The sequence below is a fragment of the Scyliorhinus torazame genome, chromosome 20, assembly GCF_047496885.1.
Source record: "Scyliorhinus torazame isolate Kashiwa2021f chromosome 20, sScyTor2.1, whole genome shotgun sequence".
Classification (NCBI taxonomy): domain Eukaryota; kingdom Metazoa; phylum Chordata; class Chondrichthyes; order Carcharhiniformes; family Scyliorhinidae; genus Scyliorhinus; species Scyliorhinus torazame.
Window position 1 is genome coordinate 80,972,701 of NC_092726.1, and position 280,773 is coordinate 81,253,473.

The 280,773-nt window shown below is 52.5% G+C and overlaps 1 long non-coding RNA gene across 1 annotated transcript; it reads right to left on the bottom strand.

The window, feature by feature from the left end:
• Nucleotides 1–50,092: 50,092 nt before the first annotated feature.
• LOC140396761 (uncharacterized) lies at nt 50,093–209,102 on the bottom strand. Its single transcript, XR_011936627.1, has 5 exons — nt 208,953–209,102; nt 201,534–201,687; nt 195,523–195,676; nt 189,209–189,362; nt 50,093–51,106 (listed from the first exon to the last, which is right to left on the bottom strand). It is a non-coding gene; the product is annotated as an uncharacterized lncRNA (long non-coding RNA).
• Between the last annotated feature and the right edge of the window lie 71,671 nt (nt 209,103–280,773).

Sequence of the window (280,773 nt, forward strand, 5' to 3'; positions counted from 1 at the left end):
GAGGATATTAGTGAGTGTAGGAGTTGTTCTCAGTGTGAGGATATTAGTCAGTGTAGGGGCTGTTCACAGTGTGGGGATATTAGTCAGTGTAGGAGCTCTTCACAGTGTGAGGATATTAGTGTGTGTAGGAGTTGTTCACAGTGTGAGGATATTAGTCAGTGTAGGGGCTGTTCACAGTGTGGGGATATTAGTCAGTGTAGGAGTTGTTCACAGTGTGAGGATATTAGTCAGTAAAGGAGCTGTTCACAGTGTGGGGATATTAGTGTGTGTAGGAGTTGTTCACAGTGTGAGGATATTAGTCAGTGTAGGAGCTGTTCACAGTGACGGGATATTAGTCAGTGTAGGGGCTGTTCACAGTGTGGGGATATTAGTCAGTGTAGGAGTTGTTCACAGTGTGAGGATATTAGTCAGTGTAGGGGCTGTTCACAGTGTGAGGATATTAGTCAGTGTAGGGGCTGTTCACAGTGTGAGGATATTAGTCAGTGTAGGAGCTGTTCACAGTGACGGGATATTAGTCAGTGTAGGAGCTGTTCACAGTGTGGGGATATTAGTCAGTGTAGGGGCTGTTCACAGTGTGAGGATATTAGTCAGTGTAGGAGCTGTTCACAGTGACGGGATATTAGTCAGTGTAGGGGCTGTTCACAATGTGGGGATATTAGTCAGTGTAGGAGTTGTTCACAGTGTGCGGATATTAGTCAGTAAAGGAGCTGTTCACAGTGAAGGGATATTAGTCAGTGTAGGGGCTGTTCACAGTGTGAGGATATTAGTCAGTGTAGGAGCTGTTCACAGTGACGGGATATTAGTCAGTGTAGGGGCTGTTCACAGTGAAGGGATATTAGTCAGTGTAGGGGTTGTTCACAGTGTGAGGATATTAGTCAGTGTAGGGGCTGTTCACAGTGACGGGATTGTAGTCAGGGTAGGGGCTGTTCACAGTGACGGGATATTAGTCATGGCAGGGTTTCTTCACAGTGAGTGGATAATAGTTCACGTTGGAGCTGTCCACGGTGAGGGTGTATTTGTCAGTATAGGAGTTGTTCACAGTGTGAGGATATTAGTGAGTGTCGGGGCTGTTCACAATGAGGGGATACTAGTCTGTGTCGGGGCTTTTCACAGTGTGAGGATATTAGTCAGTGTAGGAGCTGTTCACAGTGAGGGGATACTAGTCAGGATAGGAGCTGTTCACTGTGCGAGGATATTAGTCAGTGTATGGGCTGTTCACAGTGAGGGGATATTAGCCAGTGTAGGGGCTGTTCACAGTGAGGGGATATTAGTCAGTGTAGGAGTTGTTCACAGTGTGGGGATAGTAGTCAGAAAAGGAGCTGTTCACAGTGTGAGGATATTAGTCAGTGTAGGAGCTGTTCACAGTGTGGGGATATTAGTCAGTGTAGGAGATGTTCACAGTGTGGGGATAGTAGTCAGAAAAGGAGCTGTTCACAGTGTGAGGATATTAGTCAGTAAAGGAGCTGTTCACAGTGTGGGGATATTAGTCAGTGTAGGAGTTGTTCACAGTGTGGGGATAGTAGTCAGAAAAGGAGCTGTTCACAGTGTGAGGATATTAGTCAGTGTAGGGGCTGTTCACAGTGTGGGGATATTAGTCAGTGTAGGAGATGTTCACAGTGCGAGGATATTAGTCAGTGTAGGGGCTGTTCACAGTGAAGGGATATTAGTCAGTGTAGGGGCTGTTCACAGTGAGGGGATATTAGTCAGTGTAGGAGTTGTTCACAGTGTGGGGATAGTAGTCAGAAAAGGATCTGTTCACAGTGTGAGGATATTAGTCAGTAAAGGAGCTGTTCACAGTGAAGGGATATTAGTCAGTGTAGGGGCTGTTCACAGTGTGAGGATATTAGTCAGTGTAGGAGCTGTTCACAGTGACGGGATATTAGTCAGTGTAGGGGCTGTTCACAGTGTGGGGATATTAGTCAGTATAGGAGCTGTTCACAGTGTGAGGATATTAGTCAGTGTAGGGGCAGTTCACAGTGAAGGGTTATTAGTCAGTGTAGGGGCTGTACACAGTGTGAGGATATTAGTCAGTGTAGGGGCTGTTCACAGTGACGGGATATTAGTCAGGGTAGGGGCTGTTCACAGTGACGGGATATTAGTCAGGGCAGGGTCTCTTCACAGTGAGTGGATAATAGTTCACGTTGGAGCTGTCCACGGTGAGGGTGTATTTGTCAGTATAGGAGTTGTTCACAGTGTGAGGATATTAGTGAGTGTCGGGGCTGTTCACAGTGAGGGGATACCAGTCTGTGTCGGGGCTTTTCACAGTGTGAGGATATTAGTCAGTGTAGGAGCTGTTCACAGTGAGGGGATACTAGTCAGGATAGGAGCTGTTCACAGTGCGAGGATATTAGTCAGTGTATGGGCTGTTCACAGTGAAGGGATATTAGCCAGTGTAGGGGCTGTTCACAGTGAGGGGATATTAGTCAGTGTAGGAGTTGTTCACAGTGTGGGGATAGTAGTCAGAAAAGGAGCTGTTCACAGTGTGAGGATATTAGTCAGTGTAGGAGCTGTTCACAGTGAGGGGATACTAGTCAGGATAGGAGCTGTTCACAGTGCGAGGATATTAGTCAGTGTATGGACTGTTCACAGTGAGGGGATATTAGCCAGTGTAGGGGCTGTTCACAGTGAGGGGATATTAGTCAGTGTAGGAGTTGTTCACAGTGAGGGGATAGTAGTCAGAAAAGGAGCTGTTCACAGTGTGAGGATATTAGTCAGTGTAGGAGCTGTTCACAGTGACGGGATATTAGTCAGTGTAGGGGCTGTTCACAGTGAAGGGATATTAGTCAGTGTAGGGGTTGTTCACAGTGTGAGGATATTAGTCAGTGTAGGGGCTGTTCACAGTGACGGGATTGTAGTCAGGGTAGGGGCTGTTCACAGTGACGGGATATTAGTCATGGCAGGGTTTCTTCACAGTGAGTGGATAATAGTTCACGTTGGAGCTGTCCACGGTGAGGGTGTATTTGTCAGTATAGGAGTTGTTCACAGTGTGAGGATATTAGTGAGTGTCGGGGCTGTTCACAGTGAGGGGATACTAGTCTGTGTCGGGGCTTTTCACAGTGTGAGGATATTAGTCAGTGTAGGAGCTGTTCACAGTGAGGGGATACTAGTCAGGATAGGAGCTGTTCACAGTGCGAGGATATTAGTCAGTGTATGGGCTGTTCACAGTGAGGGGATATTAGCCAGTGTAGGGGCTGTTCACAGTGAGGGGATATTAGTCAGTGTAGGAGTTGTTCACAGTGTGGGGATAGTAGTCAGAAAAGGAGCTGTTCACAGTGTGAGGATATTAGTCAGTGTAGGAGCTGTTCACAGTGTGGGGATATTAGTCAGTGTAGGAGATGTTCACAGTGTGGGGATAGTAGTCAGAAAAGGAGCTGTTCACCCTGTGAGGAAATTAGTCAGTAAAGGAGCTGTTCACAGTGTGGGGATATTAGTCAGTGTAGGAGTTGTTCACAGTGTGGGGATAGTAGTCAGAAAAGGAGCTGTTCACAGTGTGAGGATATTAGTCAGTGTAGGGGCTGTTCACAGTGTGGGGATATTAGTCAGTGTAGGAGATGTTCACAGTTCGAGGATATTAGTCAGTGTAGGGGCTGTTCACAGTGAAGGGATATTAGTCAGTGTAGGGGCTGTTCACAGTGAGGGGATATTAGTCAGTGTAGGAGTTGTTCACAGTGTGGGGATAGTAGTCAGAAAAGGAGCTGTTCACAGTGTGAGGATATTAGTCAGTAAAGGAGCTGTTCACAGTGAAGGGATATTAGTCAGTGTAGGGGCTGTTCACAGTGTGAGGATATTAGTCAGTGTAGGAGCTGTTCACAGTGACGGGATATTAGTCAGTGTAGGGGCTGTTCACAGTGTGGGGATATTAGTCAGTATAGGAGCTGTTCACAGTGTGAGGATATTAGTCAGTGTAGGGGCAGTTCACAGTGAAGGGTTATTAGTCAGTGTAGGGGCTGTACACAGTGTGAGGATATTAGTCAGTGTAGGGGCTGTTCACAGTGACGGGATATTAGTCAGGGTAGGGGCTGTTCACAGTGACGGGATATTAGTCAGGGCAGGGTCTCTTCACAGTGAGTGGATAATAGTTCACTTTGGAGCTGTCCACGGTGAGGGTGTATTTGTCAGTATAGGAGTTGTTCACAGTGTGAGGATATTATTGAGTGTCGGGGCTGTTCACAGTGAGGGGATACTAGTCTGTGTCGGGGCTTTTCACAGTGTGAGGATATTAGTCAGTGTAGGAGCTGTTCACAGTGAGGGGATACTAGTCAGGATAGGAGCTGTTCACAGTGCGAGGATATTAGTCAGTGTATGGGCTGTTCACAGTGAGGGGATATTAGCCAGTGTAGGGGCTGTTCACAGTGAGGGGATATTAGTCAGTGTAGGAGTTGTTCACAGTGTGGGGATAGTAGTCAGAAAAGGAGCTGTTCACAGTTTGAGGATATTAGTCAGTGTAGGAGCTGTTCACAGTGAGGGGATACTAGTCAGGATAGGAGCTGTTCACAGTGCGAGGATATTAGTCAGTGTCTGGACTGTTCACAGTGAGGGGATATTAGCCAGTGTAGGGGCTGTTCACAGTGAGGGGATATTAGTCAGTGTAGGAGTTGTTCACAGTGAGGGGATAGTAGTCAGAAAAGGAGCTGTTCACAGTGTGAGGATATTAGTCAGTGTAGGAGCTGTTCACAGTCTGGGGATATTAGTCAGTGTAGGGGCTGTTCCCAGTGTGAGGATATTAATCAGTGTAGGAGCTGTTCACAGTGTGAGGATATGAGTCATTGTAGGAGCTGTTCACAGTGAGGGGATACTAGTCAGGATAGGAGCTGTTCACAGTGCGAGGATATTAGTCAGTGTATGGACTGTTCACAGTGAGGGGATATTAGTCAGTGTAGGAGCTGTTCACAGTGAGGGGATATTAGTCAGTGTAGGAGCTGTTCACAGTGAGGGGATATTAGTCAGTGTAGGGGCTCTTCACAGTGAGGGGATATTAGCCAGTGTACGGGCTGTTCACAGTGAGGGGATATTAGTCATTGTAGGGGCTGTTCACAGTGAGGGGATATTAGTCAGTGCAGGGGCTGTTCACAATGAGGGGATGTTAGTCAGTGTAGGAGCTGTTCACAGTGAGGGGATCTTCGTGACAGTAGGGGCTGTTCACAGTGTGAGGATATTAGTGAGTATCGGAGCTGTTCACAGTGAGGGGATATTAGTCAGTGTCGGGGCTGTTCACAGTGAGGGGATATTAGTCAGTGTAGGGGCTGTTCACAGTGAGGGGATATTAGTCAGTGTAGGAGCTGTTCACAGTGAGGGGATATTCGTGACTGTAGGGGCTGTTCACAATGTGAGGATATTAGTGAGTATCGGTGCTGTTCACAGTGAGGGGATATTAGACAGTGTAGGGGCTGTTCAAAGTGAGGGGATATTAGTCAGTGCAGGGGCTGTTCACAATGAGGGGATATTAGTCAGTGTAGGAGCTGTTCACAGTGTGGGGATATTAGTGAGTGTAGGGGCTGTTCACAGTGTGAGGATATTGGTCAGTGTAGGGGCTGTTCACATGAGGGGATATTAGTGACTGTCGGGGCTGTTCACCGTGTGAGGATATTAGTGAGTGTAGGGGCTGTTTAGAGTGAGGGGATATTAGTCAGTGTAGGGGCTGTTCGCAGTGACGGGACATTAGTCAGGGCAGGGGCTCTTCACAGTGAGTGGATAATAGTCTGTGTAGGAGCTGTTCACAGTGACGGGATATTAGTCAGTGTAGGAGCTGTTCCCAGTGACGGGATATTAGTCAGGGCAGGGGCTCTTCACGGTGAGTGGATAATATTCACGTTGGAGTTTTCCACGGTGAGGGTGTATTTGTCAGTATAGGAGTTGTTCACATTGTGAAGATATTAGTGAGTGTCGGGGCTGTTCACAGTGAGGGGATATTAGTCAGTGTCGGGGCTTTTCACAGTGTGAGGATATTAGTCAGTGTAGGGGCTGTTCACAGTGCGAGGATATTAGTCAGTGTAGGAGCTGTTCACAGTGACGGGATATTAGTCAGGATAGGAGCTGTTCACAGTGCGAGGATATTAGTCAGTGTAGGGGCTGTTCACAGTGTGAGGATATTAGTCAGTGTAGGTACTGTTCACAGTGTGAGGATATTAGTCAGTGTAGGGGCTGTTCACAGTGAGGGGATACTAGTCAGGATAGGAGCTGTTCACAGTGCGAGGATATTAGTCAGTGTAGGGACTGTTCACAATGAGGGGATATTAGCCAGTGTAGGGGCTGTTCACAGTGAGGGGATATTAGTCAGTGTAGGAGTTGTTCACAGTGAGGGGATAGTAGTCAGAAAGGGAGCTGTTCACAATGTGAGGTTATTAGTCAGTGTAGGAGCTGTTCACAGTGAGGGGAATTAGTGAGTGTAGGAGCTGTTCACAGTGACGGGATATTAGTCAGTGTAGGGGCTGTTCACAGTGTGGGGATATTAGTCAGTATAGGAGCTGTTCACAGTGTGAGGATATTAGTCAGTGTAGGGGCTGTTCACAGTGTGAGGATATTAGTGATTGTTGGAGTTGTTCACAGTGAGGGGATATTAGTCAGTAAAGGAGCTGTTCACAGTGTGAGGATATTAGTCAGTGTAGGGGCTGTTCACAGTGAGGGGATATTAGTCAGTGTAGGGGTTGTTCACAGTGACGGGGTATTAGTCAGTGTAGGAGCTGTTCACAGTGTGAGGATATTAGTCAGTGTAGGGGCTGTTCACAGTGTGTGGATATTAGTGAGTGTAGGAGTTGTTCACAGTGAGGGGATATTAGTCAGAAAAGGAGCTGTTCACAGTGTGAGGATATTAGTCAGTGTAGGAGCTGTTCACAGTGTGGGGATATTATTCAGTGTAGGTGCTGTTCACAGTGTGAGGATATTGGTCATTGTAGGAGATGTTCACAGTGTGGGGATATTAGTCAGTGTAGGGGCTGTTCACAGTGACGGGGTATTAGTCAGTGTAGGGGCTGTTCACAGTGAGGGGATATTAGTCAGTGAAGGGGCTGTTCACAGTGTGAGGATATTAGTCAGTGTAGGAGATGTTCACAGTGTGGGGATATTAGTCAGTGTAGGAGATGTTCACAGTGTGGGGATATTAGTCAGTGTAGGGGTTGTTCACAGTGAAGGGATATTAGTCAGTGTAGGGGCTGTTCACAGTGAGGGGATATTAGTCAGTGTAGGAGCTGTTCACAGTGAGGGGATATTAGTCAGTGTAGGGGTTGTTCACAGTGTGAGGATATTAGTCAGTGTAGGAGCTGTTCACAGTGAAGGGATATTAGTCAGTGTAGGGGCTGTTCACAGTGAGGGGATATTAGTCAGTGTAGGGGTTGTTCACAGTGAAGGGATATTAGTCAGTGTAGCGGCTGTTCTCAGTGAGGGGATATTAGTCAGTGTAGGAGCTGTTCACAGTGAGGGGATATTAGTCAGTGTAGGAGCTGTTCACAGTGTGAGGATATTAGTGAGTGTAGGAGTTGTTCTCAGTGTGAGGATATTAGTCAGTGTAGGGGCTGTTCACAGTGTGGGGATATTAGTCAGTGTAGGAGCTCTTCACAGTGTGAGGATATTAGTGTGTGTAGGAGTTGTTCACAGTGTGAGGATATTAGTCAGTGTAGGAGTTGTTCACAGTGTGGGGATATTAGTCAGTGTAGGGGCTGTTCACAGTGTGGGGATATTAGTCAGTGTAGGAGCTGTTCACAGTGAGGGGATATTAGTCATTGTAGGAGCTGTTCACAGTGTGGGGATATTAGTCAGTGTAGGAGCTCTTCACAGTGTGAGGATATTAGTGTGTGTAGGAGTTGTTCACAGTGTGAGGATATCAGTCAGTAAAGGAGCTGTTCACAGTGTGAGGATATTAGTCAGTGTAGGGGCTGTTCACAGTGTGAGGATATTAGTGATTGTTGGAGTTGTTCACAGTGAAGGGATATTAGTCAGTGTAGGGGCTGTTCACAGTGAGGGGATATTAGTCAGTGTAGGGGCTGTTCACAGTGTGAGGATATTAGTGAGTATCGGAGCTGTTCACAGTGAGGTTGTATTAGTCAGTGTAGGAGCTGTTCACAGTGTGAGGATATTAGTGATTGTAGGAGTTGTTCTCAGTGTGAGGATATTAGTCAGTGTAGGGGCTGTTCACAGTGTGGGGATATTAGTCAGTGTAGGAGCTCTTCACAGTGTGAGGATATTAGTGTGTGTAGGAGTTGTTCACAGTGTGAGGATATTAGTCAGTGTAGGGGCTGTTCACAGTGTGGGGATATTAGTCAGTGTAGGAGTTGTTCACAGTGTGGGGATATTAGTCAGTAAAGGAGCTGTTCACAGTGTGGGGATATTAGTGTGTGTAGGAGTTGTTCACAGTGAGGGGATATTAGTCAGTGTAGGAGCTGTTCACAGTGTGAGGATATTAGTCAGTGTAGGAGCTGTTCACAGTGACGGGATATTAGTCAGTGTAGGGGCTGTTCACAGTGTGGGGATATTAGTCAGTGTAGGAGTTGTTCACAGTGTGGGTATATTAGTCAGTAAAGGAGCTGTTCACAGTGAAGGGCTATTAGTCAGTGTAGGAGCTGTTCACAGTGAGGGGATATTAGTCAGTGTAGGAGCTGTTCACAGTGTGGGGATATTAGTCAGTGTAGGGGCTGTTCACAGTGTGAGGATATTAGTCAGTGTAGGAGCTGTTCACAGTGACGGGATATTAGTCAGTGTAGGGGCTGTTCACAGTGTGGGGATATTAGTCAGTGTAGGAGTTGTTCACAGTGTGGGGATATTAGTCAGTAAAGGAGCTGTTCACAGTGAAGGGATATTAGTCAGTGTAGGGGCTGTTCACAGTGTGAGGATATTAGTCAGTGTAGGAGCTGTTCACAGTGACGGAATATTAGTCAGTGTAGGGGCTGTTCACAGTGTGGGGATATTAGTCAGTATAGGAGCTGTTCACAGTGTGAGGATATTAGTCAGTGTAAGGGCTGTTCACAGTGAAGGGATATTAGTCAGTGTAGGGGCTGTTCACAGTGTGAGGATATTAGTCAGTGTAGGGGCTGTTCACAGTGACGGGATATTAGTCATGGCAGGGTTTCTTCACAGTGAGTGGATAATAGTTCACGTTGGAGCTGTCCACGGTGAGGGTGTATTTGTCAGTATAGGAGTTGTTCACAGTGTGAGGATATTAGTGAGTGTCGGGGCTGTTCACAGTGAGGGGATACTAGTCTGTGTCGGGGCTTTTCACAGTGTGAGGATATTAGTCAGTGTAGGAGCTGTTCACAGTGAGGGGATACTAGTCAGGATAGGAGCTGTTCACAGTGCGAGGATATTAGTCAGTGTATGGGCTGTTCACAGTGAGCGGATATTAGCCAGTGTAGGGGCTGTTCACAGTGAGGGGATATTAGTCAGTGTAGGAGTTGTTCACAGTGTGGGGATAGTAGTCAGAAAAGGAGCTGTTCACAGTGTGAGGATATTAGTCAGTGTAGGAGCTGTTCACAGTGAGGGGATACTAGTCAGGATAGGAGCTGTTCACAGTGCGAGGATATTAGTCAGTGTATGGACTGTTCACAGTGAGGGGATATTAGCCAGTGTAGGGGCTGTTCACAGTGAGGGGATATTAGTCAGTGTAGGAGTTGTTCACAGTGAGGGGATAGTAGTCAGAAAAGGAGCTGTTCACAGTGTGAGGATATTAGTCAGTGTAGGAGCTGTTCACAGTGAGGGGAATTAGTGAGTGTAGGAGCTGTTCACAGTGACGGGATATTAGTCAGTGTAGGGGCTGTTCACAGTGTGGGGATATTAGTCAGTGTAGGAGTTGTTCACAGTGAGGGGATATTAGTCAGTAAAGGAGCTGTTCACAATGAAGGGATATTAGTCAGTGTAGGGGCTGTTCACAGTGTGAGGATATTAGTCAGTGTAGGAGCTGTTCACAGTGACGGGATATTAGTCAGTGTAGGGGCTGTTCACAGTGTGGGGATATTAGTCAGTATAGGAGCTGTTCACAGTGTGAGGATATTAGTCAGTGTAGGGGCTGTTCACAGTGACGGGATATTAGTCAGGGCAGGGTCTCTTCACAGTGAGTGGATAATAGTTCACGTTGGAGCTGTCCACGGTGAGGGTGTATTTGTCAGTATAGGAGTTGTTCACAGTGTGAGGATATTAGTGAGTGTCGGGGCTGTTCACAGTGAGGGGATACTAGTCTGTGTCGGGGCTTTTCACAGTGTGAGGATATTAGTCAGTGTAGGAGCTGTTCACAGTGAGGGGATACTAGTCAGGATAGGAGCTGTTCACAGTGCGAGGATATTAGTCAGTGTATGGGCTGTTCACAGTGAGGGGATATTAGCCAGTGTAGGGGCTGTTCACAGTGAGGGGATATTAGTCAGTGTAGGAGTTGTTCACAGTGTGGGGATAGTAGTCAGAAAAGGAGCTGTTCACAGTGTGAGGATATTAGTCAGTGTAGGAGCTGTTCACAGTGAGGGGATACTAGTCAGGATAGGAGCTGTTCACAGTGCGAGGATATTAGTCAGTGTATGGACTGTTCACAGTGAGGGGATATTAGCCAGTGTAGGGGCTGTTCACAGTGAGGGGATATTTGTCAGTGTAGGAGTTGTTCACAGTGAGGGGATAGTAGTCAGAAAAGGAGCTGTTCACAGTGTGAGGATATTAGTCAGTGTAGGAGCTGTTCACAGTGTGGGGATATTAGTCAGTGTAGTGGCTGTTCCCAGTGTGAGGATATTAATCAGTGTAGGAGCTGTTCACAGTGTGAGGATATTAGTCAGTGTAGGAGCTGTTCACAGTGAGGGGATACTAGTCAGGATAGGAGCTGTTCACAGTGCGAGGATATTAGTCAGTGTATGGACTGTTCACAGTGAGGGGATATTAGTCAGTGTAGGAGCTGTTCACAGTGAGGGGATATTAGTCAGTGTAGGAGCTGTTCACAGTGAGGGGATATTAGTCAGTGTAGGGGCTCTTCACAGTGAGGGGATATTAGCCAGTGTACGGGCTGTTCACAGTGAGGGGATATTAGTCATTGTAGGGGCTGTTCACAGTGAGGGGATATTAGTCAGTGCAGGGGCTGTTCACAATGAGGGGATGTTAGTCAGTGTAGGAGCTGTTCACAGTGAGGGGATATTCGTGACAGTAGGGGTTGTTCACAGTGTGAGGATATTAGTGAGTATCGGAGCTGTTCACAGTGAGGGGATATTAGTCAGTGTAGGGGCTGTTCACAGTGAGGGGATATTAGTCAGTGTAGGGGCTGTTCACAGTGAGGGGATATTAGTCAGTGTAGGAGCTGTTCACAGTGAGGGGATATTCGTGACTGGAGGGGCTGTTCACAATGTGAGGATATTAGTGAGTATCGGTGCTGTTCACAGTGAGGGGATATTAGACAGTGTAGGGGCTGTTCAAAGTGAGGGGATATTAGTCAGTGCAGGGGCTGTTCACAGTGAGGGGATATTAGTCAGTGTAGCGGCTCTTCACAGTGAGGGGATATTAGCCAGTGTATGGGCTGTTCACAGTGAGGGGATATTAGTCATTGTAGGGGCTGTTCACAGTGAGGGGATATTAGTCAGTGCAGGGGCTGTTCACAATGAGGGGATGTTAGTCAGTGTAGGGGCTCTTCACAGTGAGGGGATATTAGCCAGTGTACGGGCTGTTCACAGTGAGGGGATATTAGTCATTGTAGAGGCTGTTCACAGTGAGGGGATATTAGTCAGTGCAGGGGCTGTTCACAATGAGGGGATGTTAGTCAGTGTAGGAGCTGTTCACAGTGAGGGGATATTCGTGACAGTAGGGGCTGTTCACAGTGTGAGGATATTAGTGAGTATCGGAGCTGTTCACAGTGAGGGGATATTAGTCAGTGTAGGGGCTGTTCACAGTGAGGGGATATTAGTCAGTGTAGGGGCTGTTCACAGTGAGGGGATATTAGTCAGTGTAGGAGCTGTTCACAGTGTGGGGATATTAGTGAGTGTAGGGGCTGTTCACAGTGTGAGGATATTGATCAGTGTAGGGGCTGTTCACATGAGGGGATATTAGTGACTTTCGGGGCTGTTCACCGTGTGAGGATATTAGTGAGTGTAGGGGCTGTTTAGAGTGAGGGGATATTAGTCAGTGTAGGGGCTGTTCGCAGTGACGGGACATTAGTCAGGGCAGGGGCTCTTCACAGTGAGTGGATAATAGTCTGTGTAGGAGCTGTTCACAGTGACGGGATATTAGTCAGTGTAGGAGCTGTTCCTTGTGACGGGATATTAGTCAGGGCAGGGGCTCTTCACGGTGAGTGGATAATATTCACGTTGGAGCTGTCCACGGTGAGGGTGTATTTGTCAGTATAGGAGTTGTTCACATTGTGAGGATATTAGTGAGTGTCGGGGCTGTTCACAGTGAGGGGATATTAGTCAGTGTCGGGGCTTTTCACAGTGTGAGGATATTAGTCAGTGTAGGGGCTGTTCACAGTGCGAGGATATTAGTCAGTGTAGGAGCTGTTCACAGTGACGGGATATTAGTCAGGATAGGAGCTGTTCACAGTGCGAGGATATTAGTCAGTGTAGGGGCTGTTCACAGTGTGAGGATATTAGTCAGTGTAGGTACTGTTCACAGTGTGAGGATATTAGTCAGTGTAGGGGCTGTTCACAGTGAGGGGATACTAGTCAGGATAGGAGCTGTTCACAGTGCGAGGATATTAGTCAGTGTAGGGACTGTTCACAATGAGGGGATATTAGCCAGTGTAGGGGCTGTTCACAGTGAGGGGATATTAGTCAGTGTAGGAGTTGTTCACAGTGAGGGGATAGGAGTCAGAAAAGGAGCTGTTCACAATGTGAGGTTATTAGTCAGTGTAGGAGCTGTTCACAGTGAGGGGAATTAGTGAGTGTAGGAGCTGTTCACAGTGACGGGATATTAGTCAGTGTAGGGGCTGTTCACAGTGTGGGGATATTAGTCAGTATAGGAGCTGTTCACAGTGTGAGGGTATTAGTCAGTGTAGGGGCTGTGCACAGTGTGAGGATATTAGTGATTGTTGGAGTTGTTCACAGTGAGGGGATATTAGTCAGTAAAGGAGCTGTTCACAGTGTGAGGATATTACTCAGTGTAGGGGCTGTTCACAGTGAGGGGATATTAGTCAGTGTAGGGGTTGTTCACAGTGACGGGGTATTAGTCAGTGTAGGAGCTGTTCACAGTGTGAGGATATTAGTCAGTGTAGGGGCTGTTCACAGTGTGAGGATATTAGTGAGTGTAGGAGTTGTTCACAGTGAGGGAATATTAGTCAGAAAAGGAGATGTTCACAGTGTGAGGATATTAGTCAGTGTAGGAGCTGTTCACAGTGTGGGGATATTAGTCAGTGTAGGTGCTGTTCACAGTGTGAGGATATTGGTCATTGTAGGAGATGTTCACAGTGTGGGGATATTAGTCAGTGTAGGGGCTGTTCACAGTGACGGGGTATTAGTCAGTGTAGGGGCTGTTCACAGTGAGGGGATATTAGTCAGTGTAGGAGCTGTTCACAGTGAGGGGATATTAGTCAGTGTAGGAGATGTTCACAGTGTGGGGATATTAGTCAGTGTAGGGGTTGTTCACAGTGAAGGGATATTAGTCAGTGTAGGGGCTGTTCACAGTGAGGGGATATTAGTCAGTGTAGGAGCTGTTCACAGTGAGGGGATATTAGTCAGTGTAGGAGCTGTTCACAGTGAGGGGATATTAGTCAGTGTAGGGGCTGTTCACAGTGTGAGGATATTAGTGAGTATCGGAGCTGTTCACAGTGAGGTTGTATTAGTCAGTGTAGGAGCTGTTCACAGTGACGGGATATTAGTCAGTGTAGGAGCTGTTCCCAGTGACGGGATATTAGTCCGGGCAGGGGCTCTTCACGGTGAGTGGATAATATTCACGTTGGAGCTGTCCACGGTGAGGGTGTATTTGTCAGTATAGGAGTTGTTCACATTGTGAGGATATTAGTGAGTGTCGGGGCTGTTCACAGTGAGGGGATATTAGTCAGTGTCGGGGCTTTTCACAGTGTGAGGATATTAGTCAGTGTAGGGGCTGTTCACAGTACGAGGATATTAGTCAGTGTAGGAGCTGTTCACAGTGACGGGATATTAGTCAGGATAGGAGCTGTTCACAGTGCGAGGATATTAGTCAGTGTAGGGGCTGTTCACAGTGTGAGGATATTAGTCAGTGTAGGTACTGTTCACAGTGTGAGGATATTAGTCAGTGTAGGGGCTGTTCACAGTGAGGGGATACTAGTCAGGATAGGAGCTGTTCACAGTGCGAGGATATTAGTCAGTGTAGGGACTGTTCACAACGAGGGGATATTAGCCAGTGTAGGGGCTGTTCACAGTGAGGGGATATTAGTCAGTGTAGGAGTTGTTCACAGTGAGGGGATAGTAGTCAGAAAAGGAGCTGTTCACAATGTGAGGTTATTAGTCAGTGTAGGAGCTGTTCACAGTGAGGGGAATTAGTGAGTGTAGGAGCTGCTCACAGTGACGGGATATTAGTCAGTGTAGGGGCTGTTCACAGTGTGGGGATATTAGTCAGTATAGGAGCTGTTCACAGTGTGAGTGTATTAGTCAGTGTAGGGGCTGTGCACAGTGTGAGGATATTAGTGATTGTTGGAGTTGTTCACAGTGAGGGGATATTAGTCAGTAAAGGAGCTGTTCACAGTGTGAGGATATTAGTCAGTGTAGGGGCTGTTCACAGTGAGGGGATATTAGTCAGTGTAGGGGTTGTTCACAGTGACGGGGTATTAGTCAGTGTAGGAGCTGTTCACAGTGTGAGGATATTAGTCAGTGTAGGGGCTGTTCACAGTGTGGGGATATTAGTCAGTATAGGAGCTGTTCACAGTGTGAGGATATTAGTCAGTGTAGGGGCTGTTCACAGTGAAGGGATGTTAGTCAGTGTAGGGGCTGTTCACAGTGTGAGGATATTAGTCAGTGTAGGGGCTGTTCACAGTGACGGGATATTAGTCAGGGTAGGGGCTGTTCACAGTGACGGGATATTAGTCAGGGCAGGGTCTCTTCACAGTGAGTGGATAATAGTTCACGTTGGAGATGTCCACGGTGAGGGTGTATTTGTCAGTATAGGAGTTGTTCACAGTGTGAGGATATTAGTGAGTGTCGGGGCTGTTCACAGTGAGGGGATACTAGTCTGTGTCGGGGCTTTTCACAGTGTGAGGATATTAGTCAGTGTAGGAGCTGTTCACAGTGAGGAGATACTAGTCAGGATAGGAGCTGTTCACAGTGCGAGGATATTAGTCAGTGTAGGGGCTGTTCACAGTGAGGGGATATTAGCCAGTGTAGGGGCTTTTCACAGTGAGGGGATATTAGTCAGTGTAGGAGTTGTTCACAGTGTGGGGATAGTAGTCAGAAAAGGAGCTGTTCACAGTGTGAGGATATTAGTCAGTGTAGGAGCTGTTCACAGTGAGGGGATACTAGTCAGGATAGGAGCTGTTCACAGTGCGAGGATATTAGTCAGTGTATGGACTGTTCACAGTGAGGGTATATTAGCCAGTGTAGGGGCTGTTCACAGTGAGGGGCTATTAGTCAGTGTAGGAGTTGTTCACAGTGAGGGGATAGTAGTCAGAAAAGGAGCTGTTCACAGTGTGAGGATATTAGTCAGTGTAGGAGCTGTTCACAGTGTGGGGATATTAGTCAGTGTAGGGGCTGTTCCCAGTGTGAGGATATTAATCAGTGTAGGAGCTGTTCACAGTGAGGGGATATTAGTCAGGGTAGGGGCTGTTCACAGTGTGGGGATATTAGTCAGTGTAGGAGCTGCTCACAATGTGGGGATATTAGTCAGTGTAGGGTCTGTTCTCAGTGAAGGGATATTAGTCAGTGTAGGGGCTGTTCACAGTGAGGGGATACTAGTCAGGATAGGAGCTGTTCACAGTGCGAGGATATTAGTCAGTGTATGGACTGTTCACAGTGAGGGGATATTAGTCAGTGTAGGAGCTGTTCACAGTGAGGGGATATTAGTCAGTGTAGGAGCTGTTCACAGTGAGGGGATATTAGTCAGTGTAGGGGCTCTTCACAGTGAGGGGATATTAGCCAGTGTACGGGCTGTTCACAGTGAGGGGATATTAGTCATTGTAGGGGCTGTTCACAGTGAGGGGATATTAGTCAGTGCAGGGGCTGTTCACAATGAGGGGATGTTAGTCAGTGTAGGAGCTGTTCACAGTGAGGGGATATTCGTGACAGTAGGGGTTGTTCACAGTGTGAGGATATTAGTGAGTATCGGAGCTGTTCACAGTGAGGGGATATTAGTCAGTGTAGGGGCTGTTCACAGTGAGGGGATATTAGTCAGTGTAGGGGCTGTTCACAGTGAGGGGATATTAGTCAGTGTAGGAGCTGTTCACAGTGAGGGGATATTCGTGACTGGAGGGGCTGTTCACAATGTGAGGATATTAGTGAGTATCGGTGCTGTTCACAGTGAGGGGATATTAGACAGTGTAGGGGCTGTTCAAAGTGAGGGGATATTAGTCAGTGCAGGGGCTGTTCACAGTGAGGGGATATTAGTCAGTGTAGCGGCTCTTCACAGTGAGGGGATATTAGCCAGTGTATGGGCTGTTCACAGTGAGGGGATATTAGTCATTGTAGGGGCTGTTCACAGTGAGGGGATATTAGTCAGTGCAGGGGCTGTTCACAATGAGGGGATGTTAGTCAGTGTAGGGGCTCTTCACAGTGAGGGGATATTAGCCAGTGTACGGGCTGTTCACAGTGAGGGGATATTAGTCATTGTAGAGGCTGTTCACAGTGAGGGGATATTAGTCAGTGCAGGGGCTGTTCACAATGAGGGGATGTTAGTCAGTGTAGGAGCTGTTCACAGTGAGGGGATATTCGTGACAGTAGGGGCTGTTCACAGTGTGAGGATATTAGTGAGTATCGGAGCTGTTCACAGTGAGGGGATATTAGTCAGTGTAGGGGCTGTTCACAGTGAGGGGATATTAGTCAGTGTAGGGGCTGTTCACAGTGAGGGGATATTAGTCAGTGTAGGAGCTGTTCACAGTGTGGGGATATTAGTGAGTGTAGGGGCTGTTCACAGTGTGAGGATATTGATCAGTGTAGGGGCTGTTCACATGAGGGGATATTAGTGACTTTCGGGGCTGTTCACCGTGTGAGGATATTAGTGAGTGTAGGGGCTGTTTAGAGTGAGGGGATATTAGTCAGTGTAGGGGCTGTTCGCAGTGACGGGACATTAGTCAGGGCAGGGGCTCTTCACAGTGAGTGGATAATAGTCTGTGTAGGAGCTGTTCACAGTGACGGGATATTAGTCAGTGTAGGAGCTGTTCCTTGTGACGGGATATTAGTCAGGGCAGGGGCTCTTCACGGTGAGTGGATAATATTCACGTTGGAGCTGTCCACGGTGAGGGTGTATTTGTCAGTATAGGAGTTGTTCACATTGTGAGGATATTAGTGAGTGTCGGGGCTGTTCACAGTGAGGGGATATTAGTCAGTGTCGGGGCTTTTCACAGTGTGAGGATATTAGTCAGTGTAGGGGCTGTTCACAGTGCGAGGATATTAGTCAGTGTAGGAGCTGTTCACAGTGACGGGATATTAGTCAGGATAGGAGCTGTTCACAGTGCGAGGATATTAGTCAGTGTAGGGGCTGTTCACAGTGTGAGGATATTAGTCAGTGTAGGTACTGTTCACAGTGTGAGGATATTAGTCAGTGTAGGGGCTGTTCACAGTGAGGGGATACTAGTCAGGATAGGAGCTGTTCACAGTGCGAGGATATTAGTCAGTGTAGGGACTGTTCACAATGAGGGGATATTAGCCAGTGTAGGGGCTGTTCACAGTGAGGGGATATTAGTCAGTGTAGGAGTTGTTCACAGTGAGGGGATAGGAGTCAGAAAAGGAGCTGTTCACAATGTGAGGTTATTAGTCAGTGTAGGAGCTGTTCACAGTGAGGGGAATTAGTGAGTGTAGGAGCTGTTCACAGTGACGGGATATTAGTCAGTGTAGGGGCTGTTCACAGTGTGGGGATATTAGTCAGTATAGGAGCTGTTCACAGTGTGAGGGTATTAGTCAGTGTAGGGGCTGTGCACAGTGTGAGGATATTAGTGATTGTTGGAGTTGTTCACAGTGAGGGGATATTAGTCAGTAAAGGAGCTGTTCACAGTGTGAGGATATTACTCAGTGTAGGGGCTGTTCACAGTGAGGGGATATTAGTCAGTGTAGGGGTTGTTCACAGTGACGGGGTATTAGTCAGTGTAGGAGCTGTTCACAGTGTGAGGATATTAGTCAGTGTAGGGGCTGTTCACAGTGTGAGGATATTAGTGAGTGTAGGAGTTGTTCACAGTGAGGGAATATTAGTCAGAAAAGGAGATGTTCACAGTGTGAGGATATTAGTCAGTGTAGGAGCTGTTCACAGTGTGGGGATATTAGTCAGTGTAGGTGCTGTTCACAGTGTGAGGATATTGGTCATTGTAGGAGATGTTCACAGTGTGGGGATATTAGTCAGTGTAGGGGCTGTTCACAGTGACGGGGTATTAGTCAGTGTAGGGGCTGTTCACAGTGAGGGGATATTAGTCAGTGTAGGAGCTGTTCACAGTGAGGGGATATTAGTCAGTGTAGGAGATGTTCACAGTGTGGGGATATTAGTCAGTGTAGGGGTTGTTCACAGTGAAGGGATATTAGTCAGTGTAGGGGCTGTTCACAGTGAGGGGATATTAGTCAGTGTAGGAGCTGTTCACAGTGAGGGGATATTAGTCAGTGTAGGAGCTGTTCACAGTGAGGGGATATTAGTCAGTGTAGGGGCTGTTCACAGTGTGAGGATATTAGTGAGTATCGGAGCTGTTCACAGTGAGGTTGTATTAGTCAGTGTAGGAGCTGTTCACAGTGACGGGATATTAGTCAGTGTAGGAGCTGTTCCCAGTGACGGGATATTAGTCCGGGCAGGGGCTCTTCACGGTGAGTGGATAATATTCACGTTGGAGCTGTCCACGGTGAGGGTGTATTTGTCAGTATAGGAGTTGTTCACATTGTGAGGATATTAGTGAGTGTCGGGGCTGTTCACAGTGAGGGGATATTAGTCAGTGTCGGGGCTTTTCACAGTGTGAGGATATTAGTCAGTGTAGGGGCTGTTCACAGTACGAGGATATTAGTCAGTGTAGGAGCTGTTCACAGTGACGGGATATTAGTCAGGATAGGAGCTGTTCACAGTGCGAGGATATTAGTCAGTGTAGGGGCTGTTCACAGTGTGAGGATATTAGTCAGTGTAGGTACTGTTCACAGTGTGAGGATATTAGTCAGTGTAGGGGCTGTTCACAGTGAGGGGATACTAGTCAGGATAGGAGCTGTTCACAGTGCGAGGATATTAGTCAGTGTAGGGACTGTTCACAACGAGGGGATATTAGCCAGTGTAGGGGCTGTTCACAGTGAGGGGATATTAGTCAGTGTAGGAGTTGTTCACAGTGAGGGGATAGTAGTCAGAAAAGGAGCTGTTCACAATGTGAGGTTATTAGTCAGTGTAGGAGCTGTTCACAGTGAGGGGAATTAGTGAGTGTAGGAGCTGCTCACAGTGACGGGATATTAGTCAGTGTAGGGGCTGTTCACAGTGTGGGGATATTAGTCAGTATAGGAGCTGTTCACAGTGTGAGTGTATTAGTCAGTGTAGGGGCTGTGCACAGTGTGAGGATATTAGTGATTGTTGGAGTTGTTCACAGTGAGGGGATATTAGTCAGTAAAGGAGCTGTTCACAGTGTGAGGATATTAGTCAGTGTAGGGGCTGTTCACAGTGAGGGGATATTAGTCAGTGTAGGGGTTGTTCACAGTGACGGGGTATTAGTCAGTGTAGGAGCTGTTCACAGTGTGAGGATATTAGTCAGTGTAGGGGCTGTTCACAGTGTGGGGATATTAGTCAGTATAGGAGCTGTTCACAGTGTGAGGATATTAGTCAGTGTAGGGGCTGTTCACAGTGAAGGGATGTTAGTCAGTGTAGGGGCTGTTCACAGTGTGAGGATATTAGTCAGTGTAGGGGCTGTTCACAGTGACGGGATATTAGTCAGGGTAGGGGCTGTTCACAGTGACGGGATATTAGTCAGGGCAGGGTCTCTTCACAGTGAGTGGATAATAGTTCACGTTGGAGATGTCCACGGTGAGGGTGTATTTGTCAGTATAGGAGTTGTTCACAGTGTGAGGATATTAGTGAGTGTCGGGGCTGTTCACAGTGAGGGGATACTAGTCTGTGTCGGGGCTTTTCACAGTGTGAGGATATTAGTCAGTGTAGGAGCTGTTCACAGTGAGGAGATACTAGTCAGGATAGGAGCTGTTCACAGTGCGAGGATATTAGTCAGTGTAGGGGCTGTTCACAGTGAGGGGATATTAGCCAGTGTAGGGGCTTTTCACAGTGAGGGGATATTAGTCAGTGTAGGAGTTGTTCACAGTGTGGGGATAGTAGTCAGAAAAGGAGCTGTTCACAGTGTGAGGATATTAGTCAGTGTAGGAGCTGTTCACAGTGAGGGGATACTAGTCAGGATAGGAGCTGTTCACAGTGCGAGGATATTAGTCAGTGTATGGACTGTTCACAGTGAGGGTATATTAGCCAGTGTAGGGGCTGTTCACAGTGAGGGGCTATTAGTCAGTGTAGGAGATGTTCACAGTGAGGGGATAGTAGTCAGAAAAGGAGCTGTTCACAGTGTGAGGATATTAGTCAGTGTAGGAGCTGTTCACAGTGTGGGGATATTAGTCAGTGTAGGGGCTGTTCCCAGTGTGAGGATATTAATCAGTGTAGGAGCTGTTCACAGTGAGGGGATATTAGTCAGGGTAGGGGCTGTTCACAGTGTGGGGATATTAGTCAGTGTAGGAGCTGCTCACAATGTGGGGATATTAGTCAGTGTAGGGTCTGTTCTCAGTGAAGGGATATTAGTCAGTGTAGGGGCTGTTCACAGTGTGAGGATATTAGTCAGTGTCGGAGCTGTTCACAGTGAGGGGATATTACTCAGTGTAGGAGCTGTTCACAGTGACGGGATATTAGACAGTGTATGGACTGTTCACAGTGAGGGGATATTAGCCAGTGTAGGGGCTGTTCACAGTGACTGGATATTAGTCAGTGTAGGAGTTGTTCACAGTGAGGGGATAGTAGTCAGAAAAGGAGCTGTTCACAGTGTGAGGATATTAGTCAGTGTAGGAGCTGTTCACAGTGTGGGGATATTAGTCAGTGCAGGAGCTGTTCACAGTGTGGGGATATTAGTCTGTGTAGGGGCTGTTCAATGTGAGGGGATATTAGTCAGTGTAGGAGCTGTTCACAGTGAGGGGATATTAGTCAGTGTAGGGGCTGTTCACAGTGAGTGGATTTTAGTCATTCTAGGAGCTGTTCACAGTGAGGGGATATTAGTCAGTGTAGGGGCTGTTCACAGTGAGGGGATATTAGTCAGTGTAGGAGCTGTCCACACTGAGGGGATATTAGTCAGTGTAGGAGCTGTTCACAGTGAGGGGATATTAGCCAGTGTAGGGGCTGTTCACAGTGAGGGGATATTAGTGAGTATCGGAGATGTTCACAGTGAGGGGATATTAGTCAGTGTCGGGGCTGTTCACAGTGTGAGGACATTAGTCAGTGTAGGAGCTGTTCACAGTGTGAGGATATTAGTGAGTGTAGGAGTTGTTCACAGTGTGAGGATATTAGTCAGTGTAGCGGATGTTCACAGTGAGGGGATATTAGTCAGTATAGGGTCTGTTCACAGTGTGGGGATATTAGTCAGTGTAGGAGCTGTTCACAGTGTGAGGATATTAGTCAGTGTAGGAGTTGTTCACAATGTGAGGATATTAGTCAGTGTAGGGGCTGTTCACAGTGTGAGGATATTAGTGATTGTTGGAGTTGTTCGCAGTGAGGGGATATTAGTCAGTAAAGGAGCTGTTCACAGTGTGAGGATATTAGTCAGTGTAGGGGCTGTTCACAGTGAGGGGATATTAGTCAGTGTAGGGGTTGTTCACAGTGACGGGGTATTAGTCAGTGTAGGAGCTGTTCACAGTGTGAGGATATTAGTCAGTGTAGGGGCTGTTCACAGTGTGAGGATATTAGTGAGTGTAGGAGTTGTTCACAGTGAGGGGATATTAGTCAGAAAAAGAGCTGTTCACAGTGTGAGGATATTAGTCAGTGTAGGAGCTGTTCACAGTGTGGGGATATTAGTCAGTGTAGGTGCTGTTCACAGTGTGAGGATATTGGTCATTGTAGGAGATGTTCACAGTGTGGGGAAATTAGTCAGTGTAGGGGCTGTTCACACTGTGGGGATATTAGTCAGTGTAGGGGCTGTTCACAGTGACGGGGTATTAGTCAGTGTAGGGGCTGTTCAAAGTGAGGGGATATTAGTCATTGTAGGAGCTGTTCACAGTGAGGGGATATTAGTCAGTGGAGGGGCTGTTCACAGTGTGAGGATATTAGTCAGTGTAGGAGCTGTTCACAGTATGGGGATATTAGTCAGTGTAGGAGATGTTCACAGTGTGGGGATATTAGTCAGTGTAGGGGTTGTTCACAGTGAAGGGATATTAGTCAGTGTAGGGGCTGTTCACAGTGAGGGGATATTAGTCAGTGTAGGAGCTGTTCACAGTGAGGGGATATTAGTCAGTGTAAGGGCTGTTCACAGTGTGAGGATATTAGTGAGTATAGGAGCTGTTCACAGTGACGTTGTATTAGTCAGAGTAGGAGCTGTTCACAGTGTGAGGATATTAGTGAGTGTAGGAGTTGTTCACAGTGTGAGGATATTAGTCAGTGTAGGGGCTGTTCACAGTGTGGGGATATTAGTCAGTGTAGGAGCTCTTCACAGTGTGAGGATATTAGTGAGTGTAGGAGTTGTTCACAGTGTGAGGATATTAGTCAGTGTAGGGGCTGTTCACAGTGTGCGGATATTAGTCAGTGTAGGAGTTGTTCACAGTGTGGGGATATTAGTCAGTAAAGGAGCTGTTCACAGTGTGAGGATATTAGTCAGTGTAGGAGCTGTTCACAGTGTGGGGATATTAGTCAGTGTAGGGGCTGTCCACAGTGTGGGGATATTAGTCTTTGCCGGAGCTGTTCACAGTGTGGGGATATTAGTCAGTGTAGGGGCTGTCCACAGTGTGGGGATATTAGTCTTTGCAGGAGCTGTTCACAGTGTGGGGATATTAGTCAGTGTAGGGGCTGTCCACAGTGTGGGGCTATTAGTCTTTGCAGGAGCTGTTCACAGTGTGGGGATATTAGTCAGTGTAGGGGCTGTCCACAGTGTGGGGATATTAGTGAGTGTAGGGGCTCTTCACAGTGAGGGGATATTAGTCAGTGTAGGGGCTGTTCGCAGTGAGGGGATATTAGTCAGTGTAGGGGGTGTTCACAGTACGGGATATTAGTCAGTGTAGGGGGTGTTCACAGTGAGGGGATATTAGTCAGGGCAGGGGCCCTTCACAGTGAGGGGATAATAGTCCACGTTGGAGCTGTCCACGGTGAGGGTGTATTTGTCAGTAAAGGTGCTGTCCACAGTGTGGGGATATTAGTGAGTGTCGGCGCTGTTCACAGTGAGGGGATATTAGTCAGTGTCGGGAATGTTCACAGTGAGGGGATATTAGGCAGTGTAGGGGCTGTTCACAGTGAGGGGATATTAGCCAGTGTAGGGGCTGTTCACAGTGAGGGGATATTAGCCAGTGTCGGGGCTGTTCACAGTATGGGGTTATTAGTCAGGGCAGGAGCTCTTCACTGTGAGGGGATATTTGTCACGGTGGGCACTGTTCAATGAGAGGCGAAAATAATCAACGTGGGAGCTGTTACACAGAGTGGAAATGATTCTGTGTAGCTGCTGCTCACATGAAAAACAAAGTTTTCATTTGCTCTTTCTAAAACCAAAAAATAAAAAGTTAGCAACGGCGAATTAGGTTACTTTTTAATCAGTGTCTTTTCAACCAAACCAGGGCGTTGAAAGGACGCGTAGGCAGCAGATTCGTCCTCAGCCTGACCAGCACAAAACTGGGGTTGGATTCGGGAATTTAACAATTTGGGAAGCTGGTCTGAGGTCGTATCAGTCGGCGAGCGGATCAAAACTATATAAAATAAAGACAACATCAATAAAACCATCATGAAAAGAAGGATTGTCGTTGAACATTGGGACATTTTCATTGAATAAAGAATCGAAATCTAGCAATCAGCTGTTTAGTGGGGGAATAGAGTAAAAGAGCACATACATTCTATTGAACTTGTGAAAGTCTAGATGGTGTTTTGCGTCCAGTTCCAGATGCCACAGTTCAGGAAGGATTTGGAGATATTTTTCGACTACAGGGAGGATTCACCAGTGTTCCCAGTGCTGAGCATCTTCAGTTATTTAGAGAGATTGGAGAATTTAAGTTCGTTTCCCTTGGGGACGAGAATCATAACTTGTTGGAAGGAGATGGGGAGGAAAGCTTTTCATTGGTAACAATATTGAGATTGGCGCTATGTTTCAAATTCATGAGTAAATGAAGCAATGTGGATATAAACGATGACTTTTTCACTCAGCGACTGGTGAGGAGGGGAATCCACTGCCCGCGTGTGTGGTGAAGAGCAGCTCAATTGAAGTATGCAAAGGCTATTAGACTTTCATCTGAAAGTGAATCCAATGCAGTGTTATTTGTTGGACGCGCAAAATATATCAGACTTGAGGGATTCTCTGTCTTTCCCGTTCGCTGCGGCGTCAACATTTGACCAATGATAGGACCACAATCCTAGCTAAGGCGTGTACTAGATGTGCATAGCTGATTGCCTGAGACCACAGGCGGAGCTCGATGATTGGCTCATGAGAAAGTTAGTGATCGGATTCACACTTCCTGATAGGTTGTGGCGGATCCCGTTTCCCGAGCGTTCCACCTGATTTGTTGAGCAGTGTGTATATCACTGGATAACGCTCCATGAGTGGATGAAGCACCTGTCAGTCAGCGGCGGAATCTCTGATTCGCTGACGTGACTGTCACACGAATCCAGAATCTCGGATTGTCAAAGGTGGTTCTCGGCCAGTAGGAGACGATTCCCGATTGCTGCAGAAGCTTTTAGTCTGAAACTAGAATCTCTGATTGGCTGAGGTGGCTCGTATCCGCTACTGGAGCTCTCTAACTGGCTGCGGCAGGTGTCAGTCAGCTCGCCATGTATCTATTTGGGGAGATGCCGGCGTTGGACTGGGGTGAGCACAGGAAGAATCTTACAACACCAGGTTCAAATTCAACAGGTTTGTTTCGAACCACTGGCTTTCGAGCACATCTCCTTCCTCAGGTGAATGGAGAGGTGGGTTCCAGAAAGATATATTCAGACAAAGTCAAAGATGCAAGACGATACTTTGAATGCGAGTCTTTGCAGCTAATTAACTCTTTACCGGTCCAGTTAGAGCAACTGGAGAGAAGGATAATCACAGGTTAAAGAGGAATGAATTGTCTCAAGGCAGGGCAGGGTGGAGTTTCGCAAGCCTGATTGGTTGAGGTTTCTATGAGCATGTGTTCCGAGCTCTCTGATTAGCTGTGATAGCTGTCAGTCTGAAACTAAGTCTCTTATTGCCTTAACGTTCTAGCCGTCAGCGTTCCGAGGCCCCCGATTTGCGCGCCCGGCTCTTCGTCGCGGTGTCCTGATTGGCTCCTGGTTATTGTCAGCCAACATGCGATGCTTCCGATTGTTTGAGGCGACTTTCAGTATTCAGATGAAGCTGCATGATAGGCTGACGGACTTCCGGACAGCATTTGGCCTCCTGATTGGCTGAAGACACTGCCAGTCTGATTTTGGAGCTTCTGATTGGCTGAGTGGCTGTCAGTCAGCGCTGGAGTACACGGTTGGCTGAGGGACTGACAGACAGCGGATGTAGTCCCTGGTTGGCTGAGGGGCTGTCCGTCAGTTTCATTTATTGATTAATTTAATAATTGATGTAACCGGATATTTCACCGCGAACTTGATCTGTTCCCTGAACCTGGACTGAGTCACCACATAAATAAATGTGTTTGTGCAGCAATTTAAATCCCGCAGCATAAATCCGACTTGTTGTAAAGTATATTGAGGAAGGGTGAGGTAATAAAAATCTGACAAATCGATATTGAAAAATTTAATAACAGACACGGTCCAGAGGAAGATGAAAGTTCCGGAAATGCTGAAGAGCAAAATCATTGACTTCCGTCTGCTCTCCATCTCTGGGTCGGTGCGATTGTCTCCCTGACTCTGAGACTTCAGTGCCTTCCGGACCCGACTGGTGAGTAAAATGTGTCTGACTGTCAGAGCGTTGATCAACAGGATTGAGAAGAACGGCATCAATGGGGTTAAAACCTGATCAAACCAGGAATATGCAACCCATCCTTGGTCAGTAAAATAGCTGCTCTTCGTTCGACACAACCATTGGACATCGTTGATTATGTATCTATGTTCATTTGTAAAGTACTGGGGGATGTTTCTTACACAGAGCAGGAGGCCGCTTGTGGACAGAACCACAGCCGCAGTTTTCCCGGTGCAGTATTTAGTTTTCAGTTTCTGGCAGCGAATGGCCACAAATCGATCAAAGGAGAAAGTGAGGGTGAACCAGACAGAACAGTCCATCGCTGCAGACATGAGGACACTATTAACACGACATATAGGGGTGAGGTCCACGAAATTCCAGGAAAAATAATAACGATTGATCATGGTCAGTATTGGGACAGTGATGATAACCAGTAGATCCGCCGTTGCCATGGCCACCAGGTAGCGAGTAGTGCAAGCAGAGAGGCCACACTTTCCTCGACACAGAATCGCGATTCCCAGTAAATTAACTGCCAGAGAGAGAGTGAGAAGAACATGGAAATTACAGATTAAACGTTCTCCAGTTTCGGACCAGCACAGGGTTTCAGCATCAATAAAATTGTCAGCAGATGTGTGGGAATGTTGGTAGAGGAGAGGGTGCAAAGATTAAAATCGCAGAGAAGGTACAAGTTAATGGAACACAATTCATTAAGACAGAGACGGGGGTGGGGGCGGCGGCGTGGATTGCAGCCTTGTCAGTTTGATCTCAGTGGCAGGAAAATATTCATAATGAAAATACCTTTGGGAGAGAGAAGAGTTATCATTTAGTCTGATTTTCATGATTAACTAAGACTGGCCACGTGCCCAATCGGATCCAAACAGATCAGAGATTGTCGGCCTTCCTGACTTGCCACCTTATCCTGGAATGGATTCCTGATGCAGTTCGACATCAAGCCGAGTTTATTGTAATCCTTCATAGTCAATGAAAAATAGAACAGGCTCAGGACCTCCCCAGTTCATAAACATGGGACTAACAGAGCCTGTCAGTCTCCAGAACATTCCCAGAGCACAACATTCCCACTTACATTTATAAGTAACCCTCATCGTTTCCATGTGCAAAACATCTCCTGATTACGCTTTTCCCAGGAATGCATCCGCTCCTGAATGTGGACACAATCCCTGAAAGGTCTTTCGCAGTGACTTTCCCTCTCCGGCATTACAAATTCCTTGGGGTTTAGATGCCAGGAATCCAGTCTCACCAGTGCATTCGATCAACAAATGGGATAATCCAAAATCAATATGGAGGAGAAGGTTCACATCTAATGTCTGAAGCATAATGTTGAGTCTTGAGATTGTAACGCACCTAATTGGTAGATGAGATGCTGCTCTCCTGATTGCGTTGGGCTTCATTCGAACCTGCAGCAGGCCAAGGACAGACATGTGGGCATGAGAGCAATGGGCTGACTTAAAATGGCAAACAGCATGAAGGCTGGGGCCATGTTTCTGGGCTGAGTGAAGGTGTTACATAAAGCGGTCACGCAGTCGGCGTTTAGTCTCCCCAATGTCGAGGAGACGGTATTGAGAGCAGCGAGTACAGTAAATCAAATTGAATGATTCATGAGTGAAACGCTGTTTCGCAGGAAAGCAGAGTTTGCTGCGGAGAATCATGAGACTGGACGAGGTAAAGGGGCTGCCGTTGCACTGTCTGCGATTGCAAAGGAAGATACAGTGGAAGGGGTGTCGGATGGGGTTGAGGAGTGGATAAAGGTTCCAAGTTGTGAGTGGTAACTGTGGAATGCAAAAAATAGTTGGCGTTGTTTGGAGAGAGGTGACAATGTGCACGTTGTGACATCATGCTCTCCTGGACGGAAATGGCGGCGAATAATCCTTTGAATGCGGAGGACAATGGTTAGGAAAGAGAGAATAGCGGGACCCTATCATGTTTTGGAGGGAGGAGGATATGTGAGGGCAGAGGTGTGGGAAATGAATTGAACATGTTTGAGAGACCTGTCATCAAACGGAAGGTGGTGGGGGCAAGCAACCCCGGTGAAGAAAAAGGCAGGCGTGCCAGAAAGGCCGTTTTCAAAGGTGAATTCATCACAAAAATGGCAACAGAGGCGGAGACGCTGGGGAAAAGTGATTCTGTCCTTAACAGAAGCAGAGTATAAGGATTTAAACACGAGGTAGCACTGGATTCGTTGGGCTTGTAATTAATATAGAAGGTCAGTCTATTGCTGCAAACGGAGACAGAAAGCTCAAGGAAAGGAAGCGGAGTGTCGGAGTGGACTCCATGAAGGGTGCAGAGGATGGACATTGGAAACAAAGTCGATTAATGACTTCATGATCAGACAAGATGCAAGACGTGTCACCAATGCAGTCATAGATGTTACCGAAATTGAGTTGTGGGACGGGACCGTGCTAGCTCAGGAACACGGACTGTTCCACATAACCCACAAAAGGACAGACTTCGTGGAGTCCAATAAGGTACCCATGGACACACGTTTTATTTCCAAGATGTGAGACCAGTTAAAGGAGAAATTAATGAGTCATTGAACACGTTCAGGCAGTTGGAGGAGGGTGGGAGTTGTCGTGGATTGTCCGGGACTCCAATAAAGGGAGAAGCTGAGATCCCTCGGACCCTCCAATTGGACACATAGAACATAGAACATTACAGCGCAGTACAGGCCCTTCGGCCCTCGATGTTGCGCCGACCTGTGAAACCACTCTAAAGCCCATCTACACTATTCCCTTATTGTCCATATGTCTATCCAATGACCATTTGAATGTCCTTAGTGTTGGCGAGTCCACTACTGTTGCAGGCAGGGCATTCAACGCCCTTACTACCCTCTGAGCAAAGAACCTACCTCTGACATCTGTCTTATATCTATATCCCCTCAATTTAAAGCTATGTCCCCTCATGTTAGACATCACCATCCGAGGAAAAAGGCTCTCACTGTCCACCCTATCCAATCCTCTGATCATCTTGTATGCCTCAATTAAGTCACCTCTTAACCTTCTTCTCTCTAACGAAAACAGCCTCAAGTCCCTCAGCCTTTCCTCATAAGATCTTCCCTCCATACCAGGCAACACTCTGGTAAATCTCCTCTGCGCCCTTTCCAATGCTTCCACATGCTTCCTATAATGCGGCGACAGGAATTGCACACAATACTCCAAATGCGGCCGTACCAGAGTATCGTATAGCTGCAACATGTCCTCATGGCTCCTAAACTCAATCCCTCTACCAATAAAAGCTAACACACCGTACGCCTTCTTAACAACCCTCTCAACCTGGGTGGCAACTTTCAGGGCTCTATGTACATGGACACCGAGATTTCTCTGCTCATCCACACTGCCAAGAACCTTACCATTAGCCCAGGACTCTGTCTTCCTGTAATTCCTTCCAAAATGAATCACCTCACACTTTTCTGCATTAAACTCGGCCCCTCTCAGCCCAGCGCTGCAGCTTATCTATGTCCCTCTGCAACGTGTAACATCTTTCCGCACTATCCACAACTCCACCGACTTCAGTGTCATCTGCAAATTTTCTCACCCATCCTTCTACCCATCATTTATAAAAATGACAAACAGCAGTGGCCCCAAAACAGATCCTTGTTGTACACCACTAGTAACTGGACTCCAGTCTGAACATTTCCCATCAACCACCACCCTTTGTCTTCTTCCAGCTAGACAATTTCTGATCCAAACTTCTAAATCACCCTGAAACCCATGCCTCCGTATTTTCTGCAGTAGCCTACCACGGGGAACCTTATCACATGCTTTCCTGAAATCCATATACACCACATCAACTGCTTTACCCCCACACACCTGTTTGGTCACCTTCTCAAAGAACTCAATAAGGTTTGTGAGGCACGACCTACCCTTCACAAAACCGTGTTGACTATCTCTAATCAAATTATTATTTTCCAGATGACTATACATCCTATCTCTTATAAACTTTTCCAAGATTTTTCCCACAACAGAAGTACGGCTCACTGGTCTATAGTTACGGGGGTTATTTATCTCGACTCCCCTTCTTGAACAAGGGGACAACATTTGCTATCCTCCAGTCTTCTGGCACTATTTCTGTAGACAAAGATGACTTAAAGATCAAAGCCAAAGGCTCAGCATTCACCTCCCTAGCTTCCCAGAGAATCCTAGGATAAATCCCATCTGGCCCAGGTGACTTACCTATTTTCACATTTACCAGAATTGCTAAAACCTCCTCCTTATGAACCTCAAGCCCTTCTAGTCTAGTAGCCTGAATCTCAGTATACTCCTCGATAACATTGTCTTTATCCTGTGTGAATACTGACGAAATATATTCATTTAGCACCTCTCCTATCTCCTAGTACTCCAAGCACAACTTCCCACTACTGTCCTTGACTGGCCCTACTCTTACCCTAGTCAATCTTTTATTCCTGACATATCTATAGAAAGCTTTAGGGTTATCCTTGATCGTACCTGCCAAAGACTTCTCATGTTCCGTCCTGGCTCTTCTTAGCTCTCTCTTTACGTCCTTCCTAGCTAACCTGTAACTCTCGAGCGCCCTAACTGAACCTTCACATCTCATCTTTACATAAGACTCCTTCTTCCTCTTGACAAGTGTTTCGACTGCTGTATAAACCACGGTTCCCTCACTCGACCACTTCCTCCCTGTCTGACAGGTATATACTTACCAAGGACACGTAGTAGCTGTTCCTTGAACAAGCTCCACATTTCCATTGTGCCCATCCCCTGCAGTTTTCCTCTCCATCCGATGTATCCTAAGTCTTGCCTCATCGCATCATAATTGCCTTTCCCCCAGATAAAACCTTTGCCCTGCGGTATATACCTATCCCTTTCCATCACTAAAGTAAACATAATCGAATTCTGGTCACTATCACCAAAGTGCTCACCTACCTCCAAATCTAACACCTGTCCTGGTTCATTACCCAGTACCAAATCCAATATGGCCTCGCCTCTCGTTGGCCTATCTACATACTGTGTCAGGAAACCCTCCTGCACACATTGCACAAACACGGACCCATCTAATGTACTCGAACTATAGAGTTTCCAGTCAATATTTGGAAAGTCAAAGTCCCCCATGACAACTTCCCTGTTGCGTTCGCTCCTATCCAGAATCATCTTTGCAATCCTCTCCTCTACATCTCTGGAACTTTTCGGAGGCCTATATAAAACGCCTAACAGGGTGACCTCTCCTTTTCTGTCTCTAACCTCAGCCCATACTACCTCAGTAGACGAGTCCTCATCAAACGTACTTTCTGCCACCGTAATACTGTCCTTGACTAACAATGCCACCCCTCCACCTCTTTTACCAACTTCCCTGAGCTTACTGAAATATCTAAATCCCGGCACCTGCAACAACCATTCCTTTCCCTGCTCTATCCATGTCTCCGAAATGGCCACAACATCGAAGTCCCAGGTACCAACCCATGCCGCAAGTTCACCCACATTATTCCGGATGCTCCTGTCATTGAATAAGACACACTTTAAACCACCTTCCTGCCTGCCGGTACACTCCTGCAACTTTAAAACCTTACTCATGACATCACTACTCTCAACCTCCTGTATACTGGAGCTACAATTTAGGTTCCCAAGCCCCTGCTAAACTATTTTAAACCCTCACGAAGAGCATTAGCAAATCCCCCCCCCCCCCCAGAATATTGGTACCCCTCTGGTCCAGGTGCAGACCATCCCGTTTGTAGAGGTCTCACCGACCCCAGAATGAGCCCCAATTATCCAGAAATCTGAAGCCCTCCCACCTTTACCATCCCTGTAGCCACGTGTTCAACTCCTCTCTCTCCCTATTCCTCGTCTCGCTATCACGTGGCATGGGTAACAACCCAGAAATAATGACTCTGTTAGTCCTAGACCTATGTTTCCACCCTAGTCTCCCTGAGTTCCTGCCTTACATCCCTATCCCTTTTCCTACCTATGTCGTTGGTACCTATGTGGACCACGACTTGGGGCTGCTCCCCCTCCCCCTTAAGGATCCAGAAAACACGATCCGAGACATCACGCACCCTGGCACCTGGGAGGCAACACGCCAACCGTGAGTCTCTCTCATTCCCACAGAATCTCCTATCTATCCCCCTAACTATGGAGACTCCGATGATTAATACTCTACTCCTCTACCCCTTCCCTTCTGAGCAACAGGGACAGACTCTGGGCCAGAGACCTGTACCCCATGGCTTAACCCTGGTAAGTCCCCCCCCCCCCCCAATACTACCAAAAGCGGTATACTTGTTACTAAGGGGAACGACCACAGGGGATCCCTATACTGACTGCTTCCTCCCAGCCCCTCTCACCGTCACCCATCTATCTTTATTCTTCGGAGTAACTACATCTCTGAAGCGTCTATCTATGACCACCTCTGCCTCCCGAATGATCCGAAGTTCATCCAGCTCCAGCTCCAGTTCCCTAACGCGGTTTCTGAGGAGCTGGAGATGGGTGCACTTCCCACAGATGAAATCAGCAGGGACACTGACGGCGTCCCTCACCTCAAACATTCTGCAGGAGGAAAATTGCACTACCTTCCCTGTCATCCCCACCAGATTAAAAGAAAGAAAGAAAGAGCTGACCTGTTATTCACTCCCCTTCTCAGCAAGCACTCACTCAGCAACCTCTGCGCCCCGCACGATAACACCTGAGGGAAAATAAATAAAAACTACTTACCAGTCACCAGCCAATCCCTTACCTGCAGGCTGTGACGTCACGGTTCAACTTTCCATTTCTACCTGCCTTCGAGCCTTCCTTTTGATCCTTACAGCGGTTGTTTTTTTTTCGTTAGAGGAGGGAGTAGGGAGGGAAACACTGAAGAAGTGTTTTAGCGAAGTGAAACGGATGTGTAGAGTGATTGGCCATCCACAGTAAAGATTAGGCGGTTAGGACTAGAGAAGGTGACCTTGTTTGTGTAATGTACGATATCTGTGTAATTTGGAAGGTCGGTGAGAACGGACAAAACAAGGGAAGAGAGGGTGAAGTCAAGATAGTAAGAAATGAGTTCGGTAGGGCTTGGGCAGGTGGAAGTAATGGGTCTCCTGGGACAGTATTGTTTCTGGATGTTTGGGGAGAAGGCACATGCAGGACGTGTGAGGCTGCGGGGCTATGATGATAGCGGCTGTTGGCGGATGATCTCCAGAGTCAATGAAGTCAGTGAAAGTTCTGGAAACAATTACATCATATTTGGGTGGGGTCAGTCAATGTCCTGCCGTAGGGGAGAGGGGCGTGGCAGAATGTGCCTGAGAGTTGACTTTAACCCGCTGTGAGGAAGAGGTCTGTACACCAGACAATAATGGCTTTACTTTAATGAGCTGCTTAGGTCACAAAGTCAGGATTGGATATTAGGGAGAGTTTTTGACTAAGTGCAGAGGGAGACAGAAGAGAGTGGGCGAGAGGGGCAGTGAGGTGATGATTTCAATGTCGCATTGAGAGGTCGCAATCAAAAGACGAAGAGCGGGTAGGCGGTGAAAGTGTGGGCGCAATGGAGAGGGAGATGACTGAAGGTGGACGGATTTGAGCCATAAATATTCATTGAATAAGCAGCGAGAAACATCTGAGACGTTATTATCTATTCACTAATCATCATCAGGATATTACCAAAGAATTTTAAGGCAGCAATCGTTTTATATTATTCTTGTCTTTAAACAGGAATGAAGTAATTCCAGAAAATTATCTCCCAGTCGCAACGTCAGTCGTCAGAAAACATTGAAATACAATTATGAGGAAATAAAATCTAGTTACACAGAGTATAATAAATAGGCAGCACATATTTTAAAGTCAACTCAATTCCTGGCAGATTTCGTTAAATTATTTAAAATTAATAAATTAAATTAAAAACTATTAGAAATTATAGATTTGATTAGTATGATAAATGTCCAACAATCTGATTTCTAAAACCTTCAGTAACATCCGACATAATAGGCTAATTAGGAATCTCAGTAAAAGTGGAGTTAGGGTACACGACAACAGCATGGGCAGCAAGTTGGATACACACACATACAACAGTGAGAGGGCAAAAAGGATTTAGTCTGATTGGTAAAAAGTGGGAAATGGTGTTCCACAAGGATCGACACTCTCCTACACCATTTACACCAACAATATGGAACCGGGTAGCAAAATGATAATCGTGGAATTTGCAGAGAAAACAAGTTGAGTGACAGCGAATTCTGAGGAAGAATACAGCAAAAAACAATGTCACGTTAATCATCAATTAAAGACTTGCAACGTGTGTATTTCAATGATAAATTGATTCCCTGATAACTCTGCGTCCGCTGCTGAATTTTGATCTGAACAATAAATCTCCAATCACTCCTTCGAAAACATGTATCTGAATTGATTGGAAGGGTGTCTGGGTTCAGCTGAACAGGTTCATAAATCGTTTGAAGCAGCAACACAGTTTAGAAACCCATTAAAATGGCACAAACTTTGGAGTTCAATTCCAGATTAATAGAAATGAGAAAATATCACAAAAGCTATTAAAATAATGTACTGTTGTGAGTTTTAATAATTGTCAAAGCGGAGATGGTATCTGTTTTTGATGAAGCAGTTCAATGCAAAACAGAGATATCGAGATATTTCACTTCGTATATTAAAGATCAAACATCCTCATAACACAGTCAAACTCGTCCTGCCCCAACGTAAAACGCAGAGAGAGAGAGAGTGAGTTCCATAGACTGGAGTGACCACTCACTAATAAAATGCATTGTATCAAAAGAGGACGAACTTATTTTAGTCCAGATCCTGACTCGCACTCATTAGTACAATTCTACACTGACAGTTACTTCCAATAATACTTCTTCACTGCTGTCAGATATTCCACTCTGCTGAGAGACCCGCATTCTGTACAGTTCTACACTGACAGATATTTCCCATCATACTTGTTCACTGCTGCCAGATATTCCACTCTGCTGAGAGACCCGCATTCTGTACAGTTCTAAACTGACAGATATTTCCCATAATACTTGTTCACTGCTGTCAGATATTCCACTCTGCTGAGAGACCCGCATTCTCTACAGTTCTACACTGACAGATATTTCTCATCATACTTGTTCACTGCTGTCAGATATTCCACTCTGCTGAGAGACCCGCATTCTGTACAGTTCTACACTGACAGATATTTCCCATCATACTTGTTCACTGCTGTCAGATATTCCACTCTGCTGAGAGACCCGCATTCTGTACAGTTCTACACTGACAGATATTTCCCATAATACTTGTTCACTGCTGCCAGATATTCCACTCGGCTGAGAGACCCGCATTCTGTACAGTTCTACACTGACAGATATTTCCCATCATACTTGTTCACTGCTGCCAGATATTCCACTCTGCTGAGAGACCCGCATTCTGTACAGTTCTACACTGACAGATATTTCCCATCATACTTGTTCACTGCTGCCAGATATTCCACTCTGCTGAGAGACCCGCATTCTGTACAGTTCTACACTGACAGATATTTCCCATAATACTTGTTCACTGCTGCCAGATATTCCACTCTGCCGAGAGACCCGCATTCTGTACAGTTCTACACTGACAGATATTTCCCATAATACTTGTTCACTGCTGTCAGATATTCCACTCTGCTGAGAGACCCGCATTCTCTACAGTTCTACACTGACAGATATTTCCCATCATACTTGTTCACTGCTGCCAGATATTCCACTCTGCTGAGAGACCCGCATTCTCTACAGTTCTACACTGACAGGTATTTCCCATAATACTTGTTCACTGCTGCCAGATATTCCACTCTGCTGAGAGACCCGCATTCTCTACAGTTCTACACTGACAGATATTTCCCATAATACTTGTTCACTGCTGCCAGATATTCCACTCTGCTGAGAGACCCGCATTCTGTACAGTTCTACACTGACAGATATTTCCCATAATACTTGTTCACTGCTGCCAGATATTCCACTCTGCTGAGAGACCCGCATTCTGTACAGTTCTACACTGACAGATATTTCCCATAATACTTGTTCACTGCTGTCAGATATTCCACTCTGCTGAGAGACCCGCATTCTGTACAGTTCTACACTGACAGATATTTCCCATAATACTTGTTCACTGCTGTCAGATATTCCACTCTGCTGAGAGACCCGCATTCTCTACAGTTCTACACTGACAGATATTTCCCATCATACTTGTTCACTGCTGCCAGATATTCCACTCTGCTGAGAGACCCGCATTCTGTACAGTTCTAAACTGACAGATATTTCCCATCATACTTGTTCACTGCTGCCAGATATTCCACTCTGCCGAGAGACCCGCATTCTCTACAGTTCTAAACTGACAGATATTTCCCATCATACTTGTTCACTGCTGTCAGATATTCCACTCTGCTGAGAGACCCGCATTCTGTACAGTTCTAAACTGACAGATATTTCCCATCATACTTGTTCACTGCTGTCAGATATTCCACTCTGCTGAGAGACCCGCATTCTCTACAGTTCTACACTGACAGATATTTCCCATAATACTTGTTCACCGCTGTCAGATATTCCAGTCTGCTGAGAGACCCGCATTCTGTACAGTTCTACACTGACAGATATTTCCAGTAATACTTGTTCACTGCTGCCAGATATTCCACTCTGCTGAGAGACCCGCATTCTGTACAGTTCTACACTGACAGATATTTCCCATCATACTTCTTCACTGCTGTCAGATATTCCACTCTGCTGAGAGACCCGCATTCTGTACAGTTCTACACTGACAGATATTTCCCATAATACTTGTTCACTGCTGCCAGATATTCCACTCTGCTGAGAGACCCGCATTCTGTACAGTTCTACACTGACAGATATTTCCCATAATACTTGTTCACCGCTGTCAGATATTCCACTCTGCTGAGAGACCCGCATTCTCTACAGTTCTACACTGACAGATATTTCCCATCATACTTGTTCACTGCTGCCAGATATTCCACTCTGCTGAGAGACCCGCATTCTCTACAGTTCTACACTGACAGATATTTCCCATCATACTTGTTCACTGCTGTCGGATATTCCACTCTGCTGAGAGACCCGCATTCTGTACAGTTCTACACTGACAGATATTTCCCATAATACTTGTTCACTACTGTCAGATATTCCACTCTGCTGAGAGACCCGCATTCTGTACAGTTCTACACTGACAGATATTTCCCATAATACTTGTTCACTGCTGCCAGATATTCCACTCTGCTGAGAGACCCGCATTCTCTACAGTTCTACACTGACAGATATTTCCCATCATACTTGTTCACTACTGTCAGATATTCCACTCTGCCGAGAGACCCGCATTCTGTACAGTTCTACACTGACAGATATTTCCCATAATACTTGTTCACTGCTGCCAGATATTCCACTCTGCTGAGAGACCCGCATTCTGTACAGTTCTACACTGACAGATATTTCCCATAATACTTGTTCACTGCTGTCAGATATTCCACTCTGCCGAGAGACCCGCATTCTGTACAGTTCTACACTGACAGATATTTCCCATAATACTTGTTCACTGCTGTCAGATATTCCACTCTGCTGAGAGACCCGCATTCTGTACAGTTCTACACTGACAGGTAGTTCCAGTAATACTTGTTCACTGCTGTCAGATATTCCACTCTGCTGAGAGACCCGCATTCTGTACAGTTCTACACTGACAGATATTTCCCATCATACTTGTTCACTGTTGCCAGATATTCCACTCTGCTGAGAGACCCGCATTCTGTACAGTTCTACACTGACAGATATTTCCCATAATACTTGTTCACTGCTGTCAGATATTCCACTCTGCTGAGAGACCCGCATTCTGTACAGTTCTACACTGACAGATATTTCCCATCATACTTGTTCACTGCTGCCAGATATTCCACTCTGCTGAGAGACCCGCATTCTGTACAGTTCTACACTGACAGATATTTCCCATAATACTTGTTCACTGCTGTCAGATATTCCACTCTGCTGAGAGACCCGCATTCTCTACAGTTCTACACTGACAGGTAGTTCCAGTAATACTTGTTCACTGCTGTCAGATATTCCACTCTGCCGAGAGACCCGCATTCTCTACAGTTCTACACTGACAGGTAGTTCCAGTAATACTTGTTCACTGCTGTCAGATATTCCACTCTGCTGAGAGACCCGCATTCTCTACAGTTCTACACTGACAGGTAGTTCCAGTAATACTTGTTCACTGCTGTCAGATATTCCACTCTGCTGAGAGACCCGCATTCTGTACAGTTCTACACTGACAGATAGTTCCAGTAATACTTGTTCACTGCTGCCAGATATTCCACTCTGCTGAGAGACCCGCATTCTGTACAGTTCTACACTGACAGATATTTCCCATAATACTTGTTCACTGCTGCCAGATATTCCACTCTGCCGAGAGACCCGCATTCTGTACAGTTCTACACTGACAGATAGTTCCAGTAATATATGTTCACTGCTGTCAGGTATTCCGTTCTGGTCAGAGACCCAAATACAGTACAATTACACACTGACAGATAGTTCCAGTAATACTTGTTCACTGCTGCCAGATATTCCACTCTGCTGAGAGACCCGCATTCTGTACAGTTCTACACTGACAGATATTTCCCATAATACTTGTTCACTGCTGCCAGATATTCCACTCTGCCGAGAGACCCGCATTCTGTACAGTTCTACACTGACAGATAGTTCCAGTAATATATGTTCACTGCTGTCAGGTATTCCGTTCTGGTCAGAGACCCAAATCCAGTACAATTACACACTGACAGATATTTCCCATAATACTTGTTCACTGCTGTCAGATATTCCACTCTGCTGAGAGACCCGCATTCTCTACAGTTCTACACTGACAGATATTTCCCATAATACTTGTTCACTGCTGCCAGATATTCCACTCTGCCGAGAGACCCGCATTCTGTACAGTTCTACACTGACAGATATTTCCCATCATACTTGTTCACTGCTGCCAGATATTCCACTCTGCTGAGAGACCCGCATTCTGTACAGTTCTACACTGACAGATATTTCCCATCATACTTGTTCACTGCTGCCAGATATTCCACTCTGCTGAGAGACCCGCATTCTGTACAGTTCTACACTGACAGATAGTTCCCATAATACTTGTTCACTGCTGTCAGATATTCCACTCTGCTGAGAGACCCGCATTCTGTACAGTTCTACACTGACAGATAGTTCCAGTAATATTTGTTCACTGCTGTCAGGTATTCCGTTCTGGTCAGAGACCCAAATACAGTACAATTACACACTGACAGATACTTCCTGTAATACATGTTCACTGCTGTCAGATATTCCACTTTGGTGAGAGACCCACACTCAGCACAGTTTCACAGGGACCATTATTTCCAGTAATACTTGTTCATTGCTGTCAGATATTACACTTTGGTGAGAGACCAACACTCAGTACAGTTTCACAGTGACCGTTACTTCCAGTAATACTTGTTCATTGCTGTCAGATATTACACACTTGTTAGTAATCCACACCTGTGTGATTTCATTCTTTCTGACACTAAACTAACCTTCAGAGAGATTGCCTTCACTGAGATCCAATCCATCATTACACAATATCCACTCAATATAATAACTTCAGTGCTCACAGATCCCGTGAGTTACAAACAAAAGTTTATTGTTAGTTGATAAAGATGATTCAAACCAGACATATTGAAAGACATTTGACTTAAGTGAATTATATCGTTGACCAGGTGTCTGTGTACCAGTTAGAATGAAATCAGCGAAAAACATTTTCAGTCAGAGTTTGTAATCAGAAAGTCGCTCGCACATAGAATTACACAACATCAATGATGATAGTCACTTACCAGGAACACCCACAATAGCAAGGATTGGGTAGGCAATTTTTTCAACCATATCAATTGGACGATGCATTTTCAGTGTGAAGTGGTGTGTCGCTTCGTGGTGCTGGCCGTCTCTCTTTCTTAATCTCTGAGTTATATATTCCCAAAACCTTTAATTAATACCCCGTGGAATCATCTCAGCGATATTCAGGTTGCAACATCGTTTAGTTTAGTTTTTATAGTTCGGAGCAAACAGGTGACATGGGTTTCAATAAAATACATTTTTTGAGTGAGTGAGCACGTTGCAAATACTGGACTGTTTTGATAACATTCTTCGGCTCATAATAACAGAAAGGATGCTGTCCACTCAAATGCCATCAGTCCCATCACTACATCTCACATTGTTGCAGTGATTTCAGTCAATCGACAGTGTCCATTCAGTGAATCAGTTCTAAATTTTAGTGTGTTTCTGTGGGTGGTTCCACTGCACTCTTGGGTGTAGCTGTCTCTGTAACTGTGACCATTCAGTGATTCAGTTCCAATTGTCAGTGTGTTTTTCTGGGTGGTTCCACTGCACTCTGGGGTGTAGCTGCCTCTGTAACTGTGACCACTCAGTGATTCAGTTCCAATTGTCAATGTGTTTCTCTGGGTGGTCCCACTGCACTCTTGGGTGTTACTGCCTCTGTAACTGTGACCATTCATTGATTCAGTTCCAATTGTCAGTGTGTTTCTATGGGTGGTTCCACTGCACTCTGGGGTGTAGCTGTCTCTGTAACTGTGACCATTCAGTGATTCAGTTCCAATTGTCAGTGTGTTTCTCTGTGTGGTTCCACTGCACTCTGGGCTGTAGCTGCCTCTGTAACTGTGACCATTCAGTGATTCAGTTCCAATTGTCAGTGTGTTTCTCTGGGTGGTTCCACTGCACTCTGGGGTGTAGCTGCCTCTGTAACTGTGACCATTCAGTGACTCAGTTCCAATTGTCAGTGTATTTCTCTGGGTGGTCCCACTGCACTTTGAGATGACGTTGCCTCTTTAAATGTGACCATTCAGTAAGGAGTTTTTAGTGGTTTCAGGGTGACCATGAAAAGCAAATTTCAATTATTCGAAAATCTGGAAATATTTGAAGTCCAAGTAATTGATTACAACCCTGAATCTGCCACAGCTCCTCAAACAAAGAACACATTCTGAAACGTTGCATCATCTCAGAAAACTCGGAGCCTGCAGAGATACAAACCATCACCTCATCGAAAAGCAGAAAAGAAAATTTGTTCAGCTGTGAAAACTCATTCACTGCCTCTAACTGAGAGACACATTTAAATTGAAGTGAGGTTAGTTTTGATATGGAGGAACAGAGATGATCTGTTGGAAGATAGGGTGAGAGTTAAAGAGGGTAAGAATCAGGGTGTTAAAGAAATATGATGAGTGTGAAAGATGGTGATCGAGAAAAGCGTGATAGGCCAAGTGCGTGAGAGAGAAAGAGGGTGGGAAAGAAAAAGCGTGAGAGAGAAAGAGGATGAGAGAGACAGCCGGTGGGAGAGGAAGAGGGTTGGAGAAATACATGTTAACACGAGAGAAAGATGTTGATTCTGTGAGAGAAATGGAACGGGAGAGGGTGAAGACAGAGCGGGCAAGTGGACGAGGCAGAAAGATGGTGTGGGAAGTGTGGTGTGTAAAATACTATCATAATCCTAGTGAGAACTCTCCGTTGCCATAAATATAATGAGAGTGAGCGACAGAGAAAGGTTAGGATGTGAGAGAGGTAGAGTGTGAGAGAGGTAGAGAGTGTAAGAGTGGAATAGAGTGCGAAGGAAGCTGAGACTATGAGAACGGGAGGGACCGAGATTGAGGTTGGTATTGTGAGAGAGTGAGGGTACGTGAGAATGAGAGTGTGAGAAAGGCAAAGACTTTGCGATAGGGAGGGTAGGTCAGAGGGAGAGATTGTGAAAGAGGGGGAGAGTTTGAGAGAGGGAGAAAGTGTGAGTGAGCGAGAGTGTGTGGGATAAGGAGATACTGTGAGAGCCGAAGTGTGTGAGAGAGGGAGAAACTGTGAGAGACGGAGAGAGTGTGAGAGAGGGAGAGTGTTTGAGAGAGGGAGAGTGTGTGAGAGAGGGATGTTGTGTGAGAGAGGGAGAAACTGTGAGAGACGGAGAGAGTGTGAGGGAGGGAGAGTGTTTGAGAGAGGGAGAGTGTGTGAGAGAGGGATGTTGTGTGAGAGAGGGAGAAACTGCGAGAGACGGAGAGACTGTGAGAGAGGGAGAGTGTTTGAGAGAGGGAGAGTGTGTGAGAGAGGGATGTTGTGTGAGAGAGGGAGAAACTGTGAGAGACGGAGAGAGTGTGAGAGAGGGAGAGTGTTTGAGAGAGGGAGAATGTGTGAGAGAGGGATAAATTGTGATAGACGGAGAGAGTGTGAGAGAGGGAGAGTGTTTGAGAGAGGGAGAGTGTGTGAGAGAGGAATAGTGTGTGAGAGAGGGAGAAACTGAGAGACGGAGAGAGTGTGAGAGAGGGAGAGTGTGTGAGAGAGGAAGACAATGAGAGAGAGAGACAAGGAGTGTGAGAGGAGGTGGGAGTGTGAGAGAGGGTGTGTGAAAAACGGAGGTAAAGTGAGAGAGGAAAGGAGTGTGAAAGAGGGAAAAACTGTGAGAGACGGACGGAGTGTGAGAGAGATAGAGTGCGAGAGAGCGAGAAAGGGTGAGAGAGGGATAGAGTGTGAGAGAGGGAGTGTGAGAGAGGGAGAGTGTGTGAGAGAGGGAGAGTGTGTGAGAGTTGTAGACAATGAGAGCGAGACAAGCAGTGTGAGACGGGGTGGGAGTGTGAGAGAGGCTGTGTAACAAAGGGAGGGAGAGTGAGAGAGGATTAGAGGATGAGTGAGGGAAAGAGTGAGAGAAGGAGAGAGGGACAGAGAGGTAGGGAGTGTGAGAGAGGGGGAGAATGTCAAAGGGGGTGGGAGGGTGTGAGACGACTGGAGCATGAGAGAGTGAAGGAGTGTGAGAGAGGGAGAGAGTGAGAGAGAGGGACAGTGTGTAAGGGAGGGAGAAACAGTGAGATGCGGAGAGTCTGTGAGAGAGGGAGAGAGTGTTAGCGACGGATAGTGTGTGAGAGAGGGAGACTGAGAGAGGGAGGGGTGTGAGAGAAGGAGAGAGAGGGAGGGTGTCTGAGAGAGTGGGAGAGTGTGAAAGCGGGAGAAAGTGTGAGAGAGGAAGAAACTTTGAGAGACGGAGTGTGTGAGAGGGACAGTTTGTGAGAGAGGGAGAGTGTGAGAGAGGAAGAAACTGTGAGAGACGGAGTGTGTGGGAGAGGGAGATTGTGTGAGAGAGGAAGTGAGTGTGAGAGAGGGAGAGTGCGAGAGAGAGGGGGAGAGTGCGGGAGAGGTAGAAACTGTGAGAGACGGAGTGTGTGAAAGAGAGAGAATGTGGGAGACAGGGAGAGTGTGCGAGAGAGGGAGGGTGTGGGAGAGAGGGACAGTGTGTAAGGGAGGGAGAAACAGTGAGATGCGGAGAGTCTGTGAGAGAGGGAGAGAGTGTAAGCGACGGATAGTGTGTGAGAGAGGGAGACTGAGAGAGGGAGGGGTGTGAGAGAAGGAGAGAGAGGGAGGGTGTCTGAGAGAGTGGGAGAGTGTGAAAGCGGGAGAAAGTGTGAGAGAGGAAGAAACTGTGAGAGACGGAGTGTGTGAGAGGGACAGTTTGTGAGAGAGGGAGAGTGTGAGAGAGGAAGAAACTGTGAGAGACGGAGTGTGTGAGAGAGGGAGATTGTGTGAGAGAGGGAGTGAGTGTGAGAGAGGGAGAGTGCGAGAGAGAGGGGGAGAGTGCGGGAGAGGTAGAAACTGTGAGAGACGGAGTGTGTGAAAGAGAGAGAATGTGGGAGACAGGGAGAGTGTGCGAGAGAGGGAGGGTGTGGGAGAGGGGGAGTATGTTAGAGAGGGAGTGTGTTAGAGAAGGAGAGAGTGAGAGAGGGATAGAGCGAGAGTGTTTAACAGAGGTAGAGTGTGCGAGAGAGAAAGAGAGTGTGTGAGTGAGGGAGAGAGTCTGTGAGAGAGGGAGCGTGTGAGAGAGCAAAGAAACTGTGAGAGAGGGAGAAACTGTGAGAGAGGAAGAGAGTATGCGTGAGAAGGAGATTGCGTGAAAGAGAGAGAGTATGTGAGAGAGGAAGAGAGTGTGTGAGAGAGGGAGCGAGTGTGAGTGAGGGCGAGAGTGTGAGAGGGAGAAACTTTGAGAGAGGGATAGTGTATGAGAGAGGGAGAAAGTGAGAGAGAGTGAAGAGTGTGAGAGAGAGAGTGTGAGAGCGGGAGAGTGTGTGAGAGATAGGGAGAGAGTGGAAGAGGGTGTGGGAAAGGGAGCGAGAGGGAGAATTTGTGAGAGAGGGAGAGTGTGTGAGACAGGGAGTGAGTGTGAGAGAGGGAGAGTGCGAGAGACAGTGGAGAGTGCGGGAGAGGGAGGAAGTGTGAGAGAGGGAGAGTTTGTCAAAGAGAGAGAATGTGCGAGACAGGGAGAGTGTATGAGAGAGGGAGAGTGTGTGAGAGTGTTAGAGAGGGAGTGTGTGAGAGAAGGAGTGAGTGAGAGAGGGATAGAGGTAGAGTGTTTAACAGAGGGAGAGTGTGTGACAGAGGTAGAGTGTGTGAGAGTGGAAGAGCGTGTGTGAGTGGGAGAGAGTCTGTGAGAGAGGGAGTGTGTGAGAGAGGAAAGAAACTGTGAGAGAGGGAGAAACCGTGAGAGAGGAAGAGAGTATGTGAGAGAGGGAGAGTGTGTGAGAGAGGAATAGAGTGTCTGGGAGACGGAGAGAGTGTGAGTGGCGGCGAGGTGGTGAGGGAGAAACTTTGAGAGACAGGGATAGTGTATGAGAGAGAGAGAGTGAGAGATAGAGAGAGCGTGAGAGCGGGAGAGTGTGTGAGAGAAGGAGAGTGTGTGCGAGAGGGAGAGTGGGAGAGGTTGTGGGAGAGGGGGAATAGAGGGAGAGTGCGTGAGAGAGGGAGATAGGGAGAGTGTGTGAGAGGAGAGTGCGTGGGAGAGGGAGAGAGTATGAGTGAGGGCGAGAGTGTGTGCGAGGGAGAAACTGTGAGAGAGTGAGAAACTGTGAGAGAGGCAAAGTGTGTGATAGTGAGTGAATGAGAGAGAGGGAGGGAGTGTGAGAGAGGGGAGAGAGGGCGAGTGCGTGATGGAGTGAGAGAGTGAGAAAGAGGGGGGAGTGTGAGAGAGGGAGAGAGTTTGAGAGTGGGAGAAACTGTGAGAGGGGGAGGGAGTGTGCGAGAGGGAGAGAGTGTGAGAGGGGGAGATACTGTGAGAGGGGGAGGGAGTGTACGAGAGGGAGAGTGTGTGAGAGAGGGAGAAACTGTGAGAGGGGTGCGATTGTGAGAGAGGGAGAGTGTGTGAGAGGCGGATAGAGTGTGAGAGAGGGACAAGTGCGACAGAGCGAGGGAATGTTTGAGAGGGAGAATGTGTGTGAGAGAGGGAGAGTGTGCGAGAGAGGGAGAAAGTGGCAGGAGGGAGAAACTGTGAGAGGGGGAGAAACCGTGAGAGGGAGAGTGTGGAAGGGAGTGAGAGTGTATGAGAGATTGTCAGATTGTGAGTGAGGGAGAGAGTATGAGTGAGGGCGAGAGTGTGTGAGAGGGAGAAACTTTGAGAGAGGGAGAGTGTGCGAGAGAGGGAAAGAGTGACAAAGAGGGAGAGTGTGTGAGAGAGGGTGAGTGTGTGAGATAGGGATATTGTATCAAAGATGAAGAGAGTGTGTGTGAGAGGGAGAGTATGTGAGTGGAAGCGAGAGTGACAGAGGGAGAGTGTGTGAGAGATGGAGAGTGTGAGAGAGGGAGAGGGTGAGAGAGGTAGGGAGTGTGTGAGAGAGGGAGAGAGTGTGAGAGCGGGAGAGTATGTGAGTGGGAGAGTTTTCGATGGAGAGAATGTGAGACAGGGAGAGTGTGTGAGAGAGGGAGAGTGCGTGATAGATGGAGAAAGTGAGTGAGTGATAGTGTGTGAGAGAGGGAGAGAGAGAAAGTGTGTGAGAGGGGGTTGGAGTGTGCGAGAGGGAGTGAGTGTGAGGGAGGGAGAGTGTGTGAGAGAGGGAGAGTCTGTGAGGGAGGGAGAGTGTGTGAGAGAGGGAGAGTCTGTGAGAGAGGCACAGAGTGTGTGTGTGAGGGAGAGAGAGTGTGAGAGAGTGAGAGAGAGACTGAGTGAGAGTGTGTGAGAGAGAGAGGGAAAGTGTGTGAGAGGGGGTGGGAATGTGCGAGAGGGAGTGAGTGTGAGGGAGGGAGAGTGTGAGAGAGGGAGTGTCTGCGAGAGAAGCATAGTGTGTGTCAGTGAGGGAGAGAGAGTGTGAGAGAGGGAGGGAGTGAGAGAGGAAGAAACTGTGAGAGGGGGAGAAACTGTGAGAGGGAGAATGTGAGAGAGAGGTAGAGTGTGTGAGAGAGGGAGAGAGTGTGGGATGGAATGGGAGAGTGTGAGAGAGGGAGATAATGTGAGAGAGGAAGAGTGCGTGAGACACAGAGTGTGAGAGAGAGAGGGAGAGAGTGTGTGGAAGGGAAATGAACATACATGAAATAATGCTGAAATATGCTGGTTTCAGCCTTATTATGAAAATACATTGTCCTCCGAAAGATAACAAAATGTGTACTAGAGTTGCTTATAGCGAAGGGCAAGAACATACGTGCTACATGTTTCATCGTACGTACTTTCCAAGGTCTATTTAATATAAACTTGCCTGATTATAAAAATCATGCTGTCTGCAATCAAATCTCAGAGTGCGGTGCAATGGCTTTGCAGCTAGAACACTCTCTCTCGGCGAATATATTTGTGTAAATAAATTTCCTTAAATCGAACCTCGAGGAATTTGTCTTTATTATGATTTCCATGACAAATTGGCGTCGTCGTTGCAGTTTCCCTAATTTAAAGGGACGTGAACCTAGAAACGAATCTCTAAACAGGGCTCTCTCAGCTGAAAGGGAGAGAGCTACAGCGCGACCCCAGCTGAAAGGGGGGTCTGCGGCTCGGCAGCCTTAATTACCGGCCAGTGACTCATGCTCGGAGAGTTATCTTAGTTAATAAATTAATGATAGCTGCATGGGAAGAAAAAGGTGCCTTAGAGATTAAAATAAATAAAAAAAGACTTCGAAGTTCGTGAAATGATAAACAGCGGTGTGCACTCCCTGTGGTATTTGTAAATGATTTCCGATTTGCGCGGTTGTTGTTATTGTTATTTATATGTTCTAAAGTATTTTGCAGAAGCAACGATGAGCACTAAACTCGCCGCTCCCTCACAGGTCGTCCCAAAGCCTCGGTAAAGATATCCGGAGCGAGAAAGAAGGTGAAGTCCGTAAAGAGGACAGATAAGGGAGTCAAAATGAGTCCGAAAATGGAAAAAAACAATCGTAAAGCAACAGATGAGGTTGGTGAACCTATATGTCCCGCATAGGAATCTAATGAAGCTGACCCCCTTTCGGACAAAAAAAACAGGAGAGTGAAAGTAAATGGAAGATTAAGGTAAAAATGTAACAGATGGGTTCCTGTCGAAAAAGGAATTCAGATTTGTGTACGAGATAAGGCTACTGGTTAACTGTGATATTTGTGAGCTGTGAGAATCTGTGTGTTTTGTTAAAACCAATTAATTTTAGTCAAAGCATGAAGTGCTAAGTGGGTTGTATTTTTTTTATCGTCTGTCATTGTGAGTCAGAGTCAGAGATTATAACTTAAGTGATGCGTGTTGATGTTTCTCCAATGAATTGAAACATTGGAAATTACGATCAGTTTAAAAGAAAGAATGTGCCCTTACGAATAAAAGTAATTGAATACGAATCAGTTTTTATATTATGTGAAAAGTCGTAAATGGCATCATGCCAAGTTCACCGCCGCTTAGATTCTGCAGGAAACATTAACCATTTCAGCAGACAGTTGACCTTTTCTGAATTGACAAAGAAAAAATATACGTCTCCAAGAATAGCTAATGCCGATAAAATCAATCATTGGAAATTTACTTAAATGTGTGCATCCCAGGGGACGTTTTGCTGCTTCTGAAATACTCTTATGGTGCATCTTGGTCAGCTTTGAGTGATGGGATTGCAGTCCCGACGGCATAAATGGCGGCTGAGTTCCCAATAACAATGATCATTTGAATGAAGGAAATGAGTCCCTCGAATACTGGTTGGAAATAGAGGGAAAGAGGCTGTCATGCAAGGGGGCCAAGGAGTATTTAACCCCCAGGAACGATGTACCGCAACTAGCGTCACCTGACCCTATTAAGCAGACATCCACTCTGTAACTTAGGAGCAGTAATACATCGCATTGATAACGGAATGTTTATAGAACTGTCTCAAATACGAGCTCACCAGCTGCAAAATGTAATAACTTGTGAGCCTGCACCCGATCGTTAAAAACTGCAGGAAGTCTTAAAAAGGATTAATGACCCTTGGGCACAGTTATTAAAACACCTGATATAGTCCAGACGAGAAAATCTAGTGACCCATTGTACGTGTTGGTGTGCTCATGAGGATGAGCGCGCATCCAATTTACAAACATAAAGTCACTAAGGAAAGCAGACCAAATTGCATATCACTCGTTTATATTTTTCGGTGTTGTGAGATTAGGAATGTTAGTACAGTTGAGCCATAGTCAGAGAGACATTTTTAGGATGGGTTTAACTTCAGAACCCCATTTAACATTGGCTGGAAAACATCCCGCTGAGGCAAAGCAAATAGGAGAACTGATCAAAGAGGCCAAAGGAAAAAAGTAATCAGTGGGGTTTACCTAGAAATGGACGGACGAAATTGCCTGATAAAATTTTATGGCAAACAGGAGGGCAAAGTGACCTGGAAAGAGGAGCAATGGCCGCTACATTTGAAAGACAACAACCTCCCCGAGAGAGCCTGCATTTACTCCCTTCAATCCTGACCGAGGTACTGCCACATCTATGGGCCCAACATAAATAGCATGCTGGAGAAGTACATTCTGCCCCTGCGCATAGGGCGCAGATACAGAAGAACATTGCCCTGCCCTGCTTAAAACTATACACGTTGGCAACGGAAGCAGAAAACGTGATAGAGGAAGTGAACAATGCACTATTACAGCAAGGGGTGCTAAGGAGAACACAAAGCCCCCGTAACACCCCTATACTCCCCATTCCAAAGGTAGGAAGACCCAACGAGTGGTGGTTTGTGCAAGATCTTAGAGCCATCAATAAAATTGTTGTCACTATTGCTCCATTGACATAAATGTAATTTTGTCTTCTATACCATTAACAACGGATCCTTTCTCAGCCTTTTTCTCCATACCATACCCAGAAAGTCAATATATATTTCCCTTTACATATCGGAATTAACAGCATTAAAAGAGACTTGGACGAATGCCAGTTGTCTGCAGGACGAACATTCCCTCAATATACTGACAGCCTCAGAGGGAGGGCTAATTTGTCAACATAATACCCTTCTGTTATTATCACATCTTGTAGAAAGAGGGCATAGGGTCTCAATGGACAACCTGCAATTCTGTCAGGAGGCTGGTCAGTATTTGGGCTTTCAGCTGCAGCAAGGACAGCGGAGGCTTGGGTCTGAAAGCGGACAGTCTGCAGCAAGGGTTCCAACACCACGCACGGAAAAGGAAACCGTTACCTTCCTCGGAATGGTGGGCTATTGAAGGCAGAGGATCCCGGACTGTAGAGAGATGGACACAGTATTGCGCAAGGCTACCCTACAGGATGCCCCTTCAGTTGTTACCTGGATCCCAGAGAGGGAGCAAGCATTTCGTAATTTGAAACAAGTTCCTGCGTTGGAAATTTCTAATTTCAGCAAGCCCTTTACTCTTTATGTGAATGAAGCAGGGGGATTGCAACAGGGGTCCTGGTGCAAGAGCATTGAGGAGTGAAAAGACCGCTTGCCTATTACTCGGTGGCCTTATGTACTGTGGTCAAGGGTATGCCTTAATATGGGCAGATGAAGCATCATTACAATATGTCCAGGCCGTGTGTGAAACCGCTGAAACAACACCATGAAAAGGTGCGGCAGACTCAGATGCAGCCAAAAGAGGGAAATACACACCCTTTAAACCTGGAGAATGTTTATGTGAAAGCAGTTGTTATGGGCGAGGCATTTTCAGAACCCCAAAATGTACTATGGAGTTCAACCAACCTCCACCTTTAATGTATTTCTTGCTTTTCCTAGCGCACGCTTGTTCCCTAGGTGTGGAATTACAATTATGGACACGTGGGTTTTTAAACACAAAACAATGTTTATTCCATGAACTCAACTAAACATCTTAAATAAACATTGGATCTCTTAACACCCCTTACTTCAAAGATAACTCCGAAAATATTGCAACAGTAAATAATTCCTCAAATTGTTCCTTCAAACTTCCAAGAGACTTAACACCTTTAAACAGAATCACATCAGGATAAAGGCTTTACTATTACGAGTTTAAATCACCCAAATGATCCAGAGATAGTCTTTCATGGCAGAGCTGCAGCTCACTGCAAACACAGACACTGCCAAGCTATTTTTAAACTGCAAAACTGCAGCTCTCTGGAAACACACACACACAAGCTGCTTTTCCAAACTGAATCTTCCAAAATGACTGACCTGAGCTCAGCCCCACCCATTCTCTGACATCACTGTTTTCTTAAAGGTACATTGCTTAAACATCCATGTCTTAAAGGCACTCTCACATGACACCTCCCCCCGCCCCCCAGAAAAAAAAATAAACAATGAACTTCAAGGTGGTTTTATTTTTCACGTTTGCACCATCCACTAAGAAATGCAGACAGTAAATATACATTTTCATTTAAAAAAAAAAAAACAACACCCTCTAACAGATATAATAATATAGTCCATTTTTCTTTGCTGTTCTTCCTCCAACCGAAATCCTTCTCGATTTCGGCATTTCTCTTCAGAATCATATAATTTAGGTCAATCTGACCACAGAGCTCCTTGCAATTCTCCAATACAGGAACATTGGTTACCACAGCTTTCAGGCAGTCAAATGCCTGTTGAAAGTCCGCTGTCCCTAGAAATTTTTGACGTTTCTTTAGCAAGTCCATCAGTCAAGTAATCACTCCACAAACCTTCTGCACAACTGTTCGACCAAAGCAATTCATGATAAGAATTCGCATTATTTCCCTTCGTCTTGAGGATAACGGAAACTCCGCAAGGAAAGTGATTCGGGCTTCTCCAAATTCACGTTCGGCTAGGTTTATCACCAAACCCGCCTACTGAAGTCGATCGAAGAACACCATACGATGTTTTAAATGTTCTTTCCATGCCTGGAAGTTAGAAATAAAAGAAGATTATCCCACTTTCTCAATGCAATCCTTCAATGGTGGGGCAGGATAAGAGTCCATTCATGTAACTGTATTCACCTTTCTGTAGTCCAAACACAACCGTTGGGTACCGTCTGCTTTAGGTACCATCACTATGGGTGAGCTCCAGTTGCTGCAACCCAGTTCAATTATGGCATTTTTAAGCATACTTTCAATCTCTTTGTTAACCTATGCCAATTTTAAAGGATTAAGTTTATATGGATGTTGTTTGATAGGAACAGCATTTCCCACATCTACATCATGCATAGCCATTTTAGTACATCCCAATATATCTCTACAAACTTGCCGATGTGATATCAATAAATCTTTCAGGTCAGTTCGTTTTTCCTCTGGACGGTAACTTAACAATTCATCCCAATGTTTAAGAACATCCTCTTTTTCTAATTTGGTTTGAGCAAAATTCACAAACATCTGGATTTGGTTCGTCACTTTGAGTTAGAATCATTAAAACCTCCTTTTTCTCTCCTTCCCTTTCAAAGTACTTTTTAAGCATATTCACATGACACACTCGGTGAATCTTCCTTCTATCTGGTGTTTTTAACCACATAATTCACGTCACTTAATTTCCTTTCAATCGGATACGGTCCACAAAACCGAGCTTTTAAAGGCTCCCCTACCACTGGTAACAAAACTTTATCCCCAGTGGCAAAACTACAAAGGTTGGATTTCTTGTCCGCTACCCGTTTCATCACATTTTGTGCAACTTTCAAATGTTGTTTAGCCATTTCACCTGCTCTATTTAATCGTTCCCTAACATTTGACACGTAATCCAATCGTGTAATTTCCGATTTCTCACCCACCAATTTTTCCTCAATCAATTTAAGTGGTCCTCATACCTCATGACCAAAAGTTAGTTCAAAAGGACTAAATTTGGTAGACTCATTAGGTGCATCCCTAATTGCAATCAATACGAATGGGATTCATTTATCCCAATCCTCTGGATAGTCTTGACAATAGACACTCAACATTATCTTTAATGTCTGATGCCACTTTTCTAACGCTCCCTGTGATTCTGGATGGTACGCAGTTGATTTAAATTGTTTTATTCTTAAGCAGTCCATAACTTTGTTGAATAACTGTGAAGTAAAATTCGTTCCTTGATCCGATTGAATTTCTGTGGGTCGTCCACATCTAGTAAATAATTTAAGTAACTCCTCCACAATCCTTTTAGCTGTAATATTACGTACTGGAATGGCCTCTGGAAACCGAGTAGACAGATCCATTACAGTCAAAAGATATTGATTCACACTTTTTGTTTCAGAAAGCGGTTCTACACAATCGATTAGGACCCTTGTAAAAGGTTCCTCAAATGCTGGAATGGGTATTAAGGGTGCTGGTTTTATCATGCTTGAGGTTTCCCTATCATTTGACATGTGTGACATGATTGACACAATTTAAGTACATCTTTATGTAGTCTAGGCCAATAAAAATGTTTCTGGATTTTAGCTTGAGTTTTCCTTATTCCCAAATGACCTCCCACTGGTACCGCCTGTGCAACTCGCAACACCTCCTTCCTATGCCCTACCGGCAAGACAACTTGATGAACTTCTGCCCACTTTTCATCCGCCAGAATATGTACAGGTCTCAATTTCCTCATCAAGACATCATTTTTACAGTAATAACACTCTGGTATACTGTCAGATTCCTCTTCCGTATATGCTTTCTGATTTGTCCATTTTATTTCTACATCTTTCTGTTGTAACTCCGCCAATTTTCCTGAACTAAAAATATCCGCCTCATCCTCCACCTGTTCTTGTTCTTTTTCAACCATCTGATCAAAAATCGTATTTGATAATTGCACTTCTACTTCATCTTCACTCTTTGATTTCTCCTCTTGTCTTAACCTGTGACTTTGCGACCCGGTTACTACACAATCCGGAACAATCCCAGGATATTCGCCGTTCAACAATTCAGTTGACTGGTTTTACGCTGGCTTATCAACCACAGTCGGCATCACTCCCACCTGCGATCCAGCTATATCATTACCCAAGATAAACTGTATTACTGGACAAGATAATTTATCTATTACTCCTACTACCACTTCACCACTCTTCACTAGACTTTCCAACCTTGCCTTATATAATGGAACGCTACTCCTCTCACCCTAAATTCCACATATCACCACCTTTTCTGGCAACATTCATCGCAAACTACATAATCCCTCATCACTTACCATTAAACGTTGGCTAGCCCCTGTATCTCATAAAATTGTGACTTCTTTACCTGTTCCTCTTGATACACATGAGTAAACTTTACCCACACAAGTAAATTATTTAAAAACATCTGGCACCTTCTTAACAATTACTTCTTGAACAGGCTGTACAATCGTTTGCACCTCCTTCGCTTCCCTTGGGCTTTCCATGGCCACTCTAACAAACCCCACTGTCTTATCCTGTTTTACCACATCAGCCTTCCCAGTGCTTTTCTTCAACCACCAACACTGTGACGTTACATGGCTTACTTTATTACAGTGAAAACATCTGAGACTTTTCATTTCTTTTCCACCCTCCTGGATTTCTTTTTTAATCTGAAGTACACTGTCTTTATTGTCTCCCATCAGATCACCTTTACCTTTACCACTTGAGTATTTCTCATGTCCCCAGTTTATATCCCTCACCGGCTGAAACTGATGTCGGAAACCAATCTTTGGTTTATGAACTAATACATAATCATCTGCCATTTCCGCTGCTAATCTCGCAGTTTGAACCCTCTGTTCTTCCATATGAAATGAAATTAAATGAAAATTGCTTATTGTCACAAGTAGACTTAAATGAAGTTACTGTGAAAAGCAGCTTGTCGCCACATTCCGGCGCCTGTTCGGGGAGGCTGTTACGGGAATTGAACCGTGCTGCTGGCCTGCCTTGGTCTGCTTTCAAAGCCAGCGATTTGGCCCTGTGCCCTCTCACTGCATCAGGAATTGAATTTTTAAACTCCTCCAAAAGTATATTTTCTCTGAGAGCTTCATACGTTTGGTCTATTTTCAAAGCCCTGATGCACCTATCAAAATTACTCTGTTTGAGCCTTTCAAACTCCATATATGTTTGACCAAATTCTTTCCTTAAATTCCTAAACGTTTGTCTGTAAGTTTAAGGCACTAGCTCATATGCACTTAAGATGGATTTCTCTACCTCCTCATACGTTCCAGAAACCTCCTCCGGCAGTGATGCAAACACTTCACTCTCTCTACCTAACAGCTTTGTTTGAATCAGTAACACCCACATGTCCAGTGGCCATTTCATTTGTTTAGCTACCTTCTCAAATTAAATGAAAAATACTTCCACTTCCTCCTCGTCAAACCTTGGCAATGCTTGGACATATTTAAATAGATTCCCACCAAGCCTTCGACTATGACGCTCTTTCTCACTATCCTCATCACTATCATCCAACTGTACATTTCCCTTTATGTCTGCCAATTTTACCTGACTGTCATGTTTCATGGCCATTTTCTGAATTCTATCTCCCTCTCTTTATCTTTTTCCCTGATCCTTATCATGTTTCTTTTCTTTTTGTTCTGCTAGGGCTAATCTTTCTTTTCTCCATTCTTCTCTCTCCTTTTATTTTTCCTCTTTCTCTCTTTTTCTTGCTTTTTCCTCTATCAGTTTCACTTTATTTTTCCTCTCTCTCACTCTCGTATGCCAGCCTCTTCAATTCTTTCTCATGTTCCATTTGTTTAATTTGCAACTGAATTTTTGCCATTTCCAATGAGTCAAACTCTATCTCAGGCAACTTTAAATGCTTAACCACCGCCATAATTACCTCATCCTTTCGTATTTTGTCAGGTAATGTTAACTGCAATGTCCATGCCAAATCCTACAGTCTGCTTTTCGTTTCTGTCCGTAAAGCACTACATGTGACATTCTCCATCCCAAAACTTTGAGCCTCTGAAAGAGCCATTGTTCACAACATTCTCCCCACTTAAAATACCACACCAAAAAGCAACAATCTTTCACTGTCTTAAAGTTCACAAAAGCCAATCCAATAGATAGATTTTTCTCCCCCTCGAGCCCCCAATTGTTATGGTTGAGGAGTTTTCAGAACCCCAAAATGTATCATGGAGTTCAACCAACCTCCCCTTTAAAGGATTTGTTGCTTTTCCTAGCACATGGCTTGTTCCCTAGGATGGAATTACAATTATGGACAAGTGGGTTTTTAAACACAAAACAATGTTTATTCCATGAACTCAACTTAAAATCTGAAATAAACATTGGAACTCTTAACACCCCTTACTTCAAAGATAACTCCGAAAATATTGCAACAGTAAATAATTCCTCAAAATGTTCCTTCACACGTCCAAGAGACTTAACACCTTTAAACAGAATCACATCAGGTCAAAGGCTTTACTATTATGAGTTTAAATGACCAAAATGATCCAGAGATAGTCTTTCATGGCAGAGCTACAGCTAACTGCAAACACAGACACTGCCAACTCTTTACAAACTGCAAAACTGCAGCTCTCTGGAAACACACAGACACACACAAGCTGCTTTTCCTAACTGAAACTTCCAAAATGGCTGCCCTGAGCTCAGCCCCACCCACTCTCTGACATCACTGCTTTCTTAAAGGTACATTGTTTCAACATCAATGTCATAAAGGTACTCTCACCTGACACAGTAAAGAAAGATTCTTTTTCTCCTCGGTGGAATGGACGCTACCAAGGACTGCTAATAACCCGAACAGCCGTTAAATGAAAAGAAAATCCAGATGGGATCCACGCAACTCGTGTAAACTACATCATACGGAACTTTCAGAGGACTAGCGAAACGCTAGCCTGAAGAGAATGACGGCGTTGATGTTTTAATATTATCATATTACTCCAACTTCATGTAGAGGGTAGACTGCATTCTAACACCTTAATATACATGTCTCACTTATGCGCAGAGAGAGTAAATAAATTCAGTTGTTGGGTTTGTACACACATTCCAAGACGTTTGGGGAGGGCTTCCCTGTGCGACCTATCCCATTCACCAATAAAGAGTTAGCAGAATGGGCTCTAAGACAAAATAGTACAGGACGTGGTGAAGAGACACAGAATATGTTCGATTGGAGATTAACTGGATACGATACGAATATGTTTGAGGAATGGTGGGGGCCTAGGTTTAATGTAACACGTCGAACGCCCTGGTTGATCCTTCCCAATTATACTGGAGTCCCAAAAGGAACAATATGCTTTAAGAATCATATAACATATGGGACCCACTCAGTAGGCACGAGTCAGTGCGACCAGACCTTGAATTGGCACTACAGCTAAAGGACTATTCATCTTTGATTAGTCAGGAGACGAAAATCAAACTAGTGGAGGCTCCTGGGAAGGGGACCGATTAGACTAATGATGACTGATAGTAAAGGAAACCTGACCGCATGTAACAGCACATATTTTATCTGTGGACGTAAGGCGCACCCGTGGTTACCAGAAAATTGGGAAGGCTCCTGATATTTGGGATATGTATCCCCTTATGTAACATCACGTCCAGCAACTGCAGGACAATCCCCATCACAGGACGACACGAAGTGGTATGAAATGGGCACAAATGCTGGGAATAATGATACCACCATTAGGAATAGCCAGTAATGCATACGAACTACGCGAACTGCGAGACATCCTTGAGCAGGTAGCTAATGACACTGCAGAAGCTGTTAACCAGATAGAAACTGAAATGGTCGCTGTAAGAGCGGTTGCCCTGCAGAATAGGATGGCTCCTGATTTCTTGTTAGCTGAAAAGGGAGGCACCTGTGCCCTGACTGGAAGTTACTGTTGCACATAAATCCCTGATAACTCAGAAAAATTGATAATCAGGCGGATCACATTCGTGGAGAGGGAACAAGATTTCATGAGAAGCAGGGATGGGACTTTGACTTTGGATGGTAGGATCGTCAGGACAGAGGGTTGTGTTCTGGATTATAATCGCCATTGTAATCTTGATTGTCGATGGTTACTGTTTTAATATTGCGCAAGATATTTTTATTGTACTAACACGGGAACAGCCCTAGCCACCTGACCTCCTTCCTACCAGCTCATAACACGCAGGGAACTGTCACACGTCCGTTCCCTTACATTATAAACCATCCTTCTCTACGGAGTACACGATAATTTACTAAAAGGTGTTGATCAAAAGATCAACAATTAGGGAATTGTGGAAGGGAAATTAACATAAATGAAATACTGCTGAAATATTCTGGTTTCAGTCTTATTATGAAAACACATTGTCCTCCGAAAGATAACAAAGCAAACATACGTATTAAGCATTTCATCGTACGTACTTTCCAAGGCAGATTTAACATAAACTTGCTTGTTTACTTCAGATTATATAAACGTGCTAACTTCAATCGAATCTCAGAGTGCTGTGCAATATATTTGTGTAAATACATTTCCTTAAATCGAACCTCGAGGAATTTGTCTTTATTATGATGTCCACGACAGTGGGAGACAGTGAGGGTCTTAGAGTGGGAGATAGTGAGGTGTGCGAGAGTGGTATACATTGAGGCGAATGAGAGTGGGAGATAGGGAGGGGTGTTAGAGTGGGAGGCAGTGAGGTGTGTGAGAGTGGGAGAGAGTAAGGTGTTTTAGAGTGGGGGAGATGGTGGGGAGTGACAGTGGAATATAATGACGGGTGTAAGAGTGGGTAACAGAGAGGGTTTGAGTGGGAGAAAGTGAGGGGTATGAGAGTGGGAGACAGTGAGGGGAGTGAGAGTGGGAGACAGTGAGGGGAGTGAGACTGGGAGACAGTGAGGGGAGTGAGAGTGGGAGACAGTGAGGGGAGTGAGAGTGGGAGACAGTGAGGGGAGTGAGAGTGGGAGACAGTGAGGGGAGTGAGAGTGGGAGATAGGGAGGGGTGTTAGGGTAGGAGGCAGTGAGGTGTGTGAGAGTGGGAGAGAGTAATGTGTTTTAGAGTGGGGGAGATGGTGGGGAGTGACAGTGGAATATAATGACGGGTGTAAGAGTGGGTAACAGAGAGGGTTTGAGTGGGAGAAAGTGAGGGGTATGAGAGTGGGAGACAGTGAGGGGAGTGAGAGTGGGAGACAGTGAAGGGAGTGAGAATGGGAGACAGTGAGGGGTGTGAGAGTGGGAGACAGTGAGGGGAGTGAGAGTGGGAGACAGTGAGTGGTGTGAGAGTGGGAGACAGTAAGGGGAGTGAGAGTGGGAGACAGTGAGGGGAGTGAGAGTGGGAGACAGTGAGGGGAGTGAGAGTGGGAGACAGTGAGGGGAGTGAGAGTAGGAGACAGTGAGGGGAGTGTGAGTGTGAGACAGTGAGGGGAGTGAGAGTGGGAGACAGTGAGGGGAGTGAGAGTGAGAGGCAGTGGGGGAGTGAGACTGGGAGACAGTGAGGGGAGTGAGACTGGGAGACAGTGAGGGGAGTGAGACTGGGAGACAGTGAGGAGAGTGAGAGTGGGAGACAGTGAGGGGAGTGAGAGTGGGAGACAGTGAGGGGAGTGAGAGTGGGAGACAGTGAGGGGAGTAAGAGTGGGAGACAGTGAGGGGAGTGAGAGTGGGAGACAGTGAGGGGAGTGAGAGTGAGAGACAGTGTGGGGAGGGAGAGTGGGCGACATTGAGGGGAGTGAGAGTGGGAGACAGCGAGGGGAGTGAGAGTGAGAGGCAGTGATGGGAGTGAGAGTGGGAGACAGTGAGGGGAGTGAGAGTGGGAGACAGTGAGGGGAGTGTGAGTGAGAGACAGTGAGGGGAGTGAGAGTGGGAGACAGTGAGGGGAGTGAGAGTGGGAGACAGTGAGGGGAGTGAGAATGGGAGACAGTGAGGGGAGTGAGAATGGGAGACAGTGAGTTGTGTGAGAGTGGGAGACAGTGAGGGGAGTGAGAGTGGGAGACAGTGAGGGGAGTGAGAGTGGGAGACAGTGAGGGGAGTGAGAGTGGGAGACAGTGAGGGGAGTGAGAGTGGGAGACAGTGAGGGGTGTGAGAGTGGGAGACAGTGAGGGGAGTGAGAGTGGGAGACAGTGAGGGGAGTGGGAGTGGTAGACAGTGAGGGGAGTGAGAGTGGGAGACAGTGAGGGGAGTGAGAGTGGTAGACAGTGAGGGGAGTGAGAGTGGGAGACAGTGAGGGGAGTGAGAGTGGGAGACAGTGAGGGGAGTGAGAGTGGGAGACAGTGAGCGGTGTGAGAGTGGGAGACATTGAGGGGAGTGAGAGTGGGAGACAGTGAGGGGAGTGACAGTGGGAGACAGTGAGGGGCGTGAGAGTGGGAGACAGTGAGGAGAGTGAGACTGGGAGACAGTGAGGAGAGTGAGAGTGGGAGACAGTGAGGGGATTGAGAGTGGGAGACAGTGAGGGGAGTGAGAGTGGGAGACAGTGAGGGGAGTGAGAGAGGGAGACAGTGAGGGGAGTGAGATTGGGAGACAGTGAGGGGAGTGAGAGAGGGAGACAGTGAGGGGAGAGAGAGTGGGAGACAGTGAGGGGAGTGAGAGTGGGAGACAGTGAGGAGTGTGAGAGTGGGAGACAGTGAGGGGAGTAAGAGTGGGAGACAGTGAGGGGAGTGAGAGTGGGAGACAGTGAGGGGAGTGAGAGCGAGAGACAGTGTGGGGAGGGAGAGTGGGCGCCAGTGAGGGGAGTGAGAGTGGGAGACAGTGAGGGGAGTGAGAGTGAGAGGCAGTGATGGGAGTGAGAGTGCGAGACTTTGAGGGGTGTGAGAGTGGCAGACAGTGAGGGGAGTGAGAGTGGGAGACAGTGAGAGGTGTGAGAGTGTGAGACAGTGAGGGAAGTGAGAGTGGGAGACAGTGAGGGGAGTGAGAGTGGGAGACAGTGAGGGGAGTGAGAGTGGGAGACAGTGATGGGAGTGAGAGTGGGAGACAGTGAGGGAAGTGAGAGTGGGAGACAGTGAGGGGAGTGAGAGTGGGAGACAGTGAGGGGAGTGAGATTGGGAGACAGTGAGGGAAGTGAGAGTGGGAGACAGTGAGGGGTGTGAGAGTGGGAGACAGTGAGGGAAGTGAGAGTGGCAGACAGTGAGGGGAGTGAGAGTGGGAGACTTTGAGGGGTGTGAGCGTGTGAGGGGAGTGAGAGTGGGAGACAGTGAGGGGAGTGAGAGTGAGAGACAATGAGTGGAGTGATTGTGGGAGACAGTGAGGGGAGTGAGAGTGAGAGACAGTGTGGGGAGTGAGAGAGGGAGACAGTGAGGGGAGTGAGATTGGGAGACAGTGAGGGAAGTGAGAGTGGGAGACAGTGAGGGGTGTGAGAGTGGGAGACAGTGAGGGAAGTGAGAGTGGCAGACAGTGAGGGGAGTGAGAGTGGGAGACAGTGAGGAGAGTGAGATTGGGAGACAGTGAGGAGAGTGAGAGTGGGAGACAGTGAGGGGAGTGAGAGTGGGAGACAGTGAGGGGAGTGAGAGTGGGGGACAGTGAGGGGAGTAAGTGTGGGAGAAAGTGAGGGGAGTGAGAGTGGGAGACAGTGAGGGGAGTGAGAGTGAGAGGCAGTGATGGGAGTGAGAGTGGGAGACAGTGAGGGGAGTGAGAGTGGGAGACAGTGAGGGGAGTGTGAGTGTGAGACAGTGAGGGGAGTGAGAGTGGGAGACAGTGAGGTGAGTGAGAGTGGGAGACAGTGAGGGGAGTGAGAATGGGAGACAGTGAGGGGAGTGAGAGTGGGAGACAGTGAGTTGTGTGAGAGTGGGAGACAGTGAGGGGAGTGAGAGTGGAAGACAGTGAGGGGAGTGAGAGTGGGAGACAGTGAGGGGAGTGAGAGTGGGAGACAGTGAGGGGAGTGAGAGTGGGAGAGAGTGAGGGGAGTGAGAGTGGGAGACAGTGAGGGGAGTGAGAGTGGGAGACAGTGAGGGGAGTGACAGTGGAAGACAGTGAGGGGAGTGAGAGTGGGAGACAGTGAGGGGAGTGAGAGTGGGAGACAGTGAGGGGAGTGAGAGTGGGAGACAGTGAGGGGAGTGAGAGTGGGAGACAGTGAGGAGAGTGAGACTGGGAGACAGTGAGGAGAGTGAGAGTGGGAGGCAGTGAGGGGAGTGAGAGTTGGAGACAGTGAGGGGAGTGAGAGTGGGAGACAGTGAGGGGAGTGAGAGAGGGAGACAGTGAGGGGAGTGAGATTGGGAGACAGTGAGGGGAGTGAGAGAGGGAGACAGTGAGGGGAGAGAGAGTGGGAGACAGTGAGGGGAGTGAGAGTGGGAGACAGTGAGGAGTGTGAGAGTGGGAGACAGTGAGGGGAGTAAGAGTGGGAGACAGTGAGGGGAGTGAGAGTGGGAGACAGTGAGGGGAGTGAGAGTGAGAGACAGTGTGGGGAGGGAGAGTGGGTGACAGTGAGGGGAGTGAGAGTGGGAGACAGTGAGGGGAGTGAGAGTGAGAGGCAGTGATGGGAGTGAGAGTGGGAGACTTTGAGGGGTGTGAGAGTGGGAGACAGTGAGGGGAGTGAGAGTGGGAGACAGTGAGAGGAGTGAGAGTGTGAGACAGTGAGGGAAGTGAGAGTGGGAGTCAGTGAGGGGAGTGAGAGTGGGAGACAGTGAGGGGAGTGAGAGTGGGAGACAGTGAGGGGAGTGAGAGTGGGAGACAGTGAGGGAAGTGAGAGTGGGAGACAGTGAGGGGAGTGAGAGTAGGAGACAGTGAGGGGAGTGAGATTGGGAGACAGTGAGGGAAGTGAGAGTGGGAGACAGTGAGGGGTGTGAGAGTGGGAGACAGTGAGGGAAGTGAGAGTGGCAGACAGTGAGGGGACTGAGAGTGGGAGACTTTGAGGGGTGTGAGAGTGTGAGGGGAGTGAGAGTGGGAGACAGTGAGGTGTTTTAGACTGTGAGGCAATGAGGGGAGTGACAGTGGAAGATAAGAAGGGGTGTGAGAGTGGGTAACCGAGAGGGTTTGAGTGGGAAACGGTGAGGGGTCCGAGAGTGGGAGACAGTGAGGTTAGTGAGAGTGGGAGACAGTAAGGGGAGTGAGAGTGGGAGACAGTGAGGGGAGTAAGAGTGAGAGACAGTGAGGGGTGTGAGAGTGGGAGACAGTGAGGGGAGTGAGAGTGGGAGACAGTGAGGGGAGTGAGAGTGGGAGACAGTGAGGGAGGGGTGTGAGAGTGGGAAACAGTGAGAGGAGTGAGAGTGGGAGACAGTGAGGGGTGTGAGAGTGGGAAACAGTGAGGGGAGTGAGAGTGGGAGACAGTGATGGTAGTGAGAGTGGGAGACAGTGAGGGGTGTGAGAGTGGGAGACAGTGAGGTGAGAGTGGGAGACAGTGAGGAGAGTGAGAGTGGGAGACAGTGAGGTGAGTGAGAGTGGGGCACAGTGAGGTGTGTGAGAGTGGGAGACAGTGAGGGGAGTGAGAGTGGGTGACAGTGAGGGGAGTGAGAGTGGGAGACAGTGAGGGGAGTGAGAGTGGGAGACAGTGAGGGGTGTGAGAGTTGGGAGACAGTGAGGGGTATGAGAGTGGGAGACAGTGAGGGGGTGAGAGTGGAGACAGTGAGGGGAGTGAGAGTGGGAGACAGTGAGGGGAGTGAGAGTGGGAGACAGTGAGGGGAGTGAGAGTGGGAGACAGTGAGGGGAGTGAGAGTGGGAGACAGTGAGGTGAGTGAGAGTGGGAGACAGTGAGGGGAGTGAGAGTGGGAGACAGTGAAGGGAGTGAGAGTGGGAGACAGTGAAGGGAGTGAGAGTGGGAGACAGTGAGGGGTGTGAGAGTGGGAGACAGTGAGGGGAGTGAGAGTGGGAGACAGTGAGGGGAGTGAGAGTGGGAAACAGTGAGGGGACTGAGAGTGTTGGAGACAGTGAGAGGAGTGAGAGTGGGAGACAGTGAGGGGAGTGAGAGTGGGAGACAGTGAGGGGAGTGAGAGTTGGAGACAGTGAGGGGAGTGAGAGTGGGAGACAGTGAGCGGAGTGAGAGTGGGAGGCAGTGAGGTGAGTGAGAGTGGGAGACAGTGAGGGGAGTGAGAGTGGGAGACAGTGAGGGGAGTGAGAGTTGGGAGACAGTGAGGGGGTGAGAGTGGGAGACAGTGAGTGGAGTGAGAGTGGGAGACAGTGAGGGGAGTGAGAGTGGGAGACAGTGAGGGGAGTGAGTGTGGAAGACAGTAACGGGAATGAAAGAGGAGACAGTGAGGGGTGAGAGAGTGGGAGACAGTGAGGAGAGTTAGAGTGGCAGACAGTGAGGGGAGTGAGAGAGGGAGACAGTGAGGGGAGTGATAGTGGGAGACAGTGAGGGGGGTGAGTGTGGGAGACAGTGAGGGGAGTGAGAGTGGGAGACAGTGAGGGGTGTGAGTGGGTGAAAGTGAGTGGAGTGAGAGTGGGAGTCAGTGAGGGGAGTGAGAGTGGGAGACAGTGAGGGGACTGAGAGTGGGAGACAGTGAGGGGAGTGAGAGTGGGAGACAGTGAGGGGAGTGAGAGTGGGAGACAGTGAGGGGAGTGAGAGTGGGAGACAGTGATCGGAGTGAGAGTGGGAGACTGTGAGGGGAGTGAGAGTGAGAGACAGTGAGGGGAGTGAGAGTGGGAGACAGTGTGGGGAGTGAGAGTGGGAGACAGTGAGGGGAGTGAGAGTGGGAGACAGTGAGGGGAGTGAGAGTGGGAGACAGTGAGGGGTGAGAGAGTGGGAGACAGTGAGGGGAGTGAGAGTGGGAGACAGTGAGGGGAGTGAGAGTGGGAGACAGTGAGGGGAGTGAGAGTGGGAGACAGTGAGGGGAGTGAGAGTGGGAGACAGTGATCGGAGTGAGAGTGGGAGACAGTGAGGGGAGTGAGAGTGGGAGACAGTGAGGTGTTTTAGAGTGGGAGTCAGTGAGGGGTGTGAGAGTGGTAGACAATGAGGGGAGTGAGTGTGGGAGACAGTGAGGGGAGTGAGAGTGGGGGGGAGTGAGAGTGGGAGACAGTGATGGGAGTGAGAGTGGGAGACAGTGAGGGGAGTGAGAGTGGGAGACAGTGAGGGGAGTGAGAGTGGGAAACAGTGAGGGGACTGAGAGTGTTGGAGACAGTGAGAGGAGTGAGAGTGGGAGACAGTGAGGGGAGTGAGAGTGGGAGACAGTGAGGGGAGTGAGAGTTGGAGACAGTGAGGGGAGTGAGAGTGGGAGACAGTGAGCGGAGTGAGAGTGGGAGACAGTGAGGTGAGTGAGAGTGGGAGACAGTGAGGGCAGTGAGAGTGGGAGACAGTGAGGGGAGTGAGAGTTGGGAGACAGTGAGGGGGTGAGAGTGGGAGACAGTGAGTGGAGTGAGAGTGGGAGACAGTGAGGGGAGTGAGAGTGGGAGACAGTGAGGGGAGTGAGTGTGGAAGACAGTAACGGGAATGAAAGAGGAGACAGTGAGGGGTGAGAGAGTGGGAGACAGTGAGGAGAGTTAGAGTGGCAGACAGTGAGGGGAGTGAGAGTGGGAGACAGTGAGGGGAGTGATAGTGGGAGACAGTGAGGGGGGTGAGTGTGGGAGACAGTGAGGGGAGTGAGAGTGGGAGACAGTGAGGGGTGAGAGAGTGGGTGACAGTGAGGGGAGTGAGAGTGGGAGACAGTGAGGGGAGTGAGAGTGGGAGACAGTGAGGGGAGTGAGAGTGGGAGACAGTGAGGGGAGTGAGAGTGGGAGACAGTGAGGGGAGTGAGAGTGGGAGACAGTGAGTGGTGTGAGTGGGTGAAAGTGAGTGGAGTGAGAGTGGGAGTCAGTGAGGGGAGTGAGAGTGGGAGACAGTGAGGGGACTGAGAGTGGGAGACAGTGAGGGGAGTGAGAGTGGGAGACAGTGAGGGGAGTGAGAGTGGGAGACAGTGACGGGAGTGAGAGTGGGAGACAGTGAGGGGTGAGACAGTGGGAGACAGTGAGGGGAGTGAGAGTGGGAGACAGTGAGGGGAGTGAGAGTGGGAGACAGTGAGGGGAGTGAGAGTAGGAGACAGTGAGGGGAGTGAGAGTGGGAGACAGTGATCGGAGTGAGAGTGGGAGACAGTGAGGGGAGTGAGAGTGGGAGACAGTGAGGGGAGTGAGAGTGGGAGACAGTGTGGGGAGTGAGAGTGGGAGACAGTGAGGGGAGTGAGAGTGGGAGACAGTGAGGGGAGTGAGAGTGGGAGACAGTGAGGGGAGTGAGAGTGGGAGACAGTGAGGGGAGTGAGAGTGGGAGACAGTGAGGGGAGTGAGAGTGGGAGACAGTGAGGGGAGTGAGAGTGGGAGACAGTGTGGGGAGTGAGAGTGGGAGACAGTGAGGGGAGTGAGAGTGGGAGACAGTGAGGGGAGTGAGAGTGGGGGGGAGTGAGAGTGGGAGACAGTGATGGGAGTGAGAGTGGGAGAAAGTGAGGGGAGTGAGAGTGGGAGACAGTGAGGGGAGTGAGAGTGGGAGACAGTGAGGGGAGTGAGAGTGGGAGACAGTGAGGGGAGTGAGAGTGGGAGACAGTGAGGGGAGTGAGAGTGGGAGACAGTGAGGTGAGTGAGAGTGGGAGACAGTGAGGGGAGTGAGAGTGGGAGACAGTGAAGGGAGTGAGAGTGGGAGACAGTGAAGGGAATTAGAGTGGGAGACAGTGAGGGGTGTGAGAGTGGGAGACAGTGAGGGGAGTGAGAGTGGGAGACAGTGAGGGGAGTGAGAGTGGGAAACAGTGAGGGGACTGAGAGTGTTGGAGACAGTGAGAGGAGTGAGAGTGGGAGACAGTGAGGGGAGTGAGAGTGGGAGACAGTGAGGGGAGTGAGAGTTGGAGACAGTGAGGGGAGTGAGAGTGGGAGACAGTGAGCGGAGTGAGAGTGGGAGACAGTGAGGTGAGTGAGAGTGGGAGACAGTAACGGGAATGAAAGAGGAGACAGTGAGGGGTGAGAGAGTGGGAGACAGTGAGGAGAGTTAGAGTGGCAGACAGTGAGGGGAGTGAGAGTGGGAGACAGTGAGGGGAGTGATAGTGGGAGACAGTGAGGGGGGTGAGTGTGGGAGACAGTGAGGGGAGTGAGAGTGGGAGACAGTGAGGGGTGAGAGAGTGGGTGACAGTGAGGGGAGTGAGAGTGGGAGACAGTGAGGGGAGTGAGAGTGGGAGACAGTGAGGGGAGTGAGAGTGGGAGACAGTGAGGGGAGTGAGAGTGGGAGACAGTGAGGGGAGTGAGAGTGGGAGACAGTGAGGGGTGTGAGTGGGTGAAAGTGAGTGGAGTGAGAGTGGGAGTCAGTGAGGGGAGTGAGAGTGGGAGACAGTGAGGGGACTGAGTGTGGGAGACAGTGAGGGGAGTGAGAGTGGGAGACAGTGAGGGGAGTGAGAGTGGGAGACAGTGACGGGAGTGAGAGTGGGAGACAGTGAGGGGTGAGAGAGTGGGAGACAGTGAGGGGAGTGAGAGTGGGAGACAGTGAGGGGAGTGAGAGTGGGAGACAGTGAGGGGAGTGAGAGTAGGAGACAGTGAGGGGAGTGAGAGTGGGAGACAGTGATCGGAGTGAGAGTGGGAGACAGTGAGGGGAGTGAGAGTGGGAGACAGTGAGGGGAGTGAGAGTGGGAGACAGTGTGGGGAGTGAGAGTGGGAGACAGTGAGGGGAGTGAGAGTGGGAGACAGTGAGGGGAGTGAGAGTGGGAGACAGTGAGGGGAGTGAGAGTGGGAGACAGTGAGGGGAGTGAGAGTGGGAGACAGTGAGGGGAGTGAGAGTGGGAGACAGTGAGGGGAGTGAGAGTGGGAGACAGTGTGGGGAGTGAGAGTGGGAGACAGTGAGGGGAGTGAGAGTGGGAGACAGTGAGGGGAGTGAGAGTGGGGGGGAGTGAGAGTGGGAGACAGTGATGGGAGTGAGAGTGGGAGAAAGTGAGGGGAGTGAGAGTGGGAGACAGTGAGGGGAGTGAGAGTGGGAGACAGTGAGGGGAGTGAGAGTGGGAGACAGTGAGGGGAGTGAGAGTGGGAGACAGTGAGGGGAGTGAGAGTGGGAGACAGTGAGGTGAGTGAGAGTGGGAGACAGTGAGGGGAGTGAGAGTGGGAGACAGTGAAGGGAGTGAGAGTGGGAGACAGTGAAGGGAATTAGAGTGGGAGACAGTGAGGGGTGTGAGAGTGGGAGACAGTGAGGGGAGTGAGAGTGGGAGACAGTGAGGGGAGTGAGAGTGGGAAACAGTGAGGGGACTGAGAGTGTTGGAGACAGTGAGAGGAGTGAGAGTGGGAGACAGTGAGGGGAGTGAGAGTGGGAGACAGTGAGGGGAGTGAGAGTTGGAGACAGTGAGGGGAGTGAGAGTGGGAGACAGTGAGCGGAGTGAGAGTGGGAGACAGTGAGGTGAGTGAGAGTGGGAGACAGTGAGGGGAGTGAGAGTGGGAGACAGTGAGGGGAGTGAGAGTTGGGAGACAGTGAGGGGGTGAGAGTGGGAGACAGTGAGTGGAGTGAGAGTGGGAGACAGTGAGGGGAGTGAGAGTGGGAGACAGTGAGGGGAGTGAGTGTGGAAGACAGTAACGGGAATGAAAGAGGAGCCAGTGAGGGGTGAGAGAGTGGGAGACAGTGAGGAGAGTTAGAGTGGCAGACAGTGAGGGGAGTGAGAGAGGGAGACAGTGAGGGGAGTGATAGTGGGAGACAGTGAGGGGGGTGAGTGTGGGAGACAGTGAGGGGAGTGAGAGTGGGAGACAGTGAGGGGTGTGAGTGGGTGAAAGTGAGTGGAGTGAGAGTGGGAGTCAGTGAGGGGAGTGAGAGTGGGAGACAGTGAGGGGACTGAGAGTGGGAGACAGTGAGGGGAGTGAGAGTGGGAGACAGTGAGGGGAGTGAGAGTGGGAGACAGTGACGGGAGTGAGAGTGGGAGACAGTGAGGGGTGAGAGAGTGGGAGACAGTGAGGGGAGTGAGAGTGGGAGACAGTGAGGGGAGTGAGAGTGGGAGACAGTGAGGGGAGTGAGAGTGGGAGACAGTGAGGGGAGTGAGAGTGGGAGACAGTGATCGGAGTGAGAGTGGGAGACAGTGAGGGGAGTGAGAGTGGGAGACAGTGAGGGGAGTGAGAGTGGGAGACAGTGAGGGGAGTGAGAGTGGGAGACAGTGAGGGGAGTGAGAGTGGGAGACAGTGAGGGGAGTGAGAGTGGGAGACAGTGTGGGGAGTGAGAGTGGGAGACAGTGAGGGGAGTGAGAGTGGGAGACAGTGAGGGGAGTGAGAGTGGGGGGGAGTGAGAGTGGGAGACAGTGATGGGAGTGAGAGTGGGAGAAAGTGAGGGGAGTGAGAGTGGGAGACAGTGAGGGGAGTGAGAGTGGGAGACAGTGAGGGGAGTGAGAGTGGGAGACAGTGAGGGGAGTGAGAGTGGGAGACAGTGAGGGGAGTGAGAGTGGGAGACAGTGAGGTGAGTGAGAGTGGGAGACAGTGAGGGGAGTGAGAGTGGGAGACAGTGAAGGGAGTGAGAGTGGGAGACAGTGAAGGGAGTGAGAGTGGGAGACAGTGAGGGGTGTGAGAGTGGGAGACAGTGAGGGGAGTGAGAGTGGGAGACAGTGAGGGGAGTGAGAGTGGGAAACAGTGAGGGGACTGAGAGTGTTGGAGACAGTGAGAGGAGTGAGAGTGGGAGACAGTGAGGGGAGTGAGAGTGGGAGACAGTGAGGGGAGTGAGAGTTGGAGACAGTGAGGGGAGTGAGAGTGGGAGACAGTGAGCGGAGTGAGAGTGGGAGACAGTGAGGTGAGTGAGAGTGGGAGACAGTGAGGGGAGTGAGAGTGGGAGACAGTGAGGGGAGTGAGAGTTGGGAGACAGTGAGGGGGTGAGAGTGGGAGACAGTGAGTGGAGTGAGAGTGGGAGACAGTGAGGGGAGTGAGAGTGGGAGACAGTGAGGGGAGTGAGTGTGGAAGACAGTAACGGGAATGAAAGAGGAGCCAGTGAGGGGTGAGAGAGTGGGAGACAGTGAGGAGAGTTAGAGTGGCAGACAGTGAGGGGAGTGAGAGAGGGAGACAGTGAGGGGAGTGATAGTGGGAGACAGTGAGGGGGGTGAGTGTGGGAGACAGTGAGGGGAGTGAGAGTGGGAGACAGTGAGGGGTGTGAGTGGGTGAAAGTGAGTGGAGTGAGAGTGGGAGTCAGTGAGGGGAGTGAGAGTGGGAGACAGTGAGGGGACTGAGAGTGGGAGACAGTGAGGGGAGTGAGAGTGGGAGACAGTGAGGGGAGTGAGAGTGGGAGACAGTGACGGGAGTGAGAGTGGGAGACAGTGAGGGGTGAGAGAGTGGGAGACAGTGAGGGGAGTGAGAGTGGGAGACAGTGAGGGGAGTGAGAGTGGGAGACAGTGAGGGGAGTGAGAGTGGGAGACAGTGAGGGGAGTGAGAGTGGGAGACAGTGATCGGAGTGAGAGTGGGAGACAGTGAGGGGAGTGAGAGTGGGAGACAGTGAGGGGAGTGAGAGTGGGAGACAGTGTGGGGAGTGAGAGTGGGAGACAGTGAGGGGAGTGAGAGTGGGAGACAGTGAGGGGAGTGAGAGTGGGAGACAGTGAGGGGAGTGAGAGTGGGAGACAGTGAGGGGAGTGAGAGTGGGAGACAGTGAGGGGAGTGAGAGTGGGAGACAGTGAGGGGTGAGAGAGTGGGAGACAGTGAGGGGAGTGAGAGTGGGAGACAGTGAGGGGAGTGAGAGTGGGAGACAGTGAGGGGAGTGAGAGTGGGAGACAGTGAGGGGAGTGAGAGTGGGAGACAGTGATCGGAGTGAGAGTGGGAGACAGTGAGGTGAGTGAGAGTGGGAGACAGTGAGGGGAGTGAGAGTGTGAGACAGTGTGGGGAGTGAGAGTGGGAGACAGTGAGGGGAGTGAGAGTGGGAGACAGTGAGGGGAGTGAGAGTGGGGGGGAGTGAGAGTGGGAGACAGTGATGGGAGTGAGAGTGGGAGACAGTGAGGGGAGTGAGAGTGGGAGACAGTGAGGGGAGTGAGAGTGGGAAACAGTGAGGGGACTGAGAGTGTTGGAGACAGTGAGAGGAGTGAGAGTGGGAGACAGTGAGGGGAGTGAGAGTGGGAGACAGTGAGGGGAGTGAGAGTTGGAGACAGTGAGGGGAGTGAGAGTGGGAGACAGTGAGCGGAGTGAGAGTGGGAGACAGTGAGGTGAGTGAGAGTGGGAGACAGTGAGGGGAGTGAGAGTGGGAGACAGTGAGGGGAGTGAGAGTTGGGAGACAGTGAGGGGGTGAGAGTGGGAGACAGTGAGTGGAGTGAGAGTGGGAGACAGTGAGGGGAGTGAGAGTGGGAGACAGTGAGGGGAGTGAGTGTGGAAGACAGTAACGGGAATGAAAGAGGAGACAGTGAGGGGTGAGAGAGTGGGAGACAGTGAGGAGAGTTAGAGTGGCAGACAGTGAGGGGAGTGAGAGAGGGAGACAGTGAGGGGAGTGATAGTGGGAGACAGTGAGGGGGGTGAGTGTGGGAGACAGTGAGGGGAGTGAGAGTGGGAGACAGTGAGGGGTGTGAGTGGGTGAAAGTGAGTGGAGTGAGAGTGGGAGTCAGTGAGGGGAGTGAGAGTGGGAGACAGTGAGGGGACTGAGAGTGGGAGACAGTGAGGGGAGTGAGAGTGGGAGACAGTGAGGGGAGTGAGAGTGGGAGACAGTACGGGAGTGAGAGTGGGAGACAGTGAGGGGTGAGAGAGTGGGAGACAGTGAGGGGAGTGAGAGTGGGAGACAGTGAGGGGAGTGAGAGTGGGAGACAGTGAGGGGAGTGAGAGTGGGAGACAGTGAGGGGAGTGAGAGTGGGAGACAGTGATCGGAGTGAGAGTGGGAGACAGTGAGGGGAGTGAGAGTGGGAGACAGTGAGGGGAGTGAGAGTGGGAGACAGTGTGGGGAGTGAGAGTGGGAGACAGTGAGGGGAGTGAGAGTGGGAGACAGTGAGGGGAGTGAGAGTGGGAGACAGTGAGGGGAGTGAGAGTGGGAGACAGTGAGGGGAGTGAGAGTGGGAGACAGTGAGGGGAGTGAGAGTGGGAGACAGTGAGGGGTGAGAGAGTGGGAGACAGTGAGGGGAGTGAGAGTGGGAGACAGTGAGGGGAGTGAGAGTGGGAGACAGTGAGGGGAGTGAGAGTGGGAGACAGTGAGGGGAGTGAGAGTGGGAGACAGTGTGGGGAGTGAGAGTGGGAGACAGTGAGGGGAGTGAGAGTGGGGGGGAGTGAGAGTGGGAGACAGTGATGGGAGTGAGAGTGGGAGAAAGTGAGGGGAGTGAGAGTGGGAGACAGTGAGGGGAGTGAGAGTGGGAGACAGTGAGGGGAGTGAGAGTGGGAGACAGTGAGGGGAGTGAGACTGGGAGACAGTGAGATGAGATAGTGGGAGACAGTGAGGGGTGTGAGAGTGTGAGACAGTTAGGGGAGTGAGTGTGGGAGACAGTGAGGGGTAAGAGAGTGGGATAAAGTGAGGGGTGTGAGAGTGGTAGACAGTGAGGGGGGTGAGAGTGGGAGATAGTGAGGGGAGTGAGAGTGGGAGACAGTAAGGGGAGAGAGAGTGGGAGACAGTGAGGGGTGTGAGAGTGCGAGACAGTGAGGGGAGTGAGAGATGGAGACAGTGAGGGGAGTGAGAGTGGGAGACAGTGAGGGGAGTGAGAGTGGGAGACAGTGAGGGGGTGAGAGTGGGAGACAGTGAGATGAGTGAGAGTGGGACACAGTGAGGGGAGTGAGAGTGGGAGACAGTGAGGGGAGTGAGTGTGGGAGACAGTGAGGGGAGTGAGAGTGGGAGATTTTGAGGGGAGTGAGATTGTGAGACAGTGAGGGGAGTGAGAGTGGGAGACAGTGAGGGGTGAGAGAGTGGGAGACAGTGAGGGGAGTGAGAGTGGGAGACAGTGAGGGGAGTGAGAGTGGGAGACAGTGAGGGGAGTGAGAGTGGGAGACAGTGAGGGGAGTGAGAGTGGGTGACAGTGATCGGAGTGAGAGTGGGAGACAGTGAGGGGAGTGAGAGTGGGAGACAGTGAGGGGAGTGAGAGTGGGAGACAGTGAGGGGAGTGAGAGTGGGAGACAGTGAGGGGAGTGAGAGTGGGAGACAGTGACGGGGGTGAGAGTGGGAGACAGTGAGGGGGTGAGAGTGGGAGACAGTGAGGGTAGTGAGAGTAAGAGACAGTGAGGGTAGTGAGAGTGGGAGACAGTGAGGGGAGTGAGAGTGGGAGACAGTGAAGGGAGTCAGAGTGGGAGACAGTGAGGGGAGTGAGAGTGGGAGACAGTTAGGGGAGTGAGAGTGGGAGACAGTGAGGGGAGTGAGAGTGGGAGACAGTGAGGGGAGTGAGAGTGGGAGACAGTGAGGGGAGTGAGAGTGGGAGACAGTGAGGGGAGTGTGACTGGGAGACAGTGAGGTGAGTGAGAATGGGAGACAGTGAGGGGTATGAGAGTGTGAGACAGTGAGGTGAGTGAGTGTGGGAGACAGTGAGGGGTGAGAGAGAGGGAGACAGTGAGGGGTGTGAGAGTGGGAGACAGTGAGGGGAGTGAGAGTGGGAGACAGTGAGGCGAGTGAGAGTGGGAGACAGTGAGGGGTGTGAGAGTGGGAGACAGTGAGGGGAGTGAGAGTGGGAGACAGTGAGGGCAGTGAGAGTGGGAGACAGTGAGGGGAGTGAGAGTGGGAGACAGTGAGGGGAGTGAGAGTTGGGAGAAAGTGAGGGGGGTGAGAGTGGGAGACAGTGAGGGGAGAGAGTGTGGAAGACAGTGAGTGGAGTTAGAGTGGGAGATTTTGAGGTGAGTGAGAGTGGGAGACAGTAACGGGAATGAAAGAGGAGACAGTGAGGGGTGAGAGAGTGGGAGACAGTGAGGGGAGTGAGAGTGGGAGACAGTGAGGGGAGTGAGAGAGGGAGACAGTGAGGGGAGTGATAGTGGGAGACAGTGAGGGGGGTGTGTGTGGGAGACAGTGAGGGGAGTGAGAGTGGGAGACAGTGAGGGGTGAGAGTGGGTGAAAGTGAGTGGAGTGAGAGTGGGAGTCAGTGAGGGGAGTGAGAGTGGGAGACAGTGAGGGGACTGAGAGTGGGAGACAGTGAGAGGAGTGAGAGTGGGAGACAGTGAGGGCAGTGAGAGTGGGAGACCGTGAGGGGAGTGAGAGTGGGAGACAGTGAGGGGAGTGAGAGTGGGAGTCAGTGAGGGGATTGAGAGTGGGAGACAGTGAGGGGAGTGAGAGTGGGAGACAGTGAGGGGAGTGAGAGTGGGAGACAGTGAGGGGAGTGAGAGTGGGAGACAGTGAGGGGAGTGAGAGAGGGAGACAGTGAAGGGAGTGAGAGTGGGAGACAGTGAGGGGAGTGAGAGTGGGAGACAGTGAGGGGAGTGAGAGTGGGAGACGGTGAGGGGAGTGAGAGTGGGAGACAGTGAGGGGAGTGAGAGTGTGAGAAAGTGAGGAGAGTGAGAGTGGGAGACGGTGAGGGGTGAGAGAGTGGGAGACAGTGAGGGGAGTGAGAGTGGGAGACAGTGAGGGGAGTGAGAGTGGGAGACAGTGAGGGGAGTGAGAGTGGGAGACAGTGAGGGTAGTGAGAGTGAGAGACAGTGAGCGGAGTGAGAGTGGGAGACAGTGAGGGGAGTGAGAGTGGGAGACAGTGAGGGGAGTGAGAGTGGTAGACAGTGAGGGGAGTGAGAGTGGGAGACAGTGAGGGTAGTGAGAGTGGGAGACAGTGAGGGGAGTGAGAGTGGAGACGGTGAGGGGAGTGAGACTGGGAGACAGTGAGGGGAGTGAGAGTGGGAGACAGTGAGGGGAGTGAGAGTTGGAAGAAAGTGAGGGGGGTGAAAGTGGGAGACAGTGAGGGGAGTGAGAGTGGGAGACAGTGAGGGGTGAGAGAGTGGGAGACAGTGAGGGGAGTGAGAGTGGGAGACAGTGAGGGGAGTGAGAGAGGGAGACAGTGAGGGGAGTGAGAGTTGGGAGAAAGTGAGGGGGGTGAAAGTGGGAGGCAGTAAGGGGAGTGAGAGTTGGGAGGATGTGAGGGGGGTGAAAGTGGGAGACAGTGAGGGGAGTGAGAGTGGGAGACAGTGAGGGGAGTGAGAGTGGGAGACAGTGAGGGGAGAGAGTGTGGAAGACAGTGAGGGGAGCTAGAGTGGGAGATTTTGAGGTGAGTGAGAGTGGGAGACAGTAACGGGAATGAAAGAGGAGGCAGTGAGGGGTGAGAGAGTGGGAGACAGTGAGGGGAGTGAGAGTGGGAGACAGTGAGGGGAGTGAGAGAGGGAGACAGTGAGGGGAGTGATAGTGGGAGACAGTGAGGGGGGTGAGTGTTGGAGACAGTGAGGGGAGTGAGAGTGGGAGACAGTGAGGGGTAAGAGTGAGTGAATGTGAGTGGAGTGAGAGTGGGAGTCAGTGAGGGGAGTGAGACTGGGAGACAGTGAGGGGAGTGAGAGTGGGAGACAGTGAGAGGAGTGAGAGTGGGAGACAGTGAGGGCAGTGAGAGTGGGAGACAGTGAGGGGAGTGAGAGTGGGAGACAGTGAGGGGAGTGAGAGTGGGAGTCAGTGAGGGGAGTGAGAGTGGTAGACAGTGAGGGGAGTGAGAGTGGGAGACAGTGAGGAGAGTGAGAGTGGGAGACAGTGAGGGGAGTGAGAGTGGGAGACAGTGAGGGGAGTGAGATAGGGAGACAGTGAGGGGAGTGAGAGTGGGAGACAGTGAGGGGAGTGAGAGTGGGAGACAGTGAGGGGAGTGAGAGTGGGAGACAGTGAGGGGAGTGAGAGTGGGAGACAGTGAGGGGAGTGTGTGTGGGAGACAGTGAGGAGAGTGAGAGCGGGAGACAGTGAGGGGTGAGAGAGTGGGAGACAGTGAGGGGAGTGAGAGTGGGAGACAGTGAGGGGGTGAGACTGGGAGACAGTGAGGGAAGTGAGAGTGAGAGACAATGAGGGGAGTGAGAGTGGGAGAGAGTGAGGGGAGTGAGAGTGGGAGACAGTGAGGGGAGTGAGAGTGGGAGACAGTGAAGGGAGTCAGAGTGGGAGACAGTGAGGGGAGTGAGAGTGGGAGACAGTGAGGGGAGTGAGAGTGGGAGACAGTGAGGGGAGTGAGAGTGGGAGACAGTGAGGGGAGTGTGAGTTGGGAGAAAGTGAGGGGGGTGAGAGAGGGAGACAGTGAGGGGAGTGAGAGTGGGAGATAGTGAGGGTCGTGAGAGTGGGAGACAGTGAGGGGAGAGAGTGTGGAAGACAGTGAGGGGAGTGAGAGTGGGAGACAGTGAGGGGTGAGAGTGGGTGAAAGTGACTGGAGTGAGAGTGGGAGTTAGTGAGGGGAGTGAGAGTGGGAGACAGTGAGGGGACTGAGAGTGGGAGACAGTGAGAGGAGTGAGAGTGGGAGACAGTGAGGGCAGTGAGAGTGGGAGACAGTGAGGGGAGTGAGAGTGGGAGACAGTGAGGGGAGTGAGAGTGGGAGTCAGTGAGGGGATTGAGAGTGGGAGACAGTGAGGGGAGTGAGAGTGGGAGACAGTGAGGGGAGTGAGAGTGGGAGACAGTGAGGGGAGTGAGAGTGGGAGACAGTGAGGGGAGTGAGAGAGGGAGACAGTGAAGGGAGTGAGAGTGGGAGACAGTGAGGGGAGTGAGAGTGGGAGACAGTGAGGGGAGTGAGAGTGGGAGACAGTGAGGAGAGTGAGAGTGGGAGACAGTGAGGGGAGTGAGAGTGGGAGACAGTGAGGGGAGTGAGAGTGGGAGACAGTGAGGGGAGTGAGAGTGGGAGACAGTGAGGGGAGTGAATGTGGGAGACAGTGAGGGGAGTGAGAGTGGGAGACAGTGAGGGGAGTGAGAGTGGGAGACAGTGAGGGGAGTGTGTGTGGGAGACAGTGAGGGCAGTGAGAGTGGGAGACAGTGAGGGGAGTGAGAGTGGGAGACAGTGAGGGGAGTGAGAGTGGGAGTCAGTGAGGGGAGTGAGAGTGGTAGACAGTGAGGGGAGTGAGAGTGGGAGACAGTGAGGAGAGTGAGAGTGGGAGACAGTGAGGGGAGTGAGAGTGGGAGACAGTGAGGGGAGTGAGATAGGGAGACAGTGAGGGGAGTGAGAGTGGGAGACAGTGAGGGGAGTGAGAGTGGGAGACAGTGAGGGGAGTGAGAGTGGGAGACAGTGAGGGGAGTGAGAGTGGGAGACAGTGAGGGGAGTGAGAGTGGGAGACAGTGAGGGGAGTGTGTGTGGGAGACAGTGAGGAGAGTGAGAGCGGGAGACAGTGAGGGGTGAGAGAGTGGGAGACAGTGAGGGGAGTGAGAGTGGGAGACAGTGAGGGGGTGAGACTGGGAGACAGTGAGGGAAGTGAGAGTGAGAGACAATGAGGGGAGTGAGAGTGGGAGAGAGTGAGGGGAGTGAGAGTGGGAGACAGTGAGGGGAGTGAGAGTGGGAGACAGTGAAGGGAGTCAGAGTGGGAGACAGTGAGGGGAGTGAGAGTGGGAGACAGTGAGGGGAGTGAGAGTGGGAGACAGTGAGGGGAGTGAGAGTGGGAGACAGTGAGGGGAGTGTGAGTTGGGAGAAAGTGAGGGGGGTGAGAGTGGGAGACAGTGAGGGGAGTGAGAGTGGGAGATAGTGAGGGTAGTGAGAGTGGGAGACAGTGAGGGGAGAGAGTGTGGAAGACAGTGAGGGGAGTGAGAGTGGGAGACAGTGAGGGGTGAGAGTGGGTGAAAGTGACTGGAGTGAGAGTGGGAGTCAGTGAGGGGAGTGAGAGTGGGAGATAGTGAGGGTAGTGAGAGTGGGAGACAGTGAGGGGAGAGAGTGTGGAAGACAGTGAGGGGAGTGAGAGTGGGAGACAGTGAGGGGTGAGAGTGGGTGAAAGTGACTGGAGTGAGAGTGGGAGTCAGTGAGGGGAGTGAGAGTGGGAGACAGTGAGGGGACTGAGAGTGGGAGACAGTGAGAGGAGTGAGAGTGGGAGACAGTGAGGGCAGTGAGAGTGGGAGACAGTGAGGGGAGTGAGAGTGGGAGACAGTGAGGGGAGTGAGAGTGGGAGTCAGTGAGGGGATTGAGAGTGGGAGACAGTGAGGGGAGTGAGAGTGGGAGACAGTGAGGGGAGTGAGAGTGGGAGACAGTGAGGGGAGTGAGAGTGGGAGACAGTGAGGGGAGTGAGAGAGGGAGACAGTGAAGGGAGTGAGAGTGGGAGACAGTGAGGGGAGTGAGAGTGGGAGGCAGTGAGGGGAGTGAGAGTGGGAGACGGTGAGGGGAGTGAGAGTGGGAGACAGTGAGGGGAGTGAGAGTGTGAGAAAGTGAGGAGAGTGAGAGTGGGAGACGGTGAGGGGTGAGAGAGTGGGAGACAGTGAGGGGAGTGAGAGAGGGAGACAGTGAGGGGAGTGAGAGTTGGGAGAAAGTGAGGGGGGTGAAAGTGGGAGGCAGTAAGGGGAGTGAGAGTTGGGAGGAAGTGAGGTGGGTGAAAGTGGGAGACAGTGAGGGGAGTGAGAGTGGGAGACAGTGAGGGGAGTGAGAGTGGGAGACAGTGAGGGGAGAGAGTGTGGAAGACAGTGAGGGGAGCTAGAGTGGGAGATTTTGAGGTGAGTGAGAGTGGGAGACAGTAACGGGAATGAAGGAGGAGGCAGTGAGGGGTGAGAGAGTGGGAGACAGTGAGGGGAGTGAGAGTGGGAGACAGTGAGGGGAGTGAGAGAGGGAGACAGTGAGGGGTGTGATAGTGGGAGACAGTGAGGGGGGTGAGTGTTGGAGACAGTGAGGGGAGTGAGAGTGGGAGACAGTGAGGGGTAAGAGTGAGTGAAAGTGAGTGGAGTGAGAGTGGGAGTCAGTGAGGGGAGTGAGACTGGGAGACAGTGAGGGGAGTGAGAGTGGGAGACAGTGAGAGGAGTGAGAGTGGGAGACAATGAGGGCAGTGAGAGTGGGAGACAGTGAGGGGAGTGAGAGTGGGAGACATTGAGGGGAGTGAGAGTGGGAGTCAGTGAGGGGAGTGAGAGTGGTAGACAGTGAGGGGAGTGAGAGTGGGAGACAGTGAGGAGAGTGAGAGTGGGAGACAGTGAGGGGAGTGAGAGTGGGAGACAGTGAGGGGAGTGAGATAGGGAGACAGTGAGGGGAGTGAGAGTGGGAGACAGTGAGGGGAGTGAGAGTGGGAGACAGTGAGGGGAGTGAGAGTGGGAGACAGTGAGGGGAGTGAGAGTGGGAGACAGTGAGGGGAGTGTGTGTGGGAGACAGTGAGGAGAGTGAGAGCGGGAGACAGTGAGGGGTGAGAGAGTGGGAGACAGTGAGGGGAGTGAGAGTGGGAGACAGTGAGGGGGTGAGACTGGGAGACAGTGAGGGAAGTGAGAGTGAGAGACAATGAGGGGAGTGAGAGTGGGAGAGAGTGAGGGGAGTGAGAGTGGGAGACAGTGAGGGGAGTGAGAGTGGGAGACAGTGAAGGGAGTCAGAGTGGGAGACAGTGAGGGGAGTGAGAGTGGGAGACAGTGAGGGGAGTGAGAGTGGGAGACAGTGAGGGGAGTGAGAGTGGGAGACAGTGAGGGGAGTGTGAGTTGGGAGAAAGTGAGGGGGGTGAGAGTGGGAGACAGTGAGGGGAGTGAGAGTGGGAGATAGTGAGGGTAGTGAGAGTGGGAGACAGTGAGGGGAGAGAGTGTGGAAGACAGTGAGGGGAGTGAGAGTGGGAGACAGTGAGGGGTGAGAGTGGGTGAAAGTGACTGGAGTGAGAGTGGGAGTCAGTGAGGGGAGTGAGAGTGGGAGACAGTGAGGGGACTGAGAGTGGGAGACAGTGAGAGGAGTGAGAGTGGGAGACAGTGAGGGCAGTGAGAGTGGGAGACAGTGAGGGGAGTGAGAGTGGGAGACAGTGAGGGGAGTGAGAGTGGGAGTCAGTGAGGGGATTGAGAGTGGGAGACAGTGAGGGGAGTGAGAGTGGGAGACAGTGAGGGGAGTGAGAGTGGGAGACAGTGAGGGGAGTGAGAGTGGGAGACAGTGAGGGGAGTGAGAGAGGGAGACAGTGAAGGGAGTGAGAGTGGGAGACAGTGAGGGGAGTGAGAGTGGGAGACAGTGAGGGGAGTGAGAGTGGGAGACGGTGAGGGGAGTGAGAGTGGGAGACAGTGAGGGGAGTGAGAGTGTGAGAAAGTGAGGAGAGTGAGAGTGGGAGACGGTGAGGGGTGAGAGAGTGGGAGACAGTGAGGGGAGTGAGAGTGGGAGACAGTGAGGGGAGTGAGAGTGGGAGACAGTGAGGGGAGTGAGAGTGGGAGACAGTGAGGGTAGTGAGAGTGAGAGACAGTGAGGGGAGTGAGAGTGGGAGACAGTGAGGGGAGTGAGAGTGGGAGACAGTGAGGGGAGTGAGAGTGGGAGACAGTGAGGGGAGTGAGAGTGGGAGACAGTGAGGGTAGTGAGAGTGGGAGACAGTGAGGGGAGTGAGAGTGGAGACGGTGAGGGGAGTGAGACTGGGAGACAGTGAGGGGAGTGAGAGTGGGAGACAGTGAGGGGAGTGAGAGTTAGGAGAAAGTGAGGGGGGTGAAAGTGGGAGACAGTGAGGGGAGTGAGAGTGGGAGACAGTGAGGGGAGTGAGAGTGGGAGACAGTGAGGGGAGTGAGAGTGGGAGACAGTGAGGGGAGTGAGAGTGGGAGACAGTGAGGGGAGTGTGTGTGGGAGACAGTGAGGAGAGTGAGAGCGGGAGACAGTGAGGGGTGAGAGAGTGGGAGACAGTGAGGGGAGTGAGAGTGGGAGACAGTGAGGGGGTGAGACTGGGAGACAGTGAGGGAAGTGAGAGTGAGAGACAATGAGGGGAGTGAGAGTGGGAGAGAGTGAGGGGAGTGAGAGTGGGAGACAGTGAGGGGAGTGAGAGTGGGAGACAGTGAAGGGAGTCAGAGTGGGAGACAGTGAGGGGAGTGAGAGTGGGAGACAGTGAGGGGAGTGAGAGTGGGAGACAGTGAGGGGAGTGAGAGTGGGAGACAGTGAGGGGAGTGTGAGTTGGGAGAAAGTGAGGGGGGTGAGAGTGGGAGACAGTGAGGGGAGTGAGAGTGGGAGATAGTGAGGGTAGTGAGAGTGGGAGACAGTGAGGGGAGAGAGTGTGGAAGACAGTGAGGGGAGTGAGAGTGGGAGACAGTGAGGGGTGAGAGTGGGTGAAAGTGACTGGAGTGAGAGTGGGAGTCAGTGAGGGGAGTGAGAGTGGGAGACAGTGAGGGGACTGAGAGTGGGAGACAGTGAGAGGAGTGAGAGTGGGAGACAGTGAGGGCAGTGAGAGTGGGAGACAGTGAGGGGAGTGAGAGTGGGAGACAGTGAGGGGAGTGAGAGTGGGAGTCAGTGAGGGGATTGAGAGTGGGAGACAGTGAGGGGAGTGAGAGTGGAAGACAGTGAGGGGAGTGAGAGTGGGAGACAGTGAGGGGTGAGAGTGGGTGAAAGTGACTGGAGTGAGAGTGGGAGTCAGTGAGGGGAGTGAGAGTGGGAGATAGTGAGGGTAGTGAGAGTGGGAGACAGTGAGGGGAGAGAGTGTGGAAGACAGTGAGGGGAGTGAGAGTGGGAGACAGTGAGGGGTGAGAGTGGGTGAAAGTGACTGGAGTGAGAGTGGGAGTCAGTGAGGGGAGTGAGAGTGGGAGACAGTGAGGGGACTGAGAGTGGGAGACAGTGAGAGGAGTGAGAGTGGGAGACAGTGAGGGCAGTGAGAGTGGGAGACAGTGAGGGGAGTGAGAGTGGGAGACAGTGAGGGGAGTGAGAGTGGGAGTCAGTGAGGGGATTGAGAGTGGGAGACAGTGAGGGGAGTGAGAGTGGGAGACAGTGAGGGGAGTGAGAGTGGGAGACAGTGAGGGGAGTGAGAGTGGGAGACAGTGAGGGGAGTGAGAGAGGGAGACAGTGAAGGGAGTGAGAGTGGGAGACAGTGAGGGGAGTGAGAGTGGGAGGCAGTGAGGGGAGTGAGAGTGGGAGACGGTGAGGGGAGTGAGAGTGGGAGACAGTGAGGGGAGTGAGAGTGTGAGAAAGTGAGGAGAGTGAGAGTGGGAGACGGTGAGGGGTGAGAGAGTGGGAGACAGTGAGGGGAGTGAGAGAGGGAGACAGTGAGGGGAGTGAGAGTTGGGAGAAAGTGAGGGGGGTGAAAGTGGGAGGCAGTAAGGGGAGTGAGAGTTGGGAGGAAGTGAGGGGGGTGAAAGTGGGAGACAGTGAGGGGAGTGAGAGTGGGAGACAGTGAGGGGAGTGAGAGTGGGAGACAGTGAGGGGAGAGAGTGTGGAAGACAGTGAGGGGAGCTAGAGTGGGAGATTTTGAGGTGAGTGAGAGTGGGAGACAGTAACGGGAATGAAAGAGGAGGCAGTGAGGGGTGAGAGAGTGGGAGACAGTGAGGGGAGTGAGAGTGGGAGACAGTGAGGGGAGTGAGAGAGGGAGACAGTGAGGGGTGTGATAGTGGGAGACAGTGAGGGGGGTGAGTGTTGGAGACAGTGAGGGGAGTGAGAGTGGGAGACAGTGAGGGGTAAGAGTGAGTGAAAGTGAGTGGAGTGAGAGTGGGAGTCAGTGAGGGGAGTGAGACTGGGAGACAGTGAGGGGAGTGAGAGTGGGAGACAGTGAGAGGAGTGAGAGTGGGAGACAATGAGGGCAGTGAGAGTGGGAGACAGTGAGGGGAGTGAGAGTGGGAGACATTGAGGGGAGTGAGAGTGGGAGTCAGTGAGGGGAGTGAGAGTGGTAGACAGTGAGGGGAGTGAGAGTGGGAGACAGTGAGGAGAGTGAGAGTGGGAGACAGTGAGGGGAGTGAGAGTGGGAGACAGTGAGGGGAGTGAGATAGGGAGACAGTGAGGGGAGTGAGAGTGGGAGACAGTGAGGGGAGTGAGAGTGGGAGACAGTGAGGGGAGTGAGAGTGGGAGACAGTGAGGGGAGTGAGAGTGGGAGACAGTGAGGGGAGTGTGTGTGGGAGACAGTGAGGAGAGTGAGAGCGGGAGACAGTGAGGGGTGAGAGAGTGGGAGACAGTGAGGGGAGTGAGAGTGGGAGACAGTGAGGGGGTGAGACTGGGAGACAGTGAGGGAAGTGAGAGTGAGAGACAATGAGGGGAGTGAGAGTGGGAGAGAGTGAGGGGAGTGAGAGTGGGAGACAGTGAGGGGAGTGAGAGTGGGAGACAGTGAAGGGAGTCAGAGTGGGAGACAGTGAGGGGAGTGAGAGTGGGAGACAGTGAGGGGAGTGAGAGTGGGAGACAGTGAGGGGAGTGAGAGTGGGAGACAGTGAGGGGAGTGTGAGTTGGGAGAAAGTGAGGGGGGTGAGAGTGGGAGACAGTGAGGGGAGTGAGAGTGGGAGATAGTGAGGGTAGTGAGAGTGGGAGACAGTGAGGGGAGAGAGTGTGGAAGACAGTGAGGGGAGTGAGAGTGGGAGACAGTGAGGGGTGAGAGTGGGTGAAAGTGACTGGAGTGAGAGTGGGAGTCAGTGAGGGGAGTGAGAGTGGGAGACAGTGAGGGGACTGAGAGTGGGAGACAGTGAGAGGAGTGAGAGTGGGAGACAGTGAGGGCAGTGAGAGTGGGAGACAGTGAGGGGAGTGAGAGTGGGAGACAGTGAGGGGAGTGAGAGTGGGAGTCAGTGAGGGGATTGAGAGTGGGAGACAGTGAGGGGAGTGAGAGTGGGAGACAGTGAGGGGAGTGAGAGTGGGAGACAGTGAGGGGAGTGAGAGTGGGAGACAGTGAGGGGAGTGAGAGAGGGAGACAGTGAAGGGAGTGAGAGTGGGAGACAGTGAGGGGAGTGAGAGTGGGAGACAGTGAGGGGAGTGAGAGTGGGAGACGGTGAGGGGAGTGAGAGTGGGAGACAGTGAGGGGAGTGAGAGTGTGAGAAAGTGAGGAGAGTGAGAGTGGGAGACGGTGAGGGGTGAGAGAGTGGGAGACAGTGAGGGGAGTGAGAGTGGGAGACAGTGAGGGGAGTGAGAGTGGGAGACAGTGAGGGGAGTGAGAGTGGGAGACAGTGAGGGTAGTGAGAGTGAGAGACAGTGAGGGGAGTGAGAGTGGGAGACAGTGAGGGGAGTGAGAGTGGGAGACAGTGAGGGGAGTGAGAGTGGGAGACAGTGAGGGGAGTGAGAGTGGGAGACAGTGAGGGTAGTGAGAGTGGGAGACAGTGAGGGGAGTGAGAGTGGAGACGGTGAGGGGAGTGAGACTGGGAGACAGTGAGGGGAGTGAGAGTGGGAGACAGTGAGGGGAGTGAGAGTTAGGAGAAAGTGAGGGGGGTGAAAGTGGGAGACAGTGAGGGGAGTGAGAGTGGGAGACAGTGAGGGGAGTGAGAGTGGGAGACAGTGAGGGGAGTGAGAGTGGGAGACAGTGAGGGGAGTGAGAGTGGGAGACAGTGAGGGGAGTGTGTGTGGGAGACAGTGAGGAGAGTGAGAGCGGGAGACAGTGAGGGGTGAGAGAGTGGGAGACAGTGAGGGGAGTGAGAGTGGGAGACAGTGAGGGGGTGAGACTGGGAGACAGTGAGGGAAGTGAGAGTGAGAGACAATGAGGGGAGTGAGAGTGGGAGAGAGTGAGGGGAGTGAGAGTGGGAGACAGTGAGGGGAGTGAGAGTGGGAGACAGTGAAGGGAGTCAGAGTGGGAGACAGTGAGGGGAGTGAGAGTGGGAGACAGTGAGGGGAGTGAGAGTGGGAGACAGTGAGGGGAGTGAGAGTGGGAGACAGTGAGGGGAGTGTGAGTTGGGAGAAAGTGAGGGGGGTGAGAGTGGGAGACAGTGAGGGGAGTGAGAGTGGGAGATAGTGAGGGTAGTGAGAGTGGGAGACAGTGAGGGGAGAGAGTGTGGAAGACAGTGAGGGGAGTGAGAGTGGGAGACAGTGAGGGGTGAGAGTGGGTGAAAGTGACTGGAGTGAGAGTGGGAGTCAGTGAGGGGAGTGAGAGTGGGAGACCGTGAGGGGACTGAGAGTGGGAGACAGTGAGAGGAGTGAGAGTGGGAGACAGTGAGGGCAGTGAGAGTGGGAGACAGTGAGGGGAGTGAGAGTGGGAGACAGTGAGGGGAGTGAGAGTGGGAGTCAGTGAGGGGATTGAGAGTGGGAGACAGTGAGGGGAGTGAGAGTGGGAGACAGTGAGGGGAGTGAGAGTGGGAGACAGTGAGGGGAGTGAGAGTGGGAGACAGTGAGGGGAGTGAGAGAGGGAGACAGTGAAGGGAGTGAGAGTGGGAGACAGTGAGGGGAGTGAGAGTGGGAGACAGTGAGGGGAGTGAGAGTGGGAGACGGTGAGGGGAGTGAGAGTGGGAGACAGTGAGGGGAGTGAGAGTGTGAGAAAGTGAGGAGAGTGAGAGTGGGAGACGGTGAGGGGTGAGAGAGTGGGAGACAGTGAGGGGAGTGAGAGTGGGAGACAGTGAGGGGAGTGAGAGTGGGAGACAGTGAGGGGAGTGAGAGTGGGAGACAGTGAGGGGAGTGAGAGTGAGAGACAGTGAGGGGAGTGAGAGTGGGAGACAGTGAGGGGAGTGAGAGTGGGAGACAGTGAGGGGAGTGAGAGTGGGAGACAGTGAGGGGAGTGAGAGTGGGAGACAGTGAGGGTAGTGAGGGTGGGAGACAGTGAGGGGAGTGAGAGTGGAGACGGTGAGGGGAGTGAGACTGGGAGACAGTGAGGGGAGTGAGAGTGGGAGACAGTGAGGGGAGTGAGAGTTAGGAGAAAGTGAGGGGGGTGAAAGTGGGAGACAGTGAGGGGAGTGAGAGTGGGAGACAGTGAGGGGTGAGAGAGTGGGAGACAGTGAGGGGAGTGAGAGTGGGAGACAGTGAGGGGAGTGAGAGAGGGAGACAGTGAGGGGAGTGAGAGTTGGGAGAAAGTGAGGGGGGTGAAAGTGGGAGGCAGTAAGGGGAGTGAGAGTTGGGAGGAAGTGAGGGGGGTGAAAGTGGGAGACAGTGAGGGGAGTGAGAGTGAGAGACAGTGAGGGGAGTGAGAGTGGGAGACAGTGAGGGGAGAGAGTGTGGAAGACAGTGAGGGGAGCTAGAGTGGGAGATTTTGAGGTGAGTGAGAGTGGGAGACAGTAAGGGGAATGAAAGAGGAGGCAGTGAGGGGTGAGAGAGTGGGAGACAGTGAGGGGAGTGAGAGTGGGAGACAGTGAGGGGAGTGAGAGAGGGAGACAGTGAGGGGAGTGATAGTGGGAGACAGTGAGGGGGGTGAGTGTTGGAGACAGTGAGGGGAGTGAGAGTGGGAGACAGTGAGGGGTAAGAGTGAGTGAAAGTGAGTGGAGTGAGAGTGGGCGTCAGTGAGGGGAGTGAGACTGGGAGACAGTGAGGGGAGTGAGAGTGGGAGACAGTGAGAGGAGTGAGAGTGGGAGACAGTGAGGGCAGTGAGAGTGGGAGACAGTGAGGGGAGTGAGAGTGGGAGACAGTGAGGGGAGTGAGAGTGGGAGTCAGTGAGGGGAGTGAGAGTGGGAGACAGTGAGGGGAGTGAGAGTGGGAGACAGTGAGGGGAGTGAGAGTGGGAGACAGTGAGGGGAGTGAGAGTGGGAGACAGTGAGGGGAGTGAGATAGGGAGACAGTGAGGGGAGTGAGAGTGGGAGACAGTGAGGGGAGTGAGAGTGGGAGACAGTGAGGGGAGTGAGAGTGGGAGACAGTGAGGGGAGTGAGAGTGGGAGACAGTGAGGGGAGTGAGATAGGAGACAGTGAGGAGAGTGAGAGAGGGAGACAGTGAGGGGTGAGAGAGTGGGAGACAGTGAGGGGAGTGAGAGTGGGAGACAGTGAGGGGGTGAGAGTGGGAGACAGTGAGGGAAGTGAGAGTGAGAGACAATGAGGGGAGTGAGAGTGGGAGAGAGTGAGGGGAGTGAGAGTGGGAGACAGTGAGGGGAGTGAGAGTGGGAGACAGTGAAGGGAGTCAGAGTGGGAGACAGTGAGGGGAGTGAGAGTGGGAGACAGTGAGGGGAGTGAGAGTGGGAGACAGTGAGGGGAGTGAGAGTGGGAGACAGTGAGGGGAGTGTGAGTTGGGAGAAAGTGAGGGGGGTGAGAGTGGGAGACAGTGAGGGGAGTGAGAGTGGGAGATAGTGAGGGTAGTGAGAGTGGGAGACAGTGAGGGGAGAGAGTGTGGAAGACAGTGAGGGGAGTTAGAGTGGGAGATTTTGAGGTGAGTGAGAGTGGGAGACAGTAACGGGAATGAAAGAGGAGACAGTGAGGGGTGAGAGAGTGGGAGACAGTGAGGGGAGTGAGAGTGGGAGACAGTGAGGGGAGTGATAGTGGGAGACAGTGAGGGGGGTGAGTGTGGGAGACAGTGAGGGGAGTGAGAGTGGGAGACAGTGAGGGGTGAGGTTGGTCGAAGTGAGTGGAGTGAGGGTGGGAGTCAGTGAGGGGAGTGAGAGTGGGAGACAGTGAGGGGACTGAGAGTGGGAGACAGTGAGAGGAGTGAGAGTGGGAGACAGTGAGGGCAGTGAGAGTGGGAGACAGTGAGGGGAGTGAGAGTGGGAGATAGTGAGGGGAGTGATAGTGGGAGACAGTGAGGGGGTGAGTGTTGGAGACAGTGAGGGGAGTGAGAGTGGGAGACAGTGAGGGGTAAGAGTGAGTGAAAGTGAGTGGAGTGAGAGTGGGCGTCAGTGAGGGGAGTGAGACTGGGAGACAGTGAGGGGAGTGAGAGTGGGAGACAGTGAGAGGAGTGAGAGTGGGAGACAGTGAGGGCAGTGAGAGTGGGAGACAGTGAGGGGAGTGAGAGTGGGAGACAGTGAGGGGAGTGAGAGTGGGAGTCAGTGAGGGGAGTGAGAGTGGGAGACAGTGAGGGGAGTGAGAGTGGGAGACAGTGAGGGGAGTGAGAGTGGGAGACAGTGAGGGGAGTGAGAGTGGGAGACAGTGAGGGGAGTGAGATAGGGAGACAGTGAGGGGAGTGAGAGTGGGAGACAGTGAGGGGAGTGAGAGTGGGAGACAGTGAGGTGAGTGAGAGTGGGAGACAGTGAGGGGAGTGAGAGTGGGAGACAGTGAGGGGAGTGAGATAGGAGACAGTGAGGAGAGTGAGAGCGGGAGACAGTGAGGGGTGAGAGAGTGGGAGACAGTGAGGGGAGTGAGAGTGGGAGACAGTGAGGGGGTGAGAGTGGGAGACAGTGGGGGAAGTGAGAGTGAGAGACAATGAGGGGAGTGAGAGTGGGAGAGAGTGAGGGGAGTGAGAGTGGGAGACAGTGAGGGGAGTGAGAGTGGGAGACAGTGAAGGGAGTCAGAGTGGGAGACAGTGAGGGGAGTGAGAGTGGGAGACAGTGAGGGGAGTGAGAGTGGGAGACAGTGAGGGGAGTGAGAGTGGGAGACAGTGAGGGGAGTGTGAGTTGGGAGAAAGTGAGGAGGGTGAGAGTGGGAGACAGTGAGGGGAGTGAGAGTGGGAGATAGTGAGGGTAGTGAGAGTGGGAGACAGTGAGGGGAGAGAGTGTGGAAGACAGTGAGGGGAGTTAGAGTGGGAGATTTTGAGGTGAGTGAGAGTGGGAGACAGTAACGGGAATGAAAGAGGAGACAGTGAGGGGTGAGAGAGTGGGAGACAGTGAGGGGAGTGAGAGTGGGAGACAGTGAGGGGAGTGATAGTGGGAGACAGTGAGGGGGGTGAGTGTGGGAGACAGTGAGGGGAGTGAGAGTGGGAGACAGTGAGGGGTGAGGTTGGTCGAAGTGAGTGGAGTGAGAGTGGGAGTCAGTGAGGGGAGTGAGAGTGGGAGACAGTGAGGGGACTGAGAGTGGGAGACAGTGAGAGGAGTGAGAGTGGGAGACAGTGAGGGCAGTGAGAGTGGGAGACAGTGAGGGGAGTGAGAGTGGGAGATAGTGAGGGGAGTGAGAGTGGGAGTCAGTGAGGGGATTGAGAGTGGGAGACAGTGAGGGGAGTGAGAGTGGGAGACAGTGAGGGGAGTGAGAGAGGGTGACAGTGAGGGGAGTGAGAGTGGGAGACAGTGAGGGGAGTGAGAGTGGGAGACAGTGAGGGGAGTGAGAGTGGGAGACAGTGAGGGGAGTGAGAGTGGGAGACAGTGAGGGGAGTGAGAGTGTGAGACAGTGAGGAGAGTGAGAGTGGGAGACAGTGAGGGGTGAGAGAGTGGGAGACAGTGAGGGGAGTGAGAGTGGGAGACATTGAGGGGAGTGAGAGTGGGAGACAGTGAGGGGAGTGAGAGTGGGAGACAGTGAAGGGAGTGAGAGTGGGAGACAGTGAGGGGAGTGAGAGTGGGAGACATTGAGGAGAGTGAGAGTGGGAGACAGTGAGGGGAGTGAGAGTGGGAGACAGTGAGGGGAGTGAAACTGGGAGACAGTGAGGTGAGAGAGTGGGAGACAGTGAGGGGTTTGAGAGTGTGAGACAGTGAGGTGAGTGAGTGTGGGAGACAGTGAGGGGTGAGAGAGTGGGAGGCAGTGAGGGGTGAGAGAGTGGGAGACAGTGAGGGGAGTGAGAGTGGGAGACAGTGAAGGGAGTGTGAGTGGGAGACAGTGAGGGGAGTGAGAGTGGGAGACAGTGAGGGGAGTGAGAGTGGGAGACAGTGAGCGGAGTGAGAGTGGGAGACAGTGAGGGGAGTGAGAGTGGGAGACAGTGAGGGGAGTGAGAGTGGGAGACAGTGAGAGGAGTGAGAGTGGGAGACAGTGAGGGGAGTGAGAGTGGGAGACAGTGAGCGGAGTGAGAGTTGGGAGAAAGTGAGGGGAGTGAGAGTGGAGACAGTGAGGGGAGTGAGACTGGGAGACAGTGAGGGGAGTGAGAGTGGGAGACAGTGAGCGGAGTGAGAGTTGTGAGAAAGTGAGGGGAGTGAGAGTGGGAGACAGTGAGGGGAGTGAGACTGGGAGACATTGAGGGGAGTGAGAGTGGGAGACAGTGAGGGGAGTGAGAGTGGGAGACAGTGAGGGGAGTGAGAGTGGGAGACAGTGAAGGGAGTGAGAGTAAGAGACAGTGAGGGGAGTGAGAGTGGGAGACAGTGAGGGGAGTGAGAGTGGGAGACAGTGAGGGGAGTGAGAGTGGGAGACAGTGAAGGGAGTGAGAGTGGGAGACAGTGCGGGGAGTGAGAGTGGGAGACAGTGAGGAGAGTGAGAGTGGGAGACAGTGAGGGGAGTGAGAGTGGGAGACAGTGAGGGGAGTGAGAGAGGGAGACAGTGAGGGGAGTGATAGTGGGAGACAGTGAGGGGGTGAGTGTGGGAGACAGTGAGGGGAGTGAGAGTGGGATTCAGTAAGGGGTGAGAATGGGTGAAAGTGAGTGGAGTGAGAGTGGGAGTCAGTGAGGGGAGTGAGAGTGGGAGACAGTGAGGGGAGTGAGAGTGGGAGACAGTGAGAGGAGTGAGAGTGGGAGACAGTGAGGGCAGTGAGAGTGGGAGACAGTGAGGGGAGTGAGAGTGGGAGACTGTGAGGGGAGTGAGACTGGGAGTCAGTGAAGGGAGTGAGAGTGGGAGACAGTGAGGGGAGAGAGACAGGGAGACAGTGAGGGGAGTGAGAGTGGGAGACAGTGAGGGGAGTGAGAGTGGGAGACAGTGAGGGGAGTGAGAGTGGGAGACAGTGAGGGAAGTGAGAGTGGGAGACAGTGAGGGGAGTGAGAGTGTGAGACAGTGAGGAGAGTGAGAGCGGGAGACAGTGAGGGGTGAGAGAGTGGGAGACAGTGAGGGGAGTGAGAGTGGGAGACAGTGAGGGGAGTGAGAGTGGGAGACAGTGAGGGGAGTGAGAGTGGGAGACAGTGAGGGGGGAGAGAGTGGGAGACAGTGAGGTTAGTGAGAGTGAGAGACAGTGAGGGGAGTGAGAGTGGGAGACAGTGAGGGGAGTGAGAGTGGGAGACAGTGAGGGGAGTGAGAGTGGGAGACAGTGAGGGGAGTGAGAGTGGGAGACAGTGAAGGGAGTGAGAGTGGGTGACAGTGAGGGGAGTGAGAGTGGGAGACAGTGAGGAGAGTGAGAGTGGGAGACAGTGAGGGGAGTGAGAGTGGGAGACAGCGAGGGGAGCGAGAGTGGGAGACAGTGAGGTGAGTGAGAGTGGGAGACAGTGAGGGGAGTGAGAGTGGGAGACAGTGAGGAAAGTGAGAGTGGGAGACAGTGAAGGGAGTGAGAGTGGGAGACAATGAGGGGAGTGAGAGTGGGAGACAGTGAGGGGAGTGAGAGTGGGAGACAGTGAGGGGAGTGAGAGTGGGAGACAGTGAAGGGAGTGAGAGTGGGAGACAGTGAGGGGAGTGAGAGTGGGAGACAGTGAGGAGAGTGAGGGTGCGAGACAGTGAGGGGAGTGAGTGTGGGAGACAGTGAGGGTATGAGACTGGGAGACAGTGAGGGGAGTGAGAGTGGGAGACAGTGAGGGGAGTGAGAGTGGGAGACAGTGAGGGGTGAGAGTGGGAGACAGTGAGGGGAGTGAGAGTGGGAGACAGTGAGGGGAGTGAGAGTGGGAGACAGTGAGGGGAGAGAGTGTGGAAGACAGTGAGGGGAGTTAGAGTGGGAGATTATGAGGTGAGTGAGAGTGGGAGACAGTAACGGGAATGAAAGAGGAGACAGTGAGGGGTGAGAGAGTGGGAGACAGTGAGGGGAGTGAGAGTGGGAGACAGTGAGGGGAGTGAGAGAGGGAGACAGTGAGGGGAGTGATAGTGGGAGACAGTGAGGGGGTGATTGTGGGAGACAGTGAGGGGAGTGAGAGTGGGAGACAGTGAGGGGTGAGAGTGGGTGAAAGTGAGCGGAGTGATAGTGGGAGTCAGTGAGGGGAGTGAGAGTGGGAGACAGTGAGGGGAGTGAGAGTGGGAGACAGTGAGGGCAGTGAGAGTGGGAGACAGCGAGGGGAGTGAGAGTGGGAGACAGTGAGGGGAGTGAGAGTGGGAGTCAGTGAGGGGAGTTAAAGTGGGAGACAGTGATGGGAGTGAGAGTGGGAGACAGTGAGTGGAGTGAGAGTGGGAGACAGTGAGGGGAGTGAGAGTGGGAGACAGTGAGGGGAGTGAGAGAGGGAGACAGTGAGGGGAGTGAGAGTGGGAGACAGTGAGGGGAGTGAGAGTGGGAGACAGTGAGGGGAGTGAGAGTGGGAGACAGTGAGGGGAGTGAGAGTGGGAGACAGTGAGGGGAGTGAGAGTGTGAGACAGTGAGGAGAGTGAGAGTGGGAGACAGTGAGGTGTGAGAGAGTGGGAGACAGTGAGGGGAGTGAGAGTGGGAGACAGTGAGGGGAGTGAGAGTGGGATACAGTGAGGGGAGTGAGAGTGGGAGACAGTGAGGGGGGTGAGAGTGGGAGACAGTGAGGGTAGTGAGAGTGAGAGATAGTGACGGGAGTGAGAGTGGGATACAGTGAGGGGAGTGAGAGTGGGAGACAGTGAGGGGAGTGAGAGTGGGAGACAGTGAGGGGTGTGAGAGTAAGAGACCATGAGGAGAGTGAGAGTGGGAGATAGCGAGGGGTGTGAGAGTGGGAGACAGTGAGGGGAGTGAGAGTGGGAGACGGTGAGGGGAGTGAGAGTGGGAGACAGTGAGGGGAGTGAGAGTGGGAGACAGTGAGGGGAGTGAGAGTGGGAGACAGTGAGGGGAGTGAGAGTGGGAGACAGTGAGGGCAGTGAGAGTGGGAGACAGTGAGGGGAGTGAGAGTGGGAGACAGTGAGGGGAGTGAGAGTGGGAGACAGTGAGGGGAGTGAGAGTGGGAGACAGTGAGGGGAGTGAGAGTGAGAGACAGTGAGGGGATGAGAGTGGGAGGCAGTGAGGGGAGTGTGAGTGGGAGACAGTGAGGGGAGTGAGAGTGGGAGACAGAGGGGTGTGAGAGTGGGAGACAGTGAGGGGAGTGAGTGTGGGAGACAGTGAGGGGAGTGAGAGTGGGAGACAGTGAGGGGAGTGGGACTGTGAGACAGTGAGTTGAGAGAGTGGGAGACAGTGAGTGGTTTGAGAGTGTGCGACAGTGAGGGGAGTGAGTGTGGGAGACAGTGAGGGGAGTGAGAGTGGGAGACAGTGAAGGGAGTGAGAGTGGGTGACAGTGAGGGGAGTGAGAGTGGGAGACAGTGAGGAGAGTGAGAGTGGGAGACAGTGAGGGGAGTGAGAGTGGGAGACAGCGAGGGGAGCGAGAGTGGGAGACAGTGAGGTGAGTGAGAGTGGGAGACAGTGAGGGGAGTGAGAGTGGGAGACAGTGAGGAAAGTGAGAGTGGGAGACAGTGAAGGGAGTGAGAGTGGGAGACAATGAGGGGAGTGAGAGTGGGAGACAGTGAGGGGAGTGAGAGTGGGAGACAGTGAGGGGAGTGAGAGTGGGAGACAGTGAAGGGAGTGAGAGTGGGAGACAGTGAGGGGAGTGAGAGTGGGAGACAGTGAGGAGAGTGAGGGTGCGAGACAGTGAGGGGAGTGAGTGTGGGAGACAGTGAGGGTATGAGACTGGGAGACAGTGAGGGGAGTGAGAGTGGGAGACAGTGAGGGGAGTGAGAGTGGGAGACAGTGAGGGGTGAGAGTGGGAGACAGTGAGGGGAGTGAGAGTGGGAGACAGTGAGGGGAGTGAGAGTGGGAGACAGTGAGGGGAGAGAGTGTGGAAGACAGTGAGGGGAGTTAGAGTGGGAGATTATGAGGTGAGTGAGAGTGGGAGACAGTAACGGGAATGAAAGAGGAGACAGTGAGGGGTGAGAGAGTGGGAGACAGTGAGGGGAGTGAGAGTGGGAGACAGTGAGGGGAGTGAGAGAGGGAGACAGTGAGGGGAGTGATAGTGGGAGACAGTGAGGGGGTGATTGTGGGAGACAGTGAGGGGAGTGAGAGTGGGAGACAGTGAGGGGTGAGAGTGGGTGAAAGTGAGCGGAGTGATAGTGGGAGTCAGTGAGGGGAGTGAGAGTGGGAGACAGTGAGGGGAGTGAGAGTGGGAGACAGTGAGGGCAGTGAGAGTGGGAGACAGCGAGGGGAGTGAGAGTGGGAGACAGTGAGGGGAGTGAGAGTGGGAGTCAGTGAGGGGAGTTAAAGTGGGAGACAGTGATGGGAGTGAGAGTGGGAGACAGTGAGTGGAGTGAGAGTGGGAGACAGTGAGGGGAGTGAGAGTGGGAGACAGTGAGGGGAGTGAGAGAGGGAGACAGTGAGGGGAGTGAGAGTGGGAGACAGTGAGGGGAGTGAGAGTGGGAGACAGTGAGGGGAGTGAGAGTGGGAGACAGTGAGGGGAGTGAGAGTGGGAGACAGTGAGGGGAGTGAGAGTGTGAGACAGTGAGGAGAGTGAGAGTGGGAGACAGTGAGGTGTGAGAGAGTGGGAGACAGTGAGGGGAGTGAGAGTGGGAGACAGTGAGGGGAGTGAGAGTGGGATACAGTGAGGGGAGTGAGAGTGGGAGACAGTGAGGGGGGTGAGAGTGGGAGACAGTGAGGGTAGTGAGAGTGAGAGATAGTGACGGGAGTGAGAGTGGGATACAGTGAGGGGAGTGAGAGTGGGAGACAGTGAGGGGAGTGAGAGTGGGAGACAGTGAGGGGTGTGAGAGTAAGAGACCATGAGGAGAGTGAGAGTGGGAGATAGCGAGGGGTGTGAGAGTGGGAGACAGTGAGGGGAGTGAGAGTGGGAGACGGTGAGGGGAGTGAGAGTGGGAGACAGTGAGGGGAGTGAGAGTGGGAGACAGTGAGGGGAGTGAGAGTGGGAGACAGTGAGGGGAGTGAGAGTGGGAGACAGTGAGGGCAGTGAGAGTGGGAGACAGTGAGGGGAGTGAGAGTGGGAGACAGTGAGGGGAGTGAGAGTGGGAGACAGTGAGGGGAGTGAGAGTGGGAGACAGTGAGGGGAGTGAGAGTGAGAGACAGTGAGGGGATGAGAGTGGGAGGCAGTGAGGGGAGTGTGAGTGGGAGACAGTGAGGGGAGTGAGAGTGGGAGACAGAGGGGTGTGAGAGTGGGAGACAGTGAGGGGAGTGAGTGTGGGAGACAGTGAGGGGAGTGAGAGTGGGAGACAGTGAGGGGAGTGGGACTGTGAGACAGTGAGTTGAGAGAGTGGGAGACAGTGAGTGGTTTGAGAGTGTGCGACAGTGAGGGGAGTGAGTGTGTGAGACAGTGAGGGGTGAGAGAGTGGGAGACAGTGAGGGGTGTGAGAGTGGGAGACAGTGAGGGGAGTGAGAGTGGGAGACAGTGAGAGGATTGAGAGTGGGAGACAGTGAGGGGAGTGAGAGTGGGAGACAGTGAGCGGAGTGAGAGTTGGGAGAAAGTGAGGGGAGTGAGAGTGGAGACAGTGAGGGGAGTGAGACTGGGAGACAGTGAGGGGAGTGAGAGTGGGAGACAGTGAGCGGAGTGAGAGTTGTGAGAAAGTGAGGGGAGTGAGAGTGGGAGACAGTGAGGGGAGTGAGACTGGGAGACATTGAGGGGAGTGAGAGTGGGAGACAGTGAGGGGAGTGAGAGTGGGAGACAGTGAGGGGAGTGAGAGTGGGAGACAGTGAAGGGAGTGAGAGTAAGAGACAGTGAGGGGAGTGAGAGTGGGAGACAGTGAGGGGAGTGAGAGTGGGAGACAGTGAGGGGAGTGAGAGTGGGAGACAGTGAAGGGAGTGAGAGTGGGAGACAGTGCGGGGAGTGAGAGTGGGAGACAGTGAGGAGAGTGAGAGTGGGAGACAGTGAGGGGAGTGAGAGTGGGAGACAGTGAGGGGAGTGAGAGAGGGAGACAGTGAGGGGAGTGATAGTGGGAGACAGTGAGGGGGGTGAGTGTGGGAGACAGTGAGGGGAGTGAGAGTGGGATTCAGTAAGGGGTGAGAATGGGTGAAAGTGAGTGGAGTGAGAGTGGGAGTCAGTGAGGGGAGTGAGAGTGGGAGACAGTGAGGGGAGTGAGAGTGGGAGACAGTGAGAGGAGTGAGAGTGGGAGACAGTGAGGGCAGTGAGAGTGGGAGACAGTGAGGGGAGTGAGAGTGGGAGACTGTGAGGGGAGTGAGACTGGGAGTCAGTGAAGGGAGTGAGAGTGGGAGACAGTGAGGGGAGTGAGATAGGGAGACAGTGAGGGGAGTGAGAGTGGGAGACAGTGAGGGGAGTGAGAGTGGGAGACAGTGAGGGGAGTGAGAGTGGGAGACAGTGAGGGAAGTGAGAGTGGGAGACAGTGAGGGGAGTGAGAGTGTGAGACAGTGAGGAGAGTGAGAGCGGGAGACAGTGAGGGGTGAGAGAGTGGGAGACAGTGAGGGGAGTGAGAGTGGGAGACAGTGAGGGGAGTGAGAGTGGGAGACAGTGAGGGGAGTGAGAGTGGGAGACAGTGAGGGGGGAGAGAGTGGGAGACAGTGAGGTTAGTGAGAGTGAGAGACAGTGAGGGGAGTGAGAGTGGGAGACAGTGAGGGGAGTGAGAGTGGGAGACAGTGAGGGGAGTGAGAGTGGGAGACAGTGAGGGGAGTGAGAGTGGGAGACAGTGAAGGGAGTGAGAGTGGGTGACAGTGAGGGGAGTGAGAGTGGGAGACAGTGAGGAGAGTGAGAGTGGGAGACAGTGAGGGGAGTGAGAGTGGGAGACAGTGAGGGGAGTGAGAGTGGGAGACAGTGAGGGGAGTGAGAGTGGGAGACAATGAAGGGAGTGAGAGTGGGAGACAGTGAGGGGAGTGAGAGTGGGAGACAGTGAGGAGATTGAGGGTGCGAGACAGTGAGGGGAGTGAGTGTGGGAGACAGTGAGGGTATGAGACTGGGAGACAGTGAGGGGAGTGAGAGTGGGAGACAGTGAGGGGAGTGAGAGTGGGAGACAGTGAGCGGTGAGAGTGGGAGACAGTGAGGGGAGTGAGAGTGGGAGACAGTGAGGGGAGTGAGAGTGGGAGACAGTGAGGGGAGAGAGTGTGGAAGACAGTGAGGGGAGTTAGAGTGGGAGATTATGAGGTGAGTGAGAGTGGGAGACAGTAACGGGAATGAAAGAGGAGACAGTGAGGGGTGAGAGAGTGGGAGACAGTGAGGGGAGTGAGAGTGGGAGACAGTGAGGGGAGTGAGAGAGGGAGACAGTGAGGGGAGTGATAGTGGGAGACAGTGAGGGGGTGAGTGTGGGAGACAGTGAGAGGAGTGAGAGTGGGAGGCAGTGAGGGGTGAGAGTGGGTGAAAGTGAGCGGAGTGATAGTGGGAGTCAGTGAGGGGAGTGAGAGTGGGAGACAGTGAGGGGAGTGAGAGTGGGAGACAGTGAGGGCAGTGAGAGTGGGAGACAGCGAGGGGAGTGAGAGTGGGAGACAGTGAGGGGAGTGAGAGTGGGAGTCAGTGAGGGGAGTTAAAGTGGGAGACAGTGAGGGGAGTGAGAGTGGGAGACAGTGAGTGGAGTGAGAGTGGGAGACAGTGAGGGGAGTGAGAGTGGGAGACAGTGAGGGGAGTGAGAGAGGGAGACAGTGAGGGGAGTGAGAGTGGGAGACAGTGAGGGGAGTGAGAGTGGGAGACAGTGAGGGGAGTGAGAGTGGGAGACAGTGAGGGGAGTGAGAGTGGGAGACAGTGAGGGGAGTGAGAGTGTGAGACAGTGAGGAGAGTGAGAGTGGGAGACAGTGAGGTGTGAGAGAGTGGGAGACAGTGAGGGGAGTGAGAGTGGGAGACAGTGAGGGGAGTGAGAGTGGGATACAGTGAGGGGAGTGAGAGTGGGAGACAGTGAGGGGGGTGAGAGTGGGAGACAGTGAGGGTAGTGAGAGTGAGAGACAGTGACGGGAGTGAGAGTGGGATACAGTGAGGGGAGTGAGAGTGGGAGACAGTGAGGGGAGTGAGAGTGGGAGACAGTGAGGGGTGTGAGAGTAAGAGACCATGAGGAGAGTGAGAGTGGGAGATAGCGAGGGGTGTGAGAGTGGGAGACAGTGAGGGGAGTGAGAGTGGGAGACAGTGAGGGGAGTGAGAGTGGGAGACAGTGAGGGGAGTGAGAGTGGGAGACAGTGAGGGGAGGGAGAGTGGGAGACAGTGAGGGGAGTGAGAGTGGGAGACAGTGAGGGGAGTGAGAGTGGGAGACAGTGAGGGCAGTGAGAGTGGGAGACAGTGAGGGGAGTGAGAGTGGGAGACAGTGAGGGGAGTGAGAGTGGGAGACAGTGAGGGGAGTGAGAGTGGGAGACAGTGAGGGGAGTGAGAGTGAGAGACAGTGAGGGGATGAGAGTGGGAGACAGTGAGGGGAGTGTGAGTGGGAGACAGTGAGGGGAGTGAGAGTGGGAGACAGAGGGGAGTGAGAGTGGGAGACAGTGAGGGGAGTGAGTGTGGGAGACAGTGAGGGGAGTGAGAGTGGGAGACAGTGAGGGGAGTGGGACTGTGAGACAGTGAGTTGAGAGAGTGGGAGACAGTGAGTGGTTTGAGAGTGTGCGACAGTGAGGGGAGTGAGTGTGGGAGACAGTGAGGGGTGAGAGAGTGGGAGACAGTGAGGGGTGTGAGAGTGGGAGACAGTGAGGGGGGTGAGAGTGGCAAACAGTGAGGGGAGTGAGAGTGGGAGACAGTGAGGGGAGTGAGAGTGGGAGACAGTGAGGAGAGTGAGAGTGGGAGACAGTGAGGGGAGTGAGAGTTGGAGACAGTGAGGGGAGTGAGAGTGGGAGACAGTGAGGGGAGTGAGAGTGGGAGACAGTGAGGGGGTGAGAGTGGGAGACAGTGAGGGGAGTGAGAGTGGGTACAGTGGGGGGAGTGAGAGTGGGAGACAGTGAGGGGAGAGAGTGTGGGAGACAGTGAGGGGAGTGAGAGTGGGAGATTTTGAGGGGACTGAGAGTGGGAGACAGTAAAGGGAATGAAAGAGGAGACTGTAATGGGAGTGAGAGTGGGAGACAGTGAGGGGTGTGAGAGTAAGAGACAATGAGGAGAGTGAGAGTGGGAGATAGCAAGGGGTGTGAGAGTGGGAGACAGTGAGGTGAGTGAGAGTGGTAGACAGTGAGGGGAGTGAGAGTGGGAGACAGTGAGGGGAGTGAGAGTGGGAGACAGTGAGGGGAGTGAGAGTGGGAGACAGTGAGGGGAGTGAGAGTGGGAGACAGTGAGGGGAGTGAGAGTGGGAGACAGTGAAGGGAGTGAGAGTTGGAGACAGTGAGGGGAGTGAGAGTGGGAGACAGTGAGGGGAGTGAGAGTGGGAGACAGTGAGGGGGTGAGAGTGGGAGACAGTGAGGGGAGTGAGAGTGGGTACAGTGGGGGGAGTGAGAGTGGGAGACAGTGAGGGGAGAGAGTGTGGGAGACAGTGAGGGGAGTGAGAGTGGGAGATTTTGAGGGGACTGAGAGTGGGAGACAGTAAAGGGAATGAAAGGGGAGACTGTAATGGGAGTGAGAGTGGGAGACAGTGAGGGGTGTGAGAGTAAGAGACAATGAGGAGAGTGAGAGTGGGAGATAGCAAGGGGTGTGAGAGTGGGAGACAGTGAGGTGAGTGAGAGTGGTAGACAGTGAGGGGAGTGAGAGTGGGAGACAGTGAGGGGAGTGAGAGTGGGAGACAGTGAGGGGAGTGAGAGTGGGAGACAGTGAGGGGTGAGAGAGTGGGAGGCAGTGAGGGGTGAGAGAGTGGGAGACAGTGAGGGGAGTGAGAGTGGGAGACAGTGAAGGGAGTGTGAGTGGGAGACAGTGAGGGGAGTGAGAGTGGGAGACAGTGAGGGGAGTGAGAGTGGGAGACAGTGAGCGGAGTGAGAGTGGGAGACAGTGAGGGGAGTGAGAGTGGGAGACAGTGAGGGGAGTGAGAGTGGGAGACAGTGAGAGGAGTGAGAGTGGGAGACAGTGAGGGGAGTGAGAGTGGGAGACAGTGAGCGGAGTGAGAGTTGGGAGAAAGTGAGGGGAGTGAGAGTGGAGACAGTGAGGGGAGTGAGACTGGGAGACAGTGAGGGGAGTGAGAGTGGGAGACAGTGAGCGGAGTGAGAGTTGTGAGAAAGTGAGGGGAGTGAGAGTGGGAGACAGTGAGGGGAGTGAGACTGGGAGACATTGAGGGGAGTGAGAGTAAGAGACAGTGAGGGGAGTGAGAGTGGGAGACAGTGAGGGGAGTGAGAGTGGGAGACAGTGAGGGGAGTGAGAGTGGGAGACAGTGAAGGGAGTGAGAGTGGGAGACAGTGCGGGGAGTGAGAGTGGGAGACAGTGAGGAGAGTGAGAGTGGGAGACAGTGAGGGGAGTGAGAGTGGGAGACAGTGAGGGGAGTGAGAGAGGGAGACAGTGAGGGGAGTGATAGTGGGAGACAGTGAGGGGGGTGAGTGTGGGAGACAGTGAGGGGAGTGAGAGTGGGAGACAGTAAGGGGTGAGAATGGGTGAAAGTGAGTGGAGTGAGAGTGGGAGTCAGTGAGGGGAGTGAGAGTGGGAGACAGTGAGGGGAGTGAGAGTGGGAGACAGTGAGAGGAGTGAGAGTGGGAGACAGTGAGGGCAGTGAGAGTGGGAGACAGTGAGGGGAGTGAGAGTGGGAGACTGTGAGGGGAGTGAGACTGGGAGTCAGTGAGGGGAGTGAGAGTGGGAGACAGTGAGCGGAGTGAGAGTTGTGAGAAAGTGAGGGGAGTGAGAGTGGGAGACAGTGAGGGGAGTGAGACTGGGAGACATTGAGGGGAGTGAGAGTGGGAGACAGTGAGGGGAGTGAGAGTGGGAGACAGTGAGGGGAGTGAGAGTGGGAGACAGTGAAGGGAGTGAGAGTAAGAGACAGTGAGGGGAGTGAGAGTGGGAGACAGTGAGGGGAGTGAGAGTGGGAGACAGTGAGGGGAGTGAGAGTGGGAGACAGTGAAGGGAGTGAGAGTGGGAGACAGTGCGGGGAGTGAGAGTGGGAGACAGTGAGGAGAGTGAGAGTGGGAGACAGTGAGGGGAGTGAGAGTGGGAGACAGTGAGGGGAGTGAGAGAGGGAGACAGTGAGGGGAGTGATAGTGGGAGACAGTGAGGGGGGTGAGTGTGGGAGACAGTGAGGGGAGTGAGAGTGGGAGACAGTAAGGGGTGAGAATGGGTGAAAGTGAGTGGAGTGAGAGTGGGAGTCAGTGAGGGGAGTGAGAGTGGGAGACAGTGAGGGGAGTGAGAGTGGGAGACAGTGAGAGGAGTGAGAGTGGGAGACAGTGAGGGCAGTGAGAGTGGGAGACAGTGAGGGGAGTGAGAGTGGGAGACTGTGAGGGGAGTGAGACTGGGAGTCAGTGAAGGGAGTGAGAGTGGGAGACAGTGAGGGGAGTGAGATAGGGAGACAGTGAGGGGAGTGAGAGTGGGAGACAGTGAGGGGAGTGAGAGTGGGAGACTGTGAGGGGAGTGAGAGTGGGAGACAGTGAGGGAAGTGAGAGTGGGAGACAGTGAGGGGAGTGAGAGTGTGAGACAGTGAGGAGAGTGAGAGCGGGAGACAGTGAGGGGTGAGAGAGTGGGAGACAGTGAGGGGAGTGAGAGTGGGAGACAGTGAGGGGAGTGAGAGTGGGAGACAGTGAGGGGAGTGAGAGTGGGAGACAGTGAGGGGGGAGAGAGTGGGAGACAGTGAGGTTAGTGAGAGTGAGAGACAGTGAGGGGAGTGAGAGTGGGAGACAGTGAGGGGAGTGAGAGTGGGAGACAGTGAGGGGAGTGAGAGTGGGAGACAGTGAGGGGAGTGAGAGTGGGAGACAGTGAAGGGAGTGAGAGTGGGTGACAGTGAGGGGAGTGAGAGTGGGAGACAGTGAGGAGAGTGAGAGTGGGAGACAGTGAGGGGAGTGAGAGTGGGAGACAGCGAGGGGAGTGAGAGTGGGAGACAGTGAGGTGAGTGAGAGTGGGAGACAGTGAGGGGAGTGAGAGTGGGAGACAGTGAGGGGAGTGAGAGTGGGAGACAGTGAAGGGAGTGAGAGTGGGAGACAATGAGGGGAGTGAGAGTGGGAGACAGTGAGGGGAGTGAGAGTGGGAGACAGTGAGGGGAGTGAGAGTGGGAGACAGTGAAGGGAGTGAGAGTGGGAGACAGTGAGGGGAGTGAGAGTGGGAGACAGTGAGGAGAGTGAGGGTGCGAGACAGTGAGGGGAGTGAGTGTGGGAGACAGTGAGGGTATGAGACTGGGAGACAGTGAGGGGAGTGAGAGTGGGAGACAGTGAGGGGAGTGAGAGTGGGAGACAGTGAGGGGTGAGAGTGGGAGACAGTGAGGGGAGTGAGAGTGGGAGACAGTGAGGGGAGTGAGAGTGGGAGACAGTGAGGGGAGAGAGTGTGGAAGACAGTGAGGGGAGTTAGAGTGGGAGATTATGAGGTGAGTGAGAGTGGGAGACAGTAACGGGAATGAAAGAGGAGACAGTGAGGGGTGAGAGAGTGGGAGACAGTGAGGGGAGTGAGAGTGGGAGACAGTGAGGGGAGTGAGAGAGGGAGACAGTGAGGGGAGTGATAGTGGGAGACAGTGAGGGGGTGATTGTGGGAGACAGTGAGGGGAGTGAGAGTGGGAGACAGTGAGGGGTGAGAGTGGGTGAAAGTGAGCGGAGTGATAGTGGGAGTCAGTGAGGGGAGTGAGAGTGGGAGACAGTGAGGGGAGTGAGAGTGGGAGACAGTGAGGGCAGTGAGAGTGGGAGGCAGCGAGGGGAGTGAGAGTGGGAGACAGTGAGGGGAGTGAGAGTGGGAGTCAGTGAGGGGAGTTAAAGTGGGAGACAGTGAGGGGAGTGAGAGTGGGAGACAGTGAGTGGAGTGAGAGTGGGAGACAGTGACGGGAGTGAGAGTGGGAGACAGTGAGGGGAGTGAGAGAGGGAGACAGTGAGGGGAGTGAGAGTGGGAGACAGTGAGGGGAGTGAGAGTGGGAGACAGTGAGGGGAGTGAGAGTGGGAGACAGTGAGGGGAGTGAGAGTGGGAGACAGTGAGGGGAGTGAGAGTGTGAGACAGTGAGGAGAGTGAGAGTGGGAGACAGTGAGGTGTGAGAGAGTGGGAGACAGTGAGGGGAGTGAGAGTGGGAGACAGTGAGGGGAGTGAGAGTGGGATACAGTGAGGGGAGTGAGAGTGGGAGACAGTGAGGGGGGTGAGAGTGGGAGACAGTGAGGGTAGTGAGAGTGAGAGACAGTGACGGGAGTGAGAGTGGGATACAGTGAGGGGAGTGAGAGTGGGAGACAGTGAGGGGAGTGAGAGTGGGAGACAGTGAGGGGTGTGAGAGTAAGAGACCATGAGGAGAGTGAGAGTGGGAGATAGCGAGGGGTGTGAGAGTGGGAGACAGTGAGGGGAGTGAGAGTGGGAGACGGTGAGGGGAGTGAGAGTGGGAGACAGTGAGGGGAGTGAGAGTGGGAGACAGTGAGGGGAGTGAGAGTGGGAGACAGTGAGGGGAGTGAGAGTGGGAGACAGTGAGGGCAGTGAGAGTGGGAGACAGTGAGGGGAGTGAGAGTGGGAGACAGTGAGGGGAGTGAGAGTGGGAGACAGTGAGGGGAGTGAGAGTGGGAGACAGTGAGGGGAGTGAGAGTGAGAGACAGTGAGGGGATGAGAGTGGGAGGCAGTGAGGGGAATGTGAGTGGGAGACAGTGAGGGGAGTGAGAGTGGGAGACAGAGGGGTGTGAGAGTGGGAGACAGTGAGGGGAGTGAGTGTGGGAGACAGTGAGGGGAGTGAGAGTGGGAGACAGTGAGGGGAGTGGGACTGTGAGACAGTGAGTTGAGAGAGTGGGAGACAGTGAGTGGTTTGAGAGTGTGCGACAGTGAGGGGAGTGAGTGTGGGAGACAGTGAGGGGTGAGAGAGTGGGAGACAGTGAGGGGTGTGAGAGTGGGAGACAGTGAGGGGGGTGAGAGTGGCAAACAGTGAGGGGAGTGAGAGTGGGAGACAGTGAGGGGAGTGAGAGTGGGAGACAGTGAGGAGAGTGAGAGTGGGAGACAGTGAGGGGAGTGAGAGTTGGAGACAGTGAGGGGAGTGAGAGTGGGAGACAGTGAGGGGAGTGAGAGTGGGAGACAGTGAGGGGGTGAGAGTGGGAGACAGTGAGGGGAGTGAGAGTGGGTACAGTGGGGGGAGTGAGAGTGGGAGACAGTGAGGGGAGTGAGTGTGGGAGACAGTGAGGGGAGTGAGAGTGGGAGACAGTGAGGGGAGTGAGAGTGGGAGACAGCGAGGGGAGTGAGAGTGGGAGACAGTGAGGGGAGTGAGAGTGGGAGACAGCGAGGGGAGTGAGAGTGGGAGACAGTGAGGTGAGTGAGAGTGGGAGACAGTGAGGGGAGTGAGAGTGGGAGACAGTGAGGGGAGTGAGAGTGGGAGACAGTGAAGGGAGTGAGAGTGGGAGACAATGAGGGGAGTGAGAGTGGGAGACAGTGAGGGGAGTGAGAGTGGGAGACAGTGAGGGGAGTGAGAGTGGGAGACAGTGAAGGGAGTGAGAGTGGGAGACAGTGAGGGGAGTGAGAGTGGGAGACAGTGAGGAGAGTGAGGGTGCGAGACAGTGAGGGGAGTGAGTGTGGGAGACAGTGAGGGTATGAGACTGGGAGACAGTGAGGGGAGTGAGAGTGGGAGACAGTGAGGGGAGTGAGAGTGGGAGACAGTGAGGGGTGAGAGTGGGAGACAGTGAGGGGAGTGAGAGTGGGAGACAGTGAGGGGAGTGAGAGTGGGAGACAGTGAGGGGAGAGAGTGTGGAAGACAGTGAGGGGAGTTAGAGTGGGAGATTATGAGGTGAGTGAGAGTGGGAGACAGTAACGGGAATGAAAGAGGAGACAGTGAGGGGTGAGAGAGTGGGAGACAGTGAGGGGAGTGAGAGTGGGAGACAGTGAGGGGAGTGAGAGAGGGAGACAGTGAGGGGAGTGATAGTGGGAGACAGTGAGGGGGTGATTGTGGGAGACAGTGAGGGGAGTGAGAGTGGGAGACAGTGAGGGGTGAGAGTGGGTGAAAGTGAGCGGAGTGATAGTGGGAGTCAGTGAGGGGAGTGAGAGTGGGAGACAGTGAGGGGAGTGAGAGTGGGAGACAGTGAGGGCAGTGAGAGTGGGAGACAGCGAGGGGAGTGAGAGTGGGAGACAGTGAGGGGAGTGAGAGTGGGAGTCAGTGAGGGGAGTTAAAGTGGGAGACAGTGAGGGGAGTGAGAGTGGGAGACAGTGAGTGGAGTGAGAGTGGGAGACAGTGACGGGAGTGAGAGTGGGAGACAGTGAGGGGAGTGAGAGAGGGAGACAGTGAGGGGAGTGAGAGTGGGAGACAGTGAGAGGAGTGAGAGTGGGAGACAGTGAGGGGAGTGAGAGTGGGAGACAGTGAGGGGAGTGAGAGTGGGAGACAGTGAGGGGAGTGAGAGTGTGAGACAGTGAGGAGAGTGAGAGTGGGAGACAGTGAGGTGTGAGAGAGTGGGAGACAGTGAGGGGAGTGAGAGTGGGAGACAGTGAGGGGAGTGAGAGTGGGATACAGTGAGGGGAGTGAGAGTGGGAGACAGTGAGGGGGGTGAGAGTGGGAGACAGTGAGGGTAGTGAGAGTGAGAGACAGTGACGGGAGTGAGAGTGGGATACAGTGAGGGGAGTGAGAGTGGGAGACAGTGAGGGGAGTGAGAGTGGGAGACAGTGAGGGGTGTGAGAGTAAGAGACCATGAGGAGAGTGAGAGTGGGAGATAGCGAGGGGTGTGAGAGTGGGAGACAGTGAGGGGAGTGAGAGTGGGAGACGGTGAGGGGAGTGAGAGTGGGAGACAGTGAGGGGAGTGAGAGTGGGAGACAGTGAGGGGAGTGAGAGTGGGAGACAGTGAGGGGAGTGAGAGTGGGAGACAGTGAGGGCAGTGAGAGTGGGAGACAGTGAGGGGAGTGAGAGTGGGAGACAGTGAGGGGAGTGAGAGTGGGAGACAGTGAGGGGAGTGAGAGTGGGAGACAGTGAGGGGAGTGAGAGTGAGAGACAGTGAGGGGATGAGAGTGGGAGGCAGTGAGGGGAGTGTGAGTGGGAGACAGTGAGGGGAGTGAGAGTGGGAGACAGAGGGGTGTGAGAGTGGGAGACAGTGAGGGGAGTGAGTGTGGGAGACAGTGAGGGGAGTGAGAGTGGGAGACAGTGAGGGGAGTGGGACTGTGAGACAGTGAGTTGAGAGAGTGGGAGACAGTGAGTGGTTTGAGAGTGTGCGACAGTGAGGGGAGTGAGTGTGGGAGACAGTGAGGGGTGAGAGAGTGGGAGACAGTGAGGGGTGTGAGAGTGGGAGACAGTGAGGGGGGTGAGAGTGGCAAACAGTGAGGGGAGTGAGAGTGGGAGACAGTGAGGGGAGTGAGAGTGGGAGACAGTGAGGAGAGTGAGAGTGGGAGACAGTGAGGGGAGTGAGAGTTGGAGACAGTGAGGGGAGTGAGAGTGGGAGACAGTGAGGGGAGTGAGAGTGGGAGACAGTGAGGGGGTGAGAGTGGGAGACAGTGAGGGGAGTGAGAGTGGGTACAGTGGGGGGAGTGAGAGTGGGAGACAGTGAGGGGAGTGAGTGTGGGAGACAGTGAGGGGAGTGAGAGTGGGAGATTTTGAGGGGACTGAGAGTGGGAGACAGTAAAGGGAATGAAAGAGGAGACTGTAATGGGAGTGAGAGTGGGAGACAGTGAGGGGTGTGAGAGTAAGAGACAATGAGCAGAGTGAGAGTGGGAGATAGCAAGGGGTGTGAGAGTGGGAGACAGTGAGGTGAGTGAGAGTGGTAGACAGTGAGGGGAGTGAGAGTGGGAGACAGTGAGGGGAGTGAGAGTGGGAGACAGTGAGGGGAGTGAGAGTGGGAGACAGTGAGGGGAGTGAGAGTGGGAGACAGTGAGGGGAGTGAGAGTGGGAGACAGTGAGGGGAGTGAGAGTGGGAGACAGTGAGGGGAGTGAGAGTGGGAGACAGTGAGGGGAGTGAGAGAGGGAGACAGTGAGGGGAGTGATAGTGGGAGACAGTGAGGGGGTGAGTGTGGGAGACATTGAGGGGAGTGAGAGTGGGAGACAGTGAGGGGTGAGGTTGGTCGAAGTGAGTGGAGTGAGAGTGGGAGTCAGTGAGGGGAGTGAGAGTGGGAGACAGTGAGGGGACTGAGAGTGGGAGACAGTGAGAGGAGTGAGAGTGGGAGACAGTGAGGGCAGTGAGAGTGGGAGACAGTGAGGGGAGTGAGAGTGGGAGATAGTGAGGGGAGTGAGAGTGGGAGTCAGTGAGGGGATTGAGAGTGGGAGACAGTGAGGGGAGTGAGAGTGGGAGACAGTGAGGGGAGTGAGAGAGGGTGACAGTGAGGGGAGTGAGAGTGGGAGACAGTGAGGGGAGTGAGAGTGGGAGACAGTGAGGGGAGTGAGAGTGGGAGACAGTGAGGGGAGTGAGAGTGGGAGACAGTGAGGGGAGTGAGAGTGTGAGACAGTGAGGAGAGTGAGAGTGGGAGACAGTGAGGGGTGAGAGAGTGGGAGACAGTGAGGGGAGTGAGAGTGGGAGACATTGAGGGGAGTGAGAGTGGGAGACAGTGAGGGGAGTGAGAGTGGGAGACAGTGAAGGGAGTGAGAGTGGGAGACAGTGAGGGGAGTGAGAGTGGGAGACATTGAGGAGAGTGAGAGTGGGAGACAGTGAGGGGAGTGAGAGTGGGAGACAGTGAGGGGAGTGAAACTGGGAGACAGTGAGGTGAGAGAGTGGGAGACAGTGAGGGGTTTGAGAGTGTGAGACAGTGAGGTGAGTGAGTGTGGGAGACAGTGAGGGGTGAGAGAGTGGGAGGCAGTGAGGGGTGAGAGAGTGGGAGACAGTGAGGGGAGTGAGAGTGGGAGACAGTGAAGGGAGTTTGAGTGGGAGACAGTGAGGGGAGTGAGAGTGGGAGACAGTGAGGGGAGTGAGAGTGGGAGACAGTGAGCGGAGTGAGAGTGGGAGACAGTGAGGGGAGTGAGAGTGGGAGACAGTGAGGGGAGTGAGAGTGGGAGACAGTGAGAGGAGTGAGAGTGGGAGACAGTGAGGGGAGTGAGAGTGGGAGACAGTGAGCGGAGTGAGAGTTGGGAGAAAGTGAGGGGAGTGAGAGTGGAGACAGTGAGGGGAGTGAGACTGGGAGACAGTGAGGGGAGTGAGAGTGGGAGACAGTGAGCGGAGTGAGAGTTGTGAGAAAGTGAGGGGAGTGAGAGTGGGAGACAGTGAGGGGAGTGAGACTGGGAGACATTGAGGGGAGTGAGAGTGGGAGACAGTGAGGGGAGTGAGAGTGGGAGACAGTGAGGGGAGTGAGAGTGGGAGACAGTGAAGGGAGTGAGAGTAAGAGACAGTGAGGGGAGTGAGAGTGGGAGACAGTGAGGGGAGTGAGAGTGGGAGACAGTGAGGGGAGTGAGAGTGGGAGACAGTGAAGGGAGTGAGAGTGGGAGACAGTGCGGGGAGTGAGAGTGGGAGACAGTGAGGAGAGTGAGAGTGGGAGACAGTGAGGGGAGTGAGAGTGGGAGACAGTGAGGGGAGTGAGAGAGGGAGACAGTGAGGGGAGTGATAGTGGGAGACAGTGAGGGGGTGAGTGTGGGAGACAGTGAGGGGAGTGAGAGTGGGATTCAGTAAGGGGTGAGAATGGGTGAAAGTGAGTGGAGTGAGAGTGGGAGTCAGTGAGGGGAGTGAGAGTGGGAGACAGTGAGGGGAGTGAGAGTGGGAGACAGTGAGAGGAGTGAGAGTGGGAGACAGTGAGGGCAGTGAGAGTGGGAGACAGTGAGGGGAGTGAGAGTGGGAGACTGTGAGGGGAGTGAGACTGGGAGTCAGTGAAGGGAGTGAGAGTGGGAGACAGTGAGGGGAGTGAGATAGGGAGACAGTGAGGGGAGTGAGAGTGGGAGACAGTGAGGGGAGTGAGAGTGGGAGACAGTGAGGGGAGTGAGAGTGGGAGACAGTGAGGGAAGTGAGAGTGGGAGACAGTGAGGGGAGTGAGAGTGTGAGACAGTGAGGAGAGTGAGAGCGGGAGACAGTGAGGGGTGAGAGAGTGGGAGACAGTGAGGGGAGTGAGAGTGGGAGACAGTGAGGGGAGTGAGAGTGGGAGACAGTGAGGGGAGTGAGAGTGGGAGACAGTGAGGGGGGAGAGAGTGGGAGACAGTGAGGTTAGTGAGAGTGAGAGACAGTGAGGGGAGTGAGAGTGGGAGACAGTGAGGGGAGTGAGAGTGGGAGACAGTGAGGGGAGTGAGAGTGGGAGACAGTGAGGGGAGTGAGAGTGGGAGACAGTGAAGGGAGTGAGAGTGGGTGACAGTGAGGGGAGTGAGAGTGGGAGACAGTGAGGAGAGTGAGAGTGGGAGACAGTGAGGGGAGTGAGAGTGGGAGACAGCGAGGGGAGCGAGAGTGGGAGACAGTGAGGTGAGTGAGAGTGGGAGACAGTGAGGGGAGTGAGAGTGGGAGACAGTGAGGAAAGTGAGAGTGGGAGACAGTGAAGGGAGTGAGAGTGGGAGACAATGAGGGGAGTGAGAGTGGGAGACAGTGAGGGGAGTGAGAGTGGGAGACAGTGAGGGGAGTGAGAGTGGGAGACAGTGAAGGGAGTGAGAGTGGGAGACAGTGAGGGGAGTGAGAGTGGGAGACAGTGAGGAGAGTGAGGGTGCGAGACAGTGAGGGGAGTGAGTGTGGGAGACAGTGAGGGTATGAGACTGGGAGACAGTGAGGGGAGTGAGAGTGGGAGACAGTGAGGGGAGTGAGAGTGGGAGACAGTGAGGGGTGAGAGTGGGAGACAGTGAGGGGAGTGAGAGTGGGAGACAGTGAGGGGAGTGAGAGTGGGAGACAGTGAGGGGAGAGAGTGTGGAAGACAGTGAGGGGAGTTAGAGTGGGAGATTATGAGGTGAGTGAGAGTGGGAGACAGTAACGGGAATGAAAGAGGAGACAGTGAGGGGTGAGAGAGTGGGAGACAGTGAGGGGAGTGAGAGTGGGAGACAGTGAGGGGAGTGAGAGAGGGAGACAGTGAGGGGAGTGATAGTGGGAGACAGTGAGGGGGTGATTGTGGGAGACAGTGAGGGGAGTGAGAGTGGGAGACAGTGAGGGGTGAGAGTGGGTGAAAGTGAGCGGAGTGATAGTGGGAGTCAGTGAGGGGAGTGAGAGTGGGAGACAGTGAGGGGAGTGAGAGTGGGAGACAGTGAGGGCAGTGAGAGTGGGAGACAGCGAGGGGAGTGAGAGTGGGAGACAGTGAGGGGAGTGAGAGTGGGAGTCAGTGAGGGGAGTTAAAGTGGGAGACAGTGAGGGGAGTGAGAGTGGGAGACAGTGAGTGGAGTGAGAGTGGGAGACAGTGAGGGGAGTGAGAGTGGGAGACAGTGAGGGGAGTGAGAGAGGGAGACAGTGAGGGGAGTGAGAGTGGGAGACAGTGAGGGGAGTGAGAGTGGGAGACAGTGAGGGGAGTGAGAGTGGGAGACAGTGAGGGGAGTGAGAGTGGGAGACAGTGAGGGGAGTGAGAGTGTGAGACAGTGAGGAGAGTGAGAGTGGGAGACAGTGAGGTGTGAGAGAGTGGGAGACAGTGAGGGGAGTGAGAGTGGGAGACAGTGAGGGGAGTGAGAGTGGGATACAGTGAGGGGAGTGAGAGTGGGAGACAGTGAGGGGGGTGAGAGTGGGAGACAGTGAGGGTAGTGAGAGTGAGAGACAGTGACGGGAGTGAGAGTGGGATACAGTGAGGGGAGTGAGAGTGGGAGACAGTGAGGGGAGTGAGAGTGGGAGACAGTGAGGGGTGTGAGAGTAAGAGACCATGAGGAGAGTGAGAGTGGGAGATAGCGAGGGGTGTGAGAGTGGGAGACAGTGAGGGGAGTGAGAGTGGGAGACGGTGAGGGGAGTGAGAGTGGGAGACAGTGAGGGGAGTGAGAGTGGGAGACAGTGAGGGGAGTGAGAGTGGGAGACAGTGAGGGGAGTGAGAGTGGGAGACAGTGAGGGCAGTGAGAGTGGGAGACAGTGAGGGGAGTGAGAGTGGGAGACAGTGAGGGGAGTGAGAGTGGGAGACAGTGAGGGGAGTGAGAGTGGGAGACAGTGAGGGGAGTGAGAGTGAGAGACAGTGAGGGGATGAGAGTGGGAGGCAGTGAGGGGAGTGTGAGTGGGAGACAGTGAGGGGAGTGAGAGTGGGAGACAGAGGGGTGTGAGAGTGGGAGACAGTGAGGGGAGTGAGTGTGGGAGACAGTGAGGGGAGTGAGAGTGGGAGACAGTGAGGGGAGTGGGACTGTGAGACAGTGAGTTGAGAGAGTGGGAGACAGTGAGTGGTTTGAGAGTGTGCGACAGTGAGGGGAGTGAGTGTGGGAGACAGTGAGGGGTGAGAGAGTGGGAGACAGTGAGGGGTGTGAGAGTGGGAGACAGTGAGGGGAGTGAGAGTGGGAGACAGTGAGAGGAGTGAGAGTGGGAGACAGTGAGGGGAGTGAGAGTGGGAGACAGTGAGCGGAGTGAGAGTTGGGAGAAAGTGAGGGGAGTGAGAGTGGAGACAGTGAGGGGAGTGAGACTGGGAGACAGTGAGGGGAGTGAGAGTGGGAGACAGTGAGCGGAGTGAGAGTTGTGAGAAAGTGAGGGGAGTGAGAGTGGGAGACAGTGAGGGGAGTGAGACTGGGAGACATTGAGGGGAGTGAGAGTGGGAGACAGTGAGGGGAGTGAGAGTGGGAGACAGTGAGGGGAGTGAGAGTGGGAGACAGTGAAGGGAGTGAGAGTAAGAGACAGTGAGGGGAGTGAGAGTGGGAGACAGTGAGGGGAGTGAGAGTGGGAGACAGTGAGGGGAGTGAGAGTGGGAGACAGTGAAGGGAGTGAGAGTGGGAGACAGTGCGGGGAGTGAGAGTGGGAGACAGTGAGGAGAGTGAGAGTGGGAGACAGTGAGGGGAGTGAGAGTGGGAGACAGTGAGGGGAGTGAGAGAGGGAGACAGTGAGGGGAGTGATAGTGGGAGACAGTGAGGGGGGTGAGTGTGGGAGACAGTGAGGGGAGTGAGAGTGGGATTCAGTAAGGGGTGAGAATGGGTGAAAGTGAGTGGAGTGAGAGTGGGAGTCAGTGAGGGGAGTGAGAGTGGGAGACAGTGAGGGGAGTGAGAGTGGGAGACAGTGAGAGGAGTGAGAGTGGGAGACAGTGAGGGCAGTGAGAGTGGGAGACAGTGAGGGGTGAAAGAGTGGGAGACAGTGAGGGGTGTGAGAGTGGGAGACAGTGAGGGGAGTGAGAGTGGGAGACAGTGAGAGGAGTGAGAGTGGGAGACAGTGAGGGGAGTGAGAGTGGGAGACAGTGAGCGGAGTGAGAGTTGGGAGAAAGTGAGGGGAGTGAGAGTGGAGACAGTGAGGGGAGTGAGACTGGGAGACAGTGAGGGGAGTGAGAGTGGGAGACAGTGAGCGGAGTGAGAGTTGTGAGAAAGTGAGGGGAGTGAGAGTGGGAGACAGTGAGGGGAGTGAGACTGGGAGACATTGAGGGGAGTGAGAGTGGGAGACAGTGAGGGGAGTGAGAGTGGGAGACAGTGAGGGGAGTGAGAGTGGGAGACAGTGAAGGGAGTGAGAGTAAGAGACAGTGAGGGGAGTGAGAGTGGGAGACAGTGAGGGGAGTGAGAGTGGGAGACAGTGAGGGGAGTGAGAGTGGGAGACAGTGAAGGGAGTGAGAGTGGGAGACAGTGCGGGGAGTGAGAGTGGGAGACAGTGAGGAGAGTGAGAGTGGGAGACAGTGAGGGGAGTGAGAGTGGGAGACAGTGAGGGGAGTGAGAGAGGGAGACAGTGAGGGGAGTGATAGTGGGAGACAGTGAGGGGGGTGAGTGTGGGAGACAGTGAGGGGAGTGAGAGTGGGATTCAGTAAGGGGTGAGAATGGGTGAAAGTGAGTGGAGTGAGAGTGGGAGTCAGTGAGGGGAGTGAGAGTGGGAGACAGTGAGGGGAGTGAGAGTGGGAGACAGTGAGAGGAGTGAGAGTGGGAGACAGTGAGGGCAGTGAGAGTGGGAGACAGTGAGGGGAGTGAGAGTGGGAGACTGTGAGGGGAGTGAGACTGGGAGTCAGTGAAGGGAGTGAGAGTGGGAGACAGTGAGGGGAGTGAGATAGGGAGACAGTGAGGGGAGTGAGAGTGGGAGACAGTGAGGGGAGTGAGAGTGGGAGACAGTGAGGGGAGTGAGAGTGGGAGACAGTGAGGGAAGTGAGAGTGGGAGACAGTGAGGGGAGTGAGAGTGTGAGACAGTGAGGAGAGTGAGAGCGGGAGACAGTGAGGGGTGAGAGAGTGGGAGACAGTGAGGGGAGTGAGAGTGGGAGACAGTGAGGGGAGTGAGAGTGGGAGACAGTGAGGGGAGTGAGAGTGGGAGACAGTGAGGGGGGAGAGAGTGGGAGACAGTGAGGTTAGTGAGAGTGAGAGACAGTGAGGGGAGTGAGAGTGGGAGACAGTGAGGGGAGTGAGAGTGGGAGACAGTGAGGGGAGTGAGAATGGGAGACAGTGAGGGGAGTGAGAGTGGGAGACAGTGAAGGGAGTGAGAGTGGGTGACAGTGAGGGGAGTGAGAGTGGGAGACAGTGAGGAGAGTGAGAGTGGGAGACAGTGAGGGGAGTGAGAGTGGGAGACAGCGAGGGGAGTGAGAGTGGGAGACAGTGAGGTGAGTGAGAGTGGGAGACAGTGAGGGGAGTGAGAGTGGGAGACAGTGAGGAAAGTGAGAGTGGGAGACAGTGAAGGGAGTGAGAGTGGGAGACAATGAGGGGAGTGAGAGTGGGAGACAGTGAGGGGAGTGAGAGTGGGAGACAGTGAGGGGAGTGAGAGTGGGAGACAGTGAAGGGAGTGAGAGTGGGAGACAGTGAGGGGAGTGAGAGTGGGAGACAGTGAGGAGAGTGAGGGTGCGAGACAGTGAGGGGAGTGAGTGTGGGAGACAGTGAGGGTATGAGACTGGGAGACAGTGAGGGGAGTGAGAGTGGGAGACAGTGAGGGGAGTGAGAGTGGGAGACAGTGAGCGGTGAGAGTGGGAGACAGTGAGGGGAGTGAGAGTGGGAGACAGTGAGGGGAGTGAGAGTGGGAGACAGTGAGGGGAGAGAGTGTGGAAGACAGTGAGGGGAGTTAGAGTGGGAGATTATGAGGTGAGTGAGAGTGGGAGACAGTAACGGGAATGAAAGAGGAGACAGTGAGGGGTGAGAGAGTGGGAGACAGTGAGGGGAGTGAGAGTGGGAGACAGTGAGGGGAGTGAGAGAGGGAGACAGTGAGGGGAGTGATAGTGGGAGACAGTGAGGGGAGTGAGAGTGGGAGACAGTGAGGGGAGTGAGAGTGGGAGACAGTGAGCGGTGAGAGTGGGAGACAGTGAGGGGAGTGAGAGTGGGAGACAGTGAGGGGAGTGAGAGTGGGAGACAGTGAGGGGAGAGAGTGTGGAAGACAGTGAGGGGAGTTAGAGTGGGAGATTATGAGGTGAGTGAGAGTGGGAGACAGTAACGGGAATGAAAGAGGAGACAGTGAGGGGTGAGAGAGTGGGAGACAGTGAGGGGAGTGAGAGTGGGAGACAGTGAGGGGAGTGAGAGAGGGAGACAGTGAGGGGAGTGATAGTGGGAGACAGTGAGGGGAGTGAGAGTGGGAGACAGTGAGGGGAGAGAGTGTGGAAGACAGTGAGGGGAGTTAGAGTGGGAGATTATGAGGTGAGTGAGAGTGGGAGACAGTAACGGGAATGAAAGAGGAGACAGTGAGGGGTGAGAGAGTGGGAGACAGTGAGGGGAGTGAGAGTGGGAGACAGTGAGGGGAGTGAGAGAGGGAGACAGTGAGGGGAGTGATAGTGGGAGACAGTGAGGGGGTGAGTGTGGGAGACAGTGAGAGGAGTGAGAGTGGGAGACAGTGAGGGGTGAGAGTGGGTGAAAGTGAGCGGAGTGATAGTGGGAGTCAGTGAGGGGAGTGAGAGTGGGAGACAGTGAGGGGAGTGAGAGTGGGAGACAGTGAGGGCAGTGAGAGTGGGAGACAGCGAGGGGAGTGAGAGTGGGAGACAGTGAGGGGAGTGAGAGTGGGAGTCAGTGAGGGGAGTTAAAGTGGGAGACAGTGAGGGGAGTGAGAGTGGGAGACAGTGAGTGGAGTGAGAGTGGGAGACAGTGAGGGGAGTGAGAGTGGGAGACAGTGAGGGGAGTGAGAGAGGGAGACAGTGAGGGGAGTGAGAGTGGGAGACAGTGAGGGGAGTGAGAGTGGGAGACAGTGAGGGGAGTGAGAGTGGGAGACAGTGAGGGGAGTGAGAGTGGGAGACAGTGAGGGGAGTGAGAGTGTGAGACAGTGAGGAGAGTGAGAGTGGGAGACAGTGAGGTGTGAGAGAGTGGGAGACAGTGAGGGGAGTGAGAGTGGGAGACAGTGAGGGGAGTGAGAGTGGGATACAGTGAGGGGAGTGAGAGTGGGAGACAGTGAGGGGGGTGAGAGTGGGAGACAGTGAGGGTAGTGAGAGTGAGAGACAGTGACGGGAGTGAGAGTGGGATACAGTGAGGGGAGTGAGAGTGGGAGACAGTGAGGGGAGTGAGAGTGGGAGACAGTGAGGGGTGTGAGAGTAAGAGACCATGAGGAGAGTGAGAGTGGGAGATAGCGAGGGGTGTGAGAGTGGGAGACAGTGAGGGGAGTGAGAGTGGGAGACAGTGAGGGGAGTGAGAGTGGGAGACAGTGAGGGGAGTGAGAGTGGGAGACAGTGAGGGGAGGGAGAGTGGGAGACAGTGAGGGGAGTGAGAGTGGGAGACAGTGAGGGGAGTGAGAGTGGGAGACAGTGAGGGCAGTGAGAGTGGGAGACAGTGAGGGGAGTGAGAGTGGGAGACAGTGAGGGGAGTGAGAGTGGGAGACAGTGAGGGGAGTGAGAGTGGGAGACAGTGAGGGGAGTGAGAGTGAGAGACAGTGAGGGGATGAGAGTGGGAGACAGTGAGGGGAGTGTGAGTGGGAGACAGTGAGGGGAGTGAGAGTGGGAGACAGAGGGGAGTGAGAGTGGGAGACAGTGAGGGGAGTGAGTGTGGGAGACAGTGAGGGGAGTGAGAGTGGGAGACAGTGAGGGGAGTGGGACTGTGAGACAGTGAGTTGAGAGAGTGGGAGACAGTGAGTGGTTTGAGAGTGTGCGACAGTGAGGGGAGTGAGTGTGGGAGACAGTGAGGGGTGAGAGAGTGGGAGACAGTGAGGGGTGTGAGAGTGGGAGACAGTGAGGGGGGTGAGAGTGGCAAACAGTGAGGGGAGTGAGAGTGGGAGACAGTGAGGGGAGTGAGAGTGGGAGACAGTGAGGAGAGTGAGAGTGGGAGACAGTGAGGGGAGTGAGAGTTGGAGACAGTGAGGGGAGTGAGAGTGGGAGACAGTGAGGGGAGTGAGAGTGGGAGACAGTGAGGGGGTGAGAGTGGGAGACAGTGAGGGGAGTGAGAGTGGGTACAGTGGGGGGAGTGAGAGTGGGAGACAGTGAGGGGAGAGAGTGTGGGAGACAGTGAGGGGAGTGAGAGTGGGAGATTTTGAGGGGACTGAGAGTGGGAGACAGTAAAGGGAATGAAAGAGGAGACTGTAATGGGAGTGAGAGTGGGAGACAGTGAGGGGTGTGAGAGTAAGAGACAATGAGGAGAGTGAGAGTGGGAGATAGCAAGGGGTGTGAGAGTGGGAGACAGTGAGGTGAGTGAGAGTGGTAGACAGTGAGGGGAGTGAGAGTGGGAGACAGTGAGGGGAGTGAGAGTGGGAGACAGTGAGGGGAGTGAGAGTGGGAGACAGTGAGGGGAGTGAGAGTGGGAGACAGTGAGGGGAGTGAGAGTGGGAGACAGTGAAGGGAGTGAGAGTTGGAGACAGTGAGGGGAGTGAGAGTGGGAGACAGTGAGGGGAGTGAGAGTGGGAGACAGTGAGGGGGTGAGAGTGGGAGACAGTGAGGGGAGTGAGAGTGGGTACAGTGGGGGGAGTGAGAGTGGGAGACAGTGAGGGGAGAGAGTGTGGGAGACAGTGAGGGGAGTGAGAGTGGGAGATTTTGAGGGGACTGAGAGTGGGAGACAGTAAAGGGAATGAAAGAGGAGACTGTAATGGGAGTGAGAGTGGGAGACAGTGAGGGGTGTGAGAGTAAGAGACAATGAGGAGAGTGAGAGTGGGAGATAGCAAGGGGTGTGAGAGTGGGAGACAGTGAGGTGAGTGAGAGTGGTAGACAGTGAGGGGAGTGAGAGTGGGAGACAGTGAGGGGAGTGAGAGTGGGAGACAGTGAGGGGAGTGAGAGTGGGAGACAGTGAGGGGTGAGAGAGTGGGAGGCAGTGAGGGGTGAGAGAGTGGGAGACAGTGAGGGGAGTGAGAGTGGGAGACAGTGAAGGGAGTGTGAGTGGGAGACAGTGAGGGGAGTGAGAGTGGGAGACAGTGAGGGGAGTGAGAGTGGGAGACAGTGAGCGGAGTGAGAGTGGGAGACAGTGAGGGGAGTGAGAGTGGGAGACAGTGAGGGGAGTGAGAGTGGGAGACAGTGAGAGGAGTGAGAGTGGGAGACAGTGAGGGGAGTGAGAGTGGGAGACAGTGAGCGGAGTGAGAGTTGGGAGAAAGTGAGGGGAGTGAGAGTGGAGACAGTGAGGGGAGTGAGACTGGGAGACAGTGAGGGGAGTGAGAGTGGGAGACAGTGAGCGGAGTGAGAGTTGTGAGAAAGTGAGGGGAGTGAGAGTGGGAGACAGTGAGGGGAGTGAGACTGGGAGACATTGAGGGGAGTGAGAGTGGGAGACAGTGAGGGGAGTGAGAGTGGGAGACAGTGAGGGGAGTGAGAGTGGGAGACAGTGAAGGGAGTGAGAGTAAGAGACAGTGAGGGGAGTGAGAGTGGGAGACAGTGAGGGGAGTGAGAGTGGGAGACAGTGAGGGGAGTGAGAGTGGGAGACAGTGAAGGGAGTGAGAGTGGGAGACAGTGCGGGGAGTGAGAGTGGGAGACAGTGAGGAGAGTGAGAGTGGGAGACAGTGAGGGGAGTGAGAGTGGGAGACAGTGAGGGGAGTGAGAGAGGGAGACAGTGAGGGGAGTGATAGTGGGAGACAGTGAGGGGGGTGAGTGTGGGAGACAGTGAGGGGAGTGAGAGTGGGAGACAGTAAGGGGTGAGAATGGGTGAAAGTGAGTGGAGTGAGAGTGGGAGTCAGTGAGGGGAGTGAGAGTGGGAGACAGTGAGGGGAGTGAGAGTGGGAGACAGTGAGAGGAGTGAGAGTGGGAGACAGTGAGGGCAGTGAGAGTGGGAGACAGTGAGGGGAGTGAGAGTGGGAGACTGTGAGGGGAGTGAGACTGGGAGTCAGTGAAGGGAGTGAGAGTGGGAGACAGTGAGGGGAGTGAGATAGGGAGACAGTGAGGGGAGTGAGAGTGGGAGACAGTGAGGGGAGTGAGAGTGGGAGACTGTGAGGGGAGTGAGAGTGGGAGACAGTGAGGGAAGTGAGAGTGGGAGACAGTGAGGGGAGTGAGAGTGTGAGACAGTGAGGAGAGTGAGAGCGGGAGACAGTGAGGGGTGAGAGAGTGGGAGACAGTGAGGGGAGTGAGAGTGGGAGACAGTGAGGGGAGTGAGAGTGGGAGACAGTGAGGGGAGTGAGAGTGGGAGACAGTGAGGGGGGAGAGAGTGGGAGACAGTGAGGTTAGTGAGAGTGAGAGACAGTGAGGGGAGTGAGAGTGGGAGACAGTGAGGGGAGTGAGAGTGGGAGACAGTGAGGGGAGTGAGAGTGGGAGACAGTGAGGGGAGTGAGAGTGGGAGACAGTGAAGGGAGTGAGAGTGGGTGACAGTTAGGGGAGTGAGAGTGGGAGACAGTGAGGAGAGTGAGAGTGGGAGACAGTGAGGGGAGTGAGAGTGGGAGACAGCGAGGGGAGTGAGAGTGGGAGACAGTGAGGTGAGTGAGAGTGGGAGACAGTGAGGGGAGTGAGAGTGGGAGACAGTGAGGGGAGTGAGAGTGGGAGACAATGAGGGGAGTGAGAGTGGGAGACAGTGAGGGGAGTGAGAGTGGGAGACAGTGAGGGGAGTGAGAGTGGGAGACAGTGAAGGGAGTGAGAGTGGGAGACAGTGAGGGGAGTGAGAGTGGGAGACAGTGAGGAGAGTGAGTGTGCGAGACAGTGAGGGGAGTGAGTGTGGGAGACAGTGAGGGTATGAGACTGGGAGACAGTGAGGGGAGTGAGAGTGGGAGACAGTGAGGGGAGTGAGAGTGGGAGACAGTGAGGGGTGAGAGTGGGAGACAGTGAGGGGAGTGAGAGTGGGAGACAGTGAGGGGAGTGAGAGTGGGAGACAGTGAGGGGAGAGAGTGTGGAAGACAGTGAGGGGAGTTAGAGTGGGAGATTATGAGGTGAGTGAGAGTGGGAGACAGTAACGGGAATGAAAGAGGAGACAGTGAGGGGTGAGAGAGTGGGAGACAGTGAGGGGAGTGAGAGTGGGAGACAGTGAGGGGAGTGAGAGAGGGAGACAGTGAGGGGAGTGATAGTGGGAGACAGTGAGGGGGTGATTGTGGGAGACAGTGAGGGGAGTGAGAGTGGGAGACAGTGAGGGGTGAGAGTGGGTGAAAGTGAGCGGAGTGATAGTGGGAGTCAGTGAGGGGAGTGAGAGTGGGAGACAGTGAGGGGAGTGAGAGTGGGAGACAGTGAGGGCAGTGAGAGTGGGAGACAGCGAGGGGAGTGAGAGTGGGAGACAGTGAGGGGAGTGAGAGTGGGAGTCAGTGAGGGGAGTTAAAGTGGGAGACAGTGAGGGGAGTGAGAGTGGGAGACAGTGAGTGGAGTGAGAGTGGGAGACAGTGACGGGAGTGAGAGTGGGAGACAGTGAGGGGAGTGAGAGAGGGAGACAGTGAGGGGAGTAAGAGTGGGAGACAGTGAGGGGAGTGAGAGTGGGAGACAGTGAGGGGAGTGAGAGTGGGAGACAGTGAGGGGAGTGAGAGTGGGAGACAGTGAGGGGAGTGAGAGTGTGAGACAGTGAGGAGAGTGAGAGTGGGAGACAGTGAGGTGTGAGAGAGTGGGAGACAGTGAGGGGAGTGAGAGTGGGATACAGTGAGGGGAGTGAGAGTGGGATACAGTGAGGGGAGTGAGAGTGGGAGACAGTGAGGGGGGTGAGAGTGGGAGACAGTGAGGGTAGTGAGAGTGAGAGACAGTGACGGGAGTGAGAGTGGGATACAGTGAGGGGAGTGAGAGTGGGAGACAGTGAGGGGAGTGAGAGTGGGAGACAGTGAGGGGTGTGAGAGTAAGAGACCATGAGGAGAGTGAGAGTGGGAGATAGCGAGGGGTGTGAGATTGGGAGACAGTGAGGGGAGTGAGAGTGGGAGACGGTGAGGGGAGTGAGAGTGGGAGACAGTGAGGGGAGTGAGAGTGGGAGACAGTGAGGGGAGTGAGAGTGGGAGACAGTGAGGGGGGTGAGAGTGGGAGACAGTGAGGGTAGTGAGAGTGAGAGACAGTGACGGGAGTGAGAGTGGGATACAGTGAGGGGAGTGAGAGTGGGAGACAGTGAGGGGAGTGAGAGTGGGAGACAGTGAGGGGTGTGAGAGTAAGAGACCATGAGGAGAGTGAGAGTGGGAGATAGCGAGGGGTGTGAGAGTGGGAGACAGTGAGGGGAGTGAGAGTGGGAGACAGTGAGGGGAGTGAGAGTGGGAGACAGTGAGGGGAGTGAGAGTGGGAGACAGTGAGGGGAGGGAGAGTGGGAGACAGTGAGGGGAGTGAGAGTGGGAGACAGCGAGGGGAGTGAGAGTGGGAGACAGTGAGGGCAGTGAGAGTGGGAGACAGTGAGGGGAGTGAGAGTGGGAGACAGTGAGGGGAGTGAGAGTGGGAGACAGTGAGGGGAGTGAGAGTGGGAGACAGTGAGGGGAGTGAGAGTGAGAGACAGTGAGGGGATGAGAGTGGGAGACAGTGAGGGGAGTGTGAGTGGGAGACAGTGAGGGGAGTGAGAGTGGGAGACAGAGGGGAGTGAGAGTGGGAGACAGTGAGGGGAGTGAGTGTGGGAGACAGTGAGGGGAGTGAGAGTGGGAGACAGTGAGGGGAGTGGGACTGTGAGACAGTGAGTTGAGAGAGTGGGAGACAGTGAGTGGTTTGAGAGTGTGCGACAGTGAGGGGAGTGAGTGTGGGAGACAGTGAGGGGTGAGAGAGTGGGAGACAGTGAGGGGTGTGAGAGTGGGAGACAGTGAGGGGGGTGAGAGTGGCAAACAGTGAGGGGAGTGAGAGTGGGAGACAGTGAGGGGAGTGAGAGTGGGAGACAGTGAGGAGAGTGAGAGTGGGAGACAGTGAGGGGAGTGAGAGTTGGAGACAGTGAGGGGAGTGAGAGTGGGAGACAGTGAGGGGAGTGAGAGTGGGAGACAGTGAGGGGGTGAGAGTGGGAGACAGTGAGGGGAGTGAGAGTGGGTACAGTGGGGGGAGTGAGAGTGGGAGACAGTGAGGGGAGAGAGTGTGGGAGACAGTGAGGGGAGTGAGAGTGGGAGATTTTGAGGGGACTGAGAGTGGGAGACAGTAAAGGGAATGAAAGAGGAGACTGTAATGGGAGTGAGAGTGGGAGACAGTGAGGGGTGTGAGAGTAAGAGACAATGAGGAGAGTGAGAGTGGGAGATAGCAAGGGGTGTGAGAGTGGGAGACAGTGAGGTGAGTGAGAGTGGTAGACAGTGAGGGGAGTGAGAGTGGGAGACAGTGAGGGGAGTGAGAGTGGGAGACAGTGAGGGGAGTGAGAGTGGGAGACAGTGAGGGGAGTGAGAGTGGGAGACAGTGAGGGGAGTGAGAGTGGGAGACAGTGAAGGGAGTGAGAGTTGGAGACAGTGAGGGGAGTGAGAGTGGGAGACAGTGAGGGGAGTGAGAGTGGGAGACAGTGAGGGGGTGAGAGTGGGAGACAGTGAGGGGAGTGAGAGTGGGTACAGTGGGGGGAGTGAGAGTGGGAGACAGTGAGGGGAGAGAGTGTGGGAGACAGTGAGGGGAGTGAGAGTGGGAGATTTTGAGGGGACTGAGAGTGGGAGACAGTAAAGGGAATGAAAGAGGAGACTGTAATGGGAGTGAGAGTGGGAGACAGTGAGGGGTGTGAGAGTAAGAGACAATGAGGAGAGTGAGAGTGGGAGATAGCAAGGGGTGTGAGAGTGGGAGACAGTGAGGTGAGTGAGAGTGGTAGACAGTGAGGGGAGTGAGAGTGGGAGACAGTGAGGGGAGTGAGAGTGGGAGACAGTGAGGGGAGTGAGAGTGGGAGACAGTGAGGGGTGAGAGAGTGGGAGGCAGTGAGGGGTGAGAGAGTGGGAGACAGTGAGGGGAGTGAGAGTGGGAGACAGTGAAGGGAGTGTGAGTGGGAGACAGTGAGGGGAGTGAGAGTGGGAGACAGTGAGGGGAGTGAGAGTGGGAGACAGTGAGCGGAGTGAGAGTGGGAGACAGTGAGGGGAGTGAGAGTGGGAGACAGTGAGGGGAGTGAGAGTGGGAGACAGTGAGAGGAGTGAGAGTGGGAGACAGTGAGGGGAGTGAGAGTGGGAGACAGTGAGCGGAGTGAGAGTTGGGAGAAAGTGAGGGGAGTGAGAGTGGAGACAGTGAGGGGAGTGAGACTGGGAGACAGTGAGGGGAGTGAGAGTGGGAGACAGTGAGCGGAGTGAGAGTTGTGAGAAAGTGAGGGGAGTGAGAGTAGGAGACAGTGAGGGGAGTGAGACTGGGAGACATTGAGGGGAGTGAGAGTGGGAGACAGTGAGGGGAGTGAGAGTGGGAGACAGTGAGGGGAGTGAGAGTGGGAGACAGTGAAGGGAGTGAGAGTAAGAGACAGTGAGGGGAGTGAGAGTGGGAGACAGTGAGGGGAGTGAGAGTGGGAGACAGTGAGGGGAGTGAGAGTGGGAGACAGTGAAGGGAGTGAGAGTGGGAGACAGTGCGGGGAGTGAGAGTGGGAGACAGTGAGGAGAGTGAGAGTGGGAGACAGTGAGGGGAGTGAGAGTGGGAGACAGTGAGGGGAGTGAGAGAGGGAGACAGTGAGGGGAGTGATAGTGGGAGACAGTGAGGGGGGTGAGTGTGGGAGACAGTGAGGGGAGTGAGAGTGGGAGACAGTAAGGGGTGAGAATGGGTGAAAGTGAGTGGAGTGAGAGTGGGAGTCAGTGAGGGGAGTGAGAGTGGGAGACAGTGAGGGGAGTGAGAGTGGGAGACAGTGAGAGGAGTGAGAGTGGGAGACAGTGAGGGCAGTGAGAGTGGGAGACAGTGAGGGGAGTGAGAGTGGGAGACTGTGAGGGGAGTGAGACTGGGAGTCAGTGAAGGGAGTGAGAGTGGGAGACAGTGAGGGGAGTGAGATAGGGAGACAGTGAGGGGAGTGAGAGTGGGAGACAGTGAGGGGAGTGAGAGTGGGAGACTGTGAGGGGAGTGAGAGTGGGAGACAGTGAGGGAAGTGAGAGTGGGAGACAGTGAGGGGAGTGAGAGTGTGAGACAGTGAGGAGAGTGAGAGCGGGAGACAGTGAGGGGTGAGAGAGTGGGAGACAGTGAGGGGAGTGAGAGTGGGAGACAGTGAGGGGAGTGAGAGTGGGAGACAGTGAGGGGAGTGAGAGTGGGAGACAGTGAGGGGGGAGAGAGTGGGAGACAGTGAGGTTAGTGAGAGTGAGAGACAGTGAGGGGAGTGAGAGTGGGAGACAGTGAGGGGAGTGAGAGTGGGAGACAGTGAGGGGAGTGAGAGTGGGAGACAGTGAGGGGAGTGAGAGTGGGAGACAGTGAAGGGAGTGAGAGTGGGTGACAGTTAGGGGAGTGAGAGTGGGAGACAGTGAGGAGAGTGAGAGTGGGAGACAGTGAGGGGAGTGAGAGTGGGAGACAGCGAGGGGAGTGAGAGTGGGAGACAGTGAGGTGAGTGAGAGTGGGAGACAGTGAGGGGAGTGAGAGTGGGAGACAGTGAGGGGAGTGAGAGTGGGAGACAATGAGGGGAGTGAGAGTGGGAGACAGTGAGGGGAGTGAGAGTGGGAGACAGTGAGGGGAGTGAGAGTGGGAGACAGTGAAGGGAGTGAGAGTGGGAGACAGTGAGGGGAGTGAGAGTGGGAGACAGTGAGGAGAGTGAGTGTGCGAGACAGTGAGGGGAGTGAGTGTGGGAGACAGTGAGGGTATGAGACTGGGAGACAGTGAGGGGAGTGAGAGTGGGAGACAGTGAGGGGAGTGAGAGTGGGAGACAGTGAGGGGTGAGAGTGGGAGACAGTGAGGGGAGTGAGAGTGGGAGACAGTGAGGGGAGTGAGAGTGGGAGACAGTGAGGGGAGAGAGTGTGGAAGACAGTGAGGGGAGTTAGAGTGGGAGATTATGAGGTGAGTGAGAGTGGGAGACAGTAACGGGAATGAAAGAGGAGACAGTGAGGGGTGAGAGAGTGGGAGACAGTGAGGGGAGTGAGAGTGGGAGACAGTGAGGGGAGTGAGAGAGGGAGACAGTGAGGGGAGTGATAGTGGGAGACAGTGAGGGGGTGATTGTGGGAGACAGTGAGGGGAGTGAGAGTGGGAGACAGTGAGGGGTGAGAGTGGGTGAAAGTGAGCGGAGTGATAGTGGGAGTCAGTGAGGGGAGTGAGAGTGGGAGACAGTGAGGGGAGTGAGAGTGGGAGACAGTGAGGGCAGTGAGAGTGGGAGACAGCGAGGGGAGTGAGAGTGGGAGACAGTGAGGGGAGTGAGAGTGGGAGTCAGTGAGGGGAGTTAAAGTGGGAGACAGTGAGGGGAGTGAGAGTGGGAGACAGTGAGTGGAGTGAGAGTGGGAGACAGTGACGGGAGTGAGAGTGGGAGACAGTGAGGGGAGTGAGAGAGGGAGACAGTGAGGGGAGTAAGAGTGGGAGACAGTGAGGGGAGTGAGAGTGGGAGACAGTGAGGGGAGTGAGAGTGGGAGACAGTGAGGGGAGTGAGAGTGGGAGACAGTGAGGGGAGTGAGAGTGTGAGACAGTGAGGAGAGTGAGAGTGGGAGACAGTGAGGTGTGAGAGAGTGGGAGACAGTGAGGGGAGTGAGAGTGGGATACAGTGAGGGGAGTGAGAGTGGGATACAGTGAGGGGAGTGAGAGTGGGAGACAGTGAGGGGGGTGAGAGTGGGAGACAGTGAGGGTAGTGAGAGTGAGAGACAGTGACGGGAGTGAGAGTGGGATACAGTGAGGGGAGTGAGAGTGGGAGACAGTGAGGGGAGTGAGAGTGGGAGACAGTGAGGGGTGTGAGAGTAAGAGACCATGAGGAGAGTGAGAGTGGGAGATAGCGAGGGGTGTGAGAGTGGGAGACAGTGAGGGGAGTGAGAGTGGGAGACGGTGAGGGGAGTGAGAGTGGGAGACAGTGAGGGGAGTGAGAGTGGGAGACAGTGAGGGGAGTGAGAGTGGGAGACAGTGAGGGGAGTGAGAGTGGGAGACAGTGAGGGCAGTGAGAGTGGGAGACAGTGAGGGGAGTGAGAGTGGGAGACAGTGAGGGGAGTGAGAGTGGGAGACAGTGAGGGGAGTGAGAGTGGGAGACAGTGAGGGGAGTGAGAGTGAGAGACAGTGAGGGGATGAGAGTGGGAGGCAGTGAGGGGAGTGTGAGTGGGAGACAGTGAGGGGAGTGAGAGTGGGAGACAGAGGGGTGTGAGAGTGGGAGACAGTGAGGGGAGTGAGTGTGGGAGACAGTGAGGGGAGTGAGAGTGGGAGACAGTGAGGGGAGTGGGACTGTGAGACAGTGAGTTGAGAGAGTGGGAGACAGTGAGTGGTTTGAGAGTGTGCGACAGTGAGGGGAGTGAGTGTGGGAGACAGTGAGGGGTGAGAGAGTGGGAGACAGTGAGGGGTGTGAGAGTGGGAGACAGTGAGGGGGGTGAGAGTGGCAAACAGTGAGGGGAGTGAGAGTGGGAGACAGTGAGGGGAGTGAGAGTGGGAGACAGTGAGGAGAGTGAGAGTGGGAGACAGTGAGGGGAGTGAGAGTTGGAGACAGTGAGGGGAGTGAGAGTGGGAGACAGTGAGGGGAGTGAGAGTGGGAGACAGTGAGGGGGTGAGAGTGGGAGACAGTGAGGGGAGTGAGAGTGGGTACAGTGGGGGGAGTGAGAGTGGGAGACAGTGAGGGGAGTGAGTGTGGGAGACAGTGAGGGGAGTGAGAGTGGGAGATTTTGAGGGGACTGAGAGTGGGAGACAGTAAAGGGAATGAAAGAGGAGACTGTAATGGGAGTGAGAGTGGGAGACAGTGAGGGGTGTGAGAGTAAGAGACAATGAGCAGAGTGAGAGTGGGAGATAGCAAGGGGTGTGAGAGTGGGAGACAGTGAGGTGAGTGAGAGTGGTAGACAGTGAGGGGAGTGAGAGTGGGAGACAGTGAGGGGAGTGAGAGTGGGAGACAGTGAGTGGAGTGAGAGTGGGAGACAGTGAGGGGAGTGAGAGTGGGAGACAGTGAGGGGAGTGAGAGTGGGAGACAGTGAGGGGAGTGAGAGTGGGAGACAGTGAGGGGAGTGAGAGTGGGAGACAGTGAGGGGAGTGAGAGAGGGAGACAGTGAGGGGAGTGATAGTGGGAGACAGTGAGGGGGTGAGTGTGGGAGACATTGAGGGGAGTGAGAGTGGGAGACAGTGAGGGGTGAGAGTGGGTGAAAGTGAGCGGAGTGATAGTGGGAGTCAGTGAGGGGAGTGAGAGTGGGAGACAGTGAGGGGAGTGAGAGTGGGAGACAGTGAGGGCAGTGAGAGTGGGAGACAGCGAGGGGAGTGAGAGTGGGAGACAGTGAGGGGAGTGAGAGTGGGAGTCAGTGAGGGGAGTTAAAGTGGGAGACAGTGAGGGGAGTGAGAGTGGGAGACAGTGAGTGGAGTGAGAGTGGGAGACAGTGAGGGGAGTGAGAGTGGGAGACAGTGAGGGGAGTGAGAGAGGGAGACAGTGAGGGGAGTGAGAGTGGGAGACAGTGAGGGGTGTGATAGTAAGAGACCATGAGGAGAGTGAGAGTGGGAGATAGCGAGGGGTGTGAGAGTGGGAGACAGTGAGGGGAGTGAGAGTGGGAGACAGTGAGGGGAGTGAGAGTGGGAGACAGTGAGGGGAGTGAGAGTGGGAGACAGTGAGGGGAGTGAGAGTGGGAGACAGTGAGGGGAGTGAGAGTGGGAGACAGTGAGGGCAGTGAGAGTGGGAGACAGTGAGGGGAGTGAGAGTGGGAGACAGTGAGGGGAGTGAGAGTGGGAGACAGTAAGGGGAGTGAGAGTGGGAGACAGTGAGGGGAGTGAGAGTGGGAGACAGTGAGGGGAGTGAGAGTGAGAGACAGTGAGGGGATGAGAGTGGGAGGCAGTGAGGGGAGTGTGAGTGGGAGACAGTGAGGGGAGTGAGAGTGGGAGACAGAGGGGAGTGAGAGTGGGAGACAGTGAGGGGAGTGAGTGTGGGAGACAGTGAGGGGAGTGAGAGTGGGAGACAGTGAGGGGAGTGGGACTGTGAGACAGTGAGTTGAGAGAGTGGGAGACAGTGAGTGGTTTGAGAGTGTGCGACAGTGAGGGGAGTGAGTGTGGGAGACAGTGAGGGGTGAGAGAGTGGGAGACAGTGAGGGGTGTGAGAGTGGGAGACAGTGAGGGGGGTGAGAGTGGCAAACAGTGAGGGGAGTGAGAGTGGGAGACAGTGAGGGGAGTGAGAGTGGGAGACAGTGAGGAGAGTGAGAGTGGGAGACAGTGAGGGGAGTGAGAGTTGGAGACAGTGAGGGGAGTGAGAGTGGGAGACAGTGAGGGGAGTGAGAGTGGGAGACAGTGAGGGGGTGAGAGTGGGAGACAGTGAGGGGAGTGAGAGTGGGTACAGTGGGGGGAGTGAGAGTGGGAGACAGTGAGGGGAGTGAGTGTGGGAGACAGTGAGGGGAGTGAGAGTGGGAGATTTTGAGGGGACTGAGAGTGGGAGACAGTAAAGGGAATGAAAGAGGAGACTGTAATGGGAGTGAGAGTGGGAGACAGTGAGGGGTGTGAGAGTAAGAGACAATGAGGAGAGTGAGAGTGGGAGATAGCAAGGGGTGTGAGAGTGGGAGACAGTGAGGTGAGTGAGAGTGGTAGACAGTGAGGGGAGTGAGAGTGGGAGACAGTGAGGGGAGTGAGAGTGGGAGACAGTGAGGGGAGTGAGAGTGGGAGACAGTGAGGGGTGAGAGAGTGGGAGGCAGTGAGGTGTGAGAGAGTGGGAGACAGTGAGGGGAGTGAGAGTGGGAGACAGTGAAGGGAGTGTGAGTGGGAGACAGTGAGGGGAGTGAGAGTGGGAGACAGTGAGGGGAGTGAGAGTGGGAGACAGTGAGCGGAGTGAGAGTGGGAGACAGTGAGGGGAGTGAGAGTGGGAGACAGTGAGGGGAGTGAGAGTGGGAGACAGTGAGAGGAATGAGAGTGGGAGACAGTGAGGGGAGTGAGAGTGGGAGACAGTGAGCGGAGTGAGAGTTGGGAGAAAGTGAGGGGAGTGAGAGTGGAGACAGTGAGGGGAGTGAGACTGGGAGACAGTGAGGGGAGTGAGAGTGGGAGACAGTGAGCGGAGTGAGAGTTGTGAGAAAGTGAGGGGAGTGAGAGTGGGAGACAGTGAGGGGGGTGAGACTGGGAGACATTGAGGGGAGTGAGAGTGGGAGACAGTGAGGGGAGTGAGAGTGGGAGACAGTGAGGGGAGTGAGAGTGGGAGACAGTGAAGGGAGTGAGAGTAAGAGACAGTGAGGGGAGTGAGAGTGGGAGACAGTGAGGGGAGTGAGAGTGGGAGACAGTGAGGGGAGTGAGAGTGGGAGACAGTGAAGGGAGTGAGAGTGGGAGACAGTGCGGGGAGTGAGAGTGGGAGACAGTGAGGAGAGTGAGAGTGGGAGACAGTGAGGGGAGTGAGAGTGGGAGACAGTGAGGGGAGTGAGAGAGGGAGACAGTGAGGGGAGTGATAGTGGGAGACAGTGAGGGGGGTGAGTGTGGGAGACAGTGAGGGGAGTGAGAGTGGGAGACAGTAAGGGGTGAGAATGGGTGAAAGTGAGTGGAGTGAGAGTGGGAGTCAGTGAGGGGAGTGAGAGTGGGAGACAGTGAGGGGAGTGAGAGTGGGAGACAGTGAGAGGAGTGAGAGTGGGAGACAGTGAGGGCAGTGAGAGTGGGAGACAGTGAGGGGAGTGAGAGTGGGAGACTGTGAGGGGAGTGAGACTGGGAGTCAGTGAAGGGAGTGAGAGTGGGAGACAGTGAGGGGAGTGAGATAGGGAGACAGTGAGGGGAGTGAGAGTGGGAGACAGTGAGGGGAGTGAGAGTGGGAGACTGTGAGGGGAGTGAGAGTGGGAGACAGTGAGGGGAGTGAGAGTGGGAGACAGTGAGGGGAGTGAGAGTGGGAGACAGTGAGGGGGGAGAGAGTGGGAGACAGTGAGGTTAGTGAGAGTGAGAGACAGTGAGGGGAGTGAGAGTGGGAGACAGTGAGGGGAGTGAGAGTGGGAGACAGTGAGGGGAGTGAGAGTGGGAGACAGTGAGGGGAGTGAGAGTGGGAGACAGTGAAGGGAGTGAGAGTGGGTGACAGTGAGGGGAGTGAGAGTGGGAGACAGTGAGGAGAGTGAGAGTGGGAGACAGTGAGGGGAGTGAGAGTGGGAGACAGCGAGGGGAGTGAGAGTGGGAGACAGTGAGGTGAGTGAGAGTGGGAGACAGTGAGGGGAGTGAGAGTGGGAGACAGTGAGGGGAGTGAGAGTGGGAGACAGTGAAGGGAGTGAGAGTGGGAGACAATGAGGGGAGTGAGAGTGGGAGACAGTGAGGGGAGTGAGAGTGGGAGACAGTGAGGGGAGTGAGAGTGGGAGACAGTGAAGGGAGTGAGAGTGGGAGACAGTGAGGGGAGTGAGAGTGGGAGACAGTGAGGAGAGTGAGGGTGCGAGACAGTGAGGGGAGTGAGTGTGGGAGACAGTGAGGGTATGAGACTGGGAGACAGTGAGGGGAGTGAGAGTGGGAGACAGTGAGGGGAGTGAGAGTGGGAGACAGTGAGGGGTGAGAGTGGGAGACAGTGAGGGGAGTGAGAGTGGGAGACAGTGAGGGGAGTGAGAGTGGGAGACAGTGAGGGGAGAGAGTGTGGAAGACAGTGAGGGGAGTTAGAGTGGGAGATTATGAGGTGAGTGAGAGTGGGAGACAGTAACGGGAATGAAAGAGGAGACAGTGAGGGGTGAGAGAGTGGGAGACAGTGAGGGGAGTGAGAGTGGGAGACAGTGAGGGGAGTGAGAGAGGGAGACAGTGAGGGGAGTGATAGTGGGAGACAGTGAGGGGGTGATTGTGGGAGACAGTGAGGGGAGTGAGAGTGGGAGACAGTGAGGGGTGAGAGTGGGTGAAAGTGAGCGGAGTGATAGTGGGAGTCAGTGAGGGGAGTGAGAGTGGGAGACAGTGAGGGGAGTGAGAGTGGGAGACAGTGAGGGCAGTGAGAGTGGGAGACAGCGAGGGGAGTGAGAGTGGGAGACAGTGAGGGGAGTGAGAGTGGGAGTCAGTGAGGGGAGTTAAAGTGGGAGACATTGAGGGGAGTGAGAGTGGGAGACAGTGAGTGGAGTGAGAGTGGGAGACAGTGAGGGGAGTGAGAGTGGGAGACAGTGAGGGGAGTGAGAGAGGGAGACAGTGAGGGGAGTGAGAGTGGGAGACAGTGAGGGGAGTGAGAGTGGGAGACAGTGAGGGGAGTGAGAGTGGGAGACAGTGAGGGGAGTGAGAGTGGGAGACAGTGAGGGGAGTGAGAGTGTGAGACAGTGAGGAGAGTGAGAGTGGGAGACAGTGAGGTGTGAGAGAGTGGGAGACAGTGAGGGGAGTGAGAGTGGGAGACAGTGAGGGGAGTGAGAGTGGGATACAGTGAGGGGAGTGAGAGTGGGAGACAGTGAGGGGGGTGAGAGTGGGAGACAGTGAGGGTAGTGAGAGTGAGAGACAGTGACGGGAGTGAGAGTGGGATACAGTGAGGGGAGTGAGAGTGGGAGACAGTGAGGGGAGTGAGAGTGGGAGACAGTGAGGGGTGTGAGAGTAAGAGACCATGAGGAGAGTGAGAGTGGGAGATAGCGAGGGGTGTGAGAGTGGGAGACAGTGAGGGGAGTGAGAGTGGGAGACGGTGAGGGGAGTGAGAGTGGGAGACAGTGAGGGGAGTGAGAGTGGGAGACAGTGAGGGGAGTGAGAGTGGGAGACAGTGAGGGGAGTGAGAGTGGGAGACAGTGAGGGCAGTGAGAGTGGGAGACAGTGAGGGGAGTGAGAGTGGGAGACAGTGAGGGGAGTGAGAGTGGGAGACAGTGAGGGGAGTGAGAGTGGGAGACAGTGAGGGGAGTGAGAGTGAGAGACAGTGAGGGGATGAGAGTGGGAGGCAGTGAGGGGAGTGTGAGTGGGAGACAGTGAGGGGAGTGAGAGTGGGAGACAGAGGGGTGTGAGAGTGGGAGACAGTGAGGGGAGTGAGTGTGGGAGACAGTGAGGGGAGTGAGAGTGGGAGACAGTGAGGGGAGTGGGACTGTGAGACAGTGAGTTGAGAGAGTGGGAGACAGTGAGTGGTTTGAGAGTGTGCGACAGTGAGGGGAGTGAGTGTGGGAGACAGTGAGGGGTGAGAGAGTGGGAGACAGTGAGGGGTGTGAGAGTGGGAGACAGTGAGGGGGGTGAGAGTGGCAAACAGTGAGGGGAGTGAGAGTGGGAGACAGTGAGGGGAGTGAGAGTGGGAGACAGTGAGGGGAGTGAGTGTGGGAGACAGTGAGGGGAGTCAGAGTGGGAGATTTTGAGGGGACTGAGAGTGGGAGACAGTAAAGGGAATGAAAGAGGAGACTGTAATGGGAGTGAGAGTGGGAGACAGTGAGGGGTGTGAGAGTAAGAGACAATGAGCAGAGTGAGAGTGGGAGATAGCAAGGGGTGTGAGAGTGGGAGACAGTGAGGTGAGTGAGAGTGGTAGACAGTGAGGGGAGTGAGAGTGGGAGACAGTGAGGGGAGTGAGAGTGGGAGACAGTGAGGGGAGTAAGAGTGGGAGACAGTGAGGGGAGTGAGAGTGGGAGACAGTGAGGGGAGTGAGAGTGGGAGACAGTGAGGGGAGTGAGAGTGGGAGACAGTGAGGGGAGTGAGAGTGGGAGACAGTGAGGGGAGTGAGAGAGGGAGACAGTGAGGGGAGTGATAGTGGGAGACAGTGAGGGGGTGAGTGTGGGAGACATTGAGGGGAGTGAGAGTGGGAGACAGTGAGGGGTGAGAGTGGGTGAAAGTGAGCGGAGTGATAGTGGGAGTCAGTGAGGGGAGTGAGAGTGGGAGACAGTGAGGGGAGTGAGAGTGGGAGACAGTGAGGGGAGTGAGAGTGGGAGACAGTGAGGGGAGTGAGAGTGGGAGACAATGAGGGGAGTGAGAGTGGGAGACAGTGAGGGGAGTGAGAGTGGGAGACAGTGAGGGGAGTGAGAGTGGGAGACAGTGAGGGGAGTGAGAGTGGGAGACAGTGAGGGGAGTGAGAGTGGGAGACAGTGAGGGGAGTGAGAGTGGGAGACAGTGAGGGGAGTGAGAGTGAGAGACAGTGAGGGGATGAGAGTGGGAGGCAGTGAGGGGAGTGTGAGTGGGAGACAGTGAGGGGAGTGAGAGTGGGAGACAGAGGGGTGTGAGAGTGGGAGACAGTGAGGGGAGTGAGTGTGGGAGACAGTGAGGGGAGTGAGAGTGGGAGACAGTGAGGGGAGTGGGACTGTGAGACAGTGAGTTGAGAGAGTGGGAGACAGTGAGTGGTTTGAGAGTGTGCGACAGTGAGGGGAGTGAGTGTGGGAGACAGTGAGGGGTGAGAGAGTGGGAGACAGTGAGGGGTGTGAGAGTGGGAGACAGTGAGGGGGGTGAGAGTGGCAAACAGTGAGGGGAGTGAGAGTGGGAGACAGTGAGGGGAGTGAGAGTGGGAGACAGTGAGGGGAGTGAGTGTGGGAGACAGTGAGGGGAGTGAGAGTGGGAGATTTTGAGGGGACTGAGAGTGGGAGACAGTAAAGGGAATGAAAGAGGAGACTGTAATGGGAGTGAGAGTGGGAGACAGTGAGGGGTGTGAGAGTAAGAGACAATGAGCAGAGTGAGAGTGGGAGATAGCAAGGGGTGTGAGAGTGGTAGACAGTGAGGGGAGTGAGAGTGGGAGACAGTGAGGGGAGTGAGAGTGGGAGACAGTGAGGGGAGTGAGAGTGGGAGACAGTGAGGGGAGTGAGAGTGGGAGACAGTGAGGGGAGTGAGAGTGGGAGACAGTGAGGGGAGTGAGAGTGGGAGACAGTGAGGGGAGTGAGAGTGGGAGACAGTGAGGGGAGTGAGAGAGGGAGACAGTGAGGGGAGTGATAGTGGGAGACAGTGAGGGGGTGAGTGTGGGAGACATTGAGGGGAGTGAGAGTGGGAGACAGTGAGGGGTGAGAGTGGGTGAAAGTGAGCGGAGTGATAGTGGGAGTCAGTGAGGGGAGTGAGAGTGGGAGACAGTGAGGGGAGTGAGAGTGGGAGACAGTGAGGGCAGTGAGAGTGGGAGACAGCGAGGGGAGTGAGAGTGGGAGACAGTGAGGGGAGTGAGAGTGGGAGTCAGTGAGGGGAGTTAAAGTGGGAGACAGTGAGGGGAGTGAGAGTGGGAGACAGTGAGTGGAGTGAGAGTGGGAGACAGTGAGGGGAGTGAGAGTGGGAGACAGTGAGGGGAGTGAGAGAGGGAGACAGTGAGGGGAGTGAGAGTGGGAGACAGTGAGGGGTGTGAGAGTAAGAGACCATGAGGAGAGTGAGAGTGGGAGATAGCGAGGGGTGTGAGAGTGGGAGACAGTGAGGGGAGTGAGAGTGGGAGACAGTGAGGGGAGTGAGAGTGGGAGACAGTGTGGGGAGTGAGAGTGGGAGACAGTGAGGGGAGTGAGAGTGGGAGACAGTGAGGGGAGTGAGAGTGGGAGACAGTGAGGGCAGTGAGAGTGGGAGACAGTGAGGGGAGTGAGAGTGGGAGACAGTGAGGGGAGTGAGAGTGGGAGACAGTAAGGGGAGTGAGAGTGGGAGACAGTGAGGGGAGTGAGAGTGGGAGACAGTGAGGGGAGTGAGAGTGAGAGACAGTGAGGGGATGAGAGTGGGAGGCAGTGAGGGGAGTGTGAGTGGGAGACAGTGAGGGGAGTGAGAGTGGGAGACAGAGGGGAGTGAGAGTGGGAGACAGTGAGGGGAGTGAGTGTGGGAGACAGTGAGGGGAGTGAGAGTGGGAGACAGTGAGGGGAGTGGGACTGTGAGACAGTGAGTTGAGAGAGTGGGAGACAGTGAGTGGTTTGAGAGTGTGCGACAGTGAGGGGAGTGAGTGTGGGAGACAGTGAGGGGTGAGAGAGTGGGAGACAGTGAGGGGTGTGAGAGTGGGAGACAGTGAGGGGGGTGAGAGTGGCAAACAGTGAGGGGAGTGAGAGTGGGAGACAGTGAGGGGAGTGAGAGTGGGAGACAGTGAGGAGAGTGAGAGTGGGAGACAGTGAGGGGAGTGAGAGTTGGAGACAGTGAGGGGAGTGAGAGTGGGAGACAGTGAGGGGAGTGAGAGTGGGAGACAGTGAGGGGGTGAGAGTGGGAGACAGTGAGGGGAGTGAGAGTGGGTACAGTGGGGGGAGTGAGAGTGGGAGACAGTGAGGGGAGTGAGTGTGGGAGACAGTGAGGGGAGTGAGAGTGGGAGATTTTGAGGGGACTGAGAGTGGGAGACAGTAAAGGGAATGAAAGAGGAGACTGTAATGGGAGTGAGAGTGGGAGACAGTGAGGGGTGTGAGAGTAAGAGACAATGAGGAGAGTGAGAGTGGGAGATAGCAAGGGGTGTGAGAGTGGGAGACAGTGAGGTGAGTGAGAGTGGTAGACAGTGAGGGGAGTGAGAGTGGGAGACAGTGAGGGGAGTGAGAGTGGGAGACAGTGAGGGGAGTGAGAGTGGGAGACAGTGAGGGGAGTGAGAGTGGGAGACAGTGAGGGGAGTGAGAGTGGGAGACAGTGAGGGGAGTGAGAGTGGGAGACAGTGAGGGGAGTGAGAGTGGGAGACAGTGAGGGGAGTGAGAGAGGGAGACAGTGAGGGGAGTGATAGTGGGAGACAGTGAGGGGGTGAGTGTGGGAGACAGTGAGGGGTGAGAGAGTGGGAGACAGTGAGGGGTGTGAGAGTGGGAGACAGTGAGGGGGGTGAGAGTGGCAAACAGTGAGGGGAGTGAGAGTGGGAGACAGTGAGGGGAGTGAGAGTGGGAGACAGTGAGGGGAGTGAGAGTGGGAGACAGTGAGGGGAGTGAGAGTTGGAGACAGTGAGGGGAGTGAGAGTGGGAGACAGTGAGGGGAGTGAGAGTGGGAGACAGTGAGGGGTGAGAGTGGGAGACAGTGACAGGAGTGAGAGTGGGAGACAGTGGGGGGAGTGAGAGTGGGAGACAGTGAGGGGAGTGAGTGTGGGAGACAGTGAGGGGAGTGAGAGTGGGAGATTTTGAGGGGAGTGAGAGTGGGAGACAGTAAAGGGAATGAAAGAGGAGACTGTAATGGGAGTGAGAGTGGGAGACAGTGAGGGGTGTGAGAGTAAGAGACAATGAGGAGAGTGACAGTGGGAGATAGCGAGGGGTGTGAGAGTGGGAGACAGTGAGGGGAGTGAGAGTGGGAGACAGTGAGGGGAGTGAGAGTGGGAGACAGTGAGGGGAGTGAGAGTGGGAGACAGTGAGGGAAGTGAGAGTGGGAGACAGTGAGGGGACTGAGAGTGGGAGACAGTGAGGGGAGTGAGAGTGGGAGACAGTGAGGGGAGTGAGAGTGGGAGACAGTGAGTGGAGTGAGAGTGGCAGACAGTGAGGGGAGTGAGAGTGGGAGACAGTGAGGGGAGTGAGAGTGAGAGACAGTGAGGGGAGTGAGAGTGGGAGACAGTGAGGGGAGTGAGAGTGGGTGACAGTGAAGGGAGTGAGAGTGAGAGACAGTGAGGGGATGAGAGTGGGAGGCAGTGAGGGGAGTGTGAGTGGGAGACAGTGAGGGGAGTGAGAGTGGGAGACAGAGGGGAGTGAGAGTGGGAGACAGTGAGGGGAGTGAGTGTGGGAGACAGTGAGGGGAGTGAGAGTGGGAGACAGTGAGGGGAGTGAGAGTGGGAGACAGTGAGGGGAGTGAGAGTGGGATACAGTGAGGGGAGTGAGAGTGGGAGACAGTGAGTGGTGTGAGAGTGGGAGACAGTGAGGGGAGTGAGAGTGGGAGACAGTGAGGGGAGTGAGAGTGGGAGACAGAGAGGGGAGTGAGAGTGGGAGACAGTGAGGGGTGTGAGAGTGGGAGACAGTGAGGGGAGTGAGAGTGGGAGACAGTGAGGGGAGTGAGAGTTGGAGACAGTGAGGGGAGTGAGAGTGGGAGACAGTGAGGGGAGTGAGAGTGGGAGACAGTGAGGGGAGTGAGAGTGGGAGACAGTGAGGTGAGATAGAGTGGGAGTCAGTGAGGGGAGTGATAGTGGGAGACAGTAAGATGTGTGAGAGTAGGAGACAGTGAGGGGAGTGAAAGTGGGAGACAGTGAGGGGAGCGAGAGTGGGGGACAGTGAGGGGAGAGAGAGTGGGAGACAGTAAGGGGAGTGAGAGTGGGAGACAGTGAGGGGAGTGAGAGTGGGAGATAGTGAGGGGAGTGAGAGTGGAACACAGTAAGGGGGGAGTGAGAGTGGGAGACAGTGAGGGGAGTGAGAGTGGGAGACAGTAAGGGGAGTGAGAGTTTGAGACAGTGACGGGAATGAGAGTGGGAGACAGTGAGGTGAGTGAGAGTCGGAGACAGTGAGGGTAGTGAGAGTGAGAGACAGTAAGGGGAGTGAGAGTTTGAGACAGTGAGGGGAGTGAGAGTGGGAGACAGTAAGATGTGTGAGAGAGGGTGACAGTGAGGAGTGTGAGAGTGGGTAACAGAGAGGGTTTGTGTGGGAGACAGTGAGGGGAGTGAGAGTGGGAGACAGTGACGGGAGTGAGAGTGGGAGACAGTGAGGGGGTGAGAGTGGGAGACAGTGAGGGGTGAGAGAGAGGGAGACAGTGAGGGGTGTGAGAGTGGGAGACAGTGAGGGGAGTGAGAGTGGGAGACAGTGAGGGGAGTGAGAGTGGGAGACAGTGAGGGGTGTGAGAGTGGGAGACAGTGAGGGGAGGAGTGAGAGTGGGAGACAGAGAGGGGAGTGAGAGCGGGAGACAGTGAGGGGAGTGAGAGTGGTAGACAGTGAGGGGAGTGAGAGTGGGAGACAGTGAGGGGAGTGAGAGTGGGAGACAGTGAGGGGAGTGAGAGTGGGAGACAGTGAGGGGAGTGAGAGTGGGAGACAGTGAGGGGAGTGAGAGTGGGAGACAGTGAGGGGAGTGAGACTGGGAGACAGTGAGGGGAGTGAGAGTGGGAGACAGTGAGGGGAGTGAGAGTGGAAGACAGTGAGGGGAGTGAGAGTGGGAGACAGTGAGGGGAGTGAGAGTGGGAGACCGTGAGGGGAGTGAGAGTGGAAGACAGTGAGGGGTGTGAGAGTGGGAGACAGTGAGGGGTGTGAGAGTGGGAGACAGTGAGGGGAGTGAGAGTGGGAGACAGTGAGGGGAGTGAGAGTGGGAGACAGTAAGATGTGTGAGAGAGGGAGACAGTGAGGAGTGTGAGACTGGGTAACAGAGAGGGTTTGAGTGGGAGACAGTGAGGGGAGTGAGAGTGGGAGACAGTGAGGTGTGTGAGAGTGGGAGACAGTGAGGTGTGTGAGAGTGGGAGACAGTAAGGTGAGTGAGAGTGGGAGACAGTGAGCGGTGTGAGACTTGGGAGACGGTGAGAGTGTGAGACAGTGAGGGGAGTGAGAGTGGGAGACAGTGAGGGGAGTGAGAGTGGGAGACAGTGACGGGAGTGAGAGTGGGAGACAGTGAGGGGGTGAGAGTGGGAGACAGTGAGGGGTGAGAGAGAGGGAGACAGTGAGGGGTGTGAGAGTGGGAGACAGTGAGGGGAGGGAGAGTGGGAGACAGTGAGGGGAGTGAGAGTGGTAGACAGTGAGGGGAGTGAGAGTGGGAGACAGAGGGGAGTGAGAGTGGGAGACAGTGGGGGGAGTGAGTGTGGGAGACAGTGAGGGGAGTGAGAGTGGGAGACAGTGAGGGGAGTGAGAGTGGGAGACAGTGAGGGGAGTGAGAGTGGGAGACAGTGAGGGGAGTGAGAGTGGGTGACAGTGAGGGGTGTGAGTGTGGGAGACAGTGAGGGGAGTGTGAGTGGGAGACAGTGAGGGGAGTGAGAGTGGGAGACAGTGAGGGGAGTGAGAGTGGGAGACAGTGAGAGAGTGAGAGTGGGAGACAGTGAGGGGGTGAGAGTGGGAGACAGTGAGTGAGTGAGAGTGGGAGACAGTGAGGGGAGTGAGAGTGGGAGACAGTGAGGGGAGTGAGAGTGGAAGACAGTGAGGGGAGTGAGAGTGGGAGACAGTGAGGGGAGTGAGAGTGGGAGACCGTGAGGGGAGTGAGAGTGGAAGACAGTGAGGGGAGTGAGAGTGGGAGACAGTGAGGGGAGTGAGAGTGGAAGACAGTGAGGGGAGTGAGAGTGGGAGACAGTGAGGGGTGTGAGAGTGAGAGACAGTGAGGGGAGTGAGAGTGGGAGACAGTGAGGGGAGTGAGAGTGGGAGACCGTGAGGGGAGTGAGAGTGGGAGACAGTGAGGGGAGTGAGAGTGGGAGACAGTGAGGGGAGTGAGAGTGGGAGACAGTGAGGGGAGTGAGAGTGGGAGACAGTAAGATGTGTGAGAGTGGGAGACAGTGAGGGGAGTGATAGTGGGAGACAGTGAGGGCTGTGAGAGTGTGAGACAGTGAGAGGAGTGAGTGTGGGAGACAGTGAGGGGTGAGAGAGAGGGAGACAGTGAGGGGTGTGAGAGTGGGAGACAGTGAGGGGAGGGAGAGTGGGAGACAGTGAGGGGAGTGAGAGTGGGAGACAGTGAGGGGAGTGAGAGTGGGAGACAGAGGGGAGTGAGAGTGGGAGACAGTGAGGGGAGTGAGTGTGGGAGACAGTGAGGGGAGTGAGAGTGGGAGACAGTGAGGGGAGTGAGAATGGGAGACAGTGAGGGGAGTGAGAGTGGGAGACAGTGAGGGGAGTGAGAGTGGGATACAGTGAAGGGAGTGAGAGTGGGTGACAGTGAGGGGAGTGAGAGTGGGAGACAGTGAGGGGAGTGAGATTGGGAGACAGTGAGGGGAGTGAGAGAGGGAGACAGTGAGGGGAGTGAGAGTGGGAGACAGTGAGAGAGTGAGAGTGGGAGACTGTGAGGGGGTGAGGGTGGGAGACAGTGAGTGAGTGAGTGTGGGAGACAGTGAGGGGAGTGAGAGTGGGAGACAGTGAGGGGAGTGAGTGTGAGACAGTTAGGGGAGTGAGAGTGGGAGACAGTTAGGGGAGTGAGAGTGAGAGACAGTGAGGGCTGTGAGAGTGTGAGACAGTGAGAGGAGTGAGTGTGGGAGACAGTGAGGGGTGAGAGAGAGGGAGACAGTGAGGGGTGTGAGAGTGGGAGACAGTGAGGGGAGGGAGAGTGGGAGACAGTGAGGGGAGTGAGAGTGGGAGACAGTGAGGGGAGTGAGAGTGGGAGACAGAGGGGAGTGAGAGTGGGAGACAGTGAGGGGAGTGAGTGTGGGAGACAGTGAGGGGAGTGAGAGTGGCAGACAGTGAGGGGAGTGAGAGTGGGAGACAGTGAGGGGAGTGAGAGTGGGAGACAGTGAGGGGAGTGAGAGTGGGAGACAGTGAGGGGAGAGTGGGTGACAGTGAGGGGTGTGCGAGTGGGAGACAGTGAGGGGAGTGAGAGTGGGAGACAGTGAGGGGAGTGAGAGTGGGAGACAGTGAGAGAGTGAGAGTGGGAGACAGTGAGGGGGTGAGAGTGGGAGACAGTGAGTGAGTGAGAGTGGGAGACAGTGAGGGGAGTGAGAGTGGGAGACAGTGAGGGGAGTGAGAGTGGGAGACAGTTAGGGGAGTGAGAGTGGGAGACAGTGAGGGGAGTGAGAGTGGGAGACAGTGAGGGGATTGAGAGTGGGAGACAGTGAGGGGAGTGAGAGTGGGAGACAGTGAGGGGAGTGAGACTGGGAGACAGTGAGGTGAGTGAGAGTGGGAGACAGTGAGGGGTGTGAGAGTGTGAGACAGTGAAGGGAGTGAGTGTGGGAGACAGTGAGGGGTGAGAGAGAGGGAGACAGTGAGGGGTGTGAGAGTGGGAGACAGTGAGGGGAGCGAGAGTGGGAGACAGTGAGGGGAGTGAGAGTGGGAGACAGTGAGGGGTGTGAGAGTGGGAGACAGTGAGGGGAGTGAGAGTGGGAGACAGTGAGGGGAGGAGTGAGAGTGGGAGACAGAGAGGGGAGTGAGAGTGGGAGACAGTGAGGGGAGTGAGAGTGGGAGACAGTGTGGGGAGTGAGAGTGGGAGACAGTGAGGGGAGTGAGAGTGGGAGACAGTGAGGGGAGTGAGAGTTGGAGACAGTGAGGGGAGTGAGAGTGGGAGACAGTGAGGGGAGTGAGAGTGGGAGACAGTGAGGTGAGATAGAGTGGGAGTCAGTGAGGGGAGTGAGAGTGGGAGACAGTGAGATGTGTGAGAGTAGGAGACAGTGAGGGGAGTGAGAGTGGGAGACAGTGAGGGGAGCGAGAGTGGGGGACAGTGAGGGGAGAGAGAGTGGGAGACAGTGAGGGGAGTGAGACTGGGAGACAGTGAGGGGAGTGAGAGTGGGAGACAGTGAGGGGAGTGAGAGTGGAAGACAGTGAGGGGAGTGAGAGTGGGAGACAGTGAGGGGAGTGAGAGTGGGAGACCGTGAGGGGAGTGAGATTGGGAGACAGTGAGGGGAGTGAGAGTGGGAGACAGTGAGGGGAGTGAGAGTGGGAGACAGTGAGGGGAGTGAGATTGTGAGACAGTAAGATGTGTGAGAGAGGGAGACAGTGAGGAGTGTGAGAGTGGGTAACAGAGAGGGTTTGAGTGGGAGACAGTGAGGGGAGTGAGAGTGGGAGACAGTGAGGGGAGTGAGAGTGGGAGACAGTGAGGGGGTGAGAGTGCGAGACAGTGAGGGTAGTGAGAGTGAGAGACAGTGAGGGGATTGAGAGTGGGAGAGAGTGAGGGGAGTGAGAGTGGGAGACAGTGAAGGGAGTGAGAGTGGGAGACAGTGAGGGGAGTGAGAGTGGGAGACAGTTAGGGGAGTGAGAGTGGGAGACAGTGAGGGGAGTGAGAGTGGGAGACAGTGAGGGGAGTGATAGTGGGAGACAGTGAGGGGTGTGAGAGTGTGAGACAGTGAGAGTAGTGAGTGTGGGAGACAGTGAGGGGTGAGAGAGAGGGAGACAGTGAGGGGTGTGAGAGTGGGAGACAGTGAGGGTAGTGAGACTGGGAGACAGTGAGGGGAGTGAGAGTGGGAGACAGTGAGGGGATTGAGAGTGGGAGACAGTGAGGGGAGTGAGAGTGGGAGACAGTGAGGGGAGTGAGACTGGGAGACAGTGAGGTGAGTGAGAGTGGGAGACAGTGAGGGGTGTGAGAGTGTGAGACAGTGAGGGGAGTGAGTGTGGGAGACAGTGAGTTGTGAGAGAGAGGGAGACAGTGAGGGGTGTGAGAGTGGGAGACAGTGAGGGGAGTGAGACTGGGAGACAGTGAGGGGAGTGAGAGTGGGAGACAGTGAGGGGATTGAGAGTGGGAGACAGTGAGGGGAGTGAGAGTGGGAGACAGTGAGGGGAGTGAGACTGGGAGACAGTGAGGTGAGTGAGAGTGGGAGACAGTGAGGGGTGTGAGAGTGTGAGACAGTGAGGGGAGTGAGTGTGGGAGAAAGTGAGGGGTGAGAGAGAGGGAGAAAGTGAGGGGTGTGAGAGTGGGAGACAGGGAGGGGAGTGATAGTGGGAGACAGTGAGGGATGTGAGAGTGTGAGACAGTGAGAGGAGTGAGTGTGGGAGACAGTGAGGGGTGAGAGAGAGGGAGACAGTGATGGGTGTGAGAGTGGGAGACAGTGAGGGGAGTGAGAGTGGGAGACAGTGAGGGGAGTGAGAGTGGGAGACAGTGAGAGAGTCAGAGTGGGAGACAGTGAGGGGGTGAGAGTGGGAGACAGTGAGGGGAGTGAGAGTGGGAGACAGTGAGGGGAGTGAGAGTGGGAGACAGTTAGGGGAGTGAGAGTGGGAGACAGTGAGGGGAGTGAGACTGGGAGACAGTGAGGTGAGTGAGAGGGGGAGACAGTGAGGGGTGTGAGAGTGTGAGACAGTGAGGGGAGTGAGTGTGGGAGACAGTGAGGGGTGAGAGAGAGGGAGACAGTGAGGGGTGTGAGAGTGGGAGACAGTGAGGGGAGTGAGAGTGGGAGACAGTGAGGGGAGTGAGAGTGGGAGACAGTGAGGGGTGTGAGAGTGGGAGACAGTGAGGGGAGTGAGAGTGGGAGACAGTGAGGGGAGTGAGAGTTGGAGACAGTGAGGGGAGTGAGAGTGGGACACAGTGAGGGGAGTGAGAGTGGGAGACAGTGAGGTGAGATAGAGTGGGAGTCAGTGAGGGGAGTGAGAGTGGGAGACAGTGAGATGTGTGAGAGTAGGAGACAGTGAGGGGAGTGAGAGTGGGAGACAGTGAGGGGAGCGAGAGTGGGGGACAGTGAGGGGAGAGAGAGTGGGAGACAGTGAGGGGAGTGAGACTGGGAGACAGTGAAGGGAGTGAGAGTGGGAGACAGTGAGGGGAGTGAGAGTGGAAGACAGTGAGGGGAGTGAGAGTGGGAGACAGTGAGGGGAGTGAGAGTGGGAGACCGTGAGGGGAGTGAGATTGGGAGACAGTGAGGGGAGTGAGAGTGGGAGACAGTGAGGGGAGTGAGAGTGGGAGACAGTGAGGGGAGTCAGAGTGGGAGACAGTAAGATGTGTGAGAGAGTGAGACAGTGAGGAGTGTGAGAGTGGGTAACAGAGAGGGTTTGAGTGGGAGACAGTGAGGGGAGTGAGAGTGGGAGACAGTGAGGGGAGTGAGAGTGGGAGACAGTGAGGGGGTGAGAGTGGGAGACAGTGAGGGTAGTGAGAGTGAGAGAAAGTGAGGGGAGTGAGAGTGGGAGAGAGTGAGGGGAGTGAGAGTGGGAGACAGTGAAGGGAGTGAGAGTGGGAGACAGTGAGGGGAGTGAGAGTGGGAGACAGTTAGGGGAGTGAGAGTGGGAGACAGTGAGGGGAGTGAGAGTGGGAGACAGTGAGGGGAGTGATAGTGGGAGAAAGTGAGGGGTGTGAGAGTGTGAGACAGTGAGAGGAGTGAGTGTGGGAGACAGTGAGGGGTGAGAGAGAGGGAGACAGTGAGGGGTGTGAGAGTGGGAGACAGTGAGGGGAGTGAGACTGGGAGACAGTGAGGGGAGTGAGAGTGGGAGACAGTGAGGGGATTGAGATTGGGAGACAGTGAGGGGAGTGAGAGTGGGAGACAGTGAGGTGAGTGAGACTGGGAGACAGTGAGGTGAGTGAGAGTGGGAGACAGTGAGGGGTGTGAGAGTGTGAGACAGTGAGGGGAGTGAGTGTGGGAGACAGTGAGTTGTGAGAGAGAGGGAGACAGTGAGGGGTGTGAGAGTGGGAGACAGTGAGGGGAGTGAGACTGGGAGACAGTGAGGGGAGTGAGAGTGGGAGACAGTGAGGGGATTGAGAGTGGGAGACAGTGAGGGGAGTGAGAGTGGGAGACAGTGAGGGGAGTGAGACTGGGAGACAGTGAGGTGAGTGAGAGTGGGAGACAGTGAGGGGTGTGAGAGTGTGAGACAGTGAGGGGAGTGAGTGTGGGAGAAAGTGAGGGGTGAGAGAGAGGGAGACAGTGAGGGGTGTGAGAGTGGGAGACAGGGAGGGGAGTGATAGTGGGAGACAGTGAGGGATGTGAGAGTGTGAGACAGTGAGAGGAGTGAGTGTGGGAGACAGTGAGGGGTGAGAGAGAGGGGGACAGTGAGGGGTGTGAGAGTGGGAGACAGTGAGGGGAGTGAGACTGGGAGACAGTGAGGGGAGTGAGAGTGGGAGACAGTGAGGGGAGTGAGAGTGGGAGACAATGAGGGATCAGAGAGTTAGAGACAGTGAAGAGAGTGAGAGTGGGAGACAGTGAGGGGAGTGAGAGTGGGAGACAGTGAGGGGAGTGAGTGTGGGAGACAGTTAGGGGAGTGAGAGTGGGAAACAGTGAGGGGAGTGAGAGTGGGAGACAGTGAGGGGAGTGATAGTGGGAGACAGTGAGGGGTGTGAGAGTGTGAGACAGTGAGAGGAGTGAGTGTGGGAGACAGTGAGGGGTGAGAGAGAGGGAGACAGTGAGGGGTGTGAGAGTGGGAGACAGTGAGGGGAGTGAGACTGGGAGACAGTGAGGGGAGTGAGAGTGGAAGACAGTGAGGGGAGTGAGACTGGGAGACAATGAGGGGTGAGAGAGTGGGAGACAGTGAAGAGAGTGAGAGTGGGAGACATTGAGGGGAGTGAGAGTGGTAGACAGTGAGGGGAGTGAGAGTGGGAGGCAGTGAGGGAAGTGAGAGTTGGAGACAGTAAGATGTGTGAGAGAGGGAGACAGTGAGGAGTGTGAGAGTGGGTAACAGAGAGGGTTTGAGTGGGAGACAGTGAGGGGAGTGAGAGTGGGAGAGAGTGAGGGGAGTGAGAGTGAGAGACAGTGAGGGGAGTGAGAGTGGGAGAGAGTGAGGGGAGTGAGAGTGGGAGACAGTGAAGGGAGTGAGAGTGGGAGACAGTGAGGGGAGTGAGAGTGGGAGACTTTTAGGGGAGTGAGAGTGGGAGACAGTGAGGGGAGTGAGAGTGGGAGACAGTGAGGGGAGTGAGACTGGGAGACAGTGAGGGGAGTGAGAGTGGGAGACAGTGAGGGGATTGAGAGTGGGAGACAGGGAGGGGAGTGATAGTGGGAGACAGTGAGGGGTGTGAGAGTGTGAGACAGTGAGAGGAGTGAGTGTGGGAGACAGTGAGGGGTGAGAGAGAGGGAGACAGTGAGGGGTGTGAGAGTGGGAGACAGTGAGGGGAGTGAGACTGGGAGACAGTGAGGGGAGTGAGAGTGGGAGACAGTGAGGGGAGTGAGAGTGGGAGACAATGAGGGGTGAGAGAGTTGGAGACAGTGAAGAGAGTGAGAGTGGGAGACAGTGAGGGGATTGAGAGTGGGAGACAGTGAGGGGAGTGAGAGTGGGAGACAGTTAGGGGAGTGAGAGTGGGAGACAGTGAGGGGAGTGAGAGTGGGAGTCAGTGAGGGGAGTGATAGTGGGAGACAGTGAGGGGTGTGAGAGTGTGAGACAGTGAGAGGAGTGAGTGTGGGAGACAGTGAGGGGTGAGACAGAGGGAGACAGTGAGGGGTGTGAGAGTGGGAGACAGTGAGGGGAGTGAGACTGGGAGACAGTGAGGGGAGTGAGAGTGGGAGACAGTGAGGGGAGTGAGAGTGGGAGACAATGAGGGGTGAGAGAGTGGGAGACAGTGAAGAGAGTGAGAGTGGGAGACATTGAGGGGAGTGAGAGTGGGAGACAGTGAGGGGAGTGAGAGTGGGAGGCAGTGAGGGAAGTGAGAGTGGGAGACAGTAAGATGTGTGAGAGAGGGAGACAGTGAGGAGTGTGAGAGTGGGTAACAGAGGGGGTTTGAGTGGGAGACAGTGAGGGGAGTGAGAGTAGGAGACAGTGAGGGGAGTGAGAGTGGGAGACAGTGAGGGGAGTGAGAGTGGGAGACAGTGAAGGGAGTTAGAGTGGGAGACAGTGAGGGGAGTGAGAGTGGGAGACAGTGAGGGGAGTGAGAGTGGGAGACAGTGAGGGTAGTGAGAGTGAGAGACAGTGAGGCGAGTGAGAGTGGGAGAGAGTGAGGGGAGTGAGAGTGAGAGACAGTGAGGGGAGTGAGAGTGGGAGAGAGTGAGGGGAGTGAGAGTGGGAGACAGTGAAGGGAGTGAGAGTGGGAGACAGTGAGGGGAGTGAGAGTGGGAGACAGTTAGGGGAGTGAGAGTGGGAGACAGTGAGGGGAGTGAGAGTGGGAGACAGTGAGGGGAGTGAGAGTGGGAGACAGTGAGGGGAGTGAGAGTGAGAGACAGTGAGGGGAGTGAGATGGGAAACAGTGAGGGGAGTGAGACTGGGAGACAGTGAGGTGAATGAGAGAGGGAGACAGTGAGGGGTGTGAGAGTGTAAGACAGTGAGAGGAGTGAGTGTGGGAGACAGTGAGGGGTGAGAGAGAGGGCGACAGTGAGGGGTGTGAGAGTGGGAGACAGTGAGGGGAGTGAAAGTGGGAGACAGTGAGGGGAGTGAGAGTGGGAGACACTAAGGGGTGAGAGAGTGGGAGACAGTGAGGGGAGTGAGAGTGGGCGACAGTGAGCGGAGTGAGAGTGGGAGACAGTGAGGGGAGTGAGAGTGGGAGACAGTGAGGGGAGTGAGAGTTGGAGACAGTGAGGGGAGTGAGAGTGGGAGGCAGTGAGGTGAGTGAGAGTGGGAGACAGTGAGATGTGTGAGAGTAGGAGACAGTGAGGGGAGTGAGATTGGGAGACAGTGAGGGGAGCGAGAGTGGGAGACAGTGAGGTGAGTGAGAGTGGGAGACAGTGAGGGGAGTGAGACTGGGAGACAGTTGGGGAGTTAGAGTGGGAGACAGTGAGGGGAGTGAGAGTGGAAGACAGTGAGGGGAGTGAGAGTGGGAGACAGTGAGGGAAGTGAGAGTGGGAGACAGTGACGGGAGTGAGAGTGGGAGACAGTGAGGGGAGTGAGAGTGGGAGACAGTGAGGGGAGTGAGAGTGGGAGACAGTGAGGGGAGTGAGAGTGGGAGACAGTAAGATGTGTGAGAGAGGGAGACAGTGAGGAGTGTGAGAGTGGGTAACAGAGAGGGTTTGAGTGGGAGACAGTGAGGGGAGTGAGAGTAGGAGACAGTGAGGGGAGTGAGAGTGGGAGACAGTGAGGGGAGTGAGAGTGGGAGACAGTGAGGGGAGTGAGTGTGGGAGACAGTTTGGGGAGTGAGAGTGGGAGACAGTGAGGGGAGTGAGAGTGGGAGACAGTGAGTGGATTGAGAGTGGGAGACAGTGAGGGGAGTGAGAGTGGGAGACAGTGAGGGGAGTGAGAGTGGGAGACAGTAAGATGTGTGAGAGAGGGAGACAGTGAGGGGTGTGAGAGTGTGAGACAGTGAGGGGAGTGAGTGTGGGAGACAGTGAGGGGTGAGAGAGAGGGAGACAGTGAGGGGTGTGAGAGTGGGAGACAGTGAGGGGAGTGAGAGTGGGAAACAGTGAGGGGAGTGAGAGTGGGAGACAGTGAGGGGTGTGAGAGTGGGAGACAGTGAGGGGAGTGAGAGTGGGAGACAGTGAGGGGAGGAGTGAGAGTGGGAGACAGAGAGGGGAGTGAGAGTGGGAGACAGTGAGGGGAGTGAGAGTGGGAGACAGTGAGGGGAGTGAGAGTGGGAGACAGTGAGGGGAGTGAGAGTGGGAGACAGTGAGGGGAGTGATAGTGGGAGACAGTGAGGGGTGTGAGAGTGTGAGACAGTGAGAGGAGTGAGTGTGGGAGACAGTGAGGGGTGAGAGAGAGGGAGACAGTGAGAGGTGTGAGAGTGGGAGACAGTGAGGGGAGTGAGAGTGGGAGACAGTGAGGGGAGTGAGAGTGGGAGACAGTGAGGGGAGTGAGAGTGGAACACAGTGAGGGGTGTGACAGCGGGAGATAGTGAGGAGAGTGAGAGTGGGAGACAGTGAGGGGAGTGAGAGTGGGAGACAGTGAGGGGAGTGAGAGTGGGAGACAGTGAGGGGTGTGAGAGTTGGGAGACAGTGAGGGGAGTGAGAGTGGGAGACAGTGAGTGGAGTGGGAGTGTGAGACAGTGAGGGTTGTGAGAGTGTGAGACAGTGAGGGGAGTGAGAGTGGGAGACAGTGAGGGGAGTGAGAGTGGGAGACAGTGAGGGGAGTGAGAGTTGGGAGACAGTGAGGGGGGTGAGAGTGGGAGACAGTAAGGGGAGTGAGAGTGGAAGACAGTGAGGGGCGTGAGAGTGGGAGACAGTGAGGGGAGTGAGAGTGGGAGACAGTGAGGGGAGTGAGAGTGGGAGACAGTAAGGGGAGTGAGAGTGGGAGACAGTGAGGGGAGTGAGAGTGGGTAACAGAGAGGGTTTGAGTGGGAGACAGTGAGGGGAGTGAGAGTGGGAGAGAGTGAGGGGAGTGAGAGTGAGAGACAGTGAGGGGAGTGAGAGTGGGAGAGAGTGAGGGGAGTGAGAGTGGGAGACAGTGAAGGGAGTGAGAGTGGGAGACAGTGAGGGGAGTGAGAGTGGGAGACTTTTAGGGGAGTGAGAGTGGGAGACAGTGAGGGGAGTGAGAGTGGGAGACAGTGAGGGGAGTGAGACTGGGAGACAGTGAGGGGAGTGAGAGTGGGAGACAGTGAGGGGATTGAGAGTGGGAGACAGGGAGGGGAGTGATAGTGGGAGACAGTGAGGGGTGTGAGAGTGTGAGACAGTGAGAGGAGTGAGTGTGGGAGACAGTGAGGGGTGAGAGAGAGGGAGACAGTGAGGGGTGTGAGAGTGGGAGACAGTGAGGGGAGTGAGACTGGGAGACAGTGAGGGGAGTGAGAGTGGGAGACAGTGAGGGGAGTGAGAGTGGGAGACAATGAGGGGTGAGAGAGTTGGAGACAGTGAAGAGAGTGAGAGTGGGAGACAGTGAGGGGATTGAGAGTGGGAGACAGTGAGGGGAGTGAGAGTGGGAGACAGTTAGGGGAGTGAGAGTGGGAGACAGTGAGGGGAGTGAGAGTGGGAGTCAGTGAGGGGAGTGATAGTGGGAGACAGTGAGGGGTGTGAGAGTGTGAGACAGTGAGAGGAGTGAGTGTGGGAGACAGTGAGGGGTGAGAGAGAGGGAGACAGTGAGGGGTGTGAGAGTGGGAGACAGTGAGGGGAGTGAGACTGGGAGACAGTGAGGGGAGTGAGAGTGGGAGACAGTGAGGGGAGTGAGAGTGGGAGACAATGAGGGGTGAGAGAGTGGGAGACAGTGAAGAGAGTGAGAGTGGGAGACATTGAGGGGAGTGAGAGTGGGAGACAGTGAGGGGAGTGAGAGTGGGAGGCAGTGAGGGAAGTGAGAGTGGGAGACAGTAAGATGTGTGAGAGAGGGAGACAGTGAGGAGTGTGAGAGTGGGTAACAGAGGGGGTTTGAGTGGGAGACAGTGAGGGGAGTGAGAGTAGGAGACAGTGAGGGGAGTGAGAGTGGGAGACAGTGAGGGGAGTGAGAGTGGGAGACAGTGAAGGGAGTTAGAGTGGGAGACAGTGAGGGGAGTGAGAGTGGGAGACAGTGAGGGGAGTGAGAGTGGGAGACAGTGAGGGTAGTGAGAGTGAGAGACAGTGAGGCGAGTGAGAGTGGGAGAGAGTGAGGGGAGTGAGAGTGAGAGACAGTGAGGGGAGTGAGAGTGGGAGAGAGTGAGGGGAGTGAGAGTGGGAGACAGTGAAGGGAGTGAGAGTGGGAGACAGTGAGGGGAGTGAGAGTGGGAGACAGTTAGGGGAGTGAGAGTGGGAGACAGTGAGGGGAGTGAGAGTGGGAGACAGTGAGGGGAGTGAGAGTGGGAGACAGTGAGGGGAGTGAGAGTGAGAGACAGTGAGGGGAGTGAGATGGGAAACAGTGAGGGGAGTGAGACTGGGAGACAGTGAGGTGAATGAGAGAGGGAGACAGTGAGGGGTGTGAGAGTGTAAGACAGTGAGAGGAGTGAGTGTGGGAGACAGTGAGGGGTGAGAGAGAGGGCGACAGTGAGGGGTGTGAGAGTGGGAGACAGTGAGGGGAGTGAAAGTGGGAGACAGTGAGGGGAGTGAGAGTGGGAGACACTAAGGGGTGAGAGAGTGGGAGACAGTGAGGGGAGTGAGAGTGGGCGACAGTGAGCGGAGTGAGAGTGGGAGACAGTGAGGGGAGTGAGAGTGGGAGACAGTGAGGGGAGTGAGAGTTGGAGACAGTGAGGGGAGTGAGAGTGGGAGGCAGTGAGGTGAGTGAGAGTGGGAGACAGTGAGATGTGTGAGAGTAGGAGACAGTGAGGGGAGTGAGATTGGGAGACAGTGAGGGGAGCGAGAGTGGGAGACAGTGAGGTGAGTGAGAGTGGGAGACAGTGAGGGGAGTGAGACTGGGAGACAGTTGGGGAGTTAGAGTGGGAGACAGTGAGGGGAGTGAGAGTGGAAGACAGTGAGGGGAGTGAGAGTGGGAGACAGTGAGGGAAGTGAGAGTGGGAGACAGTGACGGGAGTGAGAGTGGGAGACAGTGAGGGGAGTGAGAGTGGGAGACAGTGAGGGGAGTGAGAGTGGGAGACAGTGAGGGGAGTGAGAGTGGGAGACAGTAAGATGTGTGAGAGAGGGAGACAGTGAGGAGTGTGAGAGTGGGTAACAGAGAGGGTTTGAGTGGGAGACAGTGAGGGGAGTGAGAGTAGGAGACAGTGAGGGGAGTGAGAGTGGGAGACAGTGAGGGGAGTGAGAGTGGGAGACAGTGAGGGGAGTGAGTGTGGGAGACAGTTTGGGGAGTGAGAGTGGGAGACAGTGAGGGGAGTGAGAGTGGGAGACAGTGAGTGGATTGAGAGTGGGAGACAGTGAGGGGAGTGAGAGTGGGAGACAGTGAGGGGAGTGAGAGTGGGAGACAGTAAGATGTGTGAGAGAGGGAGACAGTGAGGGGTGTGAGAGTGTGAGACAGTGAGGGGAGTGAGTGTGGGAGACAGTGAGGGGTGAGAGAGAGGGAGACAGTGAGGGGTGTGAGAGTGGGAGACAGTGAGGGGAGTGAGAGTGGGAAACAGTGAGGGGAGTGAGAGTGGGAGACAGTGAGGGGTGTGAGAGTGGGAGACAGTGAGGGGAGTGAGAGTGGGAGACAGTGAGGGGAGGAGTGAGAGTGGGAGACAGAGAGGGGAGTGAGAGTGGGAGACAGTGAGGGGAGTGAGAGTGGGAGACAGTGAGGGGAGTGAGAGTGGGAGACAGTGAGGGGAGTGAGAGTGGGAGACAGTGAGGGGAGTGATAGTGGGAGACAGTGAGGGGTGTGAGAGTGTGAGGCAGTGAGAGGAGTGAGTGTGGGAGACAGTGAGGGGTGAGAGAGAGGGAGACAGTGAGAGGTGTGAGAGTGGGAGACAGTGAGGGGAGTGAGAGTGGGAGACAGTGAGGGGAGTGAGAGTGGGAGACAGTGAGGGGAGTGAGAGTGGAACACAGTGAGGGGTGTGACAGCGGGAGATAGTGAGGAGAGTGAGAGTGGGAGACAGTGAGGGGAGTGAGAGTGGGAGACAGTGAGGGGAGTGAGAGTGGGAGACAGTGAGGGGTGTGAGAGTTGGGAGACAGTGAGGGGAGTGAGAGTGGGAGACAGTGAGTGGAGTGGGAGTGTGAGACAGTGAGGGTTGTGAGAGTGTGAGACAGTGAGGGGAGTGAGAGTGGGAGACAGTGAGGGGAGTGAGAGTGGGAGACAGTGAGGGGAGTGAGAGTTGGGAGACAGTGAGGGGGGTGAGAGTGGGAGACAGTAAGGGGAGTGAGAGTGGAAGACAGTGAGGGGCGTGAGAGTGGGAGACAGTGAGGGGAGTGAGAGTGGGAGACAGTGAGGGGAGTGAGAGTGGGAGACAGTAAGGGGAGTGAGAGTGGGAGACAGTGAGGGGAGTGAGAGTGGGAGACAGTAAGATGTGTGAGAGGGGGAGACAGTGAGGAGTGTGAGAGTGGGTAACAGAGAGGGTTTGAGTGGGAGATAGTGAGGGGAGTGAGAGTAGGAGACAGTGAGGGGAGTGAGAGTGGGAGACAGTGAGGGGAGTGAGAGTGGGAGACAGTGAGAGGAGTTAGAGTGGGAGACAGTGAGGGGAGTGTGAGAGAGGGAGACAGTGAGGTGTGTGAGTGGATAACAGAGAGGGTTTGTGTGGGAGACAGTGAGGGGAGTGAGAGTAGGAGACAGCGAGGGGAGTGAGAGTGGGAGACAGTGAGGGGAGTGAGAGTGGGAGACAGAGAAGGGAGTTAGAGTGGGAGACAGTGAGGGGAGTGAGAGTGGGAGACAGTGAGGGGAGTGAGAGTGGGAGACAGTGAGGGAAGTGAGAGTAGGAGACAGTGAGGGGAGTGAGAGTGGGAGACAGTGAGGGGAGTGAGATTGTGAGACAGTGAGGAGAGCGAGAATGAGAGACAGTGAGGGGAGTGAGAGTATGAGACAGTGAGGGGAGTGAGAGTGGGAGACAGTGAGGGGAGTGAGAGTGGGAGACAGTGAGGGGAGTGAGAGTGGGAGACAGTGAGGGGAGTGAGAGTGGGAGACAGTGAGGGGAGTGAGAGTGGGAGACAGTGAGGGGAGTGAGAGTGGGAGACAGTGAGGGGAGTGAGAGTGGGAGACAGTGAGGGGAGTGAGAGTGGGAGACAGTGAAGGGAGTGAGAGTGAGAGGCAGTGAGGGGATGAGAGTGGGAGGCAGTGAGGGGAGTGTGAGTGGGAGACAGTGAGGGGAGTGAGAGTGGGAGACAGAGGGGAGTGAGAGTGGGAGACAGTGAGGGGAGTGAGTGTGGGAGACAGTGAGGGGAGTGAGAGTGGGAGACAGTGAGGGGAGTGAGAGTGGAGACAGTGAGGGGAGTGAGAGTGGGAGACAGTGAGGGGAGTGAGAGTGGGAGACAGTGAGGGGAGTGAGAGTGGGAGACAGTGAGGGGGTGAGAGTGGGAGACAGTGAGGGGACTGAGAGTGGGAGACAGTGGGGGGAGTGAGAGTGGGAGACAGTGAGGGGAGTGAGTGTGGGAGACAGTGAGGTGAGTGAGAGTGGGAGATTTTGAGGGGAGTGAGACTGGGAGACAGTGAGGGGAGTGAGAGTGGGAGACAGTGAGGGGATTGAGAGTGGGAGACAGTGAGGGGAGTGAGAGTGGGAGACACTGAAGGGAGTGAGACTGGGAGACAGTGAGGTGAGTGAGAGTGGGAGACAGTGAGGGGTGTGAGAGTGTGAGACAGTGAGGGGAGTGAGTGTGGGAGAGAGTGAGGGGTGAGAGAGAGGGAGACAGTGAGGGGTGTGAGAGTGGGAGACAGTGAGGGGAGTGAGACTGGGAGACAGTGAGGGGAGTGAGAGTGGGAGACAGTGAGGGGATTGAGAGTGGAGACAGTGAGGGGAGTGAGAGTGAGAGGCAGTGAGGTGAGTGAGAGTGGGAGACAGTGAGGGGTGTGAGAGTGTGAGACAGTGAGGGGAGTGAGTGTGGGAGAAAGTGAGGGGTGAGAGAAAGGGAGACAGTGAGGGGTGTGAGAGTGGGAGACAGGGAGGGGAGTGATAGTGGGAGACAGTGAGGGGTGTGAGAGTGTGAGACAGTGAGAGGAGTGAGTGTGGGAGACAGTGAGGGGTGAGAGAGAGGGAGACAGTGAGGGGTGTGAGAGTGGGAGACAGTGAGGGGAGTGAGACTGGGAGACAGTGAGGGGAGTGAGAGTGGGAGACAGTGAGGGGAGTGAGAGTGGGAGACAATGAGGGGTGAGAGAGTTGGAGACAGTGAAGAGAGTGAGAGTGGGAGACAGTGAGGGGAGTGAGAGTGGGAGACAGTGAGGGGAGTGAGAGTGGGAGACAGTGAGGGGAGTGAGAGTGGGAGACAGTGAGGGGAGTGAGAGTGGGAGACAGTGAAGGGAGTGAGAGTGAGAGGCAGTGAGGGGATGAGAGTGGGAGGCAGTGAGGGGAGTGTGAGTGGGAGACAGTGAGGGGAGTGAGAGTGGGAGACAGAGGGGAGTGAGAGTGGGAGACAGTGAGGGGAGTGAGAGTGGGAGACAGTGAGGGGAGTGAGAGTGGGAGACAGTGAGGGGAATGAGAGTGGGAGACAGTGAGGGGAGTGAGAGTGGGAGACAGTGAGGGGAGTGAGAGTGGGAGACAGTGAGGGGGTGAGAGTGGGAGACAGTGAGGGGAGTGAGAGTGGGAGACAGTGGGGGGAGTGAGAGTGGGAGAAAGTGAGGGGAGTGAGTGTGGGAGACAGTGAGGTGAGTGAGAGTGGGAGATTTTGAGGGGAGTGAGACTGGGAGACAGTGAGGGGAGTGAGAGTGGGAGACAGTGAGGGGATTGAGAGTGGGAGACAGTGAGGGGAGTGAGAGTGGGAGACAGTGAGGGGTGTGAGAGTGGGAGACAGTGAGGGGAGTGAGACTGGGAGACAGTGAGGGGAGTGAGAGTGGGAGACAGTGAGGGGATTGAGAGTGGAGACAGTGAGGGGAGTGAGAGTGGAGACAGTGAGGGGAGTGAGACTGGGAGACAGTGAGGGGAGTGAGACTGGGAGACAGTGAGGTGAGTGAGAGTGGGAGACAGTGAGGGGTGTGAGAGTGTGAGACAGTGAGGGGAGTGAGTGTGGGAGAAAGTGAGGGGTGAGAGAGAGGGAGACAGTGAGGGGTGTGAGAGTGGGAGACAGGGAGGGGAGTGATAGTGGGAGACAGTGAGGGGTGTGAGAATGTGAGACAGTGAGAGGAGTGAGTGTGGGAGACAGTGAGGGGTGAGAGAGAGGGAGACAGTGAGGGGTGTGAGAGTGGGAGACAGTGAGGGGAGTGAGACTTGGAGACAGTGAGGGGAGTGAGAGTGGGAGACAGTGAGGGGAGTGAGAGTGGGAGACAATGAGGGGTGAGAGAGTTGGAGGCAGTGAAGAGAGTGAGAGTGGGAGACAGTGAGGGGAGTGAGAGTGGGAGACAGTGAGGGGAGTGAGAGTGGGAGACAGTGAGGGGAGTGAGAGTGGGAGACAGTTAGGGGAGTGAGAGTGGGAGACAGTGAGGGGAGTGAGAGTGGGAGACAGTGAGGGGAGTGATAGTGGGAGACAGTGAGGGGTGTGAGAGTGTGAGACAGTGAGAGGAGTGAGTGAGGGAGACAGTGAGGGGTGAGAGAGAGGGAGACAGTGAGGGGTGTGAGAGTGGGAGACAGTGAGGGGAGTGAGACTGGGAGACAGTGAGGGGAGTGAGAGTGGGAGACAGTGAGGGGAGTGAGAGTGGGAGACAGTGAGGGGAGTGAGAGTGGGAGACAGTGAAGGGAGTTAGAGTGGGAGACAGTGAGGGGAGTGTGAGTGGGAGACAGTGAGGGGAGTGAGAGTGGGAGACAGTGAGAAGTGTGAGAGTAGGAGACAGTGAGGGGAGTGAGAGTGGGAGACAGTGAGGAGTGTGAGAGTGGGTAACAGAGAGGGTTTGAGTGGGAGACAGTGAGGGGAGTGAGAGTAGGAGACAGTGTGGGGAGTGAGAGTGGGAGACAGTGAGGGGAGTGAGAGTGGGAGACAGTGAAGGGAGTTAGAGTGGGAGACAGTGAGGGGAGTGTGAGTGGGAGACAGTGAGGGGAGTGAGAGTGGGAGACAGTGAGAAGTGTGAGAGTAGGAGACAGTGAGGGGAGTGAGAGTGGGAGACAGTGAGGGGAGTGAGAGTGGGAGACAGTGAGGGGAGTGAGAGTGGGAGACAGAGAAGGGAGTTAGAGTGGGAGACAGTGAGGGGAGTGAGAGTGGGAGACAGTGAGGGGAGTGAGAGTGGGAGACAGTGAGGGGAGTGAGAGTGGGAGACAGTGAGGGGGTGAGAGTGGGAGACAGTGAGGGGAGTGAGAGTGGGAGACAGTGGGGGGAGTGAGAGTGGGAGACAGTGAGGGGAGTGAGTGTGGGAGACAGTGAGGTGAGTGAGAGTGGGAAATTTTGAGGGGAGTGAGACTGGGAGACAGTGAGGGGAGTGAGAGTGGGAGACAGTGAGGGGATTGAGAGTGGGAGACAGTGAGGGGAGTGAGAGTGGGAGACACTGAGGGGAGTGAGACTGGGAGACAGTGAGGTGAGTGAGAGTGGGAGACAGTGAGGGGTGTGAGACAGTGAGGGGAGTGAGTGTGGGAGACAGTGAGGGGTGAGAGAGAGGGAGACAGTGAGGGGTGTGAGAGTGGGTGACAGTGAGGGGAGTGAGACTGGGAGACAGTGAGGGGAGTGAGAGTGGGAGACAGTGAGGGGATTGAGAGTGGAGACAGTGAGGGGAGTGAGAGTGGGAGACAGTGAGGGGAGTGAGACTGGGAGACAGTGAGGTGAGTGTGAGTGGGAGACAGTGAGGGGTGTGAGAGTGTGAGACAGTGAGGGGAGTGAGTGTGGGACAAAGTGAGGGGTGAGAGAGAGGGAGACAGTGAGGGGTGTGAGAGTGGGAGACAGGGAGGGGAGTGATAGTGGGAGACAGTGAGGGGTGTGAGAGTGTGAGACAGTGAGAGGAGTGAGTGTGGGAGACAGTGAGGGGTGAGAGAGAGGGAGACAGTGAGGGGTGTGAGAGTGGGAGACAGTGAGGGGAGTGAGACTGGGAGACAGTGAGGGGAGTGAGAGTGGGAGACAGTGAGGGGAGTGAGAGTGGGTGACAATGAGGGGTGAGAGAGTTGGAGACAGTGAAGAGAGTGAGAGTGGGAGACAGTGAGGGGAGTGAGAGTGGGAGACAGTGAGGGGAGTGAGAGTGGGAGACAGTGAGGGGAGTGAGAGTGGGAGACAGTGAGGGGAGTGAGAGTGGGAGACAGTGAAGGGAGTGAGAGTGAGAGGCAGTGAGGGGATGAGAGTGGGAGGCAGTGAGGGGAGTGTGAGTGGGAGACAGTGAGGGGAGTGAGAGTGGGAGACAGAGGGGAGTGAGAGTGGGAGACAGTGAGGGGAGTGAGTGTGGGAGACAGTGAGGGGAGTGAGAGTGGGAGACAGTGAGGGGAGTGAGAGTGGGAGACAGTGAGGGGAGTGAGAGTGGGAGACAGTGAGGGGAGTGAGAGTGGGAGACAGTGAGGGGAGTGAGAGTGGGAGACAGTGAGGGGGTGAGAGTGGGAGACAGTGAGGGGAGTGAGAGTGGGAGACAGTGCGGGGAGTGAGAGTGGGAGACAGTGAGGGGAGTGAGTGTGGGAGACAGTGAGGTGAGTGAGAGTGGGAGATTTTGAGGGGAGTGAGACTGGGAGACAGTGAGGGGAGTGAGAGTGGGAGACAGTGAGGGGATTGAGAGTGGGAGACAGTGAGGGGAGTGAGAGTGGGAGACAGTGAGGGGAGTGAGACTGGGAGACAGTGAGGTGAGTGAGAGTGGGAGACAGTGAGGGGTGTGAGAGTGTGAGACAGTGAGGCGAGTGAGTGTGGGAGACAGTGAGGGGTGAGAAAGAGGGAGACAGTGAGGGGTGTGAGAGTGGGAGACAGTGAGGGGAGTGAGAGTGGGAGACAGTGAGGGGAGTGAGACTGGGAGACAGTGAGGGGAGTGAGATTGGGAGACAGTGAGGGGATTGAGAGTGGAGACAGTGAGGGGAGTGAGAGTGGGAGACAGTGAGGGGAGTGAGACTGGGAGACAGTGAGGTGAGTGAGAGTGGGAGACAGTGAGGGGTGTGAGAGTGTGAGACAGTGAGGGGAGTGAGTGTGGGAGAAAGTGAGGGGTGAGAGAGAGGGAGACAGTGAGGGGTGTGAGAGTGGGAGACAGGGAGGGGAGTGATAGTGGGAGACAGTGAGGGGTGTGAGAGTGTGAGACAGTGAGAGGAGTGAGTGTGGGAGACAGTGAGGGGTGAGAGAGAGGGAGACAGTGAGGGGAGTGAGAGTGGGAGACAGTGAGGGGAGTGAGACTGGGAGACAGTGAGGGGAGTGAGAGTGGGAGACAGTGAGGGGAGTGAGAGTGGGAGACAATGAGGGGTGAGAGAGTTGGAGACAGTGAAGAGAGTGAGAGTGGGAGACTGAGGGGAGTGAGAGTGGGAGACAGTGAGGGGAGTGAGAGTGGGAGACAGTGAGGGGAGTGAGAGTGGGAGACAGTTAGGGGAGTGAGTGTGGGAGACAGTGAGGGGAGTGAGAGTGGGAGACAGTGAGGGGAGTGATAGTGGGAGACAGTGAGGGGTGTGAGAGTGTGAGACAGTGAGAGGAGTGAGTGTGGGAGACAGTGAGGGGTGAGAGAGAGGGAGACAGTGAGGGGTGTGAGAGTGCGAGACAGTGAGGGGAGTGAGACTGGGAGACAGTGAAGAGAGTGAGAGTGGGAGACATTGAGGGGAGTGAGAGTGGGAGACAGTGAGTGGAGTGAGAGTGGGAGGCAGTGAGGGAAGTGAGAGTGGGAGACAGTAAGATGTGTGAGAGAGGGAGACAGTGAGGAGTGTGAGAGTGGGTAACAGAGAGGGTTTGAGTGGGAGACAGTGAGGGGAGTGAGAGTAGGAGACAGTGAGGGGAGTGAGAGTGGGAGACAGTGAAGGGAGTTAGAGTGGGAGACAGTGAGGGGAGTGTGAGTGGGAGACAGTGAGGGGAGTGAGAGTGGGAGACAGTGAGAAGTGTGAGAGTAGGAGACAGTGAGGGGAGTGAGAGTGGGAGACAGTGAGGGGAGTGAGAGTGGGAGACAGTGAGGGGAGTGAGAGTGGGAGACAGAGAAGGGAGTTAGAGTGGGAGACAGTGAGGGGAGTGAGAGTGGGAGACAGTGAGGGGAGTGAGAGTGGGAGACAGTGAGGGAAGTGAGAGTCGGAGACAGTGAGGGGAGTGTGAGTGGGAGACAGTGAGGGGAGTGAGATTGTGAGACAGTGAGGAGAGCGAGAATGAGAGACAGTGAGGGGAGTGAGAGTATGAGATAGTGAGGGGAGTGAGAGTGGGAGACAGTGAGGGGAGTGAGAGTGGGAGACAGTGAGGGGAGTGAGAGTGGGAGACAGTGAGGGGAGTGAGAGTGGGAGACAGTGAGGGGATGAGAGTGGGAGGCAGTGAGGGGAGTGTGAGTGGGAGACAGTGAGGGGAGTGAGAGTGGGAGACAGAGGGGAGTGAGAGTGGGAGACAGTGAGGGGAGTGAGTGTGGGAGACAGTGAGGGGAGTGAGAGTGGGAGACAGTGAGGGGAGTGAGAGTGGGAGACAGTGAGGGGAGTGAGAGTGGGAGACAGTGAGGGGAGTGAGAGTGGGAGACAGTGAGGGGAGTGAGAGTGGGAGACAGTGAGGGGGTGAGAGTGGGAGACAGTGAGGGGAGTGAGAGTGGGAGACAGTGGGGGGAGTGAGAGTGGGAGACAGTGAGGGGAGTGAGTGTGGGAGACAGTGAGGTGAGTGAGAGTGGGAGATTTTGAGGGGAGTGAGACTGGGAGACAGTGAGGGGAGTGAGAGTGGGAGACATTGAGGGGATTGAGAGTGGGAGACAGTGAGGGGAGTGAGAGTGGGAGACAGTGAGGGGAGTGAGACTGGGAGACAGTGAGGTGAGTGAGAGTGGGAGACAGTGAGGGGTGTGAGAGTGTGAGACAGTGAGGGGAGTGAGTGTGGGAGACAGTGAGGGGTGAGAGAGAGAGAGGCAGTGAGGGGTGTGAGAGTGGGAGACAGTGAGGGGAGTGAGACTGGGAGACAGTGAGGGGAGTGAGAGTGGGAGACAGTGAGGGGATTGAGAGTGGAGACAGTGAGGGAAGTGAGAGTGGGAGACAGTGAGGGGAGTGAGACTGGGAGACAGTGAGGTGAGTGAGAGTGGGAGACAGTGAGGGGTGTGAGAGTGTGAGACAGTGAGGGGAGTGAGTGTGGGAGAAAGTGAGGGGTGAGAGAGAGGGAGACAGTGAGGGGTGTGAGAGTGGGAGACAGGGAGGGGAGTGATAGTGGGAGACAGTGAGGGGTGTGAGAGTGTGAGACAGTGAGAGGAGTGAGTGTGGGAGACAGTGAGGGGTGTGAGAGTGGGAGACAGTGAGGGGAGTGAGACTGGGAGACAGTGAGGGGAGTGAGAGTGGGAGACAGTGAGGGGAGTGAGAGTGGGAGACAATGAGGGGTGAGAGAGTTGGAGACAGTGAAGAGAGTGAGAGTGGGAGACAGTGAGGGGAGTGAGAGTGGGAGACAGTGAGGGGAGTGAGAGTGGGAGACAGTTAGGGGAGTGAGAGTGGGAGACAGTGAGGGGAGTGAGAGTGGGAGACAGTGAGGGGAGTGATAGTGGGAGACAGTGAGGGGTGTGAGAGTGTGAGACAGTGAGAGGAGTGAGTGTGGGAGACAGTGAGGGGTGAGAGAGAGGGAGACAGTGAGGGGTGTGAGAGTGGGAGACAGTGAGGGGAGTGAGACTGGGAGACAGTGAGGGGAGTGAGAGTGGGAGACAGTGAGGGGAGTGAGAGTGGGAGACAATGAGGGGTGAGAGAGTGGGAGACAGTGAAGAGAGTGAGAGTGGGAGACATTGAGGGGAGTGAGAGTGGGAGACAGTGAGTGGAGTGAGAGTGGGAGGCAGTGAGGGAAGTGAGAGTGGGAGACAGTAAGATGTGTGAGAGAGGGAGACAGTGAGGAGTGTGAGAGTGGGTAACAGAGAGGGTTTGAGTGGGAGACAGTGAGGGGAGTGAGAGTAGGAGACAGTGAGGGGAGTGAGAGTGGGAGACAGTGAGGGGAGTGAGAGTGGGAGACAGTGAAGGGAGTTAGAGTGGGAGACAGTGAGGGGAGTGAGAGTGGGAGACAGTGAGGGGAGTGAGAGTGGGAGACAGTGAGGGATGTGAGAGTGAGAGACAGTGAGGGGAGTGAGAGTGGGAGAGAGTGAGGGGAGTGAGAGTGAGAGACAGTGAGTGGAGTGAGAGTGGGAGAGAGTGAGGGGAGTGAGAGTGGGAGACAGTGAAGGGAGTGAGAGTGGGAGACAGTGAGGGGAGTGAGAGTGGGAGACAGTTAGGGGAGTGAGAGTGGGAGACAGTGAGGGGAGTGAGAGTGGGAGACAGTGAGGGGAGTGAGAGTGGGAGACAGTGAGGGGAGTGAGAGTGAGAGACAGTGAGGGGAGTGAGATGGGAGACAGTGAGGGGAGTGAGACTGGGAGACAGTGAGGTGAATGAGAGAGGGAGACAGTGAGGGGTGTGAGAGTGTAAGACAGTGAGAGGAGTGATTGTGGGAGACAGTGAGGGGTGAGAGAGAGAGAGACAGTGAGGGGTGTGAGAGTGGGAGACAGTGAGGGGAGTGAAAGTGGGAGACAGTGAGGGGAGTGAGAGTGGGAGACACTGAGGGGTGAGAGAGTGGGAGACAGTGAGGGGAGTGAGAGTGGGAGACAGTGAGCGGAGTGAGAGTGGGAGACAGTGAGGGGAGTGAGAGTGGGAGACAGTGAGGGGAGTGAGAGTTGGAGACAGTGAGGGGAGTGAGAGTGGGAGACAGTGAGGGGAGTGAGAGTGGGAGACAGTGAGATGTGTGAGAGTAGGAGACAGTGAGGGGAGTGAGATTGGGAGACAGTGAGGGGAGCGAGAGTGGGAGACAGTGAGGTGAGTGAGAGTGGGAGACAGTGAGGGGAGTGAGAGTGGGAGACAGTGAGGGGAGTGAGAGTGGGAGACAGTTGGGGAGTTAGAGTGGGAGACAGTGAGGGGAGTGAGAGTGGAAGACAGTGAGGGGAGTGAGAGTGGGAGACAGTGAGGGGAGTGAGAGTGGGAGACAGTGACGGGAGTGAGAGTGGGAGACAGTGAGGGGAGTGAGAGTGGGAGACAGTGAGGGGAGTGAGAGTGGGAGACAGTGAGGGGAGTGAGAGTGGGAGACAGTAAGATGTGTGAGAGAGGGAGACAGTGAGGAGTGTGAGAGTGGGTAACAGAGAGGGTTTGAGTGGGAGACAGTGAGGGCAGTGAGAGTAGGAGACAGTGAGGGGAGTGAGAGTGGGAGACAGTGAGGGGAGTGAGAGAGGGAGACAGTGAGGGGAGTGAGAGTGGGAGACAGTTTGGGGAGTGAGAGTGGGAGACAGTGAGGGTAGTGAGAGTGGGAGACAGTGAGTGGATTGAGAGTGGGAGACAGTGAGGGGAGTGAGAGTGGGAGACAGTGAGGGGAGTGAGACTGGGAGACTGTGAGGTGAGTGAGAGTGGGAGACAGTGAGGGGTGTGAGAGTGTGAGACAGTGAGGGGAGTGAGTGTGGGAGACAGTGAGGGGTGAGAGAGAGGGAGACAGTGAGGGGTGTGAGAGTGGGAGACAGTGAGGGGAGTGAGAGTGGGAGACAGTGAGGGGAGTGAGATTGGGAGACAGTGAGGGGTGTGAGAGTGGGAGACAGTGAGGGGAGTGAGAGTGGGAGACAGTGAGGGGAGGAGTGAGAGTGGGTGACAGAGAGGGGAGTGAGAGTGGGAGACAGTGAGGGGAGTGAGAGTGGGAGACAGTGAGAGGTGTGAGAGTGGGAGACAGTGAGGGGAGTGAGAGTGGGAGACAGTGAGGGGAGTGAGAGTGGGAGACAGTGAGGTGAGTGAGAGTGGGAGACAATGAGGGGTGAGAGAGTGGGAGACAGTGAGGGGAGTGAGAGTGGGAGACAGTGAGGGGAGTGAGAGTGGGAGACAGTGAGGGGAGTGAGAGTGGGAGACAGTGAAGAAAGTGAGAGTGGGAGACAGTGAGGGGAGCGAGAGTGGGGGACAGTGAGGGGAGAGAGAGTGGGAGTCAGTGAGGGGAGTGAGACTGGGAGACAGTGGGGGAGTGTGAGTGGGAGTCAGTGAGGGGAGTGAGAGTGGAACACAGTGAGGGGAGTGAGAGTGGGAGACAGTGAGGGGAGTGAGAGTGGGAGACAGTGAGGGGAGTGAGAGTGGGAGACAGTGAGGGGAGTGAGAGTGGGAGACAGTGAGGGGAGTGAGAGTGGGAGACAGTAAGATGTGTGAGAGAGGGAGACAGTGAGGAGTGTGAGAGTGGGTAACAGAGAGGGTTTGTGTGGGAGACAGTGAGGGGAGTGAGAGTAGGAGACAGCGAGGGGAGTGAGAGTGGGAGACAGTGAGGGGAGTGAGAGTGGGAGACAGAGAAGGGAGTTAGAGTGGGAGACAGTGAGGGCAGTGAGAGTGGGAGACAGTGAGGGGAGTGAGAGTGGGAGACAGTGAGGGAAGTGAGAGTAGGAGACAGTGAGGGGAGTGAGAGTGGGAGACAGTAATGGGAGTGAGATTGTGAGACAGTGAGGAGAGCGAGAATGAGAGACAGTGAGGGGAGTGAGAGTGGGAGACAGTGAGGGGAGTGAGAGTGGGAGACAGAGAAGGGAGTTAGAGTGGGAGACAGTGAGGGGAGTGAGAGTGGGAGACAGTGAGGGATGTGAGAGTAGGAGACAGTGAGGGGAGTGAGAGTGGGAGACAGTGAGGGGAGTGAGATTGTGAGACAGTGAGGAGAGCGAGAATGAGAGACAGTGAGGGGTATTAAGGTAGGTGACAGTGAGTGGAGTGAGAGTGGGAGACAGTGAGGGGAGTGAGAGTGGGAGACAGTGAGGGGAGTGAGACTGGGAGACAGTGAGGGGTGTGAGAGCGGGAGACATTGAGGGGAGTGAGAGTGGGAGACAGAGAAGGGAGTTAGAGTGGGAGACAGTGAGGGGAGTGAGAGTGGGAGACAGTGAGGGATGTGAGAGTAGGAGACAGTGAGGGGAGTGAGAGTGGGAGACAGTGAGGGGAGTGAGATTGTGAGACAGTGAGGAGAGCGAGAATGAGAGACAGTGAGGGGTATTAAGGTAGGTGACAGTGAGTGGAGTGAGAGTGGGAGACAGTGAGGGGAGTGAGAGTGGGAGACAGTGAGGGGAGTGAGACTGGGAGACAGTGAGGGGTGTGAGAGCGGGAGATAGTGAGGAGAGCGAGAATGTGAGACAGTGAGGTGAGTGATAGTGGCAGACAATGAGGGGAGTGAGAGTGGGAGACAGTGAGGGGTGTGAGAGTTGGGAGATAGTGAGGGGAGTGAGAGTGGGAGGCAGTGAGTGGAGTGGGAGTGGGAGACAGTGAGGGTTGTGAGATTGTGAGACAGTGAGGGGAGTGAGAGTGGGAGACAGTGAGGGGAGTGAGAGTGGGAGACAGTGAGGGGAGTGAGAGTTGGGAGACAGTGAGGGGGGTGAGAGTGGGAGACAGTAAGGGGAGTGAGAGTGGAAGACAGTGAGGGGAGTGAGAGTGGGAGACAGTGAGGGGAGTGAGAGTGGGAGACAGTGAGGGGAGTGAGAGTGGGAGACAGTGAGGGGAGTGAGAGTGGGAGACAGTGAGGGGAGTGAGTGTGGGAGACAGAGAAGGGAGTTAGAGTGGGAGACAGTGAGGGGAGTGAGAGTGGGAGACAGTGAGGGGAGTGAGAGTGGGAGACAGTGAGGGAAGTGAGAGTAGGAGACAGTGAGGGGAGTGATAGTGGGAGACAGTGAGGGGTGTGAGAGTGTGAGACAGTGAGAGGAGTGAGTGTGGGAGACAGTGAGGGGTGAGAGTGTGGAAACAGTGAGGGGTGAGAGAGAGGGAGGCAGTGAGAGGTGTGAGAGTGGGAGACAGTGAGGGGAGTGAGAGTGGGAGACAGTGAGGGGAGTGAGAGTGGGAGACAGTGAGGGGAGTGAGAGTGGGAGACAATGAGGGGTGAGAGAGTGGGAGACAGTGAGGGGAGTGAGAGTGGGAGACAGTGAGGGGAGTGAGAGTGGGAGACAGTGAGGGGAGTGAGAGTGGAACACAGTGAGGGGAGTGAGAGTGGGAGACAGTGAGGGGAGTGAGAGTGGGAGACAGTGAGGGGAGTGAGAGTGGGAGACAGTGAGGGGAGTGAGAGTGGGAGACAGTGAGGGGAGTGAGAGTGGGAGACAGTAAGATGTGTGAGAGAGGGAGACAGTGAGGAGTGTGAGAGTGGGTAACAGAGAGGGTTTGTGTGGGAGACAGTGAGGGGAGTGAGAGTAGGAGACAGCGAGGGGAGTGAGAGTGGGAGACAGTGAGGGGAGTGAGAATGGGAGACAGAGAAGGGAGTTAGAGTGGGAGACAGTGAGGGCAGTGAGAGTGGGAGACAGTGAGGGGAGTGAGAGTGGGAGACAGTGAGGGAAGTGAGAGTAGGAGACAGTGAGGGGAGTGAGAGTGGGAGACAGTAATGGGAGTGAGATTGTGAGACAGTGAGGAGAGCGAGAATGAGAGACAGTGAGGGGAGTGAGAGTGGGAGACAGTGAGGGGAGTGAGAGTGGGAGACAGAGAAGGGAGTTAGAGTGGGAGACAGTGAGGGGAGTGAGAGTGGGAGACAGTGAGGGATGTGAGAGTAGGAGACAGTGAGGGGAGTGAGAGTGGGAGACAGTGAGGGGAGTGAGATTGTGAGACAGTGAGGAGAGCGAGAATGAGAGACAGTGAGGGGTATTAAGGTAGGTGACAGTGAGTGGAGTGAGAGTGGGAGACAGTGAGGGGAGTGAGAGTGGGAGACAGTGAGGGGAGTGAGACTGGGAGACAGTGAGGGGTGTGAGAGCGGGAGACATTGAGGGGAGTGAGAGTGGGAGACAGAGAAGGGAGTTAGAGTGGGAGACAGTGAGGGGAGTGAGAGTGGGAGACAGTGAGGGATGTGAGAGTAGGAGACAGTGAGGGGAGTGAGAGTGGGAGACAGTGAGGGGAGTGAGATTGTGAGACAGTGAGGAGAGCGAGAATGAGAGACAGTGAGGGGTATTAAGGTAGGTGACAGTGAGTGGAGTGAGAGTGGGAGACAGTGAGGGGAGTGAGAGTGGGAGACAGTGAGGGGAGTGAGACTGGGAGACAGTGAGGGGTGTGAGAGCGGGAGATAGTGAGGAGAGCGAGAATGTGAGACAGTGAGGTGAGTGATAGTGGCAGACAATGAGGGGAGTGAGAGTGGGAGACAGTGAGGGGTGTGAGAGTTGGGAGATAGTGAGGGGAGTGAGAGTGGGAGGCAGTGAGTGGAGTGGGAGTGGGAGACAGTGAGGGTTGTGAGATTGTGAGACAGTGAGGGGAGTGAGAGTGGGAGACAGTGAGGGGAGTGAGAGTGGGAGACAGTGAGGGGAGTGAGAGTTGGGAGACAGTGAGGGGGGTGAGAGTGGGAGACAGTAAGGGGAGTGAGAGTGGAAGACAGTGAGGGGAGTGAGAGTGGGAGACAGTGAGGGGAGTGAGAGTGGGAGACAGTGAGGGGAGTGAGAGTGGGAGACAGTGAGGGGAGTGAGAGTGGGAGACAGTGAGGGGAGTGAGAGTGGGAGACAGAGAAGGGAGTTAGAGTGGGAGACAGTGAGGGGAGTGAGAGTGGGAGACAGTGAGGGGAGTGAGAGTGGGAGACAGTGAGGGAAGTGAGAGTAGGAGACAGTGAGGGGAGTGATAGTGGGAGACAGTGAGGGGTGTGAGAGTGTGAGACAGTGAGAGGAGTGAGTGTGGGAGACAGTGAGGGGTGAGAGTGTGGAAACAGTGAGGGGTGAGAGAGAGGGAGGCAGTGAGAGGTGTGAGAGTGGGAGACAGTGAGGGGAGTGAGAGTGGGAGACAGTGAGGGGAGTGAGAGTGGGAGACAGTGAGGGGAGTGAGAGTGGGAGACAATGAGGGGTGAGAGAGTGGGAGACAGTGAGGGGAGTGAGAGTGGGAGACAGTGAGGGGAGTGAGAGTGGGAGACAGTGAGGGGAGTGAGAGTGGGAGACAGTGAAGAAAGTGAGAGTGGGAGACAGTGAGGGGAGCGAGAGTGGGGGACAGTGAGGGGAGAGAGAGTGGGAGACAGTGAGGGGAGTGAGACTGGGAGACAGTGGGGGAGTGTGAGTGGGAGACAGTGAGGGGAGTGAGATTGGAACACAGTGAGGGGAGTGAGAGTGGGAGACAGTGAGGGGAGTGAGAGTGGGACACAGTGAGGGGATTGAGAGTGGGAGACAGTGAGGGGAGTGAGAGTGGGAGACAGTGAGGGGAGTGAGAGTGGGAGACAGTAAGATGTGTGAGAGAGGGAGACAGTGAGGAGTGTGAGAGTGGGTAACAGAGAGGGTTTGTGTGGGAGACAGTGAGGGGAGTGAGAGTAGGAGACAGCGAGGGGAGTGAGAGTGGGAGACAGTGAGGGGAGTGAGAGTGGGAGACAGAGAAGGGAGTTAGAGTGGGAGACAGTGAGGGGAGTGAGAGTGGGAGACAGTGAGGGGAGTGAGAGTGGGAGACAGTGAGAGAAGTGAGAGTAGGAGACAGTGAGGGGAGTGAGAGTGGGAGACAGTGAGGGGAGTGAGATTGTGAGACAGTGAAGAAAGTGAGAGTGGGAGACAGTGAGGGGAGCGAGAGTGGGGGACAGTGAGGGGAGAGAGAGTGGGAGAGAGTGAGGGGAGTGAGACTGGGAGACAGTGGGGGAGTGTGAGTGGGAGACAGTGAGGGGAGTGAGAGTGGAACACAGTGAGGGGAGTGAGAGTGGGAGACAGTGAGGGGAGTGAGAGTGGGAGACAGTGAGGGGAGTGAGAGTGGGAGACAGTGAGGGGAGTGAGAGTGGGAGACAGTGAGGGGAGTGATCGTGGGAGCCAGTAAGATGTGTGAGAGAGGGAGACAGTGAGGAGTGTGAGAGTGGGTAACAGAGAGGGTTTGTGTGGGAGACAGTGAGGGGAGTGAGAGTAGGAGACAGAGAGGGGAGTGAGAGTGGGAGACAGTGAGGGGAGTGAGAGTGGGAGACAGAGAAGGGAGTTAGAGTGGGAGACAGTGAGGGCAGTGAGAGTGGGAGACAGTGAGGGGAGTGAGAGTGGGAGACAGTGAGGGAAGTGAGAGTAGGAGACAGTGAGGGAAGTGAGAGTGGGAGACAGTGAGGGGAGTGAGATTGTGAGACAGTGAGGAGAGCGAGAATGAGAGACAGTAAGGGGAGTGAGAGTGGGAGACAGTGAGGGGAGTGAGAGTGGGAGACAGAGAAGGGAGTTAGAGTGGGAGACAGTGAGGGGAGTGAGAGTGGGAGACAGTGAGGGGAGTGAGATTGTGAGACAGTGAGGAGAGCGAGAATGAGAGACAGTGAGGGGTATTAAGGTAGGTGACAATGAGTGGGTTGAGAGTGGGAGACAGTGAGGGGAGTGAGAGTGGGAGACAGTGAGGGGAGTGAGACTGGGAGACAGTGAGGGGTGTGAGAGCGGGAGATAGTGAGGGGTGTGAGAGTTGGGAGACCGTGAGGGGAGTGAGAGTGGGAGACAGTGAGGGGTGTGAGAGTTGGGAGACCGTGAGGGGAGTGAGAGTGGGAGACAGTGAGTGGAGTGGGAGTGGGAGACAGTGAGGGTTGTGAGAGTGTGAGACAGTGAGGGGAGTGAGAGTGGGAGACAGTGAGGGGAGTGAGAGTGGGAGACAGTGAGGGGAGTGAGAGTTGGGAGACAGTGAGGGGGGTGAGAGTGGGAGACAGTAAGGGGAGTGAGAGTGGAAGACAGTGAGGGGAGTGAGAGTGGGAGACAATGAGGGGAGTGAGAGTGGGAGACAGTGAGGGGAGTGAGAGTGGGAGACAGTGAGGGGAGTGAGAGTAGGAGACAGTGAGGGGAGTGAGAGTGGGAGACAGTAAGATGTGTGAGAGGGGGAGACAGTGAGGAGTTTGAGAGTGGGTAACAGAGAGGGTTTGAGTGGGAGATAGTGAGGGGAGTGAGAGTAGGAGACAGTGAGGGGAGTGAGAGTGGGAGACAGTGAGGGGAGTGAGAGTGGGAGACAGTGAGAGGAGTTAGAGTGGGAGACAGTGAGGGGAGTGTGAGTGGGAGACAGTGAGGGGAGTGAGAGTGGGAGACAGTGAGAAGTGTGAGAGTAGGAGACAGTGAGGGGAGTGAGAGTGGGAGACAGTGAGGGGAGTGAGAGTGGGAGACAGTGAAGGGAGTGAGAGTGGGAGACAGAGAAGGGAGTTAGAGTGGGAGACAGTGAGGGGAGTGAGAGTGGGAGACAGTGAGGGGAGTGAGAGTGGGAGACAGTGAAATAAATGAGAGTAGGAGACAGTGAGGGGAGTGAGAGTGGGAGACAGTGAGGGGAGTGAGATTGTGAGACAGTGAGGAGAGCGAGAATGAGAGACAGTGAGGGGAGTGAGAGTATGAGACAGTGAGGGGAGTGAGAGTGGGAGACAGTGAGGGGAGTGAGAGTGGGAGACAGTGAGGGGAGTGAGATTGTGAGACAGTGAGGAGAGCGAGAATGAGAGACAGTGAGGGGTATTAAGGTAGGTGACAGTGAGTGGAGTGAGAGTGGGAGACAGTGAGGGGAGTGAGAGTGGGAGACAGTGAGGGGAGCGAGAGTGGGGGACAGTGAGGGGAGAGAGAGTGGGAGACAGTGATGGGAGTGAGACTGGAAGACAGTGAGGGGTGTGAGAGCGGGAGATAGTGAGGAGAGCGAGAATGTGAGACAGTGAGGTGAGTGATAGTGGCAGACAATGAGGTGTGTGGGAGTGGGAGACAGAGACGGGAATGAAAGTGGAGACTGTGAAGGGAGAAGGAGTGGGTGACAATGAGGGAGTGAGAGGGGAGACCGTAACGGGAGTGAGAGGTGGCAGACAGTGAGGGGAGTGAGAGTGGGAGACAGTGAGGGGTGTGAGAGTTGGGAGACAGTGAGGGGAGTGAGAGTGGGAGACAGTGAGTGGAGTGGGAGTGGGAGACAGTGAGGGTTGTGAGAGTGTGAGACAGTGAGGGGAGTGAGAGTGGGAGACAGTGAGGGGAGTGAGAGTGGGAGACAGTGAGGGGAGTGAGACTTGGGAGACAGTGAGGGGGGGTGAGAGTGGGAGACAGTAAGGGGAGTGAGAGTGGAAGACAGTGAAGGGAGTGAGAGTGGGAGACAGTGAGGGGAGTGAGAGTGGGAGACAGTGAGGGGAGTGAGAGTGGGAGACAGTGAGGGGAGTGAGAGTGGGAGACAGTGAGGGTAGTGAGAGTGGGAGACAGAAAGATGTGTGAGAGAGGGAGACAGTGAGGAGTGTGAGAGTGGGTAACAGAGAGGGTTTGAGTGGGAGATAGTGAGGGGAGTGAGAGTAGGAGACAGTGAGAAGTGTGAGAGTAGGAGACAGTGAGGGGAGTGAGAGTGGGAGACAGTGAGGGGAGTGAGAGTGGGAGACAGTGAGGGGAGTGAGAGTGGGAGACAGTTGGGGAGTTAGAGTGGGAGACAGTGAGGGGGGTGAGAGTGGAAGACAGTGAGGGGAGTGAGAGTGGGAGACAGTGAGGGGAGTGAGAGTGGGAGACAGTGAGGGGAGTGAGAGTGGGAGACAGTGAGGGGCGTGAGAGTGGGAGACAGTGAGGGGAGTGAGAGTGGGAGACAGTGAGGGGAGTGAGAGTGGGAGACAGTAAGATGTGTGAGAGGGAGACAGTGAGGAGTGTGAGAGTGGGTAACAGAGAGGGTTTGAGTGGGAGACAGTGAGGGGAGTGAGAGTAGGAGAGAGTGAGGGGAGTGAGAGTGGGAGACAGTGAGGGGAGTGAGAGTGGGAGACAGTGAGGGGAGTGAGAGTGGGAGACAGTTTGGGGAGTGAGAGTGGGAGACAGTGAGGGGAGTGAGAGTGGGAGACAGTGAGGGGATTGAGAGTGGGAGACAGTGAGGGGAGTGAGAGTGGGAGACAGTGAGGGGAGTGAGACTGGGAGACAGTGAGGTGAGTGAGAGTGGGAGACAGTGAGGGGTGTGAGAGTGTGAGACAGCGAGGGGAGTGAGTGTGGGAGACAGTGAGGGGTGAGAGAGAGGAAGACAGTGAGGGGTGTGAGAGTGGGAGACAGTGAGGGGAGTGAGAGTGGGAGACAGTGAGGGGAGTGAGAGTGGGAGACAGTGAGGGGTGTGAGAGTGGGGGACAGTGAGGGGAGTGAGAGTGGGAGACAGTGAGGGGAGGAGTGAGAGTGGGAGACAGAGAGGGGAGTGAGAGTGGGAGACAGTGAGGGGAGTGAGAGTGGGAGACAGTGAGGGGAGTGAGAGTGGGAGACAGTGAGGGGTGTGAGAGTGGGAGACAGTGAGGGGAGTGATAGTGGGAGACAGTGAGGGGTGTGAGTGTGTGAGACAGTGAGAGGAGTGAGTGTGGGAGACAGTGAGGGGTGAGAGAGAGGGAGACAGTGAGAGGTATGAGAGTGGGAGACAGTGAGGGGAGTGAGAGTGGGAGACAGTGAGGGGTGTGAGAGTTGGGAGACAGTGAGGGGAGTGAGAGTGGGAGACAGTGAGTGGAGTGGGAGTGGGAGACAGTGAGGGTTGTGAGAGTGTGAGACAGTGAGGGGAGTGAGAGTGGGAGACAGTGAGGGGAGTGAGAGTGGGAGACAGTGAGGGGAGTGAGACTTGGGAGACAGTGAGGGGGGGTGAGAGTGGGAGACAGTAAGGGGAGTGAGAGTGGAAGACAGTGAGGGGAGTGAGAGTGGGAGACAGTGAGGGGAGTGAGAGTGGGAGACAGTGAGGGGAGTGAGAGTGGGAGACAGTGAGGGGAGTGAGAGTGGGTGACAGTGAGGGTAGTGAGAGTGGGAGACAGAAAGATGTGTGAGAGAGGGAGACAGTGAGGAGTGTGAGAGTGGGTAACAGAGAGGGTTTGAGTGGGAGATAGTGAGGGGAGTGAGAGTTGGAGACAGTGAGAAGTGTGAGAGTAGGAGACAGTGAGGGGAGTGAGAGTGGGAGACAGTGAGGAGAGTGAGAGTGGGAGACAGTGAGGGGAGTGAGAGTGGGAGACAGTTGGGGAGTTAGAGTGGGAGACAGTGAGGGGAGTGAGAGTGGAAGACAGTGAGGGGAGTGAGAGTGGGAGACAGTGAGGGGAGTGAGAGTGGGAGACAGTGAGGGGAGTGAGAGTGGGAGACAGTGAGGGGCGTGAGAGTGGGAGACAGTGAGGGGAGTGAGAGTGGGAGACAGTAAGGGGAGTGAGAGTGTGAGACAGTAAGATGTGTGAGAGGGAGACAGTGAGGAGTGTGAGAGTGGGTAACAGAGAGGGTTTGAGTGGGAGACAGTGAGGGGAGTGAGAGTAGGAGACAGTGAGGGGAGTGAGAGTGGGAGACAGTGAGGGGAGTGAGAGTGGGAGACAGTGAGGGGAGTGAGAGTGGGAGACAGTTTGGGGAGTGAGAGTGGGAGACAGTGAGGGGAGTGAGAGTGGGAGCCAGTGAGGGGATTGAGAGTGGGAGACAGTGAGGGGAGTGAGAGTGGGAGACAGTGAGGGGAGTGAGACTGGGAGACAGTGAGGTGAGTGAGAGTGGGAGACAGTGAGGGGTGTGAGAGTGTGAGACAGTGAGGGGAGTGAGTGTGGGAGACAGTGAGGGGTGAGAGAGAGGAAGACAGTGAGGGGTGTGAGAGTGGGAGACAGTGAGGGGAGTGAGAGTGGGAGACAGTGAGGGGAGTGAGAGTGAGAGACAGTGAGGGGTGTGAGAGTGGGGGACAGTGAGGGGAGTGAGAGTGGGAGACAGTGAGTGGAGGAGTGAGAGTGGGAGACAGAGAGGTGAGTGAGAGTGGGAGACAGTGAGGGGTGTGAGTGTGTGAGACAGTGAGGGGAGTGAGTGTGGGAGACAGTGAGGGGTGAGAGAGAGGGAGACAGTGAGAGGTATGAGAGTGGGAGACAGTGAGGGGAGTGAGAGTGGGAGACAGTGAGGGGAGTGAGAGTGGGAGACAGTGAGGGAAGTGAGAGTGGGAGACAATGAGGGGTGAGAGAGTGGGAGACAGTGAGGGGAGTGAGAGTGGGAGACAGTGAGGGGAGTGAGAGTAGGAGACAGTGAGGGGAGTGAGAGTGGGAGACAGTGAAGAAAGTGAGAGTGGGAGACAGTGAGGGGAGCGAGAGTGGGGGACAGTGAGGGGAGAGAGAGTGGAACACAGTGAGGGGAGTGAGAGTGGGAGACAGTGAGGGGAGTGAGAGTGGGAGACAGTGAGGGGAGTGAGAGTGGGAGACAGTGAGGGGAGTGAGAGTGGGAGACAGTGAGGGGTGTGAGACTGGGAGACAGTGGGGGAGTGTGAGTGGGAGACAGTTGGGGAGTTAGAGTGGGAGACAGTGAGGGGAGTGAGAGTAGAAGACAGTGAGGGGAGTGAGAGTGGGAGACAGTGAGGGGAGTGAGAGTGGGAGACAGTGACGGGAGTGAGAGTGGGAGACAGTGAGGGGAGTGAGAGTGGGAGACAGTGAGGGGAGTGAGAGTGGGAGACAGTGAGGGGAGTGAGAGTGGGAGACAGTAAGATGTGTGAGAGAGGGAGACAGTGAGGAGTGTGAGAGTGGGTAACAGAGAGGGTTTGAGTGGGAGACAGTGAGGGGAGTGAGAGTAGGAGACAGTGAGGGGAGTGAGAGTGGGAGACAGTGAGGGGAGTGAGAGTGGGAGACAGTGAGGGGAGTGAGAGTGGGAGACAGTTTGGGGAGTGAGAGTGGGAGACAGTGAGGGGAGTGAGAGTGGGAGACAGTGAGTGGATTGAGAGTGGGAGACAGTGAGGGGAGTGAGAGTGGGAGACAGTGAGGGGAGTGAGACTGGGAGACAGTGAGGTGAGTGAGAGTGGGAGACAGTGAGGGGTGTGAGAGTGTGAGAGAGTGAGGGGAGTGAGTGTGGGAGACAGTGAGGGGTGAGAGAGAGGGAGACAGTGAGGGGTGTGAGAGTGGGAGACAGTTAGGGGAGTGAGAGTGGGAGACAGTGAGGGGAGTGAGAGTGGGAGACAGTGAGGGGTGTGAGAGTGGGAGACAGTGAGGGGAGTGAGAGTGGGAGACAGTGAGGGGAGGAGTGAGAGTGGGAGACAGAGAGGGGAGTGAGAGTGGGAGACAGTGAGGGGAGTGAGAGTGGGAGACAGTGAGGGGAGTGAGAGTGGGAGACAGTGAGGGGAGTGAGAGTGGGAGACAGTGAGGGGAGTGATAGTGGGAGACAGTGAGGGGTGTGAGAGTGTGAGACAGTGAGAGGAGAGAGTGTGGGAGACAGTGAGGGGTGAGAGAGAGGGAGACAGTGAGAGGTGTGAGAGTGGGAGACAGTGAGGGGAGTGAGAGAAGGAGACAGTGAGGGAAGTGAGAGTAGGAGACAGTGAGGGGAGTGAGAGTGGGAGACAGTGAGGGGAGTGAGATTGTGAGACAGTGAAGAAAGTGAGAGTGGGAGACAGTGAGGGGAGCGAGAGTGGGGGACAGTGAGGGGAGAGAGAGTGGGAGACAGTGAGGGGAGTGAGACTGGGAGACAGTGGGGGAGTGTGAGTGGGAGACAGTGAGGGGAGTGAGAGTGGAACACAGTGAGGGGAGTGAGAGTGGGAGACAGTGAGGGGAGTGAGAGTAGGAGACAGTGAGGGGAGTGAGAGTGGGAGACAGAGAGGGGAGTGAGAGTGGGAGACAGTGAGGGGAGTGAGAGTGGGAGACAGTAAGATGTGTGAGAGAGGGAGACAGTGAGGAGTGTGAGAGTGGGTAACAGAGAGGGTTTGTGTGGGAGACAGTGAGGGGAGTGAGAGTAGGAGACAGCGAGGGGAGTGAGAGTGGGAGACAGTGAGGGGAGTGAGAGTGGGAGACAGAGAAGGGAGTTAGAGTGGGAGACAGTGAGGGGAGTGAGAGTGGGAGACAGTGAGGGGAGTGAGAGAAGGAGACAGTGAGGGAAGTGAGAGTAGGAGACAGTGAGGGGAGTGAGAGTGGGAGACAGTGAGGGGAGTGAGATTGTGAGACAGTGAAGAAAGTGAGAGTGGGAGACAGTGAGGGGAGCGAGAGTGGGGGACAGTGAGGGGAGAGAGAGTGGGAGAAAGTGAGGGGAGTGAGACTGGGAGACAGTGGGGGAGTGTGAGTGGGAGACAGTGAAGGGAGTGAGAGTGGAACACAGTGAGGGGAGTGAGAGTGGGAGACAGTGAGGGGAGTGAGAGTGGGAGACAGTGAGGGGAGTGAGACTGGGAGACAGTGAGGGGAGAGAGAGTGGGAGACAGTGAGGGGAGTGAGAGTGGGAGACAGTAAGATGTGTGAGAGAGGGAGACAGTGAGGAGTGTGAGAGTGGGTAACAGAGAGGGTTTGTGTGGGAGACAGTGAGGGGAGTGAGAGTAGGAGACAGTGAGGGGAGTGAGAGTGGGAGACAGTGAGGGGAGTGAGAGTGGGAGACAGAGAAGGGAGTTAGAGTGGGAGACAGTGAGGGGAGAGAGAGTGGGAGACAGTGAGGGGAGTGAGAGTGGGAGACAGTGAGGGAAGTGAGAGTAGGAGACAGTGAGGGGAGTGAGAGTGGGAGACAGTGAGGGGAGTGAGATTGTGAGACAGTGAGGAGAGCGAGAATGAGAGACAGTGAGGGGAGTGAGAGTGGGAGACAGTGAGGGGAGTGAGAGTGGGAGACAGAGAAGGGAGTTAGAGTGGGAGACAGTGAGGGGAGTGAGATTGTGAGACAGTGAGGAGAGCGAGAATGAGAGACAGTGAGGGGTATTAAGGTAGGTGACAGTGAGTGGAGTGAGAGTGGGAGACAGTGAGGGGAGTGAGAGTGGGAGACAGTGAGGGGAGTGAGACTGGGAGACAGTGAGGGGTGTGAGAGCGGGAGATAGTGAGGAGAGCGAGAATGTGAGACAGTGAGGTGAGTGATAGTGGCAGACAATGAGGGGAGTGAGAGTGGGAGACAGTGAGGGGTGTGAGAGTTGGGAGACAGTGAGGGGAGTGAGAGTGGGAGACAGTGAGTGGAGTGGGAGTGGGAGACAGTGAGGGTTGTGAGAGTGTGAGACAGTGAGGGGAGTGAGAGTGGGAGACAGTGAGGGGAGTGAGAGTGGGAGACAGTGAGTTGAGTGAGAGTTGGGAGACAGTGAGGGGGGTGAGAGTGGGAGACAGTGAGGGGAGTGAGAGTGGGAGACAGTGAGGGGAGTGAGAGTGGGAGACAGTGAGGCGAGTGAGAGTGGGAGACAGTGAGGGGAGTGAGAGTGGGAGACAGTGAGGGGAGTGAGAGCGGGAGACAGTGAGGGGAGTGAGAGTGGGAGACAGTGAGGGGAGTGAGGTTGGGAGACAGTGAGGGGAGTGAGAATGGGAGACAGTGAGGGGAGTGAGAGTGGGTAATAGTGAGGGGAGAGAGAGTGGGAGACAGTGAGGGGAGTGAGAGTGGGAGACAGTGAGTGGAGTGGGAGTGGGAGACAGTGAGGGGAGTGAGAGTGAGTGAGGGGAGAGAGAGTGGGAGACAGTGAGGGGAGTGAGAGTGGGAGACAGTGAGGGGAGTGAGAGTGGGAGACAGTGAGGGGAGTGAGAGTGGGAGACAGTGAGGGGTGTGAGAGTGGGAGATAGAGAGGCGAATGAAAGTGGGAGAGATTGGGGGGGGTGAGAGTGGGAGAGAGTGAGGGGAGTGAGAGTGGGAGACAGTGAGGGGAGTGAGAGTGGGAGACAGTGAGGGGAGTGAGAGTGTGAGACAGTGAGAGGAGTGAGTGTGGGAGACAGTGAGGGGTGAGAGAGAGGGAGACAGTGAGGGGTGTGAGAGTGGGAGACAGTGAGTGGAGTGAGACTGGGAGACAGTGAGGGGAGTGAGAGTGGGAGACAGTGAGGGGAGTGAGAGTGGGAGACAATGAGGGGTGAGAGAGTGGGAGACAGTGAAGAGAGTGAGAGTGGGAGACAGTGAGGGGAGTGAGAGTGGGAGACAGTGAGGGGAGTGAGAGTAGGAGACAGTGAGGGAAGTGAGAGTGGGAGACTGTAAGATGTGTGAGAGAGGGAGACAGTGAGGAGTGTGAGAGTGGGTAACAGAGAGGGTTTGAGTGGGAGACAGTGAGGGGAGTGAGAGTAGGAGACAGTGTGTGGAGTGAGAGTGGGAGACTGTGAGGGGAGTGAGAGTGGGAGACAGGGAGGGGAGTGAGAGTGGGAGACAGTGAGGGGAGTGAGAGTGGGAGACAGTGAGGGGAGTGAGACTGGGAGACAGTGAGGTGAGTGAGAGTGGGAGACAGTGAGGGGTGTGAGAGTGTGAGACAGTGAGGGGAGTGAGTGTGGGAGACAGTGAGGGGTGAGAGAGAGGAAGACAGTGAGGGGTGTGAGAGTGGGAGACAGTGAGGGGAGTGAGAGTGGGAGACAGTGAGGGGAGTGAGAGTGGGAGACAGTGAGGGGAGTGAGAGTGGGAGACAGTGAGATGTGGGAGAGTGTGTGACAGTGAGGGGTATTAAGGTAGGTGACAGTGAGTGGAGTGAGAGTGGGAGAGGGTGTGGGTTGTGAGAGTGGGATACAGTGAGGTGAATGAGAGTGGGGGACCGTGAGGGGTGTGAGAGTGGGAGATAGTGAGGTTTCTGAGAGTTTGGGAAAGTGAGGGGTATGATAGTGGGAAACGGTGAGTTTTGTGAGAATGGGAGAGAGTGAGGTGTTTTAGACGGTGAGGCAATGAGGGAAGTGACAGTGGAAGATAAGAAGGGGTGTGAGAGTGGGTAACAGATAGGGCTTGAGTTGGAAACGGTGAGGGGTCCGAGAGTCGGTGACAGTGATATTACTGAGTGTGGACATTGAAGGGAGTGAGACTGCGAGACCGTGAGGTGAGTGATAGTGGGAGACAGTGAGGGGGGTGAGAGTGGGAGACAGTGAGGGGAGTGAGAGTGGGAGACAGTGAGGGGCGTGAGAGAGGGAGACAGTGAGGGGAGTGAGAGTGGGAGACAGTGAGGGGAGTGAGAGAGGGAGGCAGTGAGGGGAGAGAGACTGGGAGACAGTGAAGGGAGTGATAGTAGGAGACAGTGGGGGGTGCGAGAGTGGGAGACAGTGAGGGGAGTGAGAGGGGGAGACAGTGAGGGGAGTGAGAGTGGGAGACAGTGAGTGGTGTGAGAGTGGGGCACAGTGAGGGGAGTGAGAGGGGGAGACAGTGAGGGGAGTGAGAGTGGGAGACAGTGAGGGGAGTGAGAGTGGGAGACAGTGAGGGGAGTGAGAGTTGGAGACAGTGAGGGGAGTGAGAGTGGGAGTCAGTGAGGGGAGTGAGAGTGGGAGACAGTGAGGGGAGTGAGAGTGGGAGACAGTGAGGGGGTGAGAGTGGGAGACAGTGAGGGGAGTGAGAGTGGGAGACATTGAGGGGAGTGAGAATGGGAGACAGTGAGGGGAGTGAGAGTGGGAGACAGTGAGGGGAGTGAGAGTGGGAGACAGTGAGGGGAATGAGAGTGAGAGACAGTGAGGAAAGTGAGAGTGGGAGAGAGTGAGGGGAGTGAGAGTGGGAGAAGGTGAGGGGAGTGAGAGTGGGAGACAGTGAGGGGAGTGAGAGTGGGAGACAGTGAGGGGAGTGAGAGTGGGAGAGAGTGAGGGGAGTGAGCGTGGGAGACAGTGAGGGGAGTGAGACTGGGATACAGTGAGGGGAGTGAGAGTGGGAGACAGTGAGGGAAGTGAGAGTGTGAGACAGTGAGCGGCGTGAGAGAGGGGAACAGTGAGGGGAGTGAGAGTGGGAGACAGTGAGGGGAGTGAGAGAGGAGGCAGTGAGGGGAGAGAGACTGGGAGACAGTGAAGGGAGTGAGAGTAGGAGACAGTGGGGGGTGCGAGAGTGGGAGACAGTGAGGGGAGTGAGAGGGGGAGACAGTGAGGGGAGTGAGAGCGGGAGACAGTGAGCGGTGTGATAGTGGAGCACAGTGAGGGGAGTGAGAGTGGGAGACAGTGAGGGGAGTGAGAGTAGTAGACAGTGAGAGGATTGATAGTGTGAGACAGTGAGGGGAGTGAGAGTGGGAGACAGTGAGGGGAGTGAGAGTTGGAGACAGTGAGGGGAGAGGTAGTGGGAGACAGTGAGGTGTGTGAGAGTGGGAGACAGTGAGGGGAGTGAGAGTGGGAGGCAGTGAGGAGAGTGAGAGTGGGAGACAGTGAGGGGAGTGAGAGTGGAAGACCGTGAGGGGTGTGAGAGTGGGTGACAGTGAGCGGAGTGAGAGTGGGAGACAGTGAGGGGGTGAGAGTGGGAGACAGTGAGTGGAGTGAGAGTGGGAGACAGTGAGGGGAGTGAGAGTGGGAGACAGTGAGTGGAGTGAGAGTGGGAGACAGTGAGGGGAGTGAGAGTGGGAGACAATGAGGGGAGTGAGAGTGGGAGACAGTGAGGGGAGTGGGAGTGGGAGACAGTGAGGGGAGTGAGAGAGGGAGACAGTGACGGGAGCGAGAGTGGGAGAGAGTGAGGGGAGTGAGAGTGGGAGACAGTGAGGGGAGTGAGAGTGGGAGACTGTGATTGGAGTGAGAGTGGGAGACAGTGAGGGGAGTGAGAGTGGGAGACAGTGAGGGGAGTCAGAGTGGGAGACAGTGAGGGGAGTGAGAGAGGGTGACAGTGAGGGGAGTGAGAGTGGGAGACAGTAATGGGAGTGAGAGTGGGAGACAGTGAGGGGAGTGGGAGTGGGAGACAGTGAGGGGAGTGGGAGTGGGAGACAGTGAGGGGAGTGAGAGTGGGAGACAGTGAGGAGAGTGAGAGTGAGAGACAGTGAGGGGAGTGAGATTGTAGACAGTGAGGGGAGTGAGAGTGGGAGACAGCGAGGGGAGTGAGAATGGGAGACAGTGATGGAAGTGGGAGAGGGAGACAGTGAGGGGAGTGAGAGTGGGAGACAGTGAGGGGCGTGAGAGTGAGAGACAGTGAGTGAGTGAGAGTGTGCGACAGTGAGGGGTGAGAGAGTGGGAGACAGTGAGGGGTGTGAGAGTGGGAGACAGTGAGGGGGTGAGAGTGGGAGACAGTGAGGGGATTGAGAGTGGGAGACAGTGAGGGGAGTGAGAGTGGGAGACAGTGAGGGGAGTGAGAGTTGGAGACAGTGAGGGGAGTGAGAGTGGGAGACAGTGAGGGGAGTGAGTGTGGGAGACAGTGAGGGGAGTGAGAGTGGGAGATTTTGAGGGGAGTGAGAGTGGGAGACAGTAAAGGGAATGGAAGAGGAGACTGTAATGGGAGTGAGAGTGGGAGACAGTGAGGGGTGTGAGAGTAAGAGACAATGAGGAGAGTGAGAGTGGGAGATAGCGACGGGTGTGAGAGTGGGAGACAGTGAGGGGAGTGACAGTGGGAGACAGTGAGGGGAGTGAGAGTGGGAGACAGTGAGGGGAGTGAGAGTGGGAGACAGTGAGAGGAGTGAGAGTGGGAGACAGTGAGTGGAGTGAGAGTGGGAGACAGTGAGGGGAGTGAGAGTGGGAGACAGTGAGGGGAGTGAGAGTGGGAGATAGTGAGGGGAGTGAGAGTGGGAGACAGTGAGGGGAGAGAGAGTGGAAGACAGTGAGGGGAGTGGGTGTGGGAGACAGTGAGGGGAGTGAGAGTGGGAGACAGTGAGGGGAGTGAGAGTGGGAGACAGTGAGGGGAGTGATAGTGGGAGACAGTGAGGGGAGTGAGAATGGGATACAGTGAGGGGAGTGAGAGTGGGAGACAGTGAGGGGAGTGAGAGTGGGAGACAGTGAGGGGAGTGAGAGTGGGAGACAGTGAGGGGAGTGAGAGTGGTAGACAGTGACGGGAGTGAGAGTGGGAGACAGTGAGGGGGTGAGAGTGGGAGACAGTGAGGGTAGTGAGAGTGAGAGACAGTGAGGGGAGTGAGAGTGGGAGAGAGTGAGGGGAGTGAGAGTGGGAGAAAGTGAGGGGAGTGAGAGTGGGAGATAGTGAGGGGAGTGAGAGTGGGAGACAGTGAGGGGAGAGAGAGTGGAAGACAGTGAGGGGAGTGGGTGTGGGAGACAGTGAGGGGAGTGAGAGTGGGAGACAGTGAGGGGAGTGAGAGTGGGAGACAGTGACGGGAGTGAGAGTGGGAGACAGTGAGGGGAGTGAGAGTGGGAGACAGTGAGGGGAGTGAGAGTGGGAGAATGTGAGGGGAGTGACAGTGGGAGACAGTGACGGGAGTGAGAGTGGGAGACATTGAGGGGGTGAGAGTGGGAGACAGTGAGGGTAGTGAGAGTGAGAGACAGTGAGGGGAGTGAGAGTGGGAGAGAGTGAGGGGATTGAGAGTGGGAGACAGTGAGGGGAGTGAGACTGGGAGACAGTGAGGTGAGTGAGAGTGGGTGACAGTGAGGGGTGTGAGAGTGTGAGACAGTGAGGGGAGTGAGTGTGGGAGACAGTGAGGGGTGAGAGAGAGGGAGACAGTGAGGGGTGTGAGAGTGGGAGACAGTGAGGGGAGTGAGAGTGGGAGACAGTGAGGGGAGTGAGAGTGGGAGACAGTGAGGGGAGTGAGACTGGGAGACAGTGAGGTGAGTGAGAGTGGGAGACAGTGAGGGGTGTGAGAGTGTGAGACAGTGAGGGGAGTGAGTGTGGGAGACAGTGAGGGGTGAGAGAGAGGGAGACAGTGAGGGGTGTGAGAGTGGGAGACAGTGTGGGGAGTGAGAGTGGGAGACAATGAGGGGAGTGAGAGTGGGAGACAGTGAGGGGAGTGAGAGTGGGAGACAGTGAGGGGAGTGAGAGTGTAGACAGTGAGGGGAGTGAGAGTGGGAGACAGCGAGGGGAGTGAGAATGGGAGACAGTGATGGAAGTGGGAGAGGGAGACAGTGAGGGGAGTGAGAGTGGGAGACAGTGAGGGGCGTGAGAGTGAGAGACAGTGAGTGAGTGAGAGTGTGCGACAGTGAGGGGTGAGAGAGTGGGAGACAGTGAGGGGTGTGAGAGTGGGAGACAGTGAGGGGGTGAGAGTGGGAGACAGTGAGGGGATTGAGAGTGGGAGACAGTGAGGGGAGTGAGAGTGGGAGACAGTGAGGGGAGTGAGAGTTGGAGACAGTGAGGGGAGTGAGAGTGGGAGACAGTGAGGGGTGTGAGTGTGGGAGACAGTGAGGGGAGTGAGAGTGGGAGATTTTGAGGGGAGTGAGAGTGGGAGACAATAAAGGGAATGAAAGAGGAGACTGTAATGGGAGTCAGAGTGGGAGACAGTGAGGGGTGTGAGAGTAAGAGACAATGAGGAGAGTGAGAGTGGGAGATAGCGAGGGGTGTGAGAGTGGGAGACAGTGAGGGGAGTGACAGTGGGAGACAGTGAGGGGAGTGAGAGTGGGAGACAGTGAGGGGAGTTAGAGTGGGAGACAGTGAGAGGAGTGAGAGTGGGAGACAGTGAGGGGAGTGAGAGTGGGAGACAGTGAGGGGAGTGAGAGTGGGAGACAGTGAGGGGAGTGAGAGTGGGAGACAGTGAGGGGAGTGAGAGTGGGAGACAGTGAGGGGAGTGAGCGTGGGAGACAGTGAGGGGAGTGAGACTGGGATACAGTGAGGGGAGTGAGAGTGGGAGACAGTGAGGGAAGTGAGAGTGTGAGACAGTGAGGGGAGTGAGAGTGTGAGACAGTGAGGGGCGTGAGAGAGGGAAACAGTGAGGGGAGTGAGAGTGGGAGACAGTGAGGGGAGTGAGAGAGGAGGCAGTGAGGGGAGAGAGACTGGGAGACAGTGAAGGGAGTGAGAGTAGGAGACAGTCGGGGGTGCGAGAGTGGGAGACAGTGAGGGGAGTGAGAGGGGGGGACAGTGAGGGGAGTGAGAGCGGGAGACAGTGAGCGGTGTGAGAGTGGGGCACAGTGAGGGGAGTGAGAGTGGGAGACAGTGAGGGGAGTGAGAGTAGTTGACAATGAGAGGAGTGAAAGTGTGAGACAGTGAGGGGAGTGAGAGTGGGAGACAGTGAGGGGAGTGAGAGTTGGAGACAGTGAGGGGAGAGATAGTTGGAGACAGTGAGGTGTGTGAGAGTGGGAGACAGTGAGGGGAGTGAGAGTGGGAGGCAGTGAGGAGAGTGAGAGTGGGAGACAGTGAGGGGAGTGAGAGTGGAAGACAGTGAGGGGTGTGAGAGTGGGTGACAGTGAGCGGAGTGAGAGTGGGAGACAGTGAGGGGGTGAGAGTGGGAGACAGTGAGTGGAGTGAGAGTGGGAGACAGTGAGGGGAGTGAGAGTGGGAGACAGTGAGTGGAGTGAGAGTGGGAGACAGTGAGGGGAGTGAGAGTGGGAGACAATGAGGGGAGTGAGAGTGGGAGACAGTGAGGGGAGTGGGAGTGGGAGACAGTGAGGGGAGTGAGAGAGGGAGACAGTGACGGGAGCGAGAGTGGGAGAGAGTGAGGGGAGTGAGAGTGGGAGACAGTGAGGGGAGTGAGAGTGGGAGACTGTGATTGGAGTGAGAGTGGGAGGCAGTGAGGGGAGTGAGAGTGGGAGACAGTGAGGGGAGTGAGAGAGGGTGACAGTGAGGGGAGTGAGAGTGGGAGACAGTGAGGGGAGTGAGTGTGGGAGACAGTGAGGGGAGTGAGAGTGGGAGACAGTGAGGGGAGTGAGAGAGGGTGACAGTGAGGGGAGTGAGTGTGGGAGACAGTGATGGGAGTGAGAGTGGGAGACAGTGAGGGGAGTGATAGTGGGAGACAGTGAGGGGAGTGGGAGTGGGAGATAGTGAGGGGAGTGAGAGTGGGAGACAGTGAGGGGAGTGAGAGTGGGAGACAGTGAGGGGAGTGAGATTGTAGACAGTGAGGGGAGTGAGAGTGGGAGACAGCGAGGGGAGTGAGAGTGGGAGACAGTGATGGAAGTGGGAGAGGGAGACAGTGAGGGGAGTGAGAGTGGGAGACAGTGAGGGGCGTGAGAGTGAGAGACAGTGAGTGAGTGAGAGTGTGCGACAGTGAGGGGTGAGAGAGTGGGAGACAGTGAGGGGTGTGAGAGTGGGAGACAGTGAGGGGGTGAGAGTGGGAGACAGTGAGGGGATTGAGAGTGGGAGACAGTGAGGGGAGTGAGAGTGGGAGACAGTGAGGGGAGTGAGAGTTGGAGACAGTGAGGGGAGTGAGAGTGGGAGACAGTGAGGGGAGTGAGTGTGGGAGACAGTGAGGGGAGTGAGAGTGGGAGATTTTGAGGGGAGTGAGAGTGGGAGACAGTAAAGGGAATGGAAGAGGAGACTGTAATGGGAGTGAGAGTGGGAGACAGTGAGGGGTGTGAGAGTAAGATACAATGAATGAGTGAGAGTGGGAGATAGCGAGGGGTGTGAGAGTGGGAGACAGTGAGGGGAGTGACAGTGGGAGACAGTGAGGGGAGTGAGAGTGGGAGACAGTGAGGGGAGTGAGAGTGGGAGACAGTGAGAGGAGTGAGAGTGGGAGACAGTGAGGGGAGTGAGAGTGGGAGACAGTGAGGGGAGTGAGAGTGGGAGACAGTGAGGGGAGTGAGAGTGGGAGATAGTGAGGGGAGTGAGAGTGGGAGACAGTGAGTGGAGAGAGAGTGGAAGACAGTGAGGGGAGTGGGTGTGGGAGACAGTGAGGGGTGTGAGAGTGGGAGACAGTGAGGGGAGTGAGAGTGGGAGACAGTGAGGGGAGTGATAGTGGGAGACAGTGAGGGGAGTGAGAATGGGATACAGTGAGGGGAGTGAGAGTGGGAGACAGTGAGGGGAGTGAGAGTGGGAGACAGTGAGGGGAGTGAGAGTGGGAGACAGTGAGGGGAGTGAGAGCGGGAGACAGTGACGGGAGTGAGAGTGGGAGACAGTGAGGGGGTGAGAGTGGGAGACAGTGAGGGTAGTGAGAGTGAGAGACAGTGAGGGGAGTGAGAGTGGGAGAGAGTGAGGGGAGTGAGAGTGGGAGACAGTGAGGGGAGTGAGAGTGGAAGATAGTGAGGGGAGTGAGAGTGGGAGACAGTGAGGGGAGAGAGAGTGGAAGACAGTTAGGGGAGTGGGTGTGGGAGACAGTGAGGGGAGTGAGAGTGGGAGACAGTGAGGGGAGTGAGAGTGGGAGACAGTGAGGGGAGTGATAGTGGGAGACAGTGAGGGGAGTGAGAATGGGAGACAGTGAGGGGAGTGAGAGTGGGAGACAGTGAGGGGAGTGAGAGTGGGAGACAGTGAGGGGAGTGAGAGTGGGAGACAGTGAGGGGAGTGACAGTGGGAGACAGTGACGGGAGTGAGAGTGGGAGACAGTGAGGGGGTGAGAGTGGGAGACAGTGAGGGTAGTGAGAGTGAGAGACAGTGAGGGGAGTGAGAGTGGGAGAGAGTGAGGGGATTGAGAGTGGGAGACAGTGAGGGGAGTGAGACTGGGAGACAGTGAGGTGAGTGAGAGTGGGTGACAGTGAGGGGTGTGAGAGTGTGAGACAGTGAGGGGAGTGAGTGTGGGATTCAGTGAGGGGTGAGAGAGAGGGAGACAGTGAGGGGTGTGAGAGTGGGAGACAGTGAGGGGAGTGAGAGTGGGAGACAGTGAGGTGAGTGAGAGTGGGAGACAGTGAGGGGAGTGAAACTGGGAGACAGTGAGGTGAGTGAGAGTGGGAGACAGGGAGGGGTGTGAGAGTGTGAGACAGTGAGGGGAGTGAGTGTGGGAGACAGTGAGGGGTGAGAGAGAGGGAGACAGTGAGGGGTGTGAGAGTGGGAGACAGTGAGGGGAGTGAGAGTGGGAGACAGTGAGGGGAGTGAGAGTGGGAGACAGTGAGGGGTGTGAGAGTGGGAGACAATGAGGGGAGTGAGAGTGGGAGACAGTGAGGGGAGTGAGAGTGGGAGACAGTGAGGGGAGTGAGAGTGTAGACAGTGAGGGGTGTGAGAGTGGGAGACAGCGAGGGGACTGAGAATGGGAGACAGTGATGGAAGTGGGAGAGGGAGACAGTGAGGGGAGTGAGAGTGGGAGACAGTGAGGGGCGTGAGAGTGAGAGACAGTGAGTGAGTGAGAGTGTGCGACAGTGAGGGGTGAGAGAGTGGGAGACAGTGAGGGGTGTGAGAGTGGGAGACAGTTAGGGGATTGAGAGTGGGAGACAGTGAGGGGAGTGAGAGTGGGAGACAGTGAGGGGAGTGAGAGTGGGAGACAGTGAGGGGAGTGAGAGTTGGAGACAGTGAGGGGAGTGAGAGTGGGAGACAGTGAGGGGAGTGAGTGTGGGAGACAGTGAGGGGAGTGAGAGTGGGAGATTTTGAGGGGAGTGAGAGTGGGAGACAGTAAAGGGAATGAAAGAGGAGACTGTAATGGGAGTGAGAGTGGGAGACAGTGAGGGGTGTGAGAGTAAGAGACAATGAGGAGAGTGAGAGTGGGAGATAGCGAGGGGTGTGAGAGTGGGAGACAGTGAGGGGAGTGACAGTGGGAGACAGTGAGGGGAGTGAGAGTGGGAGACAGTGAGGGGAGTGAGAGTGGGAGACAGTGAGAGGAGTGAGAGTGGGAGACAGTGAGGGGAGTGAGAGTGGGAGACAGTGAGGGGAGTGAGAGTGGGAGACAGTGAGGGGAGTGAGAGTGGGAGATAGTGAGGGGAATGAGAGTGGGAGACAGTGAGGGGAGAGAGAGTGGAAGACAGTGAGGGGAGTGGGTGTGGGAGACAGTGAGGGGAGTGAGAGTGGGAGACAGTGAGGGGAGTGAGAGTGGCAGACAGTGAGGGGAGTGATAGTGGGAGACAGTGAGGGGAGTGAGAATGGGAGACAGTGAGGGGAGTGAGAGTGGGAGACAGTGAGGGGAGTGAGAGTGGGAGACAGTGAGGGGAGTGAGAGTGGGAGACAGTGAGGGGAGTGAGAGTGGGAGACAGTGACGGGAGTGAGAGTGGGAGACAGTGAGGGGGTAAGAGTGGGAGACAGTGAGGGGAGTGAGAGTGAGAGACAGTGAGGGGAGTGAGAGTGGGAGAGAGTGAGGGGAGTGAGAGTGGGAGAGAGTGAGGGGAGTGAGAGTCGGAGACAGTGAAGGGAGTGAGAGTGGGAGACAGTGAGGGGAGTGAGAGTGGGAGACAGTTAGGGGAGTGAGAGTGGGAGACAGTGAGGGGAGTGAGAGTGGGAGACAGTGAGGGGATTGAGAGTGGGAGACAGTGAGGGGAGTGAGACTGGGAGACAGTGAGGGGAGCGAGAGTGGGGGACAGTGAGGGGAGAGAGAGTGGGAGACAGTGAGGGGAGTGAGACTGGGAGACAGTGAGGGGAGTGAGAGTGGGAGTCAGTGACGGGAGTGAGAGTGGAAGACAGTGAGGGGAGTGAGAGTGGGAGACAGTGAGGGGAGTGAGAGTGGGAGACCGTGAGGGGAGTGAGAGTGGGAGACAGTGAGGGGAGTGAGAGTGGGAGACCGTGAGGGGAGTGAGAGTGGGAGACAGTGAGGGTAGTGAGAGTGAGAGACAGTGAGGGGAGTGAGAGTGGGAGAGAGTGAGGGGAGTGAGAGTGGGAGACAGTGAAGGGAGTGAGAGTGGGAGACAGTGAGGGGAGTGAGAGTGGGAGACAGTGAGGGGAGTGAGAGTGGGAGACAGTGAGGGGAGTGAGAGTGGGAGACAGTGAGGGGAGTGAGAGTTGGAGACAGTGAGGGGAGTGAGAGTGGGAGACAGTGAGGGGAGTGAGAGTGGGAGACAGTGAGGGGAGTGAGAATGGGAGACAGAGAGGTGAGATAGAGTGGGAGACAGTGAGGGGAGTGAGAGTGGGAGACAGTGAGATGTGTGAGAGTAGGAGACAGTGAGGGGAGTGAGAGTGGGAGACAGTGAGGAGAGCGAGAGTGGGGGACAGTGAGGGGAGAGAGAGTGGGAGACAGTGAGGGGAGTGAGACTGGGAGACAGTGAGGGGAGTGAGAGTGGGAGACAGTGAGGGGAGTGAGAGTGGAAGACAGTGAGGGGAGTGAGAGTGGGAGACAGTGAGGGGAGTGAGAGTGGGAGACAGTGAGGGGAGTGAGAGTGGGAGACAGTGAGGGGCGTGAGAGTGAGAGACAGTGAGTGAGTGAGAGTGTGCGACAGTGAGGGGTGAGAGAGTGGGAGACAGTGAGGGGTGTGAGAGTGGGAGACAGTTAGGGGATTGAGAGTGGGAGACAGTGAGGGGAGTGAGAGTGGGAGACAGTGAGGGGAGTGAGAGTGGGAGACAGTGAGGGGAGTGAGAGTTGGAGACAGTGAGGGGAGTGAGAGTGGGAGACAGTGAGGGGAGTGAGTGTGGGAGACAGTGAGGGGAGTGAGAGTGGGAGATTTTGAGGGGAGTGAGAGTGGGAGACAGTAAAGGGAATGAAAGAGGAGACTGTAATGGGAGTGAGAGTGGGAGACAGTGAGGGGTGTGAGAGTAAGAGACAATGTTGAGAGTGAGAGTGGGAGATAGCGAGGGGTGTGAGAGTGGGAGACAGTGAGGGGAGTGACAGTGGGAGACAGCGAGGGGAGTGAGAGTGGGAGACAGTGAGGGGAGTGAGAGTGGGAGACAGTGAGAGGAGTGAGAGTGGGAGACAGTGAGGGGAGTGAGAGTGGGAGACAGTGAGGGGAGTGAGAGTGGGAGACAGTGAGGGGAGTGAGAGTGGGAGATAGTGAGGGGAATGAGAGTGGGAGACAGTGAGGGGAGAGAGAGTGGAAGACAGTGAGGGGAGTGGGTGTGGGAGACAGTGAGGGGAGTGAGAGTGGGAGACAGTGAGGGGAGTGAGAGTGGCAGACAGTGAGGGGAGTGATAGTGGGAGACAGTGAGGGGAGTGAGAATGGGAGACAGTGAGGGGAGTGAGAGTGGGAGACAGTGAGGGGAGTGAGAGTGGGAGACAGTGAGGGGAGTGAGAGTGGGAGACAGTGAGGGGAGTGAGAGTGGGAGACAGTGACGGGAGTGAGAGTGGGAGACAGTGAGGGGGTAAGAGTGGGAGACAGTGAGGGGAGTGAGAGTGAGAGACAGTGAGGGGAGTGAGAGTGGGAGAGAGTGAGGGGAGTGAGAGTGGGAGAGAGTGAGGGGAGTGAGAGTCGGAGACAGTGAAGGGAGTGAGAGTGGGAGACAGTGAGGGGAGTGAGAGTGGGAGACAGTTAGGGGAGTGAGAGTGGGAGACAGTGAGGGGAGTGAGAGTGGGAGACAGTGAGGGGATTGAGAGTGGGAGACAGTGAGGGGAGTGAGACTGGGAGACAGTGAGGGGAGCGAGAGTGGGGGACAGTGAGGGGAGAGAGAGTGGGAGACAGTGAGGGGAGTGAGACTGGGAGACAGTGAGGGGAGTGAGAGTGGGAGTCAGTGACGGGAGTGAGAGTGGAAGACAGTGAGGGGAGTGAGAGTGGGAGACAGTGAGGGGAGTGAGAGTGGGAGACCGTGAGGGGAGTGAGAGTGGGAGACAGTGAGGGGAGTGAGAGTGGGAGACCGTGAGGGGAGTGAGAGTGGGAGACAGTGAGGGTAGTGAGAGTGAGAGACAGTGAGGGGAGTGAGAGTGGGAGAGAGTGAGGGGAGTGAGAGTGGGAGACAGTGAAGGGAGTGAGAGTGGGAGACAGTGAGGGGAGTGAGAGTGGGAGACAGTGAGGGGAGTGAGAGTGGGAGACAGTGAGGGGAGTGAGAGTGGGAGACAGTGAGGGGAGTGAGAGTTGGAGACAGTGAGGGGAGTGAGAGTGGGAGACAGTGAGGGGAGTGAGAGTGGGAGACAGTGAGGGGAGTGAGAATGGGAGACAGAGAGGTGAGATAGAGTGGGAGACAGTGAGGGGAGTGAGAGTGGGAGACAGTGAGATGTGTGAGAGTAGGAGACAGTGAGGGGAGTGAGAGTGGGAGACAGTGAGGAGAGCGAGAGTGGGGGACAGTGAGGGGAGAGAGAGTGGGAGACAGTGAGGGGAGTGAGACTGGGAGACAGTGAGGGGAGTGAGAGTGGGAGACAGTGAGGGGAGTGAGAGTGGAAGACAGTGAGGGGAGTGAGAGTGGGAGACAGTGAGGGGAGTGAGAGTGGGAGACAGTGAGGGGAGTGAGAGTGGGAGACAGTGAGGGGAGTGAGAGTGGGAGACAGTGAGGGGAGTGAGAGTGGGAGAGAGTAAGATGTGTGAGAGAGGGAGACAGTGAGGAGTGTGAGAGTGGGTAACAGAGAGGGTTTGAGTGGGAGACAGTGAGGGGAGTGAGAGTAGGAGACAGTGAGGGGAGTGAGAGTGGGAGACAGTGAGGGGAGTGAGAGTGGGAGACAGTGAGGGGAGTTAGAGTGGGAGACAGTGAGGGGAGTGAGAGTGGGAGACAGTGAGGGGAGTGAGAGTGGGAGACAGTGAGATGTGTGAGAGTAGGAGACAGTGAGGGGAGTGAGAGTGGGAGACAGTGAGGGGAGTGAGAGTGGGAGACAGTGAGGGGAGTGAGGTTGGGAGACAGTGAGGGGAGTGAGAACGGGAGACAGTGAGGGGAGTGAGAGTGGGAGACAGTGAGGGGAGTGAGAGTGGGAGACAGTGCGGTGTGTGAGAGTGGGAGACAGTAAGGGGTGTGAGAGTGGGAGACAGAGAGGCGAATGAAAGTGGGAGAGATTGGGGGGGTGAGAGTGGGAGAGAGTGAGGGGAGTGAAATTGTGAGACAGTGAGGAGAGCGAGAATGAGAGACAGTGAGGGGTTTTCGAGTGAGAGACAGTGAGGTGTGGGAGATTGTGTGACAGTGAGGGGTATTAAGGTAGGTGACAGTGAGTGGAGTGAGAGTGGGAGAGGGTGTGGGTTGTGAGAGTGGGATACAGTGAGGTGAATGAGAGTTGGGGACCGTGAAGGGTGTTAGAGTGGGAGATAGTGAGGTTTCTGAGAGTTCGGGAAAGTGAGGGGTATGATAGTGGGAAACGGTGAGTTTTGTGAGAATGGGAGACAGTGAGGTGTTTTAGACTGTGAGGCAATGAGGGAAGTGACAGTGGAAGATAAGAAGGGGTGTGAGAGTGGGTAACAGAGAGGGCTTGAGTGGGAAACGGTGAGGGGTCCGACAGTGGGGGACAGTGATATTACTGAGTGTGGACATTGAAGGGAGTGAGACTGCGAGACCGTGAGGTGAGTGATAGTGGGAGACAATGAGGTTTGTGAGAGTGGGAGACAGTGACGGGAGTGAAAGTGGAGACTGTAAAGGGAGAAGGACTGGGTGACAATGAGGGAGTGAGAGGGGCGACCGTAACGGGAGTGAGAGGTGGGAGACAGTGAGGGGAGTGAGAGTGGGAGACAGTGAGGGGTGTGAGAGTGGGAGACAGTGAGGGGAGTGAGAGTGGGAGACAGTGAGTGGAGTGGGAGTGGGAGACAGTGAGGGGAGTGAGAGTGGGAGACAGTGAGGGGTGTGAGAGTTGGGAGACAGTGAGGGGAGTGAGAGTGGGAGACAGTGAGTGGAGTGGGAGTGGGAGACAGTGAGGGGAGTGAGAGTGGGAGACAGTGAGGGGAGTGAGAGTGGGAGACAGTGAGGGGTGTGAGAGTTGGGAGACAGTGAGGGGAGTGAGAGTGGGAGACAGTGAGTGGAGTGGGAGTGGGAGACAGTGAGGGGAGTGAGAGTGAGAGACAGTGAGGGGAGTGAGAGTGGGTGACAGTGAGGGTTGTGAGAGTGTGAGACAGTGAGGGGGGAGAGAGTGGGAGACAGTGAGGGGTGTGAGAGTTTGGAGACAGTGAGGGGGTGATAGTGGGAGACAGTAAGGGGAGTGAGATTGGGAGACAGTGAGGGGAGTGAGAGTGGGAGACAATGAGGTTTGTGAGAGTGGGAGACAGTGACGGGAATGAAAGTGGAGACTGTAAAGGGAGAAGGAGTGGGTGACAATGAGGGAGTGAGAGGGGCGACCGTAACGGGAGTGAGAGGTGGGAGACAGTGAGGGGAGTGAGAGTGGGAGACAGTGAGGGGTGTGAGAGTTGGGAGACAGTGAGGGGAGTGAGAGTGGGAGACAGTGAGTGGAGGGGGAGTGGGAGACAGTGAGGGTTGTGAGAGTGTGAGACAGTGAGGGGGGAGAGAGTGGGAGACAGTGAGGGGTGTGTGAGTTGGGAGACAGTAAGGGGAGTGAGATTGGGAGACAGTGAGGGGAGTGAGATTGGGAGACAGTGAGGGGAGTGAGAGTGGGAGACAGTGAGGGGTGTGAGAGTTGGGAGACAGTGAGCTGTGTGAGAGTTGGGATACAGTGAGGGGGGTGAGAGTGGGAGACAGTGAGGGGAGTGAGAGTTGGAGACAGTGAGGGGAGTGAGAGTGGGAGACAGTGAGAGGAGTGAGAGTGGGAGACAGTGAGGGGAGTGAGAGTTGGAGACAGTGAGGGGAGTGAGAGTGGGAGTCAGTGAGGGGAGTGAGAGAGGGAGACAGTGAGGGGAGTGAGAGTGGGAGACAGTGAGGGGGTGAGAGTGTGAGACAGTGAGGGGAGTGAGAGTGGGAGACAGTGAGGGGAGTGAGAATGGGAGACAGTGAGGGGAGTGAGAGTGGGAGACAGTGAGGGGAGTGAGAGTGGGAGACAGTGAGGGGAATGAGAGTGAGAGACAGTGAGGAAAGTTAGAGTGGGAGACAGTGAGGGGAGTGAGAGTGGGAGAAAGTGAGGGGAGTGAGAGTGGGAGACAGTGAGGGGAGTGAGAGTGGGAGACAGTGAGGGGAGTGAGAGTGGGAGACAGTGAGGGGAGTGAGAGTGGGAGTCAGTGAGGGGAGTGAGAGTGGGAGACAGTGAGTGGTGTGAGAGTGGGGCACAGTGTGGGGAGTGAGAGTAGGAGACAGTGAGGGGAGTGAGAGTGTGTGACAGTGAGGGGAGTGAGAGTGGGAGCATAATTCTAGAAACAGGGTCAACGGCAGCGAGGCTCAAAGACAGTTGTTACATTCATAGAGAGAAAATCAGCAACTATTGAAACATTCACCTGCAACAACAATCGAGTTGACCATCCTGCCTTTCTAGTCTGGGCACTGAATTCTCTCAATCCCACTGAATTCTCTTAATCCCACTGAATTCTCTCAATCCCAATCTGTGCGCTGACTCTCAGCCGCCAGAGCTCATTTCAAACGTTCAAACACTCCAACAGTTTACGGACTGATTTAGTTCAGTTCTCTAACCCGCTGCCTGCACCAAATCAAACACCCAGGTTTACCTGTCCGGCAGACTGCAGCTGATCCATCTCCTTCACCCTGCAGCAGTGTTGTCCTGGGAAACAGGCAGCTTGGAGTTTCAGTGTGAACCAGGTGAGGAGCCGCCCCGATTGACAAAGGGAGTTACAGACACGCCCCTTAAACTGGCATTCAGATCTTGAGCAGAAAAATATATTTAAATATCTATCAATATTTAAATGGTATAGAAAACTTTTAAAAAGTTATTACATTTTAAATACAATTAGCACTTCTAAAATGCGTTTAAAGCATAGAAACAACGATGAAATCATGACTCCGACAGTTTCGGGGTTCCTTTAAAACTATTAGTTCAGCAAAGAATCTGCAAAACTAACACCTGAAAAGCACAATAGGCTGCAAATGTTATCTGGTCTGTCTGTGAGGACAAACATTCGTATTTTGTTATGTGTTTTTCTTTTAAACTATTAATTCAGCAAATATCTGCAAAACTGACTTCTGAAAAGCACAATAGTTTGCGAATGTTACTCAGTCCGCCTGACAGGGAGAGATTGACTGGTGTCCAGGGAATGGGAAAGCGTCATAAACAACAGATGTTGCAAGACAGCGTCGCTCAGTGTAACCGCAGGGGAGAGACAACGGGGAGTAAGAATAAAGCTTTTCGTAATACAAGAGCATCCTTTACAAACCGTATAGTTTAGTACAATCAGGGAGACAGGCACAAGGATCGGGAGGCTTGAATACAATTAATACACTTGTATGATAAAAATATTTCAACATTCACCAACAACCATAATCGAGTTGAGCATTCTGCTTTTCCAGCCTGCTCACTGAAATCTCTAAATCCCGATCTCTGTCTGTATCTCAGCCGTTTACACAATCTCCTTACTAATGCGTGTGAGATTGGGAGTTAGGTTTTGAGAGATTGAAGGGTGTGAGAGTTGGAGACAGTGAGGGGAGTGAGAGTGGAAGGCAGTGAGGAAAGTGACAGTTGAGCGTGAGGTGAGTAAGAGTGGGAGATGGTGAGGGGAGTTAGAGTGGAAGGCAGTGAGGGGAGTGAGAGTTGAGAGTGAGGTGTGTGATAGTGGGAGACAGTGATGGGAGTGAGAGTGGCAGACAATGAGGGGAGTTAGAGTGGGAGACAGTGAGGGGAGTTAGAGTGGTAGGCAGTGAGGGGAGTGAAAGTGCAATCAGTGATTGGAGTGAGAGTGGGAGACAGTGAGGGGAGTCAGACTGGGTGACAGTGAGGGGAGTGAGAGAGGGAGACAGTGAGGGGAGTGCGAGTGCAGGCAGTGAGGGGTGAGAGAGTGGGAGACAGTGAGGGGTGTGAGAGTGGGAGACAGTTAGGGGATTGAGAGTGGGAGACAGTGAGGGGAGTGAGAGTGGGAGACAGTGAGGGGAGTGAGAGTGGGAGACAGTGAGGGGAGTGAGAGTTGGAGACAGTGAGGGGAGTGAGAGTGGGAGACAGTGAGGGGAGTGAGTGTGGGAGACAGTGAGGGGAGTGAGAGTGGGAGATTTTGAGGGGAGTGAGAGTGGGAGACAGTAAAGGGAATGAAAGAGGAGACTGTAATGGGAGTGAGAGTGGGAGACAGTGAGGGGTGTGAGAGTAAGAGACAATGAGGAGAGTGAGAGTGGGAGATAGCGAGGGGTGTGAGAGTGGGAGACAGTGAGGGGAGTGACAGTGGGAGACAGTGAGGGGAGTGAGAGTGGGAGACAGTGAGGGGAGTGAGAGTGGGAGACAGTGAGAGGAGTGAGAGTGGGAGACAGTGAGGGGAGTGAGAGTGGGAGACAGTGAGGGGAGTGAGAGTGGGAGACAGTGAGGGGAGTGAGAGTGGGAGATAGTGAGGGGAATGAGAGTGGGAGACAGTGAGGGGAGAGAGAGTGGAAGACAGTGAGGGGAGTGGGTGTGGGAGACAGTGAGGGGAGTGAGAGTGGGAGACAGTGAGGGGAGTGAGAGTGGGAGACAGTGAGGGGAGTGATAGTGGGAGACAGTGAGGGGAGTGAGAATGGGAGACAGTGAGGGGAGTGAGAGTGGGAGACAGTGAGGGGAGTGAGAGTGGGAGACAGTGAGGGGAGTGAGAGTGGGAGACAGTGACGGGAGTGAGAGTGGGAGACAGTGAGGGGGTAAGAGTGGGAGACAGTGAGGGGAGTGAGAGTGAGAGACAGTGAGGGGAGTGAGAGTGGGAGAGAGTGAGGGGAGTGAGAGTGGGAGAGAGTGAGGGGAGTGAGTCGGAGACAGTGAAGGGAGTGAGAGTGGGAGACAGTGAGGGGAGTGAGAGTGGGAGACAGTTAGGGGAGTGAGAGTGGGAGACAGTGAGGGGAGTGAGAGTGGGAGACAGTGAGGGGATTGAGAGTGGGAGACAGTGAGGGGAGTGAGACTGGGAGACAGTGAGGGGAGCGAGAGTGGGGGACAGTGAGGGGAGAGAGAGTGGGAGACAGTGAGGGGAGTGAGACTGGGAGACAGTGAGGGGAGTGAGAGTGGGAGTCAGTGACGGGAGTGAGAGTGGAAGACAGTGAGGGGAGTGAGAGTGGGAGACAGTGAGGGAGTGAGAGTGGGAGACCGTGAGGGGAGTGAGAGTGGGAGACAGTGAGGGGAGTGAGAGTGGGAGACAGTGAGGGGAGTGAGAGTGGGAGACAGTAAGATGTGTGAGAGAGGGAGACAGTGAGGAGTGTGAGAGTGGGTAACAGAGAGGGTTTGAGTGGTAGCCAGTGAGGCGAGTGAGAGTGGGAGACAGTGACGGGAGTTAGAGTGGGAGACAGTGAGGGGGTGAGAGTGGGAGACAGTGAGGGTAGTGAGAGTGAGAGACAGTGAGGGGAGTGAGAGTGGGAGAGAGTGAGGGGAGTGAGAGTGGGAGACAGTGAAGGGAGTGAGAGTGGGAGACAGTGAGGGGAGTGAGAGTGGGAGACAGTGAGGGGAGTGAGAGTGGGAGACAGTGAGGGGAGTGAGAGTGGGAGACAGTGAGGGGAGTGAGAGTTGGAGACAGTGAGGGGAGTGAGAGTGGGAGACAGTGAGGGGAGTGAGAGTGGGAGACAGTGAGGGGAGTGAGAATGGGAGACAGAGAGGTGAGATAGAGTGGGAGACAGTGAGGGGAGTGAGAGTGGGAGACAGTGAGATGTGTGAGAGTAGGAGACAGTGAGGGGAGTGAGAGTGGGAGACAGTGAGGAGAGCGAGAGTGGGGGACAGTGAGGGGAGAGAGAGTGGGAGACAGTGAGGGGAGTGAGACTGGGAGACAGTGAGGGGAGTGAGAGTGGGAGACAGTGAGGGGAGTGAGAGTGGAAGACAGTGAGGGGAGTGAGAGTGGGAGACAGTGAGGGGAGTGAGAGTGGGAGACAGTGAGGGGAGTGAGAGTGGGAGACAGTGAGGGGAGTGAGAGTGGGAGACAGTGAGGGGAGTGAGAGTGGGAGAGAGTAAGATGTGTGAGAGAGGGAGACAGTGAGGAGTGTGAGAGTGGGTAACAGAGAGGGTTTGAGTGGGAGACAGTGAGGGGAGTGAGAGTAGGAGACAGTGAGGGGAGTGAGAGTGGGAGACAGTGAGGGGAGTGAGAGTGGGAGACAGTGAGGGGAGTTAGAGTGGGAGACAGTGAGGGGAGTGAGAGTGGGAGACAGTGAGGGGAGTGAGAGTGGGAGACAGTGAGATGTGTGAGAGTAGGAGACAGTGAGGGGAGTGAGAGTGGGAGACAGTGAGGGGAGTGAGAGTGGGAGACAGTGAGGGGAGTGAGGTTGGGAGACAGTGAGGGGAGTGAGAACGGGAGACAGTGAGGGGAGTGAGAGTGGGAGACAGTGAGGGGAGTGAGAGTGGGAGACAGTGCGGTGTGTGAGAGTGGGAGACAGTAAGGGGTGTGAGAGTGGGAGACAGAGAGGCGAATGAAAGTGGGAGAGATTGGGGGGGTGAGAGTGGGAGAGAGTGAGGGGAGTGAAATTGTGAGACAGTGAGGAGAGCGAGAATGAGAGACAGTGAGGGGTTTTCGAGTGAGAGACAGTGAGGTGTGGGAGATTGTGTGACAGTGAGGGGTATTAAGGTAGGTGACAGTGAGTGGAGTGAGAGTGGGAGAGGGTGTGGGTTGTGAGAGTGGGATACAGTGAGGTGAATGAGAGTTGGGGACCGTGAAGGGTGTTAGAGTGGGAGATAGTGAGGTTTCTGAGAGTTCGGGAAAGTGAGGGGTATGATAGTGGGAAACGGTGAGTTTTGTGAGAATGGGAGACAGTGAGGTGTTTTAGACTGTGAGGCAATGAGGGAAGTGACAGTGGAAGATAAGAAGGGGTGTGAGAGTGGGTAACAGAGAGGGCTTGAGTGGGAAACGGTGAGGGGTCCGACAGTGGGGGACAGTGATATTACTGAGTGTGGACATTGAAGGGAGTGAGACTGCGAGACCGTGAGGTGAGTGATAGTGGGAGACAATGAGGTTTGTGAGAGTGGGAGACAGTGACGGGAGTGAAAGTGGAGACTGTAAAGGGAGAAGGAGTGGGTGACAATGAGGGAGTGAGAGGGGCGACCGTAACGGGAGTGAGAGGTGGGAGACAGTGAGGGGAGTGAGAGTGGGAGACAGTGAGGGGTGTGAGAGTTGGGAGACAGTGAGGGGAGTGAGAGTGGGAGACAGTGAGTGGAGTGGGAGTGGGAGACAGTGAGGGGAGTGAGAGTGGGAGACAGTGAGGGGTGTGAGAGTTGGGAGACAGTGAGGGGAGTGAGAGTGGGAGAAAGTGAGTGGAGTGGGAGTGGGAGACAGTGAGGGGAGTGAGAGTGGGAGACAGTGAGGGGAGTGAGAGTGGGAGACAGTGAGGGGTGTGAGAGTTGGGAGACAGTGAGGGGAGTGAGAGTGGGAGACAGTGAGTGGAGTGGGAGTGGGAGACAGTGAGGGGAGTGAGAGTGAGAGACAGTGAGGGGAGTGAGAGTGGGTGACAGTGAGGGTTGTGAGAGTGTGAGACAGTGAGGGGGGAGAGAGTGGGAGACAGTGAGGGGTGTGAGAGTTTGGAGACAGTGAGGGGGTGATAGTGGGAGACAGTAAGGGGAGTGAGATTGGGAGACAGTGAGGGGAGTGAGAGTGGGAGACAATGAGGTTTGTGAGAGTGGGAGACAGTGACGGGAATGAAAGTGGAGACTGTAAAGGGAGAAGGAGTGGGTGACAATGAGGGAGTGAGAGGGGCGACCGTAACGGGAGTGAGAGGTGGGAGACAGTGAGGGGAGTGAGAGTGGGAGACAGTGAGGGGTGTGAGAGTTGGGAGACAGTGAGGGGAGTGAGAGTGTGAGACAGTGAGTGGAGGGGGAGTGGGAGACAGTGAGGGTTGTGAGAGTGTGAGACAGTGAGGGGGGAGAGAGTGGGAGACAGTGAGGGGTGTGTGAGTTGGGAGACAGTGAGGGGGTGATAGTGGGAGACAGTAAGGGGAGTGAGATTGGGAGACAGTGAGGGGAGTGAGAGTGGGAGACAGTGAGGGGTGTGAGAGTTGGGAGACAGTGAGCTGTGTGAGAGTTGGGATACAGTGAGGGGGGTGAGAGTGGGAGACAGTGAGGGGAGTGAGAGTTGGAGACAGTGAGGGGAGTGAGAGTGGGAGACAGTGAGAGGAGTGAGAGTGGGAGACAGTGAGGGGAGTGAGAGTTGGAGACAGTGAGGGGAGTGAGAGTGGGAGTCAGTGAGGGGAGTGAGAGAGGGAGACAGTGAGGGGAGTGAGAGTGGGAGACAGTGAGGGGGTGAGAGTGTGAGACAGTGAGGGGAGTGAGAGTGGGAGACAGTGAGGGGAGTGAGAATGGGAGACAGTGAGGGGAGTGAGAGTGGGAGACAGTGAGGGGAGTGAGAGTGGGAGACAGTGAGGGGAGTGAGAGTGGGAGACAGTGAGGGGAGTGAGAGTGGGAGACAGTGAGGGGAGTGAGAGTGGGAGACAGTGAGGGGAGTGAGAGTGGGAGTCAGTGAGGGGAGTGAGAGTGGGAGACAGTGAGTGGTGTGAGAGTGGGGCACAGTGTGGGGAGTGAGAGTAGGAGACAGTGAGGGGAGTGAGAGTGTGTGACAGTGAGGGGAGTGAGAGTGGGAGCATAATTCTAGAAACAGGGTCAACGGCAGCGAGGCTCAAAGACAGTTGTTACATTCATAGAGAGAAAATCAGCAACTATTGAAACATTCACCTGCAACAACAATCGAGTTGACCATCCTGCCTTTCTAGTCTGGGCACTGAATTCTCTCAATCCCACTGAATTCTCTTAATCCCACTGAATTCTCTCAATCCCAATCTGTGCGCTGACTCTCAGCTGCCAGAGCTCATTTCAAACGTTCAAACACTCCAACAGTTTACGGACTGATTTAGTTCAGTTCTCTAACCCGCTGCCTGCACCAAATCAAACACCCAGGTTTACCTGTCCGGCAGACTGCAGCTGATCCATCTCCTTCACCCTGCAGCAGTGTTGTCCTGGGAAACAGGCAGCTTGGAGTTTCAGTGTGAACCAGGTGAGGAGCCGCCCCGATTGACAAAGGGAGTTACAGACACGCCCCTTAAACTGGCATTCAGATCTTGAGCAGAAAAATATATTTAAATATCTATCAATATTTAAATGGTATAGAAAACTTTTAAAAAGTTATTACATTTTAAATACAATTAGCACTTCTAAAATGCGTTTAAAGCATAGAAACAACGATGAAATCATGACTCCGACAGTTTCGGGGTTCCTTTAAAACTATTAGTTCAGCAAAGAATCTGCAAAACTAACACCTGAAAAGCACAATAGGCTGCAAATGTTATCCGGTCTGTCTGTGAGGACAAACATTCGTATTTTGTTATGTGTTTTTCTTTTAAACTATTAATTCAGCAAATATCTGCAAAACTGACTTCTGAAAAGCACAATAGTTTGCGAATGTTACTCAGTCCGCCTGACAGGGAGAGATTGACTGGTGTCCAGGGAATGGGAAAGCGTCATAAACAACAGATGTTGCAAGACAGCGTCGCTCAGTGTAACCGCAGGGGAGAGACAACGGGGAGTAAGAATAAAGCTTTTCGTAATACAAGAGCATCCTTTACAAACCGTATAGTTTAGTACAATCAGGGAGACAGGCACAAGGATCGGGAGGCTTGAATACAATTAATACACTTGTATGATAAAAATATTTCAACATTCACCAACAACCATAATCGAGTTGAGCATTCTGCTTTTCCAGCCTGCTCACTGAAATCTCTAAATCCCGATCTCTGTCTGTATCTCAGCCGTTTACACAATCTCCTTACTAATGCGTGTGAGATTGGGAGTTAGGTTTTGAGAGATTGAAGGGTGTGAGAGTTGGAGACAGTGAGGGGAGTGAGAGTGGAAGGCAGTGAGGAAAGTGACAGTTGAGCGTGAGGTGAGTAAGAGTGGGAGACGGTGAGGGGAGTTAGAGTGGAAGGCAGTGAGGGGAGTGAGAGTTGAGAGTGAGGTGTGTGATAGTGGGAGACAGTGATGGGAGTGAGAGTGGCAGACAATGAGGGGAGTTAGAGTGGGAGACAGTGAGGGGAGTTAGAGTGGTAGGCAGTGAGGGGAGTGAAAGTGCAATCAGTGATTGGAGTGAGAGTGGGAGACAGTGAGGGGAGTCAGACTGGGTGACAGTGAGGGGAGTGAGAGAGGGAGACAGTGAGGGGAGTGCGAGTGCAGGCAGTGAGGGGTGTGAGAGTGTGTGACAATGAGTGGTGTGAGAGTGGGAGACAGTGAGGGGTGTGAGAGAGGGAGACAGTGAGGGGAGTGAGAGAGGTAGACAGTGAGGGGAGTTAGACTGGGAGACAGTGAGGGGAGTGAGAATAGGAGACAGTGAGGGGTGTGAGAGTGGGAGACAGTGAGGGGTGCGAGAGTGGGAGACCGTGAGGGGAGTGAGAGGGGGAGACAGTGAGTGGAGTGTGAGTGGGAGACAGTGAGTGGTGTGAGAGTGGGGCACAGTGAGAGGAGTGAGAGTGGGAGACAGTGAGGGGAGTGAGAGTGGGAGACAGTGAGGGGAGTGAGGGTGGGAGACAGTGAGGGGAGTGAGAGTGGGAGACAGTGAGGGGAGTGAGAGTGGGAGATAGTGAGGGGTGTGAGAATGGGAGACAGTGAGGGGAGTGAGAGTGGGAGATAGTGAGGGGTGTTAGAGTGGGAGACAATGAGGGTGTGAGAGTGGGAAACAGTGAGGGGAGTGAGAGTGGGAAACAGTGAGGGGAGTGAGAGTGGGAGACCGTGAGGGGAGTGAGAGGGGGAAACAGTGAGGGGAGTGTGAGTGGGAGGCAGTGAGGGTGTGAGAGGGGGAGACACTGAGGGGAGTGAGAGGGAGAGACAGTGAGGTGTGTGAGAGTGGGAGACAGTGAGGGGAGTGAGAGTGGGAGACAGTGAGGGGTGTGAGAGTGGGAGACAGTGAGGGGAGCGAGAGGGAGAGACACTGAGGGTAGTGAGAGTGGGAGACAGTGAGGTGAGTGAGAGTGGGAGACAATGAGGGGAGTGAGAGAGGGAGACAGTGAGGGGAGGGGGAGTGGGAGACAGTGAGGGGAGTGAGAGTGGGAGACAGTGAGGGGAGTGAGAGTGGGAGACAGTGAGGGGAGTGAGAGTTTGAGACAGTGAGGCGAGTGAGAAAACGTGACAGTGAGTGGTGTGAGTGGGAGACAGTGAGGGGAGTGAGAGTGGAAGACAGTGAGGCGAGTGACAGTGGGAGACAGTGAGTGGTGTAAGAGTGGGAGAAAGTGAGTGTTGTGAGAGTGGGAGACAGTGAGGGGAGTGAGAGTGAGAGACAGTGAGGGGAGTGAGAGTGGGGAACCGTGAGGGGAGTGAGAGTTGGAGACAGTGAGGGGTGTGAGAGGTGGGCGACAGTGAGGGGAGTTAGAGTGGGAGACAGTGAGGGTAGTGAGAGTGGGAGACAGTGAGGGGAGTGAGAGTGGGAGACAGTGAGGGGAGTGAGAGTGGGACACAGTGAGGGGAGTGAGAGTGGGGAACAGTGAGGGGAGTGAGAGTGGGAGACAGTGAGGGGTGTGAGAGGTGGGCGACAGGGAGGGGAGCGAGAGTGGGAGACAGTGAGTGGAGTGAGACTGGGAGATAGTGAGGGGAGTGAGAGTAGGAGACAGTGAGGTGAGTGAGAGTGTAGACAGTGAGGGGAGTGAGAGTGGGAGACAGTGAGGGGAGTGAGAGTGGGAGACAGTGAGGGGAGTGAGAGTGCAGACAGTGAGGGGAGTGGGAGTGGGAGACAGTGAGGGGAGTGAGAGTGGGAGACAGTGAGGGGAGTGAAAGTGGGAGACAGTGAGGGGAGTGAGAGTGTGAGACAGTGAGGGGAGTGAGAGTGGGAGACAGTGAGGAGAGTGAGTGCAGACAGGGAGGGGACTGAGAGTGGGAGACAGTGAGGGGAGTGAGAGTGGGAGACAGTGAGGGGAGTGAGAGTGGGAGACAGTGAGAGGAGTGAGAGTGGGAGACAGTGAGGTGAGTGAGAGTGGGAGACAGTGAGGGGAGTGAGAGTGGGAACAGTGAGGGGAGTGAGAGTGGGAGACAGTGAGGGGAGTGAGAGTGGGAGACAGTGAGGGGAGTGAGAGTGCGAGACAGTGAGGGGAGTGAGAGTGGGAGACAGTGAGGGGAGTGAGAGTTGGAGACAGTGAGGGGGCTGAGTGCAGACAGTGAGGGGAGTGAGAAAACGTGACAGTGAGGGGTGTGAGAGTGGGAGACAGTGAGGGGAGTGAGAGTGGCATACAGTGAGGGGTGTGAGTGCAGACAGGGAGGGGAGTGAGAGTGGGAGACAGTGAGGGGAGTGAGAGTGGGAGACAGTGAGGGGAGTGAGAGTGGGAGACAGTGAGAGGAGTGAGAGTGGGAGACAGTGAGGTGAGTGAGAGTGGGAGACAGTGAGGGGAGTGAGAGTGGGAACAGTGAGGGGAGTGAGAGTGGGAGACAGTGAGGGGTGTGAGAGTGGGTGACAGGGAGGGGAGTGAGAGTGGGAGACAGTGAGGGGAGTGAGAGTGGGAGACAGTGAGGGGAGTGAGAGTGGGAGACAGTGAGAGGAGTGAGAGTGGGAGACAGTGAGGTGAGTGAGAGTGGGAGACAGTGAGGGGAGTGAGAGTGGGAACAGTGAGGGGAGTAAGAGTGGGAGACAGTGAGGGGAGTGAGAGTGGGAGACAGTGAGGGGAGTGAGAGTGCGAGACAGTGAGGGGAGTGAGAGTGGGAGACAGTGAGGGGAGTGAGAGTTGGAGACAGTGAGGGGGCTGAGTGCAGACAGTGAGGGGAGTGAGAAAACGTGACAGTGAGGGGTGTGAGAGTGGGAGACAGTGAGGGGAGTGAGAGTGGGATACAGTGAGGGGTGTGAGAGTGGGAGATAGTGAGGTTTCTGAGAGTTTGAGAAAGTGAGGGGTATGATAGTCGGAAACGGTGAGTTTTGTGAGAATGGGAGACAGTGCGGTGTTTTAGACTGTGAGAGAATGAGGGGAGTGACAGTGGAAGATAAGAAGGGGTGTGAGAATGTGTAACAGAGCCGGTTTGAGTGGGAAACGGTGAGTGGTGCGAGAGTGGGAGACAGTGAGATTAGTGAGTGTGGAGACATTGAAGGGAGTGAGACTGCGAGACCGTGAGGTGAGTGATAGTGGGAGACAATGAGGTTTGTGAGAGTGGGAGACAGTGAGGGGAGTGAGAGTGGGAGACAGTGAGGTTTGTGAGAGTGGGAGACAGTGAGGGGAGTGAGAGTGGGAGACAGTGAGGGGTGTGAGTGTGGGGAGACAGTGAGGCGTGAGAGTGGGGAGACAGTGAGGCGTGTGAGAGTGGGAGACAGTGAGGCGTGTGAGTGTGGGAGACAGTGAGGGGTGTGAGAGTGGGGAGACAGTGAGGGGTGTGAGAGTGGGAGACAGTGAGGGGAGTGTGAGTGGGAGACAGTGAGGGGTGTGAGAGTGGGAGACAGTGAGGGGTGTGAGTGTGTGGAGACAGTGAGGGGAGTGAGAGTGGGTGACAGTGAGGGGTGTGAGAGGGGGAGACACTGAGGGGAGTGAGAGTGGGAGACAGTGAGGGGAGTGAGAGTGGGAGACAGTGAGGGGAGTGAGAGTAGGAGACAGTGAGGGGAGTGAAAGTGGGAGACAGTGAGGGGTGTGACAGTGGGAGACAGTGAGGGGAGTGAGAGTGAGAGAGAGTGAAGTAGTGAGTGGAGGAGACAACACACACTTCCATTAACACACACACTATTCCAGTGACACACACATCCATTAACGCACACACTGATCCAGTGACACTCACGTCCATTAGCACACATACATCCATTAACACGCACATACATCCATTAAGACACACACATGAACTCACTCACAGGCATCCAGTGACACGCACACACATCCATTAACACACACATGAACACACTCACAGGCATCCAGTGACACGCACACACATCCATTAACACACACACATCCAGTGACACGCACACACATCCATTAACACACACACCTCCAGTGACACATACACATCCAGTGATACACGCATCCATTAACGGACATACACATCCATTAACACACACACGAATCCATTAGCACACACATACGTCCACAAAACACACACACACAATAATGGAACATCAGGAAAGCAGCAGAATAAATCGTGCTGGTGTTTAAACCATTCTGCAATGTGGGTGATTGGAGAAGGCAGTGCGCTGCATCCCACCTTCGGGCAGCAACAACAACTGAGTGACAACCAAGTTGTTCTGGAAACCCGAGCGATTTCTCTGTATACATTTGAACCTGGCTCACTGTGGTGCCTGTTTGGAACAATTTGATTTCATCTCTTTTCTCCAGCAGGATGTTGGACACTTCACTAATAGTGTTTTGGAGATTCAAGAAATGGTTTTCAAACCTGGCTTACTTCCCTCCTGCAGGATCAAAGTATTTTTAAAACTCCTAATTCAGCAAAGGATGATCAAGACAGAATTCGGAAAAAACACAATGGAGCAGGTGTATTATACGGTCTGTCTGAGAGGCCAGCGATTGGCTGCTCTCCAGAGAATTGGAAAGCGTCATAAACAGCAGCTGATGGAAGTGAGCGTCACTCAGTGTCCCCGCAGGACACAGACAGCTTTTCACAATACAAGAGCCGCCTTTACAAAATGTAAAATACAGCATAATTCTAGAAACAGGCTCAACGGCAGCGAGGCTCAAAGACAGTTATTACATTCATAGAGAGAAAATCAGCAACTATTGAAACATTCACCTGCAACAACAACGAGTTGACCATCCTGCCTTTCTAGTCTGGGCACTGAATTCTCTCAATCCCACTGAATTCTCTTAATCCCACTGAATTCTCTCAATCCCAATCTGTGCGCTGACTCTCAGCCGCCAGAGCTCATTTCAAACGCTCAAACAATCCATCAGTTTACGGACTGATTTAGTTCAGTTCTCTAACCCGCTGCCTGCGCCAAATCAAACACCCAGGTTTACCTGTCCGGCAGACTGCAGCTGATCCATCTCCTTCACCCTGCAGCAGTGTTGTCCTGGGAAACAGGCAGTTTGGAGTTTCAGTGTGAACCAGGTGAGGATCCGCCCCGATTGACAAAGGGAGTTACAGACACGCCCCTTAAACTGGCATTCAGATCTTGAGCAGAAATACACATTTAAATACCTATCAATATTTAAATGGTATAGAAAACTTTTAAAGTTATTACTTTTTAAATACAATTAGCACTTTTAAAATGCGTTAAAAGCATAGAAACAGCGATGAAATCATGACTCCGACAGTTTCGGGGTTCCTTTAAAACTATTAGTTCAGCAAAGAATCTGCAAAACTAACATCTGAAAAGCACAATAGGCTGCAAATGTTATTCGGTCTGTCTGTGAGGACAAAGATTCGTATTTTGTTATGTGCTTTTCTTTTAAACTATTAATTCAGCAAATATCTGCAAAACTGACTTCTGAAAAGCACAATAGTTTGCGAATGTTACTCAGTCCGCCTGACAGGGAGAGATTTACTGGTGTCCAGGGAATGGGAAAGCGTCATAAACAACAGATGTTGCAAGACAGCGTCGCTCAGTGTAACCGCAGGGGAGAGACCTCGGGGAGTAAGAATAAAGCTTTTCGTAATACAAGAGCATCCTTTACAAAACGTATAGTTTAGTACAATCAGGGAGACAGGCACAAGGATCGGGAGGCTTGAATACAATTAATACACTTGTATGATAAAAATATTTCAACATTCACCGACAACCATAATCGAGTTGAGCATTCTCCTTTTCCAGCCTGCTCACTGAAATCTCTCAATCCCGATCTCTGTCTGTATCTCAGCCGTTTACACAATCTCCTTACTAATGCGTGTGAGATTGGGAGTTAGGTTTTCAGAGATTGTAGGGTGTGAGAGTTGGAGACAGTGAGGGGAGTGAGAGTGGAAGGCAGTGAGGAAAGTGAGAGTTGAGCGTGAGGTGAGTAAGAGTGGGAGACGGTGAGGGGAGTTAGAGTGGAAGGCAGTGAGGGGAGTGAGAGTTGAGAGTGAGGTGTGTGATAGTGGGAGACAGTGATGGGAGTGAGAGTGGCAGACAATGAGGGGAGTTAGAGTGGGAGACAGTGAGGGGAGTTAGAGTGGTAGGCAGTGAGGGGTGTGAGAGTGGGTGACAGTGAGGGGAGTAAGAGTGGGAGACAGTGAGGGGAGTGCGAGTGCAGGCAGTGAGGGGTGTGAGAGTGTGTGACAATGAGGGGTGTGAGAGTGGGAGACAGTGAGGTGTGTGAGAGTGGGAGACAGTGAGGGGAGTGAGCGTGGGAGACCGAGAGGCGAATGAGAGTGGGACACAATGAGGTGTGTGAGAGTGGTAGATAGTGAGGGGTGTGAGAGTGGGAGATAATGAGGAGAGCGAGAATTAGAGATAGTGAGGGGTTTAAGAGTGAGAGACAGTGAGGTGTGGGAGAGTGGGTGAGAGTGAGGGATATTAAGGTAGGAGACAGTGAGGGGAGTGAGAGCGGGAGAGGGTGTGGGTTGTGAGAGTGGGAGCCAATGAGGGGAATGAGAGAAGGAGACAGTGAGGAGAGTGGGATTGAGAGACAATGAGGGGCTTGAGAGAGGGAGAGAGTGAGGGGTGTGAGTGTGGAATAGAGTGAGGCGACTACGAGTGGGAGACAGTGAGGGATGTTAGAGAGGAAGACTGTGAGGGTTGTTAGAGTGGGAGAAAGTGAGGTGCGTGAGAGTGGGAGAGAGTGAGGTGTTTTGGAGTGGGAGTCAGTGAGGCGTGTCAGAGTGGAAGATAATGAGGGCTGTCAGAGTAAGTAACAGAGACGTTTGAGTGGGAGACAGTGAGGGTTGTGAGCGAGGGATACAGTGAGGAGTGAGGGTGGGATACAGTGAGGGAATGAAAGACGGGGACAGTAAAATGTGTGATGTTGGGAAACAATGAGGTGTGTGAATGGGAGACAAAAAGAGGTGTGAGAATGGGACAGAGTGAGGGGTGTCGGAATTGAAGATAGTGAGGCGTGTGAGAGTGGGCGACAGTGAGGGGAGTGAGAGTGGTAGACAGTGAGGAGAGTGAGAGTGGGAGACAGTGAGGGGAGTGAGAGTGGGAGACAGTGAGGGGATTGAGAGTGGGAGACAGTGAGGGGAATGAGAGTGGGAGACATTGAGTGGTGTGAGAGTGGGAGACAGTGAGGGGAGTGAGAGTGGGAGACAGTGAGGGGAGTGAGAGAGGGTGACAGTGAGGGGTGTGAGAGTGGGTGACAGGGAGGGGAGTGAGAGTGGGAGATAGTGAGGGGTGTGAGAGTGGGAGACAGTGAGGGGAGTGAGAGTGGGAGGCAGTGAGGGGAATGAGAGTGGGAGACAGTGAGGGGTGTGAGAGTGGGAGACAGTGAGGGGAGTGAGATTCACAAACAGTGAGGGGAGTGAGAGTGGGAGACAGTGAGGGTAGTGAGAGTGGGAGACAGTGAGGGGAGTGAGTGTGCAGACAGTGAGGGGTGTGAGAGTGTGTGACAGTGAGGGGTGTGAGAGTGGGAGGCAGTGAGGGGAGTGAAAGTGGGAGACAGTGAGGGGAGTGAGAGTGGGAGACAGTGAGGTGTGGGAGAGTGGATGACAGTTTGGGTTATTAAGGTAGGAGACAGTGAGGGGAGTGAGAGTGTGAGACGGTGAGTTTTGTGAGAATGGGAGACAGTGCGGTGTTTTCGACTGTGAGGCAATGAGGGGAGTGACAATGGAAGATAAGAAGGGGCGTGAGAGTAGGTAACAGAGAGGGTTTGAGTGGGAATCGGTGAGGGGTGCGAGAGTGGGAGACAGTGAGATTAGTGAGTGTGGAGACATTGAAGAGTGTCAGACTGGGAGACATTACGGGGAGTGAGACTGGGTGACCGTGAGGGGAGTGTTAGTGGGAAACAGTGAGGGGAGTGAGAGTGGGAGACAGTGAGGGGAGTGAGAGTGGGAGACAGTGAGGGGAGTGAGAGTGGGAGACAGTTACGGGAGTGAGAGTGGGAGACAGTGAGGGGATTCTGAGTGGGAGACAGTGTGGGGAGTGAGAGTGGGAGACAGTGAGGGTAGTGTGAGTGGGAGACAGAGAGATGAGTGGGAGCCAGTGAAGGGAGTGAGAGTGGGAAAGAGGGAGGGGAGTGAGAGTGGGAGACAGTGAGGGGAGTGAGAGTGGGAGTCAGTGAGGGGAATGAGAGTGGGAGACAGTGAGGGGAGTGAGAGTGGGTGACAGTGAGGGGTGTGAGAGTGGGTGACAGTGAGGGGAGTGAGAGTGAGAGAGAGTGAGGGGTGTGAGAGTGGGCGACAGTGAGGGGAGTGAGAGTGGGAGGCAGTGAGGGGAATGAGAGTGGGAGACAGTGAGGCGTGTGAGAGTGGGAGACAGCGAGGGGAGTGAGAGTGGGAGACAGTGAGGGGAGTGAGATTCACAGACAGTGAGGGGAGAGGGAGTGGGAGACAGTGAGGGGAGTGAGAGTGGAGACAGTGAGGGGAGTGAGAGTGCAGACAGTGAGGGGTGTGAGAGTGTGTGACAGTGAGGAGAGTGAGAGCGGGTGACAGTGAGGGTTGGGAGTCAGTGAGGGAGTGAGAGTGGGAGTCAGTGAGGGGAGTAAGAGAGGGAAACAGTGAGGGGAGTGAGAGTGCGAGACATTGAGGGAGTGCGAGTGGGAGACAGTCAGGGTTGTGAGAGTGGGAGAAAGTGAGGGGAGTGAGATTGGGAGACATTGAGGGGAGTGAGAGTGGGAGACAATGAGGGGTGGGAGAGTGGGAGACAGTAAGGGGAGTGAGAGTGGGAGACAGTGAGGGGAGTGAGAGTGGGAGACAGTAAGGGTCGTGAGAGTTGGAGACAATGAGGTGAGTGAGAGTGCAGACATTGAGGTGTGTGAGAGTGGGAGACAGTGAGGGGAGTGAGGGTGGGAGACAGTGAGGGGAATGAGTGTGGGAGACAGTGAGGGGAGTGAGAGTGGGAGACAGTGAGGGGAATGAGAGTGGGAAACAGTGAGGGGAGTGAGAGTGGGAGACAGTGAGGGGAGTGAGAGTGGGAGACAGTGAGGGCTGTGAGTGCAGACAGTGAGGGGTGTGAGAGTGGGAGGCAGTGAGGTGTGTGTGAGTGGGAGACAGTGAGGGGAGTGAGAGTGGGAGACAGTGAGGGGAGTGAGAGTGAGAGGCAGTGAGGGGAGTGAGAGTGGGAGACAGTGAGGGGAGTGAGAGTGCGAGACAGTGAGGGGAGTGAGAGTGGGTGACAGTGAGGGGAGTGAGAGTGGGAAACAGTGAGGGGAGTGAGAGTGCGAGACAGTGAGGGGAGTGAGAGTGGGTGACAGTGAGGGGAGTGAGAGTGGGAAACAGTGAGGGGAGTGAGAGTGGGAAACAGTGAGAGGAGTGAGAGTGGGAGACAGTGAGGGGAGTGAGAGTGGGAGACAGTGAGGGGAGTGAGAGTGGGAGACACTGTGGGGAGTGAGAGTGGGAGACAGTGAGGGGAGTGAGAGTGGGAGACAGTGAGGCGAGTGAGAGTGGGAAACAGTGAGGGGTGTAAGAGTGGGAGAGAGTGAGTGTTGTGAGAGTGGGAGACATTAAGGGGAGTGAGAGTGAGAGACAGTGAGGGGAGTGAGAGTGGGGAACCGTGAGGGGAGTGAGAGTTGGAGACAGTGAGGGGTGTGAGAGGTGGGCGACAGTGAGGGGAGTTAGAGTGGGAGGCAGTGAGGGTAGTGAGAGTGGGAGACAGTGAGGGGAGTGAGAGTGGGAGACAGTGAGGGGAGTGAGAGTGCGAGACAGTGAGGGGAGTGAGAGTGGGTGACAGTGAGGGGAGTGAGAGTGGGAAACAGTGAGGGGAGTGAGAGTGGGAGACAGTGAGGGGTGTGAGAGTGGGAGACAGTGAGTGGAGTGAGACTGGGAGATAGTGAGGGGAGTGAGAGTAGGAGACAGTGAGGTGAGTGAGAGTGGGAGACAGTGAGGGGAGTTAGAGGGGGAGGCAGTGAGGGGAGTTAGAGGGGGAGGCAGTGAGGGGAGTGAGAGTGGGCGACAGTGAGGGGAATGAGAGTGGGAGACAGTGAGGTGTTTGAGAGTGGGAGACAGTGAGGGGAGTGAGAGTGGGGGACAGTGAGAGGAGTGAGAGTGGGAGACCGTGAGGGGTTCGCGAGTGGGAGACAGTGAGGAGAGTGAGAGTGGGAGACAGTGAGGTGTGTAAGAGTGGGAGACAGTGAGCGGAGTGAGAGTGCGAGACAGTGAAGGGAGTGACAGTGTGTGACAGTGAGGGGAGTGACAGTGGGAGAGAGTGAGGGGAGTGAGAGTCGGAGACAGTGAGGGGAGTGAGAGTGGGAGGCAGTGAGGGAGGTGGGAGTGGGAGACAGTGAGGGGAGTGAGCGTGGGAGATAGTGAGGGGAGTGAGAGCGGGAGACAGTGAGGGGAGTGATAGTGGGAGATAGTGAGGGGTGTGAGAATGGGAGACAGTGAGGGGAGTGAGAGTGGTAGATAGTGAGGTGTGTGAGAGTGGGAGACAGTGAGGGTTGTGAGAGGGGGAGACACTGAGGTGAGTGAGAGGGTGAGACAGTGAGGGGTGTGAGAGTGGGAGTGAGGGGAGTGAGAGTGGGAGACAGTGAGGTTTGTGAGAGTGGGAGTCAGTGAGGGGAGCGAGAGGGAGAGACAGTGAGGTGTGTGAGAGTGGGAGACAGTGAGGGGAGTGGGAGTGGGAGACAGTGAGGGGTTTCTGAGTGGGAGACAGTGAGGGGTTTCTGAGTGGGTGACAGTGAGGCGTGAGAGTGGGGAGACAGTGAGGCGTGTGAGAGTGGGAGACAGTGAGGCGTGTGAGTGTGGGAGACAGTGAGGGCTGTGAGAGTGGGGAGACAGTGAGGGGTGTGAGAGTGGGAGACAGTGAGGGGAGTATGAGTGGGAGACAGTGAGGGGTGTGAGAGTGGGAGACAGTGAGGGGTGTGAGTGTGGGGAGACAGTGAGGGGAGTGAGAGTGGGTGACAGTGAGGGGTGTGAGAGGGGGAGACACTGAGGGGAGTGAGATTGGGAGACAGTGAGGGGAGTGAGAGTGGGAGACAGTGAGGGGAGTGAGAGTAGGAGACAGTGAGGGGAGTGAAAGTGGGAGACAGTGAGGTGTGTGACAGTGGGAGACAGTGAGGGGAGTGAGAGTGAGAGAGAGTGAAGTAGTGAGTGGAGGAGACAACACACACTTCCATTAACACACACACTCTTCCAGTGACACACACATCCATTAACGCACACACTGATCCAGTGACACTCACGTCCATTAGCACACATACATCCATTAACACGCACATACATCCATTAAGACACACACATGAACTCACTCACAGGCATCCAGTGACACGCACACACATCCATTAACACACACATGAACACACTCACAGGCATCCAGTGACACGCACACACATCCATTAACACACACACATCCAGTGACACGCACACACATCCATTAACACACACACCTCCAGTGACACATACACATCCAGTGACACACGCATCCATTAACGGACATACACATCCATTAACACACACACGAATCCATTAGCACACACATACGTCCACAAAACACACACCCACAATAATGGAACATCAGGAAAGCAGCAGAATAAATCTTGCTGGTGTTTAAACCATTCTGCAATGTGGGTGATTGGAGAAGGCAGTGCGCTGCATCCCACCTTCGGGCAGCAACAACAACTGAGTGACAACCAAGTTGTTCTGGAAACCCGAGCGATTTCTCTGTATACATTTGAACCTGGCTCACTGTGGTGCCTGTTTGGAACAATTTGATTTCATCTCTTGTCTCCAGCAGGATGTTGGACACTTCACTAATAGTGTTTTGGAGATTCAAGAATTGGTTTTCAAACCTGGCTTACTCTCCTCCTGCAGGATCAAAGTATTTTTAAAATTCCTAATTCAGCAAAGGATGATCAAGACAGAATTCGGAAAAAACACAATGGAGCAGGTGTATTATACGGTCTGTCTGAGAGGCCAGCGATTGGCTGGTCTCCAGGGAATTGGAAAGCGTCATAAACAGCAGCTGATGGAAGTGAGCGTCACTCAGTGTCCCCGCAGGACACAGACAGCTTTTCACAATACAAGAGCCGCCTTTACAAAATGTAAAATACAGCATAATTCTAGAAACAGGCTCAACGGCAGCGAGGCTCAAAGACAGTTATTACATTCATAGAGAGAAAATCAGCAAGTATTGAAACATTCACCTGCAACAACAATCGAGTTGACCATCCTGCCTTTCTAGTCTGGGCACTGAATTCTCTCAATCCCACTGAATTCTCTTAATCCCACTGAATTCTCTCAATCCCAATCTGTGCGCTGACTCTCAGCCGCCAGAGCTCATTTCAAACGCTCAAACAATCCATCAGTTTACGGACTGATTTAGTTCAGTTCTCTAACCCGCTGCCTGCGCCAAATCAAACACCCAGGTTTACCTGTCCGGCAGACTGCAGCTGATCCATCTCCTTCACCCTGCAGCAGTGTTGTCCTGGGAAACAGGCAGCTTGGAGTTTCAGTGTGAACCAGGTGAGGATCCGCCCCGATTGACAAAGGGAGTTACAGACACGCCCCTTAAACTGGCATTCAGATCTTGAGCAGAAATACACATTTAAATACCTATCAATATTTAAATGGTATAGAAAACTTTTAAAGTTATTACTTTTTAAATACAATTAGCACTTTTAAAATGCGTTAAAAGCATAGAAACAACGATGAAATCATGACTCCGACAGTTTCGGGGTTCCTTTAAAACTATTAGTTCAGCAAAGAATCTGCAAAACTAACATCTGAAAAGCACAATAGGCTGCAAATGTTATTCGGTCTGTCTGTGAGGACAAAGATTCGTATTTTGTTATGTGCTTTTCATTTAAACTATTAATTCAGCAAATATCTGCAAAACTGACTTCTGAAAAGCACAATAGTTTGCGAATGTTACTCAGTCCGCCTGACAGGGAGAGATTGACTGGTGTCCAGGGAATGGGAAAGCGTCATAAACAACAGATGTTGCAAGACAGCGTCGCTCAGTGTAACCGCAGGGGAGAGACCTCGGAGAGTTAAAATAAAGCTTTTCGTAATACAAGAGCGTACTTTACAAAACGTATAGTTTAGTACAATCAGGGAGACAGGCGCAAGGATCGGGATGCTTGAATACAATTAATACACTTGTATGATAAAAATACAAATATTTCAACATTCACCGACAACCATAACCGAGTTGAGCATTCTGCTTTTCCAGCCTGCTCACTGAAATCTCTAAATCCCGATCTCTGTCTGTATCTCAGCCGTTTACACAATCTCCTTACTAATGCGTGTGAGATTGGGAGTTAGGTTTTGAGAGAGTGTGGGGTGTGAGAGTTGGAGGCAGTGAGGGGAGTGAGAGTGGAAGGCAGTGAGGAAAGTGAGAGTTGAGGGTGAGGTGAGTAAGAGTGGGAGACGGTGAGGGGAGTTAGAGTGGAAGGCAGTGAGGGGAGTGAGAGTTGAGAGTGAGGTGTATGATAGTGGGAGACAGTGATGGGAGTGAGAGTGGCAGACAATGAGGGGAGTTAGAGTGGGAGACAGTGAGGGGAGTTAGAGTGGAAGGCAGTGAGGGGTGTGAGAGTGGGGGACAGTGAGGGGAGTGAGAGTTCAGACAGTGAGGGGTGTGAGACTGGGTGACAGTGAGGGGAGTGAGAGTGGGAGACAGTGAGGGGAGTGCGAGTGCAGGCAGTGAGGGGTGTGAGAGTTTGTGACAGTGAGGGGTGTGAGAATGGGAGACAGTGAGGTGTGTGAGAGTGGGAGACAGTGAGGGGAGTGAGAGTGGGAGACCGAGAGGCGAATGGGAGTGGGACAGAATGAGGTGTGTGAGCGTGGTAGATAGTGAGGGGTGTGAGAGTGGGTGAGAGTGAGGGATATTAAGGTAGGAGGCAGTGAGGGGAGTGAGAGCGGGAGAGGGTGTGGGTTGTGAGAGTGGGAGCCAGTGAGGGGAATGAGAGAAGGAGACAGTGAGGAGAGTGGGATTGAGAGACAGTGAGGGGCGTGAGAGAGGGAGAGAGTGAGGGGTGTGAGTGTGGGATACAGTGAGGCGAATGAGAGTGGGAGACAGTGAGGGATGTTAGAGAGGAAGACTGTGAGGGTTGTTAGAGTGAGAGACAGTGAGGGGAGTGAGAGTGGGAATCAGTGAGGGGTGTGAGAGTGGTAGACAATGAGGGGAGTGAGAGTGGGAGACAGTGAGGGGAGTGAGAGTGGGAGACAGTGAGGGGTGTGAGAGTGGGAGACAGTGAGGGGAGTGAGAGTGGGAGACAGTGAGGTGTTTTAGAGTGGGAGTCAGTGAGGGGTGTGAGAGTGGTAGACAATGAGGGGAGTGAGTGTGGGAGACAGTGAGGGGAGTGAGAGTGGGAGACAGTGAGGGGTGTGAGAGTGGGAGACAGTGAGGGGAGTGAGAGTGGGAGACAGTGAGGGGAGTGAGAGTGGGTGACTGTGAGGGGTGTGCGAGTGGTAGACAATGAGGGGAGTGAGAGTGGGAGACAGTGAGGAGAGTGAGAGTGGGAGACAGTGAGGGGTGTGAGAGTGGGAGACAGTGAGGGGAGTGAGAGTGGGTGACTGTGAGGGGTGTGCGAGTGGTAGACAATGAGGGGAGTGAGAGTGGGAGACAGTGAGGGGAGTGAGAGTGGGAGACAGTGAGGGGTGTGAGAGTGGGAGACAGTGAGGGGAGTGAGAGTGGGAGACAGTGAGGGGAGTGTGAGTGGGTGACTGTGAGGGGTGTGAGAGTGGGAGAAAGTGAGGGGAGTGAGAGTGGGAGGCAGTGAGGGGAGTGAGAGTGGGAGAGAGTGAGGTGTTTTAGAGTGAGAGTCAGTGAGGGGTGTGAGAGTGGAAGATAATGAGGGCTGTGAGAGTAGGTAACAGAGACGTTTGAGTGGGAGACAGTGAGGGTTGTGAGCGAGGGACACAGTGAGGAGTGAGGGTGGGATACAGTGAGGGAATGAAAGACGGGGACAGTAAAATGTGTGATGTTGGGAAAGAATGAGGTGTGTGAATGGGAGACAAAAAGTGGTGTGAGAATGGGACAGAGTGAGGGGTATCAGAATTGAAGATAGTGAGGCGTGTGAGAGTGGGAGACTGTGAGGGGAGTGAGAGTGGTAGACAGTGAGGGGAGTGTGAGTGGGTGACAGTGAGAGGAGTGAGAGTGGGAGACAGTGAGGGGAGTGAGAGTGGGAATTTATTGGTGAGGGTCTTCCCAGACGTCCGCGGGTCGACTTCCTGATCCCGCCTAAAAAACTAATTTAAAAAAAAAAAGAAAAATTCTCAGCTCCTGCTGAAATTGACTAACCAGCCAGCTCCACTCCCGCCGAAATCGACTGGCCTGCCCCCTCCTTCCTCAATGCTCCCGCAGAAACTGACTCACCAGCTGCTCTCACGCCGCCGAAATCGACTGGCCTGCCCCTGCAAAGAGAAGTGCTTTTAAAGGTTGACTTACCTCCCAGCAACCTCCTTCCGCAATGCTCCCGCTGAAATTGACTAACCAGCTGCTCTTACGCCGCCGAAATCGACTGGCCTGCCCCTGCAAAGAGAAGTGCTTTTAAAGGTTGACTTACCTCCCAGCAACCTCCTTCCGCAATGCTCCCGCTGAAACTGACTCACCAGCTGCTCTCACGCCGCCGAAATCGACTGGCCTGCCCCTGCAAAGAGAAGTGCTTTTAAAGGTTGACTTACCTCCCAGCAACCTCCTTCCGCAATGCTCCCGCTGAAACTGACTCACCAGCTGCTCTCACGCCGCCGAAATCGACTGGCCTGCCCCTGCAAAGAGAAGTGCTTTTAAAGGTTGACTTACCTCCCAGCAACCTCCTTCCGCAATGCTCCCGCTGAAATTGACTAACCAGCTGCTCTCACGCCGCCGAAATCGACTGGCCTGCCCCTGCAAAGAGAAGTGCTTTTAAAGGTTGACTTACCTCCCAGCAACCTCCTTCCGCAATGCTCCCGCTGAAATTGACTAACCAGCTGCTCTCACGCCGCCGAAATCGAAAGGGGAGTGAGAGTGGGAGACAGTGAGCGGAGTGAGAGTGGGAGACAGTGAGGGAGATGAGAGTGGCAGACAGTGAGGGGAGTGAGCGAGGGAGACAGTGAGGTGAGTGAGAGTGGGAGACAGTGAGGGGAGTGAGAGTGGGAGACAGTCAGGTGAGTGAGAGTGGGATACAGTGAGAGGAGTGAGAGTGGGAGACAGTGAGGGGAGTGAGATTGGGAGACAGTGAGGGGAATGAGAGTGAAAGACAGTGATGGGTGTAAGATTGGGAGACAGTGAGGAGAGTGAAAGTGGGAGACAGTGAGGGGCGTGAGAGTGGGAGACAGTGAGGGGAGCGAGAGTGGGAGACAGTGAGGGGAGTGAGAGTGGGAGACAGTGAGGTGTGTAAGAGTGAGAGACAGTGAGGGGAGTGAGAGTGCGGGACAGTGAGGGGAGTGAGAGTGGGTGACAGTGAGAGGAGTGAGAGTGGGAGACAGTGAGGGGAGTGAGAGTGGGAGACAGTGAGGGGAGTGAGAGTGGGAGACAGTGAGGGGTGTGAGAGTGGGAGACAATGAGGTTGTGAGAGTGGGAAACAGTGGGGGGAGTGAGAGTGTGAAACAGTGAGGGGAGTGAGAGTGGGAGGTAGTGAGGGGTGTGAGAGGGGGAGACACTGAGGGGAGTGAGAGGGAGAGACAGTGAGGGGTGTGCGAGTGGGCGACAGTGAGGGGAGTGAGAGTGGGAGACAGTGAGGCGTGTGAGAGTGGGAGACAGTGAGGGGAGCGAGAGGGAGAGACAGTGAGGGGTCTGAGAGTGGGAGACAGTAGGGGGAATGAGAGTGGGAGGCAGTGATGGGTGTGAGAGTGGGAGACAGTTGAGGGAGTGAAAGTGGGAGACAGTGAGGGGAGTGACAGTGGGAGACAGTGAGGGGAGTGAGAGTGCGAGACAGTGAGGGGAGTGTGAGTGGGTGACAGTGAGAGGAGTGAGAGTGGGAGACCGTGAGGGGAGTGAGAGTGGGAGACAGTGAGGGGAGTGAGAGTGGGAGACAGTGAGGGAGGTGAGAGTGGGAGACAGTGAGGGGAGTGAGCTTGGGAGACAGTGAAGTGAGTGAGAGTGGGAGATAGTGAGGGGAGTGATTCTGGAAAGTGTGAAAATAGATAAGTCAATTGGGCCGGATGGGATTTATCCTAGGATTCTCTGGGAAGCTAGGGAGGAGATTGCTAAGCCCTTGGTTCTGATCTTTAAGTCATCTTTGTCTACAGTAATAGTGCCAGAAGACTGGAGGATAGCAAATGTTGTTCCCTTGTTCAAGAAGGGGAGTAGAGACAACCCCGGTAAGTATAGACCAGTGAGCCTTACTTCAGTTGTTTGCAATGTCTTGGAAAGATTAATAAGAGATAGTATGTATAATCATCTGGAAAGGGAATAATTTGATTAGAGACATTCAACATGGTTTTGTGAAAGGTAGGTCGTACCTCACAAACCTTATTGAGTTCTTTGAGAAGGTGACCAAGCAGGTGGATGAGGGTAAAGCAGTTAATGTGGTGTATATGCATTTCACTAAATCATTTGATAAGGTTCCCCACGGTAGGCTATTGCAGAAAATACGGAGGCATGGTATTCAGGGTGATTTAGCAGTTTGGATCAGAAATTGGCTAGCGGAATCAGACAAAGTGCGGTGGTTGATGGGAAATGTTCAGCCTGCAGTCAAGTTACTAGTGGTGTGCCACAAGCATCTGTTTTGGGGCCACTGCTGTTTGTCATTTTTATAAATGACCTGGAGGAGGGCGTAGAAGGATGGGTGAGTACATTTCCAGATGACACTAAAGTCGGTAGAGTTGTGACAGTGAGGAAGCATGTTCCAAGTTACAGAGGGGCATAGATAAGCTACAGATCTGGGCTGAGAACTGTCAAATCGAGTTTAATGCAGAAAAGTGTGAGGTGATTCATTTTGGAAGGAATAACAGGAAGACAGAGTACTGGGCTAATGGTAAGATTCTTGGTAGTGTGGATGAGCAGAGAGATCTCGGTGTCCATGCACATAGATCCCTGAAAGTTGCCACCCAGGTTGAGAGGGTTGTTAAGAAGGCGGTGTTAGCGTTTATTGGTAGAGGGACTGAGTTTCAGAGCCATGAGGTCATGTTGCAGCAGTACAAAGTGGTTTCACAGGTCGGCGCAACATCGAGGGCCGAAGGGCCTGTACTGCGCTGTAATATTCTATGTTCTATGTTGAATTATTTGAACCTTTGAAATGAAATGATATTGTGCAAGCGGCTGAGATACAGTACGCAGATTGGGATTGAGAGGATTCAGTGAGCAGACTGGAAATGCAGAATGCTCAACTCGATAGTTGTTGTCGGTGAATGTTGAAATATTTGTTCATTTTATCATATAAGTGTATTAATTGTATTCAACCTTCCTATCCTTGTGCCTGTCTCCCTGATCGTACTAAACGATACATGTTGTAAAGGCTGCTCTTGTATTACAAAAAGCTATATTTTAACTCTCCGATGTCTCTCCCCTGCGGTTACACTGAGCGACGCTGTCTTGCAACATCTGTTGTTTATGACGCTTTCCCATTCCCTGGACACCAGTCAATCTCTCCCTGTCAGGCGGAATGAGTAACATTCGCAAACTATTGTGCTTTTCAGATGTCAGTTTTGCAGATTCTTTGCTGAATTAATAGTTTAACAGAAACCCCGAATCTGTCGGAGTAATGATTTCATCGCTGTTTCTCAGTTTTAAACACATTTTTGAAATGTTAATTGTATTTAAAATGTAACAACTTTTAAAAAGTTTTCTATACCATTTAAATATTGCTAGATATTTAAATATATTTTTCTGCTCAAGATCTGAATGCCAGTTTAAGGGGCGTGTCTGTAACTCCCTTTGTCAATCGGGGCGGCTCCTCACCTGGTTCACACTGAAACTCCAAGCTGCCTGTTTCCCAGGACAACACTGATGCAGGGTGAAGGAGATGGATCAGCTGCAGTCTGCCGGACAGGTAAACCTGGGTTTTTGATTTGGCGCAGGCAGCGGGTTAGAGAACTGAACTAAATCAGTCCGTAAACTGATGGATTGTTTGAGCGTTTGAAATGAGCTCTGGCGGCTGAGAGTCAGCGCACAGATTGGGATTGAGAGAATTCAGTGGGATTGAGAGAATTCAGTGGGATTGAGAGAATTCAGTGGCCAGATTAGAAAGGCAGGTTGCTCAACTCGATTGTTGTTGCAGGTGAATGTTTCAATAGTTGCTGATTTTCTCTCTATGAATGTAATAACTGTCTTTGAGCCTCGCTGCCGTTGAGCCTGTTTCTAGAATTATGCTGTATTTTACATTTTGTAAAGGCGGCTCTTGTATTGTGAAAAGCTGTCTGTCTCCTGCGGGGACACTGAGTGACGCTCACTTCCAACAGCTGCTGTTTATGACGCTTTCCAATTCCCTGGAGACCAGCCAATCGCTGGCCTCTCAGACAGACCGTATAATACACCTGCTCCATTGTGTTTTTTCCGAATTCTGTCTTGATCATCCTTTGCTGAATTAGGAGTTTTAAAAATACTTTGATCCTACAGGAGGGAAGTAAACCAGGTTTGAAAACCAATTCTTGAATCTCCAAAACACTGTTAGTGAAGTGTCCAACATCCTACGGGAGAAAAGAGATGAAATAAAATTGTTCCAAACAGGCACCACAGTGAGCCAGGTTCAAATGTATAAAGAGAAACCGCTCGGGTTTCCAGAACAACTTGGTTGTCACTCAGTTGTTGTTGCTGCCCGAAGGTGGGATGCAGCGCACTGCCTTCTCCAATCACCCACATTGCAGAATGGTTGAAACACCAGCACGATTTATTCTGCTGCTTTCCTGATGTTCCATTATTGTGTGTGTGTGTTTTGTGGACGTATGTGTGTGCTAATGGATTCGTGTGTGTGTTAATGGATGTGTATGTCCGGCAATGGATGCGTGTGTCACTGGATGTGTATGTGTCACTGGATGTGTGTGTGTGTGTTCATGGATGTGTGTGCGTGTTAATGGATGTGTGTGTGTTATTGGATGTGAGTGTCACTGGATCAGTTTGTGTCACTGGATGTGTGTGTGTGTGTGTTAATGGATGTGTGTGTCACTGGAAGTGTGTTAATGGATATGTGTGTCACTGGATGTGTGTGTGTTAATGTGTGTGTGTTAATGGATGTGTGTGTGTTAATGGATGTTTTCGTGTTAAAGGATGTGTGTGTTTTAACTGATGTGTGTGTAGTCTCCCACTCTCACGCCCTCACTTTCTCCTGCTCTCACTCCCCTCACTGTCTCCCAGACTCACACCCCTCACTGTCTCCCACTCTCACTCCCCTCACTGTCTCCCACTCTCACTCCCCTCACTGCCTCCCACTCTCACTCCCCTCACTGTCACCCACTCTAACTCCCCTCACTGTCTCCCACTCTCACTCCCCTCACTGTCTCCCACTCTCACTCCCCTCACTGTCTCCCACTCTCATTCCCCTCACTGCCTCCCACTCTCCCACCCCTCACTGTGCCCCACACTCATTCTCCTCACTCTCTCCCCACTTCAGACCCCTCACTGTCTCCCACGCTCACCCCTCACTTTGCCCCACTCTCACACACCTCACTGTCTCCCACGCTCACACGGGTCACGGTGCCCCACCCTCACAGTCTCCGCTCTCACTCCCTCATTGACACCCACTCTCACACCCTTTACAGTCTCCACTTTCATTCCCGTCACTGTCTCCCACGCTCACAAATCTCACTGTCTCCCACTATCACTCCCCTCACTGTCTCCCACTCTCACACCCCTCACTGCCTGCAATCTCACTCCCCTCACTGTCTCCCACTCTCACTCCCCTCACTGTCTCCCAATCTCACACACCTCACTGTCTCCCACTCTCACTCCCCTCACTGTCTCCCACTCTCACACACCTCACTGTCTCTCACTCTCACTCCCCTCACTGTCTCCCACTCTCACCCCCCTCACTGTCTTCAATCTCACTCCCCTCACTGTCTCCCACTCTCACTCCCCTCACTGTCTCCCAATCTCTCACACCTCACTGTCTCCCACTCTCACTCCCCTCACTGTCTCCCACTCTCACACCCCTCACTGTCTCCCACTCTCACTCCCCTCACTGTCTCCCACTCTCACACCCCTCACTGTCTCTCACCCTCACTCCCCTCACTGTCTCCCACTCTCACCCCCTCACTGTCTCCCACTCTCACTCCCCTCACTGTCTCCCACTCTCACTCCCCTCACTGTCTCCCACTCTCACTCCCCTCACTGTCTCCCACTCTCACACCCCTCACTGTCTCCCACTCTCACTCCCCTCACTGTCTCCCACTCTCACACCCCTCACTGTCTCCCACTCTCACTCCCCTCACTGTCTCCCGTTCTCACACCCCTCACTGTCTCGCACTCTCACTCCCCTCACTGTCACCCAATCTCACTCCCCTCACTGTCTCCCCCTCACACTCCCCTCACTGTCTCCCACTCTCACTCCCCTCATTGACTCCCACTCTCACACCCCTCACTGTCTCCCACTCTCACTCACCTCACTGTCTCCCACTCTCACTCCCCTCACTGTCTCCCACTCTCACTCCCCTCACTGTCTCCCACGCTCACTCCCCTCACTGTTTCCCACTCCCACTCCCCTCACTGTCTCCCACTCTCACTCCCCTCACTGTCACCCACTCTCACTCCCATGTGCAGGAGGGAGCATTTCAGATTTCTGGATAATTGGGGTCATTTTGGGGTCATGGGGAAAGGCAATTATGATGCGATGAGGCAAGACTTAGGATGCATCGGATGGAGAGGAAAACTGCAGGGGATGGGCACAATGGAAATGTGGAGCTTGTTCAAGAGCCCAATTTCCATCCTGCCTAATCCCAATCACCACTGCAAATAACTTCAATGAAACGACATTAGAGTAAAATGTATTCGAAGGTCAACCTCCTCTGCTCTCTCTCTCTCTCTCTCTCTCCCCCTCTCTGGGAAAGAAAATACAATCGATTAAAGATTAAAGCCTTGGGATAGGAAATCATTCCTCATCTTCATTTTAAATCGTAAATGTCACATTCTGAGATGGTCTCCCTAGTTCCTAATCGGACAGGACTTCCTGGAGAATAGCTTGGAGAGGAGCCAAAGTTGTTCCATTGATTAAGAAGGGTATCGTGGATAATCAGGTAACTTAGAGTGAGTGATCCTTACGTCAGTGGTACGTAAATTATTGGAGAGGATTCCTCGCGTCATCATTTTCACACATTCGAAAGCAATTGGACGTATAGGCAAGATGCAGCACGGTTTTGTGAAGGGGAGGTCATGTCTCAGTAACTTGATCCAGTGTTTTAAAGGAAGTGACGAAGATGAATCATGAAGGTAGGCCAGTTGTCTACACGCTCTTCAGGAAAGACTGTTACAAGGTACCTCCTGTCAGGCTGGTACAGAAGGTGACGTCACACGGGATCAGAGGTGAGCTGGCAAGAATGAGACAGAACTGGTTCGGTCATCGAAGACAGACGATAGCAGTAGAAGTTTGTTTTTCTGAATGGAGTGCTGTAAATAGGGCTGCTTCCACAGCGATCAATGTTGGGACCTTTGCAGATTGTAGTATATACGATCGATTAGGAGAACAATGTAACTGGTCTGAGCAGTAGCTTTGTGGATGACAGAAAGTTTGGTAGAATAGCAGATAGCAATAAGGACAGTCAGAGGATACAACAGGTTATAGACCAGTTGGAGACGTGGGCGGAGAGATGACAGGTGGAGTTTAATCCGGACAAATGTGAGGTAATGCATTATGCAAGGTCTAATACAGATGGGAAATATGCAGTAAATGGTGAAACCATTGAGAGTATTTATAGGCAGAGGGATCTGGAGTACAGGCCCACGGGTCACTGAAAGCGGAGATGCAGGTGGAGAGCGTAGACAAGAAGGTATACAGCATGCTGGCCTTCATCGGCCGTGGCATTGAGTATAATAGTTAGCACGTCGTACTGCGGCTGTGCAGAACTTTAGTTCGGCCGCACTTGGAATATAGCATTCAATTCTGGTCGCAACACTTCCAGAAGGATGTGGAGGCGTTGGAGAGGACACAGAAGAGATTTACCAGGATGTTGCCTGGAATGGCGGGCATTTCCTTTGAGAGGCGATTGGATCTACTCCATTTGTTCTCACTGTAACGACGGATGTTGAGGGGCAACCGACTTAAAGCCTACCAAATTCTGAGGGCCATGGGCAATGTGGATAGTTCTCAGCATTTTTCAAGGGAGTAAGTGCTAATTACTAGGGCGCATATTGATAAGGTGAGAGGGGCAACATTTAAAGGAGATGTGAGGAAAGTGTTTTACGCAGAGGGTAGTGGATGCCTGGAACCCGCTGCCGAAGTAGATTATGGAAGCACGTACAATAGCAACGTTTAAGGAGGGTCTTTCCAAATACATGAATAGGATGGAGAAAGTGTGAGGTGGAACCCGGAAGTGTAGACGATATTTTATAAGACGGGCAACATGATCGCCGGAGGCTTGGAAAGCCGAAGGGCCGGTGCCTGCGCTGCACATTTCCTTGTCCTTTGTTCCTTATACGAGGAGTTCGTACATCTTAAACTGGAGTCTGCATGAATTGTCAGGGACCGATTCCAATATTATCTTGCAACTGACACTGGTTCAAAGAAATGGAGCAGGGATATTTATTTTTTCGGAGCTCTGTTGGAACATTCTGTGTTGCAGCCTTGCTGACCTGCTTGCCGTGTCCAACACTACAGCAACAACGTCAGGGCAGGAGGCTCACACCGCTTTCAAAGCAACTCGACAAGCATCGCATTTTCACATCACACAGTGTTAAAACCAACCAGGCCGCTGCTTCTGGTAAAACACGCACCGCTTTGCGTCTGTTCAATGTTACAAAAACATATCTGATCAAAATCAATACAAACGAGACTGGAAACACCTGTCTCTGGAAAGAACTAAAAAAACAGCAAACCAAAATATCTGGTGCAGGGTTATCGAGATTACTCCTCCCCGTTTGCTCTGTTTTTCGTTTCACTGATGCTGCCCGACGCGCTGAGACGTTGCAGCCTCCCTCCCCGCGCCGCACCATGAACCAAAAAACTTAAGGTACAAATTAGAAGAAAAAAAGTGGAACCAGAGAACTTATTGTTGGGAAATGTTACAACGCGGGAATCTCACCAGACTTGATGATGGTGATGCCCGGGGTCGCCTCGATATTATTATATTTTTCTGAGGAAATGCACAGAACACTTGAGGACAAATCTACTGCACAGAGTCAGCAATTTAAAAGTGTAAAGTAGAAAATCAATGATGTAACGATGCAACCGAATGAAACGGTTGTTAGGAAAAGCCTGGAGTTGTCTGCGCATGTATGGGCGCGACGTTAGAGGAAGGAGGGATTTGCTGCTGTCAGACAAATGTTACTTTCTTTTGAAGCTGCCGAAGCTTCTAAATTACAGCTACGTGGAAGAATCGGACAGGTCAATGTTATATTATTTGGAGACGCAAGGGTGTTTTTATTGGCGTGTACGATATGCTGAGAGGCTCAGGGGGAGTAGGCAGAAAATACCTGCTTCCCCTGTGGAGACATGTTACCCCACACACCGCCAGTGTGAATCTGTGACTTCCCATATGGAATTAGGCTCTGTGACTCCTGGCATGGGTTCACACACCATGGAATCAGAGAAGCCCAACAGTGGAGAAAGACGCCACTAGAGCTATTCGGTCCATCTAATCTACACCGATTTCATCAGTGATTGTCATACAATAGAATACAAGAGCGGGCATGTCATTCCGAGGCTATACAAGGCCCTGGTCAGATCCCATTTGGAGTATTGTGAGCAATATTGGGCTCCATATCTAGGAAAGCATGTGCTGGCCTTGGAAAGGGGCCAGAGGAGGTTCACAAGAAGCAATGAAGACCATCTCATATTTGGAAGGGTTGAGATATCTGAGTCTGTACTTCTCGGAGTTTAGAAGGATTAGGGGGATCTTATTGAAAGGTACAGCTGATTGCTGTTATAGTGCGGGACGCAGTGGTTGCCGAGTGCTTCTAGGAAGGCGACCGAATTTTTAAAAATCTTACCGTCGGGTGTTTTCAACTGAATCCTGTCAGAGTGAGGAAAGAGTGACTGCTGGGTAAGTAGTACAGATTTAAATTATTTGCGCGGGTCCGCAAAAGCTGATTCCTGTTATCGTGCGGGACGCAGTGGTTGCTGCTTAAGTGTTTTATTTTCACCTGTATTTAAGTTGGGCGGTTGCCAATCTAGGGGGGAAGGCAGTGCAATGTTCCTCCTGCAGAATCTTTGAGGTGAGGGACACCGTCAGTGTCCCTGCTGATTTCACCTGTGGGAAGTGCACCCATCTCCAGCTCCTCAGAAACCGCGTTAAGGAGCTGGAGCTGGAGCTGGATGAACATCGGATCATTCGGGAGGCAGAGGTGGTCAAAGATAGTAGCTTCAGGGATGTAGCTACTCCGAAGAATCAAGATAGATGGGTGACGGTGAGAGGGGCTGGGAGGAAGCAGTCAGTACAGGGATATCCTGTTTTATTTTTAACTTTACACTCCTGTACGCCTGCTCTAGGACCCCGTCACTCCTCTGGTCTATCGTTGGTACCAATATGTACCACGGCATCTTGCTGTTCACCCTCTTCCGTCAGGATGATTTCTGCCATTCAGATACATCCTGTACCCTCGCACCATGGAGTCAACATGCCAATTTTGAGGCCCGTTCACTGCCTCAAAAGCGTCGGTCTGTGCCCATGACTATACAGTCCACTATAACTATTTCCCTTCTGCGCTTTGTACCTCCTACTTAAATACAGAGCCAGTCATTGTGCCACTGCTCTAAATGCTGCTGCTGTTTTCCCTGATAGGCCATCCACTCCAACAATATCCAAAACGATTGTCTTGTTAAAGGGAAGGGCAGCCACATGCAATTCCTGAATTGACTGTCTCCCTATATGGCGGTCACCTGTCACTCTTCCTGCATCTTGGGTGTAACCACGTCTCCAAAACTCCTATCTATGGCGCTTTCCGCCACCTGCATGCTCTGAAGTGCAACCAATTGCTGCTCAAGCCGACCCCTGTGGTCTGCGAGTAGCTGCAATTGAGTACACTTCCTGTAGATCTAGTTGTCCCGAATGCAGTAATATTGACAGATCTCCTACATCTCACAAGTGAAGCATTTCAACCCTCTAACTGTCATTTCTAGAAATAATTAATACATTAATTGAAAAATAAATACTTATTAAACTAAAATAAGCTGCAGTTCACTATATGCTTCTCAGCACTAGTTTTTTACCCTAAATGTATTAGGTTACATGTAAAATGTAAAACGTTTTTTCAAAGTTGCACAGATTCCTTATTAGCGAATCAAATGAAAGCCTTCCTGTGATGCCACTTTTCAGGTTATTTTTTCCTCGGCCGGATCACTCAGTCACTGAATCAGCTGCAGCCCACTTCAATTCTGTCATTATTAAGCAGACTCTCAATCTCTTTGTTAACCTGTGCCAATGTTGAAGAGTTAAGTCTGTATGGATGTTGTTTGATTGGAACAGCATTTCCCACATCTACATCATGTATAGCCATTTTTGTAATTCTCAATTTATCTCTACAAACTTGCCCACGTGATATCAATAACTCTTTCAGGTCGGTCCGTTTTTCCTCTGGAAGGTAACTAAACAATTTAGCCCAATTTTTAAGAACATCCTCGTTTTCCAATTTTATTTGAGGTATGTCAAATTAGGTCATCTGGATTTGGTTCGTCACTTTGAGTTAGAATCATTAAAACCTCCTGCTTTTTCTCTCCTTCCGTTTCAAAGTAACTTTTAAACATATTCATATGACACACTCGGTGAGTCTCACTTCCATCTGGTGTTTTTACCACATAATTCACCTCACTTAATTTCCTTTCAATCTGATAAGGTCCACAAAACCTAGCTATTAAAGGTTCACCTGCCACTGGCAACAACACTAAAACTTTACCTCCACTGGCAAAACTACGAACTTTGGAATTCTTGTGCGCTACCCGTTCCATCACATTTTGTGCAGCTTTTAAATGTTGTCCAGTCAACTTATCTGCTCTATTTAATCCTTCCCTAAAATTTGACACGTAATCCAATAATGTAAGTTCCGATTTCTTACTCACCAATTTTTCTTTAATCAATTTAATTTGTCCTCTTACCAGATGCTGAAAAATTCGTTCAAATACACTGCATTTGGTTGACTCATTAAGTGCATCCCTAATGCTAACAGAACGAATGGAATTCCTTTATCCCAATCCTCTGGATAATCTTGACAATAAGCCCACAACATTGTCTTTAATGTCTGATGCCACCATTCTAACGCTCCCTGCGATTCTGCAGGGTACGCAGTTGATATAAATTGTTTTATTCCTAAAATGTCTATAACTACTTTGAATAACCTTGAGGTACAATTTGATCCTTGATCCGATTGTATTTCTGTGGGTAGTCCATATCTAGTAAATAATTGAAGTACCTCTTCCACAATCTTTTTAGCTGTAATATTACATACTGGAATGGCCTCTGGAAACCTAGTAGACACATCCATTATAGTCAAAAGATATTGACTCCCACGTTTTGTTTTAAGTGCTACGCAATCAATTAGGACCCTTGTAAACGGTTCCTCAGATGCTGGAATGTGTATTAAGTGCGCTGGTTTTATCACTGCTTGAGGTTTCCCTATCACTTGACATGTGTGACATGATTGACAAAATTGAACTACATCATTATGTAGTCCAGGCCAATAAAAATGTTTCTAGATTTTAGCTTGAGATTTCCTTATTCCCAAATGGTCTCCCATTGGTACCTGATGTTCAACTCGCAATACCTCTTTTCTATACCCTACTGGCAATACTAAATGATGAAATTCAGCCCACTTTTCATCCGCCTGCATATGTAAAGGTCTTCCATTATCTCATCAAGACACTACTTTTAATGTAATAACACTCTGGTATATAGTCATATTCCTCTTCTGTGTATGCTTTCTGATACATCCGTTTTAATTCTATAGCTTTCTGTTGTAACTCCGCCAATTTTCCTGAACTAAAAATATCCGCCCCATCCTTCACCTGTTCTTGTTCTTTTTGCAACCATCTGATCAAAAATCGTTTCTGATAATTGCACGACAACGTCATCTTCACTCTTTGAATTATACTCTTGTCTTAACCTGTGATTTTGCGCCTTGTTACTACACAATCCAGAAAAATCCTAGGATACTCGTCCTCCACCACTTCAGTTGTCTGATTGTCCATTGGCTTTTCAACCACAGTAGGCATCACTCCCACCTTCGATCCAGCTCTATCATTACCCAAGATAAAGTCTATTCCTGGACAAGGTAATTTCTCTATTTCTCCGACTACCACCTCACCACTCTTCACTGGACTTTCCAACCTTATCTTCTATAATGGAACACTACTCCTCTCACCCTGAATTCCACATATTACCACCTTTTCTGGCAATATTCTTCCCAAACTACATAACTCCTCATCTCTTACCATTAAAGATTGACTACCTGCCGTATCTCTTAAAATTGTGTCTTCCTTACCTCTCCTTCGGACACACATGAGTAAACTATAGCCACATAAGTAAATTCTTTAAAGAGATCTGGCACCTTCTTATCAATCACCTCTTGATCAGGCTGCACAATCTATTACACCTGCTTCGCTTCACTTGGGCTTTCCTTTACCACTTAAGCAAACCCCACTTATCTTATCCTGTTTTACCACGTCAGCCTTCCCAGTGCTTTTCTTTAACCACCAACACTGTGACTTTACATGGCCTAGTTTATTACAGTGAAAACATTTGAAACTTTTGATTTCTTTTCCACCCGCCTGGATTTCCTTTTTAATATGAGGTACGCTCTCTTAATTATCTCCCATCTGATCACCTTTACCTCTCCCCCTTGTGATTTTCTCATATCCCCAGTTGCTGTCCTTCACAGGCTGAAGCGGATGTCAGAAACAAAGCTTTGATTTTTGAACTAAGTCACAAGCCTCTGCCACTTCTGCTGCTAATCTCGCAGTTTTAACCCTCTGCTCTTCCACGTGAGTTCTCATTACATGAGGAGTTGAATTTTTAAACTCCTCCAAAAGTATAATTTCTCTGAGAGCTTCATACGTTTGGTCCATTTTAAAAGCCCTTATCCACCTATCAAAATTTCTCTGTTTGAGCCTTTCAAACTCGATGTGTGTTTGACCAAGTTCTTTCCTTACATTTCTAAACCTTTGTCTGTAGGCTTCAGGCACTAGTTCATATGCACCTAAGATGGAATTTTTCACCTCCTCATACGCACCAGATACCTCCTCCGGTAGTGATGAAAACACTTCACTAGCCCTCCCTATTAACGTTGTTTGAATCAGTAGCACCCACATGTTTGTAGCCATTATACTTGTTTAGCTACCTTCTCAAATGAAATGAAAAAGGCTTCTACCTCCTTCTCGTCGAGCCTTGGCAATGCTTGGACATATTTAAATAGGTCCCCACCCCGCCTTCGACTTTGACGCTCTTTCTCACTATCCTCATTACTATCATCCAACTGTACATTTCCCTTTACGTCTGCCAATTTTAACTGACTGGCATGCTTCATGGCCATTTTCTGAAGTTCAAACTCTCTCTCTTTATCTTTTTCCCTGATCTGTATCTCCCTTTCTCTTTCTTTTTGTCCTGCTAGGGCTATTCTTTCTTTTCTCCTTTCTTCTCTCCCCTTTTCTTTATCCTGTCTTTCGTATTAAAGCTGCTTTAATTCTTTCTCATGTTCCATTTGTTTAATTTGTAACTGATTTTTTGCCATTTCCAATGAGTCAAACTGTGTCTCAGAGAACTTTAAATGCTTAGCCACCGTCATAATTACCTCATCTTTTCGCATTTTGTCAGGTAATAGCAAGTGCTATATTGTTGCCAAATCGAACAGTCTGCTTTTAGTCTCTGTCCATAAGGAACTGCGTGTGACCGACTCCAACCCCAGAAACCTCAGAGCCTCTGAAAGAGCCATTGTCCACAACACACTAAGTATGTAAACTGAAATACAACACTTGAAAAGGAACCACAATATTCTCACCCCTCAGTGCTTGAAGTTCACTCAGCCAATCCAACAGATAGACTTTTATCCCCCTGGAGCCCCAAATTTGTCATGGGCCAAGATTTAGAGAACCCCAAAGTGTATCACGGAGTTTACCTGACCTGAGATTTAATAGATTGTGGTATGGGGAGCACACGGCCCACTCTACAGGTGTGGTACAGCAGAAATGGAAAAGCATTTTTTAAAGCAAAACAATGTTTATTCTATGAACTCAAGTTAACCTTTTTAAAACATACAGAGAACATATTAGCAACCATTAATTCAAATACAAGCCCCAAAGAATACAACACTAAGTGATACTTACGCTGTCGTTTTAACATCCATAAGACTTAAAAAATATATTTTAACAGATGCACATCAGGTTAATGTCACTACTGAGAGCAGTCACTAGTTTTTAATCACCAAAGGATCGATTTAGAATCTTTCGATTACAGAGAAATAGACTAGTACCCCTTCTGGCTGTGGCTGCAGCTATCCAGCTCTGAAAACTAAACTAAAACACACCCTGTTGCAAACAGCCTAAAACGAAAGTAGAAAGCTGACAGACAGCCCAGCTCCACCCACACTCTGACATCACTGATCAACACCGATTTTCTTAAAGGTACATTTCGTAAACACCCATTTCTGAAAGGTACTCTCACATGACAACGGTGTTATCCTCCTCTAACCATAGAAAAACAATCACTGTAAGGATCCCAGCCGAGTAAAGATCAAGAGGGAGACTCGAGGGCAGGTAGAAGTAGGAAGAAGTTGAACAGTGACGTCACAGCCTGCAGTGAAAGAGCGCGAGGAGAGCGGCGGGGACACAGGATAAATAAGCGCGAGGAGGGTGGCGGGGCACAGCTCCCGGAGAAGCGGCCTTCAGAATTTCGGCAGAAGCAGTGGCCAGGGATCTGTCGGGAAGGTAAGATTTCCTCTTTAAAAACTTACCATGAAGAGTGACAAAAGCTGTGACCTGATTGGCTGGTAAGGAAAGTGCTCCAATTAGTAGTAGCTGGGAGAAATGTAACTCTTCGTGTGTTGGTAAGTATTGTGATTGGTAAGTAAAATCTTTATTCCTTTCACTTATTCATTAGTTGATATTATATTTGTAATCAGTTAAGGTAAAGTGTAAAAATGTCAGGAGATCTTAGACCCGTGCTATGCTCCTCGTGCTCAATGTGGGAGTTCAGGGACGCGGCCGATGCCCCTGACTCCTTCATGTGCGAGAAGTGTGTCCAGCTGCAACTCCTGTTATACCGAATGACAGCTCTGGAGCTGGCGATGGACTCACTTTGGAGCAACCACGATGCTGAGGAGGTCGTGGATAGCACGTTCAGTGAGCTGGTCACACCGCAGATTAGGACTGGTGAGGGAGACAGGGAATAGGTGACCAAAAGGCAGAGAAAGAGCAGGAAGGCAGTGCAGGTCTCCCCTGCGGTCATCTCCCTCCAAAACAGGTATACTGTTTTGGATACTGTTGGGGGAGATTACTCACCAGGGGAAGGCAGTAGTAGCCAGGCTCATGGCACCGTGTCTGGCTCTGTTGCACAGAACGGCGGGAAAAAGACTGGCAGGGGTTTAGTCACAGGGGATTCAATCGTAAGGGGAGTAGACAGGCGTTTCTGTGTCGAAAACAAACGAGACTCCCGAATTGTATGTTGCCTCGCGGGTGCACGGCTCAGAAATGTCTCAGATCGGCTGCAGGACATGCTGAAGGGGGAAGGTGAATAGCCAGTTGTCCTGGTGCATATAGGCACCAGCGATATAGGTAGAAAAACGGGATGAGGTCCTACAATCAGAATTTAGGGAGTTAGGAGATAAGTTAAAAAGTAGGACCTCAAAGCTAGTCATCTCAGGATTGCTACCAGTGCGACGAGACTGTCAGAGTAGCAATTCAAGAATATTCAGAATGAATACGTGTGTTGAGAGATGGTGCGGTAGGGAGGGGTTCAGATTTTTGGGACAATGGAACCGGTTCTGGGGGCGGTGGAACCATTACAAATCAGATGGGCTACACCTGGGCAGGACTGGAACGATTGTCCTAACACCGCTTTTCCTAACACCGTTGGGGAGGTTTTAAACTAATGTGGCAAGGGGATCGGAACCAGGTTAGGAAGTTAGAGGTCAGTAAAGAGGCAGCAACTAAAGCCAGTAAGGTACTAGATAAGGAACTCAATGTGACTAAGGGGAAGAGTAGACAGGGAAGAGATGATGAACGCAAAGGGACAGGTGGTCTGAGGTGCATTTGTTTCAATGCGAGAAGTGTAGCAGGTAAGGCAGATGAATTTAGGCTTGGATTAGTACCTGGCAATATGATGTTTATGGTATTACTGAGACTTGGTTCAGGGAAGGGCAAGCCTGGCAACTAAATATCCCAGTGTATAGATGCTTCAGGAAGGATGGAGAGGGAGGTAAAATGAGTGGAGGAGTTGGATTACTGGTCAGAGATGATATCACAGCTGTGATGAAGGAGGGAACGATGATGGATTCGAGCACTGAAGCAAAATGGGTAGAGCTAAGACGTAGGAAGGGTGCAGTAACATTGTTGGGATTTTACTACAGACCTACCAAAAGCGAGTGTGAAGTAGAGGAACAAATATGTGGACAGATTATTGAAAAATGTAGGAGCAATACGGTGGTCGTGATGGGAGATTTGAAATTCCCCAACATTGAATGGGACTCATGTAGTGTTGGAGGCGTAAATGGAGCAAAATTTGTAAGGAGCATCCAGGAGAGTTTTTTTTAGAGCTATAAGTAAATAGTCCAACTCGGGAAGGGTCCATACTGGACCTGGTATAAGGAAATGATCCCGGCCAGGTGGTTGAAGTTTCAAGCGGTGATTACTTTGGGAATAACGATCACAGTTCCGTAAGTTTTAGAATACTCATGGACAAAGACGAGCGTGGGCCAAAAGGAAGAGTGCTAAATTGGGTGGAATTGTGAGACTAGCTAAGACGAAAAAGGACGCATACATGAGATCTAGGCGACTTAAAACTGATGAAGCTTTGGAGGAATATCGGGAAAGTAGGACAAATCTCAAAGGCGCAATAAAGAGGGCTAAAAGGGGTCATGAAATGTCTTTGGCTAACAGGGTTAAGGAAATTCCCAAAGCCTTTTATTCGTATATAAGGAGCAAGAGGGTAACTAGAGAAAGGATTGGCCCACTCAAAGACAAAAGAGGGAATTTATGCGTGGAGTCAGAGGAAATGGGTGAGATTCCGAATGAGTACTTAGCATCGGTATTCACCAAGGACCGGAACATGACGGATGTTGAGGCTAGGGGTGGATGTTTAAATACTCTAGGTCAGGTCGGCATAAGGAAGGGGGAAGTTTGGGATATTCTAAAAGGCATTAAGATGAACCAGTCCCCAGGTCCGAATGGGATCTATCCCAGGTTACTGAGGGAAGCGAGGGACGAAATACCCGTGGCCTTAACAGATATCTTTCCAGCATCCTTGAGCACGGGTGAGGTCCCGGAGGACTGGAGAATTACGAATGTTTTCCCTTTGTTTAAGAAGGGTAGCAGGGATAATCCAGGGAATTATAGACCTGTGACCTTGACGTCAGTGGTAGGCAAACTGTTGGAGAAGATACTGAGGGATAGGTTCTATTCACATTTGGAAGAAAATAGACTTGTCAGTGATAGATTTTGTGCAGGGAAGGTCATGTCTTACAAACCTAATAGAATTCTTTGAGGAAATGACAAAGTTAATTAATGAGGGAAGGTCTCTAGATGTCATACACATGGACTTCAGTAATGCTTTTGATAAAGCTTCCCATGGCAGGTTGATGGAAAAAGTGAATTCGTATGGGGTTCAGGGTGGACTAGCTAGATGGATAAAGAACTGGTTGGGCAACAGGAGACAGAGAAAAGTGGTAGAAGGGAGTGTCTCAAAATGGGGAAAGGTGACTATTGGTGTTCCATAGGGATCCGTGCTCGGACCACTGTTGTTTGTGGTATACATAAATGATCTGGACGAAGGTACAGTTGCTCTGATTAGCAAGTTTGCAGATGATACTAAGATTGGTGGAGTTGCAGATAGCGAGGAGGACTGTCAGAGAATACAGCAAAATATAGGTAGATTGGAGAGTTGGGCAGAGAATAAGTAGATGGAGTTCAATCCAGGCAAATGGGAGGTGATGCATTTTGTAAGATCGAGTTCAAGAGTGGACTATACGGTCAATGAAGAGTCCTGGGGAAAATTTATGTACAGAGAGATCTGGGTGTTCAGGTCCATTGTACCCTGAAGGTGACAACGCAGGTCGATAGAGTGGTCAAGAAGGCATACAGCATGCTTGCTTTCATCGGACGGGGTATTGTGTACAAGAGTCGGCAGGTCATGTTACAGTTGTACAGGACTTTGGTTAGGCCACATTTGGAATACTGCATGCAGTTCTGGTCGCCACATTACCAGAAGGATGTGGATGCTTTAGAGACGGTGCAGAGGAGGTTCACCAGGATATTGCCTGGTATGGAGGGTGCTAGCTATGAAGAAAGGTTGAGTAGATTAGGATTGTTTTCGTTGGAAAGACGGAGGTTGAGGGGGGACCTGATTGAGGTCTACAAAATTACGAGAGGTATGGACAGGATGGATAGCAACAAGCCTTTTCCAAGAGTTGGGGTGTCAATTACAAGGGGTCACGATTTCAAGTTGAGAGGGGAAGGTTTAAGCGAGATGTGCGTGGAGGGTTTTTTACACAGAGGGTGGTAGGTGCCTTGAACGCTTTGCCAGCGGAGGTTGTAGAGGCGGAAACGATCGCACCATTTCTGATACAGCTAGACAGATATATGAACGGTCGGGGAACAGAGGGAAGTAGATCCTTGGAAAATAGAAGAAAGGTTTAGATAAAGGATCTGGATCGGCGCAGGCTGTGAATCTATGGAATTCCTGGGCTATAATATTCTTTGTTCTTTGACGCCCCCCCTCCCCCCGCCCCCCAGAGCCACGGTTCCCAGAGTCGACGCCAGCATTACTGCCGGGACTGCGACGATCGCAGTGGATGACCAGGGCCCCCCACCGGCTGATAGCTTCATTGTAAAATGAACTTGTAAATAATTGTCTGTAAATATGTGTATTGCATGTAAAGGCACCGAAGGGTACTGCTATAACCTCTACCACTGTAAAAGCAAGGCCAACGCCCCCGCCGGACGCTTTTTAAAACAGGGGATGAATGTGGTAAGCTATATTAGAGGTATCGCGGTACCTAGGTAGTATGTACCTTATACTGTAGTATGAGTGGTAGAACCTGCCTGCTGGTTCCGCCCAGCAGGCGGAGCATAAGATTCTGTGTTTCACCCACAGCAGTCATTCTGCACCGGAGCTGCCGGGGTAACTACTTGTTCATTACAGCCTTCAATTGGACTACAATCTCGCTTCAGTAGTGATTGATCGTGCAGCAGTATCAAATTGAAGGATTGCATACAAAGCGGCAATGATTAGTGGGAAACTAGAGGGCTGGGAAATCTTTAGGGGGCAACAGAAAGCTACTAAATAAGTTATAAAGTAGATAGTTTATGAGAGTAAACTTGCTCAGAATATAAAAACAGATACTAAACGTTTCTACAAATATATAAAATAAAAAAGAATGGCTGAAGTAAATATTGGTCCTTTAAAGTATGACAAAGTAGATTTAATAATGGGAGATCAGGGAATGGCTGAGGATCTGAACAGATTTTTTGGGTCGGTCTTCACAGTGGAAGACACAAATAACATGCCAGTGACTGATAGAAATGAGGCTATGACAGGTGAGGACTTTGAGAGGATTGTTAACTCTAAAGAGGGAGTGATGGGCAAGCTAATGGGGCTGACGGTAGACGGGTCTCCTGACCCTGATGGAATGCATCCAAGAGTGCTAAAAGAGATGGCTTGGGAAATTGCAAATGCACTAGCGATAAGTTACCAAAATTCACTAGACTCTGGGGTGGGTCCGGCGGATTGTAAATTAGCAAACGTGACACCACTATTTAAAAAAGGAGGTCGGCCAAAAGCGGCTAATTATAGGCCAGCGAGCAGAACTTCGGTAGCAGGGAATCCATCATCAAGGAAGAAATAGCGAGGCATCTGGATTGAAATTGTCCCATTGGGCAGACGCAGCATGGGTTCATAAAGGGCAGGTCGTGCCTAACTAATTTAGTGGAATTTGTTTAGGACTTTATCATTATGGTAGATAACGGGGAGCCAATGGATGAGGTATACCTGGATTTCCAGAAATCTTTTGACAAGGTGCCACAAAAAAGGTTGCTGCATAAGATTAAGATGCATGGCGTTAAGGGGAAAGTAGTAGCTTGGATAGGTGATTGGTTAATGTATGGAAAGCAAAGAGTGCGGTTTAATGGGTGTTTCTCTGGTTGGCAATTAGCAGATAGTGGTGTCCCTCGGGCATCAGTTTTGGGCCCACAATTGTGCACAACCTATATATATGATTTGGAGTTAGGGACCAAGTGCAATGTGTCCAAGTTTGCAGACGACAGTAGGATGAGTGATAATGCAAAAAGTGCAGAGAATACCAGAAGTCTGCAGAGGGATTTGGATAGGCTAAGTGAATGGGCAAAGGTCTGGCAGATGGAATACAATGTTGACAAATGTGAGGTGATCCATTTTGGGAGGAATAACAGCAAAAGGGAATATGAGAGGTATGGACAGGGTGGATAGCAACAAGCTTTTTCCAAGAGTGGGGTGTATTATTAAAACATGCTGCCGTGCAGAGAGACCTGGGTGTGCTAGTGCATGAGTCGCAAAAAGTTGGTTTATAGGTGCAACATGTGATTAAGAAGGAAAATGGAATGTTGTCCTTCATTGCTAGAGGGATGGAGTTTAAGACTAGGGATGTAATGCTGCTATTGTACGAGGCCACACCTGGAGTATTGTGAGTCCACACCTGGAGTATTGTGTTCCGTTTTGGCCTCCTTGCCTGAGAAAAAACATACTGGCGCTGGAGGATGTGCAGAGGAGACTCACTAGGTTAATCCCAGAGTTAAGTGGATTGGATTACGAGGAGAGGTTGAGTAGACTGGGCCTGTACTCGTTGGAATTTAGAAGGATGGGGGGGGGGGTCTTATAGAAACACATAAAATTATGAAGGGAATAGATAGGATAGATGCGCGCAGGTTGTTTCCACTAGCAGGTGAAAGCAGAACATAGCCTCAAAATAAGGGGAAGTAGATTTAGGACTGAGTTTAGGAGGAACTTCTTCACCCAAAGAGTTGTGAATCTATGGAATTCCTTGCCCAGTGAAGCAGTGGAGGCTTCTTCATTAAATGTTTTTAAGAGAAAGAGAGATAGTTTTTTGAAGAATTAAGGGATTAAGGGTTATGGTGTTCGTGCCGGAAAGCGGAGCTGAGTCCACAAAAGATCAGCCATGATCTCATTGAATGGCGGAGCAGGCTCGAGGGGCCAGATGGCTTTCTCCTAGTTCTTATATTCTTATCTTCTTTTGGTTAACCAATTTTGTATCCAGTCATCCAATTTTCCCTGGAACCCATGTCTCGTAAATTTCTGAATGAGCATACCATGGGGAATCTTATCAAATGCCTTACTGAAATCCATATACACTACATCCACTGCCCGATCTTCATCAATGTTTCTCGTCACATCCTCAAAGAATTCATGAGGCTTGTGAGGCACGACCTGCCCGTCACAAAGCCATTCTAACTATCTTTAAGCAAACTATGTTTTTCTAAATAATCGTAAATCCTATCTCTCAGAATCCTTTCCAATAATCTGTAAATCCCAGGGATTTCCCTATTCCTTTTTTAAACAGGGTAACAACATTCGCCTCCCTCCAATCATCCGGTACTACTCCAGTGGAGAGTCTGGACGCAAAGGTGATGGGCAACGGAGCAGCAATCTCCATCCTGGCTTCCCGTAGTAACCTTGGGTATATCCCGTCATGCGCAGGGGACGTATCTATCCTGATGCTTTTCAAAATATCCAGCACATCCTCCTTCTTAATATCAACCTATTTGAGCCTATTAACCTGGTTCACACTGTTCTCATGGGCAACAATGTCCCTCTCTCTAGTGAATACTGAAATAATATATTCACTTCGGGCCGCCCCTACCTCCTCAGACTCTCGGCACATGTTCCCTCCACTATCCCTGATCGCCCCCACTCTCACTCTTATCATCATCTTACTTCTCACATACGTGTAGAACGCCTTGGGGTTTTCCCTAACCCTTCCCGCCAGGACTTTTTCATGCCCCATTCTAGCTCTCCTCAGTCCATTTTTTATTTCCTTTCTGGCGACCCTGTAACGCTCTAGAGCCGAGTCAGATTCTTGCTTCCTCAACCTTACGTAAGCTTCCTTCTTTCTCATGACCTGAAGCTCCACTTCTCTTGTCAACCAAAGCTCCTTCACCTTACCATTCCTTCCTCGTCTCAGTGGGACAAAACTATTCAGCGCACGCAGCAAATGCTCATTAAACAATCCCCACATTACCATTGTACATTTCCCCAAGAACAACTGTTCCCTGTTAATGCTCCTAAGTTCCTGTTTAAAACAGCATAATGTCCCCCAATTAAATACCTTCCCATACTGACTGTTCATCTCCCTCGCCATGACTATGGTACGGGTCAAGGGTTGTGGTCACTGTCACTGAAATGCTCTCTCACCGAGACATCTGAAACCTGGCCTGGTTCGTTGCCAAGCACCAAATCAAATATGGCATAATGAGTCAGGAATCCTTCATCGACACACCTGACAAAATCTGCTCCACAAAACCATTTGCACTAAGGATGTTGCAGTCAATGTTAGGCAACTGGAAGTCACCCACGACGTCTCTGTTACTTCTGCACCTTTTCAAGATCTGCCGCCCAACCTGTTTCTCCAGATATCTGTTGCTATTGGGAGATCTATAGAAGACTCCAAATAAAGTGACGGCTCGTTTCTTGTTTCTGACTTCCACCCATACTGACTCAGTAGACAAGCCTTCCTCGATACCTCCGTTTCTGCAGATGTGAAGCATTCTTTCCAGTCGTTTCCCTTACCTCCCACATCCTACAGGAGGAGCCTTAAGTTTCATCCCTTCTGATCCGAATTCCTAAAGTGATGCAAAAGGAAATAAAAGCAAGGTTAACACCCGTTAGGCCCTTAAAAATATTGTTGCTACTCTCTAGTGAACCCTCTAAAATTGGTGATTCTGCTGTATGATATAACTGTAGCTTGCTGCCCCCTTCAAAAAACCACAACTCTTACCTTGCAGAATATAGCTGAGATTCTGCCCTGTGAACCGGTCGCGAGGCTCCGCCCTCCGGTCACTGCTCCCATGATTCCTAGCTGCTCCTGTTGTTCCTGTTAAGGTAAGTTCCCAAGGGACACTATATTTATATTTACCCCCGCCCGTCCTTGCATCGATCTATATATACATCGATTAGAGCGCCCTCTGTCAGCATCCCTTTTGCTTCTCTCAGTAATAATTCTCAACCTCTGCCCATCCTGTTTGTTGCATTATCCTTTCAGTGCCTCTGCCAGTTTGCCCCTCGCCTCCTACACACAGCGCACGATATTTTCCAATTGAATTCACAATATTCCTAAATTGTTTATTCACATGTAATTTAACCGTGTTACTAATTATTCTGTGTTTGTGGATAATTATATTGTTTATGTAAGTCAATGACGGTACATTTGTCAGTTTATAAGTCAATATTGTCGCACGTTTTTTTATTTCCGTTAACAGATGAACAATTATGTTGTTGCTTCACCCATTCGGTTGCACATCTCTCAATACAATTCAGAAGTTACTGATTGAATGAAGCAAGCCTGATATAACTGAATTGAAAGGACTGTGGACTTTCGATTCTGCTGTCATGTCGAGGCAAAGAGCAAAACAGACGTCTAATTAATGCCATCCCCCACTTTGTTTTGGATTGGATTGGATTTGTTTATTGCCTCTTGTACCGTGGTACAGTGAAAAGTATTTTTCTGCGAGTATCTCAACAGTTCATTAAGTACATGGGAAGAAAAGGGAATAAAAGAAAATCCATAATAGAGCAACACGAGGTATATAATCTAACTGCATAAGCGCCGGCATCGGATGAAGCATATAGGGGTGTAGCGTTAATGAGGTCAGTCCATAAGAGTGTCGTTTAGGAATCTGGTGACAGCGGGGAAGAAGCTGTTTTTGAGTCTGTTCGTGCGTGTTCTCAGACTTCTGTAGCTCCTGCCCCATGGAAGAAGTTGGAAGAGTGAGTAAGCCGGGTGGGAGGGGCCTTTGAGTATGCTGCCCACTTTCCCCAGGCAGCGGGAGGTGTAGATAGACTCAATGGATGGGAGGATGGTTCGTGTGATGGACTGGGTGGTGTCCACGACTCTCTGCAGTTTCGGCCCTGGGCCGAGCAGTTGCCATACCAGGCTGTGATGCAGCCAGATAGGATGCTTTCTATGGTGCATCTGTAAAAGTTGGTAAGGGTTCATGTGGACATGCCGAATTTCCTTAGTTTACTCAGGAAGTATAGGCGCTGTTGTGCTTTCTTGGTGGTAGCGTTGACGTGGGTGGACAAGGACAGATTTTTGGAGATGAGCACCCCGAGGAATTAGAAACTGCTAATCATCTCCACCTCGGCCCCATTGATGCTGACAGGGGTGTGTACAGTACTTTGCTTCCTGAAGTCAATGACCAGATCTTTAGTTTTGCTGGCATTGAGGATGCGATTGTTTCTGTTTAAAATACCTGCAGAAATATGTAATTTGTTATCCTCCGTGTTTCCGATCACATTTTTCAAATCTTAATTTCGGATATTGTAAGATCTGTTTTCTCTTTCCACATGTATTTCCTTTACAGCATATTATGTTACAAAGCCCTTCCCTTACGGGTCTTCTTCTACTGATATCTACTTATTATCTTCATGTTCTATTTCTCGTTCTAATTTAGTATCTATTCGTCAGTTATCATTTTGATCTATCATTCTGTACGCCCACTATCTACATTACCGTCACTTCGCCATTTGGTTACTGTATTTCTCTCTGCTTATCGTTCCTTCGAGTTCATATTACCTTATCCTCATCGATATCAGTCACCAACCATTTAGTTACTAATCTCGCTTTCTCTTCCCCACCCCCTCACTCAATCTCCCACACCCTCTCTCCCACACATACCCTTCCTCTCCATCTCTTCCTTTCCTTGTGATATGTAACAAGCAAATTTCAATGTTTTTTGAGGACTAATAATGTCCTTAAATAAAGGTGCGCAGTGGATGCCGATTGTATTCTGTTGCTTCATTGCAAGAAACGATCCTTACTGTGATGTGATGCTAATAAATTAACAATTAGTTTTAGTGGGTATTTCAGCATCATCTTCAACTCCTCTCGGAACTTCCTCTGTGTCAGGACATAGCTACCCGTGTTAGTACAAGAACTGAAAACCTGAAGCATGCTGGCGACAACCTCCACAACGTAAAGTCTGTCAGTGGTAGAATAAGAATGCACATTAGCAATTCTCTGGTAGGTGTAGAATATCACTTGAGTCACCCACAGCAGAAGAAAACTGCTGGATAGACGGAACAGTGAAACAATGGATTTGCATCGGTTATCCATCACTAAGTCCTTGCAATCTTTCACATTACAACTTTCTCTGAATCCGCCACACAGCCAGCACTGTCAGTGCTCCCTCCACACAGCCAGCACTGTCAGTGCTCCCTCCACACAGCCAGCAGTGTCAGTGCTCCCCACACAGCTAGTACTGTCAGTGCTCCCACCACACAGCCAGCACTGTCAGTGCTCCCCCCACACAGCCAGCAGTGTCAGTGCTCCCCACACAGCTAGTACTGTCAGTGCTCCCCCACACAGCCAGCACTGTCAGTGCTCCCCCCACACAGCCAGCACTGTCAGTGCTCCCCCCACACAGCCAGCACTGTCAGTGCTCCCACCACACAGCCAGCACTGTCAGTGCTCCCCCCCCACAGGCAGCACTTCCAGTGCTCCCCCACAGCCAGCACTGCCTGCGCTATCCCCACAGATAGCACTGTCAGTGCTCCCGCCCCGCACAGCCAGCACCGCCTGTGCAGCCCCACACGTATCCAGAACCGAATGCTACTCCCAACGCAGCCAGCACTGCCAGTGCTCCCCAACTGCCAGCACTGCCAGTGCTCCCCACAGCCAGTACTGCCTGTGCTCCCCCACAGCCTGCACCGCCAGTGATCCCACAGCCAGCGCTCCCCACATCCAGCACTCCCTCAAAACAAAGCCAGCACTGCCACTGCTCCCCACACAGCCAGCGCTCCCTCCACCACAGCCATTACTGCCATTGGTCGCACACAAAGCCAGCATTGCCAGTGCTCCCCGACAGCCAGTATTTCCTGTGCACCCCCCACACAGCCAGCACTGCCAGTGCTCCCCACAGCCAGCAATGCCAGTGCGCACCCCCATAACCAGCACTGCCAATGCTCCCACACAAAGCCAACATTGCCAGTGCTCCCCCACAGCCAGCACTGCCTGTGCACACCCCACACAGCCATCATTGCCAGTGCTCCCCTACAGCAAGCACTGCCACTACTCCCCATAACCAGCACTGCCAGAGATCCTCCCCACAACCAGCACTGCCAATGCTCCCCTCACAGCCAGCACTTGCAGTGCTCCCCCAAGCCAACACTTCCAGTGCTCCCCCTCACTGCCATCACTGCCAGTGCTCCCCACAGCAAGCACTGCCACTGCCCCCCACAGCCAGCACTGCTAGTTCTCCGCCTCACAGCCAGCCCTGACAGTGCTCCCCACACCCAGCACTCTTGGTGCTCCCCACAGCCAGCACTTCCAGTGCTGCCCCCATTGCCAGCACAGCCAGCGCTCCCACCTAATGCTAGCACTTGCAGTGCTCAGCTCCACAGCTAGCACTGCCAGTGCTCCCACAGCCAGAACTCCTCCACTTATCCAGCAGCCAGTGCTGCCCCAACACAGCCAGCACAGCCAGTGGTCCCCACACAGCCACCGCTCCCTCCCCCACGCAGCCAGCACTGCCAGTGCTCCTCACAACCAGCAGTGCCATTGCTGCCCACGACCAGCAGTGACAGTGTTCCACCCCCCACAGCCAGCACTGCCAGTACCCACCCCCACAGCCAGCACTTCGAGTGCCTCTCCACACCCAGTACTGCCAGTGCTCCCCACACACATCCTACACTGCCAGTGCTCCCACACACAGACAGCAATGCCTGTGCTCCCCCACAAGTCCAGCACTGGCAGTGATCCCCCACAAGGCCAGCACTGGCAGTGATCCCCCACAGCCAGCTCTGTCAGTGCTCCCCACAGCCTTCGCTCCCTCCCCCACATCCAGCACTGCCAGTGCTCCTGTACTCCCACATCCAGCACTGCCAGTGCTCCCCACAGCCAGCCCTCCCAGTGCTCCTCACACAGCCAGTATTGCCTGTGCTCCCCTATCCACCCAGCACTGCCGGTGCAACCCCACAACCAGTACTGTCAGTGCTCCGCAACCTCCCGAAAGCCAGGACAGCCAGTGCTACCCACATCCAGCACTGCCAGTACTCCCGAACCCCCCACAACCAGCACTGCCAGTGCTTATCCCCCTACAGCCAGCACTGCCAGTGCTCGCCACACATCCAGCACTGCCGGTGCCACCCCACCCCCGCAGCCAGCACTGCCAGTGCCACCCCCCACAGCCAGCACTGCCAGTGCTCCCCACACATCCAGCACTGCCGGTGCCACCCCCCACCCGCAGCCAGCACTGCCAGTGCCACCCCCCACAGCTTGCAATGCCAGTGCTCCCCACCACAGCCAGCACTGCCAGTGCCACCCCACCCCGCAGCCAGCACTGTCAGTGCCCTCCCCCCCACACTCAGCCAGCACTGCCAGTGCTCCCACACATCCAGCTCTGGCAGTGTCCCCCAGCCAGCACTGCCAGTGCCCTCCACCAACAGCCAGCACTGCCAGTGCCACCACCCCACCCCCACAGCCAGGAGTACCAGTGCTCCCCACAGCCAGCACTGCCAGTGCTCCCTACATCCAGCACTGCCAGTGCCCCCCACAGCCAGCACTGCCAGTGCTCCCCAAAGCAAGCACTGCCAGTGCTCTCCACACAATTGTCAGCAGCGGTTGGAGATGCTGAGTGGCTGAGGGGCTGTCACAGCGGCTGGAGCAGCTGATTGGCTGAGGGGCTGTTACAGCGGCTGGGGCTGCTGATTGTCTGATAGGCTGTCAGTCAACCACTGGAGCTGCTGATTGACTCAAAGATTGTCAGTCAGGCGCTGGAGCTGCTGATTGGCTGAGATGCTGTCAGTCTGTGGCTGGAGCTGCTGATTTTCTGTGAGGCTGTGAGTCAACGGCTGGAGCTTTTGATTGGCTGAGACGCTGTCTGTCTGGCGCTGCACCTCCTGATTGGCTGAGAGGCTGTGAGTCAGCGACTGGAGATCCTGATTGGCTGAGATGCTGTCACTCAGGCGCTGGAGTTCATGATTGGCTGACAGGTTGTGAGTCAGCGGCTGGAGCTCCTGGTTGGCTGAACGGCTGTCAATCAGTGGCTGGAACTCCTGATTGGCTGAGAGGCTGTCAGTCAGCGAGTGGAATTCCTGATTGGCTGAGATGCTGTCAGTCAGTTTTATTTTCTCATTAATTTAATAATTGATTTAACCGGATATTTCACCGCGATCTTGATCTGCTCCCTGAACCTGGACTGAGTAACCACATAAATAAATGTGTTTGTGCAGCAATTTAAATCCCGCAGCATAAATCCGACTTGTAAATTATATTGAGGAAGGGTGAGGTAAACTAATCCTCTCACATCCATATAGAAAATTTTTAAAACAGACACGGTCCAGAGGAGGATGAAAGCTCCAGAAATGCTGAAGAGTAAAATCATTGACTTCCTTCTGCTCTCCATCTCTGGGTCGGTGCGATTGTCTCCCTGACTCTGAGCCCTCAGTGCCTTCCGGACCCGACTGCTGAGTAAAATGTGTCTGACTGTCAGAGCGTTGGTCAACAGGATTGAGAAGAACGGCATCAATGGGGTTAAAACCCGAGAAAACCAGTTATATCCACCCCATCCCGGGTCAGTGTAATAGCTGCTCTTTGTCCGACATCCCGACTGGACATTGTCGATTATCTCCCAAGGTTCCAATGTAAAGTACCAGGGGATGTTTTTTACACAGAGCAGGAGGCCGCTTGTGGACAGAACCACAGCCGCAGTTTTCCCGGTGCAATATTTAGTTTTCAGTTTCTGGCAGCGAATGGCCACAAATCGATCAAAGGAGAAAGTGAGGGTGAACCAGACAGAACAGTCAGTGGCTGCAGCCTGCAGGACACCGTTAACACTACACACAGGGGTGAGGGACAGGATACTCACGGGGAAATAATAATAACTGATCTTGCTCAGTATGATACGAGTGATAATAAACAGCAGATCCGCCGTGGCCATGGCCACCAGGTAGCGAGTGGTGCAGGTACAGAGGCCACACTTCCCCCGACACAGAATCACAATTCCCAGTATATTAACTGTCAGAGAGAGAAAGGAGAGACGCGGGAAATTACAAAGAACAAACAAAGAACAAAGAAATGTACAGCACAGGAACAGGCCCTTCGGCCCTCCAAGCCCGTGCCGACCATACTGCCCGACTAATCTACAATCTTCTACACTTCCTGGGTCCGTATCCTTCTATTCCCATTCTATTCATATATTTGTCAAGATGCCCCTTAAATGTCCCTATCGTCCCTGCTTCCACTACCTCCTCCGGTAGTGAGTTCCAGGCACCCACTACCCTCTGCGTAAAAAACTTGCCTCGTACATCTACTCTAAACCTTGCCTCTCTCACCTTAAACCTATGCCCCCTAGTAATTGACCCCTCTACCCTGGGGAAAAGCCTCTGACTATCCACTCTGTCTATGCCCCTCATAATTTTGTATACCTCTATCAGGTCGCCCCTCAACCTCCTTCGTTCCAGTGAGAACAAACCGAGTTTATTCAATCGCTCCTCATAGCTTATGCCCTCCATACCAGGCAACATTCTGATAAATCACTTCTGCACCCTCTCTAAAGCCTCCACATCCTTCTGGTAGTGTGGCGACCAGAATTGAACACTATACTCCAAGTGTGGCCTAACCAAGGTTCTATACAGCTGCAACATGACTTGCCAATTCTTATACTCAATGCCCCGGCCAATGAAGGCAAGCATGCCGTATGCCTTCTTGACTACCTTCTCCACCTGTGTTGCCCCTTTCAATGACCTGTGGACCTGTACTCCTAGATCTCTTTGACTTTCAATACTCTTGAGGGTTCTACCATTCACTGTATATTCCCTACCTCCATTAGCCCTTCCAAAATGCATTACCTCACATTTGTCCGGATTAAACTCCATCTGCCATCTCTCCGCCCAAGTCTCCAGACAATCTAAATCCTGCTGTATCCTCAGACAGTCCTCATCGCTATCCGCAATTCCACCAACCTTTGTGTCATCTGCAAACTTACTAATCAGACCAGTTACATTTTCCTCCAAATCATTTATATATACTGCAAAGAGCAAAGGTCCCAGCACTGATCCCTGTGGAACACCACTGGTCACAGCTCTCCAATTAGAAAAGCATCCCTCCATTGCTACCCTCTGCCTTCTATGGCGTAGCCAGTTCTGTATCCACCTTGCCAGTTCACCCCTGATCCCGTGTGACTTCACCTTTTGTACTAGTCTACCATGAGGGACCTTGTCAAAGGCCTTACTGAAGTCCATATAGACAACATCTACTGCCCTACCTGCATCAATCATCTTCGTGACCTCCTCGAAAAACTCTATCAAGTTAGTGAGACACGACCTCCCCTTCACAAAACCGTGCTGCCTCTCACTAATACGTCCATTTGCTTCCAAATGGGAGTAGATCCTGTCTCGAAGAATTCTCTCCAGTAATTTCCCTCCCACTTAAGTAAGGCTCACCGGCCTGTAGTTCCCGGGATTATCCTTGCTACCCTTCTTAAACAGAGGAACAACATTGGCTATTCTCCAGTCCTCCGGGACATCCCCTGAAGACAGCGAGGATCCAAAGATTTCTGTCAAGGCCTCAGCAATTTCCTCTCCAGCCTCCTTCAGTATTCTGGGGTAGATCCCATCAGGCCCTGGGGACTTATCTACCTTAATATTTTTTAAGACACCCAACACCTCGTCTTTTTGGATGACAATGTGACCCAGGCTATCTGCACCCCCTTCTCCAGACTCAACATCTACCAATTCCTTCTCTTTGGTGAATACTGATGCAAAGTATTCATTTAGTACCTCGCCCATTTCCTCTGGCTCCACACATAGATTCCCTTGCCTATCCTTCAGTGGGCCAACCCTTTCCCTGGCTACCCTCTTGCTTTTATGTACGTGTAAAAAGCCTTGGGATTTTCCTTAACCCTATTTGCCAATGACTTTTCATGACCCCTTCTAGCCCTCCTGACTCCTTGCTTAAGTTCCTTCCTACTTTCCTTATATGTAAAACAGGCTTCGTCTGTTCCCAGCCTTTTAGCCCTGACAAATGCCTCCTTTTTCTTTTTGACGAGGCCTACAATATCACTCGTCATCCAAGGTTCCCGAAAATTGCCGTATTTATCTTTCTTCCTCACAGGAATATGCCTGTCCTGTATTGCTTTCAACTGACACTTGAAAGCCTCCCACATGTCAGATGTTGATTTGCCCTCAAACATCCGCCCCCAATCTATGTTCTTCAGTTCCCGCCTAATATTGTTATAATTAGCCTTCCCCCAATTTAGCACATTCATCCTCTGACCACTCTTATCCTTGTCCACCAGTACTTTAAAACTTACTGAATTGTGGTCACTGTTACCGAAATGCTCCCCTACTGAAACATCTACCACCTGGCCGGGCTCATTCCCCAATACCAGGTCCAGTACCGCCCCTTCCCTAGTTGGACTGTTTACATATTGTTTTAAGAAGCCCTCCTGGATGCTCCTTACAAACTCCGCCCCGTCTAAGCCCCTGGCACTAAGTGAGTCCCAGTCAATATTTGGGAAGTTGAAGTCTCCCATCACCACAACCCTGTTGTTTTTACTCTTTTCCAAAATCTGTCTACCTATCTGCTCCTCTATCTCCCACTGGCTGTTGGGAGGCCTGTAGTATACCCCCAACATTGTGACTGCACCCTTCTTATTCCTGATCTCTACCCATATAGCCTCACTGCCCTGAGGTGTCCTCTCGCAGTATAGCTGTGATATTCTCCCGAACAAGTAGCGCAACTCCGCCTCCCCTTTTACATCCCCCTCTATCCCGCCTGAAACATCTAAATCCTGGAACGTTTAGCTGCCAATCCTGCCCTTCCCTCAACCAGGTCTCTGTAATGGCAATAACATCATAGTTCCAAGTAGTAATCCAAGCTCTAAATTCATCTGCCTTACCCGTAATGCTCCTTGCATTAAAACATATGCACTTCAGGCCACCAGACCCGCTGTGTTCAGCAACTTTTCCCCGTCTGCTCTGCCTCAGAGCCACACTGTCCCTATTCCCTCGTTCTCCCTCAATGCTCTCACCTTCTGACCTATTGCTCCCGTACCCACCCCCCTGCCATACTAGTTTAAACCCTCCCGTGTGACACTAGCAAACCTCGCGGCCAGGATATTTATGCCTCTCCGGTTTAGATGCAACCCGTCCATCTTATACAGGTCACACCTGCCCCGGAAGAGCTCCCAGTGGTCCAGAAAACGGAAACCCTCCCTCCTACACCAGCTGTTTAGCCACGTGTTTGTCTGCTCTATCTTCCTATTTCTAGCCTCACTGGCACGTGGCACAGGGAGTAATCCCGAGATTACAACCCTCGAGGTCCTGTCTTTTAACTTTCTGCCTAGCTCTCTGAACTCCTGCTGCAGGACCTCATGCCCCTTCCTGCCTATGTCGTTAGTACCAATATGTACAACGACCTCTGCCTGTTTGCCCTCCCCCTTCAGGATTCCCTCTACCCGTTCGGAGACATCCTGGACCCTGGCACCAGGGAGGCAACATACCATCCTGGAGTCTCTTTCACGTCCACAGAAGCGCCTATCTGTGCCCCTGACTATAGAGTCCCCTATTACTATTACTCTTCTGCGCTTTGACCCTCCCTTCTGAACATCAGAGCCAGCCGTGGTGCCACTGCTCTGGCTGCTGCTGTTTTCCCCTGGTAGGCTATCCCCCCCGACAGTATCCAAAGGGGTATATCTGTTCGAGAGGGGGACAACCACAGGGGATTCCTGCACTGACTGCCTGCCCTTCCTGGTGGTCACCCATTTCTCTGCCTGCACCTTGGGTGTGACCACATTTACATAACTGCGATCTATGACGCTTTCCGCCACCTGCATGCTCCTAAGTGCATCCAATTGCTGCTCCAACCGAATCATGCGGTCTGTGAGGAGCTGCAGTTGGGTGCACTTTCTGCAGATGAAGCCATCCGGGACGCTGGAAGCCTCCCGGACCTGCCACATCTCACAGTTAGAGCACAGCACCCCTCTAACTGACATTGCGTCAATTAATTAAAATTAAAATTTGTCTTTTTTTTTTTTAATACTTTTTTTTTTAAATTGCAAAGTTACTGTCAACTATCTGTTTCCTAGCACTAGATTTCTAATAGAAATGCGATAGCTAACTATAATACTCTCCGATCTCTGGCTTAGATATCCTCTAAATTATAATTAAGTTATTATGTTTAATTAGTTCCCAAATACTCAAGTTTTTTTAAAATTTAGGTTAGAATCCCAACCAGCCACTCAGGTCACAGCTTTTCTGTGATGTCGCTTCAGTTTCCCCCCGACACACACAATTTGAAAAAAGGTATAAAAGTAAAAATCACTTACTTGCCTTCTGAGTGTCTGAGATGTCCTCAGGTTCTCTCGCTGACAGAGACTGCTCCTCCACCTCCGAACCTTGACCGGCACAATGCTAATAATATAATAATATAATATGGCACTTACCTTACACCAATGGGTCTTATTATTAGGTTAGAGGAGGAGGGCGGGTGGGAGACACTACACGTGTAGTGTCTCGGGTTTCCTCTCCACCAGAATTTATTGGTTGGGGGGGGTGGAGACTTGCCAGAGGTCGAACTTCCGGTTCCCGCCTTATATAAAAACAAATAAACAAGAAAAGAACAGACACGGGACCAGGCAAGGGTTTTTAAATACACTACTCACCTCCCAGAAGGCCCCTGTGCACCGCTGCCGCCGAAATCCAAAGGGCTGCTCCTGCAAATGTAAGGGTTTTTAAATTCACTACTCACCTCCCAGAAGGCCCCTGCGCACCGCTGCCGCCGAAATCCAAAGGGCTGCTCCTGTAAAGGTAAGGTTTTTAAATACACTACTCACCTCCCAGAAGGCCCCTGCGCACCGCTGCCGCCGAAATCCAAAGGGCTGCTCCTGTAAAGGTAAGTGGTTTTTAAATACACTACTCACCTCCAAGAAGGCCCCTGCTCACCGCTGCCGCCGAAATCCAAAGGGCTGCTCCTGTAAAGGTAAGGTTTTTAAATACACTACTCACCTCCCAGAAGGCCCCTGCGCACCTCTGCCGCCGAAATCCAAAGGGCTGCTCCTGTAAAGGTAAGGCTTTTTAAATACACTACTCACCTCCCAGAAGGCCCCTGTGCACCGCTGCCGCCGAAATCCAAAGGGCTGCTCCTGCAAAGGTAAGGGTTTTTAAATTCACTACTCACCTCCCAGAAGGCCCCTGCGCACCGCTGCCGCCGAAATCCAAAGGGCTGCTCCTGTAAAGGTAAGGTTTTTAAATACACTACTCACCTCCCAGAAGGCCCCTGCGCACCGCTGCCGCCGAAATCCAAAGGGCTGCTCCTGTAAAGGTAAGTGGTTTTTAAATACACTACTCACCTCCCAGAAGGCCCCTGCGCACCGCTGCCGCCGAAATCCAAAGGGCTGCTCCTGTAAAGGTAAGGTTTTTAAATACACTACTCACCTCCCAGAAGGCCCCTGCGCACCTCTGCCGCCGAAATCCAAAGGGCTGCTCCTGTAATGGTAAGGCTTTTTAAATACACTACTCACCTCCAAGAAGGCCCCTGCGCACCGCTGCCGCCGAAATCCAAAGGGCTGCTTCTGTAAAGGTAAGGCTTTTTAAATACACTACTCACCTCCAAGAAGTCCCTGCGCACCGCTGCCGCCGAAATCCAAAGGGCTGCTCCTGTAAAGGTAAGGCTTTTTAAATACACTACTCACCTCCCAGAAGGCCCATGCGCACCGCTGCCGCCGAAATCCAAAGGGTTGCTTCTGTAAAGGTAAGGCTTTTTAAATACACTAGTCACCTCCAAGAAGGCCCCTGCGCACCGCTGCCGCCGAAATCCAAAGGGCTGCTCCTGTAAAGGTAAGGCTTTTTAAATACACTACTCACCTCCAAGAAGGCCCCTGCGCACCGCTGCCGCCGAAATCCAAAGGGCTGCTCCTGTAAAGGTAAGGTTTTTAAATTCACTACTCACCTCCAAGAAGGCCCCTGCGCACCGCTGCCGCCAAAATCCAAAGGGCTGCTCCTGTAAAGGTAAGGTTTTTTAAATACAGTACTCACCTCCAAGAAGGCCCCTGCGCACCGCTGCCGCCTAAATCCAAAGGGCTGCTTCTGTAAAGGTAAGGCTTTTTAAATACACCACTCACCTCCAAGAAGGCCCCTGCGCACCGCTGCCGCCTAAATCCAAAGGGCTGCTCCTGTAAAGGTAAGGCTTTTTAAATACACTACTCACCTCCAAGAAGGCACCTGCGCACCGCTGCCGCCGAAATCCAAAGGGCTGCTCCTGTAAAGGTAAGGCTTTTTAAATTCACTACTCACCTCCCAGAAGGCCCCTGCTCACCGCTGCCGCCGAAATCCAAAGGGCTGCTCCTGTAAAGGTAAGGCTTTTTAAATTCACTACTCACCTCCAAGAAGGCCCCTGCGCACCGCTGCCGCCGAAATCCAAAGTGCTGCTCCTGTAAAGGTAAGAGCTTTTAAACTCACTACTCACCTCCAAGAAGGCCCCTGCGCACCGCTGCCGCCGAAATCCAAAGGGCTGCTCCTGAAAAGGTAAGGCTTTTTAAATACACTACTCACCTCCAAGAAGGCCCCTGCGCACCGCTGCCGCCGAAATCCAAAGTGCTGCTCCTGTAAAGGTAAGAGCTTTTAAACTCACTACTCACCTCCAAGAAGGCACCTGCGCACCGCTGCCGCCGAAATCCAAAGGGCTGCTCCTGTAAAGGTAAGGCTTTTTAAATTCACTACTCACCTCCAAGAAGGCCCCTGCGCACCGCTGCCGCCGAAATCCAAAGGGCTGCTCCTGTAAAGGTAAGGCTTTTTAAATTCACTACTCACCTCCAAAAAGGCCCCTGCGCACCGCTGCCGCCTGAATCCAAAGGGCTGCTCCTGTAAAGGTAAGGCTTTTTAAATACACTACTCACCTCCCAGAAGGCCCCTGCGCACCGCTGCCGCCGAAATCCAAAGGGCTGCTCCTGTAAAGGTAAGGCTTTTTAAATACAGTACTCACCTCCAAGAAGGCCCCTGCGCACCGCTGCCGCCGAAATCCAAAGGGCTGCTCCTGTAAAGGCAAGGCTTTTTAAATTCACTACTCACCTCCAAGAAGGCCCCTGCGCACCGCTGCCGCCGAAATCCAAAGGGCTGCTCCTGTAAAGGTAAGGCTTTTAAAATTCACTACTCACCTCCAAGAAGGCCCCTGCGCACCGCTGCCGCCGAAATCCAAAGGGCTGCTCCTGTAAAGGTAAGGCTTTTTAAATTCACTACTCACCACCAAGAAGGCCCCTGCGCACCGCTGCCGCCGAAATCCAAAGGTCTGCTCCTGTAAAGGTAAGGCTTTTTAAATTCACTACTCACCTCCAAGAACGCCCCTGCGCACCGCTGCCGCCGAAATCCAAAGGGCTGCTCCTGTAAAGGTAAGGCTTTTTAAATACACTACTCACCTCCAAGAAGGCCCCTGCGAACCGCTGCCCCCGAAATCCAAAGGGCTGCTCCTGTAAAGGTAAGGCTTTTTAAATTCACTACTCACCTCCAAGAAGGCCCCTGCGCACCGCTGCCGCCGAAATCCAAAGGGCTGCTCCTGTAAAGGTAAGGCTTTTTAAATACACTACTCACCTCCAAGAAGGCCCCTGCGCACCGCTGCCGCCGAAATCCAAAGGGCTGCTCCTGTAAAGGTAAGGCTTATTAAATACACTACTCACCTCCAAGAGGCCCCTGCGCACCGCTGCCGCAGAAATACAAAGGGCTGCTCCTGTAAAGGTAAGGCTTTTTAAATTCACTACTCACCTCCAAGAAGGCCCCTGCGCACCGGTGCCGCCGAAATCCAAAGGGCTGCTCCTGTAAAGGTAAGGCTTTTTAAATACACTACTCACCTCCAAGAAGGCCCCTGCGCACCGCTGCCGCCGAAATCCAAAGGGCTGCTCCTGTAAAGGTAAGGCTTATTAAATACACTACTCACCTCCAAGAAGGCCCCTGCGCACCGCTGCCACCGAAATCCAAAGGGCTGCTCCTGTAAAGGTAAGGCTTTTTAAATACACTACTCACCTCCAAGAAGGCCCCTGCGCACCGCTGCCGCCGAAATCCAAAGGGCTGCTCCTGTAAAGGTAAGGCTTTTTAAATACACTACTCACCTCCAAGAAGGCCCCTGCGAACCGCTGCCCCCGAAATCCAAAGGGCTGCTCCTGTAAAGGTAAGGCTTTTTAAATACACTACTCACCTCCAAGAAGGCCCCTGCGCACCGCTGCCGCCGAAATCCAAAGGTCTGCTCCTGTAAAGGTAAGGCTTTTTAAATACACTCCTCACCTCCAAGAGGCCCCTGCGCACCGCTGCCGCCGAAATACAAAGGGCTGCTCCTGTAAACGTAAGGCTTTTTAAATTCACTACTCACCTCCAAGAAGGCCCCTGCGCACCGCTGCCGCCGAAATCCAAAGGGCTGCTCCTGTAAAGGTAAGGCTTTTTAAATACACTACTCACCTCCAAGAAGGCCCCTGCGCACCGCTGCCGCCGAAATCCAAAGGGCTGCTCCTGTAAAGGTAAGGCTTTTTAAATACACTACTCACCTCCAAGAAGGCCCCTGCGCACCGCTGCCGCCGAAATCCAAAGGGCTGCTCCTGTAAAGGTAAGGCTTTTTAAATACACTACTCACCTCCAAGAAGGCCCCTGCGCACCGCTGCCGCCGAAATCCAAATGTCTGCTCCTGTAAAGGTAAGAGTTTTTAAATTCACTACTCACCTCCAAGAAGGGCCCTGTGCACCGCTGCCGCCGAAATCCAAAGGGCTGCTTCTGTAAAGGTAAGGCTTTTTAAATACACTACTCACCTCCAAGAAGCCCCTGCGCACCGCTGCCGCCGAAATCCAAAGGGCTGCTCCTGTAAAGGTAAGGCTTTTTAAATACACTACTCACCTCCAAGAAGGCCCCTGTGCACCGCTGCCGTCGAAATCCAAAGGGCTGATCCTGTAAAGGTAAGAGTTTTTAAATTCACTACTCACCTCCAAGAAGGGCCCTGTGCACCGCTGCCGCCGAAATCCAAAGGGCTGCTCCTGTAAAGGTAAGGCTTTTTAAATACACTACTCACCTCCAAGAAGCCCCTGCGCACCGCTGCCACCGAAATCCAAAGGGCTGCTCCTGTAAAGGTAAGGCTTTTTAAATACACTACTCACCTCCAAGAAGGCCCCTGCGCACCGCTGCCGCCGAAATCCAAAGGGCTGCTCCTGTAAAGGTAAGGCTTTTTAAATTCACTACTCACCTGCAAGAAGGCCCTTGCGCACCGCTGCCGCCGAAATCCAAAGGGCTGTTCCTGTAAAGGTAAGGCTTTTTAAATACGCTACTCACCTCCAAGAAGGCCCCTGCGCACCGCTGCCGCCGAAATCCAAAGGGCTGCTCCTGTAAAGGTAAGGCTTTTTAAATTCACTACTCACCTCCAAGAACGCCCCTGCGCACCGCTGCCGCCGAAATCCAAAGGGCTGCTCCTGTAAAGGTAAGGCTTTTTAAATACACTACTCACCTCCAAGAAGGCCCCTGCGAACCGCTGCCCCCGAAATCTAAAGGGCTGCTCCTGTAAAGGTAAGGCTTTTTAAATTCACTACTCACCTCCAAGAAGGCCCATGCGCACCGCTGCCGCCGAAATCCAAAGGGCTGCTCCTGTAAAGGTAAGGCTTTTTAAATACTCTACGCACCTCCAAGAAGGCCCCTGCGCACCGCTGCCGCCGAAATCCAAAGGGCTGCTCCTGTAAAGGTAAGGCTTTTTAAATACACTACTCACCTCCAAGAAGGCCCCTGCGCACCGCTGCCGCCGAAATCCAAAGGGCTGCTCCTGTAAAGGTAAGGCTTTTTAAATTCACTACTCACCTCCAAGAAGGCCCCTGCGCACCGCTGCCGCCGAAATCCAAAGGGCTGCTCCTGTAAAGGTAAGGCTTTTAAAATTCACTACTCACCTCCAAGAAGGCCCCTGCGCACCGCTGCCGCCGAAATCCAAAGTGCTGCTCCTGTAAAGGTAAGAGCTTTTAAACTCACTACTCACCTCCAAGAAGGCCCCTGCGCACCGCTGCCGCCGAAATCCAAAGGGCTGCTCCTGAAAAGGTAAGGCTTTTTAAATACACTACTCACCTCCAAGAAGGCCCCTGCGCACCGCTGCCGCCGAAATCCAAAGTGCTGCTCCTGTAAAGGTAAGAGCTTTTAAACTCACTACTCACCTCCAAGAAGGCACCTGCGCACCGCTGCCGCCGAAATCCAAAGGGCTGCTCCTGTAAAGGTAAGGCTTTTTAAATTCACTACTCACCTCCAAGAAGGCCCCTGCGCACCGCTGCCGCCGAAATCCAAAGGGCTGCTCCTGTAAAGGTAAGGCTTTTTAAATTCACTACTCACCTCCAAAAAGGCCCCTGCGCACCGCTGCCGCCTGAATCCAAAGGGCTGCTCCTGTAAAGGTAAGGCTTTTTAAATACACTACTCACCTCCCAGAAGGCCCCTGCGCACCGCTGCCGCCGAAATCCAAAGGGCTGCTCCTGTAAAGGTAAGGCTTTTTAAATACAGTACTCACCTCCAAGAAGGCCCCTGCGCACCGCTGCCGCCGAAATCCAAAGGGCTGCTCCTGTAAAGGCAAGGCTTTTTAAATTCACTACTCACCTCCAAGAAGGCCCCTGCGCACCGCTGCCGCCGAAATCCAAAGGGCTGCTCCTGTAAAGGTAAGGCTTTTAAAATTCACTACTCACCTCCAAGAAGGCCCCTGCGCACCGCTGCCGCCGAAATCCAAAGGGCTGCTCCTGTAAAGGTAAGGCTTTTTAAATTCACTACTCACCACCAAGAAGGCCCCTGCGCACCGCTGCCGCCGAAATCCAAAGGTCTGCTCCTGTAAAGGTAAGGCTTTTTAAATTCACTACTCACCTCCAAGAACGCCCCTGCGCACCGCTGCCGCCGAAATCCAAAGGGCTGCTCCTGTAAAGGTAAGGCTTTTTAAATACACTACTCACCTCCAAGAAGGCCCCTGCGAACCGCTGCCCCCGAAATCCAAAGGGCTGCTCCTGTAAAGGTAAGGCTTTTTAAATTCACTACTCACCTCCAAGAAGGCCCCTGCGCACCGCTGCCGCCGAAATCCAAAGGGCTGCTCCTGTAAAGGTAAGGCTTTTTAAATACACTACTCACCTCCAAGAAGGCCCCTGCGCACCGCTGCCGCCGAAATCCAAAGGGCTGCTCCTGTAAAGGTAAGGCTTATTAAATACACTACTCACCTCCAAGAGGCCCCTGCGCACCGCTGCCGCAGAAATACAAAGGGCTGCTCCTGTAAAGGTAAGGCTTTTTAAATTCACTACTCACCTCCAAGAAGGCCCCTGCGCACCGGTGCCGCCGAAATCCAAAGGGCTGCTCCTGTAAAGGTAAGGCTTTTTAAATACACTACTCACCTCCAAGAAGGCCCCTGCGCACCGCTGCCGCCGAAATCCAAAGGGCTGCTCCTGTAAAGGTAAGGCTTATTAAATACACTACTCACCTCCAAGAAGGCCCCTGCGCACCGCTGCCACCGAAATCCAAAGGGCTGCTCCTGTAAAGGTAAGGCTTTTTAAATACACTACTCACCTCCAAGAAGGCCCCTGCGCACCGCTGCCGCCGAAATCCAAAGGGCTGCTCCTGTAAAGGTAAGGCTTTTTAAATACACTACTCACCTCCAAGAAGGCCCCTGCGAACCGCTGCCCCCGAAATCCAAAGGGCTGCTCCTGTAAAGGTAAGGCTTTTTAAATTCACTACTCACCTCCAAGAAGGCCCCTGCGCACCGCTGCCGCCGAAATCCAAAGGGCTGCTCCTGTAAAGGTAAGGCTTTTTAAATACACTACTCACCTCCAAGAAGGCCCCTGCGCACCGCTGCCGCCGAAATCCAAAGGGCTGCTCCTGTAAAGGTAAGGCTTTTTAAATACACTCCTCACCTCCAAGAGGCCCCTGCGCACCGCTGCCGCCGAAATACAAAGGGCTGCTCCTGTAAAGGTAAGGCTTTTTAAATTCACTACTCACCTCCAAGAAGGCCCCTGCGCACCGCTGCCGCCGAAATCCAAAGGGCTGCTCCTGTAAAGGTAAGGCTTTTTAAATACACTACTCACCTCCAAGAAGGCCCCTGCGCACCGCTGCCGCCGAAATCCAAAGGGCTGCTCCTGTAAAGGTAAGGCTTTTTAAATACACTACTCACCTCCAAGAAGGCCCCTGCGCACCGCTGCCGCCGAAATCCAAAGGGCTGCTCCTGTAAAGGTAAGGCTTTTTAAATACACTACTCACCTCCAAGAAGGCCCCTGCGCACCGCTGCCGCCGAAATCCAAATGTCTGCTCCTGTAAAGGTAAGAGTTTTTAAATTCACTACTCACCTCCAAGAAGGGCCCTGTGCACCGCTGCCGCCGAAATCCAAAGGGCTGCTTCTGTAAAGGTAAGGCTTTTTAAATACACTACTCACCTCCAAGAAGCCCCTGCGCACCGCTGCCGCCGAAATCCAAAGGGCTGCTCCTGTAAAGGTAAGGCTTTTTAAATACACTACTCACCTCCAAGAAGGCCCCTGTGCACCGCTGCCGTCGAAATCCAAAGGGCTGATCCTGTAAAGGTAAGAGTTTTTAAATTCACTACTCACCTCCAAGAAGGGCCCTGTGCACCGCTGCCGCCGAAATCCAAAGGGCTGCTCCTGTAAAGGTAAGGCTTTTTAAATACACTACTCACCTCCAAGAAGCCCCTGCGCACCGCTGCCACCGAAATCCAAAGGGCTGCTCCTGTAAAGGTAAGGCTTTTTAAATACACTACTCACCTCCAAGAAGGCCCCTGCGCACCGCTGCCGCCGAAATCCAAAGGGCTGCTCCTGTAAAGGTAAGGCTTTTTAAATTCACTACTCACCTGCAAGAAGGCCCTTGCGCACCGCTGCCGCCGAAATCCAAAGGGCTGTTCCTGTAAAGGTAAGGCTTTTTAAATACGCTACTCACCTCCAAGAAGGCCCCTGCGCACCGCTGCCGCCGAAATCCAAAGGGCTGCTCCTGTAAAGGTAAGGCTTTTTAAATTCACTACTCACCTCCAAGAACGCCCCTGCGCACCGCTGCCGCCGAAATCCAAAGGGCTGCTCCTGTAAAGGTAAGGCTTTTTAAATACACTACTCACCTCCAAGAAGGCCCCTGCGAACCGCTGCCCCCGAAATCTAAAGGGCTGCTCCTGTAAAGGTAAGGCTTTTTAAATTCACTACTCACCTCCAAGAAGGCCCCTGCGCACCGCTGCCGCCGAAATCCAAAGGGCTGCTCCTGTAAAGGTAAGGCTTTTTAAATACTCTACGCACCTCCAAGAAGGCCCCTGCGCACCGCTGCCGCCGAAATCCAAAGGGCTGCTCCTGTAAAGGTAAGGCTTTTTAAATACACTACTCACCTCCAAGAAGGCCCCTGCGCACCGCTGCCGCCGAAATCCAAAGGGCTGCTCCTGTAAAGGTAAGGCTTTTTAAATTCACTACTCACCTCCAAGAAGGCCCCTGCGCACCGCTGCCGCCGAAATCCAAAGGGCTGCTCCTGTAAAGGTAAGGCTTTTAAAATTCACTACTCACCTCCAAGAAGGCCCCTGCGCACCGCTGCCGCCGAAATCCAAAGGGCTGCTCCTGTAAAGGTAAGACTTTTTAAATACACTACTCACCTCCAAGAAGGCCCCTGCACACTGCTGCCGCCGAAATCCAAAGGTCTGCTCCTGTAAAGGTAAGGCTTTTTAAATTCACTACTCACCTCCAAGAATGCCCCTGCGCACCGCTGCCGCCGAAATCCAAAAGGCTGCTCCTGTAAAGGCAAGGCTTTTTAAATACACTACTCACCTCCAAGAAGGCCCCTGCGCACCGCTGCCGCCGAAATCCAAAGGGCTGCTCCTGTAAAGGTAAGGCTTTTTAAATACACTACTCACCTCCAAGAAGGACCCTGCGCACCGCTGCCGCCGAAATCCAAAGGGCTGCTCCTGTAAAGGTAAGGCTTTTTAAATACACTACTCACCTCCAAGAAGGACCCTGCGCACCGCTGCCGCCGAAATCCAAAGGGCTGCTCCTGTAAAGGTAAGGCTTTTTCAATTCACTACTCACCTCCAATAAGTCCCCTGCGCACCGCTGCCGCCGAAATCCAAAGGGCTGCTCCTGTAAAGGTAAGGCTTTTTAAATTCACTACTCACCTCCAAGAAGGCCCCTGCGCACCGCTGCCGCCGAAATCCAAAGGGCTGTTCCTGTAAAGGTAAGGCTTTTTAAATTCACTACTCACCTCCAGGATGGCCCCTGCGCACCGCTGCCGCCGAAATCCAAAGGGCTGCTCCTGTAAAGGTAAGCCTTTTTAAATACACTACTCACCTCCAAGAAGGACCCTGCGCACCGCTGCCGCTGAAATCCAAAGGGCTGCTCCTGTAAAGGTAAGGCTTTTTAAATACACTACTCACCTCCAAGAAGGCCCCTGCGCACCGCTGCCACCGAAATCCAAAGGGCTGCTCCTGTAAAGGTAAGGCTTTTTAAATACACTACTCACCTCCAAGAAGGCCCCTGCGCACCGCTGCCGCCGAAATCCAAAGGGCTGCTCCTGTAAAGGTAAGGCTTTTTAAATTCACTACTCACCTGCAAGAAGGCCCTTGCGCACCGCTGCCGCCGAAATCCAAAGGGCTGTTCCTGTAAAGGTAAGGCTTTTTAAATACGCTACTCACCTCCAAGAAGGCCCCTGCGCACCGCTGCCGCCGAAATCCAAAGGGCTGCTCCTGTAAAGGTAAGGCTTTTTAAATTCACTACTCACCTCCAAGAACGCCCCTGCGCACCGCTGCCGCCGAAATCCAAAGGGCTGCTCCTGTAAAGGTAAGGCTTTTTAAATACACTACTCACCTCCAAGAAGGCCCCTGCGAACCGCTGCCCCCGAAATCTAAAGGGCTGCTCCTGTAAAGGTAAGGCTTTTTAAATTCACTACTCACCTCCAAGAAGGCCCCTGCGCACCGCTGCCGCCGAAATCCAAAGGGCTGCTCCTGTAAAGGTAAGGCTTTTTAAATACTCTACGCACCTCCAAGAAGGCCCCTGCGCACCGCTGCCGCCGAAATCCAAAGGGCTGCTCCTGTAAAGGTAAGGCTTTTTAAATACACTACTCACCTCCAAGAAGGCCCCTGCGCACCGCTGCCGCCGAAATCCAAAGGGCTGCTCCTGTAAAGGTAAGGCTTTTTAAATTCACTACTCACCTCCAAGAAGGCCCCTGCGCACCGCTGCCGCCGAAATCCAAAGGGCTGCTCCTGTAAAGGTAAGGCTTTTAAAATTCACTACTCACCTCCAAGAAGGCCCCTGCGCACCGCTGCCGCCGAAATCCAAAGGGCTGCTCCTGTAAAGGTAAGACTTTTTAAATACACTACTCACCTCCAAGAAGGCCCCTGCACACTGCTGCCGCCGAAATCCAAAGGTCTGCTCCTGTAAAGGTAAGGCTTTTTAAATTCACTACTCACCTCCAAGAATGCCCCTGCGCACCGCTGCCGCCGAAATCCAAAAGGCTGCTCCTGTAAAGGCAAGGCTTTTTAAATACACTACTCACCTCCAAGAAGGCCCCTGCGCACCGCTGCCGCCGAAATCCAAAGGGCTGCTCCTGTAAAGGTAAGGCTTTTTAAATACACTACTCACCTCCAAGAAGGACCCTGCGCACCGCTGCCGCCGAAATCCAAAGGGCTGCTCCTGTAAAGGTAAGGCTTTTTAAATACACTACTCACCTCCAAGAAGGACCCTGCGCACCGCTGCCGCCGAAATCCAAAGGGCTGCTCCTGTAAAGGTAAGGCTTTTTCAATTCACTACTCACCTCCAATAAGTCCCCTGCGCACCGCTGCCGCCGAAATCCAAAGGGCTGCTCCTGTAAAGGTAAGGCTTTTTAAATTCACTACTCACCTCCAAGAAGGCCCCTGCGCACCGCTGCCGCCGAAATCCAAAGGGCTGCTCCTGTAAAGGTAAGGCTTTTTAAATTCACTACTCACCTCCAGGATGGCCCCTGCGCACCGCTGCCGCCGAAATCCAAAGGGCTGCTCCTGTAAAGGTAAGCCTTTTTAAATACACTACTCACCTCCAAGAAGGACCCTGCGCACCGCTGCCGCTGAAATCCAAAGGGCTGCTCCTGTAAAGGTAAGGCTTTTTAAATACACTACTCACCTCCAAGAAGGCCCCTGCGCACCGCTGCCGCCGAAATCCAAAGGTCTGCTCCTGTAAAGGTAAGGCTTTTTATATTCACTACTCACCTCCAAGAAGGCTCCTGCGCACCGCTGCCGCCGAAATCCAAAGGGCTGCTCCTGTCAAGGTAAGGCTTTTTAAATACACTACTCGCCTCCAAGAAGGCCCCTGCGCACCGCTGCCGCCGAAATCCAAAGGGCTGCTCCTGTAAAGGCAAGGCTTTTTAAATACACTACTCACCTCCAAGAAGGCCCCTGCGCACCGCTGCCGCCGAAATCCAAAGGGCTGCTCCTGTAAAGGTAAGGCTTTTTAAATACACTACTCACCTCCAAGAAGGCCCCTGCGCACCGCTGCCGCCGAAATCCAAAGGGCTGCTCCTGTAAAGGTAAGGCTTTTTAAATTCACTACTCACCTCCAAGAAGGACCCTGCGCACCGCTGCCGCCGAAATCCAAAGGGCTGCTCCTGTAAAGGTAAGGCTTTTTAAATACACTACTCACCTCCAAGAAGGCCCCTGCGCACCGCTGCCGCCGAAATCCAAAGGGCTGCTCCTGTAAAGGTAAGGCTTTTTAAATGCACTACTCACCTTCAAGAAGGCCCCTGCGCACCGCTGCCGCCGAAATCCAAAGGGCTGCTCCTGTAAAGGTGAGGCTTTTTAAATTCACTACTCACCTCCAAGAAGGCCCCTGCGCACCGCTGCCGCCGAAATCCAAAGGGCTGCTCCGGTAAAGGTAAGGCTTTTTAAACTCACTACTCACCTCCAAGAAGGCCCCTGCGCACCGCTGCCGCCGAAATCCAAAGGGCTGCTCCTGTAAAGGTAAGGCTTTTTAAACTCACTACTCACCTCCAAGAAGGCCCCTGCGCACCGCTGCCGCCGAAATCCAAAGGGCTGCTCCTGTAAAGGTAAGGCTTTTTAAATTCACTACTCACCTCCAATAAGTCCCCTGCGCACCGCTGCCGCCGAAATCCAAAGGGCTGCTCCTGTAAAGGTAAGGCTTTTTAAATACACTACTCACCTCCAAGAAGGCCCCTGCGCACCGCTGCCGCCAAAATCCAAAGAGCTGCTCCTGTAAAGGTAAGGCTTTTTAAATTCTCTACTCACCTCCAGGATGGCCCCTGCGCACCGCTGCCGCCGAAATCCAAAGGGCTGCTCCTGTAAAGGTAAGGGTTTTTAAATACACTACTCACCTCCAAGAAGGACCCTGCGCACCGCTGGCACCGAAATCCAAAGGGCTGCTCCTGTAAAGGTAAGGCTTTTTAAATACACTACTCACCTCCAAGAAGGCCCCTGCGCACCGCTGCCGAAATCCAAAGGGCTGCTCCTCTAAAGTAAGGCTTTTTCAATTCACTACTCACCTCCAAGAAGGCCCCTGCGCACCTGTAGAAGCCAAGTATTTCAAATACAACTAGTATAGGTAAAAGATAGCTGTTTAAGCATAAATGTTGAGCCCCAGTTTTTAATACCCATTTATACAGCATAATTCACTTATACTGAAGTCCGTTGTTCTGGCAAATGCATATTTTCAAAGACAGTGTGACATTAAAAAAAGCACAGTTGCAAGACAATTTGACATTGTCTTGTGCTAATTGTCAAGGCCAAGGGATTGAATACACAGCAACATGAAGGCAACATTGTTCACAATGCAGATAACAGCTAGGTCAGAAAAGCTGATGTTGCACATTTAAGATGGACGGCTTGCCATCAAATCAAATGTGTTTGAGTCTAACCCAAACCAATTCGGATTATATTGGGGTGTGATTAGATGACTTAAGACAGATATGAAAGTGTATAACTAAAAAGTTTCTCCCGGCCATTTTAGGTTAGTTAGGTTGGGGTTTTGTTGTCTTTGTGAGTATTGTCTTTGTAGGTTAAGTTTAGTTTTTAGTGTGTTGTCTGTGGTTTTATTGTCTTTGAAGGTGTGTTGTGCTGTGTTGTCTTTCTGTGAGTTTAGTGTTTTTTGCCTTTGATTCTAGTCTCCATTTTAGTTTATGTCTTTTGGGGGTTGTCAGTTTAACAGTCTGTGTCAGTGATGTTAGTCCACTTTTGACTTTGAGTTTGAGTTTAGCTGAAGATTAGCTTTCTCTCTCTCTTCATGTTTCATTGCCAGACTTTGACCTTTAAAAAGTTACTTTCGAGCTGTCTGCCTAAGCAAAGAAAGATAATGTCTGTAATTCTCTGAAAGCTTCGAATTGTCTACGAATTGCCTTTTAAATGACTTTCAAATTGTAATCAAGCGACTACAAATAAAACAATTCTTTTTGGCACCTGAGGAGTTTATACTGCAAATTTCTGCTGAGTTCCAGTATTCGCAAAGTGCTACTGATAACCGAATAGCAGAGATGATATAAATTCCTTCAACTATACACAGTCGAATAATACAAGGAATCGAACAACTTAACACAGTCTACAAATAGTACAAATCTTATAACTTGTCGTATTGCGCCAGGACTTGATTCATCAACTAAGCTTCCCCCAAACTTGGCGTGGTTCAACAGGTTAAGATTCCCTTAAATTATAGTTTCCTTCATTTTGGCGTAGTCAGGCAGTCGGGGGGGGGGGGGGGGGGGGGAGTACTGAGGACGACCTTCGGAGGCCCAGGTGACGACGGAAAGCTTCGAAGATAATCGGAGGAGGTCGGGAACCTTCGGGAAGCTTCGGAGATAATCGGAGGAGGCCCAGAAGACAGCCGGAACCCATGGCTAGACTGGGGTAAGAAATATCTTTTTCACCCATTAAAAGTCTTAAAGCTGCATCAATCATTACTTCGACCCTTGAAAAGAACATTTTTTATCGACTGTTAAATAAATCAAGTGCCAGTCGGTCGGTCAGACTATCAGACGTGACTGGAAGATGAGTCACTGCAGTAACTAAAATAAAACGTCAGTCAGCGGTCAAGAAAAGTTATGGCTGATCCTAATCAAAGTGTAGATTCAGAGCCTTTAGCAGACAGAAAATTACTCCCCACTACATCCAAGGGGGGTGCTGGAATACCAGATGTTTCTGTTGAAGATATGTTGGGGGATTGTAGATCTTTCACTCGTAGACATTTTAACCTATGTGAAACCTCAAAAAAAATTGAATCAAAGTATGATATCCCCAGAGGGCAGTGGTCCTTCAATAATATCAAGAGAGCATGGGGAAAATGCACACGATTACACGGTGCAGAACGTGTAAAATGGTCCCTGGTAATTACGGGACAGATACACAGTCAGCAAGAGATCATTGTTAAAAATAAAAGTGATCATCAGCTTCAGTCCACTAAAGACCAACTAAGTGCAGTTCTTGAAGATTTGCAAGATGCAAAATCCAAACTTGAGCATTATGATGAAATTAGAACAGATTTGCAAAATAAAACCTCTGAACTCCAGCAGTTAAATGTTCAAATCGCAGAATTTCAAAATCAAGTTTTTAAAGTGGAGTCAGAATTCCAAAATCAAGTTTTTAAAGTGGAGTCAGAATTCCAAAATCAAGTTTTTAAAATGGAGTCAAAATACCAACAGCTGCAATTAAATACTGAACGAAGTGATGATGAGTATAGGTCGACTAAAAGGCAATTAATTACAGTTGTTGAAGAATTGCAAGATGCAAAATCCAAACTTGAAACAGATTTGCAAGATGCAAAATCCAAACTTGAGCATTCTGATGAAATTAAAACAGATTTGCAAGTTGCAAAATCCAAACTTAAAACAGAATTGCAAGTTGCAAAATCCAAACTTGAGCATTATGATGAAATTAAAACAGATTTGCAAGATGCAAAATCCAAACTTGAAACAGAATTGCAAGATACAAAATCCAAACTTGAATATTATGATGAAATTAAAACAGATTTGCAAGTTGCAAAATCCAAACTTGAGCATTATGATGAAATTAAAACAGATTTGCAAGATGCAATATCCAAACTTGAAACAGAATTGCAAGATACAAAATCTAAGCTTGAATATTATGATGAAATTAAAACAGAATTGCAAGATGCAAAATCCAAACTTGAAACAGAATTGCAAGATGCAAAATCCAAACTTGAGCATTCTGATGAAATTAAAACAGATTTACGAGTTGCAAAATCCAAACTTGAGCATCATGATGAAATTAAAACAGATTTGCAAAACAAAACCTCTGAACTCCAGCAGTTATCTTTTCAAATAACAGAATTCCAAAATCAAGTCTTTGAAGTGGAGTCAAAATACCGACAATTGCAATTAAAAACTGAGCGAATTGAACTTGAAAATTGCAAGTTAGTGAAAGAAAGATGTGTTTTAGAAAGAAATATAACCAGCGTGACTGAACATTGTAATTCTTTGACAAACATGCTTTCTGTACAAAAGATTGAACAAACTCAGAAAGCAGTCCAAGCCACCCACCTAGTGGTACAATCGGCAATTGCACAGCCGAGATCAATTGTTAAAAATAAATCATTTTCTCTGTCGGATGAATCAGACGAAGATAGTGTTCCTACAATACAAAATACTAAAGCAATTCGACTAGCCCCTTTAAAACACAAACGGGTTAGAGTTGGAAGCAAAAAAATAGAAGAAGATGGTGAAACTATCACTAGAAACATATTTGACCACCAATGGGTTCATGAACAAATTGATCCTTCTAAAATTGACGAATGGTCCAAGGGTCTTCCACACCCTAAAAAGGGTGGTAAGACCACATGGGATGGAATTCACAGATTACAAGCCATTTACAGTCTCCACCCATTTGATGGAGTACAAATTCTGACTATCATGCTAGGTACTCGTCGTATAAGTTCAACCCTTAAAAATGAAGTAGAAGTTGCCCTTGGAGACGATTTGCAAAATTTAGAAGCTGGTTGGCTAACAATCAAGAATTGGCTATTACAATTTCGCCCCCCGAGGACCAATTGGTCTAAGATCACAGCTTGCTTTCAAAAAAAGAATGAAGATATTCAGGATTTTGAGGAAAGATTTTTACGTACTTTGATGGAATATTCAGGGATGACACTCGACCAGGAAAATGACACATGGGATGCAAGCACTTTAAGTCCATTAAAAACGGCTTTTATAGCCGGTGTTAAACCTGGAGTTTCTGCTGCCTTGAATTTGGTTTTACCAGCTTGGGCCACAGCTGGCACATACCGAGACATAGTTGACCGATGCATTCAGATAGATCGTGGTTTGCACAATCAGGCAACTTTTAACACTGCAGCTGCTCAAATGCAGCCTATTGCTCAAATCCAGCCCATGTTACCTGCTGCTCCAGCGGCGGCTGTTGCAGCACCTGCAGGAATATCAGCAGTAACTACAATTTCACCACCAGCGCCAGAGCAAACATGTACCCTTGCTCCATTAAAATCACGTAAGAAAATACCACAATGTCTTTCCTGTGGTAGAGTAGGACACTGGATGGCAAAATGCTATCAAAAACAACGGATGGATTCAAGAGATGATAATGAAGTAGACAATGTTCACGACAATACATCTCCACCTCGTGGTCAACCATGTAACACGTACCAACAAGACACACCCAGTTTGGCTTCTGGTCAGCAACACTGGCTAAGCAACTACAACCATGGTTTGCTTTTACAGTTAATCAACAACAGTATCATAATAGCCCAACTGTTTACCACATGGCTTTACAGAATCATCTCAGGCAACTGCCTGTTCGGCCTTCCACCATTATCCAATATGAAGATGATGTTCTGATAACCTCTATCAATAAAGATGATCATGACAAAGATTTACAGATGGTCTTGAACCACCTCAGTACTAACAGTCACAAAGCTAGCTTTCACAAAGCACAAATTGCCCAGAAAGATGTTTACTTGGGACAGAAAATTTCCAAAGGAAAAAGGGAACTTACTCAGAACACAACGGCTGCCATCAAAGCAGCTAAAGAAACCTCAATGTATCGCTAAAAAGTTGCCAAGAACTGTCAACTTAAGAAAACTGTAATTATTCTGAACGTTGCTTTATTAATTGAAAGAAATTAATATATCTTGTTAGCTGTGTTTCCTTTAACAGAATCGACAAATTCATCTACAGAAAATCAAGACACAGCACAAGATTGGTTCAGTTATATATTTAATAAGTTATTGTATTTGATATTTTAAAATAAATGTTTGGAATTAGCCTGGAAATTAAAACTTCAGACAATGTGGAAGCTGGTTTAAAAAAAAAAAACAACAATCTTTGATTAAAAGTCAAAAGAACATATCGTTCAAAGAAATTTGATAACGGGAATTTGGCAGCAATCCAACTTTTACTCCCAGTCCATTTGAGTGACAAAAAAAAGTTTAAAGATGCGAATGGCATCATTCCAAGCTATACGCCTCTTTTTGTCTCTGTAAGAAAATTAACCCTTTCAACAAGCTTTTGTGTATTATCCAGAAGATGTCAAAGACTAGACATCAATTTTGATAATAATTTTACCATTTATTACTAGATCATATGTTCAACTTTTATTGGATAATAATTTTAATAATTATTTTGAAATGCCTGTTGCAATGTTAATTCCATTTTATTGTTTAAAACTGCAATGATTCTTTGCGCTTTTACCTATCCTATCGCATTAATGATGTATTTTAATCTTTTCTGATATATCTCAATTTTTCGATTTATCAAAGGGCCGACTGTAGAAGCCAAGTATTTCAAATACAACTAGTATAGGTAAAAGATAGCTGTTTAAGCATAAATGTTGAGCCCCAGTTTTTAATACCCATTTATACAGCATAATTCACTTATACTGAAGTCCGTTGTTCTGGCAAATGCATATTTTCAAAGACAGTGTGACATTAAAAAAAGCACAGTTGCAAGATAATTTGACACTGTCTTGTGCTAATTGTCAAGGCCAAGGGATTGAATACACAGCAACATGAAGGCACCATTGTTCACAATGCAGATAACAGCTAGGTCAGAAAAGCTGATGTTGCACATTGAAGATGGACGGCTTGCCATCAAATCAAATGTGTTTGAGTCTAACCCAAACCAATTCGGATTATATTGGGGTGTGATTAGATGACTTAAGACAGATATGAAAGTGTATAACTAAAAAGTTTCTCCCGGCCATTTTAGGTTAGTTAGGTTGGGGTTTTGTTGTCTTTGTGAGTATTGTCTTTGTAGGTTAAGTTTAGTTTTTAGTGTGTTGTCTGTGGTTTTATTGTCTTTGAAGGTGTGTTGTGCTGTGTTGTCTTTCTGTGAGTTTAGTGTTTTTTGCCTTTGATTCTAGTCTCCATTTTAGTTTATGTCTTTTGGGGGTTGTCAGTTTAACAGTCTGTGTCAGTGATGTTAGTCCACTTTTGACTTTGAGTTTGAGTTTAGCTGAAGATTAGCTTTCTCTCTCTCTTCATGTTTCATTGCCAGACTTTGACCTTTAAAAAGTTACTTTCGAGCTGCCTGCCTAAGCAAAGAAAGATAATGTCTGTAATTCTCTGAAAGCTTCGAATTGTCTACGAATTGCCTTTTAAATGACTTTCAAATTGTAATCAAGCGACTACAAATAAAACAATTCTTTTTGGCACCTGAGGAGTTTATACTGCAAATTTCTGCTGAGTTCCAGTATTCGCAAAGTGCTACTGATAACCGAATAGCAGAGATGATATAAATTCCTTCAACTTTACACAGTCGAATAATACAAGGAATCGAACAACTAACTTAACACAGTCTACAAATATTACAAATCTTACAACTTGTCGTATTGCGCCAGGACTTGATTCATCAACTAAGCTTCCCCCAAACCTGGCGTAGTTCGACAGGTTAAGATTCCCTTAAATTATAGTTTCCTTTAGCACCGCTGCCGCCGAAATCCAAAGGGCTGCTCCTGTAAAGGTAAGGCTTTTTAAATACACTACTCACCTCCAAGAAGTCCCCTGCGCACCGCTGCCGCCGAAATCCAAAGGGCTGCTCCTGTGAAGGTAAGGCTTTTTAAATTCACTACTCACCTCCAAGAAGGCCCCTGCGCACCGCTGCCGCCGAAATCCAAAGGGCTGCTCCTGTAAAGGAAAGTCTTTTTAAATACACTCCTCACCTCCAAGAAGGCCCCTGCGCACCGCTGCCGCCGAAATCCAAAGGTCTGCTCCTGTAAAGGTAAGGCTTTTTAAATTCAGTACTCACCTCCAAGAAGGCCCCTGCGCACCGCTGCCGCCGAAATCCAAAGGGCTGCTCCTGTAAAGGTAAGGCTTTTTAAATTCACTACTCACCTCCAAGAAGGCCCCTGCGCACCGGTGCCGCCGAAATCCAAAGGGCTGCTCCTGTAAAGGTAAGGCTTTTTAAATACACTACTCACCTCCAAGAAGGCCCCTGCGCACCGCTGCCGCCGAAATCCAAAGGGCTGCTCCTGTAAAGGTAAGGCTGCTTTTTAAATACACTACTCACCTCCAAGAAGGCCCCTGCGCACCGCTGCCGCCGAAATCCAAAGGGCTGCTCCTGTAAAGGTAAGAGTTTTTAAATTCACTACTCACCTCCAAGAAGGCCCCTGTGCACCGCTGCCGCCGAAATCCAAAGGGTTGCTTCTGTAAAGGTAAGGCTTTTTAAATACACTACTCACCTCCAAGAAGCCCCTGCGCACCGCTGCCGCCGAAATCCAAAGGGCTGCTCCTGTAAAGGTAAGGCTTTTTAAATTCACTACTCACCTCCAAGAAGGCCCCTGCGCACCGCTGCCGCCGAAATCCAATGGGCTGCTCCTGTAAAGGTAAGGCTTTTTAAATTCACTACTCACCTCCAAGAAGGCCCCTGCGCACCGCTGCCGCCGAAATCCAAAGGGCTGCTCCTGTAAAGGTAAGGCTTTTTAAATACACTACTCACCTCCAAGAAGGCCCCTGCGCACCACTGCCGCCGAAATCCAAAGGGCTGCTCCTGTAAATGTAAGGCTTTTTAAATTCACTACTCACCTCCAAGAAGGCCCCTGTGCACCGCTGCCGCTGAAATCCAAAGGGCTGCTTCTGTAAAGGTAAGGCTTTTTAAATACAGTACTCACCTCCAAGAAGGCCCCTGCGCACCGCTGCCGCCGAAATCCAAAGGGCTGCTCCTGTAAAGGTAAGGCTTTTAAAATACACTACCCACCTCCAAGAAGGCCCCTGCGCACCGCTGCCGCCGAAATCCAAAGGGCTGCTCCTGTAAAGGTAAGGCTTTTTAAATACACTACTCACCTCCAAGAAGGCCCCTGCGCACCACTGCCACCGAAATCCAAAGGGCTGCTCCTGTAAAGGTAAGGCTTTTTAAATTCACTACTCACCTCCAAGAAGGCCCCTGTGCACCGCTGCCGCCGAAATCCAAAGGGCTGCTTCTGTAAAGGTAAGGCTTTTTAAATACAGTACTCACCTCCAAGAAGGCCCCTGCGCACCGCTGCCGCCGAAATCCAAAGGGCTGCTCCTGTAAAGGTAAGGCTTTTAAAATACACTACTCACCTCCAAGAAGGCCCCTGCGCACCGCTGCCGCCGAAATCCAAAGGGCTGCTCCTGTAAAGGTAAGGCTTTTTAAATACACTACTCACCTCCAAGAAGGCCCCTGCGCACCACTGCCACCGAAATCCAAAGGGCTGCTCCTGTAAAGGTGAGGCTTTTTAAATACACTACTCACCTCCAAGAAAGCCCCTGCGCACCACTGCCGCCGAAATCCAAAGGGCTGCTCCTGTAAAGGTAAGGCTTTTTAAATACACTACTCACCTCCAAGAAGGCCCCTGCGCACCGCTGCCGCCGAAATCCAAAGGGCTGCTCCTGTAAAGTAAGGCTTTTTAAATACACTACTCACCTCCAAGAAGGCCCCTGCGCACCGCTGCCGCCGAAATCCAAAGGGCTGCTCCTGTAAAGGCAAGGCTTTTTAAATACACTACTCACCTCCAAGAAGGCCCCTGCGCACCGCTGCCGCCGAAATCCAAAGGGCTGCTCCTGTAAAGGTAAGGCTTTTTAAATACACTACTCACCTCCAAGAAGGCCACTGCGCACCGCTGCCGCCCAAATCCAAAGGGCTGCTCCTGTAAAGTAAGGCTTTTTAAATTCACTACTCACCTCCAAGAAGGCCCCTGCGCACCGCTGCCGCCGAAATCCAAAGGGCTGCTCCTGTAAAGGTAAGGCTTTTTAAATACACTACTCACCTCCAAGAAGGCCCCTGCGCACCGCTGCCGCCGAAATCCAAAGGGCTGCTCCTGTAAAGGTAAGGCTTTTTAAATTCACTACTCACATCCAAGAAGGTCCCTGCGCACCACTGCCGCCGAAATCCAAAGGGCTGCTCCTGTAAAGGTAAGGCTTTTTAAATACACTACTCACCTCCAAGAAGGCCCCTGCGCACCGCTGTCGCCGAAATCCAAAGGGCTGCTCCTGTAAAGGTAAGGCTTTTTAAATACACTACTCACCTCCAAGAAGGCCCCTACGCACCGCTGCCGCCGAAATGCAAAGGGGTGCTCCTGTAATGGTAAGGCTTTTTAAATATACTACTCACCTCCAAGAAGGCCCCTGCACACCGCTGCCGCCGAAATCCAAAGGGCTGCTCCTGTAAAGGCAAGGCTTTTTAAATTCACTACTCACCACCAAGAAGGCCCCTGCGCACCGCTGCCGCCGAAATCCAAAGGGCTGCTCCTGTAAAGGTAAGGCTTTTTAAATACACTACTCACCTCCAAGAAGGCCCCTGCGCACCGCTGCCGCCGAAATGCAAAGGGGTGCTCCTGTAAAGGTAAGGCTTTTTAAATATACTACTCACCTCCAAGAAGGCCCCTGCACACCGCTGCCGCCGAAATCCAAAGGGCTGCTCCTGTAAAGGCAAGGCTTTTTAAATTCACTACTCACCACCAAGAAGGCCCCTGCGCACCGCTGCCACCGAAATCCAAAGGGCTGCTCCTGTAAAGGTAAGGCTTTTTAAATACACTACTCACCTCCAAGAAGGCCCCTGCGCACCGCTGCTGCCGAAATCCAAAGGGCTGCTCCTGTAAAGGTAAGGCTTTTTAAATACACTACTCACCTCCAAGAAGGCCCCTGCGCACCGCTGCCGCCGAAATCCAAAGGGCTGCTCCTGTAAAGATAAGGCTTTTTAAATTCACTACTCACCTCCAAGAAGGCCCCTGCGCACCGCTGCTGCCGAAATCCAAAGGGCTGCTCCTGTAAAGGGAAGGCTTTTTAAATACACTACTCAACTCCAAGAAGGCCCCTGCGCACCGCTGGCGCCGAAATCCAAAGGGCTGCTTCTGTAAAGGTAAGGCTTTTTAAATACACTACTCACCTCCAAGAATGCCCCAGCGCACCGCTGCCGCCTTAATCCAAAGGGCTGCTCCTGTAAAGGTAAGGCTTTTTAAATACACTACTCACATCCCAGAAGGCCCCTGCGCACCGGTAGAGACAGCTACACCCCAGAGTGCAGTGGAACCACACAGAAACACACTGACAATTGGAACTGAATCACTGAATCATCTCAGTTACAGAGACAGCTACATCCCAGAGTGCAGTGAACCCACCCAGAGAAACACACTGACTAGTGGATGTGAATCACTGAATGGTCACAGTTACAGAGGCTGCTACACCCCAGTGGGCACAGGAACCACACAGAGTAACGCAATGGCTAGTGGAACTGAATCAGTGAATGGACACAGCTACAACCCTAGTGCAGTGGAACCACCCAGAGAAACACACTGATAATTGGAACTGAATCACTGAATGGTCACAGTTACAGAGGCAGCTACATCCCATTGCGCAGTGGAACCACCCATAGAAACACACTGACAATTGGAACTGAATCACTGAATGGTAACAGTTACAGAGACAGCTACACCCCTGAGTGCAGTGGAGCCACCCAGAGAAACTCACTGTCAATAGGAGCTGAATCACTAAATGGCATAGTTAGAGAGGCAGCTACTCCGCAGAGTGCAGTGGAACCAAACAGATAAACACACTGACAATCTGAACTGAATCACTGAATGGTAACAGTTACAGAGGCAGGTACATCCCAGAGTGCAGTGGAACCACCCAGAGAAACACACTGACAACTGGAAATGAATAACTGAATGGTCACAGTTGGAGAAAGCTACACCCCAGAGTGCAGTGGAACCACCCACAGAAACTTACTGACAATTGCATCTGTATCACTGAATGGTCAAAGTTACAGACAGCTACACCCCAGAGTGCAGTGGAACCTCACAGAGAAACACACTGACAATTGGAACTGAATAACTGAATGGTCACAGTTACAGAGGCAGCTACATCCCAGAGTGCAGTGGAACCACCCAGAGAAACACACTGACAATTGGAACTGAATCACTGAATGGTCTCAGTTACAGAGACAGCTACATCCCAGAGTGCAGTGGAACCACACAGAGAAACACACTGACAATTGGAACTGAATAACTGAATGGTCACAGTTACAGAGACAGCCACACCCCAGATTGCAGTGGAACCACCCAGAGAAACACACTGACAATTGGAACTGAATCACTGAATGGTCTCAGTTACAGAGACAGCTACATCCCAGAGTGCAGTGGAACCACACAGAGAAACACACTGACAATTGGAACTGAATCACTGAATGGTCACAGTTACAGAGGCGGCTAAACCCCAGAGTGCAGTGGAATCACCCAGAGAAACACACTGACAATTGGAACTGAATCACTCAATGGTCACAGTTACAGAGACAGCTACATCCCAGAGTGCAGTGGAACCACCCACAGAAACATATTGAGAATTGGCACTGAATGGTCACAGGTAGAGACAGCTACACCCCAGAGTGCAGTGGAACCAATCAAAGAAACACACTGACAATTGGAACAGAATCACTGAATGGTCACAGTTAGAGCTACACTCCAGGGTGCAGTGGAATCATCCAGAGAAACACACTGACAATTGGAACTGAATCACTGAATGGTCACAGTTAGACACAGCTACACCCTAACGTGCAGTGGAACGACCCAGAGAAACACACTGACAATTGGAACTGAATCACTGAATGGTCACAGTTACAGAGACAGCTACACCCCTGAGTGCAGTGAACCCAGCAAGGGAAAAACATTGACAATTTGAACTGAATCACAGAATGGACACAGTTACAGAGGCAGCAACACCCCAGAGTGCAGTGGAAGCACACAGAGAAACTCACTGACAATTGGAACTAAATCACTGAATGGTCACAGTTAGAGATAGCTACACCCCAGAGTGCAGTGAACCCACCCAGAGAAACACACTGACAAATGGTCCTGAATCACTGAATGTTCTCAGTTATAGAGGCAGCTACATCCCAGAGTGCAGCGGGACCACCCATAGAAACACACTGACAATTGGAACTGAATCACTCAATGGTAACAGTTACAGAGGCAGCTACACCCCAGAGTGCAGTGGAACCACCTAGAGAAACTCACTGTCAATAGCAACTGAATCACTAAATGGCATAGTTAGAGAGGCTGCTACACCCCAGAGTGCAGTGGAACCAAACAGCTAAACACACTGACAATATGAACTGAATCACCGAATGGTCACAGTTACAGAGGCAGCTAAACCCAAGAGTGCAGTGGAACCACCCAGAGAAACTCACTGTCAATTAGAACTGAATCACTCAATGGTCACAGTTACAGAGACAGCTACATCCCAGAGTGCAGTGGTACCACCCACAGAAACATATTGAGAATTGGCACTGAATGGTCACAGGTAGAGACAGCTACACCCCAGAGTGCAGTGGAACCAATCAGAGAAACACACTGACAATTGGAACAGAATCACTGAATGGTCACAGTTAGAGCTACACTCCAGGGTGCAGTGGAATCATCCAGAGAAACACACTGACAATTGGAACTGAATCACTGAATGGTCACAGTTAGACACAGCTACACCCTAACGTGCAGTGGAACGACCCAGAGAAACACACTGACAATTGGAACTGAATCACTGAATGGTCACAGTTACAGAGACAGCTACACCCATGAGTGCAGTGAACCCAGCAAGGGAAAAACATTGACAATTTGAACTGAATCACTGAATGGTCACAGTTACAGAGGCAGCAACACCCCAGAGTGCAGTGGAAGCACACAGAGAAACTCACTGACAATTGGAACTAAATCACTGAATGGTCACAGTTAGAGATAGCTACACCCCAGAGTGCAGTGAACCCACCCAGAGAAACACACTGACAAATGGTCCTGAATCACTGAATGGTAACAGTTACAGAGGCAGCTACACCCCAGAGTGCAGTGGAACCACCTAGAGAAACTCACTGTCAATAGGAACTGAATCACTAAATGGCATAGTTAGAGAGGCTGCTACACCCCAGAGTGCAGTGGAACCAAACAGCTAAACACACTGACAATATGAACTGAATCACCGAATGGTCACAGTTACAGAGGCAGCTAAACCCCAGAGTGCAGTGGAACCACCCAGAGAAACTCACTGTCAATAGGAACTGAATCACTAAATGGCATAGTTAGAGAGGCTGCTACACCCCAGAGTGCAGTGGAACCAAACAGCTAAACTCACTGACAATATGAACTGAATCAGCGAATGGTCACAGTTACAGAGGCAGCTAAACCCCAGAGTGCAGTGGAATCACCCAGAGAAACACACTGACAATTGGAACTGAATCACTCAATGGTCACAGTAACAGAGACAGCTACATCCCAGAGTGCAGTGGAACCACCCACAGAAACATATTGAGAATTGGCACTGAATGGTCACAGGTAGAGACAGCTACACCCCAGAGTGCAGTGGAACCAATCAGAGAAACACACTGACAATTGGAACAGAATCACTGAATGGTCACAGTTAGAGCTACACTCCAGGGTGCAGTGGAATCATCCAGAGAAACACACTGACAATTGGAACTGAATCACTGAATGGTCACAGTTAGACACAGCTACACCCTAAAGTGCAGTGGAACCACACAGAGAAACTCACTGACAATTGGAACTAAATCACTGAATGGTCACAGTTAGAGATAGCTACACCCCAGAGTGCAGTGAACCCACCCAGAGAAACACACTGACAATTGGTCCTGAATCACTGTATGTTCTCAGTTATAGAGGCAGCTACATCCCAGAGTGCAGCGGGACCACCCATAGAAACACACTGACAATTGGAACTGAATCACTGAATGGTAACAGTTACAGAGGCAGCTACACCCCAGAGTGCAGTGGAACCACCTAGAGAAGCTCACTGTCAATAGGAACTGAATCACTAAATGTCATAGTTAGAGAGGCTGCTACACCCCAGAGTGCAGTGGAATCACCCAGAGAAACACACTGACAATTGGTACTGAATCACTGAATGGTCACAGTTACAGAGACAGCTACATCCCAGAGTGCAGTGGAACCACCCACAGAAACATATTGATAATTGGCACTGAATGGTCACAGGTAGAGACAGCTACACCCCAGAGTGCAGTGGAACCAATCAGAGAAACACACTGACAATTGGAACAGAATCACTGAATGGTCACAGTTACAGCTACACTCCAGGGTGCAGTGGAACCATCCAGAGAAACACACTGACAATTGGAACTGAATCACTGAATGGTCACAGTTAGAGAGGCAGCTACACCCCAGAGTGCAATGGACCGTCCAGGGAAACACATTGACAATTTGAACTGAATCACTGAATAGTCTCAGTTACAGAGACAGCTACACCCCAGAGTTCAGTGGAACCACCCAGGGAAACACACTGACAATTGGAACTGAATCACTGAATAGTCTCAGTTACAGAGACAGCTACACCCCATAGTTCAGTGGAACCACCCAGCGAAACACACAGACAATTGGAACTGCATCACTGTATGGTCACAGTTACAGAGACAGCTACAAACCAGAGTGCAGTGGCACCACCCAGAGAAACACACTGACAATTGGAACTGAATCACTGAATGGTCACAGTTACAGAGGCAGCTACAACCCAGAGTGCAGTGGAACCACCCAGAGTAACACACTGACAATTGCAACTGAATCACTGAATGGTCACAGTTACAGAGACAGCTACAACCCAGAGTGCAGTGGAACCACCCAGACAAACACACTGACAATTGCAACTGAATCACTTAATGGTCATTGTAGCGCACAAAGACTCCGAGAGACGAATAGAGTGAAGTTGATGAGGCTTTATTAAGCGTGACTGTTCCCCCGCAGTTCAGTAGTAGACTGCCTGCGGGGGAGGACTCCTGGTTCTTATACTCCGCCTTGAGGGCGGAGCTAGAGGTCAACGGCCAACCAGGACCCGGGATCTGTCAGCCAATGACATCACGGCTTCACAGTCCCACATGACCCCTAATGCATACTACCACATGGTCAGAGTTACAGAGGCAGCTACACCCCAGAGTGCAGTGGAACCACCCAGAGGAACACACTGACATTTGGATCTGAATCACTGAATGGTCACAGTTACAGAGACAGGTACACCCCAGAGTGCAGTGGAACCACCCAGATAAACACAATTGGAACTGAATCACTGAATGGTCACAGTTAGAGAGGCAGCTACACCCCAGAGTGCAATGGACCCACACAGAGAAACACACTGACAATCGGAACTGAATCACTGAATAGTCTCAGTTACAGAGACAGCTACACCCCAGAGTTCAGTGGAACCACCCAGCGAAACACGCTGACAATTGGAACTGAATCACTGTATGGTCACAGTTACAGAGACAGCTACACCCCAGAGTTCAGTGGAACCACCCAGCGAAACACACTGACAATTGGAACTGAATCACTGAATGGTCACAGTTACAGAGACAGCTACACCCCTAGTGCAGTGGAACCACCCAGAGAAACACACTGACAATTGGAACTGAATCACTGAATGGTCACAGTTACAGAGGCAGCTACACCCCAGAGTGTAGTGAACCCACCCAGAGAAACACACTGACAATTGAAACTGAATCTCTGAATGGTCACAGTGGAGTGAGGGATATCACTGAAACAATCTGAGATGTAGAGATGGGACTGATGGTGTCTGAGTGGACAGCAACCTTTCTGTTAACTTTAGCTGAACAGTGTGACCAACACAGGCCTGTGTTTGGAAAGAGGTCACTCACTCACAAAAATAATATTTTATTTCACTGAACCAAATATCGTAATCTGTTTGTTCACATCTTTGAAAAATAAGTTAAACGATGTCACAACCACAATATCCCTGAGGTGGTTCCTCAGGGTATTAATTAAAAGCTTGGAGAATATATAACCTCAGAGTTTCAGACAGAGAGATTGCCAATCGCAGGAAGGGACACATCACCTCACAGTGCAAATGCTTTATCCAATTGAAATTGGTGAGAAAATAGTCTACCCAATCCTGGCTATTGTTGGTGTTCCTGGTAAGTGTCTGTCACCATTGAAGTTGTGCAAATCTGTGTGTGAGCGGCTCTCTGATTTTAAACTGCGACTGAAAATATCTGATCCTGATCTCGTGCTCACTGTTATATAGACACCTGGGCAACGATATAATTCACTTAATTCAAATCCCGTTAATAATGTATATGGTTTGAATCCATTTCATCAACTAACAATATACCTGTTTGTACCTCACGGGTTCGCTGATCAATAAAGTTGTCATATTGAGTGGAATCTTGTATAATGTAAGATTGGATCTCAGTGAAGGCAATCTCTCTGAAGAAAGGTTTAGTGGGAGTAAGAATGAAATCACACTGACGGCGGATCGCTAATCAGATTGAAATATCTGACAGCAATGAACAAGGATTACTGGGAGTATCTGTCAGTTTAGAATTGTACTGAATGTGGGTATCTCACCAGACTGGAATATCTGATCCAATTATCTATTACTGGGACTATCTGTCCGTCTGGAATTGTATTGTGTGTGGGTCAGTAACTGGACTGAAATTAGTTGGTTCTGTTTTGAAATGCTGTATTTTATTGGGCAGTGGCCGCTCCATTCTGTGGAGTTCTCGCTGTGTGTTTTAACTTTGGAATAGGTTGAAAACAGAAAGAGTTTGGCTGTGTTATGAAGATGTTTATATTTCTTGTATGAAGTGAAATGTCTCTATCTCTGTTTACTATTGATCTACTCTAACAGGAACAGATATCATCCATACTCTAATATTTCATAAAACCCACAGCAGTGCAGTATTCCAATAGGTTTTGTGATATTTTCTCATTTCTATTCATCCTGAAATGAACTCACATGTTTGATCAATTTTTATGGGTGTTTGTATATTGTTTTTCTGCTTCACACGATTTGTGAATCTATTCAACTGAACCCAGAAACCCCTCCAGTCCATTCACACACTTGTTTTCAAAGGAGTGATTGGGGAATTTATTGTTCTGATCAAAATGCAGCAGCGGACACTGATCTGTCAGAACATTAATCTCCCATTGAAATACCCACTTTGCAAATTCATGATTAATGATGAATGTGTGAATGTAATTAGTTGTATTCTTCCTCTGTATTCACTGTCATTCTCAATGTGATATTGTCTGTAAATTGTGTAATTATCATTCTGCTTCCCGATCCCATACTGTTGATGGGAATGGTGAAGGAGAGTGATCCCAGTGCTGATCCTTGTGGAACACCACTTCCCACCTTCCACCAACCAGCCTAAATCCCTTTAACTCCTCTCCCTGTTTTCTGTGTGTGTCGCCAGCATGTGTACATTCTGCTGCTGTGTCCCCTAACTCCACTGGCTCTGAGATTACTCATCAGTCTGTTATGTCGGATCTTACTGGCGGCCTTTAGAAAATCAAATTGTTTAACATCTATCATACTACTCAGATCGATTATTTCTGATAGTTATTGAAATAATTGGATGAAATGTGTCAGGAATAATGTTGACTTTGGAATATGTGCCGACTATTTAGTATACTCTGTGTGACTGGATTTCTTAACTCAGACTTATAATTCCATTTTTCCAACTGTTGACATTGTGACTGGAAGATTTGATTATATTCTGTTCTAAATTCAAGAATAACAGAGGCCGACTTCTGCTTTTCAATTCTTTGGTAATTATTCTGATGGTGATCAGTGAATAGATAATATTGTCTCTGCTGTTTCTCACCGTCTATTTGATGAATATTTGTGGTTGAAATCCATCCGCCTCCAGTAATCTCCCTCTACCTGGACCCCACCCTTTGGCCTCCTATCAGCTCTTGATCTTTTCATTGAGATCTGTCAGTGCGACATCGACTGTCTCAATTTCTCGGTGCCTCTCACCAACTCTATCCTGACTCACTCTAAACTTGCTCCAATCCTTTCTCTAACATCCAACCCTGGCCTGATGATCGAAGTTGCTCACTAGGGTGGTGCCATTATTGTCTGGTGTCCTGACCTCTTCCTCACAGAGGCTGACCGTCAACTCTCAGACCCATTCTGCTACCTCCCCCTGGACCAGCAGCACTCCACCAAACATCATGATATTGTTTCCCGGACTTTCACTGACCGCATTGACTCTGGATATATTCTGTCCACAGCCTCGGACACCATAACCCCACACATCCTGCATCAACCTCCTTCCCAAAATCCACAGACAGGAAAGTCCCAGTACACCCTTATTTCGGCCTGTTCCAGCCCCACCAAGATCATTTCTTCCGATCTTAATTCCATCCGCGTTACCCTGTTCTGCCCCTTCCCAAAGACATTGGTGTCACAGTGACACAGTGGTTTGCACGGCTGCATCACAGCACCATGATCCCAAAATCAATTACCACCTTGGGTGACTGTCTGTGTGGAGACTGCACTTTTTCTCCGTGTCTGCGTGGGTTTCCTGCGGGTGCTCCGGTTACCTCCCACAGTCCAGGTTAGGTGGATTGGTCATGCTAAATTACTCCACAGTGTCCAAAAAGATGTGTAGGTTAGATTAAGGGGTTAATGAGATAGGCGGGGGAGTGAGCTTGGTTGAGGTACTCTTTCAGAAGTTTGGCACAGACTTAATGGGCCGAATGACCTCCTTCTGCACTGTAGGGATTCTATGATTCCTGATTCCTCTGGTGCCGTATGTCATATAATCAATGTCCATTTCCCTGGCCCTAACCGCCCAATCTTCACAATGGGTGTCCAATCCCTCTGCACCTCCGTTCCCCAACACGAGGGTTGTGTACAGATCCTCATTCCCTGCTTCCTGTAAAGACTGCATCTCATTCTCCCACTTTCTCCGCCTCCATCGCCTCTGTTCTGATGGTGACGTATTCGAACATAGCCCGCCTGGCATGTCTGTCTTTTCCTTAACAGGGCTGTCCCCACCACCTTCCTTTGTTAACAGGCCTCTCAATCGTGTTCAATTCACTTCTCACACCTCTGTCCGCACACATCCTCCTCCCTCCCGGAAACATGATAGTGTCTCCCTCTCCTCACTTTCCACACCATCAGCCTTTCCATTGATAGGAAAATCCTCCTCCATTTCTGCCAACTCCAGCATGATGTCACCGCCAAACACATCTTCACCTCTCTCCAACCACCCCCCTCAATTTGTGCATTCCTCAGGTACCGCTCCCTCCCCCTTGTCCAATTCCCCCTCGCACCCCACACCCCTTTCCCTTCCCCCAGCACCTTCCCCTGCAATCACAGACGGTGCAACAACTGTCCCTTTACCTCCTCCCGCCTCATGGTTCTCAGCAGCAAACTGTCCTTTCTGGGGAAGCAGCGTTTCACTTCTGTGCCTTCAGTTTGTCCCACTGTATTCGCTGGAGCCAATACCGTCTCCTCTACATTGGGGAGACTAAACGCAGACTGGGAGACTGCTTTGTGGAACACCTTCACTCAGCCCACAGCATGGCCCCAGCCTTCCTGTTGTGGCCATGTTAACTCAGCATCTTGCTCTCAGGCCCACAGGTCTGTCCTTGGCCTGCTGTAAGAATGCAGTGAAGCCCAACGCAAGCTGGAGGAGCAAGATCTCATCGTCCAATTAGGATGTTGCAGGACGTAACGTTAATTTAAACAACTTTAGTCTGGGAACTTTCTCCTCCATCTTAATGCTCTTGTTTTGGCATTTCCCTACTTTTGTGTCGAATGCAATGATCCGAATCTGGAGAGAGTCTATTCCGGCCAAATGCACCCTGAGGAATGTCCAATGCCGGAGCGGGAATATTCCTGAGAAAAGCTTACAACACCAGGTTAAAGTCCAACAGGTTTGTTTCGATGTCACTAGCTTTCAGAGCGCTGCTCCTTCCTCAGGTGAATGAAGAGGTATGTTCCAGAAACATATATATAGACACATTCAAAGATGCCAAACAATGCTAGGAATGCGACCATTAGCAGGTGATTAAATCTTTACAGATCCAGAGATGGGGTAACTCCAGGTTAAAGAGGTGTGAATTGTATCAAGCCAGGACAGTTGGTAGGATTTCGCAGGCCAGATGGTGGGGGATGAATGTAATGCGACATGAAGCCCAGGTCCCGGTTGAAGCCGCACTCATGTGTGCGGAACTTGGCTATAAGTTTCTGCTCGGCGATTCTGCGTTGTCGCGCGTCCTGAAGGCCGCCTTGGAGAACGCTTACCCGGAGATCAGAGGCTGAATGCCCTTGACTGCTGAAGTGTTCACCAACTGGAAGGGAACATTCCTGCCTGGTGATTGTTGCGCGATGTCCGTTCATTCGTTGTCGCAGCGTCTGCATGGTCTCGCCAATGTACCACGCTTCGGGACATCCTTTCCTGCAGCGTATGAGGTAGACAACATTGGCCGAGTCGCACGAGTATGTACCGCGTACCTGGTGGGTGGTGTTCTCACGTGTAATAGTGGTATCCATGTCGATGATCTGGCACATCTTGCAGAGATTGCCATGACAGGGTTGTGTGGTGTCGTGGTCACTGTTCTGAAGACTGGGTAGTTTACTGCAAACAATGGTTCGTTTGAGGTTGCGCGGTTGTTTGAAGGCAAGTAGTGGGGGTGTGGGGATGACCTTGGCAAGATGTTCATCGTCATCAATGACGTGTTGAAGGCTGTGAAGAAGATGACGTAGTTTCTCCGCTCCGGGGAAGTACTGGACGACGAAGGGTATTCTGTCGGTTGTGTCCCATGTTTGTCTTCTGAGGAGGTTGGTCCGGTTTTTCGCTGTGGCGCGTTGTAACTGTCGATCGACGAGTCGAGTGCCATATCCCGTTCGTACGAGGGCATCTTTCAACGTCTGTAGATGTCTGTGACGCTCCTCCTCGTCTGAGCAGATCCTGTGTATACGGAGCGCTTGTCCATAGGGGATGGCTTCTTTAATGTGTTTAGGGTGGAAGCTGGAGAAGTGGAGCATCGTGAGGTTATCCGTGGGTTTGCGGTAAAGCGAAGTGCTGAGGTGACCGTCCTTGATGGAAACGAGTGTGTCCAAGAATGCAACTGATTTTGGAGAGTAGTCCATGGTGAGTCTGATGGTTGAATGGAACTTATTAATGTCATCGTGTAGTCGTTTCAGTGATTCTTCGCCGTGGGTCCAAAGGAAAAAAATGTCATCGATGTATCTGGTGTATAACGTCGGTTAAAGGTCCTGTGCGGTGAGTAGGTCCTGTTCAAACTTGTGCATGAAGATGTTGGCGTATTGGGGTGCGAATTTGGTCCCCATGGCTGTTCCGTGCGTCTGGATGAAGAACTTGTTGTCGAAGGTGAAGACGTTGTGATCCAGAATGAAGCGGATGAGTTGCAGAATTGCGTCTGGAGATTGGCAGTTGTCGGTGTTGAGTACGGAGGCTGTTGCAGCAATGCCGTCGTCATGGGGGATGCTGGTGTAGAGTGCCGAGACGTCCATTGTGACGAGGAATGTTCCTGGTTCAACTGGTCCATGGGTGCTGAGTTTCTGTAGGAAGTCCGTTGTGTCGCGACAGAAGCTGGGTGTACCTTGTACGA